Source organism: Aulostomus chinensis, chromosome 19, assembly GCF_037954235.1.
Source record: "Aulostomus chinensis isolate RoL2024-O1b breed Wild chromosome 19, RoL_Achi_v1.0, whole genome shotgun sequence".
Classification (NCBI taxonomy): domain Eukaryota; kingdom Metazoa; phylum Chordata; class Actinopteri; order Syngnathiformes; family Aulostomidae; genus Aulostomus; species Aulostomus chinensis.
The window spans coordinates 3,855,171-4,143,528 of NC_141338.1; the positions used below are offsets into that span (position 1 = coordinate 3,855,171).

The 288,358-nt window shown below is 42.9% G+C and overlaps 7 protein-coding genes and 3 long non-coding RNA genes across 28 annotated transcripts in view; 4 read left to right on the forward strand and 6 right to left on the reverse strand.

Moving 5' to 3' along the window:
- Positions 1-13,325: 13,325 nt before the first annotated feature.
- On the reverse strand, positions 13,326-60,775 carry LOC147243703 (uncharacterized). Of its 2 annotated transcripts, none has more exons than XR_015110415.1 (4): positions 60,319-60,775; positions 37,291-37,351; positions 32,561-32,714; positions 13,326-14,985 (listed from the first exon to the last, which is right to left on the reverse strand). It is a non-coding gene; the product is annotated as an uncharacterized LOC147243703 (long non-coding RNA). The 2 variants fall into 2 exon arrangements; XR_015110416.1 differs by lacking the exon at positions 13,326-14,985 and adding an exon at positions 31,143-31,826.
- On the forward strand, positions 37,504-44,015 carry LOC147243704 (uncharacterized). The gene is made up of 3 exons (XR_015110417.1): positions 37,504-37,597; positions 43,730-43,823; positions 43,902-44,015. It is a non-coding gene; the product is annotated as an uncharacterized LOC147243704 (long non-coding RNA).
- Positions 60,776-68,379: 7,604 nt separating the features above from the next.
- On the reverse strand, positions 68,380-115,124 carry arhgef28a (Rho guanine nucleotide exchange factor (GEF) 28a). Of its 6 annotated transcripts, none has more exons than XM_086187249.1 (36): positions 114,874-115,124; positions 111,181-111,246; positions 104,379-104,526; positions 103,735-104,109; positions 101,629-101,818; positions 100,878-101,067; positions 99,990-100,044; positions 98,599-98,645; positions 98,396-98,462; positions 95,172-95,275; positions 94,818-95,065; positions 94,559-94,742; positions 94,374-94,485; positions 93,377-93,463; positions 92,073-92,115; positions 90,811-90,912; positions 90,167-90,290; positions 89,137-89,272; positions 88,993-89,048; positions 88,839-88,899; positions 88,618-88,741; positions 87,903-88,018; positions 87,361-87,501; positions 86,997-87,247; positions 86,796-86,921; positions 86,582-86,699; positions 85,218-85,472; positions 85,052-85,128; positions 84,418-84,596; positions 84,188-84,279; positions 83,908-84,093; positions 83,072-83,307; positions 81,995-82,042; positions 80,882-81,421; positions 78,946-79,234; positions 68,380-72,498 (listed from the first exon to the last, which is right to left on the reverse strand). In XM_086187249.1, exons 2-36 carry the CDS (start codon positions 111,211-111,213, stop codon positions 72,329-72,331), a joined length of 5,310 nt encoding a protein of 1,769 aa, XP_086043375.1. In that variant the 5' UTR covers positions 111,214-111,246; positions 114,874-115,124; the 3' UTR covers positions 68,380-72,328. The 6 variants fall into 6 exon arrangements, with proteins under 6 accessions (XP_086043375.1, XP_086043374.1, XP_086043377.1 ...); XM_086187248.1 differs by having other exon boundaries at positions 84,188-84,303; XM_086187251.1 differs by lacking the exon at positions 93,377-93,463 and having other exon boundaries at positions 84,188-84,303.
- A 2,670-nt stretch (positions 115,125-117,794) lies between these two features.
- Positions 117,795-122,736, forward strand: ankra2 (ankyrin repeat, family A (RFXANK-like), 2). Its single transcript, XM_086187125.1, has 8 exons — positions 117,795-118,434; positions 119,346-119,504; positions 119,597-119,662; positions 120,284-120,381; positions 120,462-120,587; positions 120,783-120,849; positions 120,959-121,039; positions 121,713-122,736. Exons 1-8 carry the CDS (start codon positions 118,140-118,142, stop codon positions 121,766-121,768), a joined length of 948 nt encoding a protein of 315 aa, XP_086043251.1. The 5' UTR covers positions 117,795-118,139; the 3' UTR covers positions 121,769-122,736.
- A 670-nt stretch (positions 122,737-123,406) lies between these two features.
- Positions 123,407-127,631, reverse strand: btf3 (basic transcription factor 3). 2 transcript variants are annotated; one of them, XM_086187126.1, is made up of 6 exons: positions 127,542-127,631; positions 126,382-126,450; positions 125,989-126,102; positions 125,686-125,887; positions 125,523-125,579; positions 123,407-123,909 (listed from the first exon to the last, which is right to left on the reverse strand). In XM_086187126.1, the coding sequence occupies exons 2-6, from the start codon at positions 126,448-126,450 to the stop codon at positions 123,863-123,865; spliced, it is 489 nt and encodes a 162-aa protein (XP_086043252.1). In that variant the 5' UTR covers positions 127,542-127,631; the 3' UTR covers positions 123,407-123,862. The 2 variants fall into 2 exon arrangements, with proteins under 2 accessions (XP_086043252.1, XP_086043253.1); XM_086187127.1 differs by having other exon boundaries at positions 127,479-127,607.
- A 5,421-nt stretch (positions 127,632-133,052) lies between these two features.
- foxd1 (forkhead box D1) lies at positions 133,053-134,851 on the forward strand. Its single transcript, XM_086187129.1, has one exon. It carries the CDS (start codon positions 133,333-133,335, stop codon positions 134,374-134,376), a length of 1,044 nt encoding a protein of 347 aa, XP_086043255.1. The 5' UTR covers positions 133,053-133,332; the 3' UTR covers positions 134,377-134,851.
- A 57,755-nt stretch (positions 134,852-192,606) lies between these two features.
- LOC147243709 (uncharacterized) lies at positions 192,607-211,031 on the reverse strand. Its single transcript, XM_086188234.1, has 4 exons — positions 210,891-211,031; positions 201,465-201,584; positions 194,132-194,217; positions 192,607-192,698 (listed from the first exon to the last, which is right to left on the reverse strand). Exons 1-4 carry the CDS (start codon positions 210,992-210,994, stop codon positions 192,607-192,609), a joined length of 402 nt encoding a protein of 133 aa, XP_086044360.1. The 5' UTR covers positions 210,995-211,031.
- An 874-nt stretch (positions 211,032-211,905) lies between these two features.
- On the forward strand, positions 211,906-220,276 carry LOC147243710 (uncharacterized). Its single transcript, XR_015110367.1, has 3 exons — positions 211,906-211,972; positions 215,308-215,377; positions 219,383-220,276. It is a non-coding gene; the product is annotated as an uncharacterized LOC147243710 (long non-coding RNA).
- A 3,521-nt stretch (positions 220,277-223,797) lies between these two features.
- On the reverse strand, positions 223,798-281,964 carry fcho2 (FCH and mu domain containing endocytic adaptor 2). Of its 9 annotated transcripts, none has more exons than XM_086186787.1 (29): positions 281,811-281,964; positions 271,273-271,364; positions 267,654-267,728; positions 266,863-267,004; positions 265,205-265,357; positions 264,857-264,961; positions 262,324-262,422; positions 255,274-255,370; positions 249,972-250,016; positions 249,732-249,801; positions 249,600-249,624; positions 248,717-248,773; positions 247,724-247,783; positions 247,379-247,552; positions 241,989-242,013; positions 241,337-241,381; positions 239,969-240,008; positions 239,728-239,813; positions 236,256-236,762; positions 235,737-235,852; positions 234,906-235,035; positions 234,351-234,410; positions 233,702-233,813; positions 232,024-232,179; positions 230,577-230,709; positions 227,964-228,163; positions 226,941-227,005; positions 226,672-226,836; positions 223,798-226,579 (listed from the first exon to the last, which is right to left on the reverse strand). In XM_086186787.1, the coding sequence occupies exons 1-29, from the start codon at positions 281,841-281,843 to the stop codon at positions 226,557-226,559; spliced, it is 3,090 nt and encodes a 1,029-aa protein (XP_086042913.1). In that variant the 5' UTR covers positions 281,844-281,964; the 3' UTR covers positions 223,798-226,556. The 9 variants fall into 9 exon arrangements, with proteins under 9 accessions (XP_086042913.1, XP_086042912.1, XP_086042920.1 ...); XM_086186786.1 differs by lacking the exon at positions 234,351-234,410 and adding an exon at positions 234,623-234,706; XM_086186794.1 differs by lacking the exon at positions 241,337-241,381.
- A 1,228-nt stretch (positions 281,965-283,192) lies between these two features.
- tnpo1 (transportin 1) overlaps positions 283,193-288,358 on the reverse strand; it is a 25,465-nt gene continuing 20,299 nt past the window's right edge. For 3 of the 4 annotated variants that reach the window (XM_086188060.1, XM_086188059.1, XM_086188056.1), the window contains exons 22-25: positions 287,241-287,340; positions 287,083-287,157; positions 286,657-286,794; positions 283,193-286,558 (exon numbers count right to left, since the gene is read on the reverse strand). In XM_086188060.1, the coding sequence (XP_086044186.1) occupies positions 286,687-286,794; positions 287,083-287,157; positions 287,241-287,340 (283 nt within the window). In that variant the 3' untranslated portion in view covers positions 283,193-286,558; positions 286,657-286,686. Of the gene's footprint in view, positions 286,559-286,656; positions 286,795-287,082; positions 287,158-287,240; positions 287,341-288,358 lie in introns of those variants that run through there. The other variant, XR_015110463.1, reaches the window with a different exon arrangement.

Consider the following 288,358-nt stretch of genomic DNA (forward strand, 5'->3'; position numbering starts at 1 on the left):
ACTACATAAACTAGCTCATCACAGATAATCCAAATGTACTGAATAAATGCGTTGTTGTTTTTTTTACATCAAAACACTTTGGACACGGTTAATGATCAACTGCCTTCCTAAAGAAGTTCATCTCTCTCTCTGCAGCAGGTCTTAATCCCAAACTGGAGAAGATGCAGTACAGTCTTCCACTGATTGGACGAGGCGATGCGACCGCAACCTCTTAGCACAGAATTACATGGTGGCAACACCACAGCAACGCACTGCCAATGTTCACCAATTAGCATCTCTTTCCCTGGTGGGCACATAAATTCCCTGGTTCAGTGTTCACGGATTGAACAGATGTTATTAGAATGAACTGAGTCCCTATTAGCCATCGGAACGATTACTTTTGATGCTGGCAAAGTATTTAAACTTAGGTGATAAATCTGTAAATGCTAACAGTTTTTCACCAGTGTTGCCAGGATCCAAATTGCTGCTGGTCGGGTACGAGCCACCCAGGGAACGCGTTATGCTTTATATATCAGCCAATAATGGAACATTTTAACTCCCTTATATCAACAGAGGTATCGGCACCAAATTTCTTGTATTAGTTGGGCTCCAGTTTACAGTCTTGCAGGGTGTGTGACCTTGGACCCCTGCTCACGTCCCTGCGCGTCAGCATCTCAGCAGCCGCACAGCCGGGTAGAACTAAACCCAACCAAACTCTGTGAGCAACTAATCCTGAATTCTGCTCAATATTTCAACAACACTTCATGATGCGGTGAAGTGTAGCGGAGAGTGTGACTGCAGCTCTGATGACCTAACCGGCAGATCCAATTCTGTGGGTGTGTTTGTGGTTTTAAAAGTGTAGTTGGTGAGGATTTTCAATTATTCACTGCGCTGTTATGTGTCAGAGTTCTGTTGTGCGCTGGGAGGAGTTGTGGGCGTTAATATTTGATGTCCTCTTTTCTATCTGTGAGCTGCTACGAAGCTGATGGATGACCCCTGATGTTTGTGTGTGTCAGTGTTATTCATCACACTAATGTGGGAGAGAGGAACTCAGCCAGGCTGTCTCACGTCAAACTTTTCTTGCATTGTCTTTGTCTTTAGCAGCCTGCCAAAGGAATCTTAACAGACCCAAAATACGGATGCATTATTTATTGTAAACCTTTCCGTGCACCTGTAAGGGTATATAAGCTTGTAAACAGAAACAACTAAGACTGCAGTAATACAAGCACAGTAGGATCGGGTTTAATTTGAGCCCATAATTGTATTTGTGCAATGTTGTCACTGCATTAATCTGATATACTGCTAGTCTAACTTTAGGATCAGCTGAGCGGGGATTATTTTTCTGCAAGCTCTCTATTACGTGTCCAGTGATCTGCAACGACGGGCTTGTAAAGTCGGCAGTATCAGATGATATGAGCTTCGTATTACACCCCGACTGACTGGCATGAATTCCTGATGTGCTCTGATGTGACCCAGGGCAGCACTCCGATGCTAACCCAGTTTAGGTTTCCTCAAAGAACGAGACCAAAGGAGGGAGGGGGGAATCCTTTCTGGGATCTCGGAGGGAAAAATAGCAGAAAGACTAATGATGAAGTGTGGTATAGTTTGATACTATCATCACAATTAACATTCCCATGCAAAAACACTGTGGCAGACATCCAAACAGGAATGATCCCACGTGAGCTTGAGATCCACTACAGTAATAATGAGGCTGGGATGCCACCACAGTGGAGCTGCAGCTTCTAATGATTAAATACACACAGGAAATGAGACACTATGAACAATACCCTGTTCCTCGGACCACAGCGTAGAAAAGATGAGTGTTTTCTATGGTAACAGGGATTTTTCAACATGGGATCTACCGCCAAATTGGTGCTAGTTCTTAAACCAGTGGCCTTCAAGATGTTCCCATCAGGTTTGATCTGGACCATCAACAGAGGGCAGAGACGGCTACAGACTAGACACTCAGACGGGAACAACAGAGTGAACCACATCAATGAATTTGTTTCTCTGACTCACACACGGGTGACACACCGCTACCGGGTCGGCCTTGGACCGCGCGTGTCATGTGTGCTAAGACGGCGAGAAGTGAGATGCCGGAAAACAGGCAGACTCAACAGGAAAAAAAACATATTTTTCCACTGCTGCAGCAAACCTGATTTGAGGTTTGGAGAGAGATCATCTTGGGAAGAACGCTGGGAATAGTTTCCTGTTGTTGGGAATGTCAGTGTGCTCCAGATGACAGATGGATGGTGACAGAAGTACTTGAATTGTTCAAATGAGCAGTAATACGATGACTGCAACAAGCACACGTTAGCACAAAAAAGCTTGTTTCTACCTATGATGATGAACGTCTGACATCACTAAGCCGTCCCTCAGAGACAGACGTGTGTCTAACATGTAACTGATGTCTCGCTGAAATCTATCTCTCATCATGGAAACTTTCCCGTGATCCCTCTGGTTCCAGCTGTCTCTTTTGATTTTATTTTGGGTGCTTGAAAGGGGGATTCGGGCCTATTCATGTCGATCGGATAAATCCCCTGTCCTCTTCTCCGTGGTCATGTCATCACAGCAACACCGGTTTCCCGAGCTCGTGTAGCACGCGACCATCACCTTCAAGTAGCTCAACCAATCAGCTCCATACTCATATGTGTCTTTGGAAAGAGATTACTTGCAGCAGTTCATTTATGTCACAGATGACTAAATGCCTCAGCAGTTGCTGGTCCTGGCCTTCTCGCTCACTATTGGAACAATTCAGGTCCCTATCAATCATTTCAACCCAGATACATGGGGAAGTGGGGCCCCGGTTGAATCATGCCCTTTACAGGCTCAGAGGTGAGTTCCAAAGTCATGAAAGAAACTGTGTCACCAAGTATATGGGCAGAAGTTTAAGATGAAGTGAAGCCACATCAGATTAATCAGGGCAGCAGACCTACTTCTGTTCATGAGGGTGGAGGACACAAGAACCTCCTGTTCTCTCGGTGTAGGTGAGCCCAGTCACGGTGTTAGAGGGAATTAGACAAAGTCTGCTGGTTCCTGATCTCAGCCGGCTGCTGGGATGTTTCCTGCAGAACAGAAGATCTTCCCAGCTGGATCCACCAAATCCCCATCCCACCCCTCCACGCGCCCATTGTCTGTCTGCCCAACGAATGCAAGAATGGAAAAATGTGATCAGGCACGTCTCTGTGTTTTAGCCATTCACTGAACAGCTTGTGTGTGTGTGTGTGTGTGTGTGTGTGTGTGTGTGTGTAGAGAGAGAGAGAGTCTCAACAGCTCTGTGATGGATTGACAAAGAAATTGTTCCAGGCACTCATGGTCTACAGTGAATGAGGTGTTCTGACTCAATCTGATCTCATGGAAATTTGTGAAAATGGCCACAACTTCTCAACACCGGTGTTAGACAACAGCAGGAGAACAGAACCATCTCTGCTGGAGGTTAACATCTTGGAGCTTCCAGTACAATGAGCGGCGGAGGAGTGCAGCTGGGATCATGGTGGGAAATAACCTAGAAGCATTAAAGAAATGTTTCTGGAGAAGAAAATCCAGATAAAAGGAAATCTTGGCATTCAGAAGAAGGATTTAAAGTCAGAGAAGGAGAGCGACTGAAGGCGAGGACAAACACAGATAATTAACAGAGCTTTTCCTCATTGAAAAGCGCTTAACGAGGAAAAGGCACTGAGTGCAAGTTATTGCTCTTGGTTTGTAAAATATTTGCAGTTGCCTGAGAGGCTATTATATTGACTCCACTTATATAATGGACTTGTGTCTTGTAATTGTGGACATGTTGTTTTTGTAACTATATGAGAACAGGAGCCAGGGGACTTTCCAGGGCTGAGAGGGTGTAACCTTAGCAAGCTAGTTAAGGAAGGAAATAGGGAAATAAGTAACTGTTAAGTCTCTGATTAAAAACAAAGAAAAAAACACAGACTCTACTGGGTTTCTCTCATTATTCTTAATTGCAGAGGGGGCAGACCAGAGTTACATATGGCGGCTTTAAAGTCTGGCGAGGCTCAGGTACAGAAAATTCTTGCTAAAAGGTGATGAGAACAACAAGTTTGACCTTAAAAATCATAAAATGCGATATCTTACACGGGACCAGAATAGCCCTGACTCAATCTTTTCCTCTGGCATCACAATGAGGCTGACATTTTTTAGTGAACTCTGTTGACAAGAAGATGGATTGCCATGAAATTCGGTAAAGATACATCCACCCTGAGACGGTTAATCGAGTGAACAGGTGCCTGTGCTCGGTGTCTCATGTTAAAATAACATTTCAATCACCACCTTCGTCATGAGATGTCGTGGAAAATCCAACGGCGTGCACATCGGGAATTCACGGAGGCTGAAAGAAGAATGGATCTGGATTCAACTCATTTTCATTTAATGCGCGTAAAATGTCTAAATCCGCTACTATCTGATTTACTGCAGGCTGCCTGTACCTGCTGGAGCTCAGTGCCTTGGTTTGTTCTCAAAATACTGCAAGAAAGCTTTCTGGGACTTACTGCTGTCCTTGCAAATGCAATCCATTATTGCAGTTGTGATCATTATGGTAATTTTTTCCATCATGTCGTTCTTTTCCAACATTTCATTATGACGCCAAAAACCACTGCAGTTGCAATCCTGTCGGCATCCAAGAATTGGAGGTGAGAAGATTATGAATCATCTACATTTTGCCTTCCGCTGGGACTGACAGTTTAGAAAGCGCCGGAACTGCACGATGATTGAGAAACGAAAACATTTCCATTCCATGTTCAGAAAAAAAAAATCAAAAAAAAAATCATAAAGTCTAATTAAAAATGATGGATTGCTTTTGTCGGGGAGATTGTTTCCACCTCTATGACTTTGAAAAGTAAAATGACACTTTGATCAGCCCTGCAGGTGCTTCTTTAACTTGTGTTTAGTTTGTGTTCTTGTTTCCTCGCCCGCAATCATGTATGTGTACTGCATATTCATTTGTACTGGATGAGTGAATGTGCATTATTATTGAAAATTATTTCTCAATAAGGCTATTAAAGTGAAATGAGGGTTGCAGCACATCAGAGTGGGTAGTAAAGACAAAAACAAAGAGTTATTAGAGTAGAAGAAAATTCACGTTCGTATTCAAAGTCTGTTATTTTTTTTTCTTGAAGAAACAAATTGCGAGTCTGAGCGGTGCAGTTTCCTCTCCATGGGTGAAGCCGATCGAAGACAACATGCTGTAATCAAGCATTCCTGATTCACCACACAGTTTGAATTTGCTTATTTCAGCTCGTGGTGCTGAGGATTTGAGCCTCAGCTGATGCACCCGTGCCTGGCCTTCGTCCTCGCTAGAATCAGATAGAGAAACTGAAATCCTTGCACTCTGAGAACCACGTCTGACCAGAAGAGGATGTGTCCAGTTCACACATGTACACCGGACGTATGAACAGAGGGAGGGAGAAGCGCTGATGACTCCTAATACTTCAGAGCAAAGGAGACATAGTTTTTCTAGAGCCAAAGAGAGAAACTCCAAAGAGGGACCAAGGTGACAGTGCCTGAAAGGGTCGACTAAATGCCGCACAGTCACACACAGACAACTCCTGCTTGCACCTTTTACTTCAGCCAACATTTTCTTTCCTCACTCGTTGATTCTTCTGACTATGCCCTGAATGTAGATTCACAATAGCTTCCTGACCTGGAGCAGGTTGTTTTTTCAGCTTGGCCCATGCAGAAATGTCAAATAAGGTCACCGGTTTTATATTTTCTGTTTTTGGAACGCACAAACAAACATGTCACCCTGCTGATGGGAAAATCCCATCTAAAAAGCCTGCGTGCTGTTGTGGAGGGTGATTCTGACTAACATTTAAGTCAGGATGCCACGGTGAGGATATTTTCCCCACCAGCTAATAAACATCTCAACATCAGTCTTGCCGACTACTTCAGACATTTTACAAAAAGTGATTCTAATTTAATACGTGGAGCTTCGATTTTCTGCTCCTGCTTCAGGGAGCAACGAGAGAGGCAGGAACTTTTAGGTTACGCTCACAAAGTGATGATTAAAAATGATATTTCACAAACACTAGTTTTTAAATCTTCTTTCATGAGTGCTCTGCTGAACATTGATGGGCCGAAGGATTAGACAAGAAAGTGAATTCAAAGGTGTGAAGATCTTCCTCACTTCGTTCGGACTCACTAACTTCTCCAGCATCTTGCAGACAGAGCCGGTTCAAGCAGGGATCTTCTGAGACATAATCACACTTCATGAAATAAATTAGTTTAATTTTACTTTAAAAAAATAATAGAACTGCACGGTGGCCAAGAGTACATAATGAAACACCATGTAACGTCTGTAGCAGCCACCGCCATGGGAAACTGAACTTCCCAAAATGACATATATCATCTCAGCAGAATGAAGTTTTCAATGACAAAAGCCCTCCACACACGTATTGAGACATTAGATCCTCCTTCATGTACAATCATTTATGTCTCATGGTTCTTTTGGCTGGAAAAAAAAAAACCTTTATAATCATCCTATCAATCAAATACCAACTCAGACTCCTCTCTCATCAGAAATTCCAAAAGATAGAAAGAACATGCAGATATTTCATCTCAGGTGTAACTTCTGGACATGTTCATGTACTGGAGGCTTCACATTCACTTGTGTCTACTACACATCGGACCTGCATTTGCTTAAAAAAAAAAAAAAAATTACTGACGTCACAAATCGCACTCATAAAAATCACGTTTTTCTTGCACGCAGGAATTCCCGGGACACAGACTGAACCCTTTGCTATTTAATATTTTGATGAGCTGAAATGTTCCACAGCAGCGAAGAGCTCCTCATGTCGGAGGATTCGAATGGTCAACATCATCTGTGTGCGTGTCATGGCTGCCTGCACTTCACAAGTGTGATTTCCTCATGTGTGGGGGAAGACGAGGCTTCTCCACGTGAGGCGATCTAAACTGTTTAGCTGAAGGACCAAGGCAGCCAGGTGATTTAGTAGGCCCCTGCAGTGCCTGAGGCGTTGGTAAATTGATTGGAGGGGTTGGGGACTTCTAGTGACGCTTCATATATCAGCCACATCCCCTGACAGAAAACCTCACAGGTTCAAGCTTCCACTCATTCTGGACAAAGCTTAAAGGATAATTAAGGTTTTATTGCACCGGGCTCCCTGGAGTTTAAACCAAAGCTAAAAAAGATACACCTAATAGATCATTGCTTGCTAATTCACTTAGTCACTCCTTTACTCTAGCATATACGTGTCAGAATATCTCAAGAATGCTTTTGCCCCGAGAGGAGAACACCAACAACCACTGAAGCTAACGCAACAATGCTGTGCTAAGAAAATAAAACTAAACCGTCGTGACTGCTTTGCTTGACAACGTGGCAGACAGACAGTTTGGATTAGTTACGGAGCAATCCTGCATTGATCCGTCTGTCCTTTGAGGCAGAACTGCAACGCGTAGATTCAACAACCTGTGTGTCAGTGTCCCCACTCTGGTGGAAGTGGACGTGTAGGAGCAGAGGAATACTTTATCCTGGTGAAATGACTCATTTCATTATCGCAATTCGATGCATTTGGAAGGTCTGACAGGGCACTCATCATTTTTTAAATTCCTGTTAGCACATGGCTAACCAGAGCTAACTAGGTGCGCTTTAGCTTTTCTAGCTTTATATCTTTGTGCTTTTGAGGCTGTAAAACAGCAAAGCCCTGGTGAAATGACTCCTTTCACTATCACAGTTTGATCCTTTTGGTCTCTCATTTTGGCTCAACCACAAATCCTCGGCGTGATTCCGAGGGATGTGGTGATTTACAGCTAACCCTTCGTCACCAGCTCAGCCAGCACGGGTCCCTGGTACACATGCTCATGCCAATCTAAATCCACCTTTCTCCCTGATGTCATGATCTTACTGCAAACAGCACTGCGTGGAAGAAAGAGCACTTCTGTTTCATAAACAGGGTCTTCAAATATCAATAAAATGCATTCAAACATCACTGCTAAGTCCTGCGATTAGTAGATATTCATATGTGAGTCACCCATGTTCAATAAAGCCCTCCGTCTGGGTGGTTTCAGAGAGGCATTCTCAGTGAGAAACTCATTAGCTGCAGACATGAGCCGCTGGCTCATATGGAAGGTGTTAGCTCTCACCGTTTACACGTCCAAATACAGTATTGTGAATGGAGAGAAGAGGAAGAGCATGTGATTCGCAAATGCTGCAGGAGGACAGGGCCGCTTCTCTCACGTTCCACACGAATCAGACACATCCGGCGGACGGCATTTAATGGTGAAATGGTGTGAGGGGAAAAAAAAAAACCCATCAGCAGTTCAGGAGACGGAGGGGAAATGACAGATTGTTAGAGGTATTGACATTAAACACATTAAAGTAGGATGGTGCCAGAAGAAGACACGACCAAACCCACAGACGCAACAGGGCCGCCTGTCTTTGGATGTCAAGCACATGCATGAGGTGTAGGAGTCGATTACGTCTGTCCCATTTTATCACACAACAGAAGTTAAGAGTTAAGTTAATCAAGAGCACGTCTTCTTCCTTTGTTCTATGCTGATCTCTGCAGTGCAGCCTTTAGCGCAGCTTTTGGCTTCAGCTTACCTGAGACATTGTGCGTTACACTCACAGTTTGTTCTGATCGCCCGTCCTTTTTGTCAGTCAATACAACATAAAACCTGAAACCTCTGCATTGTTTCACCGAGTCTGCAGGCTCAGCATCCAAAACCGCAAAGCTCCGACGGGCTCATCACTCTCAGCCTCTGTAGCAAGAGGTGCGTATCTCTGAGGTACCTCACTGATACCGAGTCTGATGACCACAACCTCTTTCCACTGCATTGCCACTGAATCCTTGGTGCCTTTAATACACGTCATCGCCACGCAAATTGGGGTGGGCGGTGGGTGCTAGATCTGACACTGCAGCGGGATACGAGGGTCCAAGTCCTGCTCCGGTCCCATGTTTATCACTGCATTCCTTCCGTTAATCGTGTGTTTTTGTAAACGGGGCAACAGCGACGGCTCAGCCGCAGCATCATGTTGTCAGACCAGGGCGTTTTTGTTTCCATCAAGACAATTTCCTAACTGGCTATTGATTGGCATTGTGTCAGCGGCGCAGCACGGCACACAAAAAAGCGCCAGGTTGAAAGCAACAAAGGTTCGCTTGATTTGCTGCAACTGCCAGCAAGCGACTGTTGTTTCAGACAGCAACTTCAGAAAGGGGTGCAAGGCTTCAGCGAGCCCTGGTTCAGTCTTTCTTGTGGTTTTTTGGGTCCTGGTTCGGTATGTTTTTTACATTAAGGGGAAGGAAAGCAGCGAGGGTGGAGCTGTTGAATCATCCATTCTTATGTGAACTTCCCGCAACTTAAACTCTACCTATAACTTTTCTTTCCTTGAGGAGCCTAAAAATAACAGTTCATGTGCAAATCAAACCTCGTGTTTTATGGCTGGGTTGTTTTTTTAACTGGTGCAGTTTTGCATCCCAAGAAGCGCAGATTTGACTACATGAATATATTTTGTGTGTCACCGAGGACAAACTGTTCAACAAACTACTGAGGGTTTCGAGTGGGAACGTTCCACCTTTCTCACTGGACGCTCTTATCTGCCCTGTGAGAAGGGAAAGCCTGACAGAGCAGCAGAACTCAGCCAAAGGTTAATGACCAACTCTCTCTTTTAGCGGTCCATCAGACGGCAAGATGTGTGTGTGTGTGTGTGTGTGTGGGGGGGGGGGGGGGGGGTCCAAAAAGTGTGAACACTCAAATGTGACATTATTTGGAATTCAAGGTTGCACTTTAAGGTTACATATGGTGCAGCTTCCCGGGGGGGCAAATGAAAGGACCATATGCTTGTGTATTCTTCCCGTGCTGTCCATGCTTCCTTTGTTCAACTCCTCTGAGAGGGTGACAGAAATGGATGAATGGATTACACGAGCTGAATCAAAGGAGAGAGAAAGGAGGGAGGTGACAAGGTGAGAGAGGAGGGATGGTGTGAGAAGAGGGAGGCCACTGATGGAGAGAATAGAGATGGAAATGTGAGGTGAAGGAGAAAGATAGAGAGAGAGAGAGAGAGAGAGAGAGGAGAGAGTGAACCTATTAAATCCCAGTGCTTCGGCAGTGCTGAGCTGAATTCTCCAGTGGTGGCATCCAAGAAGGATCGCGCCATAAAAATGATACAGAGAGGGGGACTCTAAGCATGGCCAGGGGAACATGCATTATACATACATCCCTGCTTTCATTAAGCTGCAGACTGCACACTACACAGAATCCCCGTCTCATCTACTTTTCCTTCATTGCCCCAATTTCTCAAACAGAAAATTCATTAGAAATTGACTGTGTGACAAGTGTGCGGAGCTTAAACCGTTTAATGGATGCAGAAGACAATAGCCATTGCTCTTGGTGTGTGAAGAGTGAGATAGGTGGGAGTGTCTTTCACGCACCCACAGTGTTGACTCCCAACTTTTTCATTTAGAAAACTTCCTTGTGCAAAGTTTACTTTCCCAACAAATAATCTGAAGTTGCACCTGCAGGAGGAAATAAACAGATAAGAACTTTTTCCTCCCTTCACACACAAAGTGAAACACCTTATCACGAGGCTGCCAGGCAAGGGTGTTTGTCTGTCACACCAAATGCTTGACACACTCCTTGTCATCTTGACCGCTGTGGATACACCGATCTTTGGTGGAAGATTGCGAGCTGTTTGCTTCAAAAATACAGGTTTTGAAGGAATTATTGTTCTGTGAAAGAGACGTCCTCAAAAGAATGCTAAAATGTAACAATGTCATGTGAAAACAACTTATGACTACATGCTCTTGTGTGTGGTAACGGCTGGCCTGGCTAATAGACACACACACACACACACACACACACACACACACACTCACACTCTCAGGGTAACGACAACAACTAGTGAGCAGCTGGGGACTGTTTCAACCCAGCGACATTTAAAAACCCGTCCGCTCAAATACGTCTATAATTGTAAATAATCAGGCAGCAGGAACACGCCTGATGCTGTGAGACAGTTGGAGGAAGTCGTTCTTTTAAAATGAGCGACATAATCCGGCAAATTTCCAGATTAACATTTGCATGAAAGCAAAACAAAGACTCCTCTGTCTTGAATCGCGCCGCCTTCAGTGCTACAAGATGTTGAGTGCTCGGATTTATGCCAGTGTTTATCAAGTGAAACAGAACAGTGGATTCTGGTCACAGTTTCACTCCTCTGATCGATCTGCATAATCAGATGATGCATTTACCTGCTGAAACTAAGGAGATACACATGGCATGAACTGTTTGTATGATAAAATATGAAGACCAAAAGCAAAAATATATACATTTTTTTTCTCCTAATAAAAGCAGGATCTTCCACCGACTGTAAAGCCTCCCACTTTGGCATCTGGTTTAAGGAGCCTGGTAGTTTTTGCGTAATCCTGCTGACCGACAAAGCAACAACACACGTTGGTGAAAGCATCATTACTCAAGTGAATGAGCACCGAGCTACGTGTGTTAATTGCTTCATACATTCACCCATAAATAGCACAGATAACTGATCAGATTATGGCCTTTTTGACATTTTAAGGGTCTTGATCTTTATAATCAAACTATTAGCACGTGTGTAAACACATTAAATTTACTTTATGGGAGTATTTGTTAGCCGGCGAGCGGCGAGAGAACAATGAGCCATCTGGAAGATGAGATCACTCATTACCGAGCGGGCGGAGCCAGCGTTAGGGGCTGTGGACGGATTTAAACCAGACTGACATGGTTGGAGCCATTTGGAAACAGTCATACGATGCCATGTAAGCACAACTTAAACAAATGTACATAAGGTAAGCCTATCCTACTTGAAGTGAGTGGGGCTTCTTCCAGATACTTATCTATGAAAGTGCACTTAAGCGCCCTCTGAGCAGCAGCAGAGAGGACTTGAGATTGTTGCGTTTCCATCTGCAGGCTGCAAAGGTTGACCTCCGCTGGCATGCAGCCAGGGTGGAGACACTTGACTTAATCCCACATGATGAAGCGGAGCGGCCATCCCGTCATACTGGACCCCGACCGAGGGCGGACGGAGGAAATGACAGAACTAAAACAATCACCAACAAATGATGTGTGCCTCGGTGGATCGCTCTGCAGGGACAGAACGGGGCGGCGGCTCGGTTTGTCCTCCGCCACCAGAGGAAAACAGACTGAGAAAAATTGATTGAGTCACTGTTCTGACACAAACACTTTCACACAGTCACCAAGACAAAGCTGCTAGACCAAATTTGCGTGAGGAACGGGGTTCTGTGTGCAGAATTAAAGCATGTGCTGATGGTTAGAGAGGTTAAACACAGCAAGTTGAGATCAGCTTGCACAAGAGTTTAGGAAATCGGGTGTAAGAGGAACAAAACCCTGAGGGACACACAACAGCACTGATGCATCAGGAGAGTCCAGGCTGATTCCTATCACGCCCTTATTTAATAGTCAATAGTTATTTAAATGGAAGGGTTTCCAAACAGCAATGGATCGACTTAAAGAACGACGGCTATTTTGTCCCTCATTTGCTGAATTGAATGAATGAAGTTCATTTCAATTCCTATTTCTGAGTTGAATTAACTTCACTCAAGAAGTAAATACAGCTACATTTTCCATGATTGCATCACAAAAAGAATGAAAAGTAATAAAACTTAAGGCTAACAGTTCTATTAATTACCTTCTCCGAGCCCAAAGCTGACTGGATATTTGTTTTAGAAGTAAGATCCATTTGTCTGTGATGGTGAGTGTTTTCCTACATCTTTAGTCACTTGGCCTCACAAATGTTTTTTTCCCTCAGTATAAGTGTGTCAAGATAAATGACTCATCTTCCATCACAATCATTTATATAAGAGGGCTTTTAATTTGTTGCTTTCTGACAGTGTGTTGCAGAAGTGAAACAGATCAGTAACACAACCGCGGGAACGACACGCAGAGGGGAAAAAATAAATCGATTCAACGTCAACAAACAGCGTCACATGTTCGTGATATATCATCGAGCATATGAATGCATGTGTGTTGTGATCACACTGAACCTCCATCCCATCAACACACACACACACACACACACACACACACACACACACACACACACACACACACACACAGGCCACCGTAACCAACACCAGTACACACAAACACGTAGTCAACACTCAAGCATGATGTGATTTATGAGGCCGGCGCTGGACGCCACTCGGCGGGGTAATGCATTAAACTCTTATCTGGCTCCCCTGTAGAAAGTAGCTCCTGGTATCACTGAGGAGAGGCGAGGAGGCCTACAAACCATCACCGGAGGAGAGCCGTCCACCCACAGAGCCTCACAGTGAGAAGGAACACAAAATACTTTCTTTTTGAAGTCAGTTCAGCGGGTAGGTAGGAGTGGCATTTGAAAAGCGTGTGAAATATGAATTGTAGAGTGAGGTCAGAGAACAGAGGCGGATTTGTTAAAAGCCACAGTGAAAAGAGATAAAACATAAAAGGTTATTGACATTTTAAATGGTAAAAACAGCTTTTATCTGTGATCCTGAATCTTTCAAGACATTTTCAAAGAGGGAGGAAAAACATGACATGCAAGGTCCGATTCCATCTATTAAAGTCCAACATAATCCTCACTTTGGTCTTCCCGGAGACGGATGCTGGCTGAATACTAACAGAGCAGAGGAGGAGAGCGAGCACAATCATGTTCTCTGTAACATCTTACTACCAATAAACAGGCCGGGCTACAGAGGTGACGGCTGTGAGGAGGTGCGGGGGGTTACACACAGGGAGAGAGAGCGATACTTGGCTTTTACTACTCATCTGCTCCAGCTGTCGGCAGTCCACAGCATGAGGAAACAAAACGAGGTCGACCCCGGAATACGGCGGCAGCGTGCTGATCGGGGGAGGTCGGCGAGTCCGTAAAGTGAATTCTTGGATTTTTAATGAGCATCTACAACCTTTACGAGGGTCCTGTAACATTTGTTATCATCACTGGATTGCTGGACACCTACGCCTTCCTCAGCACATCATTTAGGGCAGGATCTGAAACTGACTTTGTTCTTACCAGCAAAGTTTATTTGGGGGGGGGGGGGGGGGGGTTTACGACATGCAAAAAAAATGAAATATGCATACAGCCTTTTAGTCTTGCATACCATAGGAAATTAATCTGATACCTGCTGATAATTGAATCATTTGGTTATTTTATCACATGTCCAGGACTGGAATCATCAATTGTTATGTGAGGATTAAACCTTTAAAAACTCAAGTATTGAAAGATGAATTTATTTTAACCTCGGAATAAAAGAAAAAAACTATAAACTGCCATTGTAAACAATCACTGTGGTCATTGGAGAGTAGATTGCTGACTTTAAGAGACCGACTGACGGCACTGCGGAGTCGAACTTTCGAACAAAGTGAGGTGCTGCAGTTCTCAGCAGGCGGGCGGAACTCTGCTGAACGTTCAGGTTCCTGTCTATGTTCCTGCAGGTAGATTTGGTTTGTGGTTGAAGGAAAAAGGCTTCCGCCGACACCGTTGCTCTCCATGTGTCCTCGAAGTTATACAAAGAAACGCTTCTCACTCTCTGGTATCGGTTTTTCTGCTTTAAATCTAAATCCTATTTCCTCTTTGTCTTCACCTCTGCATTCAAGTGGATGTTTGAGTGAAAGGATCCAAGATAGATGGAGGCCTCCCACATTCATCCTTGTCAAGTTTAGTCCCCTCTTCCTTTCCTGTCTCTAGATTCTTCCTCTCACCCGCTGTGAGGTTTGTTTGTTTTTTTTTTTTTGGTCACCCAGGGTATAAAAAGCAAAAAAGCAAAAAAAAAAAAAAAAACAGAAAAAATGTACTGCTTACTTCACCTGCATTCAACATAGAGATAAAATTAGCAGGGTCCCATCCCTCCGCCCTGCCTCCCAGGTGCAGTCTGGAGGCTGATCTGCTATCTGAGGACACCGCCGGCTGCGTCTGACCTGATCGTGTTGACTGGAAGAGGAAGCAGATGTCTCCAGATGGTTGACCACACCCCGCTTCTCTCGCAGAGTAAACACAGAGCCAGCAGATCCACACTGGACGCAAACATGAAACATAATTAATACAAATCCCCTCAACGGCAATACAGGCTCACTGGAGACCAACAATCATGACGGTACCGGATATAGAGGAAAAATTGTATAGATCATATTTTAACATTTAAATGTAATATGCTTAATTGTAGAGGTGCAATCCATCATTGACTCGAATCTGAATAAAATAAACCTAAAATTTAGGACTTGCAACTGAGAGAACAGATGACAAACAGAGAATATGGGACATCAATACCCAGTAAAGATAAATTCGTAATTAAAACACCTCAGGGACATTCAAGAACCAATAAAAGCAAATTATATATGCATAGCAATTCCAAGCTTGTGCTTAACTAATAAAAACCAAGCTGCAGTGTTTTGAACTCTGCTGGCGATAGGTAATCCATCAAAGTCAACATTTTCTTGTCCTATTTTTTTAATGCAGTTGCAAGCAGGCAGGAACCAGTTTGGTGTGTTCAAGGACACTCGGACAATAGAGATTTGCAGAGCACACTGCAGAAAACAGTCAGTTCATGAGCCACTGTGTCAAAAAGGAAAAACCAAAGCAGTCAGGACACAAACCGGGGTGCTACAGATGCAACTCATGATTATTTTCATCGCTGATTGATCTGTCATCAACTGTATGCTGGGATTTCCTGGCAATTCTTTGTAAACTGACAACAGAATTTAAAATTAAGCTGAAAACCTTAAACTTGATGAGATCATCCAGAATCAAACGCAATTTCACCCTGCAGCCCAGAGGCTGATAGGCCTGCTGTGTGTCTTTGTTCCTCTGCAAGTTGTGCAGCAGATGCTCCGAGTGGCATGCAGGGATTTTTCTATGGGCTTTAATGTCTGAGCAGCCATTGTGGGCACTCACGATCACATGACTGAGCTATGCATGGAATTCCAGCTTCATTTGTGTTTTTTGTTTAGGGCGCTCTCCTCCTGGGACCACCTGATTCACAGCTTGAATGATTAAAGACAAGCATCTCCCCATTCGTCAACCGCAGGCATTTCTCCATCATGTCTGCCAAAAGAAACATCTCTCAACTGTTGACAGTGCTGGTACACACTCCATGCAATCAAAGCAAACGTGGAAATTAGTGTGAGGACAGATATTAAATGGTTAGTTTACCCAAATCACACAAATATGTAGCTGGCCGTGCAGATTTCTCCAAAATATCCCCAGAAAAACAGCTGACAGTGGGTTTTATTGATTATGCATATTAATGTGGGCATAGTTGCTGGAAACCCAGAGGAAAGGAAAATTCAAATTAGGATCTCTTTTTTTGTTCAGCCTATTTCTCATAACTGAGCTCAGTTTAACATCAATAAGAGATTTTGGACATTTAAATTCAGCTCCCAAGAAATAGCTTTCCTCTTGTCTCAGACTGATCCTAATTTAAAGTCTTAAAATGCTAATTTTTATCCACCCACCGCACATTCTGACCAAAATAATCAGCTCCTGAGAAACCATTTGCCCACTGCAGTGCCAAGCTGGAACTTTGCAAAATTATACTTTATTCTTTATCTTTTTAAGCAACAAATCAGACCGTTCAAAGTGTGTGGTGCACTGAAAGCTCTCTGTATTTAATGTTCAAATGGCTTATCAGTGGGAAACCAGATTGACATTAGCACATACATGAAGTGTCACCACATGGCATCAGTGCTAACAGCGGGAGAACTCTTAGCATCTTGACGTGATTTATCAAAACTACCCCAACAATTACAATAACACATCCAAGTCAGAAAATAGACATTACATTACATTTACTCTTTCTCTAGGGCTTGAGGAGACTCAAGTGTGCTGCTTCCTGTTGATCATGTGACTTGTAGAAGTTTTCACAGGGGGAATGTTGAGTGAAAACCTCTAAGTCTAACACACACACATACGTATATATATATATATATATATATATATATATATATATATATATATATATATATATATATATATACATATATATATATATATATATATATATATATATATATATATATATATATATATATATATATATACATACACACACACACAAACACACACACATACACACACACACACACACTTTCAATCAACTGTAAATAACATTTGTCTAAATTAGATCACACAATGATGAAATGTACCGATGACAGATTCTTGTAATTATAGCCTCGTTCAAGGTGGGTGCAGCCAATCTTTTTTACTGCTCAAAGTAGTTTATTTCTAAGGTTCTGCAAATTGCAATCGTATTTATCACACACAGCACGGACAGGCTTACAGTGTGCAGTGAAATGCTGCTTCTGCTAGCTAGCTCCTAGGTGTGCTCAGCAAGAAAACACTTACAGTAAGAACACTAAACATTTATACACACTCAGAAATATATGAGGATGTACAGAGAAAGAAAACAGAGAGCGCAACAACCCACTGCGCCGTCCGATGTGTACAGGGATGGAATACGTGGACACGGGTGCTGAGGAGTGCTGTGTGCGATCATTGTTTGATGATATGATGTCGGTATTGAACCGACTTGTTCGTACATAGACACGCCGGTTAATATCCCGGGGGCACTGATTGACTGGCAAATAAATGAGCCTGCACAACATCACAAATTTGCCTTTGTGATGAAGTTCAATTCGTCCTTGTGCGTTTTATCTCTGAGAAGCCTGGGAGCACAGCAACACATCTCCTCCATCTTGACAAGATAATTTGGCTGAGACTGATTTATGTATTTGCTCCTTATTATGCACAACATGACCATCACATGCCTTTTTTTGTTGTTGTTGATGTGAACCATCAGCGTGAGTCTCAACTGAGGACTGACAGCAAACATATGCTGAGAGGAAAAATGTAACGTGTGTGCACTGGTGATTATTTTTCAATAACATGTTTTTTTTTCTAAGGGAAAGCAGGATTTCCCCTCCACTGGCCACATTCTGCATTAATCAACTTTCTATTCGGCCTATAATACAGCCATTGTACATGACAGGCTGGAGAATTTAATCTACAGCGGAGCAGTAAATGAGATGCCCTTCACAGCCGATGTGACAGGACCATCTATGTGTTGCACTCCCTCCCACTGAAGCGGTGAGCCTTGAGCGGGGTCACTCAGCTAGAATGGGTATGCCAGGACAAGGTCAGAGGTTCACGCATAGCACATTTCATCAAACAGTCACATGCTCGAGAGTGAAAGGGTGGACTGAAGTGTCTGTGTTTAATGGAGGTTATTGCCTTCAGCTTCCAACCTCCCTCTGAACACACATGAACAAATGAGCTCAGCCGAAGCACACCAGCATCCCAGGAAGGTAAAAACTGGCCTGGTCAAGGACGAGGTTTTTAACAGCGAGGGTGTGACGATGCAGAGCTGAGCACGATGAAGGCCACACTGACAAGGTTTGAGCTCAAAAACCAAAGCCATGTCTGCATTTTCAAAGCCCCCCAAAAAAGTGAAGAAACTCTGCTGCACTGTTGAGAGTCTCGGTGATGTCTGCAATCACGTCTCTTTCCCCCAAAAATACAAAAACAAAAACAATCAGCGTCGCCACTGTCTATCAGAAGTTAATTTAGCATGGATAACAAATTACAGGCGGCGCTGACCTTGTTGTCTTTGCCAGCAGCAGCTTATTGGAGCTGTTGTTCCACAGGAATGGCGAGGAAACTTTTAAATGTTCTGATCAGAACACTGCGACCACAGAGCGACAAACACAAGGACGTCTGTGGACGCTGCGTTGTTTACGTGCGGTATTAAAGGGATTGTTCAGCTGAAAATGTGATTTTAGATCTCAAGAGATTTCCCAAACAATTTGGCATATTGAGGTTTCAGGATTTTACGGAATCATTTATCTATTTTTACATCTGTCTCCATTCACTTTGGTTGCTTGGGAAGTTACGGCCTCGTCTTTTCACGTGAAATTGTGGACCAAAAACTTCACCTGACCGTCCATCAACGTGAGGATGAGTCGATAATGACTGAATTTCCATTTTTGAGTGACTTATCCCTCTAATATACCAGACACCAGACAACATGTATCACTTGAGGACTATTCTGACAAGTTCCAACCATTATTTGATCATTGGGAGGTCAGCACCATCTTCCTGCAGCCAGATTACATCACCACACCCAGGATCCAAAGGGTAATGATCTTTTCATCATCTACCAAATACACGTTACGCTACGGAGTGGGCCTTTGCACGTGTGTTTGTGTGTGTGTGTGTGTGTGTGTGTGTGCACTCTTTTCCCCAGCGATTGATGATGTTTCTGGTCAATGATATGTTAATCTATTTGCTTTGTGACAACTATGATGCCTTCACTGTCATATGCACACCCCCCCCCCCCCCAACTTAAGTAATGGTTCTACCTCGTTGTTGGTCCAAGTTGACAAATATCAGGTCTTACTTCTCCCCCGTTTTCTGCAGCTGGTGATGTACTAGATGCACTGCTTCCTGTTTGCCCCGGAACAAATCCGTCCTGAGACGGTACCCAAACTCTCGTGTGGACAGAGATTGAATTAGTTTAAGAACTCCAGTTTTAAACGGAACTTTATTTGTGTACCTTGATGTTGCTGTCTCAGTTTACTTTGTCAAAATGGGCGTCAAGCTCCTCACTGTGGGAGGATTTGGCTCTGTTTGAACATAACTTGCCCTCAGGGGAGCTGCAATGAAGTGGATTTGTTTAATGGGAATCTGTCCATCACTACATCTCAACTCACGGTACATTCAATTACGGCGCCGGCTGCCTGTAATTATTTACTGACAGAGCTTTCAAGTTCAAACGGGAGTGTGCAAGAGGACTTAAATAGAGGGGTGGTGAAGGTGGATGGATGGAGGGTGGGGGGGCATCCCTGGAGTTTATTATAAGAGAGGACGGTCATGTGTCACTGCAGTTCATCGTGCTGCTGCGCCAGCGTCCCTGATGACTCTGCCGCTTTGTCAGTGACAGCAAAAGGAGCCGCGGCAATAAAGCACGATGATGAGCTTGCAAATCGATTCCCACAAAAGAAACTCTTGAAAAGTCGGCGCCTTTGAGAGGGCACCATAGAACACATCTTTAAGAGTGCTTCTCACAAACAGTTGCCCCCTAAAAACCCTCAAGAAATTTACAATCGTGCAATTTTCAAGAGGTTGGCAACAGAAATGGGATTTGGAGGCAGCGGGACCTAAATGAAGACAGACACATTTGCCCACACAGTCACCACCCACTGGCCAGGCTGTCAGCATCAATCAGTGTGCATAATATTTTAATAGGCCGGGGTAATGTATAGCCACTAATCTAGAGACCGCTGACATCCCACTGGCAGGCCGCCAGAAGCTTTTCCTACAAAGTCGAACCTTTTCCGTCGTATCTCACAGAGCGTCTCTTCTCCCTCTCTCCTGTACGTTCTGCCCCCCCCCCCCCGTCTCTCATTCCATCCTTATCGCCACTATTAATCTCACACAGGTACTTCACTCAGCAGGTCTTATTGTGAGAGCCACCTGTCTAGAAGTGAGGGGCAATGAACACAACCATCTCTCCATCAGCGTCAGCAGCCCACATCGCCTCATTTCCTCTCTGTTTCTGCTTTGTCATGATTTTCCACTCAAGAAAAAAATAGCTATTTAATGTGCAGTTCTTATATTTCTGTAAACCTGTCAAGATGATTTTAACCCACTGACCCCAATACCCCAGACCTTGGATGTGTTTACTGGCAGTAGATCATGATGTCATAATTGAGTTTGGACAGCTGACGTAATGCCACCATGTTTCTTTTCATAACAACCAGCGCCGCCGCCAGCTGGTGGGGTGGTGGAACAGGACGCCTGCTATCGTTAAACAAACTCCTCCACTGTTGTTCTCTCTGATAACAGAGTTTCCCTTTTAAACTCAGCACAAAATTCACACTCTGTCAGTCACATCTGCCTCTGAATATGTTCTGACTGGGGGCTGTCAAAGAACAGTTCTAAAAAAAAAATAAAAGTAGCATCACCACGGTAACCTCACAGGTCAGTCTCCCTCCGTCTCACATCTCAAGATTATCACCACGGCTGTCTTGCTGGTTCTCGTGTGAGCCTCAGCAGCTGAATTCACTGCCTACATTAAAGACAGGAATCACACAACATCCAGTGCTAATTTACTGATATAACGTGCATAAAATGATGGAGCCAACGTTACCCAACTAGTACACAGCGAACGCAGAGAGAGAAAAGCCTGGTTATATTTTGCTTTTGTTTGGAAATGCTTCGGATTTCGGGTGAAAGAGGGCATTTGCAGCTCGAGATAAAAATATGCACAAGGTATGCAAGTACTGAAAGCCTTTAAATAAAGTTTGGCTCTGGGAGGCAGCACATTATCAGTTCTCACTCCAAACACAGAGGTCCGCAGTGGTCCTTCAATCAAGTCTTACAGTGAAGAGGACATTCGATTTTGTAAAGTTCAGGGATGGAAACTGTGTTAATGAAATACACACACTGATAGAATCAAGCATGTGTCTCACTGTACTGTTTTGTCCTGTTTTAGTAGGCTTCAATAAAATAAAGGAGAAAATCTCCAGAAAGGTTTACTGACAACATGAGCAAAACCAGATTTTAAAATAGGTTTGATAGAGAAAATAAACCGTATTTGTATAAGTTTTGACAGGAACAAGACTACAGAGCGTTTCTCTTGTCTTGCTCTAAACAAGACCACATACATATTTTTCACTTTATCCAGAGGGATGTCAAATGGTTGCACAGTATAATTCCTCTATTTAGGCTAAACCCCCCCCCCAAAAAACCTCATTTGAAAATCATAATTCAATATGTCTACCTGCATGTGAAAGCCTTTTGAGCAACGTTCCGCGTAGGGATGAGTTGATAGAGCGGAGCCCAGGAGAGTGTTTCCATACGTTGCACTCAGCACCCACCAGGAGGCCAGAGGGTGAAGCTTTTAGGGCAGGAAGAGATGACTACTAGCCCAACAGAAAAAGCTTCTAACCCACTCTTTGTTGATATGGAGGCTGAAGGTGTTTTAAAGCCACATCAGCCCACTGCTTGTGTCAGTTCCAGCTTGCTGCTCTTAGAGTTAGGGTTGGGCTGAGGTTACAGATGCCATCCAGCAGCTGAAGTAATTAGACGCCCAGATCAGTCAATATAGGGTGGGAAAATCCGTAAAAGAGGCAGGTTTAGATGGTGGGGGTCCTACAGACACCAGACCCCAGCTTGGGAGACCTGAGATCATTCCCAGTTGCCAGCAGTGAGAGTGGAAAGTGTTGTTATGACAGATGTTGTGGTGCGATATGGCTGCTCGTTTCCCCCTGCCAGCGGTGAGCGGAGGCCACTGTTGAGAGGGACGCTGCAACAGGAGACCAGTATTTGTTTACTGTTGCCAGACGCAAGTTAAAGGAGAGGTTAAAAATCCACAACATTTGAAGACAAACCACAAAATAAGCCTGTTTAACTTGATCAAGCCTTAACTATTGTGTTGACACATTATAAAACAGGCACCAGTGTGGAACATGTTTAATGCTCATCCTCATGATCAGATGACGGGCAAACTAAATGTGGTGGAGGACTTGTCTCCTCATGTTAGATGCTTGGATGCCTGAGCACCACCTCTAATTCAATCAGAATTAGACGGAACTACTCGTTTTTTTTCCCCCCGGGAGAGATTGCACACTCACAGACCTCTCCACCTCCGCCGTGTTACTCAACCTGCCAGGAACCTGGTGGTGATCCAGGACAACCAGCTCTCCAGCCCTGCCCACGCCGCAGCAACAACCCTCTCCTGCAGGTTCTCCCTCTACATCTGCAAAATTTCTTCGAAGAGAAGCTGCAAAACATCCCATCATCATTCCCACACTGGTTCGCGCCCGCCTACACACTGAAAAATGGAGGTACGAGACAAGAGCCCTTCAGTGCTTACAGGTACACTTTTGAAAATGTTCCCTAAAATGACAATATTGGTCATTAAGAGGCCAGAAGTGTACCTGTTGGATAAGAGTACAAAGGGATTCAAAACTTACTGAAAGGTACACAGTTCTCCTCCAAAAGGGAACCGACCAACAACGAGTATTTGGACCCTTCCAGGCAAACTCTGGTACCTCTATTTTGAGTGTGTGCCCTCCCCTACATGCAAACTACAGACTGACTCCAAACTTTGTTTCATTCTCTGGGCTACTCCACCACTAAGGGGGCTTCAGAATGAGCTCCCTGTTTCTGTCAGAATATCTGAATCCCAGCAGAGTTTAAGGATACAGCGCCAACCTTTCCTCCACAAAAAATCCTCCCTCAACAACCGCTACAACATGAGGATTGTGGTGTACAGTTGGTTCGACTACTGCTGACAAAAAGTACTATTCTAAGTAGCTTCGGATAAAAGTATCTGCTAAATGACATAATGAAATATCATGTAAGATAGAGGTAGAGCTGAGTCACCTCTTTCTTGAGACGATGAATCGAGAAGAGCACAGAACATGTTCTCTGACCTAACGAGTAAAATAAAAAGAGTAAAATAAAAACTGGATCTATTTATTTTTCAGTTTTGGATTGCACCTCCATCTCTGACACTTTCTCTAACAACTGCCACCCACCAGTCAACCTCATCTAGTGGTTCCACTGCCCCAAAGTCAACCTCCGTTTATTTTCTGCAACTTCGATGAAGCAGGTATGGAGAAGAAGAACCACCAGCAAGTAAAGGAATAAAAGCTGGAGTGTATCACTGCCATACACACACACTGCACCTCCTCACATCTCCTCCAACACATCATTAGTGGGTCTGGAATCCAATGACAGACATTTGAATCTGAACCTTGGACTGTTGTTGCCTGAGTGTACTCCATGACCCCATCCCTGCTAGGCACCCTGTCGGTGGGACAAAGAGTGTGTTGTTATATGAGGGGCCTTAGAAGTGTAATTACCCCAATCTACTCTGCAGGAAGCTCCATAAACACAAAACTGCATACCTCCCTGCACCTGAGATTTAGTGAGCGGGAGAACAGAGAAAACCTTCTCTGTTCGACACAACAGGGGGGACAGCAAACGCTGAAAAAACAACTCCCTTTCTAGCTTGGTTGCATAAGTGAGAGATAAAAACAACGAATATTTTTCATACAAATTATGTGCCTCATAATTCTGGGCTTTAGCATGTGAGAAGATATATTCGCAGAAATTAAAGCAATTATCATTTCTTGCCACCACCTACTGGAAGCCAGATCAAATTTGCATACTGAGCATTGCATGAAAATGGGAAGACCTTTTTCCTTTTGACCCTCGGGGTAATGCTTGAAATTCTCATGTGAGGAGACAAGCCGAGCACTGGAAGAGATACGGAGAACAAAAATGAAACAGTGCGGTACAACTGCTGGCTCAATAATTCACCTCAAAAATCATACACGCAATTTGCACATATTTTTCACACCTATGCGTCGATTCCTGCACGGAGGATTTTGTGCAGCTGTGGAAGAAAAACTTGCTGCTAAACAAACATAGGATGGTGATAAATGAGGTTTGAACAATGGTGGAATCTGCAGCGCCATCAAGAAACTTCCTCTTAGGTGAGAAAAAGCTGGATCAACCTGTTAATATTGGCACTGAACAAATAACAAACACCCTTGCACACAAAGACGCAGAAAACAACAATAACCACAGTCACACATGCGTGCACTCAGAACCACAACCACATACGTACATGCGGGGGTTGCATTGTGACACGTTTAAAGTCTGTGAAACAGAGGAAACGTGCTCATACATGCGTAAAAGGACACATGACCCCTGGGGAGGATTTGCATTTAAGAGCCATCATGGTTTAAAGACACAGAATGACGTACAAGCGTGTTCTACATCGTGTGCTTTTTCTCATCTTTTTTTCACACTGCTGCATGTGTGGGAAGGGGGTGGGGGGGTCCATTATACAGAGAAAGGGTTCGCCGGGAAATAAAATCAGGCAATTTACTGATGCTTTGACGTTTATAAATCCATGAAAAAGGTGAACGTAACGTGCCCCAGCTATGAAACTTGTTCCTTAGGTTTAGGGTAAGTATTTCTATGGTTCCTTATTTTTTCCTCTTCCCTTAATCATTTTGTATCTTTTAGAATGAGGCATGTGCGTCTTCTTATCCATCTGCTCAGTTGCATCTGGAGGGCCAAATCAGGGGCCCCTCTGGGCAGCCCTGGTCTAGCAGAAGTGAAACCTTTGGCCTGTACTGAGTCACTTTGTGACACCAGATATTTTAAAGAACACCTTTGAGAAATCCACATATTACATTATCAAGATTATATGACTGTTATATTTTTTCCAATACTTGTCAAGAATCCTTACATAAATTTCAGCAAAACGGTCCTGACCACACATCACGAGCAGAACGTCAGAGCTGTGCAAGCTAAAGTTAGTCAGTGTAATACGAGTGTGATGCGTCATACAGGCCACGACATACGCAGCATATATGTTTCCATATGTTTCAATATGTGGTCAACCTCAACATAACAGCAAAGAGCGTCGTCGTGTCGAGCCTGATTCTAGATCATTATTATTTGTTGGTGAAATCGAACCAAATACGTGTGGCCGGAGAACGAGATGTTTGCCTCTGGGGATAACTGCCCTCTTCTGAGACAAAACATGTTCTAATGAGATACGTAACATTTAACAATGAGATGAAGAGATGTGTGTTCATGCATAAAAGGCAATATGTTTGGCATTACAGTATGTAATTGGATTAAATTCTGCATTCTCCCTGGGCGACGTCAGACACACTGAGCCAGCAGACATACAGCCCCTCCATTTGCTGCCATGTTTACCATGAAGAACGCATGAATGTGTGTATCCATCAGTGATTTCAATATAGATTATTTGCCATAATTGAAAAAAAAACATCTTGAGTGTGACAGGATTAATGGGCATCTATTGTCCTTATTTCCATTTCATCTCTGTTGCCTTGTATTATTTATGCTGAAGGATACATCACTATCGCATCTCCCCACACTACTGTGCTGATGCATCTTTATTCAGTCGCAGCCTTTGCAGTGCTGACCTTTGACCTCCGAGATCCATCATGTTGCAAGAGTGTGACTTATCATCCCGCAGCCTCTGAAGAATAGCTGACAGGATCAGCCCAGCCTCTCAGTTCTTGATGTGGGCGTCGGACCTCGCTGCCTCCTGCATTAGCATTCCTCAACATTCCTTGACTGGACTTGACATGGTGTCATGCTTCTGGGTGCAAGTTCAACCATGTCCAAGGTGCTTATTTTCCTTCAAAACAAAAATACATGCCAGCTGCATTCCTAAATATGAGGCTAGAATATCACACCCAATACCACAAGCGCTCTCACTGTATCTTTGAAGCCAAATACGTTCATCTATTTAAAAAGTCTGAGAAATTATAGTTGTGGGCGCTTTTTATTTTTTCCTTTCAAGAAACGATACATCAACTGCTGCCTGCTTTTTGAGAGCTGTATCTATAATGTACGCTGATGAATTATGACTCCTGTCTGTGGGTGAAGGAATGTGTCAAGTTACTAGCACAGATCTCACTTTGCATTCTTGCCAAGAGTTGAGACGATGGGAAACACAAACTAAGGAGAGGTGCAAATGTGCCGCAGAGAAACATAAGGGTTCGGGGGGGGAGGGGCTAGCTAACCAGCGAGCTAGCCTGTGATGTGAGGTTGTGACATGAGTCCTGACATGCAGGAGAGGCGGTGCTGCACAAGGCTCCAGTGTCAGAGGGCATGATGGAGGAAAGGAGCAGCTGTCCGCCCAGGCAGGCAGTGGTACGCGTGCCCCGCCCCACGCCCCCCGCCCAGCTGTCAGAGAGCCAGGAGTAATGGCTAATTCAACTGCAGGACATGAGGTCAGTGCTGAAGGACTGATGGCATGTCAAATCTTATATACAGGAAGGTGTGTGTTCTTGAAAATATGCATCATAGAATCGCCTAAAAAATACAACAACTTGTAAAATGATCAAATAAACACGGTGATGAGGTGAGTCTGTTTATAACACCAGCAACTGCAATAAAAACATCCATATTTGGCCCCGCCGCAACACAAGAGCAAGTATCGAGACGTGTTTGCAGGATCAATGTTTTGTCTCATCCATTATGAGCACAGAGACGATATTCTTAATTGCAAATATATGTTTTTTCTGACCTGATAACTAAAACATCGATGAGTCCTGCATCAAGGTCCCATTCTCCATATTGGCATGTTGTCATCAGCATTTCAAACAGGAAGAGACGAGCATCTTCATCACCAGAAAGGAACCTGAACACGACGCTGCATCTAACGTGTTCAGTGGAGGGAACTCCACAGGAACCCTACGGAGAGTGCAGATGTGGACGCAGAAATGGTTTCCACATCAGAGGTTTGTCGATGCAGCAGAAACACAAATATTTGATGGCCAGAAACAAATGGATCTGAAGACGTCCGGCACAGTCAACTTGATTTACAGCACTGAGCTGAGGCACTTTCACAACCCAGCATTTAGTCCATTCCTATCAAACCCTGCTGCTGTTCAACCACTTCTGCATTTCATTGAGGAAAGTGCGAAAGTGATGTAGGCAAAACAAGGTGTGCCAAACAAATTTTCACAAGTATTATTGTGATAAATTCATCACTGTAATTTTTAGAGCATTTTATGAGACCGATACAATCGGATTAAAAATGCAAACACCCCCTTGAGAGTGAATAACTTAATTATTTTGAATATTCAGAGTCGAACATTAGAATGTGAAAATTGTCTTTTAGTGAGAATAATTACTGTATAAATAACTTTTAAATGAAACAGAATGACAATGACAAGACATTACTTGGTTTGGCAGTGAATGGATCTGCTTTCAGATACTTCCTGCTCATGCAACCTGAGCATCATAAACTATGAGCAACAGGAAGTGCTCACACCACAGGCAGTCTAGACTAGAGATTCCCTCATGGCCCCACCGTTAACAGGTTTCGTTTACACAGATCCAAATAGGATCCAGAACTGCAGAGAGTAAGATGAACAGATAGAAAACAAGTATCTAAAAGTGACTGTTTAAGAGGTGCCAAATACGGGAAGAAAAAAAAACTCCCTCAAGGCATTTCTGAGATACTGTGCTGAGAGAATGGGACAGATATCGAGGACGTGAGCTAACAGTGACATTATCCTTTGACCTTGCGCCAAAATCTTTCCATTCACCCTCGAGTCCCATGGGAAAATTGAGCCAAACCTGAAGAAATTCCCTCAGAGTGTTCTGGAAATATTACCTTGAGAGGAACGTGATGTAGGAAGGGATAACTTGAAAACATAAAACCTCCGGCCTTCAGCTGTCATCAGCATGGGGACCGAAAAAATACGGTCTCGGATGTAAATATGATGATTAATGTGAGTAAACCGCAGCTTCCCATCAGTCAAATCCACATGAAGACGAAAAAGAAGTCAAGCAACCATGGAAGGAAAAGATCATCACCTGACAGGAAGAGAGAGAGAGAAATGCTGGAGGTTTGGGAAGAGCGGCTGGAAATGTCCTCACATCTTCAGCAACAGTGAAGAGTTTAACATCTGCACCTCCGAACCTTCACAGCCTGAGGACGGCAACCTTCCTACAAGCCATGAAAACACACGACTGCAGGAGCAGTTTCAGCACCAGGCAACAGGACCCAATCACAGACAGACCAGCGGGAACCACTAGACTTTTCACTGGTTCCATCCAATAGCGTGTGTGACCTCTGACACCAGGGTATACACTGGTGTGGGTCAGACTGGCACAGACCAGGGGTCACGCGTGATACTATAATACCACAAAGAACAAGAGATGAACAAGACGATTGGGGTAAAATTGTAGATTCTGAAGACTGCTCAAAACCGTTGAGAGGGAGGTTCCTTCCTATCCTGTCACCATGGCAGAGGTACACACACTTCGTGCTTTACACTCTGTTTATCCGCCAAGTAACAAAACATGGAAATTCATTTTGAGTATATTGAAAAATTCAATTTTAAGATGAAAAGGCTGCATAGATATTGTAAAATACTGTTATTCTTTGGACTGGAATAGTAGTGTATGAGTGACTGGAGCATTATTTTTATTTTCTTCTTGTGACTTTGAAACAACCTGAATAAAGTTAGAATTCAACCTAAAACTATAACTAATTTCCACGTACTGTAAAATCTCTTGAACGCTAACGTTAAAATTAGTAAAACCATCACCCGATATAATATTCCTGATAAAATATAGTTTTCATCAAAATATATTACACTGTACACTGTATGCCAAACTGAAGTACTCTTCTTTAATTTCCCAATATGAAATGTCACATAAAATAAAAAAGAGGTACCATGGGGGACCCTGTAAAATGACACAACAAGAATCGTGAGGGTTAAAACGACCAGACGTAAAAAAAAAGGAAAAAAGAAAATGACCAGACGTTAGTGTTCTAGGGTGAAGTTGGACCAAATTCTCTTTGAGACATTTTCCATCCATCCATTTTCTACCACTTATCCTGGTAAGGGCCGGGGCGGGGGGTTTGGCAAGGCCAGCACATATAGACAGACAACCATTGGCTCTCACAGCCACGCCAACGGTCAATTTAGAGTCTGGATTAACCTGGTCCCCTCTTGATGTCTTTGGACTGTGGAGGAAGCTGGAGTACCAGAGAGAACCCAGCAGGAACAGGGAGAACATGGAGACTCACACAGAAAGACCCCGTGCTCCAGCCGGGGCTCCACCCACAACCTTGCTTCTTGCACCACCGTGCCTTTGAGACTTTTTTTTTTTTTTTTTGCGAATTTCTCATTTCAATGTATGTCATCCACAATATTCTTACGGGTTTCATAGTTTATTAGTTGACTGGACTGTTGAGTGAGCAGCTGATTGGAGTATCTACAGTGAAGACGCTCACTGAGGCTCAATGCTTTGGTGAATAACTGAGGTCACGCTTACGTCTCTCACGTATTAAAAAAAAAGCTGTTTGGCTGAACATTCCGGTTAATTGCAGACAAGACGTTTTGTGTGAAATCATACCAGGACAATCAGAGGTACTGAACAATAATTTATCTCACAACTATGTGGGAGAGTTGCATATGAAAGCTGATTCACTTTTGTGGGTTTGAAAACCACAAAAGCTGTAAGTTTTCAAAGCCTTTGGCACTCAACTCTTGATGGCAGCTCTACAGAAAGCTGACTGTCAGTCTTTTGAGAGAATAAAAGTTAAACTAACCGTCAGTTGGGTTCCTGGGCACTTTGGAGTACGCACTTGACTTCACATCCTCCTCTCCAGTGCACAGTGATGTGGTGAATAATGGACAACTCCAAGACTAGAGCCCCTCAGGCTGGTTACACCATCGGGAGGTCTCTAGCAAGAGGCTAATATCAGATATGTATACTTCGACTCCAGCGAGCGCTGAGTTTGCTTCATGGTTGTGATAAAATGCTTCCAGCCTGCCCAGCAGCACCCAAACATGTTGACAGGACCTGACAACAATAGTGATGTGAACAGTCAAAGTGTCCCAAGCATCACCTGTCCACATCCCCAATGAATCACTCCACACCGCAGCATGAAAATACTACTCCTCCACACAGTTGACTCAGCCAGGGCATCCGGCAGGACTCACCTCCAGGCAGGTGAAGTTTATTCCTAATGTCAGAATACATCTGGAACAAGAAGTCCACCAGCGGCTTGAATGTGGATAGATATGCAGGGTGGATGCTGCAGTGCTACTGCAGTCAATAAAAACTTGATGTTAACCACAGCAACATGGCTGCAGGCTTGTCAGTCAGATCGACCATAACTTTGATCCAGATGGGAATATCCCATCTAACTTCTGTTATGTGTTGTACATTTTTCAGGACATTGATCCATAAAGAACAAATCAGAATACATGGTATAGATTTAAAGTATTAGGTTACCAAAGAGTAACTGACTCACGTTATCACACTTTATAATATTACTCGACAACAAACTTCAGGAAATAACTTTTGATAACTTTCTGCCAGCAACAGGAAATTGCATGTTTTGTAGACTCTGATGAACTCCTTGATGAACCTCAATCTCTTCCTGAGCTTTTTTCAAAGCATCTTTGCTCAAGAAATTTAACCCCCAAGTACTCCTGATGCCTTCAACACTTCAGTATGAGTGTTTGTGGCGTGTCAAGCACGTTGGGCAGAGAGATGTCAGGTTTCCCTTTTGTAAGAACATTTCAGAAGTCTTTATTCTTGTTGAGATCTAAAATTAATACAGAATATATCAAAGCTTGTTCATATTTCACTCGGGGGTTGTAGGAGGAGGAGCAGCTCAATTTCAAGCTGATTCTTATGTCACAATCTTCTTATTTGTGCAACAGTACCATCAAGGGCCTGGACGGGGGGGGGGGGGGGGGTAGTTAAAAGAAGCCTGTTGTATTGCATAATGCATAAGAACAGGTACCCACACAATTCATGTGTGAACTGACAGGTATACGCACCATACTCACATTCCTATTAGGTCACTCTGACTGACGTGTTTGCGTTATGGCCAAAGAATCCAACAGATGTTTTCCAAATGCAAGACAAGGCAGGCATCAGGGAGCTTATCAGTGAATCTTCCCCCGTTACATGGTTGCATTCCTAGCTTGGCATCGACGAGGATAAAGTCCACAGGCTGGTGACGGGACGTTGACAATAAACAAACCTCCCAATCTTTCCTGATAAAACATGAAAGAGAGGGCCCTCACACTGTCACTGCACACACAGACGACTCCAACCTCTCTGTGCTGCGTTTGCTTCCTTATCTCCCATCGGTGCGTGAGACGATTCCCGGCGAGCAGCCATCTCTTTGAAATCCTCCCTGTATGTTTGCTTATGTCAAGCACTCGCGTGTTTCAGGGATTACATCTTTTCTTTTCCTTTCCTGAATTCCCCTCGTCGTTGGCTTCAAAGGAATTCAGCACAACTCCCACTGTTCCTCCTGACACACACACACACTCTTTACTTATTAGAAAATACATCATGGCAAGAAATATGAGGGCCGATTCGAACAATTCCATGAATAACTATTAATGTGGCTAAAAACCAAAGGGAAAGTGACAAAACATTGAGTCATAAAACCTAATTACTGCACTGAAATCTAGTAACAAAGCCTGCTCGCATTTCCCTCTGGCTCATAAAGGGTCACAAATGAACACAAATGTGAAATATTTGTTGCAGTGCTGTGTTTTTTCCAATCCCTCAATCATTCTTTACACTTAATGGTCAGGCTAATTAGGTCTTCTGAGAGTTCTGTTGTCAGAGCAGTCCGAGTTGTCACTAGAGAGGAACCTGGAGAGACCATTAAAGCCTCGATTGATGTCCACTGGACTATCCATGCAAGGGCTGCTCATTTTAAACTCAATGAGCCCCTCTTCCAATTCCCCAGTACATGGACACAATACCTCCATGGTGCTTTACAGCACATTCATTAGTGGTCTCAGCCCCACAAATGCAATTTCGATTAAAGGGATGAAAACCAAATATTTTCTGATTCCAGTGAATCTGCAATCTATTCAATATCATACCATTAACTAAATAATCAATGTTAGAATAAAATATTATGAAATATAAAAGTATTTTCAATCATTCACTGTCAGTGTGCAAAGGCTTTAGTCAGATGAAGACCAAAGTTCAACTAAAATGAAATGAGTTTCTTCTGTAAGTCCTACTCACAATGCGACATGGTGGAACACAGCGATGTGATCGAGTCGTCCCGGTTTCCCTGCCACCGCCAGCTGATGAGCTTCAGAGAGTGAGTGCTGTGATTCAAGCTGCAGCCTCACTCTATTTCTGGTAGAGCCACAGATCCTCGATGCCACCGTGTCACCTGTTGAGGAACAAAGTGCTATTACAAGAACGGACCATCGCGAGGTTGCATGGTTTCAGGAGCAAAGACTTTGCAACAATGTATTCAAGGTCACTGGGGGTGATTTTTTGTTTAAAAAAAAAAGTGTTCATGCTCCTTATGGAAAACGCGGATGGAAATATATGGAAATGTATTTTGTGAATATATTTGTTTCCATGAAGCAGATACACAGCCAGTAAATGTTTCTTTTCTTTTCTCCATGCAGCAACAGAGTTTTTGAGGCATTTATAAACTTCAAAACTACACAAAGCTGTGCAGAAAAACAAGTGTAAATATCATTAAGATGACTTAATTGCTTCAGGGGCAACATGAGGCAAACGAGAAGCAATTTTTTTCTCCATGATAGAATCAATGTTCATAAATAATCCTGTTGTCAAAACAATCCATGGAAAGAACCATAGCTCCATTAAAACAGGAGAATAGTGAGGATTCTGCGTAAAATCCCCTCAGAACACACTGCTGCAAAGATGGAGCCGGTGTACAAACGTGACAGGTCGCGAACGTGAGGCTCAGACAGGAAATGATGCATAAGCTCGGTCAGGCCATTTCAATAAGTGAGGAAATTTGATACTCTGGGCTGCAGGTACGTTCACTTAAAAGAGGCTTGTTAGGCTTGAAATGTAACCACTCTCAGTTATAATGTTCATGCAGCAACTCTGTGAATACCGTCTGTAAGAATAAATGATTTCACACAGATTCGCACTCAGAAGCTGCAAGTCAAAGTTTGCTAACTGAGGTATGAAATTGTCAGCAACTGGTAACAACCTTGATCGTAGCCTGACATTTCTCCCCTGCCTGTCATTCCTAAAAAATATGCGGTGTGAATAAATTAGCTACCAATTGACTATTCAAGGTAATGTACGTGTGTGTGTGTGTGTGTGTGTGTGTGTGTGTGTGCGTTAGACCTACACTGGGGTGTATTGATGATGGCAGGCTGGTTTATATCACTATCAAAACACACACTTTATAAAAACCTACTGGTGAACACAGCTTCCCTCACTGTGAATCTTTCAACACGACGAGTGTCAAAATCTTTCCCCTCTGCCTTGATGTCACGAGGCAAGAATGTCCCTGAAATGTCTCAACACGAGCTGAACTGTGAAACCTTCCAGGATAGTTACCTCACAGTTCAGCTCCAAGTTTGAGCCCAACCTGAAAGCATTTGGTTAGAACTGATACGATATTAAGCAGACCCTAGATCCTCAGCGAGTCGGACCAATGAGCCGCTCTGCTAATGACTCACTCTGACTCGCACTGCATGTGGTCAGAAAACTGAAGTTTGGGAGGTCTGGAGCAGCTAATACACTGTGAAATAATTTATGTATTTGTATTTCGTCTCTGTCTACAGTTATATCATGGATAATAACTCTGTCCAGGGTGATGAATGTACTATGTAGATGTATCAAATGGCTCCACATTGCAAAACTTTCCTTCCGTCTGACTTGCTGTGCTGGCGAAATGGAGAGTGAACATCTTTTCCTCACTGAAAAACACACGCTCATCCATCATGTTCAGGTACTTACAGCAATACTTCATCCAAATAGTGTATCCCCCCCCCCCCCCCCAAGTACTCACAAATACGTGTCCTGTGCTTATAAAGTCATTTTCTTCAGTGCTGCATCACATCTTTGTGACTCCAGAATATACAGTAGAAAGAGCCAGACACATCTAGCTTGTAGCTAACGGTGCTCCATGGCTACCAACTACATACAACAGCAAAACGGTGAAATTAAAAAAAACGTCAGTAGATAAAATAGTAGGTTTTTTCTGTTTATTTAGTTCAAATCAAAGTGACTGTGGATTAGAAATATTATGGATGGATAAAGACGACGTAGCTCAAAACGGATGATGTGCTTGAGAGTTTGTTAAAGGACATTTTTGGGCAGTTGTACAATTGTATTGAGTTAGAGGCCCTGGGGCGCCATCAGCTTCAAGTTAAATGTAATTAAGTTAGCCATTTGTAGAGTCGTAATCAGTCTTGTTTCCTCAGTTAGCATTTTCTCCTTTTCTCTGAAGCCCATTCCTAATCTTTACTTTCTGGTAATATACCACATCATTCCTCTGGAATGGTTGGTGCGAATTCCAAAGCTGGCCACACGCTGCAGAAATGCTTGAAAATCTTAATCTGCAATATTTGGTTTCTCTGTTCTGTATAAACATGGTGAGCTCCATGGATGAATAATCAATTTTATATGTACATATCATGAGCTAATGAAACCAGAATTCTTCTTTTAAGGTGATTATGCACAAATGAAAACATCATGGTGAATCTTACCTTACATTAATGCTAATCCTACACATGATTCCTTTAATTACTACTTCAGTATGGTTAGAGGACCTGTGTTGTCATGGTTACAATGGTAACAATCATAATTACAATCGGTTAATTTGACCGTCAAAAGAAAACAGAAAAGGAGAACTGACAGTCTCTGCCAAAGTCCCACATTTTCTCCCCGGTGAAAGCTGAGGAAAAAATAAGTGTACAAATCTGTATACTTGGTTTACAAATCTGTGCCTATGATTTATGTACTGTGTGCTCTAGTTTATAATCCACACACACACACACACACACACACACACACACACACACACACACACACACACACACACAGCTTTGTTTACTGTGTGGATGGATTTACAATCCATGTTCGCGTTATTGTAATTCCCTCCAATCGATTTGCCATACATAGCCATGGATTTGCAATCTGTATGTTACGCTGTAAACTGTGAAATGATCATAAAACACATTAAATCTACTCTTGCATCAAGATCAACTGGATTTTTTTGGTGGATGCAGCTGCCTTCCTTTGAAGAAAGAAGTCCAAGTTTTAAACGAGATCATGAAGTGAGGGGGTTCGTAAAAATGTGAGTAAAGATTGCAAATCCACGGCCACAGATTGGGAAAACACAAATTACACTTTCACAGATATAGATAACAAATCCATACACACAGTTTTGAAATAAATGCGCATGGATGTATAATAGCATGGATTTGTAAACTGAGAGTACATATTTGCACATCTCGCTTTTGAAAAAAAAAATTTTTTTTTTTAAACACTGACACCGGGGGGCTCGATACCAACCACTTTTCTGTCAATGGACACAGCTGCCAATAACTAAGGTTACTAGGAGCTTTGTCACTTGACCTGAAGGGGATTTCATTTTTGGGGTTTTATGTGAAATGACTCATTGCTGATGTTTTTCTTGGCAAGACAGTCTGATGATGTCATAAACAGCTTCCTATCACATCCGACTTCATAATCCATGGCTCATTAGAGACGCGGTGATGTCGTCTGAAATCGTCCGCCGTTGTTTTAACATGGCAGCTTCGCAGTGAACTGAAAGTTGCAACCTGCCAAGACTGATTGAAGTGTTGCACTTTTGCCCACCTCACTGTAAATTGTTCATGTTCCTACCTGCGGACATGCCACTCATCTGTCAATTTCAGAGGGCATTTGGCTGAAGAGCCTCCACAGATAGAGTTGAAGAAGCAGGGAGATTTAGGAAGGAAATCAAAACTATTTTGATGATGATGATGATTGACAAGACAAACTCATAAAACACTGAAGAATGGCGAGTAGGAGTCAGACGTGATACAACGTAATCTTGGTATGACTACACTTTGTATGAAGTCTAAAACTATTCTACCTTTGGGATGCAAAGATTAGGAAATGGGTTCCAATTATACATAAATCATTGGTCTTCCTTGTGTGCAAAATAAATATTTCACTTCTGTCTTCTCTTGACATTAAGTACTGTATGAGCTGTAGAGCTTCCAACATATTTCTGCTCTTTTTTTCCCCCCCTTTTTTTTAATTCAACAGAATTAGACTCAGAAGCTTTTGTAATGGCCCCCCGGAGGCATGAATTATGAGAGTCAGAGAGAGCGAGGCAATTACCATCACAACTTTGGGCCTTAACCAAAAGCACATTACCCACTTCAAACACTGAGACAGACACACAAACACACGAGCAGGAACGCTACTCTGCTGCTCCGCTAAGTTTTAAGCGCCACCCACTTCTGTCCTTCAGGAAAAAAATATTGTTTAACGATAATTCTTAACAACCTGATTAAAACAGAAAAGATTAAATGACCGCACTATGCAGTGAGGGGGGCATGTAATTTCTTAAAATTATCTGCTGGTATCATGGAAACAATGCCAGTGGAGATAGAAAAAGGACACACAAGTTCCCTAGTTCAACAAAAGCCACTCCTACACAGAGATTCTGCAATAAAAATGACCATCATTATGGTGCTTTGAACCGAGTCGGCAAAAGCTGCCTCAGCGTGTGATTAAGCTTGCAAGCCTTAATCATGGCCACTGAAACACATCAGAACTGAGCTGTTTCCTCTTCCAGCTGTCACTTTTACACAGATTTCAATTCAGTACTTTGACTACTTTGGCTGAAAAAAGACAGCGAGGTAAAAGTAAAAGTGACCACCCACCTTGGTTCTGGAAGTGAAACACTCATTCATAATCTCTACAGAGGAGCTGATTATCAGACATCATGTGGTAACCGTGTGAGGTCGACTCACCACGAGCGAGCAGGTTGATGGCGTCTGCTCCTGAAGAAGCTTCCTTTGTAGGAAATCAACCCTGTTTTGAGAGAAGAAAAGAAACTACTTAATCCACAATCCTAAAGTCGATCAGCAACATCTGATTGGTGAAGCAGACTGTTACCATGGACATGCATACTGTTACCATGGAAATGCATAGTAAACCAGTCACTGTCATGCATTCTAAATTTCACAGGTTCCCGCTTCATTCTGGGCTGTTTTTGCTAGCAAGAAGAAAATGGTCAGTTGGTCAAGGTCGGCAATATCGTTTGCAATGCCTTATGGGGTGAGTAGTTCTTTAACTCTCAAGGTAATTATGGTCACTGTTTAATACCGTTGACTTTTTTTTTTTGGATCACTGTTGCATTCACAGCAGTCCCAATGACATATTTCTTCAAAACCGTTCATTTGAGATTGCCTCCAAGATAACCTTTTGGAAGATTCTATTTGGTCAGGTCAGATAACTCAAAAAGCAAATAGTTCATTATTCATGACCAAAATTAATGCGTACATCTACAACAAGTCTGACCAGGACATACATATTCTTGACATCGGTGCTGGTTTATCAGGCCGGCATGTAAATTTACCACGTAACATCGCAGCAGTTTGCAATTTTTTGTTTCACCAAAAATGTATTTCTAAGAAGAAAGCTTTTACTGTAATTGCAAGGAGACCAATTCTCTCTCTGTACTCAACCAAAGCTCCGGGGAGCAGTGGGCAGCATAGGGACTCGGTGCAGTTCTTTCTTCCAGAGCTGCAGTCAGACAGGAGTATTAACATACACATCTTTGATGTGGGGGAAATAGAGCAGAGGGAAAACAGCCATGCAGACACAGGGAGAACACGCACGGCCAGGACCGTCTCACTGTGAGGCAGCAGTGGTAACCGCCATCCCTACTATTACTGCAGCTTATATCTACAGTCTCATTAACTTTCTTATGAGGTTACTGTAGTAAAGTCAGTAGGATAATGATAATAGTTGGGGTATATTGCATTCCAGCATACTCTTTGTGTCTTGAGGTTTGTTTATTCAAGATGTCATGTCTGATGGAACCAGACATACAAAGAGGCAGAACGCATCCCAACAACAACTGACGCTGTAATATGCAACTAAGGGCCGAAATTCAAAATAAAATACAGATTTAAACACAGCAGATTTGCTACCTTATGCCTTGTTTCCACATAGACCAAGCAGAAGTCCAGACATTCTGGTTTTGTTTTCTTTAATCGGTTCATTAAAATTATTGATCAGTGCACACTTGGGCTAGGCTGTGGTGACTGCGTAGCAGGAATCATCACAGGATACCCACGACTGCAAACCTGAATGCATCACTGCATTTATCCATTATTTTTCTCTCCTAAAAGCCTCACTTTTTCAGCCTGGCAGCTTATAGAAATGTAGATCTGGGTTCTTGACCCTGTTGGTAGTGCAACCCTCCACACAGCAGCTGTTAGGCCTCGTCCAGTTCTTACCTACCGCACACAACAGACAAAGAGAGAATTCCAGGCAATACAAAGACTGCAGACAGAAGTGAGGAGTTTTCCCCTCCAGAATGGGCGGGACATTATGCATTCTTTCTCCATGTGGCACTATTCATAAGTATAAATACATAAATATTTTTTGAATATGATTTCTGTCGGTATAATACACAGTACACATATACAGGTGGCAACTTTGGGGCAAAGTGAAACTATCCTGCAAATACATTGCCTCTGCATGTACAAACAGTTAATTGGATTCTTTTTTTGACTCAATTTGGTGCACAGAGACAACAGCACAAAAGAACAGCATCGTCCATCCAGCTTTCTAGTGGATGTTTATGTGTTTTAGTCTTTTATTAGTTTTTCTTCAATAATCTCAGTTCCTCGTTTGTTTAACTTCAGATCCAACACCGATGCAGCGATGCTTCTATAACATCCAAAAATCAATAGTTCTTATAAATGTATTAACTAGACGCAGTTTATAGAGAGATGATTCAAGTGAGATATCTGCTGTGACTGCTTCAAAATCAGGTACGGGCGCAGAGGAAAATCTATAAACAATACAAACATGTCCAAGAATGATTATGTGAGGACTACTCAATCCTGGCCCCCAGGGTAACCATTAAAAATGAAATAGTGCTTTGCGACTCTTAGTAAAACTGCTTTCACAAGGGAGCAGAAATTGTAGTAGTAAATAAAATGGTGGTGGGAGCCTAGAGACAGCATGTTGTGGTTATTAGTTTGTTTCCCAGACCGCCTCTGAACATGAAACACTTTCCTCTCCCTCGCTAGTAGCTTCTGGTCTCTGATAGTGCTGCAGAGCTTATTATTGCACTGAACATCACCCACATTTAAATACATGTAAAAATGGCACTGTGGAGCCTAGAAATGACCAAAAAGAGAAAAGCTATTAAGGAATCTGAAGGCAAAAAACAATAAATTTCAAGCTCTAAACAGACTCTTAAAAATAATGAATAGTATGAAATTCACATAAATGGCGACAGTGCTGTTAATTATGAATAATGTTCAGGCCATAGCAATGACAAGATCCTTCTATCACATTAAATGGTGCTTTGTGGAGCGCTACAGAACCAGTTTTTACTACAGTGGGGAGCACGGTAGTCCTGGGGTTGAAAACATCATGCTCCGAAGACTGAATTTACACCAGCTTGAAACTGGACCTCTGTTCTCTTATATTTTCAGCTGCGGAACATCTTGACATGTAGTTTTACTTCAAACCACACACATCTGAACCAGGGTCACAAACAGCAAAAACCCATATCAAGCCCAGAGAGCTCCTAAAGGGGCGGCAGAGTGACCCCGTAAACCCAGGGCCCACTTATTGGTATATTGATCTCTTTCTAATATACTTATATAAAACTCTCTTGTGACCTCCTTGGTCAAGTGAATTTGAACAGGTCATTTGTTAAAGGGACAACTTGATCAGAAAAACATCCCCACTGGTATAAGAGCCGCAGTAAAAAACTGTGCAAATGTAAAGTATTTACTGTACCTTCATGCTTTTTGAACAAGGCTGCATGTAAGTCTTAAAGAACCAATGTATTAGAGCCACTTCTCATAAGCTATTGTGAATGCATTTGCACACAAGCACAATAATACAACAGAGACAACAGCCTAGGCTTTTAGTGACTCTCCGGTGAGATAGAGACTAGAGATGCAACTAATGACTGCTATCAGGTGTTGATATTTATGGAAGAAGCAGCAGATATCGCAATACCGCCACCATCCCCGCACTGGTGCATACTAGTGCACATAAATATAGATCATATCAACTACGGCCTTCCCTGAAGCTACATCCAATCCATACTATAAAGAGAAAATGGTCTTGACCTGATCTACTGTATATTAGAAGTTCCCAGGGATAACATGCTATGATTTAGTTCTGTATAAATGAACTGAATGATAGCAGCATTATCTGAAGCGCTGCGCCAGGGCGAGGGCTAACTGCTAACCCTGACATGCCTGTTATGCAGGCTAATATGTGTCACCCAAATGGACTCTATCAGTCTTCTACTAGCTTGCTGGTGCAGGGTGAGGGATTAGCAGCTAGCCTGCATTTACCGAGATGTAACTAAATGAAAACTTCATGGATGCCAAGATCCAGCTAAAAGGTCAAAACATGCACAGATAAGTTGAAACAAATATTATCAAAATAAGACATAATTCTTTGCTTTCTTTGAATTCTGGTGATTAAACACTTGGAAAATCACCAGAATTCAAAGTAATTTGCCTCCAGCTGCAAACGCATTTTGTTATTTGAAGCAACGCTCCTGGATCATTCATGCTCCTTGTTGGGAATCTCATATTAGATCTGTCTAGCAGGTAAATGTTTTTGCTTCAGTCTTCAAATCTCATCTCTATTTTCCGGTCCTATTTCAGTTCTTTCAATCACTCCCACAGCAGGAACTCGAGCTGTTGGGGAGCAATCAGAGCCAGAGCATGCTGAAATAGTTGAACATTTAGTGAGATCATCTGTTTCTTTCTCCGTCGCACCACATACATAGAATCTTAAAGTAGGAAATGAGTGGCCCTCAACGTATTTCCATGGTGCTTTCGACTAGATTGTGATCTGAGACGTACAGATTTTCTGTCTGATCCTTTGAGCACGAGTATAAACCTTTCTGGCTCAGCGGCGACTCACAGCTGTAGTCAGGTTATTCAAAGGTATTATGAACAACGTCAATAAACAGCAAAACAAGAGCTGCTTTTATGTTATTTTCTTGTGTCTTCAAAAATGTATATAGGATGAATATGGATGATGTTTAATTCATCAGGAAGAGCAAGAAGACTCGTATATATTATGGATACTGTGGGATAAAGACAAAGCTCATGTTTGTTTCTGTTAGCACATACCGGGTCCATATGGGATGTTCGTGATACTTCGAAATTATGTTGAGGAAAAATGGGCTCATATTTCTCCAGCAGTAATCTCACATCAATAAACAGCTGCTAGCGCTGACCTGCTCTGCTTGGGAGGTCAGAGAGGAATCCCTGATTTTGTTGTCTTTCCCACTTTTGGTTCCCACCCAGCCTGGAGCAACATGCATGTGCGAACCTTGTGCTGCTGTTTGAGGGCCGACTCCTACGGCTAAGACAGTGAAACAAAGCAAGTGTTACATGTATAATCTGATATTTTCACAATGAGTCCATTCAGTTTTTGCATCACAGTGATTTGATTGTTTATAAGGGATTTAAGGGATTGCCCCGCATTTCTTCATCTGAGCGTCAGGTGATTGACAGTAAACAGAGCGTAACGTATTGGCGTGCAGGGACATGAAAACACTCAGTTCAGGTGCAATGAAATAACAAGAAAAACGGAAACACAAAGCCCAATTACGGCTTTGTGTTTTTATTGTGAGGGATTATTCCGCTCTGTGGATGCTGTTTTTCTTAACCCAAGCCATGTCCACATTAACGTGGATAAATATGAAACAAGGTTCTGCCCACACATTTTCACATGGCTTTTTGAAGTCGTCACTAAAATGTCAAAACACAAATTTTCATCTTTGCTTTCACTGTAAATCGCAAGTTCAGCAGCAGGATGGATTGTTTTGACAGATGCAGGTCTAGCGTGTAGGTTCCAAGGTATCTGCCATGTTGGCATCTATCTATCTATCTATCTATCTATCTATCCATCTATATATATATATATATATATATATATATATATATATATATATATATATATATATATATACATATATATGCATACATCTTTATAATCAAGGGGGGGAGTAAGGAGTGAGTAGTCTGTCATGGAGGACAGAAAAACAAAATGAGCAAATTCTAAACAGCTGTAGATACGTTGGAATAAAGGAAAAGCACCTCGGTTGTGTTTCCATCAACTGGTTTTGGGAAAAAAATAAAATAGGTACCATAAAGCCACCAGAAGATAGCATTATGGACAATGTTAGATGATTGTAACAAACAAAAAAAGCGAGAGTCTTTCGTACCAGCTGGTATGGGACGTGTGGTGCGCTTACAGAGACAGAGTCTGAACACGGGTGAAGACAACTGAGGCAGAAACAGCTGGTCAGTAACATGAGTTAAACATTTACTGAAATCTGCTGTTTCCATAAACCTTTTTTTCCTCATGCAATACTTAAAAATGTGCATTAAAATATATTGACGAAAGCCCAAGCACTGTATCGCTAGCCGTTAGCAACAGCTTTGTGTTTCATGGCAGCATAAAGGGTAAAGCCAGAAGTCTTTTTCAGCTCATCTTAAAACAGCTTTTCATTCCTTTCGGCCCCAGTTTTCTTGTCGAAATGAGCGATTTCACTGCAGGTCTGTCGCACAAGGGACGTTCTCCTCTCCAGCACATATCAGTGCACCATCATCCTGGATTTGGATACTTAAGCTTGCAAATTCTGAATTATTAATCCCATAATTTGGCTGTTTGTGTATTTGCAAGTTTACACATAAAATTTCAAAATAATATTAATCAGTTCTTTTAATTAAGTTTACTGTAAATTACAACTCACAGCCAAGTTGGGAATCACTGACTTAATGAAAGAATATGGATTTTCTAATATATCTGCATACGATCAGAATGTGTAGGTCTCTAAGAGGTCAGAATGTGAGAACATGGAAGACAGAGGGTCAGATACAACAAACACAAAAAAGGATGTGGAATAAAGTGCACAGTTTGTAATAAATCATCAGACTATGCGGTGAGCTTATGCCTTATTACCAGCAGCCTGTAATTTATTTTCCCATTAGAAGCCACATCCACCTTTTGCTGATGGCGAACAGCTAATTCACTCAATGCGAGGCGCACAGCAGCAGAGAGCAAATAAATTGACACTCGTTCATATGTTGCATATGATGTCGTAAAATACTTCACGGCATTTGCAATGCAAACACAGTGATGCTTCCTCTGTTTTATTTTTAAATCAATATATCTGTTCTGCAGCATTTTTGCTGACAAGTCAGAGTGGTGATCAGCTGACCAGGAAGCCGGACCCATATTCAACCCATGATAAACATCACCATGCAGATGAGTGAATGTAAAAACACACTCATGTATCTGATTTGCATGCATTTTCTCCCTTCATTAATAATCTTTTTGCATAACTTTTCCACAGTAACGGACCAAACTCCTCGCAACAAATGTTTGTTCCCATGGCAACAGCAGCTTAAACATCAGCCCTTCCTGGTGGTCAGATGATGAGAGTTTTCATCACTCCGGCACAGACACTCCCATGTTTACATCAGGGAATCGTCACATAGCACGTCTGCAGTAATGACAGGGAGGCCAGTGGCTGCCGTCGTGGGCCGCAGCAGCAGGCCTGTTACGGAGAACTGCATTAAATGGCACATTAAAACACTTTTTATGGTTTCCTGGCAAAAAGCAGAAAATGCTGAACTGGATGGGCTGACCACCTTGCAGAACATGTTTTTTATAGGCATTTCTAAGACTGAAAAAAGTTAAAAGTCACATGAATAATCCGGTAAATGCAAATCTAGACTATATATGATGTGCATTATCCTAAAACTATAGCACGACTCAAACTGCGCGTGCAAAGTCATATAGTTTCTCGGCTTGACTTTTCAAAGGGAGATGTGTGGCCGACTCTGTCTGAGCTGACAAAATGGACGGGAAGCAGATGAAACAAAAAGTAGGGATGAGGCGTCAAACCCCACACGTCTGGGACGCTCCTGTGGGCCGCGCGTTTGTCTGCAACTGTTGTGAGTGTATACACATGTTCTTACAAGGGCCTCTAACTGTTGGTGTGCAGAGGCAGTGTGGCGTCTTGTGTTTGTCTGCATGTGTCGTGTGAGGCGACAGAGCGAGGGGGAGAGTGAATGTGGCGGATGGTGTTTGTTTTTTGGTCTGAACGAGGTGTCGAACCACCCAGTGCTAATGGCGACACAGCTGTGGCAGTTCTCAGGCATTCCTGGAGCAAACTACAACGAGGGATGATGGATGAAGTAAACAGCGGCAAAATCAAACGGGGGGGGGGGGGGGTACTCCTGGCCGCTTTAGTGTTTCTTGGAGGACAAGTTCCAGCTTTGTGTCCAATGTATTTTGAGTAGCTCTCATCTGTGGTCTCATTATCATATGCCTCTAACTCGTTTCAGGATGAAGTGAAAGAATTCAGAACCTGGGTGTGATATTTGGGAAGGTAGTGTTGAACCAGCCAAAGTGTTTTGTTGCGACCAGTGTTGTGCAAGTTCACGCTTCCTGGATGGCTCACTCACGGCCCCTCACTGACTACACGGACAATGAACTTGTATTTTACACTAATTTCACGGTCCAAAAAATGAACGAGTTTACATTGAATTCTTTCAATGTGCTGAATGCAATCGTTGACCTGTAATGCCTATCTGCTTGACTTTTATACCCTTACATCTTTTGTTTGTTTTATACTATTTTGTTCCAGACGTATAGCGACTGCTTCTTTTTATATTCTCATCTCATTCTTGCTGTCTTTACCAATTCTGTTCACGACTACGGAGAGGAGTCTGTCTGAAGACTTTTTACACCACCATTTCTACCGCCAGACTTGCAGCTAAGCTAACAGTCAGCCATCCAGTGCAGGTCTGAGCTCCGTAATGCAGGCAGAGACGAGAGAAGGATCTCATCTGCTTGTCTGGCTCTAATATGGTGGACAATGAGCACATTTCCTCAGAAAGTTGGCGTGTTCCTTTTAACACAGGCTGATTTGACAAACAAAGCCTCATATTGCACCAGGTGTTACAAATTCTTGACAGAAGCCGGGCCAGCATATCTCAGGACTAAAGCTCATTCCCTGAAGGCCTTGTTTTTGTGTGTGTATCTGTGTATTTATATACGTGTATCTACATGTATTTGTGCGCATAACTTGATGGTTTGGAAATAATCAGGATGGAATTTCTCCCAACCCCCATCCTGACATGAACACTGAGTGAAGTTTGTTAGTCACCAAGTTTATCACTCCAAAAGGAAAATGTGTGTTTGTGGTAAATTAATTACAGATACGTGTATGGGTGTGTGTGGGTGTGTACAGGCAAGAGTGTATGTGAATGAAACAGGTTGAGAGCATAATTAAGGTGCATACAGAATCAGAAGCAGACCCTTTGTCAAACAGAAGGTCATGAGAGATTAGCTGGATAACCACCGCATACTTTAACCTGCGAACATCCCAGGTGCTCACTGTTAAAGGTTCCCACGTGTTTTGGGACACGCGGGTGTCTTCTCTCCAGCCAACTGACAACTGGGTTGTTGTGAAACTAACTCCCCTTCTCATTTATCCCAATTTATCTTGTTTTGTTTTCCAATCCCACTACTGATAAAAGAACAATTACCAGTGCCCAGCTACCTCCCAAGCAGGCGCCGTGCTGTGTGGACTTAATGAAAGTAATTTAAGTGGTATAGAAGATGGGGTTTCTTATTAGTGATGGATGATGGTGTTTGGAGGCCTATTTTATGATGTGGTGGAGGTGTATTAATCATTATTAATGACTGCTTTTTTCCCCACCACACGCCAAGGTGATTTAGACTAGGTGGACGGTATGTGTAATACTGAGGGACCTGCTGCTGTTGGTTTCCATAATGAAGCACTTACTCAACCTGCTGCCAAGAGACTGCAAGGTCATGATAAGCTGTTATAGTCTGGGGGAAGCAGTTTACGTACATGCTCAAGGTCAAATACAAATATAAACACGACTACATGCAAATGCAAAGACACGAGGCGCTGTGATAGGGCGATAAATGCCCATCACACGTCGCTCAGGAGAGCAGATTCAGCGGATTAAGTTCAGGAACAATATTTTCACTGCCAGGGTTTCTCAAAAACTTTCTACAACATCAGTGCAAAGCGACTAGGTTTGGGATGACAGGCCGGCCATGATATTTGGGGGAAAGTTTGAAATGTATATTGATTCTAACAGCCATGAGGAATTGCCCCTACATGACCTGCAGAGGCTAAGCTAGAGCCTCAGCCAGCACATTCACCATCGGTATACAGTTCACTTTGTGTCTTGTCTTGTGTTCAGAAAATCAGTTTTCAAGAAAAATAGTTCATCATTGTTCTCAGTCTGTAAAATTCGATTTGGCAATTTTATATTTTCCTCACTTCAGTGACAGCCTGCTAGAGACTCAATACATTTCAATGTTGATCCCAAAATGCAAGGTTTACACTTAATGCACATTATTTACAATGTATTGATCGTATATTTGTTCATATTTGTTCTATTAAACATTTTAATTTAAGGGCAGCGTTTGGTCAGGGTTTGCATTGATGTTAATTTTTGCACTGAAATTTGAACCGTTGGTGCAAATGAATATCAGCCCCAAGTATCAACTGTCAGCCTCCTTGAATTTCGAATAATCGGTATCGGACCTGAAGAAACATATCAGGCAAAAAGTAGTTACGACACTCACACTTCTGGCCTCAATAAAAAGGGAACACCGCTCCAGAACTATAAACTGGGACATGAGCGCTTTTCTACTTGACATGACTACAGGGACACATGCACAAACCCTTCATGTTCTTTAACGTATACTGTAGCAAGACTCTCAAAGCATTTGTGGAGTCTTCAAAGTTAGTATTCATACAGAATGTCAGGTTATTAGCTTCGTGCAAATCAATGAAGCACAAAATCAATGCAGCCAGACCCAGCTAGCAGCATCATGAAAGTCTCTTTGATTCAAGCCCTATCAACAGACACATCTGTAACTTTCTTGGTTGCTTATGCTTCGTGAGATAGTGGAAAAATGTAATTACCTCAACTTGAAAGGCTGGATCACTATCTGTCCTGTTTACAAGGAGCAGTGAGAGTTTCAAATGCCAAAAACACTGCAACACTTCTCCAAAATATCTTTGCACTTCTGTTTCAAACAAATAAATCCAGAGAATGAAGAGAAATCTTCAAATGGGCAGAGAATCGGTGAACTTAGTGAATAAAGTGAGGTGCAAGGTCAATGCAGGGGGTGTTGACTTCTATACATGAAACATACACTCATGTTTGACATTATAAACTGACAAACATTGCAAACCACCGAGCATGAAGGTTATAAAAATAGACAATAATCAAATGAGAGCTAATGATTAATACCATGAAGTCAGACCTCTGAGGTTTACTGGTTCTTTCACCAATATAGCAGGTCTGGCAGCCTGTCAGTGGCCCTGTAGAGCTCCATCCATCAGCCCCAATAAGCTTCCTCTCCCCCACACAGTTCACCAGTGTCTGCCTCCTGAACTGAATAACATTTCCTGATTAACAAAGAGTCGGCGTGAAGGCTGGAAACAGCATGTGAATGCGTAGCAACAGGGGTGAGAGGGGAGACTGATAAATAGCTGTCGCACGTACAATCACTCCTCGCCGACCCTGAAGGTCAGAAGGCCGAGACCCCAGTTAACACCAACTGTATTTGGAAATCTGACACTGCGGTCTGCCCTCCCTATTTTAGATGGAAGGAAATTGGCACTGCAGGCTTAGTGAAATGGGAATATAGATTAGATACTTAAGACAGCAGCATTAAAGTTATCCACACAACCTGGAACACAGCACTCACATCCAGACCAACTGACACACCTTTGGTTGAACACATAAAAAAGCCACTTCGGGTTTATCTGATCATGTCAGGACATGATTAGAGCATCTACCAGCGGGTAGATGTACCCGCAAGCAAGCAATGCCGATTGCGGATTCAGGATTAATGTTTGCTGAAGGCAGACTTTCTGCTTGGGTATTAAAGTTGACTCCCCGCTGGGCCTGAGCATCAGGGATTGGTATTGAGCGTGTTTTTAGTATAGTTTTTGAACTAAAGTGCGTTATACAACTAAGAGATGATGTTCAGAGGGGTGCCGTCAAAGGCATGAGCGTGACAGACTGAAGTTAGCAGGCATCTTACAGACATGTCAGCGTTATCTCATTAGAATACTTGAAAATGACCACAACAATGCAGTGCACTGCTGTACATGGTGGAGATACATAATCCCTCATCTCCTCAATGAATCAATATGGCAGAGGTTACTTTGGTTCTGTAGGTTTAGAACATTGTTTTAGTGTTATTCACTGAAAGCAACTTCTTGAAATGTCAAATTTGTTAGAAAATAATGTTTCATGATTATATGTCAATATGGCTGTGGTCTGGTTATGTTAGGGCACAAATAATCCTCCCCTCAGGTGAGAACGCCTTGGTCTTCTTTTCTAGTGTTTCCTCTGACTGAACAGCTGAACTTCATGAGAATGCTCAACCTGAATTGGAGAACTGTTTTTTGAATAAAAGGAAAAACATTGCTCGGTGCTTTACTGCCGTGCAATTTTCCCATTTAAGAGTAAATAAAACACTTGGCCTGACGCCTCCACAAACCTTCAGAGTTAAAGTGGAAAGGTCTCCCAACACATCATCAACAAGTTCTCATATAACAACAACTCAACACCATATATATGTTCAAAATGTAATCCATGCATTCCAGGCTGCTTGCCGCTGAGGGTGGAGGAGAGCATGAAGCCATGAAGGCTGAGCAAGTATTACTGGCAAGAACTTCACCCCTCAAAAAGAGATAAAAAGTTATGAATGCAGCACAGCAAAGGTCACTCGGCACTCTCTGGACGTCAGCTCTGATAAAGGTCATCCTCTGACTCTGTATGTCACCCCGTACGAGCTGCCTTATCTAACGGGGGGGATCTTATTTTGAATGACAAACCATTACACTCCTCTCTGCCAGCTAAAACGCTGACCTTGGATTTTTACAAGCCACCCCGTCCCTGCAGGCACTGGCTACTGATGTGGAAAATACTGTCGCTCATCCATATCTGAAGACATTTCTGAGAGGTGAGAGTGTGAAATAAGCTCTCAATAGGACTCATTTACTGGTACGGCTACGACGAGCAGCAGGCTCCGGTGAGTCAGAGCTGGCGGATCTGGTGACATCATGAGCTGACCCGTCATCTCTACCTCGACAGTATTTGCTTTTCTCGCTTGTACAAGTGTGACAGTCCCATCGGGAGAGGTTGGCTGCATACTGTTAATAATTCAACAGCGAATAAAAACCATATTGCGGTAAATTACCTCACTGCAGCATCCACCCTTGTAGCTGGAATGCTGATAATGAAGTCATGGCTTAGATCAGTTCTAAAGAGCATGAAGGGGAAAAAAAAGCATTACTTCATCAGCTACAGTGCTCGGGCTTTATATTATACACATTTTCCATATAAATGTGTTTGACTGGCATCTGGTTAATAGAGTAAATAGAATTCACATATCAAAGTTAACTTGTTTCATGCGATTAGAAACTGAGTCGAACAAGGACTCAAACCTGGACTGTATTAAATGAGCAAGTGTAACGCCACAGTAGAATTGATATGCGTGACACCAGCACAGCTTCATTTAAGGATTTCATGGCGCTTGTTTTAAGATCCGTTCCCTGAGTGAAGTGCACAAGCTGGTTTATTAGGGAACCACAGTGATAAATGGAAGGAACCACACACACCGCAGGCCCATGTGGAACAACCTTGAAGAGAAAATGAGAGGACTGCTTCTTGATCTTCCCGAGACCGCTGGCCACACAGCAGAATGGAGTTGTACGGAGCTACTACAGAAGAAGAATTAAATAGATAAATCTCTTGTCTCAGCCATGATAGCCTGGGATGCTCGGAGTTGTGGCTCTGAGGTGGATAAATGCTTGAACTAACAGCTGTGATGGCTCTGCTCCAGAGTGGAGCCACTGCTCGCTCTCAAAAAGACACAAGTAGGTTTTCTGATCTGATTTATAAAGCTGCTGATTTTGGTACAGCATCTCTGCCCTTTGGTGTCTCACTTACTTCATAAAAGCATTGACACAATACCACACAGTTCCATCACAATAATGACACATCAGTGGATATGAATATGAAGATGAATTATAAGTTCATCATCAAGCGGTATCATGCGATCATAATAATGTATCAGTATTATGAAAGGCTCTTAAAATTGCAATCGCTTCTGCAACAATTCATCAGTCGCTAAAATGAGTTTTGGTGAGAGGCCTAATACCAGGGTTCCATCACCTTTTCTCTCATCAAATTCAAGACTTCGAAGCGTTCCGAGGTGCACGTCCTGCTATTCAAGACACCTCCACATGTCAGAAGCTTTTGATGTTTTTTGGGGATGGGGTGTGTGTGTGTGTGTGTGTGTGTGGGGGGGGGTCCATCACACACTTCAGTCATGATGTGCCAAGCGCTTGCTCACTTCAGAATTTGAATAGACATCTTTCCAAAACACAATGTCTATCAGTTTATCAGCGAGAAATGAAGACATGACAAAGTTGAAAAATTTGTCACCTACCCAGAGATTTTCTATTACAATACAAATACAAATGCAATTTCATGCACTTGAAAATCAACATTAACATCCAATTGTTTTAGGGAACTCCAGCACCCTGAAGTACCCAAAGCAAACATATTCCTATTGTCCTCGGTGGTGACGCGACAGACATGTGTGGGTGGTTGCTGATGTTTGATGGAACTCTTTTGAATATGTGGCTGATGTTTGTGCCCTTCCACTTCCGCAGTCTCTCTCAAAAAAAAAAAGAACAGAGGCAGCCATTTATGTCGGAGACAGAATGGCTGCGAGCAGTAATACTGACTTGATTTTTTGTTCAGAGCAGATCATGACCATTCAAGCTCGCACAATAACGAGAACCAGTTTCTGTCCTCCCTTTTTGTAATCTGTCTTTTGTGCAGCGCTCCCAGAGGTTGCGGAACTACTGTGCTCAGGTTGTAACAGCATGTTCTATCATGCCGTGTTATTTTAATTCAATACATGTGACAAACTGTTTATTCAAGCCACCTGCTTGTTCTTCTATACGGCGCTGCTCTGCTCTTTTCTAGAACCATTTTGATTTGATCTCCCTTTCTTAAATAGCAATAAAAGGAACTGGAAGTCTCACTGATTATTTTGTATGTATTAAAAATGTCTAACCCTGTTATGGTATAATGAATCCAGCTGTGAATAATGTGACTCATTACTGCCATGGACTATTATTAATGTGTAAATGTAAATATTATGTAAATGAAATATTTTATCCTACGTAGAGGTGCAATTGTGTGTGTTCATCTATAAAACTACACATCTTTAGCGTGTACCAGCTGCTCTCAATGCTGCACAAATGTTTCAGAAGTGGCTGTGTTGTTAAGAGTTGAGAAGCACACATTTATACACGCAAATCTGTGTTGCTGGCGGGGTTTTTTGTCACTGTCATCTCACCTTTCCAGGGACTGCAGTTGAAAATAAGCCAGGATGACTAAACTGACACATTTCCAGAAACATAGAGGCAGACATCACTTCTGAGAGGAGCAGAAATTGGCACCTTGACCGAGATTTCATGCATCTAAGGTGGAACAGAATAGTAGCTGTGACTACTGTAAAAGTATTGGACCCAACATCTTAAAACAGCAGCAACTGAAACAGCCTTGCATAGCAGGTGACCAGAAATAAGAGAGGTACGGAAACGTTGTCTCTATATTGTATTAGGACACCTGTGCACCAACAGGTTTGGCTTTCCTTGCAGCCTTGCCAAACATGGGAAGCAGAACAGAAACTGTGAATCAAAGTTAAAGAAACGGAGCGCGTACACAATCAAGTTCTTCTGAGAGCCTGCAGGCTTACTAAGAAAGCCTTTTATGTTTTATTCAATAGTGTGGTGTCTTGTTAGAAACTTTAAGAAGGAAAAAGGCCTTTAAAGTAAACATTTGAGAGCTTTTGTGTTATTCAATTCAGAGCAGCGACCTAATATTTGTGTTCTCTTCTCAAGCGCAGGGTTTATGTGATCACATACAGATCAGTGTAGCACCGGTGAGCTTAGTGCCGTGCTGCCAAACAGACCAAATCAGGCTTCCTGCGTACTAACTCCTGACCTCGGACTTGTAGTCGCATGGATTTGGATGCAGCCTGTGCTGTAGAGATCAGCTATTGTTCATACGTGGCACAGATTTGTTTCATGTTAAAAAGAAAGGAGATGAGGCAAATCCAGGCACACGGTGGGAGTTTCTGTAGGCCTGCATCTATTCCTGCAGTGGTGTGAGTGTCTGTCTCTGCCAGTTAGTGTGAATGTATGCATGGTGCTCAGCAATATGTGGTAATGTGGACATAAATATGCAGCTGCAGCTGCATGTGCTGGCTTTGAAAAGGCTAAATGAGAGAAAGCGGGTCCTTGGAGAGCAGGGCAGCATGATTGCATTGACCTCTGATCTGCAGCAGCAAGTGTGTGCTGCAGGTAATTGATACATTAAATACACACCTCCAGAGGAGACAAGATTGTCACTGGCTCTGTTCAGACCTGACGTTGACATGCGTCCTCCTGAGTGATCCGATCACAAGCAGACAGCTTTAAATTCAGCTGTGAACACACTCAAAACACAATAGCCCTGTTTCTATAAAATGTCAAGGGAATTTCAGTAATGCTGCAGAAGACATTTTCATCAGCAAATAAGCCAGATTACATAGCGTACATGTCCGTGAGATCATGGCGGTAAAGGCAACATGACAATGGTTCTAACCAGCAGTGCAGAAGAAAATCCAGTGATAAAACAGGTCAGCCGGCTGCTGTGGTCTACAGACCTTTACCAGAAAAAAAACACTGAGAACAATCTTGAGGTTGGGCAAGTTGTAATTGTTCCTTACTTCTTCTCTTGAGATGAAGTTTGGGAATAACCAGGAAGATGACAGCAGCGCAAACAGCTGGCCAGTCACGTGAGTTTCGGGTCACAGCGCTTATTTGAATTAGGTGTTTCCATCTTCCATTTTGCACATTACTGTAAGTCTTTTTGAAAAAGGCAGAAACCACATCAGGTCAGCCAAAAACCTTAGTTTTGCTCATTTTGAATTTACATTTTATGCTATCTTCACAAAAAGCAAAATGTGAATCAAAGTCCCCTCATGGAAACATGGCCTCTGCTGTCATAACGAAACCCTGCACTAATCTGAGTGGAGATCCTGTGTGACTTCTTTTAATTTGAAAATAAAACATATTCGGGCTTTGCAAACAGAAAGAAGAGAAGTGTTTATTTGCATATAGAGTGGAGAAATGAGATCTGATCACAAGTGGTCACTCGAGACGCACTTGAATGCTGCGGATGAACTGGCGTACAAGTGCTTGGATCTCCTGTAGCATGTTAATGCTGGATCTGACCAGGGCCAGGGACTGTTCACCTGTACGGCTTACGATGAACACAGCCGTGAAATTTCATGAAAACAATGTTATTCAATACAATAGCCAAAAATTTGATTGGTAATATTCTTATGATTTATTAGCTAAGTGGATGTATAAAAATAAAAGATAGACCCTTTCTGCCAAATGTGCACACACCCACACACTCATACTGAAGGTTAGCCAAGGACCGGAGGCTATCTGATGCTGGGCTGTGATTTTTCTAACCTCCTTGTTGATTTACTGCAGCTAAAATGGGCCAAAACACTCCCGCACTGAACAGTGCGATAAACTCTTGACCATATCTCATGCCAACCATGGATTTATCTCTAAATCAGTGGCTGGTGCGTCAAATGCATCACTGTATCCAGCTGAGGCAAAGTATCTCCATGCCATCCCTCATATGTTTATGAAATCTGTCCTGCTGAAGGGGAAAAGAGGCTCATAAAACTCAAAAGACAAGTCTCTGCAGTTTTTAACTTTTATAAGATTTGGCAGTGATTTTGGGGAGGAGATAAAACTCTCAGGTCATCAACTATGATGTGACAAGTTAAACATCTTAAGGTGGGCTATGGCTGTAAAAGGCACCTTGTTTAATTCCACCTATTACACAAAAATAAGTCAATTATCCATTATGAAACTATGATTCATGTGCAGACTCTGTATGTTCCATCAAGGACTGACAAATCCTTCCAGTGTATGGCTCGTTGGCCCCGGATGACAACTGTGGCTGTGAGCAATCATAAATGAAGATTTGTTTGAAAGTGCAGAGGCAGGTCGCTGGACTGGAGTACACACTAGAAAACGTGCATCGCTTCACTTATTACATGACAAGGTCAGCGCAACACGTGGGGAGTGCGTTTACCATAACCAAGCAACTTCCATCAGCTTCAGTGCTAGAAGAGTAAAATGAAAAAAAAAACACCTCACAAGCCAAAAGGAAAAAGTAAGTTCTAAAATATTAAAACTTTTGTCAGTCCAGCGATCGATCCAGAGTTTTTATGTCCTCATAAACCCATAATAGATTTTCAGACAATAAAATACTCTTGTGAAGAATAGCCCTGGAAGCGTGCCATTTTAGCACATATCAGACGACGAGGAACCGCAGCAGGAATCTGAGGTAAAGGGAGAGGTCTTTTCTTCTGTGACAGTCCTAACCCCTGGAGCACAGGTCTGGTTCTGAAGGACTAAATTGGCTGTCAAAGCTGCCAATGACAAGCCTTTGCACAAGGAACCCTCTCATATTTCTTCTGTAATATGAACTGGGGGAGGAAAGGGGGGCTGAAATGCAATTACCATTCCCTTTTTGTATGTCATCTCTGTCATGTATGACGGTAAAAAACAGTGAAGCCCTTGTTATAACGACTCCCCTAAAACTCATTTTCCACCTCCACATGGGTCTGCAGGATCATATTTCCTGAGCTACATACGACTGTAAAAAACACTCTTCATTATACGCCATTACTCTTTATTCTCCCTCCATTTTAATAAAGCCTCTTCAATATATCTACTCCCCTGAGGCCACACAGCTTGAATTACATTTTGTCCTCTTGTCCATAGGTCTCCAGGCCGTTCACTCAACAGTAACAGTCTCTAGCTCGGCTTAAAGCGAGTTTAACAAAGCCAAACCAAACTCTCCACCTGCCATCCTCATTAAAATAATTTTAGGCCCATTTGGAGGAGACACAGCATCTCTCTCTCTAGACACCAATAGACCATCACAGGTCCAAAATGACCTGCTCTTACTGACACACACCGTACAATCACACTGCAACTCTACAGTCGTTACATAGTTCGGGTTTTGCAGTGTGAGGATATCGTGTCTGTCCTTACATATTATATTCTCTCCTTTATTCCAGTGTGCAGCAAATCACACACTTTGCTGCGATATCATCAGTCATTTAGACGACACTCTGCATTCCTCCACATGGCAGGCAAACGGATGCAGGCAAGAAGTTTTCCTGAAGGTAACACAAACCAGCACGGAGGAGAGAGAAGCACTCGGCTTTTAATGTCGATATTGAGACAGTCCACGAAGGGTGGGACATTAGTTGGGAAGGCCAAACACACACCGGACGAGGTCAAAGACGGTTGAGACCTGTTTCTAACCACGAGTTTCTAATTTGCAACGAGTCTAGACTGAAGAGTGATGGTCAAAAGTAACAGAACTTTCCAAAAGCATTTACTGGAAGTTGTTCTCCTATTGTGTTGTATCAAAGCTATGATCAAGGTCACGATTCGAGCTACATGCTTTAGTTTCTTTGTTTGGAACGTTGAGATTTATTGTCCACAGCAGCCTCTTTAGCCTCGCTTAGTCACATAAAAAGCTTGAAATTACATAGCACTGACTGATGTATTTCATGTAAGAGTGCAAAACTTTGTCCTCACTATCCAGAAATGCCTTGTTTTACCATCGCTTACCCCCACCATGATGATACACCCTCCCCTGACTTTTTCGCTTCTCAACTTCTGGGTGAAATCCTACAGAACACGCTCATGACGCCAGGCCTATTAGCCATTTCTCCAGGTGTGTTAGTCCGACCGTTTCACTCTGACTTGTGCAATAAATTGAGTATTTCTGACATCAGGAGTATCACAGTCACAGTAATCCATCAACCTGCTGTTTCATGGCGGCCTTGGTTATGATTAGAATGTCATCCAATGTCACTTTGTGGAAGAAAAGCTCTAATTTCATAACAGAATACAGTTTGTCTTTTTTGATTTAGCTCGCGGTACATTTTCCATCGTATCCCAAACTATTCTGGATAAGAGCGTCTGCCAAACGCTAGAGTCTGAAACGGAGTGACAGCCACCCACGGTGACTGCTGTATCCGCCCCTTGTCTCCCCAGATTTCCTCATTAAAAGCCCTGCTATGACACAGCAGCATGATCGATGGCGCAGCTCCCTCATCCTCACGCGCTCCTGACATGATTTATCATTTACCCTCCCCCGTCTCCCTCCATGTTCTCCACAGCAGCAACACCTCTTCCATCTCTTCTGTGTGTATTACTAAAAGAGGATTTTTTTTTTCCTCATTATTTTTTTGAGTGAGACGAATTACACGCGCAAGTAAAATGTTCGCAGAGCTCGGGGGTCAACATCAACATGAAATGACAACTGGGACATTCCTGGGCATGACGCCCCCATCACAGTGAGTCACCCTAGTGTTGTTCCTGAGCTCCATCTGACACCCTGACTCTCGGGAAGACATTTCCACCAGTTGATAGATCATAGCCAATACTCTTAGCCACAAATTAAATAGGTGTGTCTTCCTCCTGCTGCTGCTTTTCCTTCTCCCTCGACACGAGTGGGTGATTCACCAACTCAAGGGAGGTCTAATAGGGAGGGATGACTTGTATGACACATGAACTTCTCACACTCTCATTACCAATGATCTATCCTCAGCCCCCTGTCAGCCTCTTCTCCTATAGTTGCAGTATAGGGTCTCAAGTGATGACTGACCAGCAGATGAATCACAATGAAGCACGCGGCAGCTACATTATATCTCTGAGTTTATCAGCGCGAGACATCCTGGCATGTAAATTAAACATAGCCAGAGACAGGAGCTGTCAGTCACCCAATTCAGAGTGAGTCTATCCATCTGTGTCTCCACCACTGAGCCATGAAGGGCATGCAGCGGCCCATCACCACGCCGCAATAGTTCCAATTTCTCACCTTCTCTCCTTTCTACTGTCTGATTATTATGTTCTTCATGAATAAATTTGGTTTTCAGTGCAGCACACTCTGTCCTGAGTTTAAAAAAAAAAAACACAACACACACACACATACACACATTAATAGAAACACAGGAATGCAGGGCACACAGAACATACTATTCCGCTCTAGCAAATAACTATCTGTTTACCGCTTTTCTTAGCACGCACAAACAGCAGAGCAATGTAATGCATGCCAGGTGTGTATGTGCATGGAAACAGACCTGCACAGACACTTCCACACACACCCTCTGAGGCGCAACTGCTATTGGATTTCCATCCATACCTCCTTTTGGTGTAATGAAATGCAGATGCTCTTTTGTGCTCCAGACAACACAGCTCCTCTCCGCTTTCTAGCGTGCAATCAGGATTACCACGCACCACATAACAGCTGTCAAGCTAAGTTTGTTTTAGTCAGATCATAACTAACGTGAATTATTATGTACGCAATTAAGGGCACTGAGAAAAACTGTTTCTCTCAACTCAAGTTAAACCTCATTTGTCTTGTTTTAACCTCAATGAATTCGATCAAACAGTATGTACAGTAGTGGCTGTCCATTTGTTATTAAATAAGGATGTCTACACATGAAAATGTAAAAAGACAACAACAACAACGTTTTACACTGAAATGTTATATTTACCTTAAAATACTCTGAAATCATAAAAGTTTGTTAGGAAAGAGGATCTCATTATATGCTCCTAAGTTAAAGGCCCAGTGAAACAGACGTCAGTGGTATTTGTTTCTGCATATGCAAGTGTTTCCGGGTAAACACAAAGCGACAGAGGGACTTGTCAAGGATACTGACTGGTGTTCACAAGAGCCGATAGTGCTGAATATGCATAACACAGCCTGCATGATGGAGCATGCACACAACAGATTTACCCTGGCAGACCAGTTCATTCTCGTTAGCACTCCGCAAGCAAATGTGAAACAATTATTAAACTGTGCACCCCTTAAAACTTTCCAAATGTTATCAGACCAAACAAATCAAATTCAGACTCATGAAATCAGGGTTACGTGTGGCTCTAAACAATTTGTCCACTGTTTTACAGCCGCTTCATTCACAGTGTACTTCTCAGGGAAAAGGTCTTTTCCCGCTGCTGCGCATCATGTGATGGATGGGGGGAGGGGCATAAAAATCCCCAAAATCATTTCATTGGATGCAAAATTAGTCCACACCCTTAGTGCAGGATGAACTGTTTTAACATGAAAAAGAAGGATTTGACATGTATCTGGCATCTACCTAAAGCAACCAGCGCAGGATTGAAATGGGTTAAATGTTTTTTTCATTTCATGGGAACTTTAACAGCCCACAACTTTAGGCATCAAAGTCTCTTTTATGGTATTTTAAAGAGATTCAGCGAGTGTTAAATGACTTTCCCCTATTAAATGCCTCTAAATTCAGCTTACACATGAGTCATACTGGGAGAGTTTTCCATCATCTGGGACTTTAAGGGTTTAATGTCTCAACGTTTACTGCCATTAAAATCAATTTAAGTTTCTGACGGATACTTTTAGAAAATACATTTCAGGAACAGTGAATAGAAAATATGTTAAGAAACAATGTTAAACGGTCTGATGAATTATCCAAAGAGTCTTTCGCCATACCTCTTGTTAGCAAAACGAGGGCCTAACAGGACTCTTTGACTGCTCTTTCTCCAATTAATTGGCACCATGAAACTGCCGCTGGCCTGCTTTTTTTTGGCATTGTGTCTGAATTTGCACTTCACTGGGTTTCTCTACTGTAATTAGAATTTGCATGGGGCTCAGGAAAAGCGTGGGGAGCTTGTGGTTATCCCCTCATTGTGCTTGGTGGCAGCAGGGTATTCACATCCTATCAATTTGACCAAAGTAAATAATTCACTCCCTCTGCCACGCTTTCCAATCTTGAAACTATTATCGTATTGTGTATGTAACCCACCGAGGACCAATTCATTCATCGAAGGCCCAGAGTTCCTTAACTAATTAACCAAACCTGCAACAAGGAAGTAATTTAAGTAATCTCACTGCCATTTATGTTCATGTTTAACTCCCCAGTGTGTCTTGAAAAACTATTAGGCTGTCACAGAACTTAGTTAGGATTCTTATTTTCAGCGTAGTCTCCCTCGAACAGAATAAACAACCCACTAGAATCAGACAATAAAAAGGATAGATAAACAATATTAAATAGAATTAAGATCCATACAGAAGAATCCAATCAAGTGAGAGCACACGCTGTTACTTACAATAACCTACAATAACCCAATTAATTGAACATCAATGTATTCATCATAAATTTAATCTATTGATACATTAATTTTTATTGGTAATTTCGTGTAATTTATTAATCTCATTAGCTTTATGATTATTTTATCTAAGTATTAGATTTTCTACGAAGGGAAAAAGGTTTTTAAACTGTGTTCAACAGGCACTGCAATTTTACCTCTTTAGCAATAAAAAGCAACAACTATCTGTTATTTCTTTTGAATAGGTAACATCCTTTAAGTTTTATCGTATATAATTCCATCATGTATATTGTTTTTATTATCATCAAGCACACTGAGTTAAATGCATACAATGTGCTCCTCATGATTGATCGCTGTTTCAATAAAACAATAACAATGAAGAAAAACGTTGCAGGCTTGATGCTCAATAATTAACAAATAAATGAATATGTTAACGGCACACCTTCACTGAGTTATCCAATCCAGTCTCTTGGTCTCCAGCAGGGAATTAAGTGACGAGCAGGTGTCCAGAGACGACGTGGTCTGTTCCGCTAGTCCAGGAATCTTTGCGCGTTAGCAACTCTTAGCATTAGCTTGTAGCACTGTCCCGATAAACGTCGAGGTTTCCGCTCGAAAACGCTGCGCAAGGGCTTGTTCTGTCAGCTAGGTTAGCTAAAATTATAGCATCAACTCAAGAGTTCATTCACTTTGTTAATTAATGAATCAATCAGCCCTGCTGTCACCCTTAGCTAACACAGGTGATGTCCAACAAGCTAACATATGAAGCTAGTTGGTGAACACTAGGACAGCCTTGAGGGAGAAGTGCCTCTCATAGAAAATGTAGCTTGAGTATCTTTGCAAAGTGCCCGGCAACTGTCAAGCATCGCCAATAAAATTTTAATTTCACTAAACATGTTAGCTAGTCAAGTTTGCCAGCACTTCCCTTGACTAGGACCCTTTCAAAATAAGATACACTTTAAAAAAAAACTTATTTCAACATCTGTACATTTCAAACTTATAACACCTCATTTAGATAAATAACTTGATTTTTTTAAACAAATTTTAACATTTATTTATTGATGCACAATTGGCACATAATCATTACTGTTAGGTATTTTTCATATTTTGAAAATATCAGTATCAGTCTGATGTACAACATTTATACCCACATTTATTCCCAAGTCACTTTTCTTTGCAAATCATCATAATGAAGAAAATTGTGCGGTAAATGTATTATTTATGGGCTTTTCCAGATGTTTTGGAAATTTTAAAAAAATGTTACTTTTCAAAATTCCAATGTTTCTATGTGTTTTCCAGTGTGTATGAAATGCTAATATTAATCTATATTTTGTTTATACAGATATATTGACATCTGTCAATATCTTGCTCTGCTTCGTGGATTATTATTTCATATTGCCTGAAATCTCTGAAGTATTCAAAAACATCCAATCTGATTCTGCAGAGGTGAACAATCCCACTGACCATTTATCGTAGTTTTCAAGTTAGAGTCAACTCTATGGGCTTTTTCTTTCTCTGACTTTTTTTTTTTTTTTTTTTTTGCTTCAGTGATGCTGCAGCTAACAACCACTGGCTAATTTCCCACTGAGACACCCACTGTTTGTCTATAGGGACCTGACAAGAATTCCCACAGTTCTTGGTTCCTTGGAGTGTTTGCTCATATCCTGTTGGATCTACATCTGTGTCTGAAGCCAAACACTCACTGTAACTATTTGTGTTGGCATTCCTCTTACTGGGAAACAAAGACAGGCACTGTAAATCCGACGGTTTCCTTCATCACACGTTCTCTACTCCTTCCTCTCGCTCGCTGCTGCAGGACGGCGTTTGCCAGCGTCTGATTCACAATCCCGTCTAACAACATTTTGTTTTGATTAACAGAATTGCAGCACTGGTCTTGCACATTTAAGAGAAAAGGAACATTGTGTGCTTGTTGCATCGGCACCCACCCAAGTACATTTATCCAGTAAGGCAGCCACCTTCTATTAAACAAAAGAAAATGAAGGTGCACTGAAGAGAGAGAGATTATGGATGAAGATAAATATTTACAATCTGCCCTCAAGTTATTCAATAGGGAACAGTGGTGTGTCATAAAATATGCATTGAACATTTGTTTTAATCACTTTGGGTGTCAAACGTTGCAATTACTCATCAAACTTACTCATAAAAGTAGCCGATGTTAAGGCGATAAACATTATTATATTTGTTTGATCATTTGATGGTGACAGTTACTCACTTTACAAACTCTGAATAAGTCTTGTTCAGCGTCCATGATTATTTGGAGCAAAAGGTAGCATTATTATCCATTCCTGTTAAAGGTCATGGAGGGGGGGTGGGGGGGGTGGAGCCTATCTCAGCAGCCTTTGGGCGAGAGGCAACGTTCACCCTGGACAGGTCACCAGTCCATGGCAGGGCCAACACATCTAGACAGACAACCATTGGCTCTCACAGCCACACCCATGGTCAATTTAGAGTCTGGCTTAACCTGGTCCCCTCTTGATGTCTTTGGACTGTGGAGGAAACTGGAGTACCAGAGAGAACCCACGTAGGCACAGGGAGAACATGCAGACTCCACTAGAACGACCCTTTGCTCCAGCCCAGGACCCTCTTGCTGTGAGCTGACAGTGCTAACCACCGCGCCACGGTGCAATCAGCAATCAGGTCCTACGCAGAGGAAAGTGGCTGCCGAAGATCATCTTTCCTTTGTCTCATCAAATGTCTTTTGCATGCACATTCATGGGCTTCCTCACACGTCAGCTGAGAAAGAAAAGTCACAGTAACAGGGTTCCTGAGAGGCTTCTGACCACCAGAAACACCAGGTAGCTGCCAATCAGAAGTTGCTGAGGTTCTCTTTGTTTGGTGTTTTGAGTCCAGGCGAGATCCTCAGAGATGTGAGCACCAAGGGTGTAGGATGTGCTCGCGCTCAGCGGCGGGTACTCCCACCGCCTCCCAGGGTCAACAATCGTCTCCTTTGTTTTGCTGAAATTTAGAGAGACGTTGTTGTGCCACTTCCTCCTTGAAAGCTTCTCAGAGATTAAATACACAGAGACTTGAATTTGATTGCTGATAACACATTTTTGATATCCTGCGGGTTTGCCTCTGTTATTCCGAGAGTGGATTATTTCAGACAAATAAAGGTCAGCGCAGGGAGAGAACAAAGAGAGCATTTCAGGATTAGAATCACAAGAGGAGGTTATTCTTCAAGAGTTGAATTTAGGGAAGAATGAGCTTCAGTGAGGAGAAGTCGACTAAACCAACAACAGATCTTATTTTGAATTTCCTTCCATCCTGACTGATGTATGAATGCATTTGAAATATCAGTCGTGGCGCTATAAAGCTTTGAAATGTGTTTTCAATTTCAGAGAAAAATACCATTTGATTATGGCCTCGCAGAGCAACACAGCAACATCAATCATAAATCGCAGTGTGAACAACAAACAAACATCCTGCCTCAGTAGTTCAGCTGAGGGAAAGAGAGCACTAATACAGAAAGAGGCAGTGATTTTAAAGCAATTGTTCTATGATCGAAGTACTACGCACTCCTGCCCCGGGCCATCAAATAAAGTCTGATCCCTCTTCCTCTATATCCTTCTCAAATTTTTTAATGAGAGCAAATCCTTTTAACTGGTGCCCTAACTGCCAGAGTTATGGATATAGCTGTGGTCTTCAGCGTGTGTGTGTGTGTGTGTGTGTGTGTGTGTGTGTGTGTGTGTGTGTGTGTGTGTGTGTGTGTGTGTGTGTGTGTGTGCGAGAGAGAGAGAGAGGGAGAAAGCAAGAGCACAGGCTTGCTCAGAGCAGTTCTCTCCTTCTTTTGGACTGGAAAGGAAAGAGCAGCAGTTTCCCCTGGAGGACAAATCACATCAAAGACATCAAAAGACATAGAGCGTCAATATCAAACTGAATGAGGATAATCTCACAAGACCCACCAGAGTCTCTGGACCCAGCCAGCATAACCCAATTACAGTAGACTGCCCAGATATTATTGAAGCCAAGACGATAAAAGGAAAGAAATCTTTGTGTCCAATATATTACCTGACAAACTTGAATGGTTTTACGGAGCCATAGCCGAGGTCTCAAATGTAAAACTAGGCACTGAGCAGGTGATAAAACCGTTTTAAATTCAGCTTTTATATGCAGCGTTTCAAGGCAGGTAATCCTTTCACTGCAATAGGAAATTAAGTACCAACAACTAAAATAATTTATAATCATAGGAAGTGTCCAAAATCATGTAACACACCCACACAGACACACACTGTTACATTGTAGGGAGGGATATAACAAGGAAATGTGTTTTACCTTTGCCACACTGGAGGAGAGGAACTTTCTGGGGAAATGCTGCAGAGCAGTTTAAAATGGAACAAAGGGGAAGTGGATAATCTGATGACATTGTTTCGCAGTGCTGTGGGAACAATGCAAAATTAGAGACTCTGCAATCACATGGTAACACCGTTTCTGTGGTGTGCTGCTCATTTACACTGAACCAAACACTGGTGTGAAGCCTCCTTTCCATATTTGTCCACTCGCTGTCTGTAATTTCATATACGTCCCTGCATGGTGACAGAAATGTCGGCTGGTCAGCCTGAGGCGAGAGGCACGTTTTCAGGGATGAACCAACTCAAGAGTGGACTGAAGCCTTTAGCTTCAAGCTAAATATACACGGCTGGCTCTTCCAGGCTGTGTGGAGTCACAAAGAACAAACACAGGAGGGGGAAAAAAAAGGTATTCTTGGGCTCAAGACCCACATTTGAGAGGACTTGACAGGCAAATCACCCTTTTTGGTGAAGTTTCCAAGCAAAATCACTGCATGTTCTAAGATTTTGTTTGCTACCATTCAGCAACTTGAGTTATTTTAAATGATCCTAGCTTATAACCAGCACAACACAGCAGCTTTACCCCACTCTGACACTGCGTCCTCCTCACAGGCACGACAAATGGACACCTGACCATTTTCTTTCCTGCTTATCTGTGAAGGGCACAGCCGCACCTACGGTCAATTTAGAGGTGCCGATTAACCTAACTTGCACGAGGAGGAAGCCGGAGTACCCAGAGGGAACCCGCACAGGCATGGGGAGAACATGCAAACTCCACACAGAAAAGCCCCAGGCTCAAACCCAGAATCTTCTTGCTGTGAGGCGACAGTGTTAACCACTGCACCGCTGGATACCTGACAGTCCTCTGTTATTTAAAAAGGACAAGGAAGGAAAATGAGGGTCCTATTGAGAAGCAGGTGGGGGGCTTGGACTAATGAGCGATCCCATTGAAGGAGATTACTCCGCAGTCACGGTGCAGGATCACAGTGGATGGCTCATCCTCACGAACACACGCCGCCACGCGCTCCTTGTGTGCTGACAGGAACGGGCTTCTCACGTGTATCAGTGAGCCTGGAACAACACCCACCTTTGACCCCCAGCGATTTAAAAAAAGGCTTTTAAGAATGCCGGTTTAACCACCATCAAAAACACATTCTCAGGCTGACCCCCCTTTGTGCTGACAGCTAATGTTACTTTCATGAAGGCACCACACACATAATCACATACACTTTGCATACAATCTCCCTCCCACACATGATCCCGAAGTGCTGTTGTGCCAACAACATCACAGGAACAACGGATGACTTCAGAGTGACGGGGGGGGGGGGGGGGGGGGGGATGACAGTCATTTGGCTTGTGATCTTCTAACAAAGAGGAATGATTGAGTCATGAAGCTGGTTTTACCATTTTTAATTTTTTAAGACCAGTTTAATGATACTAATTTAAACCCCTCCACTATGACTAATCTGCCCCGTTTGTTTGCCCGTACTACACCTCTCCAGATGTGGCTACACATCTGTCAAATCCAACGTCAGAAGAACAAACACACAAGCGCCTCCAAAAACATGACCATCTTGGTAGCAGGTCCAGTTCATGAGGGAACATTCTTCCTCTTGAGTTTACTTTCTATTTTTATTTTTGCACAACTTCACTGTCACCTTTTCAAAATCAAGACGCATGTAAAACAAAACGGAGGCAATAGCACACACCGGCGATGCTGCCGGGTTTCCATCGGTGCACCGCAGTCATCGACGTGTCAGTCTTCATGAGTTAAACCTAAAACGTGATGTTTTCGCTGACTGAAAACGGATTTGCACATTTGAGCAAAGCTGCCGTAATGTTCATCATATTCAGTATATTGTTGTCATTTTAGGTTCAAAAGTGTCGCAGTCTTTGACAGCTGTATTCACGACATGTCAGATCAGTTCTATTTGCACCGACAGCTGGTACAAATGTGCTTCAAATGACCTGAACAGTGGAGCCTGAGCTCTTTCCCACTTTTACTTGAGCGAAGGAGTTGAATCCGTTCTTTTCACTGTACTTCTACTGCAGTAAAGGAGGTGCCCACCTCTGCCACCTCCACATAACATCCAGTTATCTGACATGCAGGCGATTGCTGTGAGGCTCAGACACTGAAGCTCTCTAATGTGCAAGCGCATTAATTAGCGTTTATTTTGGGATAAACAACATGGTGCTCGGTCCTGACACGGCTGCAGGAGACAACTTTAAAGGGACGTGATGAGTGAAACCAATTAAATTCGGGGTCAAAAGTAAAGATCAGAGGATTTGTCACCGAGTATGTGACTTCAAAAGTTGCCCGGCATTCTTTGTGAGAAGGCTGCGTTTTTAATTTGAGGCTTCATTCCCATCCACTCAACATGGAGAACGAGTTTGACTTTCAGCCTCTTGAAAGTCGAACAAACACACCGCAGGTTGTTACAGTCCTCATAGATTTTCTCCTCTATCTGCCATGTGAACAGTCTGTATATATCGAGTCTCGCCTGTCACTATATTTCACCCCAAGAGAAATCTAATAACCTGTATATATGCTGTATATTGTTTAGGTTTCTCATAAAAATGTTCCTCGCTGGTATAAGCTTTAATGGCTGTTATTTATATTTGGGCAGGGCAGGTTTATTCTGCGCGCCTACAGAAATCATTACGCTTCCCCTTGGGAAAGGCTGTAGCAACGAGTGTTTCACCGCGGCAGATGACTCAGCAATAATAGGTTTTCCGCTCTATCGGATTTTCCTTTGGTGTTATTGGTTATCTTCCACAAGGGTCATTAAAAAACAACTAGAGGAGACAGACAGAGGCCACAAACCAGAGTGTCGACTGTGTAATGAGGAAAGAACAAATACTGATTATAAAACAGACCAAAGCTCAGGCAATGAAGGAGCTTTTAAGTATTTAACAGTTGACAGATGCCAATGTGACCTCATGGGACTGCGTATCGATGGCATGCCACTTTTATAGATATTCCCACTGTCGCGTCAATGCATTTTAAAAGAACATGCAAACTTTTTGAAAAAAATAGGCTCGTTGCTATCCTCTCCTGCCTGGATCCAGCCTCCATCCATCCATCCATCTTCTTCCCCTCATCCTGTTAAGGGTCGCGGGGGTCTGGAGCCCAGCGAGAGGCGGGGTACACCCTGGACAGGTCACCAATTCATCGCAGGAATTTCTGGATGATTCGCCGTTGTCAGGCTGTATCTGACGGCGGTGCTGATCCAGAACTAGCAAGCCGGGCCTAACCTCTCGCCTGCAACCTGGTGGTTGACGCCAACCTCACGTGGGTTAATCATGTTGAGGTTCAGTGGTGGAAAATTGAAATGATATTAAAAATGGCTTCAGATGTGACATGAATGGTTCACTGTAAGTAAAATGTCCCCCAGTGTCTGTGCTTGACTCCACTCTTCACAACAGACTGGAAAAAAAGGTCTAAATCAACCTGTAGACTGGAGTTTGGGGCAATGAAAAGGTCTTCTGTCAGCCTTATCAGTCCGTCAGATGGGTGATGGGCAGTCACATTATGGTAAAAGCGTGTGCCTGTATGTGCCGACATGCTTGTCAGGTACAAAACAAACAGCTTTACATGAACACATCTCCATGACATGCATACAAAATCTGATATTATTGTAAAAGGTGCACTTCCCAGCTCTCTCTTCCCACACCTTCCTTTCTCACACACCAACAAACATTTCCCCCTCTACCAGCTGCTCCGTGAGAGGGTTCCTTTACAAAGGCAAATGAAACCCAGCTTTATCTGGATTAAACGCAGTACGGTCCATAAAATTACGGTGAGAGTTACTGCTCACCGAAGCATGTATAGTGTTTCGGGATTGATTGAGTAAGGTATTCCACTCCAGGCTCGAAAAAAGAGCTGTTGGAGGTTCGTGTAATCTCAAATTTAACAGTAAAGGAGATAAGAATAATGGATTCTTGGAGGGCTACAGAGGTACAAAGGGGATAAAACACAGATCTAAATTCTCTGCAGTCCGAGAGATTAGTCGAACAAAAGTGCTTGCAAAAATGAATTAAACCACATCAAAAAAGGCAATGAAATTCAAATGAATTAAGACTTTCATTTAATCATATAAAGTAAAAGTGGAAAATTAATTATTGGGGAAAAAAAGGTTATTGTGCAGTGAAAGTTATGAATTCCAATAAAATTATGTTAAATTTAAAAAAAACCAAACCCCACATAAATTTTCTTCCAGTTTTGTGTTGCAGAGTAAATTAACAGATGCTTCACTGTCTTTTGCTTTAACAGTTTGAAGCAGAGCACCTGATGATGTCACCATTGTAATTTAAATTGAAGAGCATTGTCATCAACTGCTTACGCAGAACTCCCATCAGCAGCAGTCCGGGGAATGGAAGCTGTCAGATGACTATAAAAAAAAAAAAAAAAAAAAAAGAGTAACTGCTAAAGAAATAAAATTTAAAGCCTTCTACCAATGGATCTTAGGAAAAGACACAAGACAGAGAAAAATGATATCTCTGTCTTTTAAACGTAACATCAGTTTTGTGTTGGGTTAAACTGCAAATACACCTGAAGCAGGACTGCACAGTGCACTGGTGGTGCACTACTTTCTGCAACGAAAAGTATTTTGCTTGCTTTAAAGAGGACAGTGCCGTATATTTGCAGCAACAGGACAGCGTCTCAGTGCAACATTTGACTTAAGACAAAGACATGATGCTAAAAAAACGCGGAGTCCATTCGGGCTGATAACATGGGGAAAATCTTGAAAAGCAGCACAATTCAAGTATTTATCTGCATTCAAGTTAGCGAAGGGCTAACTGAAAGTAGCTGCCTCTGCCATGGCTGTCTGTGTTGTTCTGGCTGTATAACTGTTGCTAAATTATTTTCAGCCTCACACAACCTCTGTGGAATAAATCATTTCATCATTTCACTAGCAGAATTTCGATCCTTGCAGTCTGATAACATTTGGAAAGTCTAGAAGAGCTGCACTATCATTGTGCACTATCATTTTTTATACATTTTCCAAGTTAGAAAATTGCTAACTGGAAGTAGCAAGCTTGGCTGGCATTCATCTCATGGGCATGAATGCTCCCACACCGTCATGTACTGTGCATTACAGAGAGATTTACCTGGCATGAACTACTCCGGCAAGAGATAAATATAGGAGACATTCACTTATATGACGATGTGATGGACTATAGCTTTAAAATTCATTTTATATGTGATACTTTCAATAAATCTATAAAGTCTGAGGGTTGACAGTGAATGGAGGGGGTGTTGGTGAAGCGCAGCAGCTCAGTGCAGAAGGAACAAGGTTCCATTTTGAGATTGCATCTAGCTGATGTTACATCTGCTTCACCTGTCGAAAACAAGGGGAGTGAGACAGGTGGGCGTATAGCAGTTCCATTCTTGTCAGGGAAAATAAAGGAAGCTGTATTTTCAGTATTTAAACCGATTTTGTGGACAAATTTTACAGAATGTAATGGCTCGCCGAGTGCATTGGTGACCCGCAGACTGCATTCCTCCACCGCTGATATGGTCGTGGGCCTGGTGTTTCAGAGGCGCATTCAGACAGGGAGTCATTGACATTCACGCACCTGGTGTGCCACCCGTCACTGCTGGCAACAACAAGCGATTCGCTCACACATCTGCTTCCACCGTCGGAGGCTTTTCAGATAAGCAGCATTAAAATAAGTGAAACAATGCAACCAAGCTGAACATGTTTGTGCCTCCAACCAGCTGAGTGTTGTATTGCATTCACAGAGACTGATTTCATAGCTACATGAGAAACTGAGCACTGTTTCAACATTTATGCAGTCATATGTGAATATATAACACAAGAGGAAAACATCTGTTCAATATGTACAACATCCAAACTAAAACACTTAAAACCTTGCATGGTAATAAATAAATTAAAAGCTCAAACATTGTACTTACATCACATAGAAATACTGCCACTGTCTTATTGTCCTATTAGGAACCTAAAACAGGAGTGGAACTAATTCATATTTTGTTGTGACTGTAAAAAAATTTCAAGGATCACCTAAAGCATTGGCACAAGGAGCTGTTTACACAGGAAAATGCCAATGGGTGACAGCATGTAAATATACAACATGAATATTCAAGTGTAATATTTTAGCATTAAGCATGACAACATCAATAAGGCCACTGTGTTCAGGGAGCAAGTGAGAATGATTTCAGCCCATACTCCTTCCTACGCTTGCTGTAAGTAACAGATGAAAATACAACAGCATCCTTGGAGAACGCAAACCTCCATCAAACCCAGAGGAACTTGAAACAGATCTGCCCCAAAATGTAACGGCCTCTTCCCAGGAACCAGGCAGCACCCCTCCGCCAAGTGTGGTGAAATTTGGTCTCATGGTTTCTGTGGGTCCCTGTAAACGTGCAACACTGAGAACACAACCCTGTCGCTGGTGAAACGGGAGCCCAACAGTCATGCTAGCAACTGTTGGAGGCTAGTGTGAAGCTTCAAGCTAAATGCTAACATCAGAGTGCGACTTCAACATCACAATGCTAACATAATGATATTCAGCATCTTAGCACAGCATTCTAGCACTGGCATAAAAACGATGACATACAAGGGCGGCAAAAAGGAAAGTTCCAGACAAATGCAGTTGATGATGGTTGAAAAGGTTAAAGGTCATGAGTTATCACGTTTCTGATGTTTAAAACCCATCTATTAGCTGTACAGAGATGTGACTCAAGCTCTCGCTGTGAGGAAGATCAAGCGAGTGTCCACCTAGCCAGGCTTCAGGGCAGGGGCCTGATTCAGTAGTGACAGACACCGACGATGTCTATGTGGACGACAACAATCGAACTCAGTGTAAATGAGTTTGTACACAAATTTAATTCAGATTTCTGTTGACGTGCGATGGATGAGAGTCCTCCTACACTCACTACTTCCCTACGTCTGACTTCCTGAACCTTTTCCGTCATGTTGGTGCTGAGTGTTGGACCGTGAGCGGTGAAGCAACTGCCACGACAGTCGACTACCATCACAATACTTTAAATTTTTTACGTTCTGATTATACGGTTGTTAGAAAATGCTGTTTCCATCTTATTTTTTCAGGTTAGTGTTGGAATGTAGCAATCAATGTAACAGCCAATGGCAGACAGTCGGTTTGTCCTGTTGAGGATGAAGTACACACGTTTCCCGTGAATGACCTCTTAATTGTTCTGTCCAACAAACTACCTGATGAAAAATTGATGGAACTTTGCTAAAGGCAATGATTACTAGTTTTGACATGGTTGATTGTCTGGGAATCAAGATTACTGTCAAAATGTCAGCTGACCCGGCCAATAAATTAAAGCCTGGACGAAACCTGCTGACATCGCCATCCCAACTTCTTTTCCTGCCTTGTTTACCTTCCTGCATCACAACACCCTTCTACGTCTTGCACGAACGCTTCTGCTCCGAGACACGTTCAAGCTTTGCAATTGCGTTCCGCGTGTCGCGGTTGTGATGCTGCTCCAGCTGCTTTTCACATCATCAAACTGTGATAAATTGGACATCTTAGTGACGTCTAAATAGAAAGCTCCTTCTCTCAGCTAGCCAAACACTACCCAGATAATGCAAATAATAAATGACTCGCTGCAAGTTTGACAAACGCGGGACTGACGCCGTCACGCCTCATCTTTCAATGTTGTTTTCTGCACGTCTTGTAAATAAACACAGTTTGATAAATGAAGGAGAGGCAGTTTTCTCCATGCTGGGACACCAGAGAGATGCAGCTGGATGTTTTGCTGATATTAGCTGTACACTTTCTCTCTTTCCTTGGTAAATGTAATAAATACAGAGCTCCAGGGATGTCAGGCCTAAGAAAGGAGGGTAGTGGGGGGTGGGCAGGCAGGGTGGGGCTGCAGGAATCCAATAAAGACCACACAAACACACATAAAACCAAAAATACACACACTGAACACTGGTGCCTTGAGCTAAGGTGCGTGTGAGTATGAAACAACTTCTTTATCTCAGGTTCTTGCTCTTTTTCCAATAACTCTCCACACAAAAACAATATTTCAAATAAAAAAACAACACTGTAAAAGACTAATGTTTACAGGGAACATTCCTTCCAAACCCTCCCCGATGTCCTGTTCTGACGTCTCCAAGTGCTTGATTGGCGTTTTAGTGTGAAATTTAGCAACATTCAGAGGTACACAATGGTTTCCTCTCTCCCCTCTTCCCCACCACTGTCTGTTTCCATGGAGACCAGTGCACTGAGGTCCAGATGAGGGTCACCGGGATGTTGGAGAACCAAATTTGAGTCAGTTCCGCTTGCCTCTGATGACCAGGTCTCGCCGATGTAGCTGTTATGATCTGAAACCAGAAACCAGACTCAGTCACAGCATCTGACACATTATGAAACAAACCAGACGAATAAAAGCTCCAACTAAAGAAACTTCATCATTTACTGTCCTCTGATAAATAATCGCCAGGATGCAGCGCGTTTCCACTTGTTTAATGAGCTCTGTCTAATTGGGAAGCCCACTCATCTCCTCTCTAACTGCATATAGATCAACCACAGCTGCTGCCGCTCCCTCCTGCACCGGAGCGTCACAATTAGGGCCCCATTTTCATGATGGTGCAACCACCGCCGCAACAGGCGCACCAACTGTTCGGTCGTTTCTAAGACTTTGGCATTTGCTTTGCCCATCTGTCCTTAAAAATAAAATAGTTAAATATTTAAGTTAACTCTGCAATCAGTACAAAAGTTTATCAAGGATATTTTATGAGTTTTACTTTTTTTTTTTTAAGTATCTGTTATTTATTCATGCAATTTAAGGTCATTACATCCCTGCAGGAACCTCAAGGAAGCAGGACTGAGAAAGTTTTGATTGATACCAAATGTCTTGATCAGTTCTGCTTACTGGTCGATTACCAGATGGATCCTCTCGTTCTGGGAATCCTCCTTTGAGCTTTCACAGGTTTCCATGTTTAAACAATGGTTATCATTGAATTTCCTTTATGCTAATGCTATCCTTTACTGTTTGATATGGCACAAGCTAATTTTACACTCTTTGATTGTTAAAGTCTTTGTTTAACAATAATACACCACTTTCAAGTACTTTATTTTATTGTTGAAGTTACTTTTATCTTTGGTATTTTTTTGGTGATACTGATTTCTGATCAACATCCTGTGTGGACAAATGTAGACCTGCTCCAGGATTCAGGGCCAAGAGAAGTATTGGAGCAACTTTTGTCTTCATTTAGTTTTTCTTGGTAAAAATGTGGTGTGAAAATATTTCTACCATTCGATATTTAGCTTTGGAAACAGATGTGCTGCTCAGTTGGGAAACACATGGAGAGTCAGACACTCTTGGCATTCCTGGAAATTAAGCTCTTGTAGTGCAGATGTTGATGTTAGACAGCGCATTACTGCTGTTTAGAACTTTATTTAACCCTGTTTGACAGACAGCAGTAAACCAGCCCGGTGGTCATTCTTGAGGAGATGAAGCTTTTTCTTCTCCGTGTTCCGCAAAGGATCACGAGTTTGATGCCCCTGTTTCACTGCTTCCATGACTGAATTGATAAGACATGAAGTGATGAGCTCAGAGGCAAACAGCTGCAATGGACGGACGGGACACTCCTGACCTGGTCCCAGCTCCGCGGACGGTGATGAGACGAGTACAATCCTCTGGAGGTTAGACCACAGGTGAGATCTCTACATTGATAAATGGTTTCTTTCTTTTCCTTCTGATGCCAACAAAGTCAATAATAATGATAATATTCAAGGAGGTAAGAGCTCTTCGTTGCTGGCAGATGTGTATCTGGGCTGTATTCCAACAGAAAATAAGTGTGAACTGGGGCCTCTGTAGTTTTAAGTTTGTTTGTTGTTGTTTTTTTTTTTAAATGTAGCAAATATTTCAGAGACATGAGTGGACAAAGTTGTGAAATGTGGGGTAAAGGAGAGAAGATCTGGCTGCAGGGAGAATACACACCACACAGAGCCAAACAATCAGCGCTGGTGCCTCGAGCGGACAACAATGAGATTGGCTATGAAGCAGCTTCAGCTGATGTGTGAGTGCATTACAACAGCAGGAGTGTTTATGTGGGATAAACTAAACAGCACGTGTAATCCCGGCGAGGGAAGACGTCACAACAGGACGTCGTTTTGTTTTTTTTGTTTTTTTTCCCATCATCTACCACATAAAACTGATTTTCAACTCCAAAATTACGATCAAAGATTGTCATTTTCTCACTCTGCTCTGCATCATCCTGACAACTATGTGATAAAACACATCTTTCCATGTGGGAAGATTATTGTTGTGCATCACTGTGACTGGCACAGCTGCTTCAAACCTACGAGGCCATTAAAGAGGCTGGCTGAGAGCGCGCTCATTAATCAGTGCACCCTCCGCTCTGTATCCTACCTCCCCAGCCCTTTTGCCCTTTCAGCCGCTGCACCTACACCAACTGAAATAGAAAGTGCACTTTGCTCCTGCGGCGGATAAAATATGGCCTTTCAAATGAAAACAAAGATTTTCCAGCCATCCATCATTTCCTCGCGACTTAAACGTGTCACTTCTATCATTATCTCTGTCAATGCAATGAATCATCATGGTTGGGATTCAGTGGCAGCTGCCTTCTTGCACTTGACGGATCACCCGAAGCCAAGAAACCGGCGGGCAGACACGGGGAACAGCGAGCAAACACAAAATTAGGGAGATGAGTCTTACAGTGAGAATTCAAGCCCTCGATCTGGGATGGGGTGGCGTTCTGTTCCTGCCGGCCTCGTCTCATAGGAAGACCTTCACGGATCAATAACGCTACTCAGATCTGGGCGTGAATATGCTTGCATGGGTGGTATCCAGGCAGAAGAGTGTCTCTGTGTGAGTTTGCTTTTTTGCGTTTGTGTGCCTGGTGAGTGCTGTCTCGCATTTGGGCAGGTGTGCTGTCATGGTAACAGATGGTGTGAACTATAAATTGCCTGATTGTGTCCCTGAAGGAAAGTGCCTCTGTTTGATTAATTATATAAGTGTCTGCTAGAGTAGCTCAGTTAGACCGAGGTGGGGGGTTCGAGTCACATGACTTGGCTCTGACTTGGTATTCATGTTTAAAGATGTAGACTTGAGACCGATCAGCTGAAGTGTTTTTTGTTGGGGTTTTTTCTAGATATAAAAGTTGTTTTCCCTGAAACATGATTGAATGATTTTATTCTAAGATAATCAAGAAAAACCTGACAATCTAGTAGAACCCAGCAAGAAATGTTTTGTTCTGAAAACGTTCTGAAAATATTCCGTACAATGTTCTGGTTATGTTTTGAATTTGTTCCCACAGAGGTCTTCCTATAGGTAGAATACAATTCTCTAAAAACGACAACAGATTTCAGATCAAATATTAACCAACATCTCAAAAACATTTTGCAGAACGTTGCAGGTAAATCTTTTTCTAGGTATCTAAATTTACAGGAACGTTATCTGAAATTAGGGAACATCCTTAAAACGTTCTTTGAGTTTTGGACTAAATTTTCTTTTAAACTTGTGGCAATGTTAGTAATAACAGGTTTTCTTTAAAGTCCACTTTTGCTTCCACAAACGCAACACCTGGATGTTTTCTAACATGTAAATGTGGGACCGTACCATGAAGCAACAAAATGAGATTTTCTTTTTATCTTATACTGAAGAAGTAAGCATCCTCTTGTTTCTTACTGTACCCCAACTATCTGGAAAATAGCGACACTTATTACTGTAGTTTAGGGTGAGTAGGTGTCAAAATCTACAAACTGCACCTTTAAGGCAAACTGAATCATTGTCTCAATCGTAGCCAAGAAATGACTGAGAGTATTTAACCATTACAATGAGGCTGGATGCTTTGTTTGAGAGTCAAAGAGCAGGTTTGGTTCCCACAGACTGCAGCCTGATATAAAAGAGTGCTTTAATCCAACACTGTAAAGTTTCATCTCCTCTCTCTCAGCCTACTCATGGCGCTCTTGTCTTTTGTAAAAAGAAGGACGAGCAACAAAAACCTGATACAACTCATCAAAGGAGACATTTAAAAAAAATTCCATCTAACTGGTTCCCCGAGATTATACTGTGCCCTGGCATTTATGGAAGTGCTCTGAATGAAAAAGGGTGTGTATGAGAACTTGAAAAGAAATTTTCACATGCTCAGGTAAGAAGGATGAGGTGAGATGATAGTTTGATCCACGAGAGTGACGGCATGAAAAAAAGAATTTGCATTTGAAAGAAATTTCTTTTCTTTTCACATGTAAAAAAGGATCCCAGGTTCCTGCACATACCAGGCAGCCCATAATCCAGTATGTGTTTGCAAAGGGGCTTTGCAAATCTGCATGTAAAATAAAATTAAAAAAACAAACGCCTTAGATTCGCTTACATTAAGAAAAGAAAATTATATGGAGATTTATTCAGCCTCTAAAGACGCATTTACACTTCCAGGTACAAGTGACACAATGCTGATTTTTTCGTTCACATGCGGCACCGATCGGCTAGGTCTTATCTCTCTATTATCTTGGTTCAACAGCAGTGGGAGTCTAGCCATGCTGAGTTAACCCTGGACGTGTCATCCGTCCATTACAGATAAAAATGCACTTTTCCCACAGGACATACCAGTGTACATGCACCTTTTTTGAAACCTGGATAAACCTGTTACACAAGCGGCCTGACCCTTGTCCGAGTGCGAGTAAATGAGCTTTGTTTTTTCTTGTGCGACGTGACAAACGCACTAAAACAAAACAAAGAAAGCAGCAAGCCGATATAAACCCAACTGACCCAGATTAAACCTGTTACCGCTGGAGAAAAAAGACCGGATTTCAGGCAACGACTACTCAGTCAGACCTGCGAGCAATTTAGAGTCTTCAGCTAATTTAACACGCTTGATTGAAGCCATCATGAGCTTGTTTCAGATATAAATAAGTATAAACAGAGTTCTGGAATAGATTCCCTTTAAGATTACACATGAACAGCTGCAAAAAATATCAAACATTAGCACATAAATCAGGACAGGGATTCAAGACCTGCGGTGTAAATGTGTACAGTGTTTAATCCCAGGCTCATGTCGTCCTGTGAGAAAGGAACTGAAGGTTGATGCCAACTGTGCTGCAGGTTGCAGCCAAGTTCCCTCCCCGTTCTTGTTAACTAGTGACTCAGGTTTCACTGGAACTTGTGTGCGCTCACTAAGGAGGAAAGGTTAATAAGCTAATCAGGGACGAAAAGACTGTGCCACCTGTTATGGCTGGTAAACAATAGCGCACACTCCAAATCAGCTGCAGTCAACACGACTTGTACAAGGGAGCTGAAGGAGGATCACACGTGACCCGTAATTTTCTCCGCCGCGTCGTTAATATTAGAAGCAGCAGCTCATGAATGGATTAGGAATGAGGAACTTGAGAATGAAGCTGACGCCTCCTGAATGAAACGCAGATTAATAAGTGTGTGCATTTCTCATTCCACAGCACCTCCTCTACGCCTCCCGCCCCCTCCCCTCGCCTGATGTGATGACAAGTCACGCTGTAATGAGTTCTGTAAAGATTTTTTTAGATCGATGTCCCAATCAGTCAGCCATCGCCTGTGAACTGTGATTCACACGCTGTTGTCTGCAGTGCCAGTCGATAGATAGAGAAACCATTGATTTTCTTTTCCTGTGGCAGGCAAGGGCCCCAGCTTGCTGCTGCTGCTGCTGCAGGTGGGGCTGGTGGAGGGGAGGTGGGCTGCTTCCTTTGTCAGGAGACACTGATTAACGGCGAGAAAGGACAGACAAGGCCTCACCAGGGATACAGCCTTGAGAACCGAGGGCGTGTGTACAGTGCGCTCTCACACGCATGAGCGAAACCCGTGTAGGCTGAGGGTTTATTTACATTCTCACAGGTAGCAAATTTCTCATTCGTGTTGAGAAGCGACGACGGAGTGATAAAACAGCGCAGAGAGCCACTTGAGCTGTGAGATGCCCACCATTAACACCCAGATATTAAACATTAGAAATGTAATGCTCCAAAATGTAACAACCACCACTAAGGGTCTGTCTGTTCAGTCAGATTACACAAAATCTGATTTTCCAAAACACACAGGGGCCAAGGAATGTGGGCACAGGCCCACTGAACATGATGAAAAACTCCTGTAACAGCAAGCTTCAGTTTCATTGTTTCCTCCGTTTGTCTGCTTGTTAGCAGCGTATCTCCAAAACTGATGGATGGATGTTGATTCAACACGGTGGAAAGATTCCCATCACAACAAAATCGTTCTACAATGTCCCAGAGACAATTGTAAGCGGAAGCATGTCAAACCTCCAAGTGCAGTTGAGAATGTTTTCAAGACATTTTGGAACGTTGGGAATTGCATCCAGTCTCGTTGCGAATGGACTGAGCTGGACCGTAGACACGTAGGAGCCAGAGTTCGGCCTGAGATCCTTCTGACATGACAAAAAAACTCAAGGTGAAAAAGCGTTTGCAGTCAGAGACTCCGAAGAATCTGTCAAACCTGTAATCTAACCCTGAGCCGTCATCTAAGGGCTTTTCCTAATGGGACTCGACTTTTATTGAAAGCATTTTTGCTCTAATTGGTTTTATTGTTGTTTTTTCAGTGTTTTGTCTGCTTATTATTCAGAAATTCTTTTCATGGTCTGCTGGTTTTAGAGTTATTTCCACTTTGGGTTTAGAAAAGTATCTACAAAGTTTATAACTAAAGACTAGACAGACCAAATGAAACCAAACCCCCACACACAATATATAATTATGGCAATAAAATAAAAGCATGGAAATCCATTTTGCAATAAACCTTTCTCCGTAAATGACAAAAATGAACCTCTCACCACTGGGCGAGTGCTCCAGCTCGACAAGTGTCCCCCCAGGGCTGTAGAGGAATCCTCCCCCCATCATCCATGCCTGGGAGTCCGGGTCTGGGTTGACGGGGGTCTTAGCAATGGGAAGAGGTCTGCTGTTGGATCTTGCCAGCAGGGTGTTGAGACAGTTGTGTGCGCTGGGGTCATTGTCTTTGTGGTGGATGTGGCGGTTGTTGAGGCTGCTGCTGGCAAACGCCGCCTCGTTCACAAACACGGAGCCGTTACCTGAGTGGTCTCTGGACGGGCTCGGCGCAGGGTCCTGAGACACAGAGCTGATGTCACTGTCACATGGAGAATATTCAGAGACAGTTCCTATTCTCTCCAACATGGCAGACACTACAATGAACAGCAGATCTTTGAGATGCGCTGATGCACCTGCACGAGGGCTCAGGAAACAACTACCACAACCAAGCTGAGATATTCTCCCAAACTACAAGGATAAGGTGATGGAGAAGTTCCATGTCTGGACCCTCACTGCTGAGCTCGGAACCACGGGAGTGGGAGGGAGTTCGTTTGTGAGGCTAACAGCTTTGGAAGCAAGGCACTGCGGATCATGTAGAGACGTCACAGTCTTTAGAGGGACAGACATCAGTGTCAGTCAAGGGACGGGCGCTGACATGAGCTGTGGACACACCTACTCAACATCAGACACTCCTTCTGAATCTGCCTCTGCTTTTCTAGAATTCTCCCCAAGAGACTGAGCTCATCTTTGGTAGTTCCTCTGAATACATAATACACTTTGTGACTGAACATATTAAATGCAGGTTTCTAATCATTTCATCACCTGGTGCCAATGCAAACCTCTCAGAGACGGATATCTTAAATCTTGCACCAATAAAACAGCTGGGGCAGATTGAAAAAAGCGCTGAGTCATTTGTCAACTGGCTTTACTGGCTCTTAAGTGCATGTAAAAGGTGTCAGCGCTGGTGCAGCCCCTCCCCCTGTCCTCCACTGAGACCCTCTGTCCTCATCTTCACATCAACATGGCCTTTCTTCAGCCGAGCTGAAGCGCTGCAGCTAATTAGAGAGGGCCTGAGATCAGGTGTGAGTGTACGTCATTCGATCCGTCTCTGACCCCATGAACTGCCGCCTCTGGCTTAAACATTAGCAGGGGAATATTAGGACCTCCACTGCCTCTGCACACAGGCCACTGATGGGCAAGCAGCCTCCGTGAGGAGAAAAATGAAATGGAAATAAATAATTCTGCAAAAAGCCCGTAAAAGCTCAAGGTGTTCGGTAAATGAATGCAACACGAGTCCGCTCATTTGTCCGTCCATTCCAGTGTATTCGAGGCATCTATTGAACCGTCACACCTGCTGAGCAAAACCATATCCAGCAGAGGCTTACAAAGATGTAAGTGCTATATTAGTTTCACCGGTGCTGCCTTTCCCTGTAAGGTACATTGAGACTAAAAGGCCACAGAGAACAGTACACCCTTTATCCTCCACGCCTTCCAGCTGCAGGGGACAATTCACTCTCGAGCTTTTCAAACAAAGACCCAATAATTTAAGTCTTTTCGGACACGAGTGATTGGTTTCTTAGGCTGCGTGCCTCTGGTTTTAATTATTTTGTCGGAGCTTTTATTTGCAACGGTTTAATTATCATCAATCATTAAGATGTTTATTGGTGAGTGGAGCTGTTGGAGCACTAAGACAAATGATGCTGAAATAGCTCTCATTATCACAGGTCATATATCAGGAGGGGATTGAGCTGCTCGGAGTAAATGAGTGAACTCAGGCTGTTTGCTGTCAGAGAAAAGCTGCCTGTTAATGATGGTAGCCAAGGGCTCCATAAACACTGCATATCCACCTCGTGTTCGTGTCCGGGTCAAGAACGTTCCCGAGCTCCTGATTAATACCTCAGCTTAGACCTCAGAAGTCAGCTGCCAGCTGTTCACCACACCTACCTGCTGCCCATCCAGAGGGATGACCATGTGAGGGATCACAGCGGGCAGGCTCCTCTGACGACTGTGCCTCCAGTTCTGGAGCAGCTTTTGTTGGTTCTCCAGACATTCTCTCTCCCTCTCCAGACGCTCCCTCTCCCTCTCCACGCTCCTCTGGCCCTCCCTGAGCCGCTCCAGACTCTGCTGGTACTCCTCTAGCTGTTCATCCAGCTGTTCCCTATCCCGCTGCAGCCTCTCGGCCTCCAGGCGGCACTGTCTCTCCCGCTCCTCCAGCCTGCTCTCCTGCTCCCCCTGCTGACTCTCCCTGGCCTGGCACTCCTTCTCCCAGCGATCCATCTCTTGGCGTAGTTGTTCCTGGAGGCGCTGGGCCGCCACCGCATCCTCCTTCCTCTTTTCGTGGTTACGCTGCTTCTCCTGCTCTTGTAAAGTGTTGCCTCGGATGCTTGGAAGGTGCGGTCGTAGAGCACGGGGGGACGGGCGCCCGGTTTCTTGGAGGAGGAACCTTTGGACCTCATAGCAGCTGTCCTGGATGGTCACTACAGCCTGGTGCACACATTCAGATGGAGCTCATGAAGATGCAAAGCCTCAACTGTGGTCACATGTATAGGCAGTAAGAGGCCGATTTGAACGGCAAAATGTGACTGACATTGTAATCACAGCCGTATTCATGTGCAACAGCGAGGTGAAACGATCCAACAAACCTCGGATAGACAACTCTGAATACGGAAATGAGATTAAAACCTCAAACATACACGGATTAGGAGTCCTCACACTCATGCCCTTATGCAAATACCGACATATTCTCTTTACACAAATTTGTGAAGTGTTTGAGTGTGTGTGTGTGTGGGGGGGGGGGGGGGAGCAAAAGATCTTTTTCTGCCTCTGAGCAGAAAAAAACATCAGTCGAATCCTTTGCTTCAAACAGCTGAGTGGCGTTTTCATGTGCTGTTTACTGAAGCTGCCGAGTGCAGGCGCGCGGCGAGCCTTCATCTTGACTGAGCATGACGCTAACATGGAATGAATTTGTTCCTACTGAAAACTAGAGGTCTGTTTGTTGACTGGGCTGTCTGGATGATAATACAGATGTGAGCAGCAGGAGAAAAGACAGATACACACCTGCAGACTGTAGAGCAGCTGGGTGAGGCTGTGGACACTTTGAGCAACCTGTTAATGGAGACACATGCAGAGTGAACCAGCTTTCATACACGACTCTTACCAAACGTCAATCCCACAATTGTTCTCCAAAAGACTGACTTACAAATGAATTACTGGGAACTCCATTTTCCTCCTTGAATCCTCTCAAGTTAAGCTGTGAAGTTCCATTCGTGAAACATTAGCACCCCCTGGAGGCCAAATGCTGTTCTAGCACGCTGTTCAGGTCTACATTATCTTTTCCGAGTCGTTTACCTCACAAAAGGCAGCAAATGGTAGCGCAGTGGTGGCATGGTAACTGCACGACTCTCTGAATCCATTTTTAACGACGCCACACCACTGGGAAGTAAATGGACTTCTTACGTTATTATGGGCTCATCAATGATTCAACACATTACAGCTGAAAATGTAATTCTAATAGACTGTAGTGAATTATTAAAACAACTGTTGAGCTGCACATCAGTGAAGACATGGAAAGAGTTGATGGTCCGATGCAGACTGGAGGAGGCTATAATGATCCCTACAATACCACTGCCATTCAAAGAACATTACATCACATCACTGCTTAATATTTTACTCTGAAATTACGTATTTAGGGGCTGAATAGCTCTCTGTTTTTTTTTTAGGTATTCTTCTTCTTCTTCCTCATCTTCCAAGGAAATCTGCCTTTCCATGCATGAAAATAATTTCAGATGCTTCAAGGAGGCTGGAATTAAAAAGCATATTACTCTATTGTCTTTAAAAAGAAATAATTCAACCTTCCTTTTCTTCAATTCCTTTCTTCTGTTGCTTTGATTAACTCAAATCTGAACACGACTTTCAGGTCTGTCTTGACATGTAGCCCTGGCAGGAAGTTCAACAAGATCCTGATTTGTTTTTGGTGTCTATATTTTGCGTGAGAGGCAGGTGATGCAGCATAAAGCTGTCATTCCCCTGTAAGGTGTTGAGGATATGATTTCAGACTCAGCCTTCTGCACAGCAGCTCCAAGGTCATACAGGAATCATTATGAACACTGCATGAGTCAGGAGGTCTGCAGTCACCTTGAGGTCGACGTCACCGGTGGCTGGATTTTGCGAGGGAGTCGGGGATTGAAACAGACTGGCATCAATCCGGCTCCCCTCATCGGCCCCAGGGTCCCCCGGTGAGGCCTCAGGGTCCGAGGGGGTTTCTAGAGGAGTAACGGGGCTCCCGGGGAACACGGAGTCCGTGTCAGAGTCCGGGCTGTGGCTGGATGGAGAACAGGCCATGGATGAAAGGGTGGCTTTCAGGTTCTCAGCTAGAAAACAACAAACAGCACAAGTGAGGACAGAACTTGCAAAGTCAACATTATTCCACGTTGGAATATTTTGCAGGAAAGGAAAGTGTTCCCAAAGCAGATTTGCATGTTAATTAAATTTGTTTTTATTATTCTGTTGCCAAAAAACATTTGATGGCTCCAGCTTCTAAAAGATGCTGAATGACAACAATCGTCATAAAGCTCTTTCAGTTGAGGACTGACAAAGAAAAAGCAAAGACATTTCAACCTCCATCACGGAGGCTGTGTTTCACCCACGTCTGTTTGTTCTTCTGAATGTCTGACGGCAGCATTAGGAAAACCTGCTGAGACCTTTTTCGTGGAACTTTCTGGGGGCTGGAGCATGGGACGAAGAGGAACCTGTTACATTTAGGGTCAGAGCTTGTGTCAATTTAAGGAGGAGAAACCCCTGACATTGTCAGGCCAGATCAGATCCAAATCCATGACTTGGCCTCTGGCTGCCCCTCTAGTTTCTACTATTCCATAAACCAAATGAGTCATTGAGAGAATACTAATCGGAGGAATAGATGAATGGTTCTTAGTTGCCAGCACATATAACCTGTGTGTGTATGAGTGTCTAACCCTCTTGCAGAGCTGCAGCCAGCAGCCCTGTGGCCTGGGGCAGCTCCTCTAAGTGTGGGCTGATGAGCAGTCGTGGTTCGACGGGCGAAGCGTCCGTCCTCCCACTCAGAGCAGAGAGCTCGGCGTAGATCTGCAGCTTCTCCTCTAGGCTGGAGCAGATCTGCTGGTCCTGGCTCATCAGGCTCTCTGACAAACAAGGTCAGAAGGTTCTGAAGACTGTAAACTGCACAAAATGAATCAGGTTGTGCGATAATTCATGCAGACGATTCCGCTGAGATACCTTGTAGTTTTTGGATCTTCTGACTACGAGCCTCAGCAACGCGTTTCTCCTCCTCCGATTCACTCGTGTATTCTTCTTCTTCCTCTGGACAGCTGAGTGGAACAACACCACCACAGCTGAATAAAGTTTATTATTATTACAGCACATTTCATTTTCAGTATCCCTCTTCCCCTCAGGTTTAAAACACAAAAATCACAGATACAAACACACACACACACACACACACACACCTCTCTACGGCTTCCCTAATGAGCCTCATCCAGGTGTTTCGCTCCTCTTTAGACGATGTGTGGACCTCGTACATTTCAGGCCCGGCGGCTGATGCACTGATCAAAAACATCCCTCGCTCTTCGTTTGCAACTTCTCGCACAATTAACTTCTGCAGCGCGATGACGGGGGGCTTCTGGTCCTGAGGCACGTGGAAAACACATCAATGAGTCCAACAAATGACAAAACAGAACAGATCAAAAATAAGAAAAATAATTAAGACTTGGAGAATGGTATAAAAAAAAAAATCTATTAAAAATATGAATCAAATAAGACAACACGTTTCAGATAATGGGAAAAAGTGATTAAATATAGTAAAATTCAATAATTTATTGTAAATCTGTTAAAAGTATCAATTAAAAAAATTACACAGAAAAGGAAAAAATGAAAAAATCTAATGAGTATAAATGAAAAAACATAATAAAACTTGTAAGTTTGGGAAACGCTGTTCAAAAGGCGGATGGAATGGAAGATTCTTCTCGTGTTTTGGAGCATCAGCTCCACCAGATGTTTCCGTTCTGCTTTGAGGACCTGCCCTGGCGATAGCGCGTAGCGACGTTAATGAGACGCAGCTGATTAATGGACGAAGCTGCGTACCACAGTAGCAAATGTGTACTTCTGGTCTTTTTCCTGAAGGAAGATGAGTGCGTCTGTTAGAAGAAGCGCCAGGACGTCTGTGGACGTGAGAACAGTGTCACAAACGTGATTGTTTGATAACATCATGTTAATGCGTATAACAAGGGTCCAAAAGCCTGGCTCTGACCTTTAAGTCGACCAGTGGCGGTCTTCCACAGGACCAGGCCCTGGTGTTTGAGCGTCTGTCCCGGTCCCATCATGTCCTGCTTGCGGAAGGCGCGGCCATTTTTTAGCTTAGCTGTGCTGCGGTTCTCCATGCGGTTCCACACCTCCTGTAGGCGCTGGCTCCGCTCGTACTCGCTGACCCTCAGGTCCACAGCTGCGATCACTTCACGTATCTGAGCCAGTGACTTTGAGAGGTTGCTGTGCTCCTCTGTTTCCTCTGCGGATCAAGAAGGAGAATTATATGAAGAGGGAAAAGGACGTATTCCTCTTTTCATTAAATAATACTGGAAATGAAAAGAAAAAACTGCTCTACTCAGACTTGGCATTAAAGTGAACCTGCACCCAAACACACTCCACACTTCTTTCAAACACTCAAAGTAGGTGTTGTGGTTTCACAAAGGCACCTTTTCCACTACCACGTGTCTTATTTGTGACTCCAGAATGTGGAAAGCAGCCATGTATATTTATGGCAACAAAATTCTCAAGTGCATCATCTGGATTAATCCACATCATCTTTATGCGGCCGTAAACTCAGGAATCCACAAAAATGAAACGTGAACAAGCACGGGCGAGCGAGTACAACCAACCAGCACATTCTTCTTCCTGACAATAACCACTTGGTGGGGTGAGGTATTGCTTTAAGATGCATTCTGAAGGATCCAAACGCAAGTAAAAAGCTCTAAGTTCAGGTGTGAACAGTCAGTGGTGGTCTGGACCGCATTCTTTCATCAGTGGGAACACAAACGTGTCCAGGTCCACATTGAGGAGAACCTCATCAGCTGAAGTCCTGTGTGTAGGTGGACTTATGTTCTGCACAGCTCTACACGAGGAACACGCTAAGGAACTGACCCAGACTGGATTGTTCTGATTTCTCTGTAACACTTTAGGATGGGGGTACATTCATAACGGTTAGTTGATGCTTAGTTTACTTGAGTGCTGAGTCAGCATTAATTAGGCATGATTAACCATTTCATGACCCTTACTGTAGAGTGGTGAATAGGATTCCTGTAAATAAAACTTCACCCTCACCCCCCCAATCCCAACCACACCTCCCCCAGTTTTCCATCCATCTATATGAACCAAAGGCAACAAAAACACGAACATTTTTCCTGACTAAACAGGGATTCAGTCCCCATTCTGTCTACTCAGCCATCAACTGATTTCTCTCTGTCCATCTTAAATTAGAGATGACGTATTTTTATAAATCATCAACCAGCCAGATCACTGAAAGCGTTGTTATTTCCTAAAGGAGAAAAGATTTGAACAGAGCATTTATTCTGGTGACACTACAGTCATGTATCCAGCAGAGGGCAGTGCACGACTCACCTTGAGTATACTGCAGGATCCTCTCCAGCAGTACTGGGTACTTGGTAATCCTTTGGGTCACCAGCAAGATGCACTCTGGGATCTCCCTCCGACGCACCAAAGAATTATTACCTTGTTGCTTGAGAAACGAAATCAAAATTTAAGGCGCGTCACCTTGAGAACTCGATTCCCTGTGCTGTGATTTTGAAGAGGTGATAGTTGCTTCTGAGGATACCTTGATAAAGTATTGAAATCTCTTATTGTGCTGCAGGAGTTCTTTGAAAAAGCTGACAGCTTCATTGTGACGACTGCAGAACTCTCCGTATATGTGTTTCATTTTCTCTCCGTTCTCATCTGAAAACTGCGGAAAAACACTGTGCGATTAACACCCATCTATCAAGCCTCCGAAGAAAATAGTCCCTAAATGCCAGCTCACGTGTTGTAGTAAGACATCTCCGATCCGCTGGATGAGGTAGTTCCTGTGGCCCTGCGGCTGGCCTGAGCTGTGCCGCCGCTCCTTCAAGGCCGCAAAGAAGGCGTGATGGAAGAGGAGTAGCTGATCCAGACAGGGGAAGACCCGCTCTGCCGCTTCAGAGTCCAGCAGCACTTCCTCCCTCATACCTCTCCGGAAAACCTCCGCCATGATGTGTAGAGTCTGTAGGTGATGGATCTCCGTCTGCATCAGCTCTGCATCACAGTTTTTAAGGGTCACTATATAGGGTTAATGCAGTTTCATGTACACAATACTCACACTGGCAGAAAATACTTCATTCCAGTGTTTTTCTTTCACAAGTGCTTACCGTAAATGACATCCTGCCTCTTGACCGCTCGCTTGTCCAGCTTCTTGCAGAATTTGTGCTCTACTGTCAGACTCCATGACTCAGCCTCATAATCTGCAGCATCTGCTGAGATGTCCTTGTGGACAAACGCATCCACGCAGTCTACGGATAGAAGGAGGTACATAACAGATGAAAATTGTTTTATTTATTTATATATATATATATATATATATATATATATATATATATATATATATATATATATATATATATATAATATTTGCAAATAATAATCTTCGTGATTGTACTCCCCCTACAAATGTATGGTAAAAGTTCCCAGAGGTCATTCTTCAGGGTATCGAACTTCAGTACTATCGAGTATCTAAAGATGTGTTATCATTCAGCGCCAAATTTATACACCTGAGGTCTAACGTGTCATCTTATGACTTTGAAATTTAAGTCGTGGTGTTTCCAAAATAGCCACTGTCAGACAGTTCGCACTCTCCATTACTAAAACTAATCCCTGAGCTCTGCTGGTTGTGAGAGGATCGGCCGTCTCGTACCATCTCCTACGGACGAGTCAGTGGAGGTGGAGGAGGCGGGAGTCTGCTGAAGATCTTCTGACTGACAGGTCACTCTACCGGAATCCAGCTCCGCCTCTGAACTCTCACTCAGACGACTGTAACATTGAGAAAAATGAATCCAAACCAGTTATTTAGTAATGGGCTCAGACGACACACATCCAGAGGTTTCCACCATCAGGCTTTTTACTGTTGACCAGGGGGGTGACAGCGTGCTCTCTGAAGCGCCGTTGTAAATGTCAAGGCAAAGTGCGGCAGAGAGGCGCACGGCTGTTGTTGCTTTCAGGTGGAAGCAGAGAAAAGGTCCCTTGAGCAGAGGCAACAATAGTCCTGTCTTTCTGACATTTCCTCAAAGGACCGTCATAACAGAGGCAGGAAAGAGACACTTCTTTAAGTCCCTGGTTAGCTAAGCTACTGAATGCTTGGCTATCATTCTCCTGCAGCATTAGCACTCAGCTACAGTAGCGCAATGCTACGAAATATACAGCTGAACATGTGACGCGAACAACCAACTCTGGGAAACTACTTGGTTGGGTCATGCAACACAGTATACAATTGGGGTTCTTGGAGTTTTGCTGGTTTCCCAACCAAAACACGGCATGAATTTACGGCAGAATGATTGATTGCCTAATCTGAAAGACAAAATATTGGGTAGACCCCAGCATTACCACAACCTGATAATGTATGGTTATGTTACCTGCCAGTGTTGGGGAGACTTCCGGCGAGGGGGCCTGAGGGCGAAGAGTCCTTGGCAGTCATGATGGGTAGAGAGTTGGAGACGGGGATCGCACCTTGAGGAGAACTGTCTCTCACTGTGAAATCTGTGGAAAATATCAGCGATAACAAGGGTCCCCAGTACAAACCCAATTAAATGTAACGTTCTTCTGGTGGTTGTTGACCCCGGTGTCATGAACTCACTCTGTGGGAGGGATGCAGTCTTGTTCTTCACCATAGTAACAGCATATTTATCTTGAAGTTTCTAAGTGGCACAATTGAGAGTCTGGTTGGAGCGTGTAAACAGTTGACACGAAGACAAAGTAGAGACGAGGAGCTCAAACCCATTGACATTTACCTTCAAACATGGGGGGACGGAGTCCTTACAGCCCTTATGGACCATGGCGGTACAACCTGGAGAGAACGCAGATATTTAAAAGGTTTATCAGCATGATTAGATGAAAATTATGAGTGAGCTTCTAGGAGTTCTGTCATTACTTACTAGAACAATGCAGAAGGTCTTTTCCAGACGCTGGTTTGTCACACACCACACACACTGTAGGGCCCAAACAGGACCCTGAAGTGAACCGATGAGCATTAATCTGCCTCTCCTTGGTGTCTTTGTCCTTCCCTTTCCCCTTAGAAAACCACGTGAGAGATACAGAGGTGAAAACAGACTCCATGAGGCAAAACAAAATGACAGAAAAATGCAGGCCTTCATTCATTTATCAACCGACCACGAGGGCAAACATGTCTGGTCTCTGCAGAGAAAGCTGAGGAGAAATCTCCGCCTTTTTTCCAAACCGAAAGAAAGTCCACTGAGAAGGAAATTGAGCGAAGCATAAACAACAGATGCAGGTCGGCCACGGCTTCCACTCTGTGCTGACTCAACACCGGGGGATTAATCATTAAAAGGAAAGAGGCTGGACACCATGTTTGGGCAGTCATTCTGACCTTGAGTTAGTCCCAGAAACATTTCCTGCTTGTGTCTCCCAGACAGCTGAAATACTGCAATACTAGACATTTACGAAGTATTTTATTTGTATTATTATTATCTTTATATCTGTGAATATATATATATATATATATATATATATATATATATATATATACACACACACACACACACACACACACACACACACATATATATATATACACCAATCAATACCACCAATCAATTATATATGAAATACAGGTCGGAATCAATATAGTACAGGACATTCAGCTATGATACGGGACATTTTCTGTACAGCTGAAGAAAAAAATACTCCTAAAAGGGCAAAAAGAAGTAATTATACATATACTCACTGTACTGTGTGACATGGGATTCCACAATGTTTGTTAAGCACAATAAAAAGTCCCAGTCTACAGACTGTTACACGCTCATATATACAATCATCAACTTGTCCAAATGGGGCAGCTGTTAATAACAACAGCTCTTTCAATAACACGAGTGACATTTGGCAGCAGTGTCGATATCCCAATTCTAATATTCTCATCGGGGAGAGGAGCAGACTGTTGGCGTGTACCTTGGTCTTGTTGCGAGTACTGGACATCCTGCTCTTGAGGAAACTGAAGGTGCGAATGACTTTGTACTTCTCAGACTCCACCTTGGTTGGGATGTTGTACTTATCCAGATCCTCTTCTTCGATTCTGGAGAGCAAACAGTCTTTAACACGCAGCACTGAAAAGGCGTTAAGTCGTGACATCCCAAATTTCTTCTTGCAGAGTCTACAGGACATTAAAGAGCAACTGTCACAAACGCCTAACGCCTTCAGGACGTGGGTTAGTCCAAACTGTAACTACTTGCCACGGAAAGGGAAATAACTCATTCAACAATATGATTTCAATGGAGTGCAAAGTTTGCAGTTGGAGGTGGAGACATGGAGGCGCGCAAATTGACATTCTAGGGAGAACATATTTTGTTAGTTACTGAATATGTGGCCAAAAAAATAGGGGGGATTCGTTCTGCACCTGCATGCTGTGGAAGTCAATGAACACGGAATGTTAAGAGACATGCAAAACAACAGGGACAGACGTCTGGTGCAAAATGAGCATCTTAAGTTCTGCTTAGAAGAGGGACACAAGCCATAACCTGTAGCGTTTGAAGGATTTGTTAGTTTGGGTAGTTAGGGAAGCTTGAACAGGTGAACCAGGGTCGCCCCCCACATACTCTTTGAGAAACTCAGACAGGGTGAGGTGTTGGAGGGATTCTGCCAGCTCCAAGCTGCCCTCGTCATCAGCAGACTGGGCACGCTTACGGAAGCTAATCTCCCTGTAAAGAACACACACCACACACATGGACACACATTTGTTTCAATGCTGTCCAAGAGCCACCAAGTTCATGGTTTCTTCACACACAACAAACCAGAGGGCACTCAAAGACTGCAAACCTCCGTCAAGGCCAATTTGGCCAAACCCAGTGTTAATAACCCACGGGTTAAGGATTCGACGGTCAATGACAGTGAGGAGCCTTGAGAGCAACGGTCTTGTTAGCTGGAGGGAATGCTTGAGTAAATGGAGGGAAATTTGGTGTGGATGAGAGGGAGGATGCTCAGGACATTTGCCTGCAATGACGCTCAGAGCATTTTGGCGAGGACAGTTGGACACATGACCATGAACCAGGCTGAAGCTTGAGCAAGAATGTGGTTAGGCATGTTAACGCCTCATCCCTGGCCTGTACAGCAGGAGGCACTCCCGGATGAGACCCATTTAAGTGAAGGAGAGCTCCAGGGGGTAAGGCCCTTCTTGGACCAATGCAAGGCATGGTAGCCTCATTTCTGGCCTGCACAGCAGAAGGAAGGGGGTGCCAGTGGGTACGGCACACCTGGGTAGAGGCTTTGCTCCTGGCCTGCATAGCAGGAGGAGCTGAGGCCTGACTGAATGACCCTGGGCAGCTCGCTGTGGGAGAGAGCCGGTATGGGCTGAAGGGGGCCTGGCAGCTGGGGAGGTGGTGGGACGTGCCAAGCAGAGAGCCAATATGTGATGGAGAAGCAAACGGTGAATGTGGTTTATGAATGTGGTGATGAAGTGTGGCAAGTAAATAAATGCTGGAGGAAAATAAGTTGGCATTGATCACAAAGGAGTGGGGGAGAGAGAGAAGGGAGAGTGGAAAGAAATACAAACATTAACACTGTTGGTAAATGTATTCCAGGGTCCAAACCATGAGCCATCATTTGCATATAAATCCTAACATCCAGTGCATTCATCGTGCTTCGCACATAAAATCTGTATGTCATTTGAAAAATGCAAGATCAAAACGTCAGTAATGGTTATAAAACCAGCTACGCAACACGAGCACAAAAGCGATGGCAGAGGGCCGTCACCAAGCAACCTGGTAGTCACGGTTACCGACATATGTAGCTCTCAGCCCTGCGGATGGAAGATTTAACAGCGTTTGACAGATGAGGGAGGCAGATGTGAAAGTTTCCATACCTTTTCTCATGTGTCTGCTCCGACATACTGGAGGCCCGTTGTTCTGCGAACACGAAGAACGAGGAGACGTTAAATCAAGACATCACCTGAGAACATGCTTGAAACACGACAGGAAGCGCAGGGTTGAGCAATTAACACAGGAAAATGACAGAGTATTTCTAGTGGATTGGAGGGTTTTTCAATTCATGAGACACTGATGTTAAAGTGTGTCAGAGGAACACGCAGAACATAAAGCGTTGCAGGTTTCAGTTACATGCCAGAGGAGCTTTGAGCCGCCTGACTGACAGAGTGACAGAGACGATCCTCAGGTACGACATGTATGGAAGCTGTAGCTCAGGCAGACAAAGAGCCAGACCCTCAGGGCTCCTCACATCGCTCCAGATTTAATTATCTTGTCATTTCCTTAAGGCGTATTTTATTTCTTCATTTGCTCCTATTCTCATTACAAGGCTGGCAGATCATCCAGATCAGCTGCGACACGCATGCAAACACGTCAAGGTTATTACAGCTTCGCTTGTTCTCCCCGTTCACAAGTTTACAGCCTTCGGGTCTTTGTTTCTGCAGAGTTTCATACTTCTGTGTGACCTACATGAACCATATGGAGCCCTGCAGGAGCCACAATACGAACCCCGTTCACACCTTCACTCATTTGCGGATCGACGTGTAACTCGCTTCCACACTCCAGTGAATATGAGGCCACAAGACATAACTTGTTCCCACATACGTGATTAATTCATGCCCGTGAGATTGAAGTTGTTCCAACAGTTTGGTAATTTTGTGGCCAGAATATCTACCTTGTTCCCACACTTGGATAAATTAGCCGAACAGCGTATATCTTGTGGCCATATACTGTACATATATATACTACCACTCCAGAGCCCCATCATACTAAATACATTCAAAAATATCAGGAAAGTTGCAGTTGGTTTCATTTCAGGTTCAGCAGGATACAGAACCGGTGTTTTCCAGTCCTGTTGGATTAATGCCCTTAAATGGGGAGAGCGGTTGGCAGTCATGACGAAGAGTCCTGCCCTCGCACACTGGGTCAAAACTAAAGTTGAGGATCCTCTTTCTGTTGCAGCTGGTTTATCTTGGACCAGGTAAAACTGCTTTAATTCACATTTAAGTCTTTTATTCATTAGCTATTTATTTTGTCCTTGATCCATCTTGGGTGTTAGCCTGAACGAATGAAAAATAATAACCTTGACGACCACACACAAACACACACACACACACACGTAAGCACTGACTCTGAGAGCAACATGCCTTAGCGCAGTGCAACGCTGCAGGGGTCCAGTACTTACTACTAGGGTGGAGCAGAGACAGAGATTTAGACAGAGAGAGGGCCTGAAGGAGAGATCGGCTGTGGCTGACGCTGTGGAGCACGGCATCTACAGGACACAGTGGACACGGGTGCTCACACTTCCACCACAAACTATCACCTACGTCACTCTTTCATGCAGTGGTGGAGGCTAACTGGGATGATTTGCTGGGGAATTTTGGTGAACACACATCCAAGCGAACAGGTAGTCCCTAAAGGTTCTCTGAAGGGTTGTTAATAACCCTCAGACAAACTGTAGGGAAGGTTTTTGTGTGATACTAAAGAGAAATTAGTTCATGAAGACAGTTTTGTGTTAGTAGGTACCAGCCTTTCCCAACTCAAGACCATCTATGACATCATAACTAAAGGCTTGATCTACTTACTTTAATCAAACTGTTGACTCACTAAATGTATAAGAATACAAGAGCGAATACAACAAAACTAGGCCATGTCAAACTTGCTGCAGCTGATCAAATCCAAACTCCATTCAGAAAATTCACAATTTAAGTTATTCGCTTGCTGTCTTATCAAAAGTTGTGACAGAGCACATATCAATACTTCGCATGAATCAGCATCGTGATGTTGTTATTTCAGCATTAGTTCGATCCTTTCACGTCAATTCAATCACAGTGACACTTAAACTGGAGGCGGCAGTGGATCATTTGGATGCAGCTACAGCAAAGCTCACCAGACTGTGTTCACCTCAACTCACTTTTCACATCCATTTCATTTTAGCTGTCACCCGGTAATATAACGGACCCAGACATGATGGCATTTAGCGTTCTGACAGGGCGTCCACCAGTAGAGGGCAGCAGTGTGGTTATTTCCGTCACGGTTGATGACATGAAGGATTAGCTAAAGAATCTTGCCGGTGGTGTTTGACCAAATGCACTTCTGGTGTGAAAGATCTACTGAAAATGTCACAATAGACATGTTGGTGACCGCTGTGTGCATTGCAGAGGTGTTGCAGAGTTACTAACCAGGGCTGATGTCTGATGTGTGGCCGTCCCGGGCAAAACGAGCAGGACGCAAACTTATCTTGGGAGAAGAGTAGGAATAGGAGCGCAGTCGTATCCCCAGATCACCCAGCTCCTAGACAGGATGCAGAACTTTGACACTTCCGTTGTGGTTTAAGAACAAGCGTGAATGTGTGATGTTATTGTACTTTTGGGGAGGGTTCACAAGCTGAGGAGGCAGACTGGCTGCGAGTGCACATCAGGTCAGGGGAGGGAGCAGCGGTTTCCCTTTTGATTTGATTTGTCCCAGCATCTGAGGGAGGCAGCGAAAGAGGGAACTTTGGCTCAACGCTGTCGTCCTCGCTGTCCACTTCCAGCGCAACCAGGCTGGGACTGGAGTGGAGAATGACCAGTTAAACACGCAGACACGCTGAGGGGTGGGACAGAATGTGCTACAACATCTCGTACCTCAGGTCGCAGGTGTCCGCACTGTCTGTCTGACTCATTGGGTCAGAGGTGCTGAAATAGTTCAGCCTGGAGAGAGCCTGGTCAGTGGGTGAGAGGGGGGTGGAGGAGGGCACCGGGGATGGGTCGAGGTCTTCTGGAGGGGGTGGAGGAGTGTCGGTGGCAGCCAGGAGATCCTCTGTGTCCCATAACCTGCCGTCGGTCTCAGTGCTGTCCCTCGTCACTCCACCGATGCTGCAGCCATCGTCCGCCTGAGCCACAGAGACAAAAGTAGGACTCAAAAGGAGCAACACAAGATTAAATGATAATCCTGGTTTTAGAGAGAGAGGATACTTTTAGAGAGAGAGGATACACAACCTGTGTGTGATCGTTGCTGTTGATGATGGGGAGCTGGGGAGGGTCTGATGCACGCTGGGAGAACCGGCACTGGACTCCACTGGACTCCATGAGGTCACCATTTACTGTGATAATAAAGTAGTACTTTGTATGTAAGAAGTAAGTAACAGTAGGGTTGTTGAAGCAGCGGCTCCCTCGTCTCTGAGTCTTGAGTGTTTTTTAATGAGGTTTTGACAAAACGCCTGGAATAAGGACCGCGATTAACACGAGTTATCAAGACATTTTAATGTTTTGTTCTGCAGCATAAAATATGTCAGTAAATATCAAAACTGTGGATTCTTAAGCTTTTTATGTATCTTAAACAGAGAGGTTGTTATCAAGAGGCTAAACGAGAGGTCGTCGCAGACGTGACCTCATCACGCTGAAGTGAGCGGGAGGCTTCATTGCGGTGACGCTGATTGCTTGATTACAGGAACAACTCATTTGATAATCGATTCTTTCTTTCCCCAAGCCAAATATGTCAAACGTTTGCCGGTTCAAGTTAAACATCAGGATCGGCTACTTTTCTGGTCATGGATGAGAGAAAAGGAAGTCTTTGGGTTTCAGACTGATAAACTACAGGGAACGTGTGACCACATCACACCGGGCTCTGGGACGTCAATTTTCATGACATTTTATAAACCGAGTGATTCACTGATTGCTCGAGAAAATAAACGGCAGATTAATCGACGATGCAAATAATAGTTTGCTGTAGCACCCGTGGAGATTATTGTAGTTTAGAGTTTGTGCCATTTCTTTCTTCTTCTTTTTTTGCAATGATATAAAATCCTATCTATCTAAAATCTCGCGTTTTGGTGGAGGGAGCCCACGGTGACGCTCACCTCTGCCTGAGAGAAATACATCCTCCCTGCAGCACTGAATATTGTCAGTGTAATTCAAGCTGCTACTTCACCTTGCTTCCCCTCCCTCTTCCCAGGTTAAGATTGTGCAGTAATCCAATCATTTACCGGGATTTACTTTTTTGTTCCGCCCAGTGATAACCATCTTTGATTCGGTGAGAGGCCATTTTTGATTACCGTAACTCAACCCGACATCGGCCAGACAAAAAATGTCAGCGTCTGACTCCAGACAATCCAAAACAGAGAGACTAGGAATGAGGAAAAACATTTCTCTTCAGTCATATTTTCTTCAGCCTGATAATCCCTCTGTTTTGCTTCATTCTAATAAATTGGGATCGTTCCAGAGTACTTCATTGATCTTTCATTGCTTAAATGTTGACCAAAGAAAGGAAAACAAGATGGAGCTCTGTGCAGCTACTCCCCGTTTGACCTTTACGCCTTTGTTTTCATTAATCCTCCCATTTTTCATCCTTACCTGCAGGTGCAATATTCTAGGAAAAAACAGATTATTGACTCCTGCTCTTTTTCATGTACTTCATCTGTTGTAAGATGTTTATGTTCTCTGATGCTGGAGCGTGGATTATAATCAACACCTGGGTCTGGTCTGATGTCCTTCCAGGCTACTTTTCATTCTGACTGTTTTCACATGGAAAAAATCCTCTGCAAGATATGCAGTCCTGATTTATGTTTTTTTTTTTTATTGTTTATTTCATTTCTATTAACTATGCCAATGAATTTAAGTAATGCGGGGGGCTTTTTTTTTTGTTCCTGTCAAACTACATCATTGGCCACTTAACTTGTATATTTCTTGATGTTTTCACTTTTTTTCTCTCTTTTTTAAAAATATTTTCCAAAATAAATCTGGTGCAGAGGAAGACAACTTTTTATGATCATCAATGCAGCATAACAACCGGTTATGCTAGTTAGCCGCAAGTCATTTCATTAAACTAACGCAAACATTTGTTTGTGCTAAGCTAACTAGACAACTAGAAGTCTGTGGGTCTCAGCCTCCTAAAGTAGCACAGCCTCTTGTCTGACTGGCGCCTTTAACAACGGTGCAGTGGTCGGGCGATGTTGTGGTATAACAATGTGGAAAATTACCTCTCTTGATGAGATGCCATTTTTATAGCACTCTGAGCACTTTCAGCCAGACTTTGATGTCTGGGCCAGTCGTGCCTGCACCAGTTAAGGGAAATCCTGGGCACCACAGAGGCATTTCCTCTCCCCTGCTCTCACACAGTGAAGACATTAGCATGGAGCTCAGACGTACATGCTGGAGCGCTTATCTCTCTTGATACAGTATCTCTGCTGGCCAGCTCTCTTATTATATTCTGAAATACGCCTAAATTATCCTCTCTACATATCACAAGCTTCACTAACCATCAGTGGAAACCTTTCACTGGAACATCAGAGGGACTGGTTGACTTTGTACTACAGAAGCCTCGAGGAATTGCCTTCACAATAAAAGCATTCAGCATCCATCAACAGTGACTTGTTGAGCGATGCACGAGAGATCAGCGGAGAGGCTTTGGCGGGTCAACTACCACCCACTTCACAGGCTCATCTCAGCAGCTTCTCCCTCTCTTCAGTTTACAATTTCATTCTTCCACAACAACATACAGGAAATTAGCATTCAAAGTAACTGGGGCAACACCTTAAACATTTCAGCATCCTCCTCCAAGGTTTACAAGCAGGTCAGCTGCTCCCTACCTCGCCCAAAATATCAGCTTTTTTTAAACACTTTGTTAATATCACCCTTCTCGTAGAACGCTCCACTTTCCGACCCAGGGGAGACGGGGGGAGGGGGTGACAGGGCGACAGGCCAGAGGGGGCATCTCTGAGCTCAGACAGTTTGAGAGGAACAAGTCTGACCCCATTCCTGTCTTTGTCCCGGTGACGGAGCGGATTCCTGGGCTGAACTGCATCGTTGTGGAGGCCAACCAGACCTGCACCGCTTACAGACAGGCTTTAATAATCCATCTAACCCTTTAATCAGAGAAAACTGCTCCTGAAACTCAAACAGTACTGCATCCGTGCCTGTGAAGCAGTATTGATTTCCTAGAATAATGATTCAAAACAGAGCTCGGCATTTTGTGCCAACGCCGCAAGAAAAAAGGATTCAAGTCAACCAACTTTTTCCCCCCGTTGTTCCCACACCCTTTGCAGTAGCCACAAATATGTTATTGTGTTTTTAAATGGATTATCCATTCAGCATTTATGTATTATTGCCATAAATATTTTAATGGAAACCATATGTAATGTTAATAGCTTGTGTTTACAAAACCTAAATGATTAATAGACAGAAATAAGAAGAGAAGAGAAATGAAAGATAAATTAAAGCGTTACCAGATAACGAGGACGGGGATTCTTCTTCATCTTCATCCAAAGAGAGAAAAAGCTGTTCTTCAAAAACCTTTAAACAAACCACACAGAAAAGGAAAATTCAATTCTTGTTTACTTGAAAACAAACACAAAGTTGCAGGAGCTTTAGATATAAATAACAGCAGCATGTTCTCACTCCTTCCCGACTCCCATCTGTGTGTACTCACACAGTCAACCAGCATGTGCTCGTCTACTTGCAGCTTCTTGCTAACTCCTGTGCAAAATAAAAACATTTACTCAGAAGTTGATGCATGACACACTAATATCCTCCTTCTCGTCCCCCTCCTCCTCCTCCTGAGCAGAGCCGTGTGGACAGCACAACATCAACTCCTCACTCCACTACTCAGGAATGGAACGTTAGCCAATGAGACGTGCTGATCCAAGGCAGTGGCGGCGGCAGCAGCAGGTCCAGAGGAAGAGCACATCCTCCCTACTGTGAAGTTGTTATTTCGAGAGGATTAATGGGCGGCAGCTTTAGTCCAGCCGGGGTTAAGGTCAATACCCAGGTACACTTCCTTCTCTCCTTTATTAGTCAACAGTGCCATCGCTATGGTTACCAAACAGTGACTCCAGATCGTGGGTGTGAAAGTGTGCAAATGTGTAAATAGAGAAGATGTAGCAGCAGCGTTTCAGATCTTTCTCTCGATGTAGTTGCATCATGTTACTCCACGAAGAAGAAAAAAAAAAAAAAAAAAAGGCACCTGAAGTTTTCTCTCGGGAAGAATGAGCTGCTGTGCCACAGAGCTCCGGAAAGAAAGATTCCACTATGAATTAGATCTCAGACAAGAGCCTCATTCACGAAAAGTTCTCACGCACGATAGAACTTTTTTGTTTACATCTTGTAACAATAACGTTTTCGCAAGTCTTGGTAGTTAGGGGCAGACGACTGACGACAGAAACAAGTTTAGTCTCGCCCTAAAGGCTGAACTTGCTTTAAAAAAGTCTGATAAAGAGCAAGTACAAAGGTGCGTATAGGAACGTTGATGGGTGAGGCCTAAACTCCCTGAGTCAAAAGTGACCTGACCAACAGCCCGAGACTCAAAGAGTCTCAACTCAGAGTAATAAGAAACAGAAGAGAAGCATTTGGGGCACGAATGTTTGCTCTATAAACAAATATTCCCAATAATTTTCTGTCAAGTATAATCCACTAATCCTTTCAGCATGAATCCCTGTGCACTTCAGAATGTGTGTGTGTGCATACGCGCGAGTGTGTTTGTGCGAGTGTGTGTATTGTTTTGTTTTTCTCAGCTTGTGTTACACAGCTGGTGCGTCCATGTGACAGGTAACGTGTAGCCCAGGAGAGAGAAAACACATGATGCACGTGTTTGGCGCCCTCTCTCTCTCTCTCTCTCTCTCACTCTCTCCCTCTCTCTCTCTCTCCCTCTCTCTCTCTCTCCCTGGGCATAAACAAACTCAGAAATGAACAGGGAAGCTACTGGTCGTGGTACCTGCTGGTACTTGTTCATAGTCCCGGGTACTTTACACATTTGTGACTCACCGATAAACAAACTTGGCTGATAACCACAGCTACTCAGTCAACCACACTCAGAATCCTTACCTTCATCACTAGTTTGCTCTTCATCTACCTCACGATCAGCCCGAAGCACCTGGATCTGGAACAAAGACACCTTAACAGTCACACGGTAAATCTGATAATACTAATAAAACATGACAGCTACAAAGAGAATGACAACATAATAACAACATTCCAAAACTGTTCATACAATCAGACATGTCTTAGTAGCCTGTAATAGCTGCAGTGTTATTGTTCAAGCACCGGTGCAGGAACAGATCATTTCTAGTGTTATTTTATTATCACCTGAAACTCCAAACTCTGCATTGATGCAAATTCTGCTCAGGAAAGGAGGACTGGACCTGGACTTTTCTAACTTTTTTTGTGAGAGTGAGTGATGGAAACGAGCGTTTATGTTGTTGCACAATTGGAACAACAATTTGAGTCCGTCAGTGTGACAAAACACGCTGTTAGTAGGTGTGACCTGACGGTAGCCAGCGGCTAAATTACAGCTGCTCTGGGGCTGCAGGCAGCTCTGACCCTGCTCCCCACTGGAGCGATTTCAAAAACGGTTTATTTTGATCTCCCACTTCTACTGAAAAGGTAGGAAAGAAGGATACAGGTTGAAAAATAAATAAACAAAGTTCTCTTTTCAACACGGGGGGGGGGCATTCAGCTGGTAGCAATCTGTAATCTTAAAATATTACATCCTACATGCTGGTGCTTTGACTGGCTCAGCACTTATCAGAATGCCTTCGTGTTAGAGGGTGTGTAGTCGAGGGCTCACTGTTTACTCAAGACCTTATCTTGACTGCAACGTCACATGACCACAGAGGTGCGTGGGAATATTCATTTACTGTTTCTTTCCTTCACTGAGCAGTAGGTGAGTCTCCAGAGGATTTGAAATAAAGGTGTTCGCCGGTTTGTTCTCACCAGTTTGAGGACGTTGTGGTCTCCCAGTCTGTCTCGGAGGACCATGATGTGGTCCTGGGGGCAGCTGCCAGGAGCTCGCCGTGCAGTCAGAGTCGCTGAGTCTGTCCCGGGACAAAACCTCAGCATGTGGGAGCTGTCAGACCACACACACCATACACCCGGAACAGGGCCGGATACTGGACCTGGAGGACTGATAAGTCAAAAAGAACCAAGCACCACAATTAGATTTAAGATTATAGGATGTGAGGGCACACGGACTGAGTTTAATGAGGACCGAAGCTCTCCTCCCTCGTGCTTCAGCCATCATTATTAGGGTTGGGTTCACATTTATACCACTATTCAGTACCGGGTAGCCAACAGTCCTTTTTTAGGACTCTATTTTCTCTGTTACAACAACAACAACAAAAAAAGTCATGCCAGTTTTTAACAATAACTCTTAACTTCTTAATTTTCCTTCGTGCAATCAATGTTCGCCAATCCAAAACTGTCTTCAGCTTTCAGGAATATTCCGACTCTACCAGCTGTTTCCTCAGGTCACGCTTGTTGCCGTGTCGTCCTTTCCTTTTGTGTTATAATAGAAATATTGTTAAGTGCATTGTGTCTTTTGCGGTGTTTCATAGCACCTAATAACATCACTAAACCAGTGGCTGCAGTGATTCCTCTAAACTGTGTAAATAAACTGGGTATTTCAGTTACGTCCTCACTAATTATTTTGCATCATATTGGACAACAGATGAAATCATCTTCTTACTCTGCCAGCAACCTGAACACCGCATGTTCTCCATCCCTCTGGGCCAGCTGGACAGGTGTCTCACCCTCTTGGTTAGGTAAGGTCAGTGACCTTTGACCTCTTGGCTGGTGAATTAAGAAACGGGCAAGATGGACCAAACCTAGACGCGCCGCAATATGCAGGAGGGTTTCAGTGGGCTGAGCGTCAGTGGCTAGAAACAGAGAGGAAGAGTGTCAGTCGGTTAAACGCTAACAGTCGATTCAGTTTACTTCGGGTTCCTCTTGTAGTTTCAGTTATTTAGAGAATTGTTACCTGTGGCAGCACGTTCGCTGCCTCCTGGATGAAGCGGGCCACAAAGAGTCCACTTTCAAATGACCTGGCAGTGTGAATCTGAACAAAAACAAGTCTCTTTTCTGTTGGTCCCTTTCTGGGTCCACTTAAAAAAAAAAAAAAACTGCGTTGGGTTCACTTGAAAGGGATGAAATGTGACATGTTTTCAAGGCTCACATGAAAACAAATTTTTAAAAAAAATTCAGTTTCAAAATCACACTCTACGACAGAAAAATGTGTCTTGAAACAAGAGGAAGTTCATCTCTCCTCCTCCTGGATGTGCCTCTTAGTTTATTCATTGTCCAGGACTCCCTGAAAGTTACACGTCACACCATGTAAACATCCGGAGCGGAGCTCTGGTCAGTGAACGAGCTGGCCTGCTGTCGTTGGGTGTGTTTTTATAATAACTCAAGTCAAAGTGTTTGTGTAGTATTCATCACACAACAGGATAAAGAAGACGTGGATTATAGAGGAGGACGTGTTTGCAAATGGAGTGAACAATTCGGAACCGATGAGTAAATGATGATATTTGGGTACTTTTGAGAACTGGGAACTTACAGAGGCACTCTGGGACAGAATCAAAGAGGTCTGTGCACAACAGCCAACCTTCAAACTCATCACCATAGTCAACACATTCTCACACGATGAAGGTGTACATGTACACAGTATGTACGGCGCGTATCGTGCCTGCAGCGCATCGTGCAGATAGGAATGTACATTTGCACTGTGCCAATAAAATTAGAACCTGGAAGAACAGGATACTTGACTGCACAGTTGTCTCATGTGCACTAAAATATCAGGTATGAACCAAGTGAGCAGATTCTACACGACATTAATTACTTTGAAAGGCACTCACAGGACAAATCAAAGCCTTTTTAATAGAAGAGCCGTTCGTGTGGATGAGAGGCTGAAGGCTGTCATTGTATTACAAGTCTTATTTTCTGTTTTCCCCCCAGTGAGTCGCTGGAGCCCTGAGATGAAATGAAACACCCCGTCACCTCCACAATGGCACCAGTGACCCAGTTCCAAGAGCCCCAGTAGTGAATACTGAACATGCTCTTCATGCAAAGCTCAGCAAACAAGAATATCATTGTCACAGAGACCAGTAAACAGTGCACAGGGGGGCTCAGGGACATTTGAACCGCACCTGGGTTTTGCATAGATATTTGCCTTTTCTACGCCAGCCTCGCACATGCACTGCTGTGATGGGGGACGCTCGTTTAGAGATCTGAGTTTGTTGTAAGCTCAAGTCAATCTTTGGTCTCATTTCCTTTCTCTTTCAAACTATATCAACTTTGCACTGAACTTTTCCAAACTAGAAAGCTTTTAGTCTGGAGACAATAATGAGGAAAAGACATATAATTTGAGTTTTGTCCTCATTTCCACATAATGAGAAGAGACTTTCCCCATTCCAAGGTGAGAAATCACACAATCTGATGCCAACTTCTGTGTAAAGTGCAAGGGGGGTATTGTGGGAGTTGACTTGTTAGACACAGAGGTCTTTGAGAGAACTCTAATCTGACTTGGAAGGAATAATGGCAGTAATTGCTCCGTCTTTGGAGCTGGCCAGCCTCTGCCCATCTGGCTGGCCAGTCCTGCACATCATGTGATCAGACAGTCTGTGTCTTATCAACATATGAGGACTGACTGGATTTTGTCCAGCTTTTGACATTTCTCAAGTTCTCTGTCTCGATACAAAGGAAGACGGTGAAATTTCATGAATGGAGCTCAAATCAGTGAGTTATAAACACGATCACTTATTTAAGCATCAGTGACCTCTAGCAGAGACAGCCTTACCCTGTCTGGACGGCTGGTCAGTGCTCCTCCACTGCTGAGGGAGCTCCATGTTGGCCAGGGCCTGCGTGATCTTCTCATCCAGCTGCCTGAGATCAGCCTTCCAAACGGCGCTTTGTCTCAGCTCATCATCCCCTTCATAACAGTCCTGCTGTCCAGCAGAGAACTCATGGCATCCCTGTGTCGACGTGGAGAACCTCTTCAGGACTTCAAGGTGACTCCAGGGGCCGAGCTGGTTCCTGTTTGTGGTCAGGTACTCTGCTGCCTCCTGGGTGACGTCCCTGATGTATTCAAGAGATGATTCAACCCCACATGGCTTGACTTCATCTTCGGCAATAAAGTAGGACGTGACAGAGACGACTTCCTCAAGGTCGTGACCTGTTGGAATGAGGGTAGCCCATGACAGAGGTTAGGAGGGAGCCAAACAAAGACTTGCAAGGACACAGGGCTTAAAGCAAGAACAGTTCTGCTCCTGGACCACGTCCATATTGAAGATCGAGCCATTTTACTGTATCGTTTTTGTGAACTCTAATGTGATGCAGGCGTGTCATCCGCCGGGCTTCGCTCTGTGGCTCATAAACTGAGGTATGAAGGGAATATTCTGTAAGAAGCCCCGGGGGTTTTTAGGGGACGAGCGATAGACCTACCAGGAACTATGAAGAAGAGCTGGAGTTCATCGTCTCCTCTTCTTGCTGCTGTCACATGCGTAAGTCTGGAACCTTGCAGAACCACATAAACCTCTGCGATGCCTGGAGCGATGCCTTGTAGCAGCATTACATGGGCCTCCATCTGTCCCTGGAAGGAGAGAAGGACAGTCACCATCATGACAGCATCAAAACACGATTCATAGAAAACAAAAGCATCCTACATTAGACGCTGTCACAGCGGCTCCCCGTTCTCACAGCTCCTGAATAGCAGGAGGAGGTCTTGATTATGCAGCTTTCTCTATAACAAACATCTATCTTTGCATCACCCCGCTGACCTCAGCTCACACAGTTAACAGTGCTGATTGTACTAGACAGACGCGAACGAGAGGATGGAAGGACATCAGTAATTTTCTCTCAATGGGAGAAGGCGGCCCCCCACCGAGCGTCTACTTCATGATCCACCTTCATGATGGGATTCATTATTTCTGTTACATCATTGACCTCGCCTCATATAACCTCTGTTTTCTCTTAAATCATCCCAACAACCCCGGAAACTTTCTAATAGTAACTGAAGTCTCTGTGTGTACAAATACAGCGCTTCAAGCTCAGTGTAAGTTTTTCTTTTTGGATTATTAGCTCGCCTACCCTGGCATTGTTTTCCTCCAGGGACTGACCTTTACCAGGGCTCAGCTTTGAGCGTATCTTTCAAGTTTGAGAGGGATTGCATACTCTGAGTTCCAAGCCTCCTTATCTTCTATTTTCATGAGCTCAGCTGAGGGTTTCATCTTGTGATTTATGAGGACATTCTGATTCCACCCTGATTGGCTTGTACCTTGGCTCCTTGATCTCTCATGGTTCAACTTACCTGGAGTGCTGCTTAACTTTAGAATTCATCCTCAGGGCGGAAACAGAGAGAACACCTCTGACATGGATTCAACCCCGCATTAAACCACAAGATATGAAAACCAAATAAGGTGCAGTACAACTGACACTAATATTCCTGGACTTAAGCCTCCTTGCTAACACGTCCGCCTCCCACGGCAAAGGGGCGGGGCTCCAGCCTGGTGGAGCACTAAATTGTACAGCACTCCATCCAACAATAGTAATTATCTCGCCATGTTATTCTCAATCCCAACACTTGGTCTGAGAGTCTTGGGAGTCAGCAGGAAGCAGCACTTTTTGATGCTGTTTGCAAACAACAGACTGTTACAGTTAACTGACTTTTCTTAACCTGAGTCAGCTGTGCATTTGTGTAGTTTAAGAAGCCAGATTTTGCAAAGGGAGAATCGTGTTCGGTCCTGTTGCAAACATGATAACGCAATCATACTTAATCAGAAGCGGCCTGTCCATGCAGTAACTATGAACCTCATTGATGGCCGTAGGCAACCATGATGAGAGCCTGTCACAGTGACCTTGACGTTTGACCACCAAAATTTTTTCCCGTTCATTCTGGAGTCTCAGTGGACATTTCGATGTCCAGTTTGGAGAAATTCCCTCTTGGCATTCCAAAGCTGTAACTGGAAGAAAAAGGCCATCATCCATCCATCCATTTTCTATACCGCTTATCTGTTAAGGGGGGGGGGGGGGGGTGGAGCCTGTCCCAGCTGACATTGGGTCAGAGGCGGGGTTCACCCTGGACGGGTCGCCAGTCTGTCGCAGGATCATCAAAAGCAATTAGGGGTTCAGTATCTTGCTCAAGGATACTTTAATATGGCCACCAGGGGAAGTGAGGATTGAACCAGCCACCCTTCAGTTGCTGGACGGCCACTCTACCTCTGGGTCATTCTGTCCTGGAAGAAAAAGGCGTTCTGTCAAATAGTTTGGAAGGAGAAGGAACCAGGGTCTCTATCTGAGGACTTTACTATGCCATGCATACACTACTCTCATTGTCATGACAAGTTTGCTTTAAACCCGAGCTACAATATTTCCTTCCTTACTTTGGAAAATGGTGGTCTTCCCAAACTGAAGTGAAGGATAGGGCCACAGACCAAGCTCCTATCTGACAAGTACGCGTTAGATCTTGACTACGCAGGGAGACCACGGCTGGAACAGAGTCCACATCTCAAGACAACATCAGCCAGCCCATCAATCACGTCTTGGAGCTCTTGAGAGTTTGAGTCCAGTCCAGAGAGGCTCAGTAATGCAACTTGTGTTATTGGTTTGGACTGATAAGAGTCAGACTTCGGCTGCACTTTCTCAACTTGTTATTTGCCCTACCACTCAGTGCCCCGCTGTTACTGTTATCACTGGATGTTATTTCTCACAATACAAAGATAACGCTTGGCTTGTCGTTGTTGCAGCCTTCCTGGTTTCTGACGAGGCCAGTTGGACAAAGGGCTTCCATCTTCATTGTGCACATTTTAGAATTTCATTCATTTTATAAAGATGCGGCAGAATGTCTTTGTCTTCAAACCACAACTGGACTGATGTGACTTTGATCTGCTGAGTTTATGCTAACATGAAGGAGCTTCGCTGGTAGCGTTACACAACTCCATAATGCCAGTTTTCAACAGATTTAATAGAGGGGTGAGGTAGCGACCAAGGAAGAATTTGCAATAGCACCCCTGCTGGTGGCAGCGGGAACTTACTTTTTGTTTTAACACTTTGATATCTTCCTCCGAGTGGCTCCACTGCATTCACTTCAAATTTGGTCAGAAATGGTTTTAGAACTTGGTGAAGGGTTACTGAGAAGACCACCGATTTCCGTTGAAGAGCGTTACCGTAGCGAGGTGGCTAATTTGGATTTTTTGCAAAAAGACACTAATCTGTAGCATCTGGACCCCATATTGTCTCATCGTTTCAAAGCTTCACACATTTGATGAGCGTCCAGGTCTGAAGAAATCTAAAAGCTGAATTTAAGTCAGCCATAGCGCCAACTAGTGGTGACAGGATGGAATAAACTTCAATTGATTCATTTAGCCTTCACTCAGCTTTGTATTTGCTCTCTGTTGCAGTTTTTTTTTTTTTTAATCTATTTTATGTATTTTAGTTTTGCTCTTCTTCCTGTTTCCTCTGTCTGACATCCAGTCTGGAAATATTTTAAAAATTATCTTTCATCATGTCTTTAATGTTCAGTCTTGGTTCTAAAGCACTGACATTTTTATATGAAGGAACAAAAGAGTTTATTTTTATGAAGTCCCAATTACCGTGCGTTATCTTCACGCGATGAACAGAAACATAACATACGATAAGGTCGTGTTCTCCTGCCAAGTTTCACGTTAGGAGGGATGCGATCTCTGAGATCTCTCGCCTTCTATCTTTTAGATTTAAGTGTTTTATGAACATAAGACATAAGAACATGTGAACACCTCTTTTTAATATCCTGTGATTTTCTCTTCCCTCCTCCAGGGGAGCGGTAGTTCCTGTCTCATTGTCCCAGTGATCCGCAGAAGCTTCGGATGTCTTACAAAAGCCCAATCTGATAAGACAGAATTTGGTTGATCCAAGCTGTATCTCTGGTGCCTCGGGGAAGAGGAAGGAGAATGTTTACATGACGATAAGACCTCAGGCTGATTTGATCTTTGGCCTTTTCTCCGGGGCTTTATCATGACACAGCCTGATCCAGTAACAATGAAATATTCAACACCTTGTTGTTTTACCTCACGCCGCCTCGCATATGGGCAGTTTCAGGTCAGGAATCGCGTGCTGATTGTGGAACACAAACACAGAGAGGTTTATCACAAATCTAAAACGCAACTGTGAGTAACTGGCGTGTATTTTGTTTAATATCGCATTACGCTACTGACAGTAAACATGATCTTATAACCGCCGCGTGTTTTGTCCATTCACCAGGGGAAAACAACATCAGATTTACTGGCTGTGGTCTCCAGGAAACCAGCTCTAGAGCGCTTTGCCATGATCTCTAGAGTGAAACACGTGGGTGACGTCAGGGAGCGAGATCCCTGCCACTGCAACAACAAAAACAGCTCCAATAACAGCCAGTTCTCTTCGGTGAGGACCTGACGTCAGCAGGGTTAATATTCTCTGTTCAGAGGATGTTTCAGCAGTGTGACAGTGTCGAATTTCACTGAAGAATCAGCTCGGATTCTTCCAGATGATGCCGTGGATGAAATTACAAAAAAAAGGGCTTCGGAATTTGACCAGTGAAAAAGGGAGCACGCTATTACATCCAGGAAAGCTGAGTTTATTTTACATCCGAGTTAAAAGAATCTAATCATGGGACCAGAATCTTAAGGGAGATTGGCAGCTGGCATTGTACTGGAGGCGTTCTACTCATACTCAGCTAACACACATACCTCTGATTTAATCTTCTGTGCAAATGAGATACTAATAACTAGTCTCCATGTCAGGAAGGCTGTCAGCAACACTGGCATGATTCCATTTCCAAGAGCAGACCTCTTACATAATAGCGCCAAGAAGAAATAGCTGGATTTTGTGGGAATGTTTCCTGAAATTATGAATATATGTTGAGTCTGCCGCGTTTGGTGTTAAGTCTACATTTTTCTTCCTCTTCCTAATTGACAGGGCGAGGTTCCCTATAGGTTTGACACGGGCAAAGCAAACGCAAACACAGGACTTGCTAGAGATAAGAAACACTTTCAACCTGTTGCTGAAAACTGAACAAACACACTGCAACAATACCTAATATCTCTTTTTCTGAGAACTTTGTACTGAGCTGCCTGGGAGTGTAAACTGCAGGGGAAGTAGACAGTGATTCAACTTTTTGCAATTTTTTTAATGCATAATTTCGATATTTTTTAACTGAATGAGTTGTATGAAAAATCTCCACTGTGCCGCTTTCGTGAAAGAGTTTGGCAATATGTTGACATATGTTGAATATCTTCTAAGCGTAGTTTATTTTATTTTGTGGTCTCCAGTTTTTAAAGGAACACATGGGCGTATTTTCTATCCTCCCCAGAAGATGGAGACGCTTCTCTCCTCTGTGCTGCATCAGGGGGCTGAGACCCATGCTAGTTAGCTTAGCACAATGAATGGTGAAAGATGGGAAGTGTTAGCATACCTCCCTCGAAAGTCATTAAATGCACCTTTTCAACATTGTGGAATGACAATAATAATAATAATAATAATAATTGTGACTTCCTTCAACAAAACAGACTTAAAATAAATGCTGACTCAGACTCCTAACTAAGTGATTTCAGAAATGTTTGAAATGTCAGAGATCATTTCAGAAATTACACTTTCATTGGATTCAGTTTCATTTCTCGTTGCCACACAAGGCCAACGTGTTGGATCACATGACGTGATTTTCCACACCTGAGTAGTCATGTTGCCAGTGAAGATTCAAACCTCTAGTTCATAACAATCTCTAAAATAACGATATTTCATCCTGCCACGTATCTCTAAGTCCCAGTGGATGTCTGCACCGAATTTGGAGAAATTCCCTCGAGGCGTGTCTGAGATATCACATTCATGAGAATGGATGAAGCTACAGATGAATGGCTGGACAAACCGCCGTCAGCACGGAGGCCTAAAAATCAGGGGACCACTCAAGTATTTCAGACACACTGAGAACCATTAATGTCTGACCTTCAACCCATTAAGACCTTGTAAAAATACTTCAGTGAACACATGAAAACATCCTAACCTGCTGATCCATCCTCAGGGAACCATGAACATCTGACAGACTTCATGAAATCTAATCCTCGCTGTGGTATTACAGTCTGGACCACACTGGCGGTCCCTCCTGAAACTGCTGCCATTACTCATGCTAAAATCCTACTTGTCGTTTATCTGCGTGTCTTTCTCTTACAGCAGACTTGAACAGCTCATAACGCACCGCACGCGTCCTCTCTCTGCTCGTTAGCTTTGTTCAAACATGTACACCTCCACCAACACAACCACAAAGATGGCATTGGCTCCACATTCGCTGCCTGTTGTTGAATGCGTCCATTTCTCCATTGATCTAACCAGCATGAGCGTATCTGTAATGGACCCGACACTGAGTGGTGCTCCACCATAAAACTTTACTAGACGCGTTACAATAACAGCCTTTCTATCACAGCCGAGCCTTCACAAAGACCGCCATTGAAATCTGGATCTCATTCAGCAGTGAGAGTAGCTCTCGTTGAGCTATGACCTTAGAGGGTGGAGACGCCACTTCCTCCTAATGGAGAGGTGTATGTGTACACGGTGGAGCCCGTAATGGTTCACATGCCTGGGTTTCAGACTGCTTCTCAATCAGCCAGTGGAGGGAAGGAGTGAGAGACCCCCCCCCCCCAAAAAAAACAAAAAACTGGTGACACAGCAAAACAAGCAGACACTCTGCTTACCAGAAATCTGGCAGTGCTTCAGTGAGTGGCCCACCCAAGCTTCCTCACACACATGGGAGATCAGGGGCGGGGGGGGGGGGGGGGGGGCAGGCTAAAAACTGGCTGAGGGAAGAAATCTACAATATCACAAAGGGGTTGGACAATAAATCACACTCACGCTTCCAAAAGGAGGAGGAGCCTAAGTACGCAGTGAGGATGGCATGACTGGGGGATAGCTGTCATTCTGGCTTGCCTGTTCATGGTGGAAGCCATGCTTTCAGAGAGCCTTGCCAGTGTGGGGGCAGGCTGTGCAAGGCCTGGTTTCCCCAGGGACTGGCTCTGGTTTCACCTGCGACACAAGGCTCGCCAGTTAGCCCGTGCACAGAGGGACAGTCAGGACCACAAGAGAGGAAAGGGACGGCTGGAGGGAAAGACCCCAGTGTGCTGGAGAGACGGCTCCAAAGTTCATGTTTGCAGGCAACCGCACCCAAAAAACACCCGAACAGACCCCTGGACTACATTGCCACAACTTCAAAGGATCAAAACTGGGAGCAAAACATGCGATCACTTACGTATAAAGGCACCTTTCTTCTGTTCACCTCCATTTTCTCCCCATCCACCGGCTGCCTGGGGAGTAACTGCAAGGCAAAATCAAACGTTTTACTGTACAATCATTCGTTTAATCGATTTTGGTATTCGTAAGTGCAGCAGGACATCACGCGATTACGCATCAGTAACGTGGCTTTTGAGGACATTTTGTGTCTCAGTGCTGTGCACTTTTAGCTCATTGTGCATGAAAGGACGTGCTGCTAAATATCCTTCAGTCAGACTGAAAGATTCAATGTCACGTGGGAAAAGCAAATACATGATAGCGCGTGAAATGACAGTGTAAGTCACATGACCTTAGGTGATTACAGGCTAGTCCCTTAGAGGACAACAAAGCCACTAAACTCACATCCTATGATGGTTTAAAAACAGCGTATAAAAATACACAGAGCAGATTTTTGGGTTACGGAAGAGAGACGTTCACACCCTCTACAAAGTGATGCTCTCCTTACAGCCCTCAGGACCGTTCTAGCGGAACCTTCAGGAGCCACTGAATCCGTCTGTCAAGGCAGATACAGCGGTTGAGGAGAGGGTAACTGTATCATCACCACACACCCGATCCTCCGTGACTTCACCCGCGGATCTGAATAGTGCATGACTTCAACGCTGCACAGTGGAGTCAGCTCGGCACGCTGCACCTCATCTAGAGGTCTAGACGCTCAGCATGAGATTCATTTTTGATTGTGGCGTCCTAATAATCCCGTCAGGGCTGTATCAAAGAAATCTTGTCACTGTCAGGATGTTAAATTTCTCCACTTATCGATTATTCTTTTGGTATGTATCACATCTCATGTCACACACCAAAGTACATAACTTTCCAGAGCCAAGGGAGACATCTTGACATCTCAAAGGAAAAGACAAAGATTAAGTTTAAAAAAACAACAACAACAACAACAGTAATACATCACAAAACTTCCTCTTGTGATACAGTATCGATAAACTGGTGCAAAACATCTCTTTGATGGATTAAAACAACAAGCATGACAAGCAGATTCCAATGTCCCCATATAGCTTAGCATTTTGGCTAGCTGTTTACTATGTTGGTTACGGCGGATGCACTTAATACATTGTTCTTGCAAGTTTTAAAAATTCTGAGAAACAGACGCCACAAATTTCTACTTTTTTTTTTAGGTTATCGTTTCTGTTAGGCACTAAGATATACGGTCCGCGTGAATACTCGAATCTGATTGGCTGATGAGCGTACATTAATTCCGAATATACCAGTGCCTTCTCAGTAGTTTGAGACAAACTTCCTGCTCGCCTTCTACAACTATTATTTGAATTTGGTTTAATCCAAAGATGACGTTCCTATTGTGTTTGTGTGAACAAACAGACCAGGAAGTAGAATGTGAGTCAGTGTCCAGTCACATTATACCATAATTCACCGTATTAGTTGTCCTTGGGGTTTGTCTAACAATAATATCACTATCACATTTACGTGCTGTACAACTCTTTTTAAAGGACATCTTATCAATAGCAGCACAACGCCTCAGGTCTGGGTGTCGGTGGTTGCTCCTAATCTTCTTTATTGCCACCGAGCTACACCCCGTGATGTGGAATCAGAGAAGGCTGACGTGTCATAATCTAGAATAAACATTGCCCTACATTTGCAGGTTGTGGCCCATTAAGTCAACAAATGTGAATATTCATGTGTCCTTGTGTTTATGTAAGGGTTAAATGATAATCTGAAGGATCAATCTGAATTTGACCTTCTTGACTTCAAGAACTTTCAACCAACATAACACGATCAGGTGACCGAGATAAAAACACGGTCGGGTGAAAGTGACGTCTCTGGCTTGTGGGCTGCGTTTACATTTGTATCAGTCATTGTCCTCAGCCTGACTTTAACCCTGGCATGTTGAGAGGGAGTAAGAAACCGGACCTGGCTGACGGCCACGCGCTCCAGAACAGAGCGTGAGAAAAGAGATTACGCGTAATGAGAGAATGCTCGCTGTCAAAACGTATTTAGACAGCAGCTGTGCATGTGATGCAAATATGTTCAGATGTGAGCAAGTTGATCCTGTTGTCCTTCGACGTCTCCAGCTGATGCGTGATTGAATGATTTAATTCCCCTCACATGATAAGCTTTTTAAGGAGGCATGACTGTGCATCACATACATACTAAAGCTAGAGAGCGTCATGTATGTGCAAACAGATGTCTCTCGTGTTTGAGCCCTCGCCGAATGAGTTCTCACAATGCTCATTGGGCTCACTGCTGCCAGGTGAATCTCTCGCATGAGGATGCTACTGAGCATGCTCTATGGGGACACAACCAGAGACAGCTTCTTCCAGTTAGAGGAACTTCAATGTGGATAAATAATACGAACTGAGCGACTCTTCTACACTTCACAAATGCTATCAGGCCACATGAGTCCAACTCCAGGAGTGAAACGAGTCATTCTGCAGAAGATGCGTGATGCTAAAAAAAAAAAAGTTCTACATTTTACAGCGGAGCCTGCTACCCTGGAGTCGGCTACTTCCGATTAGCCTTCTGCCACACTTGAGTGTCGATCGATGATTAACTGTGCAGTTTTTCTAGATCTTCCACATATTATAAGACCAAAATGATCAAATTCTGAATGTGAAATGAGTAGTTTCACAGAGATTGTGGGAGCTAGGGCTAAAAACTGCTCATTCTTTGTTTTACAGCTGAAAAAGTCCTAAGTAAGCAAAGACAGAGGCGACTACTTCCGGTTAGCCCTCTCATAGCTTGAAAGTGTAAAAACAATATAATCGTGTGGCTCTTCTAAGCCTTCCATCTGATATCAGACCAAACAAATTAAATTTAAATAGTGAAACTTGTCATTTCACTGTGACACACACAAAAAAAAACAATTCATTACCTGCCTTTGACAGTAATAATACGTGTGCTACAACAGAGGTGGCTACTTCCAGTTAGCCTTCTGCAAACTTGAATACGGATAAATGACGTAAAACGATTCTTGCTGAGTGCTGCGCTGTCTTACAGCTGCAACAGTAATACCAGAAACTACACTGATACCTGTATGACATGAACGTGTCGACAACTGCTTGTAATACCTGTTACTGCCAACAGATGGAGACAAAAACGTCTGCAGCACAGCTTTAAATTTGCATGGCTCACTTCCCAGAGGATGGTCAACATTGATAAATGCGAGAATGAGAATTTGCTACTCAGCCATCAGCGACATCGTCACGTGAAGCAGAGATGTGAAAACTTTTTCCAGATTACTTTCAGAAACACAAAGATGGGAGGCCAATGTCTAAGGTACAGAAGCGGAGCAGTGTAATACAACAGCCCTGTTGTATTTAATGCAGGTTTGCAGTATTCCTGTCAACTGTCACTGTGGAAACAGAACACTTGTACCCATTTAAACATTTCCCACATGTCCCGTAACCTCAACTGCTTTCACCCAGACGTGAAACTATCTAGGGTCAAGAAAAACTGTTCTCGCAGGTCCAAGTTTGACACGAAGAGTGAGAGCATTGACGTCGTGCAAGTCTTCCAGGTTTATTACGTGCTACCCGTGAACGCACCATTTTATTCACCCCAATTCATAAAACTACAGATGCTCAAAAGAATGCAAACACTGTTGCTACGTAACTGCAGTTCCTTTCGGCGTTCATCGGAGGACACACAAAGCCCGAGTTTTCAGTTTGAACCAGCTAGTTGCCATTACCTGCTGTCGTCCCTCTCAGCTCGCCAGTGGCTCGGGTCTGTCGTCAACTCCTCTCTCGCTCTCTCTCTCTCTCTCTCTCTCTCTCTCTCACTCTCTCGCTCGCTCTCTCTCTCTATCATTCAGCACAACATAATTGCTTTGTCCAGATCCGTATCCAGCATTAGTCTCATCCGTCCCCTCACTCCGGAGCTCGTCAGTCGGGAGTTTGTTTGCAGGTGTCGCCGGAGTTGTTTCTCCTCCTTGGAACCTGCCCTCCCGGCCCTCTGGTCCAGCCCCCCTCTCACTCTCCCCTCACCGGCAGCAGGAGAGCGGCAGGCTGGCCAGGAGGCGGGACTCTTAAAATATGTAGATTTATGTATACGTTATAGTTCATTTGACGTCCACTTTGTTTTTACCTTAGACCTAATAAATTCTTGTTGGGGGCATGTTTGTAACCTCTACTATTCGCTGGTGGAGAGTAACTATTTTCACTCAAGTGCAGTGTCAATGCATGTGGACTTGAGTCAAATTTGCATTTTAATAGGCTTTGCACCTCGACATTACAAAGGAGGAATTGTAATTTTTACTCCACTTCATGTATGTGAACCCAGCTGTTACTTCGTGGAGGCAGGTTTGTTTAGAAAATGAAGATTACACGATTTGGAACACTTCCTATTACCTTTGAAGGGCTGAAATACACAAATGTTAACTTGTACTTTTCATCCTGAAGGCAGCTCAGTATCAAATACTTATTTACTGTCATTATAGACAGGTTGAATTTTGAGTGGAAGCTACTATTTTTGACCAAAGTACTTTATTCTTACTAGAATATTTCTACTTCTACTTAAATTACCCCACAGCCTGTTCTATTCAATGGTGATAGTTATGTGCATTTTTGCAGAACTTTTTTTTTTTACTTCATTGATATGAACCCAGCAGTTAATTTGACGAGACAGATTTTCCAGAACAGGAAAAATCCTGATGAAGACTGTTCACAATTAAATTTGAAACCTGCCAACTTGTAAAGAGGACACAAACTGAGCGGCTCAGCTGTAACACACCACATGACCTGAAGAGGTCAGTGTTTTGAGGACTGAACACTTGAATTACTAAAATATACAAAAATGGCCTGCAGGGTGTGTACTCTTACATTCTAAACTTAAGTAAACTCAATGTAAAATACTTCTCCATTTCTTCTGAAGAACAATTTTGAATGGAGACTTTGACTTTTGACCGAAGTACTATTTTATCTGGGTATTTCCACTTTTGCTGAACCTTAACAGAATAAAGGAAATGCGTACTTTTGCTGCATGATTCTAATAAAGACTTGTGGCAGCTTAGACAGAGTTTGCCTCAGTTTATACTTTCTTACTCTACTTCTTCTCTACTTCTCTCCGGGAAACGCTTCATGGTATCACAGATAGAGGCGATAGGTCTCTGATGAAAACAAGCTCATTCATTTTAGCTCAAAGCATGCAAAGGTAGTTGAAGGTCAAGGGCGGTGTGATGACGATGAGTGGTCTGAAGCTGGCTTAATATAGATTAACTGAATATGTCCACATTCATGTTCATTTTTTCGATCATTTACCAGCCGTTAATATTCATGTCACTGATGTACGTCATAATAAAACTGAATCTGGCTTCAATGTTAGGCACAGCTGGCCTCATGTTGGAATCCCGGGTGAACGTTTAGACTGGTTGTCTGTGTAGGTTCTCATTCATCCAGGTCATCGTAGATCGAAGCGAAGTAAAATCTGGTCAACTGGACGTAAGTTTATCTTGAAGACGTTTCACCTCTCATCCGAGAGGCTTCTTCAGTTCTAGTGAAGAGTGTGGAAACTCTATCTGGTGACTGGTTGTCACCAAACTCACTGGAAACATCAGGGGCCTGTTTATAAGTGCTGATGGTAAGAAGCAGTTTCTATACATTTGATTACAACATTTAGGGACCCAAAACATAGTCTTCAATTATTCTGAGATGTTTTGGAACAAAGTTTTGGAGTACCAGTGACATCAGCTCAGTTCTGTACCACAAGTTGCATGAGATTCTTTACTTCCTGATGCCCCTCTGCTAGATACAAATCTCTCAGGTCTCCATTCTGGTCATAATCAGTCTCAGAGGACAGAGAAGTTCACAGACACTGACAGGAAATGAGAGGAAGACTTTCCCACCCTTCCTGGGTACAAGCACACTGACAGATAATGAGAAGCAGATTAAATATCCAGAATTAGGTCAAATTTCAAAGCTAAAACAAAACTGTCTTACTTTAAACACTGTCAGCAGTCTGTGTTAATTCAACTGTGCCAACAAGAGAGTTTTGTGTCGCTTAATTGGAGACTTGAGACGATTATAGGCTACATAGAAAGCAACAAAGCTTCTACAATGCGATCTTATGAGACTGCAGCGCCATCTGCTGGCCAAAGACTGACAGTTAAGAAAGGCATGGGCAAGTAAGTGGTGGGGTATAAGTATATATAAATATATATAAAAATTGAGTTGAGTGTTAGGTCCACGCGACTTTGTACTGTTTTTAATCGCTCCCTGCGTCTTTAAGGGGACCAAACCATGAAAGCGAAAAGTCATCCAGCTCATTACGGGGTCACCAGATCCCACAGGTAGCAGTCAAACGCTGAAGGCCAGTAAAGTGCAACATTAATGCGTATCATAACATGCAAAATTCATGTGCTTATGAGAGAGCTCCAAATTAGTAACACGTTAGATGTAGACTGGACATGTAGGTAATACCTCTTTTTATTGCTTCTTATATTTATATGAATATTTTACTGTGCAATTAATTGTTTTCATACATTGCAAACCTGATTTTATTCCAGTAACTTCCATTTATAGTACTCGGGGATTCCAAATCAGTATTCAGCATTGAACGTCAATCAAGCCAGTATCGGCGTCAGAGGTTCCTGAACTACAAGAGGGGAAGCTTTATAGGTGATGCACTGCGTTGCGCAGGCGCATTAGTGAAATATTCAATGAAGATGGATGCACCTATCATAGAAAAATGTTGTTGTTCTACCGAGTAAAGAATTAATTTTTGTTTAGAAAAAAATGTGTCAGAAGACGAGGCGTGACTCAGTGTTCAAATGACGTAACTCCAGTCGGTGCGCGTGATCGTTTACGACAGCATTAGCTAGCATGCTAACTGGTAGCTAACAGATGTTGTTTACAGAGGGCCCCGTTGTGCTAAGCTGCATTATTTCAATATAAATTGTCATCGCATCGCGGACTTGTATCGGTTCCAGTGGAAATTCAGTGCGACGGTTCCGATCCAAAGATGGACACCATGTCAGCCTCAGACGGGACGGCCGACTGTCCTCTAGTACCCGAAGACATGGAGGAGATGTGTGTGATGCCAGACATCAGTGGCATCAAGACCGAACAGTCGGTGGGGGCAAGTCCGGATGACCCAGGCAACCAAAACGTGGCCATGGGGATCAAGTTCATTCTGCCCAACCGCTTTGACATGAATGTTTGCTCAAGATTCGTGAAGTCGCTCAACGAGGAGGACAGCAAGAACATCCAGGACCAGGTCAACTCGGACCTGGAGGTGGCGTCTGTCTTATTCAAAGGTAACCGAGATGGTCACCAGCTCAGCGGCTGGAACTGAACCTGGGCTGTCCTTCGTTTTCTCTATTCCACCACATGCACTGATTTGAACGAGTCTGCCTGCCTTAGTCATAGTCCATACATACGTAGGCTATTAATATTTAAAACCACCCCTAATCCAGAGGTGTGATTAAATCATGAAAATTCACCTTCTTATATTAAAGTACAACAAATAAAGTTACTGGATGTCTCCAGGTCCTTGAAATGTTCTCAAATGCATTCAGTTTAACTTCATAGTGAAATGTTAGCTCCAAGTAGTCGTACATTTGAATTTGTGTTCTTTATTGCTTCAAAATGACGACTCAACTAAATCGACCCAGCGTTGATTCGTTCAGTTAGTAGCTGGCAGAATTACTCCAATTCTTTAAAAAGGTCATATTTCTTATGTTACAATTTTTCCATCCTTTTGCCTGATACTGTCACTTACCTGGTAGCAAAACTGTTCATCTTTACACTTGCCTGCAAAACTTAAATACGATGTTTTTTTTTCAACAGTCAGTCTTAAGTTTTGATTTTTTTTTAAACTTGAAACTTTATTAAAAGCATTAAATTGAAGTGTCCTGTACCTGCAGACGCCCTGAATTATAATGAAAGGAAAACCAGAAAATGTATGATGTGGAAAAAGATACACTTGATACAAATATTTCCGTTGCATCTGATGTTGGTGTGCATAATTTCATCATTGGCATAAAAACTAAAATTACAGAAGTGCTTAAACGTTGCAGTCAGGTGGAGACACCAGCTACGTCCTCCTCCTGCGACACACACACTCATTACGTTGACTGCTTTAAGTGTTCGTCATCTTAGAGATGAATCTGGTGGAGAAAGTTTCATGGAAATACATTCTCTCACTCGTTCATTCCCTCCCTTTCAGCCGAGTGCAACATCCAGACGTCGCCATCTCCTGGTATACAAGTACGTCACGTTTACACGCCATCCACCACCAAACATTTCTCCCCCATCAAACAGTCCACCACCCTCACCAACAAACACCGCGGCAATGAGGTGTCGTCGACGCCTCTTCTGGTGCACTGTAAGTCCCTTTGATTTTCTTTTTTTTTTTGGAAATAAAGTTCTGCTTTTTAAAGTGACGTGGGAACTAACAGCGTGCATGTTTGCTTACAGCTTTATCCATTCATCAGCTGGCGGCCCAGGGCGAAATGGTGTTTTTGGCCAGTAGGATTGAACAAGGTAGACGGATCATCACCACGCTGCAGGGAGGAAATGATGTCACACATTTAATCTCACAGCTGTAATTGTGTCATGTAAAATACAGACAAATGTAAATTTGTACTTTGTATTTAGCAATGCCAATATGCAGGTGTGGAAACATCGTCTGCCCATTATTTTTTATTTTTATGACATTTTTTGAAACTGCAAATTATCCTACCTCCATCATCTATTTGTTTGAGAACCAAATTTGATGGATCAAACATATCAAATACGTATTTTAGCCAACAGATATTTATTGCGTTTTACTCCCTAATCACAGTATCCTGAGTCAGTCAGGCGCTACAAATAATGTGCCGTAGTGAAGTAAAGCAGGGTTCCCACATGGTCTTAAAAAGTATCAAATTTGATTTAAAATATGTCTTTTAGGCTTCGATCGGATTTTGTCCAAGTGTCGTGTAACTTCTTTGTCATGCTGTTTCCCTTGACAACAAGGTTCAAGGCGAAAATGCTTGAGAGTCTTCGGAACAGTGATTTTTGTGCAACAATAAAACAAGTTTCAGCGGTGCAATTCAGATGTTTTCTTGTTGTAAACACACATCTTGACTGTGTTGCTGCTATTTTTTCTTCTTCCATTAATAGAGACGGTGATCAACCTACAGGATGAGGAAGGGTTCACTCCTCTGATGTGGGCGGCCGCACACGGACAAATAGCCGTCGTGGAGTTTCTGCTTCAGAACGTAGGAAACCAGTGAGCCGATGCTCCCGTCTCATCTAAGGTGCTGTGTTTTCTTAGACTGCTCTCTCTCAATGTACTCAGGGTGCTGACCCCAACCTCCTGGCCAAAGGGAGGGAGAGCGCCTTGTCCCTGGCCTGCAGTAAAGGCTACACGGATATCGTGAAGATGCTCATCGACTGCGGCGTCGATGTTAACGAGTACGACTGGGTAAGAAACCAGTATCAGCGTGACAGACTTCAGCGTGAAAGATCTTTGACCTGATTGTTGTAGTTACAGAATCAGTCAGTGACGTTCACTTTCAACCGCACAAAAAAAAAGAAACAAAGTTGATTCTCTCAATCTCTGAGAGAGAGAGAGGAAAGGTTCCACGTTAACCCCTGCAACGTTCCTCGTGTGTTGTAGAACGGAGGAGCCCCTTTGCTCTACGCTGTCCACGGCAACCACGTTCGCTGTGTGGAAATCTTGCTAGGTGAGGACAAGTCTGAAGAGACTCACCTGTACTTTGTGTTAGAGGACAAAAATGGTGATATTTTAGGCAATAATAATAATACACTTTAATGTCTTTGCACGACTTCCAGAGAGTGGCGCTGATCCCACCATCGAGTCTGATTCTGGGTTCAACGCGATGGACATGGCTGTGGCGATGGGCCACCGCAACGGTGTGTGTCGAACCAGACGACGTTCCAATCATCAGACAGTTCAGCGCCGCAGCCGCGTTGTTGACGCGTCTCCTCATTGTCTTCGGATGCAGGGTTCAGATTTTTCAGCTAAAACACCAAAACTCATTTGTTTCAAGATGATGGTTACGCTGCGTTGAAGTGCGTCGCTTTTAAAAATCCAACCAAATACTGTTAAGAAAGTACAAGTCCTAAAAACGCTTTGGTTGAGGTTTGGTTTGCATAAAACCCAAAGACACTTGGCTGTGGTTTAGCTCAGCAATGTGAGTTTGTTTGGGTTTAAATTACTTTCAACCCCACAGTGTAACTTTTGTTGTCATGGCAACCACAATCACCCATTTGTCTGCGTGACAGAAGTGTTTGGAAACAAAAAAAGAAGTCATGACAAAATCTGGCGTTTTGTTGACTTTAAACATTAAAACCAGTGGGACTGGAACAGAGGCATCTGATGGCAAAGGCTGGTGTTGTGGTTCCACCCAGCCTCCTGCCTGACACTCCCACGCCACTCAGGTGTGATGTCACTGCCTGTTACAGATGGACTTGCACGTCCGAAGCTTGAGTTCTTACGGCATCGCAGTTCAATCGAACGTCAGTGTTTGACAAATTTGGAGGTGGGAAACCTCGACACTGATTTTGAACTCTGCTGCTTGTTCAGTTCAACAGGTGATGGAGGCCCACGTCCTGAAGCTGCTGATGGGAATCAGAGAATGAAGCGTTCAGCCTGAGTGGAACGACGCTGGGCTCGGCTCGGCGGTGCAGGAGAACCCACGCGGGAACCGCTCCTATTCCAGCGTCGCATCATCGCAAACATTTCAAATAGAAGTTTTATGAATTTGTAACAATTGAACTGTCAAACTCTCTCAACCTGTGACCCCCCCCCCCCACACACACACACACACACATTTAGTGTGGACGACTAAATTTGATAAAACATGACTGACAGGATTTGAGAGTTAAACCGATGCGTGAGCATGTGCTGCTCGCAGGCTAACCCGCTGCCAAACGTGCAGCCCCGGCTCCAACTCAGCACGATGGTTTTGTTTTCAGCTCTAAACTGGTTTTACTGGTAAATGCTTGCCGGTTGCTGCTCCCTTGTTTCTCTGTCTCGGCCAAACTTTTCAAACCAAACTACGGTGAATCTCTCTTTAACCGTCAGGAATGACGAGTACTGCGTGGTACCTCAGAGTGAAGACGCGTCTGAGACGAAGAGTCAGTTCTTACAGGTCGCAGCGGTTTGGCGGTCCTGAAGAGCTTTGTGTTGCTTGTTCTGTTTATTTATTTGAATAATTTCAACATTGTGTTGTGATTGTGAGTTTTTTCCCTCTGGTTTGGTTGGTTTGTAATTCTGTGTCCTCCTAGGAAAACTGTCACACCTCATTTACATGTAGCAGGAGAACGTGGTTATAAGCAGGTTTGTTGGAGATTTTTATGGTACAATAGTCATCAGTATTAAATTATTATTGGTTCAAATGACCTGTAACGACATGGAAACAAGGGTTTTATGATTGAAAAAGTTCAAGAGGTTTTTAAACCCATTATTTTGGTTTGGCTTTTCTGGAGTGTTTTAAAGCTGCTTTGGTTTTATTTATGATTTTCCCCTTTGTTTTTATCAACATTTATTATTATTGATCATTTTAATTTATTTAATTCTAATAAAAAATGTTGCTCAATTGTTTTGTGAAAGATTTCATAATTTCAATTTTCACTTTTTACTGTCATACTTCTTTTACAACCCTTCAGTTTCTTACTAAACTGATGTTTTTGCATGTTTATGGTGAATTTTACTTTAAAGGTTAATATCTTGACCCACGTCATTGATAGTACTACTCATTTTATTTAAAACATGCTTTGTGCACGCATACACACACACACACACATTACATGGTTAACACTTACCATTTTCCATGACTTTCCAGGATTTCTCCACACCTGGGGATCATTTTCATGACTGTACATTGCCTGAAACTCCAGAAATCCACATCAGTTTTTACCAGTGTATAAAACTATAATTGACAACTTACATGGTTTGTTATCATGAATATTAAAGTACATCAAAGTTAATCAGGAGATTTCTCTGCTGATCTTACCGTAACTGAACCACATATATGAATTTTTCCATATTCCGTGATTTCCCAGGTTTTCCCTGACCGCGTTAACCCCGAGGACCAGTAGGATGAGCATTCACTGGACGATCCTGTGTTTTTCCATACATCAGAGGAGGCTACTGAGCAGTGTGATGTTCTCGGTTCTGCCCTGCTTAGATCAACCCAATCATCTACAGACAGGAAACTATGGTGTTTAGCAGTGGAATTCTTGCTCCAGGGGATGAAAAGCACCACATTCTGAGAGTTTATTGACAGTAGCAAAGGTTTATTCCAGATATGGTGGTTTTAGCGAGGCCACAAAGAGTTATGAAGGCTCAGTAACATGGAGGAAACAGATCAGGAGCCCTAAAACACCACGTTTGACACAATCTCTCACTAGCTGGACATGCAGACCACAACAAGCATTGGTGGCAAAGAAGAGGTGGAATGAGTACTAAATAAAACCAACCGAAATACTGCCACCCCAGTCATAATACTTTAGAGTACTATTCTAAAAAAATTACTCAAAAATACTTCACTGAAGAGTACGCAAGTACTTTGTTCAGGTGTTGAACTTGTTTCAGAATCCTCACAGCCTGAAGTTGCCGGGTTTAGCCATGAACTTGAACTATTTACTCTCCACCTCTTGAAACAGACAGAAAGAATCATGTGCGCCACATGGTCCTGTCAAGTTCTGACACTCCAGAAAGTCCGGTTTCCTCTAGTTAGCCTCATCCTTAGACGCTTCGTCGAAATTCTCCACCAGATCTGAAACAACAAAAGATTCTGGTGAATTTAGAGTCCATCGGCCTCTCAGAGGTGACGGAGCACAATTCAGGATAAGTGTGTTTATGTGAAACCTGATCCTCTTTGCTCATCTCTCCCACTTCTATAGAAACGACAATGTGCTGCACACATGAGGCCCTCACAACTACTGAAAGCAGCTGTGAAAATGATGGTGCGCAGCATCAAAAAGTTTGCTTCAATTACTCTGTGAAATGTGAGAAATCTTCCTCTCCACGTTTGGTCTCCAAAGGGGGTCGGGGGGTTAAAATGGAAACAATTCAAAAGGTCTGAGTAAACATGTTCCTTTAGTGGGAGAACAAAAAGGAAACTTCACTCCAATAACAACACGATGGCAGGGACTGTTAACCCTGCGCCACCAGGCCTCAACGGCTCCCACCGCTGCATCCATGTGTAAGAACTTGAGCTGGAGGGAGGAAGTCCTGGGAAACGCCGCTCAGCTTATTCTAATAGCAACCGCATGGACCATTTTCCTCACAAAAGAAACCTCTTAAGATCCTATAAACAGTGAACATGAGATCCAAAAGCTTGTGTTGCACCATTATCTAAATTCACTCAGGACTCCCCTGTGATACGAGCTGAAAAGAAAAGCCGGCTCTGTTATTCAACCCAGAACAGAACAGATGAACTGTGTAAGAATTCTTCCAAAAGATCCGTTTGATACACGCTGAGATTTAAACGAGATTATACCGGCGAACGCCGCCAACGAATGTGACAAACGAAAAGATCCTTTCCTCTGCCGCTCCACGCGGGACGTTTCAGCTCACTCTTTACCTGCTCAGCTTTCAACTTCACCGCCAATTCTTTAGAGCTGGCTTTTTTTTTTTTTTTTTTAATTTAGTCTCATCTTGTGTCAGATATCCTGGTTTTCCTTGGTCAAGTCTTAGTTGAGTGAAAAGTCTGAGAATTTTAGTCAAGATCAAAGAAATTTTTCTGTATTTTTAGTCAATGAAAATAGTCCTTAATTCTTCTGTTGTGAGCCTACATGTGTCTCTCCTGGCTTTTCCACCTAGTTTTAGTCTGTTGAATTAATTACTTTAGTTTTAGTCTCATTTTAGTCATGAGATTCTTAATTTTAGACCACATTTCACTGACAAAATTACAAAAAGTTATGCTTTATTTTCCTGTTTCTGCTGCTGTAACAGTGCCAATTTCCCCACTGAGCGACGAATGAATGTCTATCTTATCTTATGATTCTTTTTGGCTGCAGCAGGAAGATGATTTTAAGGAAATAGATAACAATCACAGTTTATCAGCTCAGGGTGAAACACAGTGAGACTAGCTGATGCACACCGGGGAGCACTTGAAGGGTTAAAGTGAATATTGGACCCAAACATTCACCACATTGACAGAAAAACAACTAAACCCATTCAGACCTTAAAACACCAGGAAAAACCTGTGGCGTTTCTGAAAATATCTTCCTAAATCTGAAGGGCTTCTGAAAAACACATCCAATCTCAGCTGAAGCCTCCAGTCTCCACCGCTGAGGCAGGCAGATGGAACATGCAAACTAAAACCAAATGCAACAGGACTTCCGCAGATGGAGGTAATACACACATAAGTATTCAAGTGCTCACCTGGAACTTCATCGTCTTCTTCTTCTACTGTTGCAATCGGTGCTTTTCCATCTGTAGCTGCAGAAACAGGAGGGACCGGCATGTTTAAACGCTCGAGTGAACATCAAGGCAACAGAACCAGCCATGAACAGAAGTCAGAGGGGACTGTGTGATGAGTGCTGACCCTGTTTAGGCAGAGCCTCAGCCAGTCTCCGCAGGCTGGTCAGGCTGTCGGCGCCCAGCTGGTTCAGGATGCCCGGCAGCATCTCGGTCAGCTGCTTGGTCTCTGCGTGGCCCGTGATAGTGAAGGTGTTGGCGGCGAGCGAGGCCTGCACTTTGGGATTGTTGAAGTGGATGACCGTTCCTTGATTTGTAAACATGTTAACCTGCAACAGAACAAACGTGTTGACGCTGCATAACTAGAGAACAAATCCCAGCTGAAACCAAATATTGTGTGTGTGTGTGCGTATGAGGTTCTCAGATGTACCTCTTCGATACCAGAGATGTTGTTGACGCCGAGTTTCTTTAAGGAGAACTGCAGCTTCTTGTCATCTGCAGTTGCTGTTCTGTGCACAACCTTCTTCTTTCTGCGAGCACTTCCCTACACGGACGATTCATACAAACAGGTTTCTGTGTTCACATCCGGTTCTTCATCGAGCTCCATGTTTTCAACCATTCTCCTCCCAAATATCACAACAACCTGGAGGCTACATAAGCGGAGTCAGCAGTTTACAGTCTATTTAAGTTCCTTCTTTGGTCTACAGCAAAACGAGACACTCTGCTCTTTCACACAACTTTAGAGTTGTTGACATTAAGAAGGACATTAAAAAGCAGGAGGAAGATGAAGTGATCCATCATTATGATTCTGTTTGACAGTTACCTTTCCGCCGATGCGGACTTGTGCCTGTAGTTTTGCTAGTTTTTCTTGATTCATAATTGCTTCTTTCATCTGAAAAACAAGGAAAGCAAGTGTCACCACTGCAGTATAAACTCAACAGACCGAAATTAATTTAAAAAAGGGATAGTTAATGAGAGCAACAAGAAGTGAATTCTCTCCAAACATCACGCAAAGTTGGTTGAGATATAAAACACACTACGAGCGAATTCTGACAAGCCATCTTTGACAATAACACCCAGCTGCAGTGTTGCAGACCTGAACTCAGGCTTTTGTACTTCAATCACGCTTCTTATCAGCTCCATTCATGAGCTGACGGTAGCTCTCACCCTATCAATGCTCTAGAGTTATTCTGCTTTTGCTCTCGATACGATTAAATGGCGGCCATCCTACGAATCGACCAATATCAATCACAGATTTAAAAAGACTGACCCAGACATTAATGCCTTGAGCAGTGTTGTTTTGCAATAGTTTTAGACACTCATAATAATAACAATGACACTAACAATAACTACAACCGCTTCCCTTCTGATTAATGCTCGTCAGATGTCTGAATGCGCTGTAAACGTGATGTAAACAAATGACAGGATGCCAGATACACCTCAGTTACCGACACACAAACACGGACGTCAGCTAAGGGTTAATGAATGTGTGATAGTCGGCATTACCAACACTGATAAAAGCGTTGGATTAGACACAGTAAAGCCAGCATAAAGCCATCCGACGCGCCCCTGCTATAGTAGCTAGTTAGCAGTTGAGAGCTACTTTCATTGCCTTATCTAGAGGAAACAGCGTAACAGTATGCAGCTATTGTCAAGTAAAACAAGACAAACACAACAAAGATAACCTCGAGGTATCTCAAGCTAACGATTGTTAGCTCATGCAGTAAACCACTGAGGCGAAACAAGCTGCGGTTTTAGCTTTGGTGCTAGAAGTTGTTGGCTAGCTTTAGCTAGCTTGTTAGCTAGCTGTGTGATAGTGCGGTGGCCGGCCTGTCACTCACAGTCCCTCACAAAGCCAGCAACGCTAGCGTCAAACCTGGGCACATCTCAGCCAGCTAGTCAGAAAAGGCTTTCGGTTACCTTTTGACGTCGGACCGGGGACAAACACTGCGGGGAAGAAGGTATTTAAAGCTCCACACTGACCTGTAAACTAACAGCAGACACATGCGGGAAGCAAGATGGAAGTCAGAGAGGAGGGCGGAAGTGACGTTCCGCAATAAGTGTTTTTTTTTTTTTTTAGGTGTTAACTTCGTTTATCCTGCCCTGGATTTAGACACGCAGGCAACACTGCAACACCCTTTTCGAATCACATGAACTATTCTTACACAAAATAGTACACAATACAGTAGTGGAGGAAAATGTACACGGGTTCCACTCAAGTAAAAGTAGCAATATCCAGGTAAAATACAACTCTGGAAAAGTCTCCGTTCAAAATCTCCCTGCAGTTGCTGGGTGTCTGATATTAAACATATTTGAGTATTAAAGGTTAACTTTTACACACTGCTCTCTACCTCTAAAGCTCATGATAAGTTCCTATGCCCAGGAGTCAGTTGACCATTTTAGCAATCATCATCATCTGTAGCTGTGGGTTTATTTCCCCTGTAGTTATTCAATGTAGGTGTCAACTGTATGTGTTGCATTTCAACACATCTATCTATCTATCTATCATCTATCTATCTATCTATCTATCTATCTATCTATCTATCTATCCATCCATCCATCCATCCATCCATCCATCCATCTATCATCTATCTATCTATCTATCCATCCATCCATCCATCTATCCATCCATCTATCTATCTATCTATCTATCTATCTATCTATCTATCTATCTATCTATCTATCTATCTATCTATCATTCTATTTGTATTGGCATGTTTGCACCAATTGAATTATAATTATACAGTTAACAATTTATAATATGATAACTGATATATTATACTTGAATTGTTCCACTTGAAAGAAGATAGCCCGACTGTGTCTGAAGACATTGACATCAATTGTCCTCAGACGCAGAAAATGTGTCTGTTTCTGCCTGGAGACCTGTGCCCCCCATGTCTCACTACATGAGTGCATGTCCACGGGTTTGTCTTAAGACGACTTAAGACATCCTGAGACACAAAAATGTCTTGAGACAACTTGTTTAGAGTTATTAAGACGTGTTCAGAGGTCTCAGGACGAGTTGATGACTGAGTGTGTCTGAGAGGGTTGAGCGACGGCCGTGTGACAGAGGCGCCAGCTGTAGTGACACCTCTCCCCTCTGTGGCTGCCAGTGGTCAACAAGAACATGAATAACTGGAATAGATGGAATAAACCTGACTGTGCATGAGGTGTCTGCAGCTGACAAGACTGGACGACGCCGCTGTAGCTTGGTCATCGTGCTGGTACCTGAAGGGTCTATGTTGTTTCTGAGACGCATGGTTCACTCGAGGACCACTCTTAAGGACTTTCTCCGTGTTCCCAAAGTGTGCAGAGGTTGAAGCTGGAAGGCTACTAGGAACTAGTTACTAGTTACTACTAGTTAGTAAAATCTTCTGTTTTTTCTTTCAAAATCTGGTTGTGTTCTTTTCTTTGTGGCATCACAAAAAAAGTTTGGAAGTAAATCCTGGTCCTCTATTCAGGATACACATGAGCTTTTGGATTATTGATGAATACCTCTGCCCTTTGGTGCAGTTGAGGTAACTTTGAAAGACTTTTCTCTGATTGTTATCGTAATTTGTCATTAGTTCCTCTCTACGGAGCGGATTTGTGGATTAATTGTTAAATTCCAGCATACAAATCAATTTAAAAAAAAATATAGGTTACCAGAAGAGTACAAATGCTTGTCGCTGGGGGTGTAAGACAAGTTTTAAATGACTTCCTTCTCTTTCCGTAATTAAAAGGTGAACTCCTGGCCTCTTAAATACAAGTGTTGTATTTCTGAGGGAACACTTTAAAAAGTATACATGTAATTTCATAGGGTTCTCATTCTGTACCTCCATTAGGATCAATAAACGTAAAAAGTTTTTGTTATGACAGATGCATGATCTTTTTGCCGAAGTATCAGCATCAGAAGCTATTTGTCATTTTCAATAGGTGTCAGTCCAGTATACCATAAATGTACAATAAATACACCATAAATGTACTATAATTATACTATCAATACAGTCAAAGTCTCTTCTGCATCAGCTCATCAGGTGTTCTGAAGGAAACAAAGAGGCAAATGTAATATCTGGGCTTTTCACAAAAGTTTTGGAAATAAATTCATAATGTTTTTTTCACTTTTTTTTTACAAAATATGAATGTCATATCCACTTGTTTTTATAGCCTATGATCATATCCTAATTGGTGATATTACAATCCAACATGAAAGCCAACATCTTCAACAACTCGCGTCTTGTGGATTGATTCTCTGTCGAAGCTGTTGAACTTCGTTTTTTGGGCTGTTTTCCTGTCAATCAGCAGATATGAAAGCGACGATAACGTCAAACACGTCGAAAAGTAGCTCTGATTTGCACCAACGAAGCATCAGCAGCTTCTCATCCAGTTCGTTTATCTTAGAATCGAGCTGTCAAAAAGTCCGTGAGGGCAAGAAGAGGGCCCGCCGAGACTGAAAATATAAACGCTATTTCTGCTGGGTTCATGCGTTTGTTCCTTGTGTTCTGGCCGTGTCTCCGGGCTGGGCCCCCAGCACGCACAGTTGGCTCCCCCGCATCGCTTGTCCTGCATGTGATACGCATCACACACGTCACATGTCCCGCAGACCCCTCTCTGGTCTCGGTGACACTCAGGGGTTTAGCCGGAGAGAGAAGGAGGCAGACAGGCGAGGATTGCGTTTATAACGCTAAGTGCTTTGGTACCCCTTGGCACGGAAACACCCTCGGATCGCAGAGGGCGAAATTTAGAAACACTTTAGAGGTGGTTTACCGCACATGGGAGAGCTCTAAGTGTCGGTTCGAAAGGAAAGAGAGTCGCGCAGCTTTCATTCATATAGGGAGAATATTTCTTCTGAGGGTGTCGGTGCCAAGTTACGGTAGAATAAAGGTCAGCTCCATCTGGTTCTGACACTCCGGTTTGAGTTGGACTACGTTTGATTTAAGTTGGGAACAAATGCCGCAGTTCAATATTTTTTGAACTAACTTTAAAGTTCGGCAGGACAAACAAAACTACATTTTCTTTAAAACTGTAAACCCTTTTAGTGTGAGGCGGCGTTTATCCTTGGAGTGGAAGAGCAAGAGAAGTAAAACTACGAGTGCTTTTGTAGTGATTGGAAGCTGAAGATCCTAAACAGGCCCGCATTCATGGAAGGAAGTGAAGCCTCCTCTCAGCTGATGCTGAGGTTTATAGTTGGATGGAGAGTTGGAACACATCGCCCTCGATGAAACATGACTGCCAATTAAATTGCTGTCAACAATTTACATATTAAAGCAAATGCTAACGGAGACGATGGCTGGAATTTAAAATATTAAAACCAAAAAAAAAAAAAACCACAACAACGACAACAACAGCAAGGTTGTCAACTTTCATCTTTTTTTTTATTTTCCTAAATGAGAAAAACAGGATCTAGCAGGAATAAAATAAAACAAAAAATATTTCGATCCACAAAAGTGTAAAATAAACTCTGCACTGAAATATGTGACAAATACACGTGTTTTTGTTCAAGTTCCTCTGTTTTTAAAAGACTCGGAATTTTAAATGGAAAAAGATTAAAAAAAATAATAAAGTTAGAGGCGAGTATCAAATTTCTCCTCACACACACACACACACACACAAACTCTCTTTCTCTCTCTCTCTCTCTCTCTCTCTCTCACACACACACACACACACACATTATGTTGCACCTATGATTTTAAGTGATTAATAAAAAGTTGGTCGTGTTGATCCTGGAGCTTCATTTTCATTTTCAAAGTGATAAATGATCATAAAGCTTCCAGTCTTTCTTTCTTTTTTTAATAAAGGAAAATAACATCATTGTCAACAGGAGACGCGGGAAACATGTTGTTGTTCTGTCTCCAGGTCTTCGTCGTTAATTCTACAATTGAATAAATCCATTTTTCATTTGGCTGAACTTTAGAGCCTCCGGTGCAGAACAAGAAATCTGAATGTTCTCCATACTGAGCTAAAGGTGTGAAATCGGCCAGTTTGTGGAGGGGGAAAAAAGCAGTTAATTCCTAGTTGTGAGACTCCCAGCTGTAACAGCTTTGAAACTTTTATAGGCCAGAAGTGTTTGTTAAAGGAGGGCGAAGTTGGCCTCTAGATGGCGCTGGTCAGGTAAGAACTGCTGAGAAGTTCCTCGTCTGCTGGACCACACAGCAGCATGTCAGACACACAGTCAGGATAAACCACCATAAACATCATCATGAACATGATTATTGTTATTATTTATGCTGTTTTAATTGTGCTTCTACATGCATTTTAGACCGGCCTGCCTGTTCATAGTTTATACTTTTCTTTTTGTCAGATTGAACTCAGCAGAACTCTACATTTCAGTCAATCTGCTTGCTTTTCGTCACTGTGGATTTGCCCCCCCTCCCTTAAAAAAAATAAAAATATTTACTCCTATAATTAATGTTGCATATGACAAACGAAAAGTTATATTTTCAGGCTGATTGACGTCGAGATTAAAACTGCCATCGCTGCTTTTTTATTATTATGAATTTGTTCTTCCTGCAAGGTTAAAAAAAAACAACCAAAAAAAAAACAACAACCTCCAAACTTGTTATCAGGTGACTTATTTAACATAAATTTGAATTTAGATCCAGATTGTTGGGCTCTATGATGTTCGAAGGCCCGGACTCGCTTCGACCACCAACCGAACACCTTTAACTGATTTGTCAGTTCAACTTCCAAAACTTCAAACTTTTTATTTTTTTGCTTTTTTTTTGTGACACGCAAAGAAACCGGCGGATTGCTTCCGTGCTCCGGACTCAATAGAATAATAACATTAATAGAAAAGTCCAAACACACACACACACACACACACACACACACACACACACACACACACACACACACACACACAACACCGTGCAGGCTGCAGACGCACGGCAGAGAGAGAGGCCTATATGTGGGGCTTGCATGCTCTGCGTGACCCGTGACTGATTCGAGTTAACAGCTGACTCTTTTCCATTACAAATGGCTCGCGGATAATCTAGATAACTACCGGATCACGCAAACTGAGCTGCCTGAGTATGGCGCACACCACCCCGGCAACACTGGAGAAGGCATCCGTTGCGGTTTGAAAACGTATTAAATTTTATTCTCTTCCTAGTCTTTTTTTTTTTTGCAAAGGCAAAAAAAAAAAAGAAATCAAACCGCGCTTCTGCTGCCTGAATAATAATCGTGACATCGTCAGTCACAAATGATTAAAAATCTTTTTTTTTGTGCAAAAATGCTTCAGATTATTGCACCGTGAATGATTAAAAAAAAAAAAGATTTGGCTTCACCAAAAACACACAAAAATAAAAACAAAAAATAAACACTGGTAGTTAATTTTCAAAGACCTTTTTTGTTATTCTCTCTCTCTCTCGCGCTCTCTCTCTCTCTCTCTCTCTCTCTCTCTCTCTCTCTCCGTTTGCCCTGGTGACGTCTCCTCGCCATGTGACCAGGGCGGTGGTATAAATACAGAGAGACGATCCGCCCCCTCTCTGATTCAGATTTGGCCGTTTTAGCAGGTTTACCGGCACGTCCTTATCAGCCTGGCATCGACTGGACCGTCCGCCGGTCGGTGATAAGAACCTGTAAACATATGGAAATAGAGAGAAGCAGGGGGGGGCATCTCTGAGCAGCAGCAGCAGCAGCAGCAGCGGCAGGAGCGGCGGCAGGAGCGGCAGGAGCGGCAGCGGCGGCGACACGTGCTCCTCTCCCCCTCCTCATATGAGTTTTGAAGAGGGAGGGCAGGGCAGCATCTCCTCGTCTTCCTCATCTGGCGTCGGGAGCCGTGCGTGTGAGAGCCATGACTCTGAGCTCAGAGATGTCGGATGCCTCCATCCTTTCGGAAGAGACCGACATCGACGTGGTGGGCGAAGGGGAGGACGGGGACAACCAGACGCGCTCCTACGTGGATGAAGTGGCGCAGATGCGCGACGGCATCCTCCTGGCCGGCTCTCCTCCTCCGTGCCTGGACAGCTCCACCTCCTCTCGGGATAGCTACAAGCCGGCGGGTAAGAACACCCTGGTGAAGCCCCCTTACTCCTACATCGCCTTAATCACGATGGCCATCCTGCAGAGCCCCAAGAAGAGGCTGACCCTCAGCGAGATCTGCGACTTCATCAGCAACCGCTTCCCCTACTACAGGGAGAAGTTCCCGGCCTGGCAGAACTCCATCAGACACAACTTATCCCTCAATGACTGCTTCGTGAAGATACCCAGGGAGCCCGGGAACCCCGGTAAGGGCAACTACTGGACCTTAGACCCGGAGTCGGCTGATATGTTTGACAATGGGAGCTTTCTGCGGCGGAGGAAACGCTTCAAGCGGCAGCAGACGCAGGACTTGTTGCGGGAACACAACACTTTCATCCCCGCGGCTGCTGCCGCTGCTGCCGCCGCCTATGGTTACGGACCGTACGGCTGCGGAGGATACGGCATCCAGCTGCAGTCCTACCACACACACTCGGCTCTTTTTGCTTTCCAGCAGCAGCAGCAGCAGCAGCAGCACTCCAGACACACGGGAACCACCATAATCCCCGCGCCGTCTTTGATGCCCACGACCACGGACTTAGCCAGGAGTAGGTTTTACCCGCAGCTCAGTTCCAGTCTGGGCTCAGCCAGCGTGCAGGCTGTGACTCCTGCGCAGAAGTCTCCGGTGCAGCGGTCTCCATTCTCCATAGAGAGTATCATCGGAGGGTCACCCAGCCCCTCCAGGACTTCGCCGGTTGTTATCCCGGTCCTACCGCCCTCACTGGGGCCTCCGGCGGTCAGCCAGCAGCACCCCGGAGCCGTTTTACACCCGGTTGAAAACTTTCCAAACAGAGTTGTCAGCGGCACTAGTGGCTGTTAAATACAAACTTTTCAAAAAAAGAAACAAATAACGCCCCTCTTTGAAGGTAGGATTATTTTTGTATGTTTATTTGATGGCACTCAGCTGAATGATGGACATGAAATCACACTATTTGTGCCTATATTCATGCTGTTTTTTAAAAAAAGAAGATATATTTAAGTTCACTTTTCCCGTAATAATCAGGCTTTTGACCACGAAAATTTCTTGTATTTTCCATAAAGTGATTAGGGCGTCTCAGGATAAATGGACAGGTTATAAATGATCACATGTTTAAACTAGACTAATAATGTATTTGTGTCAAACACATGTTTTTTTTATTAGTTTGGCAAAAAAAAAAAATCTAAACTTTCTTTTTTGATTTAAACTTTGTATTAAAAAACACAGAGAGAAAAGTCATACATTTATAATAATGCAGTGTGTGTTAATTTCAGTAATAAAAACATTGTACATTTTTTGGCAAGTATTGTGTAATTGACGTGTGATATTTTTACACAGTTTGTTTTTTCAACAAGAATAAATTTCGTTTTACAAAAAAAATTATCTAAATATAATTTGCTTTATTTTTTTTTTGGAAATATGTGTTAAAGCTTCCTGCATGGGCCAAACCCGTCAAATGATGTGTTTATGCTAATATTAGATATTCAATATTGATTGTTTTATTAATTTATTAGTTAATCTATGACAAGGATATAAAAAATATGGTCTTAAGGGGGACTCTTTCTTTAAAAAAAAACCTCCATTTTAGCCAGCGTGCGCGTCGTGGTGCCATTAAATATGAAACACGTTCAGTTTACAAAGTGTTTACTCAGATGTGGCGCACCAATGTCACGCTGGAACATGCGCACCAGAGGCCTGCGTGTCCATCTGACCTCACTCACACTCATCCGCGTAATTATGAGGAGCAGACAGGAAGGTGTCCGCGGGGTGAGGGTGGGGGGGCTTCATTTTATCCTGTTTCAGGTTGTTGACAACCAGACAGTCTCTCTGAGAAAACACCCCTCGTCTAAAATTTAATTATCTTCTCTTTTATTGACGTCATTTTTTCCCCCTTCCCAACGCGTAAAAATGAAATATCGCCGCTGACCTGCACTCGGGGTCACCAGGGTCGCGAGTTCATCCGGGCATCACTTCGACTGTTTTCTCACCTTCATTTTTTTTTTTTTTTTTTTTGCAGTTTTGCTGCCGCTCAAGATGCTGACGTTTAACCCGGTTTAGTTTTAATATATTTGTATTTGAATTATTGACAAACATACTTGCCCCCCCCCCCCCCCCCCACACACACACACACTCCATATTTCAGCCGGAAGCTGCATGCAGGCTGCAACACCTGTGTTACGGTGGAGTGAGAGACTCATTCTAAATGTTTGATGAACTCTGCATGTCGTCTATACGCTCACGCCGCTTCCGTGACTGACTGTGTGTGTGTGTGTGTGTGTGTGTGTAGTAGATAGCTAAATTGGTGCAGCGCTTAGAGCTAGTTCACTGGGCCACGAGAGGACAGCTATTGCGTGATGATGTAACACGCAACGATAGAGAGAGAGAGAGAGGGAGAGAGAGAGAGAGAGAGAAGGAGGTCAGTTGTACTGTATGGATTTGTTGACAAACAGAGAGGAGGCTGAGCAGGGAGGAGAAGGCGCGAGGAGGAGGAGGAGGAGGAGGAGGAGACGCTAATGAATTGATTAATTCATCGGTGAAGGACTTGGAGGCATCTCGTTAAGTCGAGCGAGGATTTCAGCTCCAAATCGAAGTGCCAAAGAGATTTAACTTTATAGGATCGTCGGAGGAGTGAACCCAGACGCCTGTGCAGGTTCACCCTCAAACATCCAGGGGAAAAAGAAAAAAGGAACTAAAAATAGGATGATGCTGATTGGATGAGCGCTGAAACGTCCTGTTTGAACCTGCTTTGTGTGCAGTGCTTGAAAAAAATAATTTAATTTTTTTTTTGCAGGAAGTAGACCTTCTTAAATACTATGTTTGACGCATGTAATATTTCATTTATTCATTAAACCGAGACTGAGCTTCCGTCAATATTTTAGTTTCAACGTCATTATAAATGTGCCTGAGCAGGTTTTTTTTTTTTTAAGAAAGTGAATAAACCTGCACAACAGTAGAAAACTACAAAAGGCAATACAATAGTACTGAGCGAGACCACGATAAACACACAGTAAAAGTACAGTATAAAAATAAAACAAGTACAAAATAGTACGAGGCACTACAAAGTTACATGAGGTTATTGTCAACATGTGCGTGGAGAAAGTTTATTGTCACGTGATATTTGAAAATATTTTCTACCTGAATTTAAAGGGAAATGAACGGTTTCTATACCGTCTCCCGCAGAATGGATGGGTTTTATTCCTCCCAGCTGCCAGCAGGTCGGGAGCAATAATATTTGGAAACAGTACATCAGGACTCAAACGCCATATTGGACACAAGTCTCAAGAGAAACTTCTCTTCTCCGTATGACTCACATATTTGGAGTTGTCCTGCAATTCCAGCCAGAACAGGCTTGATGAATGTATATGAGGCTACTATTAAATTAACGATCATGTAGAGGTTCAGAGATGTCAATAATTACATATCTATCTATCTATCTATCTATCTATCTATCTATCTATCTATCTATCTATCTATCTATCTATCTATCTATCTATCTATTGACCTGTGTAATAGAGGTTTTTACTGCCACCTTTCTCCATTCATCTTTTACAACCAGTCTAAACCCGTACAACCACATAAATGCCGTAAATTAAAATGAAACCCTCGTTCATAAGCGGCGCCTCGTGTGACAACGAAGAACCGATAAGGAGCGTGCAGCTTTGAAGGCGACCGGTTTTACCGAGTCACCGACGTGTTTCCGGGATGAGGACCTCAGACGTTAGTTGATGAGGACGTTTAAGGTGGGCTGCGTTAACAACAGCAGGATAAAGGCACTCCCGCGGTTGAAAAGGGTCTTTTCATGAAAATGTCACGGATCATGTGGGCATCAGCCTCCTCCAGCATGACTGAAGCTCAGTTAGCAGTTTATCCTGCTGGGTCACAGGTCATGAGGAGAGGGGATAAAGCACAAAAACTCAGCCCAGAAAAGACACCGGGCTTTGGGGAAATGTGTTCAAGTATTCAAGGTGGATATTACAGAAGAAAGGAATATAGAATTTGGCCAGCCATGAAAGAGTGTTTCATGCTTTCAGACACTCATCTTGAATAATTGCTGAAAAAATAAGTCACAGACTGACCTCATCAGCTAGATTTAGCAACAGACAAATAGCTTTTTAGGGGAAAAAAAAAATACCTGGAATAAACGTGACAGTTAAAGTGTTTGGATTTATGTGGAATATGATTTCGGAATATTTCATGTCCGTAAATATTTTCCAAAGGTGCAGATAAAAAACAAACACAAGATGCAATACGGTATATTCATATTAATAGATTTTGAGGCCATGCTGTTACACTTACAGGTCCTCTCCCTTCAGTGAGAGAGAGAGAATTTAAGGTAAATAAAATAGACATTACTCTCCTGTAAAAATCACACAACTGGCGGCGTGTTTTTCTTTTTATAAATTAATAAATAAAAATGGCGTTTGACCTGTAAGATGGAGGAAGCTTATTTAATTGTCATTTGCAAGGTTCTTTGCTTCTGCAAATCTGTTTCCAACCCAGATGAATGCGTGGTGTTGGCAGGGCAGCCAAAGTACGGTGAACCAAATAATGCTGATTTTTTATATTATTATCATTCTTATTTGTATTATTTATTGACGCCAATATTAAAAGTCATTAATATTGTGAAATAATCTGTCTTTTTTTTAGATCGAAAGTGTAAAACTTCATTCTTATTAACGTTGTTACGATCATTAACTTTTAAAACACAAAAAACACAATCAAAGCATCAATAATCTTTATTTGTTGCATTTATCATACATATAAAGACGATGAATAGAGTTTTTATGCTCACTTTAAAACTTTTTTAACTTTGTAATTGAAAAAAAAAACCCAATAAAAACAATGAATGGCTTAAAAAAAAGTTCAATAACATCTGAAAGTTACATTGACTCACAATATTTTTTGAACTTTGCACGTTACTTTGAATAAGACTTCCGCTGGTCAGGATCTACCAAACAGAACATAAACACTGTGGAGGTAAATTTCATGCATTTATGTTGTTGTTGTTGTTGTTTTTTTTCCATTTACTAGAGAAGCACACTGAATTTTCTTTGTTGTCCCAAAAGTTTTAAAATAGAAGCAAAACCGCTGATGAAGTGAAGTGTATGAGGTAATAGAAGAAAAAGAGAGCAGCAGAAAAAGGGGAGAATACATGGAAGAGTATTTAAAGAAAAAAAAAAGAGAGTGAATACCTCCCAGGGAGGTGCCGAATCTCTCCATCTTCTATTCAGGGTATGGAACAGTTGCTACACTTAATGGCTCTCTCTAAAAGGAGGTCCGTTTTCCAGCCCATTAAAAAGTTTGGGAACTAATGCCACCCCTGAATACGAGCCTAATTAGAGGCTGCACAGAACTGCAAAGACCTGCTACACAAGAGTGGCTTTGGGATGGATTCTGCTTTTTCCCTTTTTGCGATCTCATCGTTTTGCTCTCTCTTTTTCTTCCCTCTCCTCTTCTTTACTTACTTTCTTCCTTTCTTTCTCAGCTCTCTTTCTGTCTTTCTCTCACCATGTGCTTTTTTTTTTTTTTTTTTTTTTTAAAACACTTTCTCTGCAGCAGAGAGTGAGGGGTGATGAAAGTCTCTGTCATATCTCTCTGTACCGACCGTGACCATAGTGGGGCTCAGCACCTCGTGGGGGGGGGGGGGGGGGGGGGGGTCATGAGATACAGATGGTGGGTCAGAAATGAACCTCAGATATGGAAAAAGATTGTGTGTGTGTGTGTGTGTGTGTGTGTGTGTGTGTGTGTGTGTGTGTTTGAAGATCTTCGTTGTTTCTATGGATGCACGGTAATATCGGCACGTTGCCGGTGTCTGTAGTTATTGATCATTTTTCAAGGGTATCAGTATCGATCTGACAGCTGATATTTACGTCTGCATGGTTTTGCTTAAATCTTCTGCATTGTTTATCATCAGTGACACAACAATATATTTTTGATTTTACCGACTTTTCCTCGTGTTTTGGAAATAAAGTAAACATGACGGTCTTGAATTGACGATGTTGTTGTTCTTTTCCAGTATCTACATAATGTTAGTATCACCTAACTATGTTTTTGTACAGACAGTTTTAAAAAGTGGTACATTCTGGCCCAAAATCAGTTATGAAATCTCAGCATATCAGATGTCAGCAAAAACTCTGATCTCGTGCATCCCTAGCATATGACTACAACTAGTAGGAAAACAGCAATAGCTACAGTAGTTTTAGTGTGTGTGTGTGTGTGTGTGTGTGTGTGTGTGTGTGTGTGTGTGTGTGAGAGAGAGAGAGAGTGAGTGCGATAGTGGAGTTTGTGACTCTCCGATATATTTCGGAGCTCCTGAGCTGAGTCGTGGTGGAACCTGGGATCTGAGCGTACAGCCGTTGTCCCCGTGACAGAGCAGAGATGAGACTTACAGTAACAGCTGTCGAGATGTGAGTTTGACAGAGAAATTAAAGACTCTGGCTGCTGGCCACCTCACTCCAGACAGGCCAAAGACAAACACTCGGCTTTCATACCACTTCACGAAGTGCAAGCTTACACGTCCTTGCACATAATTTATTTAGCCGAAGACTTTCAGGGGTGTTTTTATTTGTTCTACATCTTGCCTGTCTCACCTTAGTGTGAACCCACAGATCCCGGATCTGCTGCAGAATTATGTTGCTGCCTCACACTGCATTTTTCACCTCTTTTTTTTTTCCCAGCCCTGCACGTGTTTGCTTTGGCATGCTATCTGCTCATACAAACAACGGGGGCCTATAGCTTATCCATCACGCTTGTGCAGAATGTGATGATAAAATAACAGGCGGTTTGAAACAAACCATTTGTTATAGCAGAATTTATTATTCTGTCCACTTGAAACAAAGCACAGAGGTTACCTAGACATCATCTACTTAGGTTACAACAATAAATGGAACACAAAATTGACTGCTGGAAAGTCCCAAACACTGGTCACTCCAAAGACTTTTGACTCCAGCAGCTGTATGATGTCACTGCAACATCCGCTTGCATCCTCCACATCGTTAAGCATCCTCTTATTACCACTCAGAGGGGTCTGCCAAGGAAGCACTGCTTATGAGTGGACGCCTCAGGCCTGATTAGTTACATGCAACAACGCCTTTCGGTCATAAACACTTCATCGAGCTCCAGCAGCCCGTTCATCATCGTGACACCCACAGGTAATCCACACCAGCGGCTGCAGCTGACGCAAGGCAGAGCCTCCTTTTTTTCCTCAGAGTGGTACCCACTTATAAACACAGACGGCCAGAAATCTATACAGCAAACACAAGACTTTACACACGGTGAAATGTAGAAGGATAAATCCAAAACCAGTGGAGCAAATAAACCAAAAGCTTTTTACCTGCGTGTGCACGTACGTGTGTGTGGTGCCTTTCACACTGTGTGAAGGTATGAAGGGATGAGAGTGGAGGTGAAACTACGGCTACTGCAGACAGAAGTTTGAAAATTACAAGCTGTACCCCTCAACGCTGACATGAAAGGCAGTATTCCGATATTAACCCAACGGAGACAATACTCATACCACGTAAACAGAACTCTGTAATGACGTTCTTCTGAATGAGGTCAAAGTCGAGGAAAGCAAAACCAAGTCTGGCAGGTTAGAGAGGCACAGTAATATCAGGATCTGCAGATATTGATCATTGTTAAATATACTGGCTTCGGTCTGAAGGCTGATATTTATATTATTTATATTGACCCACTTGTGCTCATGCCTCTCTGTCTTTGCTGGTGCTTACGTTATTTTCTTATATCTTGTATTATATTCATTCATATTTCTGTTTGCGAATAACGACCGAAGACGCAGAGATTCCTTCTATATTATGAATTTAACCTGAAACTACTCAACTGCTACATTTGGGGTGTTTACTTGCTTGTAAATCAAAGGGGGAAAAAAAGGAAAGAGTAAAGGCTGATCTTTTGCAAAAATGGTGTGAGACTCTGGCAAGACTTTAACATTGCAATGAGGGTGTATACAGGTCTATACAACACTTCAAAGATCAGAGTCCTCCATGTCTTGATTTAATTCTTGCTTCCTCTGACTATTCATGTTATGGTAGTGAGAAAATACTGACTTATTCAGACTATTTTCTTGATCAGGTTGAAATTGGAGTCTTGTTATTTATGTGAACGCAGCAGATGAGGAAACTATCATGAATATTTGATTCATGAGCTTTTTAAAATGGTTTAGAAATGAGGAAAGTGTTAGTTTTTCCCAATATAACCATGTTTTGCAGTATAAACTTTTTTTTATTGTTGTTTTTTTGTCGACTGTTCCAATCTTAATCACATTATAGACGTGTTGTTGACGTATGTACGCTTCCATTAAAATCTGGCCTCCACTAAGTGTTACAAACTTGCCTTTAAGTTTTCTGCATTTTTTGGCAGGAAAACTCTCACACGGTCAAATTCCGTAAGGAAACTTCTACACTAAACATAGCAATGTAACGTGGGTGGGCATCTTCAGTCACTAGCCTGAGTTTGCTCTGTAGCATGTAAACAGAAATATGAATGGAATAGTCTTTGAGAAACTCATGTTAATCGAAATATTGTCTTATTTAGAATGCAGTCATTAGTCAGATTACTGCCGTCCGTATAACGTAGCCACTGTGAGGCATTTTTCAATGACGATGGCCTTGTCACTCAAAATAAATGGAACAGTGGAAGCCACCCATGTAGGCCCATTCACTCCTCACTTTTCCTTCCCTAAATATCCCTCCCCTCTCCTCCCTCGAACATTCCCTTCCGTTTGTGTATTTCTTTCCCTCCATCCTCCTCTTTCTCCAGCTCTCTGCCTCATTGACTCGACCACAAAGTGTCTATGGCAGATGACGCGAATCCCTAAGAGAGAGAGGGAGAGAGAGAGAGAGAGAGAGAGAGAGAGAGAGAGAGAGAGAGAGAGAGACACGCTGGAGCTGAGCATTTAAGTGGTTGGATAGAGCCACCCCACCTCTGTGTCGCTGTGTCTTCTTAGGCTTTTGGAGATTTGCCCAAATCTGTCTCAAGGCAGGCATTAACATTTGACAGACGTGCTCTTCTCATAGCAACAGATCGACCCACAATTAGATCCAGAGATTGGAGGATACACACACAAGCCCCCAGCTCGTGGATGTGCATGTTGCCAAAATGTGAGCCACATAAAAGGCAAAACCATGACTCTCTGCAACGGATTAAAGATCAGAGCTTTGATTTCCTGATCTGGACGGCTATGTATGACATTGTCGAGGTGAAGAAATATATGAGTGTTAATTTCCCAACATCTACTGTGTGCATAAGCGGTGTGCACACAATTTTATATTTTGTATTTTTTTTTTCTATGCACATCTTTACACCAAATGCTCCTTCATTTCCTTTGCAGGTTTGCTGAAATAATGAAAAAAAACAAAACACACACACACACATATAACAGCCTCAAAGGGAGGAAAGAAACTGTAAAAACACTGCAGATCTTCCCACTGAAAGCCTCTTTTTGTCTGGAACTATATTTGACAGCATCGAAGCTCGCTAACTGGCAAGATCTCACCAAAGTTGTGCAAAAAAAAAAAAAAAAACGATTTTATTTGATACTTCCTCCCATGGCAGTAGGCACTTCCTGTTCCCCGTCACAACATTTTCAGGGGCCCCTATCAAAGTATAACTTCACCTTAGGGGGTGTCCAGCGGCCCCAGTGCTTCAGGGTGGTCAAGCCCGCCAAGTCTGAGCGGATCTCTGTTAGATATGTGAAGTGGCTCCACTGGCAGGTAACGGGATACAAACCCAGTGCAGAGGGGTGCCGCGGACGTGCTGAAATGAAACAGCGCTGGCTAAATTTACCTGCTGAATTATTTTAATGTCTTCTGCTAGCATAAGCTAAAAAAGACCCAATCAGCGCCAAAAAGCTGCACTCCAACTCAACTCAATGCATAAAAGAGCTCCATCTTGTGTGTTTACTGAATTCTGAACTTCATGTATCACAGTTGAGTATACGATCACTCTGATCGGGGGGGGGGTCACATGTTTTATCTCCAATGCTGGCGAGTGAGTGCCTCACTTATGCTTCCATTTGCCCTCTCGTACATAGCAACGCTGGAAAAGTGGCTTTTTACACACCCACATACCCTTTTTGCACACACGTGCACACACACACACACACACACTTTTTTTTTAATTATTACCATTCAACAGTAGTGTGATCATTATTCAGGCCCCTACAAACAGCAACTGTTTCACCAGGAATCTGACAGCTAATGAATATCGTCATACTTATCAGGCACACGTAGGGGCCATGTTGTCATGAAAAAGAGAGAGAGCCAACATACCTCCTGCTCAGTAAGTCCATGTTGCTTCTGTTCTTACGCATAAATTCGTTCTTGCAAAAACTTTGATGTCATAAGAGGAACACAATCGATGTCATGAGCAAGTTAGAAATAACCACCAGGCCATCACTCCCTGCCTGTAAGACTGAATCAAGGGCTGAATAATTCTTGTAAGACCACATTTGTGTGGAAGACTGTTTCATGAATGAGCCCCAGTGTTTTCCTAACGTAGGTTTGTGACTAATTATTCATAATAATGCTGTCTTGTACCCACAGATGGGTTCAGTAGGCTCCTTCTTGCTCCAATATTTGGCTGATATGTCTGAACACAGTTAACTCGGTAGTGTAACAATGACTGTGTGAGCACGCGGTTGAACAAGCAGACAACAATTTAATTTTTCTTTGAGTTCTGCTTTTGTTGCACATAGAGTACCAGGTGCACAAAAGAACAAACACGCAAATAATAGTTCACAAGTGGAATATTCTATTGCTCATGTGGAAAGCGTTAAATTGAATGTGCAGTGTCTTTCATGTGATGTATGTCTTACATTTCACATTAGAATTTATCACACAGGAAATATTTGGAAACGATGTGCTTATATGGTGTTAAATTGAATTAGTTAGGAGGGAAAGGAATTTGAAGAATGTGCTTTGGTAGCTGGTCAAAACCATTCTTTACGGGTGGGGTAGCATGTATAGACGAATTTGGATTTGTGACCTGAGTGTTTCTAATCGTGCTTATCTAATTGCTCTAAACGGGTTTGTCTAGTTTGTCCAGACACCTCTACCTGCAAAGACGCAGTCCATATTCAAGCTTTAACGCGCAGCGATTGGTCAGGCGCTCACTCTATCAGAGATCTTAAACATGTACCTCACCTCTCTTGCTGCCTATGTTCCTCTTGTTCCTCTTCAACTAACAAGGACTCCAAAATACGAATGACTCCAATCCTACTATATATGGCATCTGAAGTATCGTGACATGTTCTCAACTTCTTCCAACAATATTTTCAGTGGGTTATTATGCTGAGCATATGCAGAGCTTCTCTAATTGCGGCCTGCTGCAAGTGAAGCCTAAGATAACAATATCAAAATTTGTTTTAAGTCCGTACTTGTTTCTTTAGCTGAAAGAGTTAGCCTCCGCATGCTCAGCGTTGCCCTAGATGGTCTTCAGTGGGTGATTATTCTTTACTGATTAGTGTACATTACTGTAGCCCATGAATCCAACTCAAACATGAGGGATTAATACGATTGGAAGCAAATCTTAAATATAGTTTAAAGCAAAAAAAGCGAAGGTGTCCTCTGAATTACGTGCCAGATGAACATAGTTGACATTTTTTTGTTGATGAGTAAAACAGTTTAGAGGAGAAAATCTTTGATGAGAGTAAATATCCTTTGTTTATTTTATTGAATGGATTCCACATTGTTTTCATTACTGAGACATTGTGCGTGACGGAATTTAAAGGTACCATGTGTAGGATTTTGGCCATCTGTTGAATTCATGTGCCACTCACAAAACAGATAGAGGCCAGCATATTACCAGAAAGTTAGGGTGTGCACCTCTATTGTAACAACAAGGAACCCCTAACTTAGCAAATGCTACTTGATTAGCCTCGACACCCTATGATCTATGGAGTGCGTAAAATCAAGGAGGAGGATACATAAGGCACGTACAGGGCTTGGGTGCCAGCGAGTTTACATAGAAGTTTTCCACATTATTGTGCTTATCATTTGCTGATTGTTTTAAGAACAGGATCATGGTTGCATTTTGATTTATTTGCTTGGATATCAAATGAAAAAAGGATCCTTGTTCAACACATTGTTCCCCTTGCATCTGTAGTTTTGTTAGGTTTATGCCGACAGGGTCATGTGGCCTGTGTGAACCTGTGGTAATGCGCTTTCGTGACTGAAAGGCAGCTGATGGTTTTCCTCCAGGGGGGCGGGTTTAGAGACGGGGTGAGGAAGTAGGGCTGCTGCTCCCTCTGCAGTGACTCGCTAAGCCTGGTACGATTGTTGGCAGACACAGGATGAGGAGCTCAGACAAGAGAAGAACAACTACTCCTTCATGCAACAGTGACGAATGATCGCTTTTGGAGGTACGGTTGTATGACAGGTGTGGGATAGTCGTTGCCAGAGGGTCGTTTTGTGAAGTAAGAGGCAGACTCACGGTCCCATAATCAAAAAATCAATCAATCTTAATTTATATAGCACCAATCACAACAAAAGTCACCTGAAGGCACTTCACACAAAGAACAGGTCTAGAGCCTTACTCTTTAATACAAATGAAAGCAACCCAACATTCCAACAGGAGCAAGAGAAAAAAAACTCCCTTTTAACAGTAAGAAACCTCAGGCAGAACCAGGCTCAGAAAGGGTGGCCATCTGCCTCGACTGGCTAGGGTTGAGAGGGAGAAGGAGAGAGATGGGGGTGGAGAGGAGAGAGTGTCCATAAGTGGAAATTTATTCACAGGTGCAACCAGGAAGTGAATAAAACAAACAAAAATAAACCAGAAAAAAAGAGAAAACTATTCACACAGGAAACTGAGGATAAATCAACTCATAACAACACAAAAACAAAATAACAGCACCATCCCTGGCATCTGCTGTGCTTCACCTTCCCCCCTGGCTTCCCCAAACAACTGAATTTATACACTGGCATTCCTCTCAGTTAGCAGTATCAGGCCCTCACCATCCTGACTACAGGGGTGGGCTCCAAAAATATCTCAGAACCAGAAAAAAACACACACAGAATAATTTCTGATCATACCCGAATCTCCCAATGTACTTGAATGCATTGCAGGACGCGCTATTCTTCACTCTACACCAACACATACATGAAACCCATATTTATACCATCGGCAGCTTCCCCCTCAATCATGGTAGTGCCCTCTACATCGTCGCTGACGTCACTAGATCAGGAAATGGGGGCGGCCCCCTCCCTCACGATGATTTCCCGCAACTGGTAAGACAAAGGAATCTTTCTTAAACAAATTACTTTGCTGTGTAATGAAAATAACAATAAAAGTAACTGAAATAACAACGTTTGTCTGTCATTGTCTGTGTAAGTTTAGGAAACATGGAAATCTCAACTAAACATAACGCTAAACACAAAAAGACCCGGGACAGTCATGTGTATTGACGCTATCAGGAGAAATTCAAGGTTAACCAAACAGGTTATGAAACTAAACAAGCAAAAGGTGTGGAAATAAACAGATACATAAGTGACAAATGACAATTAAGTCCACTTTGTCGCAACCGGGCAGACGAGCACTAGCTGGTCAGCCCATTCAAAGCGCATTTAAAGGCCTAAAAAAAACCTAAACAGGAAGATGTTGACTTGAATCATGAATACAAGTGGCCAGAAATGGGCTGTGCAAAGGTGGCTCGTCTGATGCCTTCGTAGTTGGTTGTTTTATCTGCAGCTTAATTGATTCTCTGACCAGATCGGCCTCCTCTTGATCTCCTCCATCCCCTCCCGCCACTCTTCTTTCAAATGGAACGAGAAGTTAGGGGGTCCAGGACGTAGTCTCAGCCCAGCGAGAACACATGTGCTACACAGATCAGCGTGTTTCTATTTTTCTGCCCGTCACCAGAGGGGATACGGTTACAGAGTGCTGATGAAGGGAAAGGGGTGAAGTGCAGTGCTGGTTGGATGGTGCTGGGGTGTCACGGGACAAACACATAAATCTGTGCATCTGAATGTTGGTCATTTATTAGCTGTGGTGCACTCCCGCCCCTGTGTACCCCGCACTGCTCTGACCCTCCTCCAAGTTTAGAACTGTTGGAAAGGATGAGTCAACTTCCAGGGGATTTAACTGTCTTTTCTTGACATATTCATCAATATCTTCCATTTATTACAGGGAAAATAGGATGAGTTTATCTCGTATATTGAGCTCAGGAAGCAGTTCCCTTCAGTATGTAAATTACTACACGAAATAAATCTTTCAAAAATGCACAGAAGTGACCGTTTTGAGTTTGAAAGCAAAACTTAGCATAACCAAACTAAAAAACACACAACAGCTGTGAACACATGCTAACACCAAAGGCTGTACCGTAGTCTGTTGTTACTGCTGCAGCTGGAAAATAGTGGACTTAAATTGTTCTGATCATCGCACCACCTCAAAATGACAGAGTTTGATCTGTTTGCTTTTGGCAACATTTGGAAAATCTAAAAGAGCTAAATAAACTCTTTTAGCCACATTCTTGCTAGCAGAGCAGAGGTAGCAATCTTAGCTATCAACTGCAAAGGTTCACAAAAAAAGGCCATTTGCAAGCTTGTCATGTCTTCTAAATCCAGTTGCATGCTCAGTAATCCCAAAACTCTTTCTTTTGAACTAAATACAAACGCATGGATATTTTTGGCTTTTTTTTTTTTAAATGTTGGTAGCCATCAGTAGCCATTAGCTAGGTGATTATTTATGCATTCTGGAGTCACAAATAAGTGGTGCAATAAAAAAAAAAAGGTCTTCGTTGGCCCAAATTACCTATTTGTGAGAACGTGAACAGCAAAATTTTGGGTGAACTACTTATTTGAAATCATGATTATCAACTTCCTGTGATTGATCAGAATCTAGATCAGATTGATTTAACAGAAGTTCTTTTATATTTCAGAATAAATTCTTTACATCGGGATATGTGTATATGTATATATATATATATTTACTGTCGCCTCACAGCATGAAGGTTCCAGGTTTGACCCCCGGCTCGAGCACGGGGTCTTTCTGTGTGAGTCTCCATGTTCTCCCTGTGCCTGCGTGGGTTCTCTCTGGTACTCCAGCTTCCTCCCACAGTCCAAAGACATCAAGAGGGGACGAGGCTAATCCAGACTCTAAATTGACCGTAGGCGTGGCTGTGAGAGTGAATGGTTGTCTGTCTATATCTATCTATCTATCTATATATATATATATATATATATATATATATATATATATATATATATATATATATATATAAATAAAAGTACTTTCCATTCTTGCTCTCAGGTCAGAATAGTTTGCTGATGGTCGACAAGCCTGACAGATTGATACTCTCTCGTTAACACTTAATGACTTTCCCAGTCTAAACAAATAATCAGCCTCTCAGTAGCAGAGTAGGGGGATTCGTGGGGCTATCAATTTACTCTTTAGGGATCTAGAAGGTGGACAGCAGAAAGGGTGCAAAGAATTTATCCTTCTTCTCTTGGGGTTTTTGCATGGTGCTGCCATGAGGGCGGTCAGTGCGGTGACCTCTCCACGGCAGGAGGGGTCCTCTAGTGACCCCTGTATTCCCCTGCATCCCCTTCCAGACCTGGCTCAAAGCAGACCATTCATGAGTGTGTTTATCCTGGTGATGCTCCACAGGGACGTATGGCCGGCTATCTACTGCCATTTTATGGAGCCTGAGGGGCAGAAGGAGTGCAAAAATAGGGAACGATGGAAGCATTTAACTAGCCGCACTCACACACAATAACATCTCTATTCAACCCTTTGTATTGTTTATTTTTATTATCCCTGACTATAAAATGGTGTTATAATGCACCTGATTCTTTATACACTTTCTTTCAACACACCTTTTGGCCGCATATATGTGGAAGGATTGATATGCACTGAAGAATAACACAAACTTTCTCTCTCTCACACTGCCTTACACAAACATACAGTTGAGGCGCACCCACCGAGGGCGAGAGGGAGAGAGTGAAGCAAGTGTTGAAGTATGTCTTACGGCGCTTAACCAAGTGAACCTTGAAGTTATTTAGCTTCTTTCGAGCCAAGCATCTGGATCCCCCCCAAACTTGAATCCTGCGTACTCTCCCCACCCCCGCCTCCACAGACCTGCTGTAGGACAGAGAGGAGAAGATGCTCTGTTTTTACAGCTGAGGTCATTAAAGTTGTATGTGCAGGATGAAACAAAGAGAATTCAACATTGAAAAAAATATGCAAACTCATGTTACATCCCTGAAGTGAACAACCACGACGTGTGCCATATTTTGAGTAATATGTGATTGCTTACATACATGCAGCACGCTCTGACCCGTCCCTTTTCAAAGGAAGCGTCCAGGATGGGAGTCTGACTTCAGATCGACCACCCACGCTTCTAACACTTTCATCAGCATGAATGTCTTATTGTATTTATTTCATACACCAGTTCGGGAGATTTAATGTGGAGTTGATCATGGAACACGACCAACACAATTCATCAAAGATGGGTCAACGTTCAAAGTGAAGTGGAGGCTACTTTATGACCCTGGCCCACACTCATGTTAAGTCATTACACTTAACAGCTTTATAGTTGACATCAAACCGAGGACAGAGTTCAGGGTGGGTGTTGTCTGACCCATGAGTACTCATGTGATAATGTAGTAATGACTACTGGGTACTCGTGAGTCTGAATGTCAACATTTTGACTGGCCTCGAGATGTATAGTTGCAGTTTAACATGCAGAGAGTGAAAGGTCGTGAGGAGAGTTCTGCCTGTTGGTTCATCTGGTTGTTGTCAGTGGCAAACTTAAGGCTGAAATCTGGCTGACCAAATCAGGAGCGGCCAGGAAAACTTCAAACACAGTCAAATTTAGGACAAGTACAACCTGGAATCCCGATCGCACACGCGGAGGACCAGAAGTTTATCATAAAGCGTCTGCTGTTTACCGCATGACATGGAAGAAAGGCAGGTTGCCACTTTGGCACATTCCCCCCAAGGCTGTACAAGTCTTTCCCGAGGAAGTACAAAGAAGTGCAATCACACGACGATGTCTTGCTACCCAAGATGTGATTTCTGGATCAGAGGGTTATACTTCACCACATACGCCACAAAAACCAGCCACATAGTGACACGCCCACATTGCAGCTCAACTGCAGCACAAACGGCTTGATTTACACTGAGAGCAGCATAAGTACCATCAGCTGCAGTTCCCTTGAGTGACCACTTGGGGCCATCTCCAAAAGTAGGATAATTTTAAGCAGAAATAAACATGTTTAAATCTCAGTGCAAAAGGTTTTGGTCTTTATTTTTAATTCCCAGCTCACCCGTTGAAATCATTTCAAGGATAATGTGAAGCTTTGAGTCATTAGGGTGTGGCCTCGTTGGGGGTCCTACCAGTCCTTTTCTCCAGTCCAGCGCCACCATCTTGTTTGAATATGGTTACCGCGTGTACTAAAGACCAAGCTGGTGGTGTCCCAAATGATATCACTTGCTCCATCCACTTCTTTAGCCTGTTGGAGGACTTGTGCAAAAACTGCTAGGCTGATTTTCACAATAATTGGCGGAGGAGTGTCACATGCGCCGAGGATGAAGACACTTTTGGGGCAAATTCTTTAGACTTAGCGAAAGACTACATTTTTAACACTGTTCTTTGTGGACGCGAGCACCTGACAGACTACTCCCCTGTTGTTTGTCTTTCTTCACATTCTAAAACGTGACACTAAAGTTCCATGAATAGAGAATTCTTAAAACAAATGTTTTGGTCCACTAATTCTCCGGCTCCATTAAAGTGCTGCGATTGAAAGATAAAGGCAGAAGTCTGTTGGTAGACCAGCCCAACTTCTTTTTAGCGTTTATCTGACTGCATCTTATAACTCAGAGGTTGTGATATCTTACTAGCTCCTGTTTAGCTCAAGATAAGATGACATAGCGGTGACGGCATAATTTACAGCAGAGGGGAACAGGCAAACATTGCCTAGAAACTGTAACGGCATAAGTTTTACCTCCATGATTGTTCCACGGTCCTTCACCGAGCTGCACTTCCTGACCAGATAACACATTCCTACTGCAGCTGTAACAGCACAATAACTCCGAGGTCTGAACTGAGCGAGCGAGACCTCGTTTGCTGTTTTCCAGTCGGGACAGTTACTGGTGATAGAGACGGGCCCGTTAAAAGAACTGTTATCATCGTTTTTCCGGGCTCGTCTCTGAGGATTGGAGAACATTGCTGCTCACAAACAGGAACTTGACAAACACCAAAACTTCCAACTTCTACTCCACTTTGAAATCTTTTGAATTGCTTTTTATTTACAATTACTCCACAAGGTCTGCACGACATGCTGGATTAAAGGCGTTCGACTCATCTAATTTACGCTGTATTCAGGTCTAAGGTTTTGCTAGTTTTGCTTGAGATGTTAAACTCATGAAAGATGATTCAAATTTTTTTATTTTTTATTTGGTCGCCTGTTGTCTTCACCTTTCTTATTGCCTATTTCCACCTTTATTATTGTGTTAGCTGTACCTGTACTCATTTATATATCAACTGCTTTTTTTTTTTACCGCTTTGTAAAGTACAATAATGATGCTGTTCTGGTTTTATTTGTGTTGTGACTGCTGTATAAAAGCACTTTCTTTTTTACCACGTCTATATAAGAGTAACCACTGAGGAGAGAACATCGTCTAGACTCCGGAGCAGAATATAGAGAACGTCTGCCCGGGGTATATGGTGCTGCGGTGACGGACACCCCTCCATGTTTGTTTTAAAAGCCCCATAAGTGAAGCTGTTGGACAAAGACAAACCGCAAGCAAAGCAAAAGAAACTGCACTTTGAGGATGTTAAAAACCATCACAATGAGAAAACACAGACATTACGGGACTCCCTAAAAACCTGCTTCACCCTGAATGGGCGTGGCTTTGCAGGCTGCGGCCGCGCATGCTTTGGCTGGTTCTGAATGAGGGTACCTAGAAGTTCTACATTTGGTTTCACAAATGTTGGACATTCTGCCTGTGAACGTGCGTGCTGAGCATGATGTGAGTCATTGCAATCTGTGTTGTGCACATCTGCTTTAATGTTTCACTGTATTCATCACTTTTTATTCGATTTTTTTCCAACATGTTTGAAAGAAAGAAAGAAATCTCATGATGAAGCAAAGATCGTGCACATTTTTTTCTAGGTTATTGTGTTGTTAGTTTGTGCAAGAAGAAAATAGCAACACAAAACTGAGTGATTCCGGATGCAGGCAGTTCCTATGCCACTCACATAACCGGCCACATGTAAACTTTAGCTTTTGCTCAGTACACAAATTATACAACCCCTCCGTGATTCTGAAGACCACATAATTAAAAGGTGTGATCGTAAAAGCAACATAACGCATCTGATATTTTAGTCGCCTTTCCGAACAAACGTATATGGCTCGATACGTTTGTTGCACTAAAACCATTTATGCATATTTTACAACCCTGCTATCTTTAGCTTCTTGGGAATATCACAAGAACGCCGAAACTGGCCACTTCCATAAAACTCCTATATCCCTCCCACTTTGAGGTTTCTGCTGCTCTGACATACTTAAGTAAATATAATGTACTTATTTTATGATTATTTCTATACCAAGCTCTTCAAACAGTTTTAAATCGTTTTTGTTCACCCCCTTTTTTTTCCTCGGTTCGTTGCCTGGGAGCCATGACCTCATGCTGTAATTTTAGTCTAATTCCATTTGAGGAAGGGGAGGGGGGGACTCAACTGAGCAGACCCATGATTCAAGACCAGAAAGGTTAAGAAACTACCACTAGCTAATGGCAGCGGTAGGGATGCTTAAGAAAATAAAGATCACTTTTTGACCCTCTTTACTTCCTCTTTCAATTGCGGCCCTCAATCATTTTTCCCCGCTAAAGGGCCGGCTGCACGTGTTTTCATTTATGAGAGATTATTTTGAGGTAGCAGACATTTTTAGTCCATCCACACAGCTTAACAAAACCAGACAGACAGTCAGTAACATTGACCTGTAAAAAATTGTGTTCTGCAGGGTGGAAAAGCACTTTTCGGTGTGTTTTTTTTTTTTTTTTTTTGCTTCAGAGGTTGCAGCCACCGCCAGCGTCACAAAGAGGAGGTTTCTTTCTATCTTGGCACAGAAAGGGAGGGCGGTCTGGTCAGTGTTGTGAGGTGTGTGGGTTGAAGTCTGGGTGTCAGTCTGCTGTAACTGATTCAGTAGTAATGAACCCGCTGTTGTGGCAAAGTGCCAGTGAAGCGAATCATCCACACTAAGACCCCTAAACTGTTGTCACAAAGGGCCCCAAAACAGGCCCATTTCCTTATTTTTAGCCACATTACTTCACGTTCTTGTTAGGAATCTCCCAACCCACCCACTCCCATTTATTATTGCTGCTGGGGTGGGAAACTCCTTACATGTCAGCACTCCCCGTCTCCTCTCACCTCAAGACTGCCAGGTCTCCTAAGCTCCCCTTTAGTCTTAAATCACATCGTCTAATGCGTCTCCCTGCCTTTTCATACGTGCATGACACAACTGGCCTCCTCCCTCTGCTTTTCCGCAGGGGAGGGGGCAGAATCCCCTCCCAGACCCATCCATCTCAATCCTTTGTCACTGCTATTCCTCCATCTCCTTATCAGGTGATATTTCAGGAAACAATGCAGCCCCTTTAGCAATATGAGCAAATCTGACTTTTTTACAAGACATCATGAGAGACGGCGCTAATGCTAAGATGATAAGACACATGTACTCCCATGGTGTGCCTGAATTTCTCTGTTTACGGAGGGGTTCTCCTGCCCGGTGATGGGAGGACCACTGGGGTGGAAGCGTGTACAGTATGGACATACAGCGAGCCTGTGCAGCCATCTCGTGCGTAGAGCACTCTGGGACGCTGAAGCCACACGCAGCATTTGTGAGAGATTATTGGAGCGAAAGATATCGAGTCTGTCGCTCTGGGAGGAGGTTCCTCGAAAGACAGAACCAATGGATGGAGCTATAGTGTGTGAATGTGCACCAGAGAATTGGAGTGTGTGTGTGTGTGTGTGTGTGTGTGTGTGTGTGTGTGTGTGTGTGTATACACGTATGTATGTGTTTATATAGGGGGGAGGGGCTCTAATAATAATATTCAGATATGTAACAGTAACAGCACACATGTTTCTATTGTGACTGTGGCAGTGATGGATTCAGTGCCATTATACTACATAAACACACAGACGATGAACTAATAAATCACTGAAGTGCAGAGCAGCGCCTGCTTAGCTTCACCTCGCAGAACTGCTGCTGCATCGCTTTAAAAAGACTTTTTATATTCATTCATAAAATCAGCATTGGAAACATTAATCTTTTAGGAAATATATATATCGCATACTGACACTTTTTAGAGGCAGAATTAAAAATTTCTAAGCAGGTAATTTTACTTTTCTGAGACATATCACACATATCCCTGCAGTATTTTCAGGTATTAATTAAATTAAATTAAATTTTAAAAATTGTTTTTAAATTATGGAATTTTGGAAAACTGCAATTATTAAATTTCAAATAACATACCCTCGTCCAAGCCTCAGTCGTGAATGTAGTGTCAAAGAGTAAAAGTATTCAAGATGCGGAGCACCTCCCAAAATATTACATTTTTATTTGTTTGGATGATAACTAGGGAAATAATATTGATATTATCGAAAGAATTGTCTATGAAACTTTATTTAATTATTTCTGAGTTTGAAAATACTCTTTATTTGGTAGTTATGGGAGTCGAAGATGTCAGCATAAACAAAAATACACATAGATAAACACACTAAGTGGAGTTGGAGCTGAGCTCGGTGATTAAATCCAGATAAATAAAGACAATGACAACCATGAAGGACTGAAGTATTTCTACTGCCAAAACTTACAGGTTTGGTTTTTTTTTTTTTTAAAAGCTTTTCCTCTTTCATCACTCTGCTGTTTTGGCTTAAGAGCTCCTTGAGATGAATAATATTTTGTATAATTGTCCATGTTAATTATGATATGACTGAAATAAATGTAGTTCGTTTGGACGTTTTGGAGGTTCATAAAGACATCTCACATCAAAAACAGTGATTTTTTTTTGTTGTTTTTCTTCCAGTGAAACATTAAAACAAAGTTAAACTCCAAAAGCAAAATAGAGTCATTTAAAAAAGCTGTGTGTCATCACTGATCTGACATCTAATTACATTAATTCTAATCAGTATCAGGATATTTTGATGATGGTTCTGACTTGTTCCACAAAGGTGTGTGTTCAGCTGAACTTCTATTGAAGAGGCACTTGCTTCAAGTTGTAAAACTGCCCTGAAGCTCTTAGTTCCTTGTGTTTTGTTTGGAGCAGCCTTGAAACACATTGAGAGGAAAATAATGCGGTAAATATGATTTATGGCCTTTTCCGATCCCTTTGGAAATAAAGAAAAATGTAAAACTGTTTTCAAGTCTCAGTGTTTTCATGTGTTTTTCAGTACGTAAAATTGTGAATATCATAGAAGCTTAGTTTAATACAGGTCACATTAAAATTGAAAATACCAGCTGGAACAGCATTGTCATTGGTGTCGGGCAACATTTGTCATATTGGTGTATCCATGGTAACAACGCGACGTGTTAGGTCAGCTGTGAATAAATGTAGGGGGGAAAAATGGAATATTTGCCTCTGAAATGTATCAGAAGTGAGAAGTGTCATAAATAAGTACTTCAGTAAAGCATTGGAGTAAATGTACTGCAACATTCCGCTGCTGCTCGAGAGTTTTTCATACCTGTTAAGTCTGCTGGTCAGGACGAGCCACACAGTCAGACTTTTTAATAAAAAAGTGGCTCAGCAGTCGTTTGTTACTCCAGCTGGGAGACTGAAAAAAGCAACACTGGCAAGACCGAGGGAAAAGTACATGAATAACACAGCTAAACACACAAAAGCAGCCTTTGTCTCACACACACACACACACACACACACACACACACACACATAAACACAGACCGACCAAGACGCTGCAGCGCTGTTCTCGTTTGTTCATATCAACCTGAAAAATGTTTGTTTTTCTTGTTACGCGCACAACCAGTGGGGAATTGGGAGAGGAAACGCAAGAAAGAAAGGAGAAGAACTTGGAGGAGGGGATGGAGGTGGATGGGCGGGGCTGTGGGAGTGAAGGTAAATGACATCGGAAAGCCCAGTCTGATTCCAAGTGTCCCAGCTTTGAAAGTTTGCGTGAGGCAGCTTAACGGAACGTCGGATTGTTTTTCCGCTCCACTGCTTTCTGGACTGAACTATAAACTAAAGACGACATCCTCTCATTAGTCTGCCCTCTGTAGCAAAGCCAGGCCATTTAGTGTACCCAAAATCCCATTGTTTAATTGTGCGGGTCAAGTCAAAGGTCAACCAAAATATTGATGAACTTTTTTAGGGAAGGAGGGGGGTGAGCAGTGAGGCTCGAAGCGACGGGGAGGCGGGCGAGGGCAGAGGTGCAAGGGCCACAAACACAGCTGTACTGAAGCTTCCAGAGCTGAGCTGAGCACTGGGAAAACAGGAATGTTTAGCAGGAACAGTTTTGACGTTCCGATGCAGGTGTGGGAATCACAAGAGGACGCCCTCGTGGATCAAACAGCTCGGTGCCACAGGAACTGAACGATCGCGCCCCCGCTGCCAAAGCACAATAAAGTTCGTGAGAGCGTGGCCCGTAACCTGAATGAGATGGTGTGCAACAGCTAAGTGTTATGGATTACACTGTTTGTTTAAATCCATGTTAGGTGGATTATGCTCCTTCACTAAAGAGGGCTAGCAGGGGTCAAAGGCCAGCGAGGCAAAGGCTGCTAAGAAGGTCCTCAAAACACAGCTTTCTCTCTGACCTGAGGGAATTCCTGCAGACAGAGCTCCTGGTACTCGTGACACCAGTTTGGTGCAACTTAAACCGGCGTAACAGAACTGCAATAAAATATAAACACCTGAGTAGTAAAACTCATAGTTTTCTACCAGTAAACAGCAAAAATCTAAAAGAGATCCAAAACAGAAAAGAGGACAATCAGCAATAAAATCTAAAAATACTGTCAGCAATCACGCATCTCGTCTCAGCCGAGTCCACTGGGAGAGATCAATTCTTTTGCTTTTATTTGTTTTCCTGTGCAAAGCAGAAACTTTGCTGAGTGCCACAATTTAAATCTTCCCATCCTCAGAGTTCCAGTTCCCAAATTGTTGCATGATTTTGATTCTGACAGGAGAACATGTGCCATATATTATAGTTCTCACCAGCCTCTTAATCATTTTATATATTTGGAATAAGACGAAAAAAAAGGAAAAGAAAAGAAAGGAGAACATTTGTCCTCTGGGTCACTGTGGAAGTTTATGGATTCCTGGAGTGGCGCTTTTCTTTTGTAGCAACAAGATCTAACTTGTTCCCTCAGTTTAGTTGATTCATGGTCATGAACTAGAACTTGTTCTCTCAATTTAATCAGTTCGTGGGAACAGGTTTCCTTCTGTGTGATTTCTCTCCCTAATTTAGGTGAGGCCTTATATCTTGTGGCCACAAATTATTGAGGGGGAAAGTTTTATTTTGTGGCCTCAAAATAACTCCTGGCAACTCTTGCCTTCAACGGTCACTCTGAGGCTCTGTAGAAATCCAGAGTGTTAAGATTTAACAAATAATGACACTGATGATTAAGCAATATCTAATAATATATGTCTCTTTATTTAAAAAAAAAGGGGGGGGTGCGAAAATGTGCTTTTTGCCCCGGACTGTGGCTTGACCCGCTCTCCTGTGATATCGGTGTAACTGAGAAGGATTTAAACACACCAAACCCAAACAAAGTGGTCACTTTACGCCCCCGGCGCGTTTCTGGTGACATTTAACAGCAAGGAAAGCTATTTCCTTTAGCGTTCAGAACCAAACGCTCTTAATTGCTCAAGAAGTCTGCAGCAGTTTGGGAAACACTTTGTGATATTCCTTTGCGGTTCACTTGGGTCTGTGTTTATTCCTCTGTGGAGAAAATTGGTTTACTCGAGTTGTAATTTTGATATGACACTAAAATATTCCCTTGAACGCGCACCATTTGGAAAGCTTTGTAGTCCTAATGGCCATTCATTATGGTTTTCAAGATAAGTTTATGTTGTCATTAAAGCTGACTGAACACAGAAACAAACATTTCCCAAACGCACCTTATCTTCTCGGCCCTGCACCCGACGCCGCTTGGCTGCAGAGACCGGATCAGATGGCCTGAAGTCAACTGTTCAGCAGGGCTGCACCGACCGACCCACCGGATCATTTCACCCGATAAACATCTTGGGAACGAGCAGCAGCAGCAGCGGCGGATCGCCCCTGCCTGTGAGCAGGCACCCACCTGGGGGGACGGGGGGGACATGGCATTTCCTCCACGCTTTGTCACAGAAATTCCACCCACTGAGTTTCTTGCCAGCAATTTTTTCAGTTATCATAACCTCTTTAAAAAAAAAAAAAGAAAAAAAAAGAGTCAGTCAGTTTTGCAGTTTGGAAGAAATAAGAAGAAGAAAAAAAGTGTGACAAATCACTGCAAAACATCAACTGCCTTGCGTCAGAAACACCTCCTCAAACACACCACGCAGGCAAAGTTTACTCGAAGTAACAGCGTGTGCTCTAAATGTCATTTACAGCATTTTACAAACATGGTAGTTGATTTTTCCCCCATTCATTAAACAGCCGTGGACCGTGTTGGTCTTGTTGCAGCGTTTATTCATTTATTTATTAATTATTTATTTATTTATCTATTTTCCTTTTCTTTTCACGGTGGATGTCCGTTACCGACCGCGTCTCCGGAGGCGGAGCAGTGACACTCCTCAACCTGCAGCAGCCCTTTTGGTTCAACTGAGGTAAACCTGCTGACTGGAAGCTTTCCAGTTCAAACTCTGCAAACTGGCCCGATTACAAGGAGTTTAGCACTTTTATAGCGAGTGGAGCTTTTCCGATGAAGAGTGTCCTGAAAAAAAAAAAAAAAGCCCTTCATATTTTTTATTTATTTTATTATCCTGCAGGAAAGTTTATGTTTTACTTTTGCACCATTACTTTATATGTAGCCTTCAAAAAAAAAGTCAGAATATTTGGTGAGATCATGTCCGAGGTCATTAATAACCCTTTCCATCCTTATGTCCCGCACACTACACGCATTGCCTGATTCGTTTGCCGTAAATTCCCTCTTTTTATTTTCCTCGCGAAAGCTGAAGTTGTTGATTTGCTCTTTTCAATGAGCAGCCTGCTTCAGTTTGAAAGGTAAACACATGATATTTTAATAAAAACACCGTAGATTCCCCTCAGTAAAGCGCCTTTAATTGTAAGTTTTATAGGTCTGTTGTCATCTGCTCTTTAATTTGACAGCTGCTTTTCTTTTCTTTTCTTTTCTTTTTTTTCCCCAAAATTCGAAACATAAAAATCTGACAAACAAATTGGAATAATAATAATAATAATAATAATAACGATGCATCAGGTGAGAGGGAGGACTAAGAGTCGAATGTTTGAAACTTGTTGATGTCACAGTGCAGGACCGGGACTCGCTGTAAGAACCAGGAGGTGCTGGTGCCGGGCTACAGGGCTGCGCCCCGCAGGCAGCAGCGGAGCAGCAGCTCCACCGGTGGATATTAATTATTGATCGCTCACAGCTGCTTTTGGTTTAGGGGTTTGGCATTAAAGCTCTTTGCTGGTGTCCCTCTAAGCGGGATTGTGTGTTTGGCCTCTAATTCTTCATAATGCCCCGCAGGAGGAGAGAGAGAGAGAGAGAGAGAGAGAGAGAGAGAGAGAGAGAGAGAGAGAGAGAGAGAGAGAGAGAGAGAACAATGCTTTCCGTGCAAAGAGATTGGCAGAATGTTGCCATTTAATAAATTGACAAAATTCGCCACCTAGAGTGACGGAGCAGGTTGATGACGTCGCCATCTCGACTGTGACGCTTGGCTTTACCATCACAAGTGAAATATTAATGCCAAACAGTCGAAATGATGAAAAAAAAAAAAACCAACAACATCTGTTTAAACATGGATGTTTTGTTTTCCTATGGACTGGACTCAAATGTGTTTGGGAGGGAAAACCCCATGTGGGGGCTCCGTGAGCGCGCTCGTGGTGGGAGGTGCACGGCGGCTCATTGATGAAAGAGACCGGAGAGTGTGTGTTTCAGCCCCAAAGCGGTGGAAGCTGCTTCCCTTCCCTTCACCGACAAACACACACACACACACACACACACACACACACACACACACACACACACACACACACACACACACACACACACACACTTTTCTTCTTTAACGCACATCAAAGTCTGACAAAACACTCACAATACGCGGGGATGCAAGTGTGGAGAAGCAGACATTAAACTGATTTGACAACAGTAATTGTGAGGCTGTAATAAGAGAGTGTTCTAAGTGTTGGAACACCAGTAATACAACTCACTTTCACACTGTTTGTATTTCATTATCTTTGGTTTATTATTTCTTTAGCCCCCCCCCCCCCTTCATTGTGACATAGACTTTAAAATTATTGCCCCAACATTTACAGGAGGCTCAAGCATCCAGAAAAAGATTCAGACAAGTGTACACACACACACACACACACACACACACACGCACACACACACACACACGCACACACACACACACACACACACACGTCTGAATCTTTTCTAGATGTTTCTATATGCTTTATAAAACCAGACAAGCCTCACTCACTGAGAGCAGTATTTTGAAGTTACAGGCTGACAACATAAACACAAGTGCAGAATAAATTCAGACACTATCGCGTATTCAAGGGAAAACTTTGACTTATAACGGGATATTAGACGTAAACGTCGCATTCTCAACAGGAAGCGTCACATAATCCAGTGTTTGCCGGTCTCAGGCCCGCGAAAGCGTCCAGAAAGGGAGTTCTGACAAGAAACGTGGGCACATGTGCGCGTAAGGCGACAGGAAAAGCACGTGTACACACTTATTAATTGTGTTATTTTAAAACATACGAAAATAAGACAATAATTTAATAAACGCCACATCATCAAGTTAAAAGTGTTTTTTAATTGTTCTCTAATTTGGAGGTTTGGTTGATGCATCAGCTCATTCATCTGAAAGAAGAAAGTATCTCGTGTTTGCTCGCAGTAAATCTGACTTTTAAGACTTTTTAAAAATTTGATTTATGAGAGTTTCTTAACCACAGAGTGTGACGTAATGAAACAGTTACCGCAAACACACACGTGCGCGCGCAGGAAACTGACAGCGAGAAGAGGAGGAGGAGGAGGAGGAGGAGGAGGAGGAGACGCTCGCGCCCGCCAGCTGAGATTTGGAAACCAAAAACGTTTGCATTTTTGTACAGAAGGAAAAAAAAACATTCCAGACAAAAATTTATATACTTTTTTTTTTTTTTAAAGTTCATTTTGTTTGTGTTAAAGCACGAAGGAGACGTGATGGAAAGCAATAAAACCTCATGTTGGTGAATACTTCGTATTGATGCGCAGGACTTAAACAGAACGTAAAAATATTAATAGTGATTATTAAGTCAGTGAGGGTCCTGACCAGCGCCTCCTCGGCTCTGCAGGCTATATGTCACGGGGGGTGGGGGTGGGGGTGGGGGTGGGGGGGTGTTTAAGGTCTCAGAGACCGGGAGGCTGCTGCACGCGATGGTGACGTTCGGTTGCAGGCTTGGGTTTTGTTTTGGCTCCTAATTGACTGGTCAGGTTCATATAGCTGAGGGTCCGCAGGGAGGCCGCGAATGTGGGCCACAACACCCCGGAGGGCAGGGGGAGGAGACGGAGGAGGAAGCATCGCAGCGCCCGAGCCGAGAGAAGTTACAGCTTCTCAAAGATCCGCGTGTGTATGACGTGTCTGCAGAGGAAAACCAAGCATAATGACGACATTAAAATCATTAAAAGGCCACCTACTCTACCTCATTAAAAAGAAAATACAAATTTACAAATTACGCGAATTAACACATTTTTTTTCATTTCACGTGTCAAAGTGCTGGACAGTCACATTTCACTCTTTATTAAGTTCCTCGTTAAACTTGTGTGAAGTTTTTGGACAAGGATCAACTTCCCGAAACATTTGTGACGTCACAACCCACACTCCTAGGAACGCCTCTTTCAAAAAAAAAAACAAAAAAAACTGACCGTCGCTGAACGCAGAGAAGCTTTACACTGTCAACAACAAAAACACACACACACACACACACACACACACACACTCAGAGTGAAGCTCAAACACTGGAGGGAACTTTATCAACGGATATATAAAGACAAAAAAAAAGTAGAGATGCATGGATCAGACTTTATTCGTACTAAACTCAAACAAAGACATTAAGTTATCAGTGTTGGTTGATGTTATTCATTTTTTGTGTTGGTCCGGTGAGCTGAAGTCTCTCCTTTGCTCATCGTCTGCTGTTCATCACAAACTCCTCTATGTTCATCCAACACTCTTCAGATTGTCATGGTATTTTTAGGGATGCACAATATTGTTGTTGTTTTTTTTTGCAGCTGTCTGATATGCGGATGTGTTTACTGAGTGGGTTGATAGCTGATATCACGAGCGATATTATCTGCACATATCCAAGTTTAGACCACGATCACATTTTGCTCAAATTGATAATTACATGTAAACATTGTGAATTCGAAAAGTAATATTTCTCTTTATTTATAGAACATTTGACAAAAGCCCATGAATCATATTGTGACTGTGCTTTTGGCCTGATTGATGTTAAATAACCAGCGTAGAACATCCAACTTTGTGCATCGCCCCAAAAATATGCAAAGGGTTTGGATGAACAGATTTATTTTTTTTTTAAATATGGAGAGTTTTCAGGTGCGCTGTGAAACCTCTCAGGGACCTGAAATTTAATGATGCTGATGTGACAATAAAACCGAAGGATTTTCCGAAACATTTTTTGAGCCTTTTCCTGTTTTTATTTTTGTTTTTTTGTTTTTCGAGGAAGCAACCCTGAGTCTTGTTCAGGCCTGATGAAACTTGCTACCTACATGAATTAAAAACCCAGAACGGACCTTCCCATTTACAATGAAGTGATGGAACTGTTATAATGGTCATCCAGCTGGTTTCAGCGCAGTCTAAAGCAGTTACACTCGTTTCATACAGGACTGGACGCATAAAAACTGATGATCACAACAACGTGTTTTAATTAAATTCGGTGCAAAACATGGGTGGAGGGGGCGATGGTGCTTTAACCCCCTAAATGAGGTTGGAAACATGATGTCAGACTTCTCCACATCCAAATTAACCTCCAGCTGTGTGCATTGATTTGCAAATCGCCGCCACATAAACCTCCAGTGACTCCTCGTGCTATTCAGTGCATGGAAGTTCAACAAGCGCTGGCGCTCACCTGCTACTGCTTTGACTGTTGCCAGCTGCCAATTAACACCTATGGTATGTTAATTAGGCCGCAGAGTCTACCACTTCAGGAGACTTTTCAGACCCTTCACCACAAGTGCCTTTATTTTCACAAGAGCTCATGTGCAATCTGCATATGCATCTTGCGTGGTGAGTAAAGAGGAAGCCAAAGTGGGATTCAAGGCTCGGACCGAAGCTGCAACATGTGATTTGGTGGAGTGAAAGTATTTGGAGATCATGTGTGGTTCAAATAATTTAAACCAATTAGACTGTTTTGGGATCTGAGGCAACGGCTTGGGAGGTGGATGAAAACTTCTCAAATACACAACAGCCCACGCTAGTTTGTCATCTTTAAAGGTCCAATGAAACTGCACACACACACACACACACACACACATATATATGTATAATTTTGCATCCAATGAAATTGCTTACGCTGTTCCTCCTTCGCTGGTCATGTGATGGGATGCTGCTTCAAAATGCTTTTTTTCCCAGGGAAGCTCCGGGGATGATTTTTTTTTTTTTTTTCCGGCTAACCAGGAATTTAGTACAGTTTAAGGGTTCCTTACGCCAAAAGTCATTTTGATTTTGGATCATTTCAGAAAATAAACTCTTGGGCAAACAAAAGATTTAGGCCAGAAGTACAAAGCGAATGTTATGCTGCAAACAAACTCGACACGTCACAGCGATGTTCTACATTGCTAATTTATCGCCTGGTTTCAGGCCTCAGTTTTTGACGCTCTGTTTGGTCTGATAACATTTTGCAAAGCTGCAAGGAGAACACAGCTGAAGAATTTGCCGAGTGTTCTATTCAAGTTGGCGGGGGGATAACCAACAGTAGCTGGTTCGGTTGTAGGGCTGCAACTTGCACTGTTGTGGCTGTAAACCGATGAATACGTTTTTTTAAAGCGTCACACACAACTCATAAAATTACAGCCTCGCTATCACAATTTCACTCATTTGTTCTGATAACATTTGGATGGCGTAAAGGCGCACACGAGTAAATTATTTATTATTTAAGTTAGCCAAGGGCCAATCAGAAGAAGCTAGCTCCCTTGCAGAATAACTTTGTTCTGCCGTGACTGTAAAATGGTGAATACAATTTTAAACGTCACAAAACCACAGCAAATGGTTTGACTATCAGAATCATTCAGTCTCATTTACATTCAAGTTTGCGGAGCGCTAATCAGAAGCAGCGAGGTCACCGCTCACTGACGTTGTGCTGTTGTGGTTGTAGGCTGTTGTAGACTAAATTGTTTTGAACTTCCCACAACCGCCGCAAAATGACTCATTTCACAATCATAATTTGATGCGTAACGTTTGTAATAACATAAAGGGCCCGTGATTGTCCACACTCATTGGCAGAGAGCTAAGCGAAGTTCGGCTGACGTGCATCTCTGGCGTGCACGCTCGGTCATGCAGGGCGGCGTTCCTCACCTTCATCGCAGTTGGCTAATGAACATGCCAATCAAAATCCATGGCCAAGTTCCTCCCCAGCTACATGACCTTACTGGAAACACAACAGCGCTCTGACTTCCGTTTCACAGGGCCTTTAATTATGCCCAAGTCGTAAATAAACGCATTTTTGCTGTAGAGGTTGACAAGTTGAAGTTCAAAGCGTCTTACCTTGCAGTGAAGTTTAATCAGTGTAGGTTAAAGCTGGTGTAGAATACAATAGAAAATCAAAGAAATGTGTTTATCCTCTGCTATTAACAAGGGGATTTATACAATATACACATACTGTTCAGATTCTGCTGCTGCCTCACTCACAAGCACACATGGATGAGTAAGACAAACAAACCTCGCAACAAATTAACAAACGGCTGGCTCTTCTCACGCACAATCGTGATTCAGAAATCTGGAATCAGTCAGCTCAGACCAAACCTGCCGAAGCAACTCCTGCAGTCCAGAGGGCTGTTTCAGAAAATTAGACGAACGCACAATATGGCATCATTAGTGCCACAGGGATACTGGAGGTGAAGTGGGTGTTTGGGGGTGGAGGTGGTGGAGATGGAGGAGGGGAGGGTGAGGTGTGTGTCAGAAAAGAAGAAAACCACCTAAAAGGCTTGAGAAACACAATGACACATCAAAAGGAGAACCTGAAAAACATGGTATAATAAGACTCATGAATAAGCTCAGATCCCAAAGGAACAATGTCTGTTTAAGTGTGTGTGAGAGCGAGGGTGTGAGTGTGTGTCTGAAGCTGTTCACCAGTCTCTCGTTCTTATAAAAGGCCACAATTCCCTGCAGTGTGTGTGTGTGAGTGTGTGAGAGTGAGTGAGCGCGCGCGCGAGCGTAATCACTGACACAGTCGGAGAACGTCCATTCGCCACATTAATGATTTCATTGCTTCACGTAATCATTTCAGCTCTTGTCTGGTCGCATTTAAGAGACAAGAAACATTTCCATTCTCTTTCATGTTAAAAACCTTCTTTTTTTTTTCTCAGACCACTCTGAACTCAGCTAATAACAAAGCAAATTAAACAAAAGGGGGGGAAAAAAATCATCTTTTCTTTTTTGGAGAGGTAACATATTTGTGTTGCACCTCCAACATGCAGACACTGTGAACTCAGGCATTCATCAGACAGTGTTTTATAGCCAACAAGTGCTGCTAGCAGCTGTTTATAGACTTGAAACACATTTAAACGACCAGGAGGACTGTCTTTAGAGCGCAGACCTCTTTTAATGTTTACTGAGAAATGACTGAACACGTCCACTGAAAAAGTCACTGCACGCTTATAGTTTAGGGAACTGAAGGGTGAGTGAACCCACAGGTGAAAAGGCATATCGCCTGTAAGACTCTGGGACACTTGGTTTGCTCAAGACGAACAGTATGGAGGCATTTTATGATTTTATTATGCATTTCTTTACATTTGGAAATTGGTTGGCGTCCACTTAAACTGTTTAGGAGGCGACTGCAATACCTTTTTTGTTCCTGGGAAGCGCCAGCAGTGTTTTGTGGTCTAAAAAAAAAAACTTCACCTGACCCCCAATCAGCATGTTGGTAAGTAATTTTTTTTTTTTTTTTTTTTTAATTTTGGGAGAACTATGCCTTTTAGATCTATGTTTGTGGATACTGTGTTGGAATCTAGAGCAGCAGCGGTGTGCTGATACTCAGGGTTGCCTGTTCCCATCATTGAGCACAGCTCATTACTCAAAGTAACTACATGTTTAAACAATAGCGCAAGTCAGACAGGAGTTGTTTGGACAGAAATGTGAGTCAAGCGTTTGCTGGATTCATAGGATTCACGAATAAAAATAAATAAATAAATAAAAAAAAATCTGGCTTCATCATTGAATTTTAAAATGGCAGGTTGCAAAAGTTAAATAAAAAAGCCAGGAAATTTAGTAACAGTCATAAAATTTATCTCAATATCTCAGAGTCCATGTGGTTCGGGGAGGATTAACTGAGGAACATGGCTTTGAGTGATTATTAATTAAAACATGTTGATGCGGTCAAACTGTCAAGATTGCCATTCATCCTATTAAACATACAGATTTTTGACCCGGGTTTCTCCATGTTTGATTGTTTAATGTGTGACCAGATATTTCAGAGATTGTTCCGCCATGGAAATTTTCCTCAAAAAAAAAGGTGCCGAAAAGTCCTGGGAATATATTCGTAAAGTATTTATAAGATTGATCAACACCTCAGACGTCAGAGATCCACTCAGCTGATCTGCTGTTGAGCTGGCAGGGTTCAACTGCAGTTGAGGTCGCTAACTGCTTCGTCTCCTCTAAGTGAGACGGGAATGCAGCTGAGACTCAAGTGTGTGTGTATGACTTCGAGACCACAGCCTCCATTCAGTCCATTTTCATTCGGTAAGCGACTCTCGCAAACGTGGTGGTGTAACTTATTTGTACGCAGTGTAAAATTTGCGGGAAGTATGAGCAGTTTAAATGTCCTGGAGTTAGTTAGCACTTAAAACAGGAGACCATAAGCCAGTTGGAGGTTCCTTATACCACTGGGAGGGTCGCGGCTCAAAATGTGGCATGAGCCATTTTGCTGAGAAGGTTACGCTGCGCAAGTGGACAAATCTACCTGCCTGATCTCTCTCTTCAAACGCTGTATTATCAAATGCATGGCTCCTGCGCAAAAGCCGGATGTAGTTTGGCTAAATCATTTTCAGGCAGACAAGAGTTTGATTCTGGGTTGTCTGTGCTTTGAGTGTTTCTTCTCAGAGTCATTTTCAGGTGCCTGGTAAAGCCCGATGTCGTGCTTCATTTTGACATCAGAAATGTTGTCCACGGCAGATCTTTTGTTTCTGCTTTGTGTGACATTTTCAATCGCCAGACTCATGCCAGTTGCCCAGGTGCTGCTGCTCGCCAAGATTTAATGCGGTATCATGAGTACCTGCACAAATCTGTGCCGACATGAGGAAAGAGATGGATATTCAGCTTATCAGACTGTCCCTTCTTGTTAATGCAGCGAACAAAGGCTGTTCACGAGTTCAAAAGTCCAAATCAAGTATCAAACCACACGCGTGTGAGACCAAAGTGCGATTAAAGTCCAAGTGTCAGAGTCTAGCCCCCATCTCTGGAGCTGGTTGACTGAACCCATAACCTTCCACTTACGAGACAGCCACTCTACTTCCTGAGCCATGCCGCCTCGGAATAAATTAAAAACACTACTGATTTCCAAAAACTGTGTTTGGTAAAGTGGCCAAATGTAAAATTAAAAAAAAAAAAAAATCTGCATGGAATAATATTGGTCCATGTGTGCGTACACTGAACAAACACTTTTGATTAAACGTTGGTGAACCAGATGCTTTCGAAAAGCAAACCCAGAGAAAAAGAACACAAATATGTAATACAGATTCATCTGGGTTCTATATGCTCGCAGGATGCTGGGACTCATTAGCCCAGTGCTTCATTGTTTTTGGGGGGGCACTGCATTTTGGGTTTTTTTTATCTTGAATTTTATGGTTTGTCAACACAGTTGAATGGCTTTTGAGTGGACCCCCCTCCCTGTGTTGTATGACATCATTTCCCTATTGTGAGGCTATTTCTCCTTTGAATACAAAGTCAAGTGATACCGTGCCAGAAGTTAAGGGTTACAACTTCCCTCCCTCCTGTAAACAATGAGAGGCCAGCCGGCCAGAAGCAGAGCCCGCCGGCGCGTTAGGTGGGAAAAGACTCTTTTTCTTGTTTAGATGGAAAGTCAAACAAATTGTTCTGAGTGACAAACTCTCGAATGTGTTTATCGCAAGTGTGAGTGCAGCGGTTTTGTGGAAATGCATTCATTTATGAAATATAGAGGGGTCGACGGAGGGAGTCGTGGAGTTATTCTATATTATCCATTGTTTTAACGCACTTAAGGCTGCATCAGTCAAACGCTTGGATTTCTTCCTCCCTCCAAGCCCTCCCTCTTCATTCATGTCATGTTACATTTGCTGATCTACTGAGTTGTTTTTTACCACTTTTTTTGTTGTTGTTGATTTGTCAGGATTGTAAATGTCAAGTAAACAAAGTGTCGAAACTTCAGTTCTGCCGGTGTGATGAGGATTCTTTTGAGTCTGTATGTTGCTCAAAATCCAGATAGAAGTCATTGGATTAAGTCTCGCCACCTTTGAATGTTTTCGCAGGACTGAAGAATAAACTGTGTAAGGAAAGGGCACAGCAGAGCTCTTTTGAGTTTGTCAAATATTGAAAAATAGAATGATTTTTTTTTGTAACTTAAGCATCAGAGGTTGTGCGGGGTGTGTGTGGGGGGGGGGGGTCCTAGAAGACTGAGCTTGGCTCCCCCTTCCACATGTAGAGTCCAGAATCACGAAATAATTATTTCACAAATGCCGGCATGGAAGGTGGAACTACTGTGTGGCTCAACATTCCAGTCGGGTCGCTTACAGCGGTGCTCCACCACTGGATCAGTGCAATTCAGAACAGGATGGCAGCAACGGACGTGCGAGTTGTGAAACGAACACTGACACTGAACTAAATGTGACTGAAACAAGCGTGGTGGTGCTGTGCGTTGTGTTCTGTCAGTTTCCACTGTTTTCTGCAGAACTTTGCGACACATACTGCTTTCTAACATCTGCTCCAGCCTCCGATGCGTCTCACAAACTTGGTTCTCAGCGCCGTGTTTGCATGAATATCAAGAGAACATTCACAAGAACGGTCTGAGGTGGAATTCTGGAGGGAAGTTCCCACAGAGTGCTGGGATGGAGAGTGACGTCTCTAGTCGTTACTCAGGCTTTGGCATGATGGTTTCTCTGACTCCCGTCGGAGAGACAAGGAGCTGGTGCAGGCCGCTGGTTTACAAGGTTTTACATAACCTCCCCACACCTGAACCTGATCTTCACACACCTGTCCCTCATCAGGGGTCATCACGCCCCTGAGCAGACTCTAATCTGTCTGAAGGAGACACAGGTGCCCCTCACAGGTAGCCACTGAGCAGGCGGCTTGACCTTTGTCTTCTAACCTCTGGGAACTGAAAAAAACAAAAACCATATTTCAGATTCAGGAGACATGCAGCAAGACCTCCTCCTATAGTTTATAGTTATCAAAGCATCATTGGCAGATAATCAGAACAGTTTATTATGAAAAGCCACACGCTGACGAAATGTTACACTCTCAGGTGTGGATATGACAGAGGTTTCATCCACCTTCCATTTTCACATCCAGAGAATGGAAATAATGAGACACACTGAAATGCTCTCTTCTCTACCACACTTTACTGAACTCGACTGCACACCATTACACTTTACTGCACTTTACAGCAATTATACTCAGCTCTACAGCACTTTTATTATCTTTACTCTCCTGCACTCCACTCTACTGCAGGCAACGCCATAGAGTGGTGCAGGAACGAGTCCGAAAAACTCCAAAATAAGTTAGAACTGTTGATTCCATCGTTTCAGTCAGTGGGTTTTTGGTGAAAAGCCTGAAATAAGGTCTGCGGTTTAAAATAAGCTCTAGATATTTCTGCATTTTGTTCCCTTGTGTAAAATTTGCCCGTGAATACCACAATTGTGAACACTGAAGCTTTGAGGTGTCCTTAAAACTGTAGTTGCTAACAAGTGGCTAATTGAGACTCCAGAGGTTGAAGCAGAAGAAGCACAAAGCTGATGGTGTTAAACTGGAGTGTGTGTGTGTGTGTGTGTGGGGGGGGGGGGTGAATGTGTGTGTCAGTTAGACTGTTGTACGTGTCAAAAATAGTGATTCATGTAAAAAAACACACTGCAACACTGCAACTGAGATCAATTATAGGCTTACTGGGACATCATTTTATTCTAGTTAAAGACGTGAACATGTCAGGTCTTATTCATACGCGGTGCAAATTGTTTCACATAAATATACATAATTTCCTCATTCTACCTTCTCGGATCCTTAAATCAAAATTCCTATTTTTACTTAAATTGTTGTTACGGTTGTTTAACACAATTAAAGAAGAAATACTGTTGATAATTGGTTTATGTTATGGTCTGAGATCTGACCGTGCATACGCGCGTACACACACACACACACACACACACACATGCACACGTGCACGCGCACACACACACACACACACACACATCTGAAAAGCACAGGACTGGGAACTTTAAGTGGCAAACACTCTGCAGGCCTGTCCAATTTTCAAGGCGATTTCCTAACTTGAGAAAGAGCGGGCGGTGAATAATTGTGCTGCTCTTCATGCTTGTGATAATAATGTTATTCTAAACGGGTGAAATTGGTACAAATGGTGGAAAAAACACTTAGGAAAGGAAAAAGGAAAAAAAAAAAAAAGGAAGGACATGTAAGAAGCCGCTAACTTACTGCCAATTTGCTCATTTATCATAGAGGTTCATTTGCCTCGACAATTAAAGCTACGTAATGGTTTCAGTAAGGCCTGCTCCGCTTCGCCTGGCGCATTTATTCACATGCTGATGCTGCCTTGATGAACATTAGCGAGCTCCAAAGGAAAGATTTAATGGTGGATTTCAAAATGGTGAGAAATCAGCAAAAAAAACAAACAAAAAAACCCCTGTAGTGTGTTTTCTTTCGGTGCAGACTATTCTTAAACCTCTACACACCGGGACTGCGGCAGCCTTTGGGGTCTCTCACGCTGCCCCACGTTCACTATGGGTCTGCTGTGTCTTCTGTGGGGTTCGCCAAACAGCAGTGTGAAAAAAAATGAAACTAATTTTCTGGACTAGAAAAAGTTGTTTATTTTTACATGCTGGTGCCTGTAGCAGTGATATACTTCATTTGAGCATTGATTTTATTGAGCGTATGAAGCTCAGCACTTGTAAACCTGTACTCAAATGCTGAAACAAGCATGACACAGTAGTTCCTGTGGGACTAGTGAGAGTTTCCATGTTACATCACTCATATAACAACGTGTTTCTCTCCACTATCGTTCTTTAAGTCTTGAAATACTCGTGTTGTAGTTGTTTAAATGAATCTGAAACATTAAAGCTGGGATGGGATCTATTATATTTTGTCTGCAGGCTAAAAAGGGCAGGGAACCTAATTGTTCTGGTTCCACTGGTCTTTATTGCATAAATTAACAGAAAAAGCCTTTACAAGAGTAAAGCCTGAGATAAATAGGTGGTGCTGTGGTGAGTGAGCAGGCTTGTAACACCTAATAGCTCAGTCTCAGGAGCCAACTGGATCCTTCTAAATAACCCTAATTTGACATAAGTAGCTGCTCTTCATTGGATTTGGGGAAGCTCAAGCATCCGCCGCCGCAGTTGATACCCGAAGTAGTCTTACGTTTGCCAAACCCACCGTTTGGGGAGAGTAAAACACAGATATTAAACTTTGTTTTCTTCCTTTAAGAGGGCTACAGAGTCAGAAAGAAAGAATTTCCAACTTTTGTTCTCATCACGAACCCTGTCGACCTCTGAGGTTGGCCGGGTGGCGAGCCTGCCACGCTGCCTTCATTTTTGACTCAAGCGGGACTTTAAATATCTTCTTCGTAAGTTCTTGCATAATTCGTTTTGTGTTACTTTTTTTTATATATATTTTTAGTGATGTGTGAAGTAAACGTAAATTTGCCTCACCTAGGAAGTTGAGCATGCTAGCGTTTCTTATTTCAAACGACTTTGTTAGCCGTGTTATGATCTGGCCAGGAACGACAGTACTTTTATTGAATTATCCAAACTGCTTCATTATTATCAAATATCACCAAAATACTTTGTCATTCACCACCAAATTTCCAAACCTGAGGATTAAATCTCCAGATTTATTTATTTTTGTTGTAAAACTGCTTTTAGTTGAAAAAAATGGGATGTGCTGAAACATGAACCTTAAGAGCTGAAAACAGACAAGTTTAGTTTAATCACACTTTCTTTTAACGTTATGGATCTGTTTTGAGTTTGTGTAAATGTTCATTGGCCTGAAAGCCAAAGATCTGTAACAATGTGAAATATAGTTTTTCATTTTGCTACATGTGAACGAGGATTGAAAAAAGAACCGGTCAGGACCCGGCATCAGACTCACGGCATCTGTTACAGCGCGGTGAATCACTCACTACATGAGCTAAATGCTGCCGGCACAAAGTTAATTTCGACTTCATGTGTTTACTTTTCACACCGAAATTATTTGAATCTGCAAAAATTTAAATATTGAGAAAAAAAAGTTCTATGTGTCTCATAAGTTATTCATGTCAGGATATGAGCAAAATTAGAAACAGAAGTTGTCGTGAATCATAATAAGTGCATGCGTGTGTGTGTGTGTGCATGTCTGTGCGTGCGTGCGTGTGTGTGTGTGTGTGTGCGTGCACGTGTGTGCACCTTTGTGTGAGAGGGAGAGAGAGGAAGCATGTGTACAAGCCTTCAGTGTTTTGTCTGTGGTTTGAGTGGCCAGACGAGTCTTTCATCCTGTCTATGACTGTACGTGTGTGTGTGTGTGTGTGTGTGTGTGTGTAATACCTCAGAGAGTGCTCTTGTGTATGAACTGAATAATGCATCAGGAGATTCCCTTCCTCCTTCTTACCTCCTGTCTTATCTCCTCGGCTCATCCTAACCTGCCACTTCTCAATCCTTTTATTGTTTTTCTAATGTTCACTAACTTACACGACCTTTGTTCTGTGTCTTATCCCCTTCTATCAATCTACATCCTCACCCCTCCTCCCGCCTCTGCTCCTCTGCCCCCTCCCTCCTTCACCCTGCCCCTCCCAAGCCTACTCATGCGTAAGGTAGCAGGGTGAAAATGCTCTGCTCTCGCTGCAGCCTCTGCACGCAATAGTGCCGGGATCGTGTGAGAAGGCCGGCAGACATGATGCAGCCCCACATGGCCGTGGCATGGAGCCATGGAAGAGAGGAGCAGCTTGGAGGGGAGGGGGTGTAGAAATCCCCACAGTCCCTGTGACCAGGGGTCTCCGCTCAGACAAAACCATGGCAACGTTTCACACTGATGAAGGATTTTTTCCACTGCCGTCGCCGGGGTCAATCAGGGGGGTCAAGGTGAAATGGCTGCCACTCACGCAAGGCCACTGTTAAAAGGGAGAGGAGGGGATTGAAGCGGGGGTGACACAACACGCAGGGAAAAACAAACAGGGCTGGATCCATTCATTTAGGGGGGCTCTTTATGAAATCTGCAGCCCATAAATCCTCATAGATTTGTTTAAACATTTAAAGTGGTGATTACAGCGAAGGAATGGGTTCAGATCACAACCATCACTCATTCTCCTTTGATTTCCAGGACTCCATCCTCAAAGGCGGGCCAGCCTGCTCCTTTGACTCTCCCTATCCCCTCGGGTCCCCCCCAGCCGCTCTCCACACCTCTGCTGATTCCGGTCTTGTTTCAGGGGCGGGTTGTAATGACGTCCTCACCCTCTGATGTATGTTCCTCGGAGGCGGCGGGCCGTGTGGGCCCGGCCGCTGAGCAAGCGAAGGCCTCTCCGATGCAGACGGGTTAACATCTTGTGTCAAGCTTTGGCCGCCGTGGCTGCAGTTGTGATAACAACATAATGACTTTCTACCTCTGATTACCAAAGAGTCCGAAATATGCAGGATCAAAGTAAATAAAACCGTGTAGCACCTTCGGCTAGAATAATAAACCCTCTCAGAAGTGGTGCATGCTGGGAGGATTACTCATATTTTTTCATCTAATTAGGACAATACATCATTTACATCTCACATGTGGAAATGGGGCCCAATGAAGAGGCCCTCATTACCCAACACGGGGTGAGTTTAAGCTCGTGAGGGGGAAGGAAAATGAATCTCTTGCTAATATCGTTATGAGCCCTAGCGTTAGCATCATCAGTGCTGGATTTGCGTTGGCGTCAGGATCTGTTAGAGCTGCAATATGGCCTCTTGATACATTTTGAAAGTGTTTATTTAAAAAGAAAAGCGGTGATCCTGCAGAGATGCTCTGCCCATATGTTGTTTTCTACCGACTTTGAAGGCATCATTGACCCCCCCCCCAATAAAAACTCATCAAAATCATACAAGGGCTTGAGAATAAGAATGATAATGTAGAAATGAACAATCATCTTCCAGTTGTAATATCAGATAAAGTATTTGGATTTAAAAAAAACAAACATGCAGTACTACTATAAGAATTCTGGTAATATTAGTACATAAATATTAACATGTGGTTCAGAATATTCATATATTTAGTATGGCAGTTAACAGGTACTATGAGTCAGTATTATCATAACTGCTATGATTGCTATTTTTTGCTCTCCTGGCTCTCTCTCTCTCTCACACACACACACACAGACACACACACACACACACACACACACACACACACACACAGAGGTTTGCCTAGGTATCCTTATTAGGACATTCATTGACTTCCATTCATGTGAATATCCTAATCTTAATCCTAACCCCAACCAATTGATGCCTAACCTCAACCTTAAACTAACTGCAGTTTACACCGTCACTCTAACTTTGACCAGGTGTTCATAAATGAAGTTCTGCCGCATCAGGACCGGTCTTTGGTCCCATGAGGACTAGGGGTCCTGATAAGGTTAGTGTCTATACCAGAAAAGGTCTCCAAAAGATAACAAAAACCAAGTGCACGCGCGCGCACGCACGCGCACGCACGCACGCACACGCACACACACACACACACACACACCTCTTTCACCCCAACTGGTCAAGGCAGAAGGCCTGCAGGAGTTTAAGCTAATAGGGAATTGTTGAGTTTCCTCAAATTAAAAGAAGTTTAAAGTTTGTGGTTCTACTTCAGCTCTAATCAAGAAAAAAAATAAGAGAAAAATTAATAAGATAAGATAACATCCAATGTTTAATAAAAAAAGAAAAAAAATACACAAATATGATTAACAAAATACCAATGCATTCATGAAGTGTCAGAACTTTTATTGTGTCCTTGTGTTACAGTAAATCAATAAATTTACTTGACTTGAATAATTTTGACTGACAACTTTCATAACTCGAATCACGGTGGCAGCCTTCAAACGTACGAGAAGAAATGTGTTTAGGGTTTCTCCTCTCAGCAGACGGCTGAATAGAGGGTGTGTGTGCGCGTGTGTTTGTGTGTGTGTGTGTGTGTGTGTGTGTGTCTCTCTCTCTCTCTCTCTCTCTGCCTGAACGTAGGGTCCTACATTTGTGTGTGAGTGTATGGTGCAGGTGTCTGAGTGTGTGTGGTCCCATAGCGGAGGTGCTGGCAGTATGGGGGGGCTTAGAGTGAGGAGGCCTCTTGGAGAACCATCACTCGTAGGGTTAATATCTGTTTCCCATCTTTTCCAAGTGGCTCTTGAGGAACTGCGGGTTTCCCCCATTTCATTTTCAAAAAGGGGGGAAAGAGGGGAAGAAAGGCCCCTCTTATGAAATTACAAGCACTTGAAAAGATCTAATGTGGTCTTAATTGTCTTGCAGAATTTGACAATGGGTGTGGAGGGAAGCGTTGGGGTTGGAGGGGGGGGGGGCTCTCAAGTATGTTTCAAATTACAATGGGGGGGGGGGGTTCTCGGCCGTGTTGTGTGGCTATGATGTCTTGAAAAGGGTAGGGAGGTGAAAGGCTGGGATGAGGCGCATGTTTGGAGGAAAGAAGCTTTGAGTGACAAGCTGGAGTTGCATTGGAAAAAATGAGATTTCAAATTTCCAGTCGCCTTGAAATTACCTGCCACTTTTTTTTCTCCAACCTCGTTGTTTGTTGTGTTTGTACAAAATAATTGAATTCAACCACCTAATCCCAGCTGATAATCCCGATGGTGGCAGATCAAGAAAGGTCATGTGCATAATTTTATGTAAAAGTGGAAGGTGCTGAAGTTCAAAACACGCTCTCCAAATGAAAATGCAAACATGGCGTCTGTCATCGCCCCACACACTCGTATTTTTTTTGGCGGGGGGGGGGGGTCAATACCTTTTAAAAGTGTCAGATGCTGCAAAGATAATCGAATTTGTTTTTTTTTTTGGAGGAACAAGAATGACACGGTAGCTCAAGGTTACCCGCTTCATTAACATCAGGAGACCTTTGCTGGAAGGACGCCAATTTGATGCGTTATTCTCAGGAGTCGTACCTCCTAGATGCCAGACACACTCTGATATGTCTGTCGCTGGATCGCAAATAATGGCTGCTATTCAAGACGAAAAAGTGAGGAGAACATCAAAAAGTAAAAGGATATTTAGCCTTGATGACTTGTTCATCAGGTGGTGCAGTGGTCAGCACTGTGGCCTCACAGCAAGAAGGTTCCGGGTTCGAGTCCCGGCTCGGGCACGGGATCTTTCTGTGTGGAGTCTCCATGTTCTCCCCGTGCCTGCGTGGGTTCTCTCTGGTACTCTGGCTTCCTCCCACAGTCCAAAAACATGCAATTTGGGGACTAGGCTAATTGGATACTCTAAATTGACCGTAGGTGTGAATGTGAGTGTGAATGGTTGTTCGTCTCTCTATGTCGGCCCTGCGATGGACTGGCGACCTGTCCAGGGTGAACCCCGCCTCTCGCCCGTTGACGCTGGGATAGGCTCCAGCCCCCCCGCGACCCTGAAAGTGTAGGAATAAGTGGAAGATGACGATGGATGGACTTGTTCATCAATCTAAAAGGAGTCTACGTGGGTGTTTACAGCGACGGTTTTAGAGCGTAAACGTGGAGTCGTCTTTGGTTAAAGCGGCATATTTTGGTTGAGCTGAGCAGTCTTTTCTCCTGTGTCGCTCTGTCTGCTGAGATGTCGAGTGTCCACACAGATGAATTCAACAATGAGGTGAATTTTTGGGGGGTTTTTAGGTTGTTGTTTTTCCTCTCCTCACACAGTGTAAATTCTGTTTTTTGAGCCGTTATCTGGGATCTAACTCAACACTTGCGGCAACCCCCCCCTGACACTTTGCCTCCCCGGTAACTGCTGAGTCATCCCTGCTCAACATCCACACATCCGTGTTTCAACAATCTGGAGTCAGTTATGCCGTCAGAGATCTCCTGACCAGCCCGGTTCCCAGGTGCGCCACCTGTAATTTCACACCAATACAAGTTAACGTGGATTCAATTTCCCTTTTGTTCAGGTGAGTGTATCGTGTCATTGCCTCGGTGATGCCCTTCCATCAATTTGGGAGATTCGGAGGGACCTTGAAGGGATTGAAGAGGAGCATTTATTTGTCTGTTGAGTTCAGGTATCGGCAGAGACCGCCCAGGTGGTCTGGTGCTGGTTCAGTTCTCCATGCCACAGACTAATTGGAGTTGTAGTGTCCTGGATGTTGCAGTACTGCCACCTGTGGACAGTAGGGTCACCCGTGTGTGGGGAGGTGATCCAGGGGGGATAGCGTGATTCTTCCACATGCTACATTCTGGCAACTGGGTGAAAAGATGCGATCGACATCTCTGCACACGACGGAGGAAGCTCGTGGTGCTCCTGGGAGTGGCTGAGAGGGCGGAGCAATGACCTGGACGGCTCGGCAGGGAGAATTGGCAATGTACAACTGAGGAGAAAACATGGTGGCAAGGCAAAAAGTTGATTGAAAGAAAAAAAACAAAACAAAACACCAATCTCTCTGCAGAACACTGACCTCACCAGTGGGCCACCCAGAGAGTGAAATAGTGAGGGAAAAGGAAAGAGAGCTTAGAGAACCTATAGTCTGAAAAATATACATTTTAGTGATATGTTTTCCCTTTTCCTTGTCTTACTTGTCCTGATCATCATGTAATAACCTTTGAGATCCCACAGGAATTCTCTAAGTTTGGAAATCATTACCTCCGTCTGCATTTGAAGGCCCCTTCAACATGTGGCCAAGTTTCTATTGCTGTTTTTCTTTTTATGAAATGCTCCAAAGCGACAATTGTTTTCTATAACAGAAAAAAATATATATCTTTCGCTTTCGCTGAAGCTGTTGATGGCCAACACCTCAAACACCAGCAGGAATCTAAGGTGATCGCTAAAAACTAAGAACCGCTGGAGGGTGTGCGGCCACCCCTGCTGCCAGGTTTCTCCTCTGCCACCAGCTGCTGTAGCCTAATTAGCCATTTCAAGAATCCCCACCCTGGAGGAGATGTGTTTCAGTGTGTGTGAATTTCCCCTCACCAGTCACTCACTTTGACATGTTTCCCACCAAACGCGACTACAAATCTGCATATGGTGCACATCTGGGCCGTCATTCATGAACATTCAGGGTACTGACGTGGTTATCTGATGAGAGGAACACACTCTGAAATTTGGCAGGCTCGTTGGCGTACAGTGTGACGGACTCGATGTTAACAGAGAGACATAAATGGCTCAGATCCCACACAGCTTAGCTGGGTTGTTATACACGAGTTCTCATTTTCCCGTTTAACTGTAGAAAATCTACGTTTTGCAGCAGAAACTCAACCAATGATTGATTATTTCGATCAAAGAGCAGCCTTTGGCCTACTAAGGATTTACAGCTTACAAAAATAAAAAGACAGATGCACACACATGCACACACACACACACAAATGCACACAAAAGAAAACAAAATCATCTCTAATTGGATCAGGGCAGCTCTTTGGGCTGATTCACTGACCATGGAGGCCTTGTCCTCTGATAAGTAGGGATCTAACCAGCGCTGGTTGTCTGTGTGCTGACCTCCACCGTCGCTGAGTGTCCACCGACACCTGACACAGCCAGCTTATTCTCCCCACTGGAGCCTAATGTCTGCTGATGGCGGTGGCGGAGACCACCATCCTCTCTTTAGTTTGGGTGCAGTGGGCCGCGTACACATAGGCCAAGCAAGTCTGTCACCCTCCACCCACCTCTCATTAGGACAACACAACCTTTTTTCAGTGCAAATGACTCGGTGGATTCTATGCGGGTGGTGGCACAGGGGTTTCCCACTTACTGTGACTCCCTCGGCTGATAGATAATAATTAGGCCCAGGGCTGCACTAAAATACCCCCAGAGTCTGGTTCTGGTTGGATTTATACAAGCACTTAACATTGTGCGGCTCTCAGAACAATTTAGAAAAATTATACCCCACTGATAGTCGCCTTAAGTTGTGGTTTTCCCTGTTACATGTGCACAGCAAGCATGAAACCTGCATGATATTAATAGTACGCACGGCAGCAAATTTGGCAAGGAAGTTGCTCGCTCACAGACCCCACCAGCAGCACCGCTATTTTCCCATGCTTTACACACATAGATATATGTATATATATTACTAAACGTTTTTTTGCCTGGACAATATACGCTCAATTGTGGATTTATTAGTTACCCCTAGATAATGCAACAACCATAAATCCTCCCCTCACGAGAGGTATAATGCTGGCTGTAATTTGCGGTGCTGTTTTGGATTATCCTGAGGGATGGTCCTGATATTTCGTCAGGCCCAATTCATGATTATATGTGTGTTTGTTGTTAAATAGGACCCCAGGTAAGACTCCTCTCATGTTAGCTGATGTGCTTTAGTGGTGTATAAACAAACCTGGTGACGTACAGGAACCCTGGAGCTCTCAGGCCCCCTGGACAGCTGCTTGCTTTGCCAGGTTTGGAATCCTGGTCGTACTTCCACAACAGCTTCAGTGCTCTTTTTTTTTTAATTTTTTTTTTTAATAAAAAAATAAATGGACTTAAAGATTTATGCCCTTTTTCAGATTTTGTCAACAACTATAACCAACAATGATAGAATGATTAAGACTGACTAATTCGGTCAAGACACATAAAATTAAACCAAAATTAGCTGCCCCCAAAAATCTTGATGTCACACTGAGGCTCACCGCAAAAATCTGAATTACAATTTTTTTTTATTTTTGACTGTTGGATGAGATTAAAATGGTTGGACCTTAGACAAATCCAGGGATCGAGACCTCCAGAGCAGGACCGTGACAACCGGCACCACCTCACATCTACAGGAGGGCGCCTGATCTCATCTTCCTGGGTGCCATCACATCTAGCTGGGGACTTGGGTCGAGGTGGTCTCAGTACTGTCCCAAACAAACTCTGATGTGGTTAGTTTGTGCTGAGTTATTAAAAGGGCGAAAGTAGACGATATACACTACCAGGGACAGACTGTATGGAAATATGCGCACTCAGTGTCGTCATTCTGTCTTTATTTTCTTGCTCACTCTTGAGATTTATGTATCTTTTGGGTTTCCTGGTGTTTGCTGGTGAACAGTTTATTGGTGCATTAAAGCCTCCTAACACGGTTTGCAGTGACTCATTTTGGTTTGCTTGGATTTCTCCCTGTGTGAAAACTAACCATAGCATATCATCAAGCTCATCAACAGATTCAGACCAGAGCAAACAAACTACAGGTGTGAAAGCAGCCTAAGTGGACCGCCTCAGCGGCAGTTGATGCCAGGGTGGGTCAACGTTAAGTGGGCCCAAATATCACCTCTGGACACCCCTGCAGCTCAGGGAAACCATGCCAACTCATTCCACGGCCACAAAGCATCATTACCTCGTGTGGCTACAAGGAAACCTGCCAGGAATCTTAAGCGCTTTTACAACTTTTGAAAGTGGGAATATTACGCCACTGTTACAACGTGCTTTCTGTGGAAAAAAAAAAAAAAGGCAACAGAATGTGGGGTCTGATTGTACCACCTGTGACTCGGTGACAGAGGTGGTAAGGGCTCATGCAAAAAACAGATGCTGTTGAATTTATAGACGTTGCAGCGCGCCAGAATGCTGCATAGATTCATCCACCGGGGCGGCATTCCACCGGCGTTGTATGGTTGAGTATGAACAGGCAAAGTGTCACAAAGTGTTCATGTTTACGGTGATACTGAGGAACCTCTGCTCAGAAGTGGGTTGGGAGGAGGGGAGGCTGCGTACGGGTGAGGGAGGGCAGAAGGATGCATTCCATCAGGGAACATTACAGTGACTTACAATCATTTCCTGCTGACTCAGCCTAACCCTTACCTAACCTTAACAAACAATAACCCTTAGTCCTCACCCTTAAATTCAAAGATTTACATCACGACTTCTTGTCCTGAAAAAGGAAGGCGATTCCCCACAATGTAACTGTGTAAACAGATTTATGTCCTCACAATATGAAACACCTGGTGCTCACACACACGCACGTGCACACACGCACACACGCACACAAAGTACACATGCAGAGCCCACTATAATGGGATACATCCAACACAAAAACATTAGCTTATGTGCCTGCCTGACACAAATAGTAAATAATCTCTATTTATTTTCTACCTTAGCAGCACTCGAGGGGTTTTAAGATGTTGCTTCAGTCTCTCTCAAACACACACACACACACACACACACACACACACACACTCACACACACACAGTGGATGCTGCTGCGGGGAGCGCCATACCCATCATATTTCACTGTGGGAAGTGAGGCTCAAGCCAGTGTCCATCCCTTACCAGATCACCGCGCTACATCCAAGCCACGACATCCCAGCACCGCAAATGAATTTATAATACAAATAATAACACATTTGAACGGATAGAAATGTTGTGGGATACAACATTAACCGTCACGATCTTTATCAGCCATTGACAGCGACTCAGTGGAAGTGATGTGAAGCATGTCAACATAACAACATCAAATGTTTGAAGTATTTGAGGGTTAGAGAAGAAAGTTCATCTCTGCTCTCTTTTACTTCATCACACATGAGACGTGATTAATCGCTCTTTCTCTGCACATGCTCGTCAGACATCAGTCCCGTCCAATTATGGTTAGGAAAGTGGAAGATGATGCTCATTACGCTGGGTGGAGAGGTGGAGGAGCGTCCTCTATTCCTCTCCCTCGCTTGTTGACACATGCTATAAGTCATCATGTGAGAGCAAGATTGGTGCATGTTAGATTGGGAGTGTAGCTCTACACTCTCATTCGACTTAGCAGGTGGTCCGTCTGAGTTATGGTTTTTGCGTGTGTGTGTGTGTGTGTGTGTGTGTGTGTGTGTGTGTGTGTTTTAACTTTAAAAAAAGGACACAGAGAAAGAAACACTCTCAACAACGCTATTCTAAAAGCTCCCATTATGTCCTGCCTCATGTGCTGTCTATGAGCACCACATGTTGCTGGTCAACAGCAAGAAAAATACGAGGCTCTAAATCACTTGCGGCGAGTTTACAGTACACATCCCTCGTTGTGTGTCTGTCCGGCTGTCCCTGCGTCTTCTCTCTCACAAAACACACACACACACACACACCAGTGTGAGATAACATCACACAATGAAACCCTCTTCATATTTGACACAAACCGGATGTCTGTCAACAGCCAAATGAGCAGCACGCTTTGATTACAACTGAATTTAAAAAGTGCATCGTATCCAAGTAGAATAACAAGTGAGAGATGCGAGCGGTGAAACACTCCTCGACTCAGTCAGATGGTTTTGCTGGGTTTGTGTGTTTTTCTTACCATTAGTCGTATTACTAAAGAGGTCATGTGATCACTAATCACTGTGTGTTAGCAGGACAACTTAAAAGGTTGTGGATGGATTTTGGTGTAACGGGTCGAGGGTTTTTATTTTAATGGATCACATTTTATCACACATTCAAAGAGCTCTCCAGTTACATTCATAGATCGCATATTTTTTTGGGGGGAGTATTATGCACTCCTCTCAGCCAACTAGAGGTTCACCAGAGAGTGCATGCCTCCCCCGAGGCAGTACGACGTCATTGGATCCTGATCCGGATCAATTCTAAAGTCAATCCATCAACTCCAAGGCGGGAATATTGTGCTGCTGCTGCTGCGGCACATCTATAGAGAGATGCTGTGTGATGGAATGGGAGGACAGAATGTTCCTGCGCTGAGTCAGCGGTGACGCTGGTCACAGGTTCCAGTCGTTATCAAAGTAGAATGGACAACATCTCACTCCAGACAACAGACGCTGTTGTGTTTGCGTGTCCCGCTTCTGACATCGCTTGTTTCTCTGTAAACAAGCACAGATCCATCATGGTGGGATCATTTTTACAGCAGGACTGTGGGATCTCTGTGTAAAAGATGTGCCAAAACACAAACTTAGTCTGTCCTGTCTGAAGTGTTAAAAGACAAATACTGATGCTGCTGCTTCCAAGAGTCCTGCAGCCAGTTCAGCTTAACTATTGTTCTGAGGGAAAATCTTCTCTTCCCCACTGAATAATTCAACTTTTTTATGTTAACTGTGCGTGACCTCAAATTGGGAGCCTGCCCTGCTTATCAAACCAAAGCAGAAATGTTCCCTAAACTGTACGCATAATTTCCACTGAAATAATGTTTTGAATCACTCAAATCACACAGAAGATGTCCTCATGAATCTGTGTGATCCGTCCCTGCTGAAAGAGTCCATCGCTTTCACAGACCAAGACGGGATTGAAATCTACGCCACCGTGTGTTGAAACGCCCCATCAAGACCAGTGACCCAGAAAAGCCTTGAAGCTGGAACGACGCTTCAGAGACAGTTGTGTTGGTGCCTTGTTACACACCGGCTGACAGTAGACAAGCCGGTCTGAGTTTAGAAGAAACAACATCTCGGCTGCTTTTGTGCATCAACGTCAAAAATAGAGTTTCACATGAAGTCCTGCTCCTCCCATCATGTGACACGGCTGATCATCGTCCCACTGACCACGATAGATCCACAGTTGTTCCCAGAACCAAATCTTGATAGAAAAAAATAAAAAATAAAATATATATATATATATATATATGTATATACACTGAACATTATTTCATGAGAATACTTTTGTCCTCTCTTATGTTTTAGTCTTTGATAAGTAAGAAATACGAGGATGGTGAGCAGTTCTATGCGCTGAAAAATGTGTCAAACATTTTTAAAACATTTAAAAGTTGGATTTGGCCTTTGATATTTCAGTTAATTTTCATTTAGACAACCAAGCATGTATGAAAAAGCTTGTTTACCATATTTACATGTTCATTTCAAGATTCAGCATTTCCACCTGTATTTTTACACGCAGATCCAGAATTTACGGCTTGCCAGTCCGTGGCAGGGCCATCAGGAGCCATTAGGGGCTCTGTATCTTGCTCAAGGATACTTGGACGTGGTCACAGGGGGAAGTGAGGATCGAACCAATGACCCTTGGGTTGCTGGACAGCTGCTCTACCTCTAAACCAAGCCATCCCCGTGATTATAATGTATTGATGAGTTTAAATCTGTCGCATAATTCAACTACCATAGTCGTTACGTTTCCCTCGACCTGCTTTGGTGGTTTGTGATGACTTGGCCCACAAAATCTCTCTAACGGGGTATTGATATATTGAAAAGTTTGAAGACAACATGTAGACTAAAATAATGGAGACCGATGCTGGGAACGATGCTGGATTCCACGGACAATCAACTGGAACATAAAACTGCGATGAAGAGAAAATGAGGAAAAGAGGGATTGATAAAAGAGACAATGTATCCCAGCTGAGTAATGTAAGTGGCAGAAGAAGTGAAAACATTATCCCACCCCGGGCTTGCCAAATTCAGTTACGGATTTCAGTTCGACCCCATCGCATCCCTGGAGCTGTTTTGAAGGGAGTGAGCAGGAAAGCAAACAGTATTAATCCTCAAAAAGTTCAAAATATCTTCCTGTCATAACAAAGGATCGAGTCCTTGTTCTGCGTAAAGTCTGCAAAATAATATTAACTGCAGATGTGAAGGAAGATGGAGGCATAAACACTAGGCCCTGTCTTTTCTAAATGTTTAAAAATGAGTCCTAATGCAGAAGGGCTGTGAGTATTTGCCCAGCTGTTGGATAAATAAGCAGAGAGATCCAAAGGCTGGATAACCTCCGCCAGTGCCCATCAAGCCAAACAGATGAGAGACCCTTGTAATCTGCTCCCTTCTCAAATAGGACAACACTGACTCCAATTAGCCTGCAGTCCCACATCCATGGGGGGGGTGGCATTGGGGGGGTCTGAGCCCCTGTGACGTTCCTGACTTACAGAACACAGAGGAGACCAAGGACCAGGCAGTGTGTCCATCCATCAGCTCGTTGTCTCATTTCTTCACATTTTGCCCAAACCTCCACTAAGACTGGAGGATGAGGTGTTTCGATTTCGATTGCCTGAGGGTCGAAGGTCACAGTCAGCGCATAAACAACGTCACAGTCACTCTTGAATTCACGTACAGAGAAATTTACATGCCAATGTCAGAAATTTTATTCTATGTCCAAAAAAGGTCAAAGGTCAACCGCACTGTGCTGTCACAATACTCCAGATAAGCTCTTTCATTCGTGGACGGTTCCGATCCCCAGACTACTGGGGTCCATCGGAACGTCCCATTTTTAAAAAAAATATGTTCTTCTTCGAGTGAAGGTTCAGTGATAAAAACCACGACATGCAGTCATGAGAGACTCTCAGCGTGAGCGGATCGGCTCACACCTGCAGTCGTCCCCCTTATGATTCAAATCTCAAATGTTTCATGTCATCTAGTCCAGACCCACTTCAGAAAATGGGTGGTTTTGCAGGTCTGTTGGCTGCAGCATGTCTCTGTCCACCAGCACCAGGGATGATCCACATGTGCATCATCGAGGCAAAGCTCTCCTCACATCTGGCAGCACAGGAAGCACCAATCCAGGCAGCAGCAACCTCCACCCTCCACCTCCTGCCTGTCCGTCTGCAGCTGATACTTTTGTCTGCGATGGGATGGTGTTTCCCCTCCGTGGCGGTTTTTCATGGCAGGGACAGAGTGGTTTTGCCAGTTAGCATTTAATCAAGTGGTACTAATATCTGTGATGCAGTGATGATTTTAGAGTTGATATTTCTGGGACCGCTACAGAAAAATGCAGATGTACAAATAATATCCAGGAGGTCAAACTACTGCTGAGCACCTCTGTGACAAACTGGCTGCATTTTCTTACACTGATCAGAATCGCCAGCTCAATCCCCTCCCTGGGAGACTGGGTCGAAGTGTCAGTATCAGTGTGTGCGTGCGTGTGTGTGTGTGTGTGTGTGTGTGTATGTTTGTGTGTAAAAATGAGGCAACATTATAAAGCAATTTCAGTCTCCTTACGGTAGAAAAATGCTCCGACAGCCTCGCCATTTCCACCTCGTCCTCCCTAATAGATGTGTTGTTCTTGGCCTTTCATCCAGATCACGGCAAGCACATAAATGCATCGTCTGTGATGCAACACTTTTCAAAGTCTCCATGTAATCAAATCCCGATAGTTAACTCGGTGGATCAGCTGTTTTCTTTACAAACACCAATATAAAGTCTGTGCTTTTCCTCTGACTGCATCTTTGGAGCATCCCTCACTGTGATAACACACTTCCCTCAGCCAGCTGCTGGTCAGTGGATGAGCGACGTGATGCATAAAAATGCTTTGATGTGCAGAAACAATTGGCAGCAGAATCCTCCTGGAAATACACAGGACATCTTTCATGTGATGTTTTCACTACTGTTGAGCTCACTGGCGCTCCTTCTGTGCTCGATTGGAGGGGACGGAGTGCACAGAGTGGTAATTAAAGTGAGATGGAAGAAGTGAGTTGACATTCGTCAGGGCTGAGGGGGAAAGTTGATGCGGAGCTCTGCGCCAAACCAACGGTATAACTCTTCAGCTCGAGTTATTTTCTTGGCCTTTCTTCCTTCTGAAGTTTGTTTTGTCATGCTACAGCCAACTTCTTCTTCGTTTTTTTCACCAATCTCATACTTACACATTTAATCCTCACTATTGATTGTACAAATACAATTTTCAAAGTTATTATGTAATTAAATGTGTGTTTTGCTGCTGGAAACTTCAAAGTGCCGGCTGTTTCTGAGGACATTGCTTCCCGCTGATGTAATAATTTCCTTGGGATATGTAAAATAAACACATTAGGCCTGAAAGAATTCAAAACTTGTCTCTGTCTATAACGCTTGGCCTTTTGATTGGCATGAGGCATGGAATGCCACTTTTCAGTGGAAACCGATGGTCGTCTTTAACAGCCTGCGTTTCCAAGCTCCCATGCAGTGTAAATTATAGGATAATAGGGTGCAGGCGATTGCAGTCTCTGTTTATTCAATCCATTTCTTCACACAAGTTCCCATTGCCTTTTTCCTTCTTTCTGCCATGTGTGTGGTGGTCCTCTGATCCTGCTGACCCTCGCCATGTGTTTTCACTTTCAGCTCTGATCTCAGCTCTGTGACCAGCAGGGAACCAGATACAAATTGAACAGTAACCATTCACAGGCCACTCTTTTTCATACCACCGTTAAACCCACTTTGTCTTCCCCAGGAGGAGCTCCGGGATGGACGAGCCCAGTTTGGCCTTACGTCTGCTCCCCTGGCGGCCATCATGTTGTTTTCATTCGACAACAGTTTACTGCAGTTCGTAGCACACTGGATGTCTTTTAAGTTCACCTCCTCATCACCCCCCCCCCCCTACTAGATCAGCAGCTACAAATGAAAACGGTTCGAAGCATTGAGAGCGACGAGCCGAACCCCAGAAAAACACAAGAGAGAGGAACAAATCGCCAGTGTTTGGGTGGTGTGCGTTTTATTATTTCAGTTAAGGTGAAGTTTTCATTAGGCCCATAAGCCCCCCCTTTTGAAAACGAGCCCTTTTTCTGTGAAACTCACTGGACAGCAGCCGCTTGCAAGTGGCAGGGTATGTTTGTTCAGCTTTTATTGGGAGATGTGGTTAGAAGAAGTTAAAAAGAACCCTTTTGTTGTTCTTGGGGTTCATATTTTCTCTGGAGTTGGCCCACGTGCAGTGTTTGTTCCCCTGACTGAAAATGAAAAGGGGGTAAAACCTGAACGCAATAACTCACCTAAAGTGAAGACAAACTCTGAGAAGGCTCCACGGATAATCGCTCAGATAAGATATAAATCACGCCGGGAGAAAAGCGTGAGCTGCGGGCTTTGGTCGAAGGTGATTGCTCGAATTTGTGTTTAGTCAGTTTAACTTCAAAGCTTCAAATGCTCAGCTAAAGATTTAGTGAACCATTTAGTGACCTAATAGAATCTAATCCACAGAACTGAGGCCAGACTTGTTAAACAAAACAAGATATCTGATCAAATCATACAGCACTGATAAAATCTACATCTATTGCTGTAATGTTAATCGCAACAGGACATGCTGATATGCAAGTGCAAGCCTACATATGGGTTTGTAATGTGATTTTGAATAATCTTTCCTTGGCCAGGATTCTCCCGCGGAGCCTCTTTATTAGAGTAAAAACACAGTCATCACCTGTTTCACATTAAAGTTTCACGCATGCAGCCCCAACCTCTTGTATCTTGTAAACTCTGCTTCGTTTACTTAGCCTGGCTTTCATTGCAGACATTTTGCACGGTTTACCTTTGTTTAGTTTATTAACCCAGGAGGTTACTTAACCTAAACATCCCGGTCCGATGCTTCGGCTTTCGGTTTCAACATCTTTTACAAAAGTATTCTGTTATAAACTGTTGAAAATGACAGAGAGGGGGAAGATGATGGAATTTATGACCCATGTTTATATGGTTATAGTTGTCAAGTGAGGATATGATTGGTGGGGAGCGTATAAAACATGAATCAGCCTTGGAAATGCGCTCGTTTTACAGTGGCTACGTTTACATGCACACTAATATTCTTGTATTAGTTTGAAAATGACAGCTCTCTAAATTAAATAAGGATCATGTAAAAAGACACATTCAAATTGTTTTTTGGTCTTTAAGCGATTCGATTTATTTATTCTTTTTTTTTTGTGCGTCTTTCATAAGGACTCGTGGGATTTGCTGACATTGCTTTAAGATACATTTTTTAGATATGTTCCCGCAGCCTATGTGTGTCTCAAGCTTCTGGTTCCTTCAACAGCGTAGCACCTTGCTGTCCTTTAGCCACCTTATAGCCACGTTTCTGTTAAAAAAAAAAATTGCTATGTTCTCTCAAAATCTTTCATCCAAAAACAAAAGCCAGTGTTCTTTTTCCCCACCTGTAAAGACCCTCTCCACAGAACCCCGAGCAGAGCTAGGGCTCATACTTAGACCAACAGGAGGGGAACAATAGCGGAATTTCGGTTCCGCCCCTCAGTCACACTGACAAGTCCGCTACTCTGAATCTATAGATTGCATATAAACAGGATTACTGCTGGAATATTTGTTTGTCTTAGCTGAGTGAATAACTTTGTTGGAATATTGTGTTTTTTAGAATAAGGAAAAACTCAAGAATTGTAGTGGAACACTGAGTCGGCTTGAGTAGAATTTCTACTGGTCACAACTCAAGAATTCCCAAGAACACTGAAGAGGTCCTATGTCCCATCTTCCTCCCAGGCTGCACCAGTGTCACCAGCAAATGTCTGAAACCCTCAGATGAATTACCCCTGAATAAATAAAGGCTCAGAGGAAAAAACTGTGCATGCATTGAAAGTCAAGTGAGACTGTCCTCATTTACGAAGCCAAAAATATCCCTCGTTTTAGCATCAGCTCCTCGGCTGATGGCTGGTGCTCAGTTCCCATGCTCCAGCATTGTGTCTCCTCCAGCTGCAGCCAGGGAAAATGGGGGAGGCACACTCATGGGTGGTCCGCCCCACATGGTCTCACACGCTGTGGTTTGCGCCCTACATCTGATAGCAGTGGCTCTCAGCTGGGGCGCGCACAGCTCATGTTGTGTGCCATTATACTGCAACAATCTCCAGCTCCGGGAGGAGGCTGGAACTGTTTACTGAGCAATATCTTTATCAGAGCGGCTCACTGCACAGCTGGCGTCTCCTCTCCAGTCAAATTCTTCTGTTAGTTTGTGAAGGACTTCTAACATGAACCAGAAAGATAATGGTTCCTAGTGATTGTAACTTTTAATCCACTTACCTACATGCTGCCTTTCAAATCATCCTTCTAGTAATCGACACTTTTACCTACTTTTATCAGTTAAGTGAGCATTAACTACTTGTGCTGCACCGCGGCCATTATTCGGCACACATTTGGCTTAAAGAGACTCTCACATGCCCTCGCTATGGGGGTAAAATCGATCATCATTTCTCAGCCAGAAGGTTTTGCAATGTTCACACTGAAATCTCAACGCCACACAGTCTAGTCAATGAGCAAGGGAGGCTGTTGAATCATTTATGCTGAAGTGGATTTATCCCGAAGCCCACAAATACCACATTTTATTGACTTTCATCCGCTGGCAATCACATCTGAAGTACGGGAGTACAATTAGCCTCATAATAACATTTTATGGAAATGATCGATATGAAGGGAGCAGAGACTGGAGCTGAGGCGAGAGCTTCACGTGTGGTCCTCCACTGAGTGAGACTTTGTTTCTCCAAGTTCACAAAGACGCCAGAAAGTAGCGATCGCTTTTTTAACAAAGTGACATGTGTGTGAGGATGAAAACTGCAGTATTAAAGCAATATTTCCCCCATGTATTTTGTCTCCTAAGTGCTCACAAATGTGGGCATACTGAGCTTGTCCATTAGCTAATACTATTACTTCAATGCACCAGCCTTGTTACTTCATTCCCACCCAGATTGTCGAATGTGTTCATAGTCAGAAGCAACATGACATCAGACCCAGTTTCTGGCCAGCAGTCCTAGAAAACTAGTTTTTCATGACAGCGCCACCTTCCAAATTAACTATCACACAATTTACTGCAGAAGTACTCCCAGTTTTTAAAGGTCTATCCCACACAAATTGCATGTTGTTGTTGCAGCACTCATAGAATCTATGGGTGTTTAAGGGTCTTTTCCAGCTGAATTCTACTTTTTTGGAACTGACGCGTTTGGATGTGTAATTGCATCATATTATATATGATATATTATCATGAAAGATCCAAACAAACTTTTTGTGATGTCACTAGTCTGGTCCCAACCTCTCTTGTTTTTTGGGTCTTTTTTCTTTTCTTTTTTTTTTTGATGAGCAGACACTTCTACATGAAAACAGCTTTCGACAAACATTTTTCACAACGAGGCTCAAACACGCAACAGAAGTAACAAAAAGGAAAACGTGTTTTTTGAGTAGGGGGTCGATTTGACTTTAGTAAATGCTGCTTCTGTTGCGTCTAATTTCTTGTTTATGTTGATGCACAATACCGTAATGTTCCGAGCGCAGAGTTTGTTGTATTTCAAATCCGGTTCACCCTCTCCTGGGAGAGAATGATCTACGGCTCTGGGAGAATGGGACTGATGCTCTGTGAAGGCAAAACAAATGTTTGAGAAAATCCAGATGCAATTGTACTTGAGCCAAGCGTTTTCACATCGAGTGTGTGTCTGAAGAGCAGATGAGTGGTTATAAATTCTTGAACTTCAGAAGTTGTCTAATGCACAACATGTTTCCGTAGAACGTGCTCAGCGATGAGCTCCAGAGGATTCAGCATGCAGAAAAGAGCAGAATAAACTTGCAACATGTAAAAGTAAGACATCAAGACGCAAAAAAAGATGACAATTAAATCCCAAAATCACCTCTGCGAAATATTTTCCGAGCTGAATCAAGAAATGACTTTGCAGCAAGCTACCAAATACCAGCTCCTTAATTGCCCCCCACGGTGATCAATAAAGTTTTCTGAATCTGAATATTAGAATAAATACTGATTTTAGATGAGAAATTCATTCTTTGCATCCCAGCTTATTTGGTTAAAGGATATTAGCCATTTACACCGACAGCAGCCCATGTGGCGGGTATGTAAACTAGTCTGCAGGTAGCTTGCAGGTCTCGATCGCTGTGGAAGTTGCTACTGTGCAGAACTTGCAGCAGAAGCGTCCAGAATCCAGTAAACCAACTGAAACAAGAGACACGTGTGACAAGAGCAGGGCTGCGAGTCGCCCCATGAGCACAATGAAACGACGTGTGTCAAATCTGCAGACACATCTCTCTTGTCGCGCAGAACACAAAATTGGAGAAAAAAAAAAGAAAACAGAAATATGAAATGCGACGTGTTGCCGGCACTACGGAGGTTACAGTGAGTTCTTCATGCCGTTGGATTCAGGAAGCTTGGTGGAGGGCTGCAGTTAATACCCTTTAACAACGTGTAAAACTGCAGTTCTGTCCCGGACATTGGCAAAGGCCTGTGTCTGTGTCAGATGGATGCAATTCCCATCAATTCCTCTCGTTTTAACTGATGATGACGTGTAGCTCCACGCGGGAGCGAGCTGGCTCATATATTCCATGAAACGACGTGCCTGGATCCCTCCATAGATGTCAGTCACACGAATGAGAGAAGATGTTCTGCCTCCAGTTTGTTTTTTTTGCCGAGATTCATCATCATAACGCCACAACAATCTGTTTTTTGTTTGCTTTATGCAGGAAGATTAAAATAAAAACACATTGTAAGCATTTTATGGTGGTACCCGACTAAGATTTGGCACATCAATATGAAAGCTCCCCAAGGACAGCAAATTGTAGGCTTCATCTCAATAAAACCACCACAGATTAAATAATTTAACACCCACATTCTCACCTAAAGTATGCGTAAAATGTAAATACAGTAATAGTACAACAACAGCAGTATTCCTCTCCGCTCGTCCAGAAGGAAATCTCTTAGCTCGGGTTGAGGAATCAAGCCTCTGACTCCAACCATCAGTTGAACTGGATTGATCTGGATAGACCGGGCTGAACCCACTGACTTAAACATTTCAATTTATCCTGAAAATAAAACACGGTCACATTCAACCTGGGTGCGAGTTGTGTTTACTGATGAGTTCGGGTTGAAGCCATCACTAGGATCTGAAATGATCTGAAACATTCTAACGTCACACGTTTTCAGTTCCGGCTCAAATAAACAGGGATGACCATCATATTCAAGTGAGTCGTCCACAGCGCGATCGGAGAGGTCATGACGGACATTTCTGGTGGGCTGACCCGTATTGGAACATTACAAATAATTTGAGTCCCTATCAAACACTTTTTACCCATGAGGACGAACAAAAAGTTCCAGGTTGAAACATTCAGTCGACTGTTGCTGCGTAAATTTCTTGAATCAAAGCATTTTTTTTCCAACAGTTTAGCAGTTTTGTGACTGTAAGGTTTGTGTGTTCATGCTGATCAGACCATAAAAAAGCTATTTTACCAAAGTAATACAGTGAATACAAGTTGCTGTTCAATTAGAGCCACAACCAACAGATCATCATTGCATCACATGATAAAAGTTCAATAAAACCTCTCCCGTGACACCAACGCACAGTGAATCATACGATTTTGAAATATGAATCCCACCACGAGAGATTTTATTGATGGACGCCATGTTTGCAAACAGTAATTTCTCCTCCTCTGACAGCTTCATCTTGACTTTGAAGGCATCGCTACAAAGGAAACCACAATTAGAGGGACATGCTGGATGATTAAACGACAATGCAGCCATGACGGAGGGCCTTGCTCTCGCTGACAGCCTAATAAATATCACCAACCATGAAAAATGCATTGTTAGCATTGTCAGTGGCAGATCTGATCAAACCACATCGCTTGAATTCAATTGTACTGCATTCACCTCAAACAACTCAGCTGCAGGACACAATGAAATACAGACTCTGTGTTTTACAGTAACATTTCTTTTTTTTTGTTTCCACACTTACTCTTTTAAGAAATGTCACCTTTTCTTACCAATCAATACAAACGAGGAGAAACCGAAGTGTTTGGGTGACATTCACTGCAACATCTGATAATGATCAAGGACCCAAAATTACGATTGGTAACATTTGGGAATATGACACTCGACTGCCTCGTGCCGTCTGGACACCATGAGCTCTCAGAAAAGTATCAGTTTCCTTTGTGTTTTTCATGTTTTATCATGCTTTAACTCGCTGCAGTGATTTCTACGACAGGCTGAGAGGTGAATTTTAAAAAGTTGCAGCTGATGCAGCTCGTGGGAGGGTGAAAAGGCAGCGGGCTCCTCTTTCATCCTGCAAGATTTCTGCAGTTATCACTTAAATGTGTCCGTAGTCTTTAATTCGCTGGCTAACGCACAAAAGAGCCTCACATGTGGGCTGTAGAGCGTGTGGGTTTATAAAATGATCACATTCCATCACAGTTCACGTTAACCTCCTAAACTTGTGATTTTCCAATGAAATTTTCCTTTTTGTTCCTGTCAATGTTGAAAAATGACTGACAGGCTGTGTAACAACATCACATGTTCGGTATATCCTGGATCAGCTATTCCATCATTGCACACATTTATTGAAGACCGTTGCAAAAAAAAAAAAAAAAGAAACATCATGCCACGCTTTGAATTATGGACATTTTAGTGTGATGTCAGCAAACAGATTAAAAAAAAAAATCAATCCAAGATAATTGTGCCAAAAAACATCTGTCACATCTGCTTTTGTGGAGAGATAAAAACAGATCCGACAGTCAAGTGTGATAAGAAAACTCAGCTTAGGAACGGGAAGTTACCTCGCAAGAAGCAGAAGCTGCTCAGGTCGTTTTGGCCAATCAGCAACCTTTAAGGCGATAGGGGCGGGGTTTAGTAGTGATGAAAGTCTTCCTTTAAATCGGCAATAAAGAAGAGGTAGATGCTACCATAGCAACAGTTACATAAGAGCTGGAGAGGATTTCCTCACAGCAAACAATGCCACTGAAGGCTTTTCGCCATGGAAACGTGTTTCACTTCCACTGTGTTGCTTCTGCTTCTACGTCACCTCGATGACCTGCGACACGAAGCATTCATCACCCCCGTGAGCGGCGCGCAATCAGTTATGTTTCCACCTCGTTGGCTTAAGGCGTGGCTTGCTCCTTTTAAACTTTGTGTCACAATCAAAATCAGAGAATTACATTTAAAAACACGACATGACGTAAATCCGTGCAACTCATGTACATCAAGAGCCCTCGACGTCAACAACAAATGTAGCCTTTGTAAACAGAGAACCTGAAACGGTGGCTCGCCGGTTGTATGGTTGCTCTTGGAGTGCATTTTGGAAAGAACTTGAGAACTTTAATCTGTGCAAAACATCACATAAAATCAGGACTGAAGGGAAGAAAATTATGACCCATTTTGACTTCATAGAAAAGAAATTGTTTATTTCACAGGATCCCCATGAGCTGACGTCAAGACGATAGCTCGTCTTCCTGGGGTCCAGACAACACACACAAAAAAAACCCCAAACAATCGTCACAATCACTGCAGTATGTACGATTGCTAACCTCTACATTTTATTAGGGAAGTTTTACAGCCGTGAATTTAAATTTCAAAACTCAACTCCATTATTCAAGTTGTTCCAGGTTGATTGTTATTTTAAGTCTCTGAAGTTGAGGACGAATAAGAAATGTACATCAATGATTGACATCCATGCAGAGGCAGTCAACAAATAAGCTGTCACAAATACAATTCTCATATATATTATATACACACACACACACACACACACACTCATACATATATATATCCACACAGAATTGCCTCACCTGGGTTTTTTGCATTTTGTTTTTCTTTTTTCTTGATCTCTGTCATAATTTTTGTTACGTTATTATGTGACTGTAAATCTTGATGCTGCTGTTGCAGTTCAATAGTGAACTGGAATGACTGACTTTTTTTTAATGTTTGTACACTGCAACCTTTAAATAAAGTTCCTATTGGAAAAAAAAAAAAAAAAAGAGTTATGTTTCTACCTATTTGGTGGGAGTGTCCAAGGTGTCGTGCAGTCAGTGTGTATAAACCCGCTGGCATCATGAACTCACGGCGAGAGCTGCAGAAATTTATGGAAATTAACCGCAAATGACAATACGACTTCCTGCTACTGTGCTGCGTCTGGCTTTTTAAAGCCTTCATGATAAATAAGAGTTCTAAATGAAACCGCTTTTCCCCTGCTGTGCTGTTCGGAGCTCATGTTCGTTGCAGGAGGAGAAGTCCAAATTTTGTAGATGGGTTTTGATCAGATTTGATCGAACAAGTTTAGGAACAAGCGATTCCATTTTTCAGCTGATCCGGAATGCGGTCTGATGACATCATGTTGGCTGAGAGGAGCGAGGCCTCATCCAAATGCCCCCTGGTTCTCGATTTTGACCGAAATGAAAGCTTTCAGTGTGATCACGTTTTGTGCCCTAAATAGTTCCAAATTTCACTGCGATCACTCCAGCGTTTTAGAGTCAGTTGTGGATCAAAGTGGTGAACTAAACCCTCGATATTCAATCCAAACATCGAGGATAAACTTTAGTTATTAAAAATTAATCAAAAAAACGATTGATGACTCCATGAAGTAAGTATGCATCAGCCGTATCTGCGTGTACGTGTGAGGCAGATAGCTGGGAGATCCGTGCGTAAGCAGGCTTGTACATGTGTGTTTGTGTGTGTTGGTCAGAGAAGGCTTTGTTTCTGGGGTGTGTGTGTGTGTGTGTGTGTGTGTGTGTGAGAAGCGGGTGTGTTTGATTTCAAAGCAGGGCAAATGAAACCTAAAACTTGGGAAAAGCTGACAAAACATACCGATCCCAGGTGCTTAATGGGACAGGAGAAATGACCAGTTGACCAGCATCGGAGTCGACCCCTTCCTGCTGTAACCCCACCCACCCACCACCCTACCCCACCCCTGCCGGCCAGCCTCCATCTGCTAGATATTACAACTTCTGTTTATCCAACACATGTAACAGATGGGTGGTCTTGTGATAACACGGCGCGGGGCCTGTCATGTCACCCAGGGACACCCTCACTTGTCTCCCTCCTCACTATTAGTGCGGCGGGATGATGCCACAGTGGTGCCAGTCCCTGAATGGATGCGGACGTCTTTCAGACCGCCGCTGCTCCGCTTTAATCAGCCTGTCTTTCAGACGCCTCAGAAAGACACAAAAAGATGAGCCGAAGCCTGAGCTCGGGGAGCCGATTTGAGAAAGTTGCAGGTGTCAGGGGTGAGAGGTTGAAGGTCCCGCTCGTGTGGGTGGTTCTGATGAAGCCCTGTTAGCGGTTAATGAGGGCTGAACAGACACACTGATCACTCCTTGTAATTTGCAGGGGGCTAATCGCTGAATATTCCCTTTGACAAGAGAGATTACATGCAGGGTCCGAGGCTGGACAATAGAGATTTGCTATGTAACGTCTTCACTATAGACTCAGGACACAAAAAAGGGTGGCTCAGACTATAGGAGAGAGAGGAATTAGGGGGGGGGGGGGGGGCAGCAGGGGGGTGGATGTGACACCAGCCAAGAGGAGCCAGCACTGGGACAATGAAGATGGGGGGGGAGGCATAAGAGCACAAAGCGCAACATCACATGGGTCAACTTTGACCTTCCACATGTGCGCCAGGTATTCGGGATTGATTGAAATGAGGTAATAATGCTTTGATTCTTTTTCTTTCTGGTTTTAAATCAATGTGTTTGGTTTTTTTTAATCTTTATAGGACAGTCACATGACCACCGACCGGTGTGTGAGAGGTTTGCTGCCGTTGAGGCATCAATCCACTTCACCAACTTCACAATGTTTGATAGCTCGTCTCTCTGGGTGAGCTCTCATTCTAAACTTGACACTGTTCAAGGAAAAAAACCAATCAAATTCATCTATTAACAACCTGTCAAGCTGAAAGAAATCACAAGCAGACAAAGTTAAGATTTTTCCTTGGGAAGTTGAAAAAAAAAAAGAAATCAGAGCTGAAAGACAAGTGACTATAGGACTGAAATTCACCTGGTTGATGGACAGGTAACTTCCAAGACGGACAGAACTCACAATCACAGATCACACAAACCAACAAGAGTGCACCTACTGTGTTGTGAATATCCCTTCCTGTGTCCACTAGGTGGCACTGCAGATGACACACACGCGCACGCATAGATATTTTCGGCACTCTCGTCAGATGTGTGGTGTTCAGAAATGATTTGACCACATGGAGTACAGTTTCCTGTTCCACAGCAAATATCAAACATGGCCGCCTCACCACGGTAACATGTGACCCATCGGCAAACCGTTCAGATGTTTCTGAAAAAAATGGAGATAAAACCGGCCGACCCACCAGGAGGAGCAAGAGTTCTGAAACAAGTCATTTCCTGTTGCCACCAGGTGGCGCTGTGACTTATCTGCTCTGAAGTTTAAAGGGTTCTTGGCGGGTCCTCCGCCAAGTTTGATGAAAATTGGTCCCATAGAATTACTTGTTCTTGAGCAACTCTGCTGACGGACAAAAACATGACCTCCTTGGCGGAGATAATAAACGTCAATGTTGTGTTTACATCTTTATCGATACGGATGGAATTTTTAATGACCCTGTCACGAGTCCATCACCCACTTGCTCCACGAATGTCATTTTGGATCTGCAGTTGAAAACCAGAGGAGAGAATTTAGGTCTCAGTCTTTCTAACACATGGAAAGCCCATAACGCAGTGAGGCAGAACTCATATTAGTGGTTTTCAATGACATAAATGACTTTTACAGAGTCTGAATTATTCCACAGTAAAAGAGGCATGCACTCCTACATGTGTGAATCTACCATATATATATATACATACATACATATATATCCATACACACACCCACACACACCCCGGTGGTCCCGTAATGTACATTACATTTAGAGACTTGTCATATAATGTCACCAAATGCAGTTTGAGGTTCGGGTTTGCCGTGATGGTCACGTTAAAATCCATTAAACCGCTTATGAGCAAACTTCCATTCTGACTTTCTCAGAGTTGTGGAGTTCGAAACAGTGCATTGTGGGTATTTGGTCCTTTCCCGTTGGTAGATGGCGGGGCTGCTAGAAGTAGGCGAGGGCTCCTATCATCTGTTATAAAACTACCCATCGGTTCATCATCATGGGGCTTCCCAGAAACGTTTGTTTCACAATAAAGAAGAAACAAATAGAAGGGGGGAAAAAGGAAATTCTTGGGGAACCATAACACTGTTGAATGATTGTTTAGGTTTAAAAAAAAAAAACTCAGAAAAGGGATGATGAAGAATAACCTGCTGTGGTTTACCGCTACAAATGTTGCAACAGTAAACAAGCACCAAACAAAACAGTCTTGCTTTACATGTCATCTGATATACAATTTTTCTAGGTCATATTTGCGATGGCCACTAGAGGGCATCTGACCAACAGCAGGTAAAGTGGAGATCATCCCCATAAAATCCACCATCCACTTCCAACTGACATTACATTTTTTATTATTTAGAGTCATTATATATTAGTATTAAATTGACATGGTGAAATAGTCTTGTAACTGCTTTAAAATGTAATACCAGAAACTACAAAGGATTCTGAAGAATCCAGCAAAAATCAGAAAATGGGAAAGTGAAATCCATCCTTGGTTGTTATCCAAAATAGTTGGTGAACGTTAGCTTGCATGCTAACAGCTACCAAACGCAGAACATGCTAGCTTTCCCTCCTGCCTTTTTCAGAGTCTTCCCACTTTCCGTCTACTTGAGCGTTCACTCCCACCGACTCTCTTTTCAGGGAAGAGATACTGAGCAACTCCTCCAGCTCACACATCTGTGCCAGCGAGCCCATTTGCTGGAAGCGTTTTCACTGTGGCCGAGGAGGGTTAACAAAAAAAAAATGGACGCTGCAAACAAAGCAAAGCCACATCATCTTGATGCTAAAACTGACATGGATTTCCTTTTCCTCTGTAAGTGATTCCATTGAAATAAACTGATCTGCCACAGAAATTGTAATCCTTTTGAATGATTTTGTAATCAGGCCTTTAAGACGTATGAATGGTCTCAGCAGGGAACATTTCCAGGACAATGAACAGAGGAGGTTTGGCCGACTCATGTGATCTAATAATCATGCTTTGATTGGACCGTAATAAAGGAGGCTGAGTCAGAAGCCATATTCTTGGACACTGAAATCCAAACCTGCAGCTGCTGTGTTTTTGGACCCTGTTCTGTGTTACTGTGTTGTTTCCATGGTCACTCATGTTAACTCTCATTTGTTGTCTCCTCCTCTGCTCTCTCCCTTCCCTCGACATCCCTCGTGTCACTCATATTTGAAACGTGCGGCTTTTTGTTTTGCCAAAACATCCTTTGGGTTTGGCACACATGCAGAAACCAAAGGATGCATGCAACATGTTGTAAAAGCCTGCAAAGACGGACAGGATTTTTTTTTCTTCCTTCCCCCTTGAGAAGGCTTTTTTTTTTTCTCCCTGCGAGGACCACCAAAGTTGTCAGCTTTAAACTCAAATTAATTACAATCTTTAGGATGTGTCTGACATCAGATGTTGGTCTGTTCAAGTCTGTGTGCGTTTGCTTTCAACTGTTTCGCATATCTTCACATGCACTAAATTGAGCTCGAATCCCACAGGCGCAGTGACAGTCATGGGAATCTTGAAGCTGCACATCGAACAGAAACTCCCAGTGGCAGCCCGACGAGTCCTCCCTGGGCTGTGTCACCGGCGTTTTCGCAGGAAATGATACTCCGTCTTGCACAGTTTCGGGGGTACAAAGACGATTGTGAAACATGAGGTGCCAGTGGGGAGAAGAGGTAAATATACTAGGTGGAGCCTTGATTTAACAGCTGACGTTTTGAAAGCCCAGTGCATATAAAAGCCTGCCATCAACACATATAATCTCTTAGCTGAGCCCATTGAAAGCTGGGTCCCAGGGGTTAATTCTCCCATCACTCCATGTTTGAATCAACTCCTGACTCACATTGAGATGAAAGCCACAGAGTCCCAGGACCGAGCCTGGACTCTGAGGCCCACTGATCCTGGACGACTGGAGCGGATTATTGCATGTTCGTCTAGTCGGACCTCCATCGGGACAGGGAAACTGAAAAGAAAAACAATAATTAGAGATAATTGCTTGTGTCCAAACACGAGCGTTAAAGCCCTCCTCCCTCCCATCTCCTTTCATAGTATGTGAGGTGGAATGAAAGGGACACCCCCCTGTTTTGACAGCTGGGCAGGCGAACATAATTTGTGACAGCTGAACTGAAACGTCTTTAACCGCAGGGAAAGACACAGAGTAAGGAGGATTTGGGCCGAGGGAGAGAGAGAGAGAGAGAGTGAGGGAGAGGGATCAGAAAGAAGCTACAAGAAAGGAAGAAGATATCAGAAGAAAAGAGACAGAGGAGAACTGAGGGGAAGCGATTGCCGTGTAAAGAGGTGGAATTGCAGGGAGGTTAAAAAAAAGGGGGGGGGGGTTGAATTGGTCACACATCATAAAAGAGAGGCAAATTTAAAATAACCCTACAAAAGAAGACAGGATAAGAGAGTTGGAGTGTAAAAGAGGAGGATATTATACAGCAGAGCTCGGCTGAACATGGTGTCATGCCAGGTTTGACACATTGGGTTAATTTGCTGCTCCCTGGAGGTGACCCTTGAACTTCAGAGACACGGGGTCGAATTCAGCTCCGAGTGAGACAGCCGAAATCATGTCAGTCTGAGGATCGGGTCAAAGGTCACCTCTGAGATTCTTGGTATATAGGCCAAAACAAGGACCATATGTGGACGGAAACACATTTGAAACAAAAATAAGTCTTCCCTCTTCCAACTGGCCCTTTTTCTTCACCTCTCTTCCCGCCCTGAACATCGCGACCCACCACAGACTTTCTGCCCTAATTCAATAAAGTCATAAATACCAGCGTAACAGCAAATTGACATAATGTTGGCCGTGTGCCCTTTAAATTGTCAGTGACAGAAGTTTTCCCAAAGGTGAAATATTAATACAAACACAGGATTTCTTTTCCAAAATACCCAGCGCCCAAACTCTCCCATGTTTACTTTTCTCCTTGCTCCTAATTTCTGTCCGTGTGAAATGTTATACTTACTGTTGTATTTACTGACAGGGAGGAATGGAAACCTGGGAGCAAGGAGGGTAATCCTTACGGGGGCTTTGCTAAGCCAAATAAGTGAGTCTCTGTCCTTTCAGTTTCACTTCATACGACCAGGAGAAACCCTTTCACCATCTGGGAACTTTGAGTCCGTCGCTGATTAATCACCATTCAAACAGTAAATAAACTAAGCATTAATAATTTCTCGCTATTTGCTTTTTGTTGAAGTTTCTTTCGCTGCTGCATCGAATAGTATTGAGACATGGTTTCCTACCGATATTCCCCAAAGTTTATTATATTACAATACTCTCCTGTGTTACTGTAAACCAAAACCAAGCTGCTTGAGGTTGTGGCTGCTGAGGATTAATGCTGTTAATGTATCCAATAAGGTTTACATTCCATGCTATACATACATTTTCTATCAAGTGGTTTATAATGAATATATATATATTATTAAAGATAAAGATCATTCTACCCAGAATGCAATAGCAAATATTGAAAAAAAAATTGCTACATTTTAAAACTACAACAATTCAGAGTATAAAATACTTGAGCTGAAGTATTTCCTACAGTACATGCACCTCAAGATGTCAGGGTTTTTACGAGGAAACAGGACCCAAACACGGACGGTTGCCACGGGGAGTTCCACAGAAAGTATTTCTCATCAAAAAGGTGAAGTAAAAAAACAGCGAGGTTCAAAGGAAGAAAACAAAGTAACACCAAAAGGGGTCAACGGGCCAAAGTCCTGGACGAATACGAAGTGCAAACCAAACCAGGAAACTAAAAACTTACTGGGGAACGCAGAGGAGCCGGGAACACGAGAGAGTGACCAGCGACGGAAACAGCAACCGCAAGAATGAACCGACACCAGACAATGGGAAACACACAAGGAGACGAGACACAGGTGGTGCAACAATCACAGGTGAGACACATGAGGGAATCACAGCAGGGCGCACACAGGAAGACAGGGCACCAACTACAAAATAAAACAGGAAATCAAGACACGGATCATGACACAGGACCTTTATAACAGCCGCGATGTGTCAACTAGCATTAGTATGCAGTTATTGGTGTTAAGTACAATGAATGTGTCGCATATATACTGTTTATACTCTTGACAAAGATAACACAAAACTATGGAAGAAGTGGCATTGTCACATGACATGTTAGCATTCAAAAAATTCATCATAAATATGATGTTAAAACAGCATCATCACATATTGGAGATTGTATTGTGAGTGATTATTGTGCTTGTGCTTAAGTTGCACAGTGGTGATAAAGCACCCGTTGCTAAAGGCAACAGAAGAGTCAACAGGGCGGGAGGGAATGAGGAGGGTTGAGTTCACCTGAGCTCAGTCTAATTTGTTACATGTTTTGATGAATGTTAATTAAAAGAGACTGATGTGAATTTTTGCTGCTTCTCCAAATGAAATATTCCACTGATGGCGACTGATACCCAGGTCAGTTTGAGCTTTGAGCTTTTTTGTTGTCCGTCACGTCTCCCACGCGCTTACGTAAAGACTGGCGTCATCTGCATAGAAGAGTGAGTATTTAGACAGGGCGTTTTCATGAGTAGAAAGTACAGCCAAAATACACCTCAAATACAAATTATTCACTGGTAAGTCTTAACTGGTGAGTCGTGCTTTCTGTTCCACACGTGTGGAGGTGTTAAGATTAGAACCTGAAGGTTTACGTGATTGAAGGACAAATAAAAAAAAAACCCTCTGCTGATTTGGACCGGAAATTTTTTAAAAAGCTAAAAACAAATGAAGAAATAAATAAAATAAAGTACAAGAAACTTTTCCCCCCGAAATTGCTAGTAGTCCCAGTTTTTATTTTTCACAACAGAGAAATTGTATAAATAAGAAAATGAGTGGAACTTAAACTTGATTTTAACAGTAAGTCACACAACCTTTGATGCAAACACAAGAGCTGTATTTCATTTATTATTCAATATGCCACATCTGGTGTTAATAATTACCAGATATTGTGATATATTGCCATTTTACAGCCTCGTTAAAGTAATATGCTGTCCTCCTAAGGACTACTTAAGCATCTTATCATATGCAAAATGAAATATAGGCTAAGTGCTGTCCTCGAATGTAATTATCAGCTGCACTCGTTTTCCACATGATATGTCTTCCTGTGGTGTGACGAAGCGCTGACCCTTGCAAAAGTCACATGTAATTGCGTTCAGAATACATTCAAATCCGCTGCGGTTGACCTCATAACGCTTTTTATTTCCAATAACGCAGCAACATGAAGCTGACCCTGGTCTGCTCTCCGTGAATGAGCTGAGCACCTGCTCTCCGAGGTGAGCCGGGTGGACGTAAAAACGCCGAGATGGGAAAGTTATTACAGACACAGACGGGGTGGGGGCGGAGGAAGAGAGAGGGAGATGACTTTATCAGCACGAAATACCATCATCATTACCTCACTCTGGAGCCCCAGAGTGACCATCGAGAGGGAGAAGGATTATTTTCTGACCACATGACGTAAGTCGTTCCCACGCTTTGATCCATTTTTTTTTTTTTTTTTTTTTTTTTTTGGTCATGAGATGTAACTTTTACAGTTTAAGTTATACTTCAACCGGGAGTGGGAACAAGCATCAAGATCACCTTGATTAATGAAAAGCAGTCAAATTTGGGGGGAAAGTTATGTCTTCTAGCCACAAAAATGATGTATTTCCTCTCACAATGTCTACGGCACAGCTTCATGCATCACTGTTATATTTTTTTTTAAAAAATAGGGAAATGATTTTATTGTGCAGTTATGATTTGTTACCACCATTTTATCTATGAAAATCAATGAATCACACGGCGCTTACATTTTGTTTTAATATTTATTTCTGGAGCACAAATCAATAATATTTTTGGAATGACTTGTGCCCTGTGGCCAAAAAACATATTTTCCTCTCTCTGTGTCAACTGTGGGAAGCTTTACATGAGAATACTTGAAAAAAATGAAAAACAACCTTATTGTAGAGATGTTACTTGTTCCTACAAAATGATTAGCCCACAGTTAATTTATTAAATTGTGGGAATAATTAAATCTCATGGGTAAAAATAAGTCACATTTTGGGAACATGTTACATTTCGTGACAACAAATTAATTAGTTGTGGGGACCACTTACATGTCAGGGGGAACAGTTTATTCGAAATTTGGAAATAACAAATACATCCTCTGACCACGAGTACTTTTTTCTCTGTCCATGTTTACTGCATGGCTCCATACCATACAGCTCTTTTATTTGAATTGGAATTTCGAGATGTAATTGTTCCCAAATTGCAATTATCATCACGTAGTCAAAACATGGGAACAAGTTATCTTGCGGCCACATAATTATTGAACTGTGGGAATAAATTCAATCTTGAGGGTACAAATGAATCTAAGCATGGGGACGGGACGTGTGTGGTGGTTACAAATTCCTCCAAAAGTGAGATTATCTTTTCTTCTCTCTTGGTGTCACCACGGCCACCCGGGTGCTCCGTACCTTAGGGTGAATGAAAAAATACTTTAACTTTGCTGTAGCTGATAGTTTTACTGCGTTCGTTCGGGGAAAACAGGAGCAGTCTTCTGCGTGAAAAACAGTGTCGAAAGAATGTTTGTGAGAGTGTGTGTTTTCTTTATTTGTGCATATGGTGTGTGTTAGCGGGAGAAGCAGTTACGTGTTTCCATGTATACAAGGATGAGTATGCAAATGGGTTATTATGCCGAGGAGGTCTGCAAATCATTTCCTGTGGGTTGACTATTTATCTGATCCCCTTGAGGTTTAGAGGCTCGTCTAGAAAAAGAGAGAGGAAAAAACAAGATTGAGGGAGGTTGTTTTTCCCTGGATCCTGAAGAAAAGACACACTGGCATTTCTCACCACCTTTTTTTCACCAGCATAATAAAAAGTGTGAGGAGTGTCTGTCACCAAGCGGTGAAACCAGCTAAATCCCCACTCGGTGCGAGCGTGTGTGACCTATAAACTCTTAACGTTTGTGCACAGATACAAACCTGCTCTCTGGGTGGTGACGTTACTGGTGAGCAAACTTAAAACTGCAAACGACAAAAGCTGGAACAACAGGAAGATAATCTACATTTGATTGGTTTCACGTGTTCTTCATAAACAACAAAGTTTTCCTGTGCCTCCAGCGTGTTTTCCTGCCAACATGGAATCCATTTGTCCCCTGTCTTCATGCCCTGTAGTTGCACAGGCTCTTGCGTAGCACATCACACACACACACACACACACACACACACACACACACACATGGAAGCAGGCACAGAGCGAGCCCACCACTGTGGGATCTTTTGATATACGGTCAGGAACTTATTTTGAAAACAGCCACTTTCAGCTGCTAAAAATAATCACGAGGGACTCAGAGACGAAAATGTGAATGAGCCTCGCCAGATCAGCCTCTCCTGTCTCTAAATTTCAGAGAAGTTCAGACAGAAGCCTCTAACGTCATGTTTGTGAAATGCTGTTGGTTGGGTTTTTTTCCCCCCTCAGATAAAGCAAATGCCACACACGCATACAGACACAATAATCAATCATCAATAATCACATTACTGCTGCAATGTTTGTTGGCACAGGTCCCGCCACAGTTATGAGAGAAGTCTAATAAGGACCAGGGTCTCTGGGGAGCGCCTGCTCCCTCCAGGGGCAGGGCTAGACACAAGAACCAAAGACTTGAGGCCAGGACATCTCCCGTGGTCTTCCTCGTGCTGGGTCCAGGAAACAGTGAGATCAATGTGGCCCCTTACACCACTGCTCTTCTATGGGGGTCTTAGGAGGTCCGATCTTCTCCTGCTTATGAGGCACCAGCAGGCTTTTTGGACACCTGGTCTGTTCCTGGTCCTGAGATGTCAGCTGCAGCAACAGCTTGGACATCCTTAGACCCCCAGAGAAGAGCAGTAGTGGAAGGAGCTGTGATGACCCCACTGTCCTCTGGGCACACCATAAGGAGGACCACAGGAGATGTCCTGGAGAGTAATCCACGATCTTGAGGTGATAGTCTGGATGACTGACAGTCTCAGAACTTGTTTCTAGCCTTACACTTGAAGGAACAAGCACCAGCCAGAGGCCCAGCCGTGCTCACTGAAACCAGGTCCGTTCTTGTCCTCTAAATGCTGGCTGACCCTGCTGAACTCCAGCCTGATCCTGGGTCATTTGCAATCACCGTGACTCAAGCCTGGCCCTGGTCCCTGCCACCTTCAAGCCTGTTCTACCCAGCTGCAGCCTTCCAAGTTACATTTCAGCCCTCTAATCAGCAGCAGGCCCCTGAAGGCCACAGCAGGCCAAGTCATCTTAGCCATGCAACAGCTAACTAGCAAAGTCCCCAGACCTGCTGCCATCCGAGCCACCAAAGCATCTCCTTCTGCAGTCCCAGTCTTCAGAGCTCCAGAGAACCAAGTCAAAGAACCAGACCTTCAGTGACTCAAGTCTCCAGCTGCAGCCACTCAAGTCATCGCAGTCATGGCCACAACTTCTCCAGGGTCACTTTCTAATGTGGCTCCTCCTCTGTCACCGGCCACCAGTGGGATTCCACCTCTGCTGCTGACCTACGGGGGAATCCCTCCTCCAGCCTTCAGGGAGGTTTTCCTTTGCTGGGGTCACTATCTTGAGCAGATCTGCCTTTGTTGCCTGCTTTGAAGGTTCCATCTTTGGTGGTTCCAGTGGTCTGCTGAGCCTCCCGGTTGTCTTCTGGACCAGCTTCAGCTGTTCCTCTTGCCCTCTGGCTCTCTCAGCTTTCCCTGAACGTGTCTGCTTTGCCCATGTTCACCTCCACCTGGAGTTTCCACTTCTCTGCCCTTAAGCCTTCCGGGCCGTCCACCCAGGGCCAAGCACCTGAGCCTCCCAGACCGCCTCCTTTGGTCCGGGGTTACAAAATCGAACCCTGCAGATTGTTTGTCTGTCCACGGTCTCTGAGAGGGAGTTAATTTTTGTTTGTGATGGTTACGGCACTGAAAATGCTTTAAGAGCAACATGTTTCTGTTTGATGTCAGAAATATTGTCTCCTGTGGACGATCTGCGAAAGTCAGCCAGCAGGATTCATCGTAGCTGCGTCTTTGGTAGAGAGAGCAAATTCATTCCACAATGCAAGTTACATAAAATACCAAACAGCAACTTTGATGTGATCACTGTTGGATGCTGCTAAACAGTTAAACGCACCTTGAGAAATTAGCAATGAAAAACCCTCTAACGGGCGGTGGGACTGTCATTGCCACTGAACAGAGCAAACATTAAACCGACATTCAGATTATTTCAAATTGTAGCAGCGAAAGTTTCCAAAGCAAATAGGTCAGGCTGAGTGTTGGGTGACATGGTGCACAAGACATCTGTCGCTTTTAAGGAATGGTGCAGCCTTAAAAGGGGTCTTTGAGGGTTGAATATTTTACTCAGCATAAACATCATAGCTTCTGTGGTGAGTAAGAACAAGATGATGCAGAATAGATGCTGTCAGACCGCGTCCAACCGGATCACACTTAAAGCCACAGAAACACGAGGGGGAGCTGAGTTTGTTGAAAGGTTTAATAAAGACGTAGGGGGGGGGGGGGGGATGGCTGTACCATTTTTTAAATTTTAATTTTCTGCTCTGTCAGACCTGCGTTTATCAGTCCAACGTATCCCAGCTCCTTCTTACAACAGAATAACCTCACACAATAAACTCAGATTAGAGGCTAAACACCAACTCAAGCTGTTTGTGAGTTGCACCTTCTTATTAGCATGCACCATACGAGAGTACGCTGGCGGAACAATGCAAACACAAAGGCTGGGTCCCCTCACTACCAGCATGCTGGGAGAGCAAGGTCAGTGCTAATTACTCTCGTCTAATCACCATTTCCAGGGATTATCTGACCCTTTTGGAAGTTTTTTTTTCTTTCTTTCTTTCTGGATTTCAAAAGGAGAATTCAGTTTCACATGTAGTTTCCAAATCCGTCCACTAATGTTTAGCTGGGAGCACATGTGGTTTGGTGAGAGGGCTTCCAGCTCAGGCCTCCTGCAGCAATTAAAGCACTTTAGAAGCCAAACAATAGCTCATCTTGGCAAACACGTGACTGAAAATGCAGACAGCAGAAATAAAAATGAAGAGGGAAAAGCACACACACACACACACACACCTGTTGCGTTCAGACGTCACGCATACGGAACACGCAGGCTTTCTTAAATTAACGCTCCTGAGAGGAAAAGAGTGTGCAAATAATTAATATCTTTAAACGATATTCAATTGGAATTATTACTCTTACGATCAAGCACAAATAATTCATAATAACCCACTTTAAACTCATATCAGGTCTGTCTTGGGACTTCCACTTTCCCTCCTCCCTCGGTGTTTGAGGCCCGTGTTCCGTCATACCTACTTTTGCAAATCGTTTCACATTTTCTCCAAAATGGTGAAATAATGACTTTGTGTCGGCCACCCGCGTTTTACTGCGCTGTAAAAATAATGAAAGTCATATTGCGCTGCGGTTGGAAGGAGGTGCCGAGGCTATCTGGAGGCTTTGTGCTGCTTGGAACGGGGTTTTGTGAGTGATGCAAAAATATATATTTTTGTATTTATCGCGTCAATATTTACTTCTGCGTCACCTCATTTCATTCATTTTTTTATTTTCATCTGTTTTATTTCCCTTTGTTTAATCTCGATTTATTTTTTGTGCAGCTTTGACGTCTGATTTTCGGAGACTGCTGTATTTTTCAACTGATTAATGCCTGATGATTGCTTTACTAGTGTTTTTTAAAAAAAAACATTTTAACAGGTCTAGCAATTATTGAACCATCAAGATGATAAAATTGACTTTTTACCAACAATATAAATGATTCAAGTGGATTTTTTTTTAACTTTTTCACGGTTGCAGTTAACATCCAAATCTATTAAAAAAAATAACGACTTTTAACAAACTCATGTATCAATAAATGCGTGAAAATGGTTGCTTTCATTAACTTTCACCTGCTGTGTACGGACATGACCTGGAGACGTGACGCTGAACGTACCTCGGTTGTGATGAAATGATTTTATTGTTATTCGTTTCCAAATAAGATGAATATCCACATATATTAACAAATTAACGCAAGGCAACAATTTATGGGTAAAAAAAACAAACAATAGTAATTGATTGAATAGCATAAAGCGATTTTAAAGTGCTGCTAAGAAATCAGAAAAATGATTAGATTTGAACAGGAGAGGAGACGATGGAGCCGAACACACCAGGAGGATTAGAGTCCCAGCTGACTGGCAGAAGTCAGACTGGACTCAGTTCTGGTTAGTAAGAGTGTTAAAGGACGCTGTAATTGCCGGTGTGATCCTGCTAAACCCACCTGACCTGCCCCGTGAGTGGAGGTGCTGATTCCCTCAGTGTTTCTGCCCCCGTGTGGTGCTCGGACTCGTCTCTCCTGCGGCTCCTCCTGGATCCCTGCGTCATGAGTGCGTCCACAGCTCATCCACTACGCACCGGTAGAGCCGTGACTGCACGTCCAGAGCTCTCCTTTTTTAACTGCTCGTGTTTGATGGTGTAAACACAACGACGTGACCAACTACAGCAGAGTGTCAGGTGATTGTCGTTACTGTTTCATCCTGATCCTCCCTTCCTACCGGTGTTTGAACTGGTTTTAGGAGTCTCTGTCCAGTTGATTCCCTGTTTGTTTCTTCGCTGTCTGCATCCTCAGTCTGCATTTAACTGTCATGTAGTTTGTGCTGCAATTGGACGACTCCAATTTCTGAATTTTGCAGAGCCTTGGAGCCTTCAGGGGAAGACATAAACTTCCCCCTTTTGCTATGTGAACATGCGCATTCAGCTCCTTAACACCCTCGGCTAGCATATCAAACTGCTCAGCTCTGAAAGGACATCTCAGCCTCACCTAATTGATTTACTGCTAAATGAATTAAAGTGAATGAATGAATGAATTGAAATTAAAATGGCAGTCAACTGAAACTTTTAGGGCTTTTTGGGTCTTAAATCTCACGTGACATCACTTCCTCTCTCAAAGACACCTTGAAAAGACACTTCCTCAGTCCCACAATTTCAATGCTCCGTGGACAAATTACATACAAAAACACAGAAAGATAGAAAAGTTTGTCTTCTGCCAGCCCGTGTCGTCCTCATTGTGAAGCTTGCACAGTTTTTGGTCACACAGCTTCCAAGTAGTGAGCGCGCTCATCCGATCCTGCACCGACTGCCATGGTGAACAGAGCTCCTTCTGTCCCTGACACGAGGGACCAAGGTGTTGCACATTTTAAAAAAAAAAAAAAAAAAAGTTGGCGTTTTTGATCTGCACAGTGGATTTTTATGACTTTATATCAGTAATGCAGTAGCTGGAGGACAGGAAAGTGCAGATTTATTGTTGCTGTGTTTGTGAGATGTCAGTGAACGTCTCAGAGAACCACACAAGACACTTCTAGGGTGAGTGACGTCCACTCAGGGACGGGTAGATGTCTTCATATGCAGGTGGACGAGCACGGGTGGCGCCGCCGTCGCCCTGTCGTCTTTCGTCTTCTCTCCTCTCAATCCTGCAAGAAATTAGAGGCAGACATCACATGTGAGGGAGGCTTGGTTTAAGGTGGCTAATATCCAAGTGTTTACAGGCCCAATTGCTTTAAAGCACACGTTAGGAAGCCAATTGCCCTTTTTAAAGGAAACACTGACGTTGAGCAATTCCTCCCTTGATCATTCCTCTATTTGGCATTAACCACTGGAAACAGACTGAAACAGGTCAGAAGTTGTGACAACATAAGTGAGAGGTGGTGAGCTGAGCATGTGTTAGTATGATCAGGGCAGCGGTTTATAGTTATCTTAGGTTAACTGTATTATTCCTGCTGTCTGTTTTTATTATGGTGAATTACTTTCCTGGAAACCTGCTGGGAGTAATCGCTAGAAACAATAAAAGAGAGTGAAAACTTTCCACTAATGGAATGCAGCTCCGTGTTCACTAGAATCGCCCCGTCCAAGGATAGTTGATTGGATTTCAAATAAATGGGATCCTGAAATTAGTGGAAAGGAAAGCAACTTGATGTTTCCCTCTGCAACGAGCCACTTGGTCGAGGAACAGGTGGGAAAATATGATGAGCTACATCTTCATGGAACAAATTTCTTTTCCCTTAAAAAATTAAAAAAAAAAAAATCACATCTCGATATGAACTGGAACATTAGGAGCTTTGTTGGTTTAACTGTCCCAATTTCAATATTGGCCCTTCTTTGAGAAAAAAAAGGTGATTAATTTATCCCCCCCCCAAAAAAAACTTGCAACATTTTGTGTCATGTATGTGAAACAAACCAGGATCAGACTGGAAACTACATTCAGCTCTGGCAAGTCCACCAGCCACAAAACGTGTATGTTTTTTTTTTGGTTTGTCCCAAGTTTTTGCCCTTCATCCTCCATCTGTCCACCTGCCGGTGTCCTTGGCAGAGGGGGGGTGGGCGACCATCGCCCCTGCGACATGGTCTGTGGTGACTGTCGGTCTCCTGATCTGAGAGGCTCCTCTGCCTCAAGTGAGCTGCAGCAGCCTGGTCGGTTCTCCGACAAGATGTTCTCCTGTAATTTTTGGTGGCCTCGTGCCTCTTTTTCTGGTGAGACATTTGGATGACAGTTTATGAAACGTAATGTCATTTTTGGTCCATAATCTTGTCATTGTCCGTTGATAAGCAGCCAGTGAGTCCATGCAAACTCCTGAGAGACTCAAGGAAAATGGCAGATATTCCTTTCATCCCGTCCATCCAACATTTTTAACTAGAAAAACAAATCTGTGGTTGGGTTTATGCACACACACACACACACACAAACCCACTTGGTAAAAAGGTTAGGGACAGTTTTATTTAAAATACAAATACGTTTGTCCGTAAAAGCTGCCAATGTCCCCTAATGAACAACAGCTGCTGATGTCAAAAAAACAACAACCTAATTTCATCACCAGATCAACGGCTACAACTTTCTGGAATTCTTTCAAAAAACCTGCAGGTTTTTTTTCCCCAGAGCAACAGCTGCAAATGTGGCAAACTTTGGGAAAAACACCGGATTTTTTCAATTGAACGACAGCTGCCAGCGTCCCAGCATGTTACTAAAACACACGGTTCTGTCCCCTCATCAATGGCGATGAACCTCCCCATTTCTTGCTAAAAACTCCCCAAGTTTTGTCGCCAGAAAAATGGCTGGAAGCAGCCTGCAACATGGGCCTGGTATTTGCCAGAACTCCCAGATTACCAGTCTGAACTCAGTGTAATCTATCGTGGAGATTGAATGCCCGGCAAGAATCTGAGGAGCATAATGAGATCCAGGTGTGATCGTGTTCATTGACTCCTCACATCTTTTTATCGGCGCTGTCTCACCTGCTGTTCGTGTTAACGTGCTGAAGGAAACGCCAGGCTTGCGTGTGAATGGCAGCTGTTTATTTTTGGAAAAAAAGTGGTGAAGGAACCTGTAGTGTAAAAACCACACGTTCTGTGTAGCAGCATGTTGGAGCCCAGCAGGACTAAACCATTATGCTTTCACAGGCGTCGGAGGCTGTAAACACTGATGCCTACCTGCTTCTTCTGCGGTCGGTTCCCGTGCTGTGAGCTGAGCCGTCTTCTTCTGTGGTGAAAGCTGCGTTATCCACAGAGTAGACAGCGCCAAGAGGAGGAAGGGCTGCGAGGACTCCAGTTACAGGCTGCAAGTCAGCGGCCTGTCTGTCCTCCTGGGTTATTAAGTTATACGGCGGTGGAATACACAGCATTGTTGTGGCACCGTGTAACATGATTGGCTGACTTATGCTGCTTAATGTAAAAGAGCTTCCTGTCAAGGTTTGCTCCCTCGCCGGCATGACGAGCACCTCCTGATCCCTCTGTCTGCACAGCCTGCAGGAAATGACGCCGAACCTGCAGACGCTGGTGAGCACGAACATCCCTCCGACCGAGATCATGATGGGACCCAACAGTTGGGGCCACTCGTAGTGGGGGTTGACCTGGTAGCGCTGCCACCCCATAGCGGTGAAGGTGATACCCACCAGGGCCAGGCAGATCCCAGAGAAGAGCAGGGCCGCTCCCGTCTTCTCACCATCCAGGAAATATGCCGACAGGTGAGGAGGTGCAGCTGCAGGAGCCGGGTCTGCTGTCGGACCTCTTGCCCCGGCGGGGTCCAGTACGCACCTTTGTCCTGGCAAGTTAGTCCTGCACCTTTGGGGTCCTTGTTGGTCCATGATCCCTCTGTGTCATACATGTGTAGACACGACTGACTGACCATCCAACACTGAGTAACTCTGAGGGCAGTCGCCAGCCCAGAGGACGAGCTACGCATTAACCTGCTCCAGGAAATGGTGGACCAGCTTGAGCATCGAGTGCGACTCCAGATGATTTGATTGAAAACCGTTTGGGTCAAATATTACTTGAGTGCTGAAGTATGGCAGATAATGAGAGACACGTTACAGAACCATTTTGGCTCAATAAGACCTAGAGAGAACCCATCACGGTGAACTCTGACCCTGGTCCCGGTGTTAAGGACAACCCACCGTCTTCAGTGACACACCAACAAGTTCTGGCGTAAGAAAAACAACAACTTGACGTGATGTTAAGACTAACTTATTTAGCTCTGTCTTGACCCAGGCTCCGCCCCTCCACCAAGCTGAGTGAAAATCAGTTTTTGTCCAATCCTGTTGAGAGATAAACAAACACAACGGGAAACACGAGGTTCTTGATGGAGGAAATGATTAACAATGCAGTGAAATAACTCAAACATATTTCCTCCTCTGTGTTTACTCATCCATCAGGCTCGGCACCGGCCCTGAGACAGAATAACGTGATGCAGTCAGACCACGAAGAAGATCTGCTGTGTTCGAGGTCTGTCTGAGTGAAAGGGAGATTCCTGCACGCATAGAATGTGATCCAGAATCCACCTTGTCAGTAGTCGTTTCACACAGACACGTCTTCCAACTGCTCGGTTATGCATAACTGATCAGCGACAGCTCACGCTGCAATAGATGAACAATCGGTCTAGCGTGTTAAGTGGAATGGGCTTAAAAACACATCACGCTATACGTGTTACAATCAGAGACTAAATGAGCTGCACACGGAGCGAAACCAACACGTTACACGCAGGCGTCTCGCTGCAAGAGCCTGGGCCAGCGTGGTGAGTCTGCTGAGGCTGACTGGTCCCTCGGCGTCATGCTGCAGCTTCGTGTTTAATCTCTGGACACTGCATGGAGCCTAAACCTGAACAACCCGCAAAACTCTCTCCATCTGTCAAAGGGTATCACTATTTTGATGAGAAACAAAGAAAATGTGAAGAATCATTCACGTCACAGCGTGACGATCCCCTCCAGGTCTGACCTGCGGCTCTCGCCTCATCCACCAGTCTGACCTGCAGGTGCGCAGGAGAGAGAAATGGTCATTTTTGTGTCCTGCAAGTGGCATTGTTGACCAAATTTGCCCACTTTACATTATAAAACCTTATGTTCTGGGGAGAAAAATCAAACTGAAAACAAGGAAAACTCTTTCTTTTTAAAGTTCAATTCTGACGATACACTAAAATTCTCTCTCTTACAGGACAGAGTGCAGTATTGTTTTAATTGCAGCCATAGCCGGAGGTGTGTGTCCTCCATAGGTTTGCTGCGAGACATGTGCGTCTGCTCTAGTGAAAAAAAACACCACTGTTCATGAATCTTTAATTCTCAATGCAAACACAGTGACATGCAAACATGTTTTTCTGGTGAATTTCATAGCAGTCTGCTCTTCTCCCGCTGGACAGCTTGCTTTCGCCTACATAAAAGCACATCCGCACCGCATCGCGTGTCAGAGGCCCCGTCAATCAGATGCGGCGCTTATTAAGCAAAGTTCTTGGGCGGGAAACTATCAAATACACACACACACACACACACATACACACACACTCCTAGTTGCCAGCCGTCAAACCTGTGTATCTTTATGTTTCACAAAGCTTCAGCTCATTTCACTTGGCACCAATGTACAAAGGGGACAGACAACCAAAGAAAGAATCCATGTTAAGGAACCCCCCAGAATCCAAGCTGCACAGATTCTTTCAATTAGCAAACTCCAAATATTTATGGACTGTACATTTCCTCTCTGGAAGGAAGGAGAGTTCTCCTGTTGACTCACATGGGGGTGTATTGATCCCCTGGGCTTATGCTTCATTTCACTGCAGCTCTACCACCATCCTGTAGAAGTACATCTATCCTAATTATTCTTATTCTATCCCAATGCAGCAGCGTGAAATCTAGTAAAGTGGATTTAACACAGGTAGTTTGGCCTAACAACACTATTTTAGTGGACGTCCTCAGCCTTCACTGCTTTCCCAGATGCTCAAAGCCCCCCTTGCAACGGGAAAGCTAGCTAGCTCGCTAGTAGCAACCTACATGCTAAAAAAACGTAAATAATAAAAAAATAAAATAGGGCAGATCTTTTAGGGTATCCTGAAGTGTTGTGAAGACAAACATGAATATTTAAATTCTGGGTTTTTCCTGGACGTTACATTGCCAGGGCCCCGTCGCTGCATGCAGGGCTTATTAGCACAGGCAGCAAACTGCTTTCAAGTTCAAGCTAACGTTTGGAGGGAATGTTTCTGAGGGGTGCAACTGTGCAGAATTTGCAGCTCCACTAAGGAAAGCCCAAATCATTTGCATTAAGACGTAACCATTTCTGAGTCATCCCCCTCCCCCCAATCACACACACACACACACACACACACACACACACACACCTACATGCTTACCATGACAAATAGCATGTGACGTGCCTCTGTGAACATGGCACGAAAGGGTCCACTCCCTCTCCCCGGGGCTGATGAGGCAGCGGCGTCAGCCAGTGGACTGAGCCGATCTTCACTGGATCTGGATTTTACTCCCTGTGAATCATCTCCCCTCTGCAGCAGCAGTCAGGAAGCATTTACAGTGAAATCACACAACAGTAGTATGTTTTAGTCTAATTGCGGTTTCCAGGAACCTGCAATTATTGCAGCTCGTTTCTCGTCTTAAAAGAAGCAAAAGGGGGTCGAGGGAGGCACGGATACGTGTCTGACAACGGACGTATGCAGCCGCCCTCGCGAGAGCAGGCTTGCAGTGGGAATGCTTGGTCGCAAAGGTCAGGTTGTTTCTCTCTCCAGGTGATGTTTAAAGAATAAATACATGCTTTTCTTCACAAACAGGATGAATTACAGTCATGTGCCATTTTCAAATGCGAGTTAACATGTTAGTTTGTGAGCCTGAGAGGTTCTGGCAGGTGGGTTTGTAACGCCAAGCTAGCTGTATCCCCTCGTTTCCTGTCTGGGCAGAAATGTAAGCCTGCTGACTGCTGACTGCAGCGTCAAATTCAGAATTCAGACCAATCCCTTGATTTGCCTTTTTCAGGATTAAATTAAATCTATATTTGTCTCCAAATGCACTCAGACAATGAAATCTGAAGTTCGAAAGTTACTTTATGATGGAAAATATTTTTCTTCTGCTGTACAAAAAGTTTGGTTCACTATGAATTTCAATGCCTCAAGCCACACGTCAGAAAATGTACATATTTCCCCGAATTGCAAACATAAAAACACAGGAGAATTTCAGTGGAGAGTTGAGCATCGAGGTGGAAACAGACAACGTGACGTCAGAGAGTTTGTGAACGAGGTTTTGTGTCGTTTTGCACTCGTTAGTGTTCGTCTCCAGCAATGATTACGAGGCTGCTGTTTTCCGGCTCCTGAAGTCACCGAGACGTCATGCAGGAGGAAAATAATTTCTTCATGAACTGAAAAAAAAAAAAAAAATCAAACGGTGAGAAACTGATAAACCAATGGTGACAATCGGGGGAAGTTTCACTTGAATTCTGTTCAGTTTGTTTGGGTAAGATACGCTTTTAAATCGTGTCTAATAATATAAATAATAATATAAATCTTGCCACTGCAGGAAAAGTCAACTGATCATCCGCAAAGGCGTTGACTACATAAAGTGCCGGACAGCAAGAGGAGTTTGAACCGTACACAAAAATATTACAATACTACAATTATACTGTGATACTCTGAGGTGCGTTTATTTGAGACGGAGTGGTTGCAGTAATAACATCCTGACTTTTTGCATTTAATGTCATCTTCATCTTGTCCTTCTGAGCGTCGGTGTGTCGATTGCATCAACATTAAGTGCACGGGTATTTATATTTTTCTTATATCTAAGGATGACTAGAGTATTTCAAGTACTCTGGAAGTGATTAAGAAAATGTAAAAATGGTACAATTGCCGTCCTCTCTGTCTACTGTAGAACAAGAGGGACCCGCGCGCTCTCCTGTTCTCCGGCCCATTAATCGGTGGCTGCGTGTTCCACCAGGACAGTCTGAAGCTATGATGTTCCCCTTTCCAGAACGCTTGTAAACTACTGCAATGTGCCAGCTTTCAAAATATTGCGGCGGGCTGGGGTTCGGTCATGGCAACGACCCAGCGAGACCATTTTCTCTTCTTCAATAATCCACTTTATTAGCTGCAACTTGCAGAGTCACAATAAATGAAATGTGAAACAGAGCAGAACACGCCGCGTGGAGTTAACTCTGCAAACAATTGTAAACCAGAACGAGCTCCTCCTCTTCCTGGTAGCACTGGGAGGCCACGACATGAGGCCGTTAATGACACTGGCGTACTGGAACGAGCTGTGGGAAACGTAGTAAGGTGGATGTCTGTTTAGAATAAGAGTAGAAACCTCATTTTTGTCCTCCATTATCATTGTTTATTGTTTTGTTTTGTTTTAAATCACTAGACATCAACTTTATGCGCTTTCTTTCAAGAGTTGAAACAAACCATCATTTTGTTTTTGTGATTACACCCTTTTTTGTTTTGATTTTTGTTCTTTCCCTCCCTTTCCTTAGTCGGACATTGCCAGTAGGATGCCACAGGGATTGCAGCATCACCGTGGGTTCCCTCGTCCAAAAGCCACAAGGATTCTTACAATATAGTTTGGATTGTTGTCGGAAACTAATTTTGTGGTAAACGAAAGTTCATGAGGCTTTCACAATTTGTTCAGCAAGACAGACATCGTTGGGTTGCTTTTCCGTCGTTGAGAGTTGTTGACCGTGGGGCGCCGTTAGCTTCAAGCTAAATAGCTATGCGGCTGGCTCTTTCCGCATCGCTAAACAGTGATGAAGTGGTGGCGAAATGTCTTTGTGAGCTCAGGGCACCTGTATATGTATTTTTTGGGGGGGTGAAGTGTCGCTTTCATGTTAAGGCCCTCAAGCTGGGCCTGCTGGATGGGTAGGACTCCCTGAACCAGGCAGCCTAAAATCACAGAGTTTCTGAACTGAAACTTCTGTCTGATGCAGAAAACTTTTCAGTTTCCAGACTGCACAGGCCTGTCCTGTCAGCCTGGCTCCCTCACTTGTTGACTTCTAAATTTATTTTCATAGATTGTCCTCTTCCATCATTTTTATTTCATGGTTATGGTGTGTTATCCTTACCCTGAATGTTATCTGCATCAGTGTGTGATATTGGTTTCCCTTTTTTGTTGTAAGTCACAAAACAGAATTCTCACCAAAGACTGATTGATTGATTGTCCTTTTAAAGACTTTAATTCCCTGTCAGTTTTGTCAACATTGTGTTCATATTTTTATTGGCAGGAGGAAAAAGTTGTGAGAGTTCTTCTTGCTGAGTGGAAAATGTGACAGATGCAGTTGGACGTGAGTCTGACAAGTTCAGGGTTTGAGTTATTCTAAAGAGGTCCGCAGGGGTTTGGAGCGAGCGGGAGAAGCAGAGGAGAGGAATCCATATTAATGCAATAAACTTACACCATCTTTGTTTGTTCAGATGGTTTTCTTCGTGGTGAAGAGGGAGGGCAAATGGGCACATCAATTATAAATTGGCCATAAAAGTTACTGATGTGGGGCTCGCTCTCTGGACTGTAGAATAACTCAACTGTATGGCTCCAGCGGGTCTTTGGACAAACACAACTGTGATGGTGGACAACAAAGACTGAACGCTTCCTCTGCTCCAACTGCTTCACGGAGCTGATTCTGACATCCAGCTCATCAATTGATACCAGACACATTCCGCTCCACATCCTAGAAAAGGATTTTCTCTATTTTCATTAAAATATATATATATGTATGTTGATTTGTGTGTTGCTGAGTGTTAAATGAGAAGATTGAGATGCTTTTCTTGGCCACACAGACCCAGTGGACCACTCAAGTGTTGGACAGGCATGCATGTTCGCAAGAGTGTTGAATTTTACAGCTGTGCCACAGAAAATACCCCACAGTGTGTCGACAGGTCCGTGCAGCCATTTAATTCCTTTAATGAGACAACTGAATGAATCTCCATCTCCAGTGAATCTCCTTTAAGTCCAGCTGGAGTGCCATGGGCTTCCGCATTTTCACGTTTCTTCTAAATTCGTGACGCAAGTGTGACTGCAACCAAGGGTCGAGCCCTGAATGCCTGTTTTACCTCCTAGACTCTCGATGACGGATTAGAAGGGAAGAGCCGAAGCGCCTGAGGGCGGCCGGTTTGACGACCAGGAGCAATTCCGTGGTGGTTTTCTCTGCAGCTCCTCTCCAGACACCCTGGGGCTGAGTCAGCTGATACGACCACCAAAGTTAGCTGCACAGCTTTTCCGGTCTAAGCAGAAGGCCGTCCCCACTGATCCTGGATCTGCTCTACGTTCCTGCCTGTTAAAAGGAAGGTTTTCGTCGCCGCTCTTGCCTGATGTGCTTGCTCATGGAGAACCGTAGGGTGTAGCTTCATTGAAGGAGTGTGGTACTGGACCTGCTCTACTTGTGAAGTGTCATGAGAGAACTTTTGTTGTGATTGGGCGCCGTGCAAATAAAATTGACTTGACTTGACAGCTAACTGAGCTAACTGTCCAACAGCAGTTAACCAGAACAAGCAAACCAATCAGACCAGCAGGAAACTCAGCGCTACTGCGCTCCTCATCATCAAACTGGTCTCCGTAGGGTTTCAGTCCGTTCTGTTACGTCCATGCTCACCAGGAAACTGCTGAGCCAGCACAGCTAGCACCAGTTAGCATTAACACGAGCAACACTGGGCCAAGATAACATGTCTGACAAAGCTCGCACAGCTACAGTATGGGTTTCCCACTTTGTCAAAATTATTTCAGGGATTTTATTCACAATTATTTTTCCTGGAGTTTAAAAGTTCCTTTGGCCCACTGCTGGCCCACTGCTGGCCCACGGCAGGCCTGCGCCTCCTCCTCCTCCGTCTGACTTACTGCTGTTCTCCTCCATGATGTATATGTAGTTTAGCAGCAATGAGACCTGTTAGTGTGCAGACTTTCTTAAACATGGCAGCTGCAAGCAAATTTGAGGCAAATACTGAACCAATCAGAACCAGTAGAAAAAAGATCCTTCCCCATAGTTCCTGGAACAGAAAGCGCGACCTACCGAGGTGTTTTTTTTTTTTTGTCCCTGGAACTAAATTTTGAACGTGATCCCTGCTGTTGCAACAAAGGTAGTTCCTCCAGAGATTCCAGGTTCAAAGGGAACGTTCCTGTGGTCCACGAGGGTTTATGGACGCCTGTGCACAGAGACTGGATGGTACGTACGACGTGTCTTGCCAAGAATAACTCTGGAATCCATAATAACGTGATCAAGATTTCAAGACATTGAGCTAATTTAAGCTCTTTTGCTGGCTGGCGCTTCATGTTTACTGTATTATCCTAAATAATGTCTCACATTAACTTTTGGACGCTCGCATTTGTCCCCATCGACTTGCCAACTTGTACGCGTCAGACTCGCGGATCATCTAGAGCTGCATAAAAGAACTAGACGCGCACAAGAGCCCTCATATGGATCCACAGTTTCTGGATATGACAACATCTCACACGTCTCCTTTGGCTTTACCAGAGAATAACATCACCCACCAGAGCGCCTAAGATCTCTTCCTCTCCGTCTGAGCGAGGCAGACAGGGAAAGTAGAGTAAACACTGATGGCTCACACATGTGGCTGTGAAAAAATGGAGGCAAAGGGACGTAAAGCACAAGTGTGTAAATAGGCAGGAGGTGTTGATGTAGCGCTGAGCGCACACACACACACACACACACTCATGCATATATCCTCCTATCAGGGCTCTGCATGAGCGTCTCGCAGCAGTACATTAGTAACACGTGTGTGATGGTGTCTTGGAGCTTTGTTCTCACGCTCCATCACCCTGTGAGGGTTGAACACAACCCTTCTGACGTGGTGCTTCTTAAATATAAACCCGGCAATAACAGGTTTGTGGGTTTTATCTGACAAGTTCTCGCTTTAGTCGCGGGGGTCGATAACTTGGATTCGTCCGTGAGAGCGCGTGACCTGGCAGACAAGCCAACCAGCGCTCATCAGCTTTGGATCAACATTTGTCTAAATCCTTAGTGGCGGATTAAACACTACTTGTTTGTCTAGACAGGTGCTTTCTTTTGTTATTTTTTATCTGTTCATGAGAAATTCATCTTCAACAGCTGAAACTTTTTTTTGCCATCATTTGTCTCTTAGCAGCCCCCATCATTACCTCCATAAAGGGACTTTTTTTTTTTTTTTTTTCCCCTGTCGACTCCTTTTCAGGGCGATGAGGAACTTTTTCACAAATTGTAGTGGAGGAGTGCAACGCAGGCCCAGCAGCAACCCTCTCTGATTTTGGCTCACATCTGCTTTACCTGGTGAAACATGCTATTTTTGCGCCTGTGCGACGGACGTTCTCAGGTTGTCGTCTCAGTCCAAACTTGACACACGGCACAAGTGTTCACCCGGACTTGGAAGGATAATTTGAGTCTGGTGGTCACCAACAGTTTCTGACCAGAAATCGTAAAAAAATAAAATAAAAGTGTCCTGTGGCAAAGAAGTTATTCCATCAGCATGAGGATGAGTAGATAATGTCTGAATTTTCATTTTTAGGCGAACTATCGTTCATATCCAAAAGGTCAAAGGTCAACTTCAATGTGAACATTAAAATGTTCAGGGGAAAAAAAAGACAATTTCCTGGCCATTTTCAGAAATATCAGTAACAACTCTAGATTTTTTTATTTTTTTTTTGTACAACAAGGAAGAACCCACCACAAAAACCCTGCAGGCCGCAGGTTTTCCATCGGCCTTGGCATTTTGGGTTTGAAAACATGAATTTATTATTTCGACTGCTTCTCCTGCACAGGGGAGCTTTCAGCCTGGGGACAGGTCGCTGATCAAACGCCACTCCTCACACAAAGAGAAGAAATTCTGATGTTTGAGGGCACTGATGTTCAAAAAACAACCCTGTATTCACGACGAGCTAAAAGAAACCACACGAGGCATGTGTAAAGTAGTCATTTTCATATATTTGTATATATTCATATATTACACATTTGATACAGGCACAATGAGAAATCATAAAAGTAGAGACAAAAGTGGCTGATACTGGTAAAAATGTACAAATTACGAGAATCATTTACACAATTTTTTTGCTTTTTTTTTAAACTCTGTTAAATACAAAACAAAGAAAAAGAATGTGAAAGTGACCAAAAACGGAGCCTTGTAAATTTATACTGACAGGTTTTTTGTTTTTTTGTTTGTTAATTTCTTTTTAGGGAGAGCAAGAACCAGCTTGCTTCAAGACAATTCTAGAATCTTTGTGCTCTTCTTCCACAGCACCCTGTTGTCTGATCGCACCGAGACAACACAAAGACATGCTGATGTCTCACAAATATCTGCTGCTACAATTTTAGGATTTCATGTAAACTCGCGTTTAAATACCTTACTACAACATTTGGCTGATTAAAATTGAGGGTGAGAAGAAAAAAAAAAATCAACATTTAAAGGAACAGTCCCACAATCCATTAAAGAATGCTGTCTGCCTTCAAATCAATATTAAAGGGTTTTAGCCTTAAAAGAACACGCCAACATTTTGGGAACTTTTTGTCCGTCGTCCCCAGAGCCAGACAAGACACGAGAGACCCGTCTCTTCTCTGTGCTGCATTGAGGAGCTGAGACCCGCTAGTTAGCTTAGCAGAATGAATAGCAGCGGATGGGAAGTGTTAGCACACCTCTGTCGGAAGTCATCAAATGGATCAGGCTCCAGATGTGGGTTTGTCCAGCAGTAATGCTCCTCTTACAGTCCCTCTTCTCGTCAGAGTTTCAGCGGCTGACGTCTCGAGGTGCTGCGCCCACTTAGGAAAGTAGTTCCAGCTATCTGCCCGATATAAAAATCTTATAATTTTACATTGTCGTTTCATAACCCAGGTTATATTACATTAATGCAGGCAAAGACTGTCTTGGAAAAAAAAATTCCTCCATTCTTTGTGCTAAGCTAACTAGCAGTCAGCTGGTCTCCGTAAGTCTCTGCTTCCTTATGTAGGACGGAGGAGAGAATAAAGGTGGTGAATAAGCGGATTTCCCCGAAAAAAAGTTAATGCAGGTACAGATGAAGGGGAAACAAAGCAGCGGATGATTCATCACCCAGGCTGGATGCGATGAGTGAAAACAGATAAATCACCAGTTAAACGGCAGAGAGAAAGTCCAACAAGCCATGTTTACAGCACAGAGGACACAAGCGAAAGCCGTGTTTGAGGTTGTTCTCTGACGGAGGGGTCAGGCAGCCTTACGATCACTAATCAATCACAGCATCCAGGTATCAATCAGCCATTGAGGGATCACAATCAGACTGACAAACAACAAAACTCCAACTCCAGCAGCCCAGAATAGTGGAAGCACCGAGAGTCAACTGTGGCAGTTTTCCATCCATGCACCCATTTTCCAGACTGACTTGAAAAGTCTTTCCCAGCAGGCAGCGGGTGAGAGGCAGAACTGTCAAACCACGCCGGATCACTCAGTGCCCAGTAGTTGTGATAAGGCATTTCAACTCATAATCTGGCCTTTCTTGCGCGACTCATCCACATCGTCTACTGCACAGTGAGTGAATGAAGATCGTAGAAAAAGATTTTTAAAAAATGACAATCACAGAGAAGACAAACACGTTTTCCTGGAAGACAGTTGAACAAAAGACAAACAGACAAACGTGGAGATATTTTTTTTCCCTTCAGTATCCCAACAAGAGTAAAAAAAAAAACAACAACGCAACAACACACAAATGGCACAATGGTTGGTGCTGTTCTTGTTAACTGTGCTGTCGAGTACAAAAGAAGGAGTCGAGGAAGATTCAGGCACATTTCTCCGTTCGTAATCAGAAATACTTCAAGTTTTCTTTTTCAAAGGCTGCGTTTAGGGGGCCTCTTACGTTTGTTTTACAGTCAATTCGATTATTTTAGAGTAGAAACAAGGGGGTTTAATATAAAAAGTACTTGACTAAAAGGGGAATTCACAAGAATTATTTTTTGTTGTTAAAAGCCCACCGTGACTAGCGGGCACTTATTTAAAAAAACAAAACAAAAAAAACAACACTTACTGACAGAGAAATGCTGCTTAAATCTGGAAACCCCAGGAATACAGTTGTTGCCTTTAAATCCACAGAAGAAGAGGAGGCACTGAGGTCGGATTCTTTTTTTCTTCTTTTTTTTTGCATTTGTTTGAAAGCACTTCAATGTTATTTAGACAGAGATCAAGCTTGTGCTACACGTGTGAGAGAGAAAAATCAGTAAACAAACTGAATTTTCAGAGCGGGTCGGGGGGAATATTCAGTGTCGACGGCGCGAAGGTGAGAAACGATGATGTTCTTCTCTTCCACACGGAGGGGTTTGATTTATATTCCTTAAAGGCTCTTGAAGAAATAATAGAAGGGGGGGGGGAAGTGTCTGAGAAGATAGTTAGTGCGCTTTTTTTTTCTCTTTTTATGATTTCAAATATAAATTTATATCTAATTCATAAACTGTTTGAATATACAAAAGTGAATTGATCAGAAAGCATTATTAGACTTCATATCTACACATTTCCTGAAAGCTCATCTTAGTTTAGCTTTTATTTCTCTCCTTTTTTTTTTTCTTTTTTTTTTTCTTTCATTAAACAGTGTTCAATACTCAGTGCTGTTTTATTGTAGTGACGTTCTCCAGAGGTCCAGGACGCTTTGCAACGTTGCTGACTTTTGTTTTTAAGTGAGATTTTTTTTTTTTCTCCCCATGAGAGTGGTGGGTCACTTTAGCAATCTGCCATGTAACGTCCTAGAACAGAGGACAGAGACAGGTTGGAGTTGAGCAGTGTCCCTCAGCAGACAAATGTCTGATGAGTCTGGAGGATGGCCTGGACTACTTACCGGTGGCAAATCTCTTCTTGGTGAGAGAAAGTCTGTACCCGCTCCCCTGCAGCTCCATGTCCACCCCCGACAGGGTGCTCCCCTCGTTCATGAACTGCACCGCTAGAGTCGACGGGTTCGACGGACCGTTCGACAGTTCGAATTTGGCCCTCAGAGACCCGGCGCCTGGGGTCAAACACAAACAATTACACTCATTTGCAAGCAACTGATCCACTTCTCTCCCTCACTCCAAGGAGGGTTTGAGGAACTCACGGCAAACAAACGCTTACCTTCATTGTCAGACTTTTCCGAGATGTCGCTCAGCTTCCACAGACACTTATTCTGATCTGAATTCCTAAAATGAAAGAATGACATGACATGTTCAAGTGATATCCACCCCAAAAAAGCCCCCCCCACCCCACTAGCAGCACCAGAGCTGTTCAAAACTCTTAAATGCATCATCCAGTGTAATCCACGTCTTCATAATCCAGCCATATGCCAAAAAAAAAATCCACAAAAACTTTGATTTTGGCAACAAAAACCACTTGCAGTTCAGCCCAACTATGACCAGCTCGAACATACTCAACCTCCTGAGCACGGGAGCTGGCAACAATTTTCTTATTGTTTTGTTTGTATTCCTCAGACACAAATCAGCAGTCTTTTTTGTTAGTTTGTTCTTCGCTCACATCAGACGGTTAGTTTACTATTGAGCACACAGCTGGATACAGATGTTTTGAACAATTTTAGATGTCGGTTGCAATAAGCTTTGAGCTCAACAGTGAGACACTGAGAGGCAATTTACACTTTGAGTTAAGTAAATGCTTTGAGCTGTTTTTATGGTAAAAAGGTGTTTATGTATCCCAACATTTCGTCCCTTTTAATGGAACCCCGATTCGGTTCCGGTGAAAGCGGTAATTGGTGAGGACTAAAGCAACCAATCCCGTCTGTTTCACAGCGAACCTTGGTGCCGTTTAATTACAGTGAGCACATAATCCAACCTAGTTGCAGGAAGTAGAGGATTATGTGCTGTCCGTGTGCTGCATTTGATCAGACGTAGACAAAACACCAGGTAATATGACAGAAGGGGACTGCCTGGTCCTTCATATACGCCCCTCAGCTCGTGAATTTTCAAAATTTGGCTCAAGTGCACTGTGAAACCGAATCACACAAGAGATAGATGGATACTTTATTGATCCCAGAGGGACATTCAAAAGAAGAAGAAACCAAATGCATCTATTGGGTCCATACAGACTTGAACGAGCCCCAACAGAACAAGTGTTCCTGAGCGCTGCACACGTCTCCTCTCGTCTCACCAGATGGAGTTGGGCAGCGACTGCATGCCGGTGACTCCTCCGTCGACGGGCACTAAGATCTGCAGGTTGGTGAGGGGCCCCGGGGAGGCCATGGACTCTGGGTTGTAGCGGTAGTCTACCCGCAGGTCTGTTGTACTGGGTGTACACTTCCAGTACACGGCCAGGTTGAGCGGAGTGGAATGGATCCCGTCAGACTGCACCTGAACACAGCGTTTTCGTCGTACTTTAAATAGGAACAAGGTTTGATCAACAGCAGCACTTCCCCAGGTGTTCTCCCCTGTCAAAGAATCATGGGCGCATGCTGGAAATACAACAGTCCGTGTTGCAACTCAGAAGGTCAGTCTCATTTATACCGTATACTTTTGACCCAAACACTTGGTTTGGCACAGTTGGTCTGCTGTGCTGAAAACACAAACTGGAAGGGCACTCTGTTGGGTGCATACCTCCGCCAAGAGCTATGTTAAAAAAAAAACAACTACAATTACTGCCTTGTGGTTGTTTTGCCTCAGCCAACCAGTTCACATACAGTTAACATCCGTGCTTGTTCAGACTCAACATACATGTACTGTACTGAAGACTAACAGGGATGTTTGTGCCAAATCTAAAGAAATTCTACTGAGTATGTAAGTCGTAACTATGACCGGGAAAACTGTTAAAAGAGATAATTCATTCACAAGATACAATGCCGGCGAGAGCCACGGTCATATAAATATGATATCCTATTTAACAGATCTGCATAAAATGTAATGAGTCTTCCATGGCCCGCGCTCCACCGCACCAACAAGTTTCCTTCATGTCGGCCAGGTAGTTTTTGTGTAATCTTGCTGTGGGAATAACTCATGAAACAAAGAAAAGACCAGGGTGAAGACCGGAGCAGTTCACTTAGCAGGACCCTTGGATTGTTTGTTTTCCACCACTGTGAATAATTCATTATCATACAACCTGGATCATTTGTTGTCCATCTGGAGGCCCCCGATATTTGACGAGTGTTGCTGAACCAGATGAAGAGGCCCTCAACTACATATTCAAGCTCTACCAACTCTGGCGCCCCCCCCAAAAGATGGATGTTTTCCTTTCGCATTTCACAATGTGTGAAGCTGCAGGATTTTTGGATGAGGATTTTAAAGCTGTGATCAAAGTTTGAAGCAGACTATCACAGGCTTTCAGTGTAGTAAATTCAGTTAGAAAAACAGTCACTGACCATAAATTCAAAAGTGTAGAAAGAGTGTGGGGCTGTGCGGCAGACAAAAACAACAACATTAAAACTATTGGAACCTTATAGACAAACCTTGCACGGGGCTGCAGGATAAATATCAACAATGAAAACGCTGTGATGTTATTTTTTTCTCAACCTTGGTGCGCTTCACACACACACACACACACACACAAAAATATGTGTTATAAAAAACAAAACAAAACAAAAACAACCCAACTCACTTATTGTCACAAGCTTTGGCTGAAAGAATACAACCCCTGGCTGTTCCCTGCCAGCGATGCGTCTCTCTGGCGCTACGGTTACTCACTACTGCCACTTGAGGAAAAAAGTGGTTTCATCACACAAGACGGAGCAGCGAAGTCCATAAATGCAGCTCCTGGCGATTAAGCCAACACTGTGGCCTAATTTTGGAATTATAAGTGTGGCGTCCAACACAAGATGCTCACTGGCGGTCAAAAAAACAAAAACAAAAACAAGACTCCCTCCCCCCCAGAAATTTAAATTGTTAAAAAAAGCAGCTCTTATTACTGTCATGAGCATCTTTATCAACCACACATTCCTGAAATTTTGTGTAATATTGCAATATTGGGAAAAATAAGCGTAATAGTGCTGTAATTACCGCTGTATGTGGACTTCATCACAAACAGCCACTTAGGCCAGCATCTCGTTATTTGGTTGTAAGTTTTCTTTCGTCATTCTGCTCCACGATGTGTCCGGAGTATCGCAACAATCAACACTCGAAGTCTGCTGACTTCCTTACGCACGGCAGGCGAACTGTAAAAGCAGCAAGTGGCGATGTTCAGTGGGAAAGGACCCGTGGATGTGGTACTTTGAGCTTCAGCAGTGCCTCCTGAGGCGGGACTAAGATTGTCCCCAGAACTAAATCTGGACTTTAATTCCTGCAGTCAAAACAAAGGTAGTTCCTCCAGCGGTTCCTTCAGAGCAAAATTCCTGTGGTTAGAAAGAGATCTAAGTTGATCCACTTGGTCTGATATCATTTAATCACCATTTAAAGAAGCTGAACGCTAAACCCGTTTGACCAGCAGACATCTCTACGCGACTTTCAAATTGATGAAAGGGGGTACGATGGAGGTCCAGGATCTAGTTCTCTGGGGCTTCATCGGGTGCCCGAATCTTTTCAGGTTATTCTGTGTACAAATTGTTTTGGTCCAAATACATTTTCAGCAGCCTGGACCAAGTAGGAGCTGTAAGCAGCAGCTGAAGAGTTTTGAGGAGGGGTGACCCATCCGTGGATGAGCAGGACTCCCTGACCATCACGTTCACTTACTTCTTTCAGAGAACAGTCTGGAGTGTCAAGCACACGTTGTGAGAGAGCATTCTTTAAACACAGTTATTCTATCTGGATCATATCCTTGGCTGGATGTCTGCGGACTGACCTGGTATTTTAGGATGTCTACGTTATAGTAGGAAGCTGTGGGACTCTGATCCGAGGCTTTTCTGAGGTAGGACGTCAGCGCTTGCATGTTGAACCAGAAGTCCTTGGAATCTGAGTCTCTTTGGGAAGGATCGCTAGATAAAAAGACAAACAGAAAGATACATGCATGCGTAAGCACACTGAAACACACAGAAGGAATAATCAGGGGCTCAATTATCCATTGCTCTTCTTGGCTTTGTGTGTAAAGCTCCAATAGCTTGGAAAAAATGAGCTTGTATCCAACCAGCTACTAAATCATGAATTCCATTTGATTCAATTAGTCCAGCCATGTGGTCTCAGGATAACCAAGACAAAACCAGTGCGAGAAGCTTAAAACAAGCCCTCAGCTTTCCTTCGAACTGCTTTTGGAGAAGACACAACCTGTCAGATAAAATTCCTTGTATTACATGTCAGTTCTAAAATAGCAATGACCTAACAGAGTGGCATATTTGTGGGGTAAAATACTGTAATACTGGTATTAAGTATAATTTTGAGTATTTTACTTTTTCTTCTTCTCTCACTACATTTCAGAGGGGAAGAGTTTCTTCTTCAGTGAATTTATGACTAAGACAACGGTGTAGAAGACGTGCGTTGAACTGCGCACACTTTGATAATACAACTGTTTACTGATTCAAGAAAAAGCAGCATGCAGTTGGATGTGCAGCTCAACCAATGAGTGCCCCCTCCCCAGACTTCTTACATAGTTTCATTTGAATGAATGTTTCGAGTGATCTGATATCTCACAGAAATAAAGGATGAGAGGAAAAATTCCCAAACCTGATGTGAGATTTGTGTATCAGAAGTTTATTTGTTCTTTCCCAGCCCATTAATCATCTCACAGCCCCAAACACTGATCTGGTATCCTTGGATATAAAACTAGACACTGATGCTTCAGTATTAATAACCAAATTATGTCATATACGAAAATATACAAAGCACAGGGACTAAATCTTTACTTTTACTGCTGTTAATATAAAGTAGGATTCTTCATGCAGGACTTGTACTTGTAATGGAGGTATATTCACAATGCTGTATCGGTACTTTATACCAGTAAAAGGACCTGAATGCTTCCATCAGTGAACATCTTTTACTTGGTGAGAGATAAAATAACCACGCGTGCTAAATGAAGCAGATGTTTTGTGAAGTCTGGTGTTATTTGCTATTTTAGGACACGTTGTTAGGCTGTTAAGAACCTGGCTGTTAAAGTCTGGTGGAAAATACTTCCCTGACAGCTTAATGATAGGCTTATGTCAGTTTACTAATTGAATTTCCTCTCACTGACGCAGGCTACATTTCCTTGATTCTCATTTGTATCATCAAGTCCAAATTTCACTGAACCACAACTCTGAACTCATGAGTTCTGCAACCTTCGGTGCTTGCCGTGCAGACCTGTACGACTGACACGTTACCTGTAGAGAAGCTGTTGGTTTGGGAGGATCTGGTCCAGCCTGCTGGTGTTCTTCAGCTTGAAGGTGAGCACAGCTGGTGAGGGGTTGGTGGTGAACACCTTGATGATGCCCATGGGGAACGACAGGGTCATGTCTCCTGTGATTTTCACAATGCACCTGGCGAGCACAGCCACATGAAATTGACTTGTCTTCATTTTACAACTACTTATCCACCATTTCTAGCCATCTCATCCAAAAGCAAAAAATATAGTGTAGAGAAAAAGTGGAAACTGGACGCCGAAAATAAAGAATGTTTAGTAATTTTGCTTGATAATTTTTTTTTCTCTTCATGTCCAATTTTCTCACCACTACAACGGTAGAGAAACGACATTTAGCAGATGTGGTTCTATTACTGACCATACATAAGCCCACTAAACTTTTCTTTACATGGGGGAGTATTTAAAGCCTATCTGGAGTCGATAGTCAACCTGTTATCGTACCCTACTGGAATAAACACAGAAATATACGATACTATGCAAAGTGTTGATATGTTTGGATTGGCAAAGAGGACCGCATCCAGAATAACACACAGGCTCTTTGGCCAATTCAATTTTAGATACCACCATATATGGACAGATTTAAATCCAGGTACCTGCCCATGAAGTATGCATATACCCTAAAATTGAATATAAACATGTCTTTTGCAAAGGTTTCACATATTGTACACATCTTTAAAGTGTACCGTTTCCGATTATCGGTGTAAAACAACAAGACACCAGATAGACATTGATACCCTGAATAGTATGTTGCCTATACTAGACAAGATTAGAAAGTATTGATTAAAAATGTTCAATTCATGTTTGTTCCTAGATGCAGAAAGTTACATTTATTTCAAGTAAATCCTGAATTTAGATTTGCATGCATCTTTTATCATATTTTTTTTTATATTCTTTAATATAAGCAAGACGAACCAGACCTAATACCAGCTGCAATCTTTCAGTTATGCGTTGGTTGTGATTTCTGCGCATTTGAATCATTTTTGCAGATAACACTCACGTACAATCCCACTCAGCTCACATACAACACTGGAAAAAGCTGTCAAGGACTGACTTCATAGTTCGCGTTTAAACATTTCTGTCTCTGCTTGTGTCAGTACATTATACGGCGCACAGCATATACTTCTGAAGCTCCGATTTCTAAACAAGTTCGGTGGCGCGATGGGTCTTGCTTCGATTGGGGTCTTGCCTAGGCTGCGGTTGTAACAGTCCACCGCGGGTCTCAACCCCGCACTGCGTCTCTGCTGCATTGCTTATGAAATGTTCCATTTGCTAATCCTTGCAAAAATAAGCCTTTTGCACAGCAGCAATTTAACAGCAGTTAACCAATAAAAGGCTGTATGTTTTCTCTGCCCCAGACTATAATCTGCCCCATGTAGGTTATCCACTCTGAAAGAATGGTGTCAGACTAACGCAAAACATTCCACACATACGCAGTGAGAGGGAGATACACTCGGCGAAACACACAAGCAAGGGTCTTCAATGAAGGAGATGAAGGGGAAGTGTGTGCGCTGAAGCTAGGAGCCATGCGGTACAACAACATGTACAATATAACGTCATACAGTTCAAATATGGATAAAAATGTGTATGCGTGCATGTCCATGTCGGGGTCTTTGAGCAGCAGGAGGTCATGTGAGACTCACTTAGTGGGATCAGCCCCTTTGAAGTAAGCATTAACCGACTCTGTGAAGGCCACAGCAATGGGCAAAGCATCCTGGGACGCCAGGGTCACAGGGCTGGGACCGCGAGACGTTCCTGAGAAGGAGAAGGGCACAAGATGGTGGGTCTCTGTTGATTCAGCTGCAGACCATAGCGGCGGGGTCCAAAGCTTACATCACAATTAGGAAGGTTTGATCATGCAAAGATGCGTTACATAATTAAGAATATTTGTACTATTGCATTTCACAAAGTGAGTCACTCATCGCAAATCAGCACATTCAGTTATTCTTCAAATAAACAGAAATGGGATATGTTTTCAGAGCACAACTGTTACCTAGAATTATTAGAAAGTCAGAATGACCTCAGAGAGCATATTAAAATGGAATTAAACAAAAGACATACAAGTCAATCAATCATTTCTATAACAAAAACAAATTTAATCATGTTAGGAGTTGACGCTGTTTAAAGTAATGCAAGAAACAAAATGAACAATTAAACATGGAGAACACACAAGACAGAGGAATGCAACCACAAAGCAAAAAAAATCCGGTTGATGTCCGGCCTGGCCGACACACTGGTGTTAGTTGGAGTTAAGTAGAGAGGAGAGTCCTCTTGGATGAACTACAACCGTACCTGCTGGTGTTTCACACCGCTTCTCAAAGGTAGGCAGCTTGGCTATGAACATATCATCCTCTTTATGCCAAATTAAAAGGCATAAAGAGGAAAGGAGGAGATAAACAAACCCATGGATGAGAGGACAGGTGATGCTAGGCTAGCTTCTATAAGCTGGCCAGGCTCATTGCACAGAGATGAACATGATGGTACTTGTGAACATCTGTACGTAGAGTGGTACAATGAAGAGATGGGTCTCTTGGGGAAACAAGAGTTTGGAAAGGGGGACTTACTTTGGCTGAGCAGAAAGAAAAGAGAGGGGGAGAGCAGCTCTTGCTCTGGGAAGGAGAAGGGGATAGCAAAAGTGTGTTCAGCTCCTGTAAGGAGTGGAGGAAGGAAGGAAGGAAGAAGGAAGGAAGGAAGGAAGGAAGGAAGGCAGGAGAGTGAAGGTAGAGTGAAGGAAGGGAGGAAACAGCATATTTTGGTGCAGAGACAAAGGCTGGTGAGGAGATGAAGGAAAGGTGAATAAACAGTCAATTAGTAATAATCAGCGAGAAAGTGAGGGAGCTTTCTTACCAACTGTGGGGGTGTTGCCAGCGCTGAGTGAGGCATTGGAAGACAAGGAGGAGGAGCTCTCTGCCCGGGCGAGGGGTGCGGTGGGAGGGGGGCTGGCACCGCTTGCCTTAGGTGGGCTGAACGGCCGTACCTGAGTGGATGAGGTCGGTCAAATAGGGATGATGTAATCCGATGTAATCTTTGTAATATTGACCCAGTTTCAGTGGTAAAGGGGAAGTTCTTTTACTCTGATGTGTATTGCAGACATGGGTTCAGTGACGGAACATAATTGATTATTATCAATCAACGACTGTTTTTTATTGATTGTCCAGTCTTACTGGACACTAACTCATGATGCCATAACGCTGGGCGCTGCCATACATTCAGCTACACAGCAGGAGAACATGGCCAGAGACATAGAAGTGAGAGGCAGTACCCACTTTTGGGATTTGATGTATTTTTCGAGAAGTATGAGACGAACATGACACGGTGAGTGCTGCGCAAGCTAGCCGCTTCCAACCTGAGGAGCTAACGTCTGACAACACAAAGCAACATGTGACAGCTGGACTTTTGTCGCAACAGACTCCTATCGCATGAGAAGACTAAATTACTGTAGATCAGCGGAGGACTGGCAGATTTCAGCACTTTATGCAAGCAGGTAAATACAAAATTAATTCTCTTTTAAGTTTATAAACTGATTGGAAAAGTTATAATGTGCAGAAAAACAAAAAAACTGAAGATGTGATGCTTCATACAACTGGATGGAAGGCGGGCAAATGGTGATCAAATCATGTTTCCGGTGAAGAGTCACAGCCATATCTAAAAGCAATCAACGTGCACATATTTACTCACAATCTCGTTGATTCCTGTCAGTTTTCCAGTTGGGAGTTTTGGCCTGGAGGAGGGACGTGGTGGGGGAACCAGGACTCCAGCTGTCAGAGGGGTCGAAGGTCGGTTTGGTACCGGCACTACAAAAGTGAGGACGACTGGTTAGCAATTGTTAACAGCAACAGGAATCGAGAACCACCATGAACACACGATGGGAATGGGCTTCACTCTGGTCAATGAAACACAATCATGCAATAAGTCCTTTCAGAAAAGGCTGGTTATTGTTGAATATCATCACAAGAAACAAGCAAACACCATTCCAAAAGTTCCCAATGGAAACGCATTAAAAACAAAGGAAAAAAAAACACTGAGGCAAACAAAAAGAAACAAAAACAAACAAACGTCTGTTTCATATCTGAAGTTGGAATTTTTTTTTTTCAAAACATTTTACAAACACAATAAAATGATACCATGCTTTAAAGATAAAATAAAACCAAAGAACTCCAAACCTCAGGCATACAACAAACTTCTAGCATCAGTTACCAGTGAACATTTTGCTTGATGGAACCGTTGCTCTATCTGTAATCCCAGCAAAGACGTCAGAAAAACAAGAGTTGCCGTCGTCTCCGGTGGCCGCTGCTTTGCTGTAGGCATCGGCGGAGTCATCAGAGAGGAAGCGACTAGATCGGCCGGCGCTGGACTGAGGCCTCTGGAGCTCCTTCACAGAAGAACCTGGACCCTGATGGCGAGGTGGCGCAAAATTATCATTGAAGGCGATCCACTGACTCTGGGACCATGACACGGAGGAGAAGGCATCAACGCTCTTTGGAGGGCTGGCATCTGCCGGGCTCTTGACGATGGGGTCAACTGGCTCAGTCGGCAGGGTGATGGGGGCGCTTTGGGCCCTCGCTGGCACAGGCTTGAGTGCTTGGAAAGGGTTCTCTGGTGAGTCCCAGGGAGAGGACGTGGATGAAGAGAAAGAGGAGACATCTTTGGATTGCTGGCTCTCTGCCAAGGGAGGAGAGCGCTCTTGTTGCAGGACAGTCTCGGCTGAAGGAGCCGCGTGATTGACGGCGGAAAAACATGGGAGATGCAAAGCAGAGCACAGACGGTAAACCTTTGAGAAATGTAGTCATGGTCCAAAATGATGTCTAAATAAATCTCTCTGTATAAACAACACATTATTATCTGTATTTACACAGAGACCTGATCGTGAGCAATCAGCCAACCACACATCTCTGAAGCCTGATCTTGCTAAAAAAAAAAAGTTCTAATTTAAAGAATCCCCCCCCTTTAAAAGTCTCCTGAGTTCTACCGAGAGGTTTCCAGGTATAATCAGGGCATTCTTTCAAGAGAGAGTATTGCTCTGAGGAAAGGTTCCCTGAATGAATACGTGCAAGTTAAAGAACAAAGAAACAAAAACACTTTTAACTTCCATTCCATTGCACGACCCTGCATATGAGGTGGGGGTGGGTCAGAGGCTCCTTTGAGACCGGGAAGGTCAGAATTCAGGTGCACTCTGAAATTCAGGTGCTGACCGAGTTAAAAAAAAAAAAAAAAAGAAGTTACAATTTGCAATTAAATTCATAAATTAACATAAAATATCCAACCCAATATCACGTTGATATATGCATCAGATATCAAATAAGGCTGAAGTAGGGCTGGTCTACATTGTGCAGCAACACGATTCATATTTGAAACGAAAATGCCTTCAGTCAAAACATGCAAGGCACTGACCTTATTCAAATTAGTTAGACAACACAATAAATGGTTAAGCTCAATCACACATCGTCGTGCATCTGTGGTAAGAATTTAGAAACGAATTTCAAACGCACAGAAAACATTTCAAACAGTATCTGGGTTTATGTCTGAATCCCACCTAAAGTTTATAGGGACAGGGAGCACACGTTTTACCTGGTGTCTCTGGCAGAAAAACGTCACCATTTATTGGAAAAGATGGAGATGGAGGGATGGAGAGGAAAATACAGGCAAGGTCTAACAAGATCGGGTGAACAGAAAAACAAAACATCAAACCACTAATACATCAAGTAACTTAATCAAGACCAAGACCAAAAATAAATAGAAAAACAATGCTTATAACTGAAGAAAATAATCCACTAACAAAAATAAATAAAAACTATATATGGGATATAACATAACAAATCCACACATTTGTTAGAGTTGCCTTGTTTGCAGGTCCACAGAGAGATTTAAGAGACTGTAAGCAGGGGTTTAATTCCCATCACCATTACTTAATAAGGGCACTTTGTGATGCTCTTTTGACTTTTAAGCCGCGACGTTTGACAGTAACGAGACACTGTTTGACAACATACGTGCCAGAGGGCTTTCATGGCCGACCCATTGACCTCAGCTAGGTGCCAATTAACTGTGGATTACGCTTAGCTTAGGCAACAGGTCAGCACTAATGTCATTCTTCTTAAACACTTGGGTTATGCACGTAAAGCCATGAGAATCACATTTTCAACGCTCTGTGCTTTAAATACCTGACGAGTGAAGTAAAACAAACACTTAAATATGACAGAAAACACCTCAGGAAGATCTCTGCGAAGCACAAGTATGAAAATCTGCCTTAAAACAATATACAGTAGGTACTACAGAAGGATTTGGAGCTATTTTACTTCCTGGAAGTCAAATATTCAGTGGGCGTCGAGGGTGAGTCGCTCCGTACTGCCCTGTGAGGCGCCATCTTGTAAGAGGAAAAGAGAGAGAGGCAAACTAGGGCGGGACAGACGGAGAGAAGACGATGAGATCAAGTAGCAAACAGGGTAGAAATTACCGGATGAGTGATTTAACTTTGAGAATGAATAAAAACAAGAGAACTGCTAACACGGTTCTTCCGAACAGGAATTAAAGTAGCTCGAGGCGGGAGAGGAGAGTGTCACAGAATAACGTATTTTTGAAGGCCGACACAGAGGTTGCAGCGCCATCACCACGGGTTCCCTTCTGCAAAAGCCAAGTGGATTTTTACAGCTGATTTTGGATTTAAAAATAAGAGGCCCAGAGGACTCAAACGTGCATGGAAATAAAAAGTGAAGGTGAGGCGATAAACTAACAGACTTCAACATCGCCACAACTAAGCCTTGCGCTTCCATCTGTGTTTGATGTTCAATGTCTGCGACAACCTCTGTGGTCTCGTTTACACAACTCACATCAGCATCCCGTCTTGAGAGCTGCACAAACAAACACGGGTCCGGAACAAAGTAACACTTGATCCTAACACTTGATCCATCAAATACTAAACAATGCAAATCAAGTGGGCTAAAAATAAGACTCCCCCCTCCCCCCCCCTCCCCCCTTAGTCTCAAAAGTTCATCATCACAAACCAGTATAATTCCATGAAAATGTTCCACAAATGCTTTTCTTCATTAACAGGTGCTGAAATAGTGCAACAGCTGTGCAATCATGTCATTCAGTAGGTTTATATGCTGTTACAGATCGCTGATTTAACGCGTTAGGACTGGATTAACATACCCAGATGATAGGGTCTCGGACTGATACCACAAACTGGCCTTGCACTAATTTATTGAACTCGGAAGTCGAACAGCGAGGTGTCATCATGGCGGGTGCTAGAGCTAAAAACGACTCACGTCTAGATAGATAAGGAGAGTTTCACAGCTCTGTAAGGTTGCCAATGTTTCCATAACAAGTCTTTCAATTTAAGTCCACCGCTCGTACGGATAGTATGTGATGCAAAAAGAGAGCTGCAAAAAAAAAAAAAAAAAAAAAAAAGTCTGATTGCAGGCAACTGTTAAGGATGTACCGCCACCTCCTGCTCTGGGGACGGACGTACTTCCATCAACGAAATGATTCTTTTCATTTCTTGTATAACAACAACAGTCCAATTCAGTTGTGACTGCACGTGCAAACCCACTCACCGACAATGTGACTGACTACTGACGTTGAGAGATACTGCACGACACGCAGTGCAGACGAAGTAAAAGCAAATCTTGTGACGTGGCGAAAGAGCTGTGAACCGGAACCGAGCTTTGAATACCTGTCGATGAGGACACAGAAGAGGAGGAGCCTGCCGGTAGAGACGGGCCAAACGGATCCAGAGACAGAAGGTCGTTGTTAGTCAGCCTGCCAGATGAGGGAGAGTCAAGCTGAACTTTATCACAAATGAGGCAGAAACGTACAAAGCAGACAATTCAAAGTGCATAGATACATAATTATATGTAACCAGAGACAATAATGGCACTCTGGAGGACTTCTCAGTCTTTAGCTCTCCGACTTACTCGTACGATGCTGGCGCTCTGGCCTTTGCTAGTTCATCACCTGCAGCGAGAAAAAAAACAATACTTAAGAACCGCACAAAGTGATGACAGAAAATACATGTGCACTGCAAGTAAAACATAAAAAAAAAAATCCCAAAAAGGAAAAGATTTTCACCATTTTCCAACACATTTGCCAAAAGAAACGAGTATATGACACCTAAACCCAGAAATAAAAACTGAGGTTTTGACTGAACAAATCAGAGTCACCATCTAGCATGAAAAGTCGGTGAATTATATTTGCTTTACATTTTAACACAATTTCTTTGCCTCATCTCTACCCAGAAAGGCAAGACTTTCTTTCAGAAACCTTCTTGTGCCTTTTATTGTGGAGGCAACACTTTAAAACAGGGGAACAATAGAAAAAATTAAAATAAAATCAGGTAATGCCTTGTTATTTTGTGCCCCTGTCTAAAGTTTCAAAGAGCATCTGGAAGCAGCACCAGTTTAAAGAGCACAGATTTGAGAGGACCCCGATATAGACTGGCGCAGGAATGAACCCGGAAACAAGTTGGCACTGAATGTCCGGTTCCCTTGTCTCGAAGTCAACGGGTTTTCAGTTGAATGCCTGAAATAATATCTATGGATCCGACCTCGACGAAGACGCTTTCTTTTTGCTCTATGGTGTAAAATTCCAAAGTTAACGTCACACTCTTGAACTTTGAAGCCTCTATGCCTCTCAAAAACCGCTGTTGCTAAATAAAAAACATCACATTGAATCACCGAGAAGAAAAAAATAAAGTGCACAAAGGTGACGGTTTAGCACGACATTGGCTTTATTTCTAGCGGTTGCATTTTTGCTTCTGAAATCATAAGCGTGGTGTTCATTTTGCTCGACACGATGTCACAGCTCATTTTCTGCAATCATCCAAAATATTCGTTTAACTGCGGTCAAGGGATGAGGAGTAGTAGGGAAATTCCAACAATTTGTTTCACGTCAGTTGGCGCCACACTCGTCTCCGTGCACAGGACGTGTTTGCTAACACAATCCAAAATTCAATGTCAAAAAAAAAAAAAAAAAATCCCATTGGCTTTTGGTCAAGGGAACCCTTGGTGATGCTAACTTCCAGGTTTATGGCGTCCCTGCAGCAGTCTATAAAAAAAAAAAAAAAAAAAAAAAATCACACACGTAAGCAAACTTAAAAAAAAAAAACAAAAAACGAGATAGTTTGAGGTGAGAGAACACAGTGTCAGTGAGGTTAGCCGGCTGTGTAGAAGGCCCCGATGAGGGGAGCGGGGTGAGGGCTGCGGCAGGTATTCTGATGGGTGGGGGGTGGGGGGAGAGGGGGAGGCAGGGTTGTAGGCCAACTACTGTAGTGAAAACATACTCACCAGGACCCTGAGCCTTAGACCTTAATGTGGACACTCCTGTGAACCCTGAGCGTGTGTAGAGTATACATCTATCAATGCAGTTACCTTTTGTAAGTCGATCTTAACTTTACGTTTTAGCTGCAGAAAGTAAATATTATTACCATTTAGCAACATACAAACATTGTGTGTGAAAGAAACTTTTGAAAAGGGAAAACTTTGAACTCGTAAAAAAAAAAAAAAAAAAAAAACGACTTGCTGGATTAATAGTAATGGCTTTTCTGTTGAAGACCTCGTGGAACATGATGGATGACCTGTAGGCGTAACCATGCTTAAAGCATTTTTCAAGCACTTGGGGAGGAATAAAACTCGGCAAAACACAGAAACTTGTGCCAGTTTGCTGAGGGGAAAAGATCATTTCTGACATGTCAAAATATTAACAGCCAATTAAGCAATTAATCTTATTTGTGCCATAGGAGGGGGATACAGGAAAGAACAGCTTTTTGCTTTTTCTCAGGATATGTTGGTTTTGGCGAGGTTTCTCAATGTTCCTTCTTGAGGACAACTTCTTTTAAAAATAACTCCGGCCAACCAAAACGTAATTGAGAGGATGTACAGTCAGTTCCCTTCATAGTCATCCAGATATAGAGAGGTCAAAGAGACAGAAAATACTCACTGGACTGATTCCTCCGCATTTGACCCTACAAACAAAGAGAGACATTAATTAATGAAGGAGCCATCGTCCATTTCAAACAATTACATTCCAGGACTTTGATGACCTGAAAAAAAAATCAAAATGAGAAAGCATCTGAAACAACAGTGCATCGCTGCCAAGAAAAAGTTGATAATTTTCTACGGATCCTGAAATTCTTTCCCTTAGAACTCGACCAGTTCAGGACATTTGGGCCAGTGGTGACACGGATATTTGGGGGGACATTTTCTGATGTCACACTTTATCAACTGATGTTCTTTATGTATCCTAAGTGCCGTTAGAAAAATATATTTACATTAAAAGTAAAAGTTCAGAGTATGTTAAAACCGCCTAATTTAAAGTTATGTTGGTCATACATCCGTTGTTTCATTAACTTTTGAAAGTCATTTTAAGTTTAAAAATAAATATCAAATATTAGGTGCTTTCATACCAATCAACATATACACACTGGGCTTCTATTAAGATAAGAAAAAAATAAATTATTCACCAAACAACTATTGTAACCACATGAATTCAAACTAGTAATATTGTTTTACAATATCTATAAAAAAAAAAAATTTGGAAATTTGTGTCTTCCTGGTAAATTGAATATTAAATTGAAAAGGTGAGAACAGCGCGGCAGTAATTATGACCGCTGCTACGCTGGGATGTGAACGCCGGACTATTAACAATTTTTTCACGCGTGCACAATAAAATAAAAAAAAAAAAATCCACTATTTTATTTTTCAAATATCCCAATTGTGATCCATCTCAGTAAATTCTAGGGTTGTGTGTTGAACTCACACTGGTAGATTTGATCAAAGGAGTCCAACACCCATTCTAAGATGCCGATATCTATAAATGTCACTGAGTGAAACACGCGGAGAATTCATAGAGACGTTCCGATACTTGTGCGATACACGATGACCGTTGTTGAAACATGATGACTCATTCATTATTCAACACAAACTGTTCACCGCAATATATTGACGAATCCTTCCCAGTAACACCTCAGTTCCCAATAACATGATGTCTATGAACGGCCAGAAACAGACCAAAGAAGGGTCAGGCTCCACTTTTACCGTCTCTTAAAGGTCATCGTATTCCTCTGTGCTTCAGCACAACATTTGGAGGGTTGAACTGTCTCCTGAACCCCCCCCCCCCCCCCCCCCCCCCAACGTGTCCACCGGGTCCCGTTTTGTTTTTTTGTTTGCAAATACATAAGATTTCAAATATACCAAACCGCAAAGAAAACAGACGACGCTTTCAAGTGGTGAAAATTATATTAATTATTCCCACTGGCAAACGTGGAATTTCCCCACTTCAGAGTTTAAAGACAGTAAATCACAGGACTACACTCGACTCACACATACCAGACGTTAAACCTAGGGTGAAAAATTCAGCAGCTCAAAACTGCATCTAAGCCCGTACGACGATCAGTCAGGGACAACAGAGAGCGTGCCCCCCACCCCCCCAACCCCCCAACACTTCACACAGCCCTTTCAGACCGTAAATCTGCTGTGTCATGCTGCATAACACAAGATATGCTCTTGAGGGCCACCAAGCTGATGGAAACTGATGGAGAGCATCAATTTCAAAAGAATGTATTCCTACAAGGAGAGACGTTGGGAGGGACGTCAGGGGAGAAGGGGAGAAAGAGAAACAAAATGGGTTTAAGGAACATAGCAAAAGCATTTAACCACCATAGAGCTGTGAGGCCAGGGTTTAGTCCCACAGGCGCTAAGCAGCAAATGGGTTCAATTATGGCTCTTGCTGGCCACACACACACACACACACACACACACACACACACACACACACACACGCACACACACGCACACACACGCACGCACGCACGCACGCACACACACACACGACTTCCACTGCTATTTCAATAAAAAGAACACAGCAGAGGGGGACAGAACAGGAGGAGAAATGAAAAAGACAGAAAATGAGCATGGGGGGGGGGGGGAAGCAAATCTCTCAATAATTCACACCAGATGATGCAACGTTCGTCATCACCTTGGATGTATGTTTTAACTTTACTCCAGAACTTTTCTGTAAATATAAATAGGAAAAGGGTGTGGAGAAAAAAAAAAAAAACTGGAATGACAGCGAGGAAGGCAAGAATACCAGTATTAAATGTTAAACACACAAACTGCGGTCTGGTTTTTTTGTACTTTTAGGATGCAAAAGTAATTGTGGGTTTGTTTTCAACAACAAAAAACAAACTCCATTGGACAAAGATTTAAAAGGGAACATCTTTCCTTCTGACTCTCGTTACATAAAACAGAAGAAAAATATCCTCTCCAAATGAATCTTTGCTATTTATTCACAGGGCGGAAAAAAGAAAACATTTGCAAAACTAGGCAACTAAGACTATAAAGTATTCATAAATAACCACAACAGAGTCCTGTCAAAAAAACAAGTAGGCTCCAATAAAATAAGAGAAAACAAACAAAGAGGGGATAAAAAAGACGAGAGGAGGAGAGAGCGTAAGCCGGGAAGATGCCATGAGATTGTGCAGCCGGGGAGCACGGCTGGTGGAACCCACTAGACCTTCGTGACACTGAGCGTGCCCTCTCAGCCGCTCCACAAATAAAAAAAAAAAAAAAAACATGAACAACAACAACAGCAGCTCAGTACACACATGACGCGTGTTTGCACACAAGCAGTAGTGGCTTTAAATTTTAATGGCAGCAGCTATTTTCATAGAGCAGCAGAGAGTGATTCAGAGATTGAGTGATGGTGAGAGACAAGCAGCTGAATGAAGGGTTCCATGACTGAGGTCACGGATCCGACTGGGCAGCTAGTGTGCGCGTGTGTGTGTGTTTGTGTGTGTGTGTGTGTGTGTGTGTGTATCTTGCTTGCCGCAAAGCATTCTCTTAAGTGCCTGCAAGGAGAGCAGTGTGCATGTGTGAGAGTCTACAGAAAAGGCCAACAAAATCAGATCCTTCACTCAGAAATTATTGTTCTTGAGTTCTTGATATTCTTATTTTTAAACTGGAGGAGAACACAGAACTCAGCCAAGGCCAATAACCCACTGCAAATTCGCAAATGAAACCATCACTTATATCTGGACACGTTCCCACAACTATTAGAGTTCATACATTTTTATTTATAACTTCACGGGTATGTTTCCATGAATTTACTTTTTGTGTTTTTTTCATGACCATACGTTCTCTGAAGCTTCCGTGTGTGCATTAAAAATTAAGAATAAAAAAATCGACGGTAAGTGTTAAATGCTTGCTGCATTACTTCAAATTTAAATTACCTTTAATATGAAATAAACCAATAAATCTTATAACTTAAAAACACTTGTTGGATTTTTTATTAAAAAAAAACAACAAAAAACTCAAACCTGACAGTTTTCTCAGAGGAAAAGTATTTAAAGTATTTACATTCATGAAAAATGTTATTTCTTTATTTATTTCTACCCACCCCCCCCCCCCCCCCGAAAAAAAAAATTAAGCTGAGACCCAAGACTTCCACGTAAAATGACTTGACCTTGCCCTACTCTTGATAAAATCTATATTTTTCTATATTTAATGGATGTCACATCCGGACTTACGATAAGTCAATCTCCATTTCCATGACTTTTCCAAACTTTCTGGATTTGATTATTTTTCCAAAACTTATCCAGGCCTGGAAGAAGACATTTCAATTTCAATTGCTTTTTTAGGTTTTCCTGATCATATAATCCCTGACTTGAAGTATATCTGATTTTTTTTCATCCAAGGTCGAAGTAACATTTCCTAAAAAGTGAATGAGAAGTCAAACAGACCAGTCTTGCAATGATAAAAAAAAAAAAAAAAAAAAAAACCTGGAATAAATTATTTTGGATCCGGACCAAAATGTAATGTGTTTTTACTTTGCCAATGATCATGAAACTTTGTGGAGAGGTGGCGCGTGGGCCAAAGAGGTTTTTGTGTAATCCTGCTTGATTGAGAGACAGACAGACAGACAAACAAATGGCACCAAAAACACAACCTCCTAGACGTAAAGAAAAAAAAAAGAAGAAGCAATACCTGAGCCAAAAACTGAATTACAAGTGAAAACTAAACATGAAGTGTGTGTAAGCAAGAACCTTCCTGATTCAGAAGCCAATTTGGCTTGTGAAATGGTTTAGACATGACCCATATGACTTCCCAATGTAAATAAAATGAGCTTCAAGAGAGAGTGACTAATGGCGTTCATCCACAGGAGGGTTACAACAGTTAAAGACCTTCCCAACCGCCCCTGCAAGATATTCTCCTGTTGCCCTCTAGTGTTGCAAAGGTAGACTTCTCCTGCAGCAGACAGGTTTGGGGCTGGGATTTTCAAACATTGGGTGTGTTTTCATCGTCTCACTTCAGTTACAGACACATAGCAAACAAAACGTTGGAAATTTTGGAGGGACATCTCGTGAAAAATGAATGCGTGATTCTTCATCCTTGAAAACTTTAAACGTTATTACGGTATCTATTAAATCAGGTGGGGACGCTGCGGGATCACTCATTTGTAATTTTTCTCTTCATTCAATTACTAATTACAACATCTACCATTAAACTTAAGTGCTTGCTCTTTTTCCAAATAAAAATTCCAGACCTTATCCAGACTTTTTCAAAACTTCTATATTTTTTTCCCCCCCAAGACCCCTATAAGACAATCAACTGAGCAGAAAATGATGTTTTTTCGCAGTATTTTTGAAGCAATAACATTCTTTTGAACACACACACACACACACACACACACACACACACACACACACACACACACACACTCTACCAATTCAAGAAGCGGTCATCAGGTTAGTTGTTTTAGATACCCCCCCCCCCCCCAAAAAAAACAAGAAAACATGGTGCTCTGCTTTCCTAAAGTGTAATGTTTGCTCCCAGCTTCAGACACATTCAACGAATGACTGCCTCCTCGAGCTGAAAACGTAGCTACACGAGCTTTGATTTGACATCGCTCCAGAACCGAGCCGCAAGCGAAATCACATCATGTTTTTACATCTAATTTTACAAGATTACGTGTCTCTGAGCACACAACTAAAAATTCAACTACGACAGAAAAGTTTTCCATACTTTATTTCAAGACTTGAACAAAAAAAATTCCAGACTTTTCAAGGTCTGGGAAACAGATTTGCAAAATTCCATCCTTTTAAAGACTTCCAAGACCTGCGCAAGCACCCTGTAAGCAGGTGCTTGAACTGAAATAGACCGCTTTAGGTATCCCAGCGCATCAGCTTACATTAAATATAGATTATAGTCGAGGATACTGATTCAGCCCTGCTCCTTTCCTGACTGGCAGTTAAATATAACAAGCATGACAGAAATGGTAAGAGTAACTTCAAATAGTAAGAATGTGAAATGCACATCTGAGTAAATCCATACCGAGGTTGATGGCGACAGGATGATGTTACCGATGGAGGCTTTCAGCTCGTCAATGGTGGCTCGGTGCTGATGTGTGCCGTTGTTGGGCTGAACGGGTTTGATTTCTACGTGGAACTTCCTAGGTTCTTCTTCATCTTCTGAATCGCTGGATGAGTAGAAGGAATTCTCTTTGGCATGTTAGCAAAAAAAATAAAGTTAAGGAGACAACAGTCACGGAACAGAGTTTACCAACAATATCGTTCTCTAAAAAGGCACCCGGTGAGAGAAATGTTCTTGTATGGAAACCAAATAACAATAAATCCTTAACATCTTAAAAGCCGGACTGATCCGACCGCAGTAAAGGATATCATTTTCATTCACTTCTGGTCTGATGCAGAACCCTTCTGCATCCACCTGAGGAACATTCTGCAAAAACACAAGCACGAAAACGGTTATTTTTAGTCAGACTTTGGTAACACATAACGTTAAGTTGATGTGAAAAGGCAACAAAGCAAATTAAAAAAAAAATGTACCTATCAATTGTGAACACATTTTCAGCTCCAATCATGCTCTTTCTTAACTGCATTAATTTCATTAACACTGAAGGAAAACCACGCTCCATTTGGCTGAATGTTTGCCGTGGGCTGGAAAATTCAGTGACTCCGAACTTGAAAAAGATTTTCTGCAAACTTGAAATGTACTCCACACATGTTTCATGAGTTATTATAGCCACCAATGTACTGCTTATCCAGCACCTGCAATATGGTTTAAAGTTTAATCTTACAGTTCTTCAATTTTACCAGTAAAAACTGACAGTTTAGATATTGTTCATGTTGTCTTACAAATCGACAAATCTAACCAGCTTGTCAGGTATGGATCAGGAAGTATTCTCATATAAAATGAAAATATAAAATGTATTTATTATCATTAACGATATCATTATTTTGGTATTCCACTTCTGAAGTTTTCACAGAACCGGACATCTGTGGCAACACTCCCATTCCCGTGTCCCGTCCCAAAGACACGGCCTGGAAAATCGTCCCACAACACACCCGCGCCTCACATGAGGCTGACACACACCGGAAGTTGGCTAACGTTTTTACAACTCCAATAATCTCAATAAAGATTTTCTACTTAAGTGGCTACACGCAGAAATACAAGACAAAAAAAAAAAAAAAAAAAAAAGAGTCTTTTGTTGTCATTCAGTGTCCATAAAAATGAAAACTTATCTCATGATCTCCTTTATTATTCTTACAAATAAAGCAATAGCGCAGCTTTATTACTTTTTTTTCCCTCCTCTCTCTGGTAATCTTTCTCGCTGTCATTTATGGAACTGTATGTGTGCATCATCGTGCTTACGGCGTTCTGGATGTCTATGGCCCCGTAGTATCCAGGGGGAGCGCCATTGGCAGTGTTCTACGAGCACAAACAGAGTCATGAATGAAGGAATGAATGACAGAATGAATGGGCCAAACTACAAAAACAAGTGAGCTGAGAGAGAGAGAGAGAGAGAGAGAGAGAGAGAGAGAGAGAGAGTTCCATGTGACGGTAGTGAAACACAGAGAAGAATCATGTGCTCATCCGTCTCTTCTATCTCCTGCAGCTGTTTGAAAAGAAAATGACACACTGAGCAAGAATGGGAAAAATGACATGGACAATCCTGCCCATCGTAATTACATGATTAGTGCACTGATGTAGAAAATGTAATGATCGATTATTCAAACCTTAATGATTCGAGAAGTCAGTCAGCCTGCCTCAGCATTTATTGTATTTTGCTCAGATGAATTCAATAAGCTGAACATCATTCATTTTCATAACAGAAGATTGGTTAGAAGTTTGAAAACTCTGAAATTAGCTCTCATCAATATAAGGTTACAATATTACTACTATTATTATTATTATTATTATTATTATAATTATGGAGGGAAAACATCTCTTGTGTTTAAGTTGGTGGTACAAGATTAAGAAACCACACCTGGATATAATGGTGGAACTTGGATATTATATAACTGGGATAAAAAAAAATATACTCTGTGCAGCGTATGTTTTAATCAGAAACTGAGCTGCAGCCACATTCATTGATTTAAGTATTTGATCTCTGGCTCTCATAAATCAGAATTTAATCAAAGTGAGAAGCACCTGAATCATTTCACACCTGTATAAAACTGTCAGTAAATAAATGAAGCAGTATCAAGTCAAAGAGTGAACCTCTCCAGCTGTTAAGATTAAAAACTTCACTTACAGCAGTTTCAACTTCTGTGGACTCCCTGTAAGATAAAATGGTCACAGAATGATGAAAAAAATCTTTCAAACTGTCTGGAAACAGAAAAAAAAATTTACCAGTGGAGTAGAGAAAAACCAAGTCTTCACTTACGTGGAGTCGGTGTCCTTGTCTTTTCTTCGACCAGGGATGCCAAATGGTTTTCTCTTCCTGGGTTTGGCACCTTGAAACAAAAACAGCATTTTATTACAATTTTGATTTAAAAAAAAATAAAATAAAATAAAAAAGGTATTTGTTCTCTATCATTGCTTTAATTTGTATGCAGTGCGCATTTAAGATTTAAGTGAAGTGTGAGGATGTTTTATTTACATTTCAAGTTGTGCAGGCTCTTACCTTCAGTAGCAATAGCTGCATTGCACTCCTCAAACTCAATGGGTCCTAATGAGACAAAAAATTCATTTAGGTTCATTTGGCACAGAAAGGGTCAATGACCCACTGCTGTGAATGCTGTGAATGTACATCACGCAATAGTCTCACACCCACACACACACACACATACACACACACACCCACACACACACACACACACACACACAAACATTTTGCCAGATCCACACCATGCAGTCTGGCGTGCCATACAGAGAGTGTATACAAACAGGGCTGGGCTGATCCCAGAGGGCAGACAGGGTCAATAGCGGAGTCAAATATGTGTCTGGTGGCGCTGGCAGAGATGCGCCAGTCCCTCCTCGGGACACAAAGCACTCCACTACAGCATTGAACAGACACACACACACACACACACACACACACACACACACACACACACACACACACACACACACAACCCCCACCTGGACCACATAAATTGTTACTCATGAACCAACTCTTAATCAATGCAAGGGTCTTGGCTCTCACAGCAAACAGCAGGTATGAGGACTAAACCAGGCTGAAACTAAACCTGCCCACACGGGACACGCAAAGTCACTAACCCTATTACAATAAGATAAACAAGTCCAAGATTACATGCAATGAAGTGTTTAAAGCCACATGGACAAATCTGCTCACAGGCTTAAGAGATGCCCTTTTTGACTTCTCTTTGGCATGAACCGGGGGGGAAAAAATTAAAGAAGAGATAAACAAACAAACATGATCATCCACACATCAACATACAGAGCCAGGGAAATAATCAACCCGAATTAATAGTCTGAACTAACACTGTCATATCCATTCCAGCCAACAACCATGAGCTCACTCGGAGCACAACCAGCCACGGATTTAGAAAAGAAACATTGCTTTTGGTTATTCGGATACATCATTTATATGATGAGAAAAGAGCGAATAACAACAAAGTTCACACTTAATTTAATGCTCATCAATTAAACACATTTACCTCCAAGGGCCTGTACTGGGAATGTCACGCTTCAAGTATGCCTCCAGAAACATTTGGGGGGCTTTTTGAAGGGCTGGCACATTAACATACACACGCATGCACACACACACACACACACACACACACACACACACACACACACACACACACACACACACACACACACACACACACACACTGAAAGCTGTAGAAAAGGCAGCAGCAAGTCATGCAATGTGGGTATGTGTCAGTCATTGAAATGCAGGAGGTCGGGCTGTTTGTGTGTGTGTGTGCGTGTGTGTGTGTGCGTGTGTGTGTGTGTGTGTGTGTGTGTGTGTGTGTGTGTGTGTGTGGTAATCATCTATTGAAGGGAGTGATGCTGGAGTTATACAGTAAAACAAACTGAAATTTGAGTAGTTAATTCACAAGAACCATTTATTTAACTAGAAGTGCACTCAGACTTTCACCAAGGCCCTTTGAAATATCTCCTGAGGAGGAATTAATGAAAACTTCCTGAGACCCACTGTTTGACTGATATATCTGTGTTTGAGTACCCTGTGTTATGAATGAGTGCGGCAGGTCATTTATCACAATAATACAAGATGAAACTAGAGGGCTATGAATGTGTACCTCCACCAAGGCAAACTTGGCCAAATGCAATAAAAAAAATAAAAAAAAAACAGCCATTTTTTTCCCTGTTAAAGCGATCAGCACCAGAATTTTATGGGTCATTTTTTGGCTCATGCTCCACCCCTCCACTAAGTTTCAACAATCAGCCTCTTAGTTTTTAATCCTTCCAACAGACAGAGGGACAAACAATGCCAAAAAAGCTTGAGCTCTGCCCATGTTTCAACAACAACCTAAGTTGAAGTAGAAGCCGGATAGAAATGGCTGTCAAGTTTTTGGTAGCATCACAGACATCAGAAAAGCCAGGCCGGGGTTTCTTGTCAGGAAAACAAACAAAAAACAACAACAACAACAACAACAACAGACAATTCAAGCAGAAATGTCGAGCTTGTTGGTATGCAGGATGTCTGTTAGCTAAGGCTAGCAACTGAACTGTAGCTGCCATCTTGACAGAGCTTCTAGTCGTAGAACCATCCTGGAAAGGCAGGTGATGATCAACCTTTCTGGAAAATTCATAGTTGCAAACAGAAATTGTTCCCAATTTTTCTGCCACACTGCTTCTTGGTTGCTAACTCCTGCTATTTCACAGCTCTCTAAGTGGCTCCTCTAGTCTCTTTCTTACACACCGACTACTTATGCTAAACATTTGCAAATGCCTGGAAGATGCAGGGGTGTTGTGCCGCCCATCATCCAATAAAATATGATTGGCTGAGACAACTGTCAAAATCAGATTATTGCCCACATTGACTTACTTGAATTACTTAACGCGGTGTTACAGCAACTCAGAAGTTCTGGCAAGGGGGAGTCATTGATTCACCCAGACACCAATGGAGGAAAGATTCTGATTGGTTCATTTCCTGTTCCGTTATGTCAACCCCAAGGACATACTCGTCCAAGTTTATACAAAACTTCGTGGTAGTGTGGCTCGAGACGAGAGCAGCCTGTTTACTTATCAAGGTGTTTCTGGTTCAGTCTCCTGGCTCCCGAGTCTCCTTGAGGAAGTAACTTCTCACTATGCAGTATCACAGTAAAACTGACAGTTGTTACGATGCTTTGATGTTTACACAAGGCCCAACACTTCTGGAATTCTGCAAACGATGAACGATGTGTGAATCAACAGTGTTTTGTTTTTGTTGTTGTTTTCTTTATTGAGCTGCTCAGCTTTTCTGGCTGTCCCTCAAACACAGACATGGATTTGGCACGGTGAATAGTTCCACTGCCAGATCACAGGCTGAATATCTGTTCCTCATCTTTCTGCAGTTTTATAATGGTGTACTATTCAGGCCTTGCAAAGGCTGTGTAAGAAAAAAAAGGGCTACTGGTTGGCACCTCGCATGGCAGCCAACTCCATCAGTGTTTGCGCGTGTGAATGGATGAATGAGGCAACGTCGTAAAGCCTTTGAGTACTTCTAAGCCCATTTACCATCTCCTGAGCACAGCGAGACAGAGTTTGTGCGTCTGTCTACAGTGAGCTGTGGCGTCTGCTGCCTATTTAGTTGTGGTACTAATCTAATATATGACTGGTTGCCTGGAAAGATCCAGTGACGACACCAGCGCCTTTCTGAAGAATTCAGAGATTTTAAACTAGAAGGCCACATAGTTGGACTGCTCTCATGAAAGATGCAGGATAGATGCTTTTCTTACTTGGCAACTAGCTGCAACACACAAGGAAAAAAAAACCCACTGAATAATATAAAACAAACATTCTTTTAATTACAAGACATCCAATTCATGAAGACTGTGTTAAGAGTGCATATGACTAGAAAGCCTAATAGCTTGCAAGATGAGCAGAAGAGAGCGAGAGGGAGCGACAGAGATGGGGCAGGGCCCTCTGGCACTATTTCCCATACACTAATACGCCTTGACCTGAAAAGAACAAAGCTAATGATATTTTAACTCAAAATGTATACAGTAGCGGCATGTCAATGCTGTCTCCCCAGAGGAGTCGCGAGCTGCATTGACGCATTGTTTGGCGTGTGCAATGCCGAGTGAAGCGCAGGGAAGCGGCGAGTCACGAGAGCCATGCATCACGCCAAGTGAAGTGGATAAAGTACACCAATGACTGATCTACTCTACTGTGCAATATCAGGCCTTAACCGCCGGCAAATACACAATGACAGCACGAACGACTGTTTGTGTATGTGCTCGTGTGCGTTTCATGCCAATCAAAACAAAACTGACTTTCGACAACTTAATCTCGTGGGAGGAAGTGAGGGAGATGCGCCCAGACACCATAATTTCATCATCCCTTCACTGACAAGAACCAGGTACGGATTAAAACTCATCATTTCCTGGAGAAACTCATAATCATTATCTCATTCAAATCTGACGTCTTTCATTAACTGCATCAGTTGATGATATCAAACAATTGTTACAGGGCACAAATCTGGTGGCATTACTGGAAATTGACATTCTTAAGCTCTGGGATGTTTAACAAAAGCTGCTGTGAACCTACGTAAGGCCCAGTCAGAGCAGGAACCCTTCGCAACAAACATCCTGCGATTGCATTTGACAATATTTATGCACACCAACTGCAAAAAAAGTCCAAACACCAGACACATGAATATTACCTAAATCTGGGCAGACATTAGGAACTGTTTAAAGCTCTCCTAAACAGACAGACGACTTTGTTTATACAGGGGAAGATGTTTCTTTTCTTTCTCCTCTGTGAGGGAAGCATGCAGTCACGCATGAGTGGAGGATGGTTTTTTAAATTGCATATGCTTCACATGGCACTGGGAGTGGGAGAGGGGCAGAGGGGGGTTTGCGTGTCTGGCCCACCGCCAGTTGACAGCTCAGCTGGATATCGTTGCACACTCTGAACCCCCCTGCCTCGCAGCGTGTCACTTTGGGATCGTTTCCGCAATAGAAAGTTTATTCAACCTCTCTCTCTCTAAAGGCAGTGGACCGGCCATCCGTTCAACTATTTAATCAGGGGACAGACAGGTTATTTTTCTGACAGGGCCGGGGCTGCTGCGCAATCCCTAATGAACAGCTTGATACGAGAGGAATTTTCTGACCGTTTTTTTAGCCTCAATTAATTCTGCTGTCCAAACAAATGAGGGCCACCACTTCTTGGACGCAGCGTCTGGACACAGGGGTCACCGTTTGTTTACACACATACACAGCAGAGGTGAACCCTTTGTGTCTGTGACCTGACGTAATGTAGAACAAGAACAGAGACGAGTGAAGTAATTGGATATTTAGGCTTTGAACTATACACAAGCATTGGATTTCACACACTAATTAGAACTTATAAAGGGGCTGGTATAAAAATCGATCCTTGTAGAGTAAACTAAGGGGCCTAATGTAATTGAATGAGCTGTTTCTGTGTTTGTGTATCAAGACGAGGTGAGGGGGGAGAGTCAAAGGAGTATTCCCTTGATTATTGTGGCATGGCAAAGTTTACACAGGAGTCATTGTTGAGCTCTGACCTCCTGAAAAGGTTGGTTCTGCCTGCTTAGTCTGCGAGCCCAGCAAAGCCCCCCGTGTGTCACATGCTTACTGGAATGCCAAGCCTGCCTACCTTTACAGCAGATTACTATGATTGACTCTGATGGCCCTCTCCTACTTCTAATTGCCCCTCTCTATATACCCCTCCCCTCCCTACCAGGCAGGAACAGGCCTGTTCTCGTGGCTGCTAGTTTATTTAAACAGACAAACACTTATTATTACAATTAAAGATACAAGATGGCTTACCTGGTCTCTCCTTGCCTGTTCCTTTGGTCTCGGCCAGTTTCTGTATTAAGCTCTCCACTGAGGTGTTCTCAACGTTCCTCACAAATTCATTTTGAACCTACAAAATAAAAATAAACAAATTAAAAAAAACCTTCACATTAACGACTTCAGAGTTATCGGGCAGTGCACCAGCAAGTTCGTCAAAAGCACAATCTTGTGTAAAATCACCAGCCCCCTTTGGTACCGGAATAATTAGGGATTTACACAGTTGATTAATGTTCTATTTTGCGAATTACATCCACTTCAATCAATTAACGGAACATTTATTTGAGGTTATATAATGGGATCTGATTTTCTCGTGGAAAACTTGAGTTTGCCAGAGCTCCTTCTTGACAAAGGTGTTTAACCAAGTGAGATTAACTACATGCTCACGTCCTGGCAGCTCAACTACATTCAAACTCACCAAAGTAGTTCCCCCTTAAGACGGAACAACACTTAGTTAATATTGTAGTGCGGTTAGCCAACCTCTGGTTCTGGCCAAAGAGCGAGACGGTTTCATTTCATCTACTTCAAATGTGGCTTCAGACTGGCAGTACTCCCTACTGCGCTACTGGCATTTCCTTGGACTGCTTTTTCAACATTTCTTGCATTTTTGTCCCTTTAGAAATGCAATAAAAACGGTTTTGTGACTGATATGAAATTATTTTATTGTTCAATTGGGATCGCAACAGCACACACACACACACACACACACACACACACACACACACACACACACATATAGAATATATACGGTTGGTGATTTGAGCTTCCAACAACATTCTGAGTTTCAGAATCAGAATACTTTATTCATCCCCAAGGGTTGTTTATCTCGGTGCTTGAGCTGGCACAAAACGAGACTCAAAAGTGCCTTGATTTCAAGATAATTTTTACATTGAATTTTGATTTTGTCATGTTTGACATGCTTTCAACATTGCATTTCTTCTCCTTAGTTGTTACCATTTCAAAAAAAATTGTGTTACTTCATTACTTTAATTTGTATCTTAAATACAGTTTGTAGTTTTCTCCATTGTTTACGTTGAGAGATTTAAGCAAAGCTTTTAAAAAAGATAAATCTGGGTGAATATTTTACTTTGCATTTATTTCATCTTTTTTTTTTTCTTTTAGCTCAGGTTTTAGGATGCACATGTACTTTTTCTATTTACTTTTCCTGTCTGACTTTTCTTGTTTTTCAAATGTGTGAATAAATAACTTATACGTTGATGTATTTGTCAACGTCTGCAGCAGTCAGAACACAAATCTCCACTTACAGTCGCCTTTTAATTGGTATGCATAGATATTTTTGGTGCACTAGAATGGAATTCACATGATTACATATACATTCAATAACATCCCCCACAGCTAAATGACGTGAACCTGACATTTAACTTAGTCCTCGTCGATTGAGTTTGGCGTTTGGTTTCAGTTTTGTGATAACATACAAATACTTCAGAGAACAAAGGAAAACAAAGCACAAGCGTCAGAGGCTGAGTGTGTGGCCAGATCTTGCAGGATGCGCTTTACAATACACCAGACGGGAGACAAACGCAGTCTGCTGCGGTTAGTTCTGCCCGCTACTCATGACGATTCGCCTTCAGTTGATATTTATAACATTCACTTGGCCTGCGGAGACATACTGTACTTTAGTGTAGCGTCAGGTTGAATCATTGTTGTTGGCAGAGTTACCACTGATGCCCGTTGGGCAGTATCAGAGGAAGCCTAGTGTTTGTTTGCTTGTTTGTTTTGGATGTGCATGTGTGCTTGTGTGTTTACTGAGGGGGAAGTGAAAGTGATGTATAGGCATGGGGATGGAGAGCAGCGACGGATTCTGTGCCATCTCACCAAACCATTTAGATGTGCGTGATACTGTAAGCACAGAGTGGCTCTACTATCAAACAAACACACACACATATACATGTAACCCTCCCTCCCCCCTCCCCCTTGAGGCCCTGTGGCGAGGTGGAGTGCATTAGCCTTCTGTGCCCTGGCAGGAGAGGATGTTAGACGGAGGGCGATGTGGGTGAGGGGGAGCGGCGAGGAAGCATGCTCACAGCAGCACACGCAATCTGTCAGGTGCTGCTGCCACGGCGGAGGGCACTAATGTCATCAACCTGCGTGCCCCGCTAGCCGCTCTCTCACACACACAAAACCTCCTTCCGCTGAGACTTTTGCCCACATGCTTGAAACATGCATCTCCCTTCAAGGCATCCTCACTCTCACACAAATGCTCACTTACAAAAACAAACACTGCACGCACACTGACAGAGACACCTGCCCCTATGTGAGTTTAAAGCTCTCCACGCAGGGGAACAGCAATGTGCACTTCATCTAATCAAACGTTGAACCCTACATGAGGTATTTTCCTCTTTACACGGCTCACTTTTCTCCTCCCGTGCTTTTATTTTAACCGTCTTCTCCTTCATGCCCAGTGAACTGATCCTGTCAGGTTGATGGGATTTCTTTTTGACAATATGCCAGGATGAGACGACAAAAATTCGGCCGGATTTTGACACCATTTTATCTTGACCGACACATCTCTATGGCCGTGCTCGTCCATGAACGTCAGGCCTGACAGATGGTCCTCTTTATCTCATACAGAACAGCATAATCCAAAACAGCGATGAGGCGTCTGGGATGTCCCATGAGTCTACAACTGAGTCAAGCATGCCAGTTTTTTTAGCCTTTTTACTTCTAGTGTGACAATTCTGGCGATGTGCAGGCGACATGTTGCCTGACATTGTCAAAGGGGATGAAAGAGTGCACTCTGGCGCACAAATGTAAACATCATGGTGAAGGGAAAGAGAAATGCAGCTGTTGCCAGGGTCAGACGGAAACAGAGGGAAGATTTGTCAAGCAGTGGCAACAATAGTCCTCCTTTTTTAAGTTTCCACCAGGCTACCATGACAGAATGACAAATCTTAGACACTTTAGCAACCCAGCGAGTAGCCGAGATATGCAAGGCTATCGTTCACCAATAACGTTAGCGCTCAGCTACTAGGGTTGGGTATCACTTGAAATTCGTCAACTCTGAATAGGTTTATCAGTTCTGATTCTTAAAAATTCCCCATCTCAGTTCGAAAATGGTAAAAAAAAAAAAAAAAAAAAGAGGTCCAGATTACAGTAATATTTAATTTTTTTTTTTTTTTTTAATTTGACATGCTAGCCCAGGGGTTCCCAAACTTTTTCATGTCATGGCCCCCCAAACAGCATTTGCTTCTGGCCACGGACCCCCCCCTTTGCAAACACGCATGGACAATTGACTGGCAGGCAATCAGAAAGATAAGCATGGCAAATAACATTTCGATATGATATACTATTTTAAATGATATTCTATAATGATGATTTCACAAATAATTACATTGCATTTCATAATAATGATTCAAAAAATTTAATTATTTTTTTCAAAACTTTTTTTCTTCACTTCCCTCCAATTTTCCGAGGCCCCCTGGCGGCCCCCACTTTGAAAACCACTGTGCCAGCCAACTGTCATCACAGCTGCTCTTTGGTCTTCTTGGAAATGTATCAATTCTCATGTTGATTCTCTTTATCGATTTCAATACGGATTCCAACAAATCAATTCCTTCTTGGAAGTGAATTTTTAACTCTATTATATATTATACAGGTGTATGTGGGTTATTGGTTATTTGATGTGAACGGATCCACAATCACTTCCTCTTTCTTTTAAAAAACAAAACAAAACAAAAACTAAACAAAACATGACCAGCATCATCACACAAATCGCTTCTGTTGCCATGATTGACAATTTCTTGACAGCATACTCTTGTAGTTTATTATCAAGAATTTGTGGAACCACGGTTGCTTAATCGAACACAACCATCGCGAGAAACGAAAATATTGCATGATCTGATCCAAGCTTTAGTGATGCTTGCAGTTGAGGGTTAACGGTCGACTGATAAGGGTTTGCCTCTGATAAGATAGAATTCAATTACAATAAAAAGAACTGTGACACAGAATAGTGGAATAATCCAACAGATGACCCAGTCTGTCACTCGCTACAGGTATCCTTAGCTTTGGTTTGCCTCTAGTAACTCGTGACTGACAACAGCTCCAGCATTGCCCCCGTACAGTCCCTGCTAACGCCGCTGTCGGCCTGGTGCTAGTGTAAACAACCATGTCTTCTCTAATGCATCATTACACATGGAGTCCTCAAACACCCCCATCTGTTCACCTGCCAGCACCACACGAAGATTCTGTCCCACCTCAGATATGTTAAGTCCTGTACAGTCACTCGTGCAATGGTGAAGAAACCCACAAGTTCCCACCAACGAACATTCCCCCTAAAAAAAAAAAAAAAAAAAAAAAAAAAGTCCTTCCTGCAATCGGGTTTGAAACCAAAGAATGTGTGAATATTTGAACTGTTTTTTTTTTTTTTTTTGTTTGTCAATCAATGATAAGGTTGTTTTATTTGCTAGTGAGGCACCCAGCAACTGATATTTTAGGAACTTAAAAAGATGTTCAGTTTTTGAGACATTTCTTACAGGGTCAAGCGCTATTTCGTGTAAAAATGACAAGAAGTCAGGATTTACTGTGATAAACCATCGATAGATTAGATAGACAGATAGATACTTCCTTATCAAGTACTTATTAGTTACTTACTTTAGTCATCCCTGGAGGGAAATTATGTCGTCATAGCAGAATACAATAAAAAAAAATACAATGGAATAAAATAAATATGGAATAAAGTACACTTGTAGAAGAGTAGTAGACACAAAAAAATAAAAATAGGACAAAAACACTTCAAAAAAAACACAAGATAAATAAAAGATAAATAAGAAGGTAGGTAAGGTCCAGTGGCAAAATGATAATGATACTGACAGTAATAATACCGATGATAGGGTGGTATGTAATTGTTACGACTAAGAATACAGTATATAGTAAAGTAACAGCAGTACAGTATATATGTATATAATTTAGTATAATAATTATATGTATAAATATTGATATATAAGTATATGCACACAGATATGGTATAATATGATATATAGTATCTATAGGCATATAAATAAATACTTGAGTGTACAGGCTATACTTACAGTAGGTAATATGAGTATGAGAATATGTAATTAGATTGTGCCAAAGAGTGCAAGGTAACAGGACGGAAGGATTAGTGCAGTTCTGTGATTGTGATAATCGAATTCTAAGGCTTTGGTTTGAAATTCTATCAAGTTTAATAATTCTCTTTTCCACCCGCTTGCGTTATTTTCATGCATTTTGCAGAAGCTTGAGCCTAAATTGTTTGAATTACTGGGTCAAGCTAAATGAAATTCCTCCCATGAGCATGCACAACAAAAAGAATTTACAGGTTCTTTCGAGGCAACGGTAAAAACAGGAATGAGCCAGGAGACGTGGTGATGCTGGAGTGACCTCCTCTAACAGCAGTTCTGCCGCTGCCACTGCTGTAACAAATATCACTAACCGGTTTAAATTCAGCTCTACACACATATAACAAGTCATACTCGCTGAAAACTTTGTAGAAAACTACCAATCCCTGCATGCAGCCCCGAATCAGAAAGTGGTTAATACATTTGTGTACATCTTAGTTCATCAGTCTGGACTACTGGAAAAATAAAAGGTATTTGGGTGTTTATTTCATTTCCATGCTCGGATCAGACCACCTGATAATGAAGAATTAAACTGGGTAGAAAAATGAAGGAAAGAGAGCAAAGAAAGAGTAAAAGACAAAGTGACGGAAAGAAAAAATATAATTAAATTAGTGTCCATAAGAGTTTAATTGAAACCCTAATATTAGATCATCTAATTTCTTACAGCAAATGTAAATCTATGATTTGGTCAGCGTGTTTGCTTGTCAGCACGAACGCCAGTGGGCTCTGTGACTCAGCAGATTACCGCCGAGTTGGCCTCAGCCTCCTTCGCTTAGCCCTCTCCCCTCCTCCCTCACCCGTATGAGACAATACTAGTCCCAAAGGTCTGGCAAGTGTTTGTCTCCATGCTTGTGATTTCCTGGTCTGAAAAGACTTGCTATGTGTCTATTTTAATTCGGCTCGGCGAAAGGCAGCAGCACTGCCCATCCATCTTCTTCTCAGAACCACAGGGGTCTGCATAACCCGCGGTAGCCTGTGTCGCTGCAAATTCTTTCCCACTAGCCGCATGAGCTACAGGCAAGACTGAGAGAGTTTTGGTGGAGTTGTGGGACCCTCTATGGACGTCAAGGGAATTGCACTGGCAGATTAGTGAGAGCAGCAGAGAGCGAGTCATTTGGGAAGTACAGTATGATTGCTGATTTATAGAATCCTGGAGAAGCCCCAGAAGGGAAATATATGTATATATCTTCAGGCCACGAGATATAACTTATCTTACTTTTGCTATTTTGAGGCAACAGGCTATAACTTGTCCCCTAAATTCTAAAGCTAAATTCTAAACTAATTTGTGGCCACCAGGTACATCTTCCTTCAATTAAGCAATACTTGGGTATTGAGATCTAACTTGTTCCCACTATTTAACTATTTTGAGGCCACAAGATATAACTTGCTCCCACCCCCCTTATTGAGGCAACAAGATATACCTCGTTGCCTCAATTTGACTATTTTTGGCTAAAAAGGTACATGGGCCTCAAAATAACTAAGTTGAGGGAAAGTTACATCCTGTGCTCCCAAAATAAACCTGTTTGTCTTTGCTACGGGGCCCCAAACTGATTAATAAATAAACGGGGGGAAAAAAATTAAGGGTCGTTTCAAAATACTGACTTACATAGTTATTAATTATGTCTGAAAGCCTTCACAGTTTGACTTGATAACACGTTCGGCTCCGCCGGAGTGTATTTAACTCATCAGATTGTTTCAGATTGGTCGAGAGGGAGTTTTGATCAGTTTTTAATTGCTGTGCATAAAAGGCTGAATGGACCATTTCCTGTTTCTCAGTTAAATGATTAGTGAGATCAAAGATGACACTAATTGATATGACACAGTGAACCCAATGAGCACAGCCTCAGGTCAACACCTACTCAAGCTGCAGGAATGTTTGAAAGCATGTCTGTTTTGAGCGCACACTTACCTCTCCTATCTGAATGTGGGTTTCATCGACCGACTGTGAATATGAATGAATGATCTCCTTCATGTGGAGGATGTGGTTTTCTTCGATATCTTGGAATTTCTGTAACACATGGTGAGGGTCGTTATGGCACCGCGATGCGTTGCGTTTCCGTTTTACTGTCAGGTGAATAACAGACAATGTAATGCTGCCAGAAGATGGCGGTAGAGGCAGCGTTAAGCATGGCTGCAACAACAGAGCAGAAGAAGAGCAGCAAAAATGGGGAGAGGTCTTGAGTCTGTCGTGGTTCTTCAGTACTAGCTACAATTGAACATGTTGCTACTGTCCACAGACAAAGACTCAACTTGGGAATATCCGTAAGGACAACAGCAGTGAAAACATCCGGTCAGTCTAGTGGGTTAAAGATCTGCTACGTCAGAGTTTACTCAAACCAGAAACATCAGGATTGTATGATGCGAGCCTGTCGCATTGACCTTGACCTTTTACCCCCTTTTTTGGTTCGTCCTTGAGCCTCAGTGGACATTTGTGGAAAATTGGAAAACCTCCCTCAATGCATTCCTGAAATATTCCGTTGACAGGAATGGGGCATATGGATGGACCATAATGGTTCCAGTCTGCAGCTCTTTCTGGTGCGGAGGCATAAAAGTAGGTTTCCATCTCATGTTTTAGGCATTTACCCTTTTCTGCAAAATGGGAAAACCACCTCAAACGAGTGTGAAATATTTTTTGCGGAAATTGAGGGAGGGGTTTTATTTTTTCCCTCTCTCTTTCATTCTGCTGTTTTGATTAACCTTCTCAAATGCAAAACTTGAAAAAGCTCATCAAAAAACATTGATGGAAACCCAACTATAGCGTCCATCTAATACATGATAACAAATATGCAAATAACAGGATGCAGCCAAGGAAACAGCACATCCTTATTATGTCACTGCCACTTTCCATGCGACTGGGTGGTCTTCCTCGTCTCGCAAGATGTCAGTTATTTTGTTCATGTGATACATCACGTAGCTCACTAGAGGAAAACACAACTTTAAACGCTACTAATTACAACCATTTATATCTGACTTTACTTTTGGGGTAAACCACAGAGAATGAGTATAAATAATCATAAACTGGAAAATCACAGTGGGGATGGGAAGGAAGATGAGCCTTCCTGACCACAAACACACACATATGAAGAGCCGCTCACTCCTGCTTCCACACACATACACACACACACACACACACACACACACGCACACTATAATGTGCTTTTGTCAGTCGCTGCGATAACAACTAGCATACGCTCAAACACAGACACACCCTCCCTCCCACACACACACACACACACAGACAAAGAGAACACACATGTCGGAGCCCCAGTGATGTCAGAGAGCACATGTGTTCAGTGTTTACAGACTCATGTCCACATGTGCCGCGTTTGAGATGAGCCATAGACTGTGATCCCGGAGGAAGCGAAAAAGCTGCAACGGTGCTCTCTCTCCAGGGGGAAAACAAAAACGTCAGGCTAACTGGAACCATTTCTGGTGGCGGAGCTGCTGCGGCCCAGGAGGATATGGAGGCCAAATTCTGTTGATCTGATTTTAATTTGGAGTTTATCTAATCAGTCCCCTCAGATGGATCCAATCAAGGATTTCCACAATGATTCCGTTACAGAGGAAAAAACACAATCTGGAGATAATACAGGACATGAAATGTGGAACACACACACTGGGCTGACAGATTACACAATTAACCCTTCGGGGTCTTGGCCACTTATCCAATGTACTGGAGCCTTGGACGTCTTACTATTTGAACTAGTGCTGTGAATTGATGAAAACATTTAATCCAGTTAATCGCAATAATATCCGCTGAATAATTGCAAGATAAAAATAATCGTTTTTACTGCATTTTTGTGTGTGAGTGCGTGTGTGTGTACGGGGGGGGGGGGTATTAGATGAAGCCCTTGAAATGAAATGGTGCTCTTATTCTTTTTAACTTGTGTGAACATAATATATTTTGTTAAAGATTATTACGAAGGTGCGGCTGAAACAGATCGATCATGTGCCCACACTTTTGTAACTTGTGATGATAACAATATATATATATATATATATATCATGTTCCGGCAAACTTAGAAAAATAAAATACAACCCACTCAGCGAGTAGGGAGCGGTATTCAAACTTGGTCATTCGATTAATTTGCTTGAAAGTACAACTAAAGACAAGTTTAACTTCAGGTAAATTGCTGGGGTTCATGTTGACAGTACTAATTGAAACTTCTAAAAAAAAATTGTTCTTGATCAAAGATATTTGAGTGCTCAAGCTGCGGTAATATCATGATTTTAGACAGAGTTCAAGTTTGAGGCTGAATTTTTGCTTTCTTCGTTTTTCGAAACATTAAAAAAAAAAAAGGTAGGGCCCTCCATAAATCAGTTTCTGCTTTTCCCATAATTGATGGACCCTGAGGGAATTAAAGTGTTGCGCAGCACACAGACGGACTAACCAAGCTCACATTTCAGTAAAGCAAATGTATCCAAAGGAAACATCACAATACCTGTGCAGTTTCTGCCATCTTCTGTTCAAACTCAGACTTAGCTGTGGCATATTTCTCCACATATGACTTGTAGGTCTCTGTGGCTTTTTTGGCTTTCACTCCAGCCTGCAAAGTATTAACAGACAGATAAATGGCTATCATCAGTTTACACACAGCAGACAATGGTTCTCTGTTCTCCAGGATCAGCACACAAATCTAAATCCAACCTAGCATCTGATGGCGAGAGACTGTTGGCGTTCAGACTGCAGTGTCAAGGCACTTCATCATGCCTTATTATGATTACATGATTTTTGTGTGTGTGTGTGTGTGTGTGAGAGAGAGAGAGAGTGAGAGAGAGTGACCTCCCACCTTGTCCACATCTCTCTGGGTGGCCCCCTCCTTGCGGAGGCGCTCCTGCTCCACAGTTTTGGCATTGTAGTTCTCCTTGGACTTCTGCAGCGCCTGGGAGGTGGTCTGGATGTTCTGGACGGCCTCCAGGGTGGACGCCACCTCTTCCTTTGTCTGACAACACATGCAGGATTGTACATTTACAATAGGCTAGGATATAATACGAGCAAGTGTCTCCCATTGTTCTACCCTCTAATGGGATGTTGCCTTTTAGGTTCACAGTCATCACTTGTCCTGAAATACCCTTGTTTAGTATGTGGGATGAAAAAAGCAGATACAGTTTCAGCATGGACAGAGATCACTTATTGCTCTTGTTAAACACTGGTAAGTTATATTTCAAACTCCAACATGTGACTTGCACAGTCCAACTGGAAGCAACACTTGATTGTGGCTTCAATTGTTGTAGACAGACTGATTTATTTATACAGTTCTCCGCGTACACTTACTTGCACAGGATTTAATGCAATACATGAATGACAAATCCTGGGTAAAGTATCAGTTACTCACTCTTGAGGTCTTGAATCTATGTGGACATCTTTTTTTTTTTCCCCTGCATGACTTCTTGGTGAGTCCAGAAGTCAGGAAATGCTAGTCTCATAGTTGTTGCTTGAAGCTAATGGAGACTGACGATTAACGCAAACAACACGGTACAAAATGTCTGTTTACAAACTCTAAAAAGCATCATCGGTATGGTCAAAGTTTTCTTTATCCAGACAAATGCTGAAGACAGTGACTTGAGCGACTTTCGACGCGCTGTCATATCGACTGCAAAAGTATGAACCGGCACTCTTTTTTGCCCTCCTTGTCTGGCACGATCCCAAATCAGATGACTACAAAAATCACTTCTGGGGCTATGATCTTCCCTTCAAAGTAAAAGCATTAATACTTTATCATTATTACCAATAAAATGTTTTTTTGCTGCTGACCTGCAGCTATCGTAGCCATACATTAAGGTTGTCATGGATTCTTTGTTATGAACTTTGAGGTGGGAACAATGGATGTGAATGTCAGCGCTGTAAACAAACAATACTGATAACATCCCCCTACATGTATACAATGCTTCAACAAATACTCCAAGATGGGCGCGTCACTATTCTGCACGCCAACTAAAGAAAACCAGGCGTAGAAGAACAGGAAGTGTAGGTCAGTGACGCACAGAAGCTCTGGCAGCCTTTCTGTCATGCTGAGACCACAAACACAACGACGCTAATTCCAAATTCTTATTTTATAGCGTTCTGCAGCATCATGCAAGAGATATGAGAGTGCAAGAAATAAAAGAGGCGTATGCTCTGTTCTAGATATTCTGAAGATGTAATCAAAAATGTTTCTTGTGGAGGCTTAACACAGTCAGCTTCCCCTCAAGAGACGGTAATGAGAGTGAGAAATATCAGATATCAGAGAAAAGATTTGAAAATTGGTCTTGTTAACTAAACACATGTGTGCGCTTGGACTTGACCTGGATACCCAAAAATTGTTTTGGTACAAGACATGTCTGCAGCAAAACTCAACAGCCAGTTCAGCTGGAATCAAACAATAAATCTAATTTGTTTTTTTCGTCTTTATTAATTGTCATGTGACAACTCACCCCGAGTTGAGACGTGTTTCCTACATCCACCCACCTTTTTGTGTGCTTTGGCCTGCTCTTCCACATACTTCTGAACTTCTTTTATGAGTTCCTGCAGCTTCCTTACCAGCTCCATGTGACAGCTGGCCAGCTTCTCTGTCGAGACCTTAAATACATCCCAAACTGGAGCGAATGTCCTGAGATAAAGGATGACAGGTGTTCAGATGCTAAGGTAATGTTTTCAAAGACACTGTTTGACTGGGTTTATTTTAATCAAACTTGGTGAAGGGGTGGGCCAGGGGAGAGCCCAGTCACATTTTAGACAGATGCAGAAAACATTCTCAAGGTTCTTCTATTCCAGGTTTGATTTTAGTCAGACTCACACAAAACTCTACTTTTTCTAACCTTTAAACATACTAAATGTAAATTTCTAAAAACAGCCTCATACGTTTAGCTCCACGAGCTTCTAAACAGGAACATCCAGCCGACACCAATGGAAAGTGAAACCAGGATTTTTAAAAAGGAACCTAAAGCGGAGGCTTTAAAAAAAAAAAAAAAAAAAAAAAGCAAAAAAACTTTTCCCACATTTTTGACACCACAAATAAATAATTTATATCGCTGCCTTCAGCAGTTTCTTTCTTGTCTCGTTGTAGCTCCTCTCATTTCTAACATAGTACGCTCAAGCATTCATATGTCAAACAGTGAGATGCAAATTTTGATAAGAATAACAACGATGTCATGCCTCTAGACAGTTTCTTGAATCTCTTGGGGAGTATTATCTGGATCTCAGCACCTCTGATGTGCAATCATTTCAGACTTTTTATATTTAAATAATAATCTACTCACCCAAGCTGGGAAAAGTTTCCAGCTGACTTGGCAAGTTTGGTCATCGACCTGGCGTAGGCCTCTTCAATGACACTCCTGGGACAGAGCAAACACCAACACAGGCACAAGATATACGTAAAAACAATAAAGATGTAGTAAAAAAGAGCTGCTCAAATTACAGTGTCATCATATCCTTATGGTGACGGGAAAAATATTTCTTAATTTAAAAAAAAAAAAAAAAAACTGTTCTTGTATTCCAATTTTTTTTCCTGAGTATTTGCAACTCGGCTCAAACAGGAGATGTCTCTGAACGTCAGACTCTTTGCCAAAAACAACCACATAGAACTGGTAACATAAATGTTTGACCACATGCACAAAGTGTGGGCAAAGAAGTGTGGTTTGGCTTTTGTTGAGCTCCTAAACTCCACAATGAAGCTGGCCAAGTAGAAAAGCAAGTGTTTGAATCCCCCCGTTTCTCTCAATTTCCTTTTTTACTCCTTCATTCTGCAACAAAGTGACAGGAAAGGGGAAAAAAAACCCAAAACTGCAGCAGTGTTATAGTGAAAACCTGAATTATGCATGTTTCATTTAGCCATCCTCTCTCTGCAGTCACGTCACAGGAATGGGGTCGACCAGGGGGGGAGCAGGACAAACACAAACCATCCCTTCCCAAGTAATATATTGGTCTGTCGGTCTACATACATTAACTTTTTCTGATCATTATGGTGCAACATACAACTTCCTGCGGTGAAATGTTGTCCCAATGGTGCTTCAGCAAATGTTTGGTGTTCCAACTGTCCTAAAATACTGACAAACAATAACTCACCAAAGAGTGTCACATCTGTAGGACTATTTGCATCGATTTTCAAGGCTTAACTTAGTTGCACAGTTGAAGTAAATGTGCATTTGTTGATCCTGTTGAACCCTGAAACCTCCTCTTCTAGAAATGACTTAGAAAATGACTCCAATATTTGGAAACCCAACCCTTCTTTCCACTTGGTACCAGTTTGCTGTCCTTTGCACCTTTGGTTTTAACTTCTAATGACAGAAGGGGAGGGGGTGTTTGAATATGGATACACAATTCTGGAGGCCATCTTCTACAGTTTCAAGAGTTTCTGTTGGCCCTGGTCTATGTTTCAGGGCTTCTGCTGTAGCCAGCGGATAGTCGGGCCAATCTAAAGTCCTCCTCCATTTGCCAGCTGGGTGTGGTCTGTCACCAAATCCTGGGCCTTACACACCAGAATTCTCTGGAGGCCCCCTGACTGCACAACAAACTTTCATTCCAGGATTTTCAGGGCCAACTCCCATTAGGGCCCTGAGTAGTCAGTCCTTGTTTCCCCCTGACCACTACACCCCTGTTTCCCGGTGATAGTTCCAGGTTTGGTTAGCAACTTGTGATGTCAGAATGGAGTTGGAGGAGAAAGACGACATCTCCAACTGGATCAGTTCACAACAAGCATATGAATGTACATCATCTAAAATCGAAATTCTCATCAAGTGACAGCAGGTTATCCACCTGTTGCTCTCTTCTCTGGCCTGCCTGGAACCAAATCAGTCAATACAACAAACATAAACCAGAAAACTTTGAGGCCCAAAATCTTGTCCCTTGACTCAGAATCAGCACTAATGTGGAGATATCTATCCATGAGGATTTATTGTCCCAGTCACGTTTGACCTACTGTGCTCAAGAGATGATAATTTTGTCCACGCATAAAAGCAGAGGATTACAGTCGAGAGAATAATATATTTTTGTCATATCTATTTTGCAATTTAAGGGTGTGATGTGATGCGAGGTAATGTGTGTATACGGTATCAGTTAATATTAGCCAGTATCTTCTTTAACACTTTTCCATTATTTTTGCGAAAGGCCCCTGTATGAGAGAGGCATATAAGTAACAGTGCACAGAGCAGTCTTCCCCACTAGAGGGAGCCATAATGCAGTTTTTTTTCTTTTTAGGTAAATGTGAACAACCCAAACCAACTTCAAAGCTGGCAGAGTGATCAGAATTAGGATAAAATAAGCAATATATGATTACTACAGGCAACACAATGCATCAATGTCCAGCCAACCTTCTCTGTCCACCAAAATGAGTTTCCTTTCCTCATGAATAATACATTTGACAATATAAACAACTACATGCTTGCAGGCTAGAAGATGGAAATCTGGAAGATAATTTATTATAAAATAAATAAACATGAGAATCTTTACGAGTGACACATCAAACATCCTTCAGCAACCAAAAGTCACATTATATTTAGTGAAAATGATTTTCCTTCGCTGCAGCTTGCTGCCAAAAGGAATAAATGTAGATATGCTTATGTAAGTTGACCGTATTAAATGACTGGAAAAGGAAAAGGAGCTGCTCTTTCTCAGAATCAAGACAACATTTTAATTCAAAGAACTTTTTATATCATTTATTCATCAGAAGACGCCAAAACTCTTTATCAAACGAATCAAATCTTGTGCCAAGTGTTGGATGAACCTGCTTGGCTGAGTACATTCTTCAAGGTAGACGCTGGAATGCACTGCTGAATTCCAGTGGCTGACCATATATCAGGTGGCAGGTAATAAACACTCACTTCTCACAAAGTCTAGCTAATCTTTAAGGGGCTGGGAAGAGTTTAAAACTGAGCTATTACTATGGTTTAATCTTTGAAGTTGTGTAAGCTAATGGCGGGTTACAGGTGAGCTCAGATTTAAGCTCTTTCCACAACACAAACTATGCGCCATTCAAACGTTGGCAAACAACTGCAGGGACATAAACGGATAGAAGAAAGGGACAGATACCGATGAGGAAAGGGAAGGATAGAGACAAAGAGAGAGACAGAAGGCGGAGCGAGAATGACAGACAGACAGGGGACATCTGGAGCAATCGGGGACATCGAGAACAGATCAGTTCCATTTTGGGTACTTTTACAAGCACAGTACAAGGAACTGGAGCTGCAGGTGCTAACTTGGGCATACACCTACGGTCTAGGTGCATTATATCAAGGCTATTGAGTCAGTATGTTTACACGATGTTACAAAAGGTTTATTTCCTGTGAATCGGACGAAAACTCATTTTTTTGAAAATTGACTCTTAAAATCTGATTTTAACTGACCACCGAGAAAATGTACTTCCACCGATGAAGAAACAAACAGTCTCCCTCCATCATTCTACGCAGTGAAGCGCAAATGTTTGACTTTAGGACCAAGATGAAAAACATATTTCTGAGTGGAAGGGGACTTAAAAGTCCACCGTTCGACAGGGATGCTGCTCACTCGTCGTTTGGTAAGGGACACAAAAGGCGACCTAAATCAGAGTCTGACTTCAAACCAGCTGTAAGGAAAAACAGCGTCACCTACCATTCCAGATGTGCACATTCACCTGTCAAATCCATCAATTAATCCAGCTGTTCATGTACGGTAAACCTCGTCAGTGGGTTTCCAAATCCCATAACCATTATTTAACGCTTTCAATCAGACGAACACGCTGACATGCATCTTAAAACGCCATATTTAGTCAGACTAAGACGATAACTTTCTCGAACATCATGTAAACATCACGACTGCGTGGGATTGATGAACCACGTTTGGAAAAAAGCCACCTCCCCATAATAGGACTGGTAACTGTGTACGTGACTCACTCGGGCGTCCTACCTTTCTCTGATGAAGTCTGTCAGCTCCTTGGAGGAAATTTGGCCATGCTTCATGTTGTGGTACAGCACATCAAAGCCATTATTCTTTTCTCCCTGCATTTCAAAGGAAGCAAACAGATCAGGATTGGGCGATTTATCGAGCTGATCAACAAGTTATTGTACATTACCGCCAGAGTTTTTTCCACAAGCAGCCTTCTCATTGTGTGCATGGCCTCCAGCTGCATTTGCAGCAGCCTCTGATCAACCATACTCATTTTTGCCATGTTTGAAGTCAGGAATATATTTAGAAGTATTTGCAGATTTAAGCAAATGATGTTTGAGACCGTCTGACGAGCGTCCTTCTGTGTTGCCGTCACCATGCCACTGGGCAGCCGTGTCGAGTTACGTGTTAAAGATGCACACATGCCTCTGAATAATTAATATGAAGGGAAAACGTTGGGATTGGGTTTAATAGCGAATATACATCGCACAGCTACAGTGACACCGTGCAAATTCAAACTAGTTTTGTAAAACACGTGTATGACGACTTTCCATTTAACTCTTCTTGAACAAGAAGAACTTTACTGATTCTAAAGTGGTTTGGAGGCAACGATCAGACAGAAAAGTTCAAATAATGACTTTTACATATGGACTTCTGCAACCCGATGGATTTAAAAAGTAAATTGCTTGACTGACCTTAATGAGCTGACATTGAATCGTTTAGTTGATCAAAAGACAGAACTTTAATTTTGATATAAAAACCAACCCACCCAAATATTCATCCCTTTCTTTTTCAACACAGTTTTAAAAAAATAATTTTCTGTGTCAGAAGTCAAAAAAGACAATCACAATAATTAAAAATTTAAAAAAAGAAGAAGAAGAGGAAGGATTCCCCCCCCCCAGAATCATTTAAGGTCTGTTTCCTCCATTCATGACTCATACGCCCTCTAAAAATACTTTTCACGGGCTTCAGTGTGGACATAATGACAGAAAGTTCCGGGCCCTGTCACGCAAATATGTCCATTTTTACTCCACAATAATGCAGTTGACAAGTCAGGGTTGTTTGTCTTATGAGCAACCGGCACTCTCACACACATCCATTCATCCATTTTCTGTACTGCTTATCCATAAAGGGTCACGGGGCGTGGGGGTGGAGCCTGTCCCAGCTGAGATTGGGCGAGAGGCGGAGTTCACCCAGGACGGATCACCAGTTCATCGCAGGGCCATCAGGAGCAATCAGGGGTTCAGTATCTTGCTCAAGGATACTTGGACATGGTCACCGGGGGAAGTGAGGATTGAACCAGCGACCCCGTCGGTTGCAAGATGGCCGCCCAACCTCCAAGCCATGCTGCCTCGCACATATGCAATTCATAACCTCCATCGCTGTCACCTCTTTAAGCAAGAGACGAAATCACTGTTCTTCCTCCTCCCTTCTGGCTGTTCCTTCAGTCAGGGTGGAAACTTATAAATCGCTGCCTGAAGCTAGAAAATGACATTTTGTTTAACATAAATTTTTTTTTTGAGGCAAGAGAGACTCCATGAATACCAGCACAACTTAACTACTCTCCAAAAGATTGCGAGGAAAACCTTCAATTACTGATGGGATGATTTGCAACATGCTGGTTAAAAAAGAAGATAAAGGACGCAGGTCTGTGGCAGCGAGAGACCTCAAGTGAACTTGCTAACTCTTAGGGAAAAATGCCCATCCTCCTCAGAGCCAGACAAGCTGATGGATACCCTTCCCTCGCGTGCATTAGGGAACTGAGACACACGGGGGTCAGCTGACCGCCTGTTAGCTTAGCAGTGTTAGCAGAGCTCAGTCAAAATGATAAAAAAAAAACACCTTGAAGTCCATTCTCGCATTAACAGCAGTCCAGACTAAACTTGGGTTTTGCAAACTTCACTAAGAAATAACAACTTTTTTTTTTTTTTAACAAAAGACGTTCCTGGCCAAAGTGTAGCTGTAGACAAAAAGTACTCCCTTTGTATCTGTTCTAAAAAAAAAAAAGATGGCATCAAGTAAATATGAAAGGAAACACTCCTGTTCATCCTCATTCTTGCAACTTCGTTCACCTCGACTCCAGACTGTCAAACAGATATTTCCTGGTTCCTGGAGCCGTCCACAGTCAGCACTTTGATATACAAGCTGCGACATCAGTGCAGCCGTGCGGCTTCTACACACACTTTTAGCCTCTTTTTTTCCCCCCACACAGACAGGCTAGCTTCAGTAGGATTATATTTACAGAACAAATAGACACTGAAAGGAAGGTTTCACTCTTTAGGGTACGGCTCGCTGGCCTCCATTTGCCTACAATGCATAGACCACACCAATGTACTTCATGGTGTAACTGGAAAACTACTAAAACACAGGTTTAGCAGTTTCCCTGCCCACAGCAAACAACAATGATATGCACACTACTGCCTGAGATAAACTTTGCAAAAGACTTCTACTTAACAGCCAAAACAATAAGAAGCAAGAGGGAGACACATCGTCAATTGGCAAATCAGCCTACAAAACAGGGAAGTGATGAAAGCGGGAGAAAACACAGCGGCCCAAACAAAGCAGAACAGTGGCAGGAAGACAGTCCATTCTGTGTAGCAACCATGCTCATGTGGAATGTGATATCAATGAATACACAAGACAAATAAAAACAAACACAGGAAAGGAGTTCTGGGCGTTTGTTTTGGGGTTTTTTTATGTTCCAGCAGTTCACAATACTAGAACCGATGCCGAGAAACAAAAAGCAGCCCAAAATACAAAGACATCACCGAGAATAAAGATGTGTGATTTAAATCTCCAGGACTTACAGGAACATGCCACCTTCTTCAGGACATGTGTTTATTTGCCATCCTCCCCAGAGCCAGACAAGGAGATAGATACTCTTCTCTCTGCTGTGTGCGGAAGCCGCTAGTTGGCTGGGCACAATTAGTCGTGGTGGAAGGCAAGGATTGGTCAATCAGAAGTCATCAAATACACTTTTCTCTCAGATATTCCTTACCTGCATTACTATAATTAAATTTGAGCGACAACAATTTAAAAGTTGTGAGATATTTTAATTGTACAATCAGAAAAGGAGAAACTACAACTGCTGGAAAACTGATTTCACACAGACAAATCAAAACATCACCAACACAATAAAATGCAATCCTGACAGCTCCTCCGAATCATGACGGACTATGCAAAAGAGGAGGGTCACTTCTGGACCAATCAGGATCCTGGATCCTTTTCTATTTGATGACTTTGGTATGCTAACTTTTCCCATCCAGCACTGTTCATTGAGCTGAGCTCAAGCACGTACAGAGAAGAGCGGGGTAGCCATCTTCTTGTCTGGCTCTGGGGAAGACGATTACTTTGCATCTTTCTCCAAATGTCTATGTGCTCCATTTTCATACATGCGCAGAAGCAACGAGGAGAAGTGATACCGCAGTGTCACACAGTTTCTTGACGTCTTCATCTGTAGGCTCATTGATGAATGCCGTCGTTACTCAGGGCTGTTTAATATTCAAACCACACATTGTGAAATCCAGACCGCAAGTATTCATTATGCCAGGATTCAGAGGAGAAATTTAATCCTCTGGCCCACCCGAAAGAAGAATACATGCTGAGAGGTTAGCGCACGTCAATGACTGTTTGTGCAGTAGCACAGCTTGCAGCCTCCGCCCACTAAACAAAAAGGACGAAAATAAACAGTGCAAGTTGTCAAACATTCAGTCCGTGCAAATATTGTCACTGACAGAAACAGATCCCACCCTGGCTTCGACATTCTGCATTACACCACTACTATTACCCACAAGCTACAAGGGACCTGGCTTCTTTGTAACAAGAACTCCAGTTGGGAGCCCAGCAACTAGACCCTTACGTCATGGCTGAATGCGCCCTAAAGCCTTCGCTGGGAAGAGGAGTTTCACTCAAAAGGAGGGGAAAGGCAAGCTTTGGCGGAAAAAGCAGCAGCCTCATTACGAGTAAACGCATAATTTAATATACAGCAGCAAAAAGCTACAGCTTCAAGGTGAACAGTGGTGATTAAAACTGTTGAATCTTCTCAAGGGAAAAAGCTAGAACTCTATTCCGTCTATGCCTGCTGGGGATCCAAAGGTACCGGTCCAATGCTGGGCATGAACGCTTTAACCGGCAACCACAAACGGCTGCAAACTAACCCAGAGAGGCATTAAAAGCAGGGGTGGGCAACCATGTGCCATGGAGGGCCGTGTGTATGCAGGTTTTCCTTCCAACCAAACACTTTAACAGCTGATTCCACTGATTAACACTCTTCTGTGGCTGAAGGTGTGTGAATCAGTGGAATCACCTGTTAAAGTGTTTGGTTGGAAGGAAAACCTGCATACACACGGCCCTCCATGGCACATGGTTGCCCACCCCAAAGGGTCCACTGACAGCTTTATATTATTATTGCATGTGTCTCACAACCTTATAGAAAGGATACAACAGACATACTCAAGGCCCCCCCCCTCCCTTTTTTTTTTTTAACAATCTTTTACCATACACAAGAAGACCAAAGCTGTGTACTGATTCATTACAATCAGTTAAACTATTCATAATCTGGGGACAAACTCATAATATAATCATTAATCACGCCAGAGGTGTTTTTTAATCTTTTTTTTTTTTAATTATTTGCTGCAGACACGTGACTGTGCGGGTGCACGGAAAAGATATCAAATGCTGTAAGCAGCCTCTCTAATCCTCGTAAAGTTGTCGTGAAGGGGAGGCTGTCTTTGGTCAGCAGTTGTTCCAACAGTAAGAGACTCGACATGAACTGAGATCCGTGCGTGTACGCCTCGTCCACTCTTCATTACTGTTGAGCTGATTGACAAAATAAATTCACCACAAAGTAGAGAGACAACGACACAACATGACTTTCACTGTTACTGATATTTCCATAAGGATTTTCACAATTTTTCTTTTTCCAATTTAGGGCCAAACCTTCAATGAAGGAAAGGAATGATAACGGGAGTGAAAACAGAGGTACAGAGAATGGATTAAACTGGCAACTGTTTTCCCCAGAAATGACAAGGTGTAAAATGTTAAAACATTCCCACCACATTGTCACAGAGTCCTGCAACGCATTTCCCCGTCTTGTTCTGAATTATTAACAGACCAACAGTCTTTAATTTACAAAGACAACAAAACAGACCAGAAACAGCAAGTCCTCATCTGGGACCAGACGTTTTGAGAAAAAAAAAGGGGGGGGGGGGATAATGGGAATGATTAATTGATTGTGTTGTTGGGGTAATTGATTCATGCAATGAAAATAGCCATCGCTCCAATGTGGCATGTTCAATGCTTTGTGTTTGATCTTTTCAATAAAACGCCCAGAGATGAAGGACACTGTGTGGTCTTACATAAGGTACCGTACATTGATATTTAGCCTTCTTACTGCTCTCCAGACTCCCATGTCAACAGATCAAGGAACAGAACATGAGATGCAGGATGCGGTCGAGTCAGATGGCTCTGTTCTAATTATGGCCAGAAAACACACAACAATCTTCTTAAAAAAAAATCAAAAATAAAAAAAATCAGCATGCTGTGTTTTCACCGAAACAATGTAACTACAGATGAAGAAGAGAAACTGTTAGAATGCTGTCAACTCTAATCTAAAATACCATCTTAAAAGACAGCTCGACAAAACCACAATGCCAGGGTTTATCGTGTTAACATCTGCCGGGCAGAAGAGGGAAGGAATGCACCTGCTTCAATAGCCTGTGTAAAGGAAATCAAGCGTTTATTGCCTGTCAAGCAGAACTCCAACACATGACATGAAAAGAGCTCTGGTTATCACTCAGTATTGTTAGGACCGCCTCTGAGAACAACAAACCATCGCTTGAGTGACTTGAAGCATATTTCAGTTTAAATACTAAACCGACAGAACATAAACTGTTAGGCAATTAATCATATCTTGAAACTCAAACTAAATGTGAGGCTGAGGGTCAAAAGTAAACACGTGTTGTGCTTCTTGTCCGCGTGTCACCGTCTCCGCCGATCGGCACCAAAACTGGCCTCCTGCACAAGGTGTCATTCTGCCCTCTGATCAATTTGAAAAGGAAAAAAAAATAATAATTTGAATTTTTACCTCACAGGAGGGAAAACTGCACAAACAGTGATTTACATAATTCTTTGAAATGTTATGAATTACTATCAACCTTATTACGACAAATGACAGGCCAAATCGAGCCGTACGTGAAAACTAAACATTTCAAAAAAAGAGCATTACGTATGAGACATTTGCAAACCCCAAATATAAATCTGTTTTGCTTACCCTGAAAGTAGCATTACTAGCAAAAACCACTCTGCCGTGACTGTTCCTGCAGTGGTTCAGTGTACGTTTATCTCATAATGGTGCCAAATGTATCACAGGTAGCCGAAGTGTGCTTTCAGAAGCCTCAGACATATAATTTCCATTGGCAACCGAGTAAACTACAGGGAAAAAAATGAGGCCTTCCTGCTGCCGACACGGCTTGTTTTCATGGCTAACACGAATGTTCAGGTAAATGTGCTGGAAAGACGTGTGACCACACACTTTCACTCAGGCATAAAGCTAAACATGACTCCCCCTCTCCAGACAGCCCGCCCAGACGACGGCCTGCTGCCACCTGTGTAGACCCCCGAGCCTCGAGCACCGAGCCAGTTGACAGCAGAATGACATCAGCCTGTCTGTCTGCCCTTGGTCATGTGACCAGGGAGGTCTGAGAGCGGTGCACTGAACTGTTGCTACTCACCACACCATCGGCAAGACATGCGGGGCTTTGTTTGTGCTAAACACAAACATAGATCTTGACAGCTGGTTCTAAAACATTGAGGGTGTTACATAAAATGTGTTTTCTGACTGCTGATACACAAGCACTTAAAAACTATCACCACGAGGGAGAGGGGCTTTTGATTTCAAGCATTACTCAGAAGCTTTATGGTTCTCATGGCACTTGCTTCAACTCCTCATTGCAAAAGCTCAGCAAGACCTTCCTCTGAAGACAAATATGTGATGCAACGTGGTAGCACGCGGTAGTTTAGAGGCTCAGTTGGAGAACTGAGAGGGAAATTCGTCACTCGCTACTGGCCACCACTTCTTCATAGTTCACTCTTTGCTACATTATTGCAACACTTCAAATGTGGGACTTGTGTGAGAACTTTCTGGACCACACACACACACACACACACACACACACACGCACACAAGGCAACAGGGACAAGACTGTCCCGGGGCTGTTGGCTGTATCAACACTGTTTGCTTATCACACTTGCATCTTATTTTCCCATGACAAGCTGGAGGCTCCACATTAAACATAAGATCATCATGGACACAAGGCTAACTCACCAGCATTTGGTCTACAACTGGTCCCACTAATCCTGTGGCCGAGTGTGGAGACCTGAGATGTTCTGATACCATTTTCCCTTCCAGATACCTACTCTTACATACTGGAGAGCGCTACATAGAACCTGGCTCAGGTTAAGTCCTGTATAGAGGGAACACATACAGAGAATGAAGCAGCTGACCTCATCCTCCACCTCAGTGGTTGACATGCGTTTTTAAGTCCCTTGGAACATTCAAACCTCCCTCTGTGCACCCCTCTACCTCTGCAGATGTTGCTAGCCCCACCAGTGGCTAGTCTAACCCTGCTAACAGTAACACTAGTACAATACTGGAGGCCTCCTGAGCAGGGGGTTTTGACCTGGTCTTCAGCTGCCTCTCTTTGCTCACTGTTTCTACTGCTCCCATTTCAACCAGTTCACCATGTTAGAGAAAGACAGGTGACGTATTGGGAGCTAAAGGGCCTTATTATTATTTTTTTTTAGATTGCAGGAGGAAATGTTCACAGGCGGACTGGGTGAGCACCCCAGAAGACATGCCAGCAGACCGACTGCCTCTGATTGGCTAGTACTTAGTGCTTCTAGGCACGTGGAATGACGTGGATAGTACAGATTTTATCAGTGGACCCCCTGACATAACTCTGCATTCTGCTGGGGGACGCAGACACCAGTTTGGGAATCATGGAGGGACTTTGTCGGTCACCTTTCAAACAACAGCCTTGACACAAGACGCATCCATGTTTGACTGTTGAGCTTTCACACTGTAAAATAGTGACACATTGCTGAAATTCTGCTACCTCCATCCCACTGATTTTCCGCGTCAATTAATTCTTCTAGGCCTCAGCTGAACAGTGGTTGGTAGTTGACGCACCGTCGCTTCATGTGTGGGCTAATGCTACCATTTTAGAGAGGCAAAGAAAACTGATTTCCTCTATCTAATATTTGACAGATATAACTGGGATAATTGAGTAGCAGGGTCCCGTCTCAGGGCTGATAAATCGAAAGTATCAAACTCGTGCATAGACTTGTACACTCACCAGTACTGCATTTTTAGCCAGTATCAGAAAAACGGTTGTGGGAACACTCACAATTGATGGCCTACTTCTCTGCTCAGACCCGGTGCACTCACCACTTACCACTGACCCTGTCATGTAGATGCATCAATTAAAAAAACAAAACCAAACAGGGAAATTGCCTTAAGAGAAGCGCAAATAAATCTAGAGAGCAGAAATGTTGCAGCCAGTGACGAATAAGTGTCTGACTGCTAGGGAACTTGTTGATTCAGCTGAGGTCAGATACTGTTGAAATCAGAGATTTGAGCTGAGATTACATACAAGGAAATAGTCCAAGGAAAACATCTCTAGAAAGAGTGAGCGAGCAGGGTATGTAGGAGACCCAAACGCAAACGTGTGCAGCTGCATGCGGCAAAAAAAATGTGTGAAACTTTTCACACCGGACAGCTTGATTCTGTGCGAGTCTGCTTCTGTAGATGATTTGTAGTCAATTCAAAGGGAAATGGACGCATCGCCTAACGCCAAGAGTGTGTGTGCGTGCTGCATGTTAAACACACAGCTGATCTTCGCCATCACTGGATTCTCTTGTGGCCCCAAAGCGGGGCACAAAGGGCAGATTGACGAATCAAGAGTGTTTTGGCTCTGCTCTTTTGCATTTAGTTAATGATAAAGTCTCCTTCAGTAGAGGGCTTTTGGGGATTGACAGCACTGTACACTCCCTAACACTCAGATTTAAATCATTTTCACGAACAAAGCTCATTTCATCAGCTTTTAGAATGTTTGTTCGTAGGCAGAGACGAGGATTCACGTAGACCTGTGGGTTTTTGTCAATCCTAATTCGGGATGCACAGCATTGGATTACTTTTGCCAATATGCCAATATTTTGTAATAACTGATCTGGTTGATAACTGATGTTTATGAATGTGATTTTAAAAAAAACAACAAGTTTAGAGGATATTCACATTTTGTAATATAGGAAAAATAAGTAAACCTTTTTCTTTTTTTATTCTAAATGTAGAAAATTCTACTCTTGAGCAAAATGCCCACTGAAGCGATACTGGCATTGTTTAAATTTTCTTTTTTTTTTTTAAAAGAACAATACCTGCAGATACAGATGAGCTGCTGACAACTTTGTGAAGCCCTAATTACAACTGGTGGACAACACAAAATATTGGGAACCCCTCTCATTATATACCGGCGCAGTTCTACATTGCCAGAAACATTTAAACATAAATAAATTAGTTTACCTGGTTACTGAAAATCATCTGAATTAAGCAATAACACATTAATTAAGACAGAGTCTTCCATATGCAAGCATCCTGTCTACCTCGGGCTCATGTCCTACTTCCTTTGGACTGAAAGGGAAAGTAGTTGTCCATCAAGGAAACCTCGGATTTAATATCCAGACATGACTCAACATGTGAATAGAACTAAAAACGTGACCTACTTTAGTTGCAGGATAATACACAGATTTAGCTTGGAGCCTTGATGAGTTCATGAGCTGCTATATAGAATTATGTCATTCAAAGAAAACCAAAAAAATAAATAAACACAAGACGTGGGTGAATGCAGAACTGAGGAGGTGTATCAGCAATGACGGTGGGATTTGACTTCTTTAACCTGCTTTAGCGTAGCCACGTCAAATAATTATCGCGAGAGAAATTACCTTTAAGTTTGGGACATTGCTCCAGCGTACACAGGGAAAACACTACGAATATTATTACTTTAAACCGATAAGGAAAGTGTCAACTCCACAATGAGGGAAGAGGTTGATTTTATAACCTGTTCGCTAACTTATTAAACATCTGGCCTCTCAATGAAACTTTATTACGGAAGAATATGACGCGTCTGGCCGAGGGCTATGAGTGGCAGTCAAAACGTCCAATCAGCCTTCGTCGAACGTTGCCATGAAAGCTACGGGGGCCAATCAGCGAAGACAGAGGCGTGTCCTTTGATATTTCAAGTTAGATAGATTTAAAGAGGCCCAAACCCCGGGGTGGCAAAATAATAATCTCCGAGGCTAATTAACGATGGCCGGAGGTTGCTCGCCAGTAAGCTGGATGCCGGCACACTTCAGCCGGAGGAAGCGTAGGGACTGGAAGACTGCTTCCGCTGAGTGAATTAAACGTGATTCGTAGCTGACATGAACATGATAGGGAGGGAGCACAGCGGCAGAATAATACGGAATAGCACCGGTGTAAACACCGTGGATAAAAACACAGCACCTACCCAGAAATTCTCCAGGAAGTAGGGCGTTATCATCTTGTTGTCTTCCTCTCCGCTGCAACCCTAAATGTGTAGTAGGGAAAGTTTTTTAAAGCGTAATTCATCCACCGTTCTCCCCTCGTTTCTCTATTATGCCTTTCCCCGTTTTCCTCCTCTCTCTCCCCTTTCTTCTCCCTCCCCACCTTCAGACTCCACCTCCCCTCCTCGGCTGTGCTGCGTCTCCCGTCGCTGGTTTATTCCCGTCCCAAATCGAACCTCTCAGCCTCAGCCGGGGGTGAAACAGCGCCGCTGATGGCGGACACCGCCAGCGCCAGCGCGAGCGAGGAGCAGTCGCTGGGTAAAATGTTGCGTTCAAGTGCTCTGCGACAACTTCAGTAACACCGGGGAATCTTGGAGAGATTCTGAATAAGCCAAATTAAATGGACGGACCATAGTGTCATAACCAACGCAAAAATAAATTAAAACATATTCTATCTGCGAGACACATACAAGCCGAAACCCGCAATTATTCTCACGTCACCTTTTTTGTTCAGTGTGATGGACCTCTCCTGTGGAGAACCAGAAAGGGTCGGGGGGTTTCTTTGAATGAAGGTGGAAGAATATTCGTCAACAGACAGACATCATGTAGATCAGCCTTCCTGTTTGTGATATGTATGATTGACAAACACTGTAGTTTTGGTGGAAGTTATACTGTTTTTCTTTCTTTTTAAGAGTCAGAATAAAAGAGCTGACAGGTTAACTGTTTTTTTTCCCCCATGTATTTGACGTACAATGAAGTTATGTAGGGCAGATATGATCGGCTCAATGCTTAATAAACAAATAATGATGTATTATGCAGTAGTAACACTATACATTTAAATCAACACAATTTTTTTCAAGTAGTGCAACTGACCCTTTGGAAAATTATGATTCCAATCATACAAGCTCAGGGTTGCAATTAAAAAGTGATTTTCCTAATCGATTAATCTGCAGATCATATTAACATTGAATAAATTAATCCTTTTAATTGACAAGAAAATCTGAAAAATGGTCCCCCATAACGTCCTAGACCCAAAGCCAAAGGTTCAAATTGCCTCTTTCTCCATCCAGAATCTTGATTTTCTGTAATAATTTCCCCCCAAAAAGTAGAAAATCCTTTAAGCGTTTTATTTTGAACAGTTTTGCTTAAAGACTGAAACAACCAATCATTAAATTAGTCGTCTTTTTTGATTGACTCGTGATTGCAGCTTTAGGTTTGGATGGAAGATACCACTTGTTCAGTGAGCTGAGCCTCAGCTGTTGTATCAATGATGAAATACAGGACAGAACAACACTACAGCAGCAATGAGAAAAGAATGTTTAAAACTTGAGGAAAATACAAGACAAAAGGCCCATAATAATGTAAACAATTTATTGGAACAATGTACAGATTCAAGCGATGGTAACCAGTCACACCCACTATATCATCTTACAAATATTACAAAATTACTACAGTACAATATAGATTCTTTGCATGATCCAAAATATTTGGTGGCCCCAAAAGTATTACTTTTTTTTTTTCAAATTCAGCAGCTTATTAAAAAAACATGTCTATCAAAGTGATGTTTTTGCTTTTAATTAGCAAAAAAGATGAAGGCAGAGAGTCTAATCAAGTTAGAAGGCTAAATGATGATGAGAATACAGGAGTTCTTGAACTAGACATTCCTTAATATTGGTGGGTGCTTTATAAAATACAAATTTTCAATAAAGCTCATAGAAAGTCAAACTTATATCGGCAAACGAGTTTATACCAAGTTATCGAACTATTTCTTTGCTTTTAAATCAGGCATTTCCTGTCTCTTTAGATACAGTTTACTGTATAACTATTGCAAAACAAAATCCCCAAGTACTTTTGCTCTCAAGGCATTGTGTATACATTAAATATTACTGTAGTCTGATGACAATCACTTTTGACAAAAAAAAAAGTACATCAAGTATGTGCAAGTTACCATGTCCAATTAATTCTTCCCTCTGCCTTGCAGCTTTAATTCTTAGTGTTTGATCAAACCGTCACATTAGAGAGCTAGCAGTGTTGCACACGACACGGGGCGTCGATTCCTAAAACGAAGGGCGAGAGTTCGACGAATCTCAGTTGTTTATCGATGCATATATGTGTAGACACATAGGGGGCGGAGATAGGAACAAGAACACAGACGACCTGAGGTTAACACACACGAATATTCAAGTAGTGAAACACAACTACAAATGTATAGCAGCAGTCAAGTTAGAAATACAGCACAGTAACAGTGTGGATTGTTCCGTGGGTGTTTTACAGACCCAAACCCTTTCAGTGAAAGAATATCAGGACTCTGTACACACACACACACACATACACACACACACACACTCAAGCCGTAATTACTCCTTTTTTTTTTTTTTTGCATGCCTAACAGCTGGAATGTGACAGACAAAATTCACTTGGAAACAAAATAATGTGGCACAGACAAATTTTAACCTCTGTATTCCATGATGCATTATCTCCCGTTTCTACCACAGTGTACGTCATTAAATACGGTCAGCAGCAAGAAGCTGAACAGGATTTTTTTTTTTAAACATGATCTAAATAGCATAATTTAAAACATTTGAGTGATTTGAATTATATAAAACAAAACGGATTCACATGCACTAAAAAAAAATTTCAGATTCTTACCCAATTTTTTAAAATGCAAAACAAATTATGTAATTCAAATTCAGGTTTAGAAAAAAAACAATCAAATGTGTATTGAATTTGTTTCTAATTCAAACTACAGTTTCTACTCATATCTGCTCATACGTGAATGATTAATTCCTGTGACCAAATATATACGCCATATTGTCAAATATGCAACGCAAGACACATTTGCAATGTTGTCAGCCAATTATAAATCACTTTTTTTTTCCTTCGCAATATCAAAGTACATTTCAGCAGCAATTCGTATAGTGTGGTAATACTAAGGCCATGATCTGAAGGGTTTGGCTACGTCATTAATTACAAGCAATGTAAATTTCATGTGCATCTCAAAAGGTTAAAATACTGCATTTATAACTCTGGCCAGCAGAGGAAAAATGACCGGGCATTAAAAAATATTCCTATCACTCCAACCCATCATGGAATACATTCAGGCTTCACGTAACTTAAAACACGTATGAAAAACAAAAAAAGTCACAGCGCAAAACTAGAGACAAAAACGTTGATGAAGTTTCACAGTATTTAAGAACTATGCATCCAGCTATGGGGCAATTTTTAGGGAGAACACTCCAGCAAAAATGATGATAAAAGTCCCAGTGTTGCAACACACGAGCGATTATTATGTATACCTTTAATTGAAGCTTCCCTCCCTCCCTTAATCCCCTTCCCACTATATGTTGGGGTGTGAGGGGCCACCAACATGCAAGAGATGAAAGCATCCAAGTACCCCACAAAACACAACCACCCAAAATATTACAGTCATCCTCAAGATCATGCTTTTAGCACAAGAAGCAACCAATAGCAAAACTTCAGTACACTGAGAAAAGGAACATATCTAACATTGGTTCGGATGGTTCTGACAGCCACGAAAGAATCACGACAACAGAATTCGTGTCGTCGTTGTGAGAGTCCAAGAAACGACGATGAGGATGAGGATGAGGATGATGATGATGACGACGATGACGACTGGCTCACAGCGTGTTCACCTGCATTCACGTTTCCTTCATGAAGCCAAGACAGTGAAAAGGACTGTAAAAGCATCCACAGCTTTGATATGCTTGCTGATGAATGTCCACATTCACATTCACACCACGAGACCGTACTAAGATTCACTCCAACACTACATCACAGCCAAGATTTGACACATTTCCTAGGTTTGGTGTGTAAACGCAGTCATGCTACATCACAGCCGATTGCTGTAATTCTCTGGTAGAAGAAACAAAAAACAAAACAAAAAAAAAAAGCACTGTAAATAGTTAAATTACAAAAGGTCAAAGAAGAACCTTATCACAGGGCAATGACAGCTGTCAAAACATACATCACTAATGCTCTACAGAGTTCCACAATGATACAAGCATGCTACCTACACCCGGAAAAGCTGCTCTTAAACAGAAAATATTGTGCTCTCCAGTGACATAATCAACAGCTTTGCCCTGCTAACAAATAGGAACACTGAAATCATCTGGTAACTAGAACGATGACGACGTACTCTCGGTGATAGGCAGCATTACAAACTTCTCCGCATCGAATGTTTTGCAGTCTAAGCATCTATTTCCTTAGCTTTAAGCTAACCTTTTATTTATAGGTCTTCTGTTAAACCTTCAACGTGTTTCTAGAACAGCCTTCAGGCAGAATTCATGTGACCTCCTCAAGCCACATCTACATGGCTGAAATGAATCCTACCCTTTTAATATGAGCCAACCCCTCATCTAAACAACACTTTACAGAGTTTGCTCTCTGCTTTGCTTACGTTTATTTTTCAGTAGTTCGGGTGACAGAATATGGAGACCCAATGAGAACAAAAAATGTGATTATTTCTGATTGTGATGAGATTACGTGATTTTTCCTCCCATGATAAGGTTGTTCTGGCAGTCCATTCCCCCCTTGCCTGTGCATAGGGGCACTGGACACTGCAGGTACCACCTCCCTCCCACCCCGTCCACCAGGTCGGAGAAGGGTCCGCACCCCTTCCCTCCCCTTGATAGGCAGATCCTTCCCCCCAGTAAAGGGTAACATGTTCCCTGGGTAAAAGAGGTTCCCTATATTGTCTCCCATCGAGAATGACCTAAGCAGAGAAAGAAAAACAGGAGTGAGTGCAACATGTGGTGCTTTTCGTTAAAAAAAAAAAAAAATTTCTTCGCCTAAACAAATTCTGAAACTGACCCCAGAGATGAGGCAGACTGCTGAAAACAGTTACACCCCGTAAAAGGTTGCCAGACGATCTTTCAGCGGCATAGGGAACTGATCCGAGAAGCGCCTCCAGTTCTCCTCTCCCACCTGGTTCTTAAACCCGTGAAGGATCTGAAATCAAACACCATCACAAGTTCATTCCAAGATATAACTGAGGCTTTCAAAATAGATCCAATGCATGTCAGGGATATTCGACGGTGTCAACTGTAGAAATTGCAGTTCTTCCGTTTGGCCACTCGGGGGAAGCAAAGGGGGGGGGGTTGATTAAATGAATCAATCGGGGCTTGTAACTCAAAGCTAATCTAAAGCATTTTCCAAAAATCTTAGCAGCAATTTAATTTTGAACAAGTAAAACTGTTACAAAAAGGTCAGTAAGCTGTGCTCAACAGCAGCTTTTACCTTGTAGAACATGTCTCGCAGATCATCTTTTGGATTTACCCAGGAGGCCACTGCGTCACAGAAGAATATAAAATCCTGTTCCAGAGAAGACAGGTGAGGCTATTTTTCAACGGCGGCGGTAATAAACAACACACTGGTATGTTCTTGATGGATCTCACCTGTACTACTCCTCCCGGGTTTACACTGATCATAGTGCAAATTCCTCGGAATGCCGAGTCTTTCTCCTCATTGTCTCTTATGTTTCGTAGAGAGGTGCACCTGACAACGGGGACGGCCACATTTAACATCACATATCAGCATGAAGGTTCAAGTAACAACATGAGAAACTTGTGTGAATCTATCAACTGCTGCTATGCTACGAATTACTTAAACAAGTAACCAAATTTATTTACCAGTAAATACATCCGGCTAATAGAAATCGTATATTGGTTCTCTTAACAACTGATTAGTACAGGGTTCATACACAGGTCAACCTTTAACTTTCCAGGATTTTCCACACCAACGAGGGAAATTTTTTTACCTGTGTATAATTAACTATAATCAACAATCAAACTAAAACATCAATATTCAGGACAGCTAATCAATTTAAGGCAAATGATTTTTTTTTCCCTCAATCAATCTTAATCTTAATATTACTGGTAATTATAAAGAAAAAATAATCCATAACTTTTACAAACATTTGTTTGTTTGTTTGTTTTTTTTACTTTTCCAGGCTGGCAATGGCCATTTTGTAATTCCATGACTTTTCCAGGTGTTTATGGCCGTATGAACCCTGTTTATACATATTTGTACTCTAAGTACACGTGTGGAGGAAGTTGTGTCTATCATGAGCTGAGATAACCACAACAAGTCAAGCATGCACACAAAACTGATCAAAAGAAAACAAATCAAACATTTTACTTTTAGCACAACTACTCTGAGCTGTAATCACATCACTTTTGTTTATGAGCAGTGTGTCCAGCAAAACCTCATCTATAGCACCTTGAAAATAATTTGGACTAGAAAAGGTTTGGGGTAGTTTTTTTTTTTTTTTGGGACAGGCACATGCAGCTGGGCGACTACAGAACGAGAAAGGGATCTGGGAAGACTATTTTGCATCCTTTCTCTGTTGTTGAACCAGCAGGCATGTGACTAATCTGATCCCATGCATCTCTGAGGTTGTTAGCGACAATCAACAATGAACAAAAAACTAGAAATTAAACAAATCAATGTATAATACATGAAGGTGCTACTGAGGCAAAACAAATCACAAGTAGGACCTAAAAGAGGACAGGGT

Bases quoted from the DNA above. Each gene is read 5' to 3' on its own strand.
- arhgef28a (XM_086187248.1), bottom strand. From the start codon at position 111,213: ATGGAGGTGAACAGAAGAAAGGTGCCTTTATAC. The intron at 92,116-93,376 runs GTAAGTACTGGA...TCGTGTTCGCAG, and splicing joins GTCTCTGCTCCACCCTAGTA to AACAACGGGCCTCCAGTATG. The intron at 88,900-88,992 runs GTAAATGTCAAT...TGTGCCACTTAG, and splicing joins CCGTCCCCCCATGTTTGAAG to AAACTTCAAGATAAATATGC.
- ankra2 (XM_086187125.1), top strand. From the start codon at position 118,140: ATGGACACCATGTCAGCCTCAGACGGGACGGCCGACTGTCCTCTAGTA. The intron at 118,435-119,345 runs GTAACCGAGATG...CCTCCCTTTCAG, and splicing joins GGCGTCTGTCTTATTCAAAG to CCGAGTGCAACATCCAGACG. The intron at 120,850-120,958 runs GTGAGGACAAGT...CACGACTTCCAG, and splicing joins CTGTGTGGAAATCTTGCTAG to AGAGTGGCGCTGATCCCACC.
- btf3 (XM_086187126.1), bottom strand. From the start codon at position 126,450: ATGAAAGAAGCAATTATGAATCAAGAAAAACTAGCAAAACTACAGGCA. The intron at 125,580-125,685 runs GTCAGCACTCAT...CTGTTTCTGCAG, and splicing joins TGAGGCTCTGCCTAAACAGG to CTACAGATGGAAAAGCACCG. The intron at 123,910-125,522 runs GTGAGCACTTGA...TTGTTGTTTCAG, and splicing joins AGAAGACGATGAAGTTCCAG to ATCTGGTGGAGAATTTCGAC.
- foxd1 (XM_086187129.1), top strand. From the start codon at position 133,333: ATGACTCTGAGCTCAGAGATGTCGGATGCCTCCATCCTTTCGGAAGAG.
- LOC147243709 (XM_086188234.1), bottom strand. From the start codon at position 210,994: ATGACGCAGGGATCCAGGAGGAGCCGCAGGAGAGACGAGTCCGAGCAC. The intron at 201,585-210,890 runs GTGGGTTTAGCA...TTTTCTTTTCAG, and splicing joins CCACTCACGGGGCAGGTCAG to TTTCCCTGTCCCGATGGAGG. The intron at 192,699-194,131 runs GTGGGATTCATA...CTCTTGTTTCAG, and splicing joins CATCAATAAAATCTCTCGTG to TTGGTTTACTGGATTCTGGA.
- fcho2 (XM_086186786.1), bottom strand. From the start codon at position 281,843: ATGATAACGCCCTACTTCCTGGAGAATTTCTGG. The intron at 249,802-249,971 runs GTAAGAGCCTGC...TTTTGTTTCAAG, and splicing joins TGCAGCTATTGCTACTGAAG to GTGCCAAACCCAGGAAGAGA. The intron at 233,814-234,622 runs GTAAGTCCCCCT...TCTCCTTCTCAG, and splicing joins TTTCTTTCTGCTCAGCCAAA to GAACGTCTCGCGGTCCCAGC.